At 30.9% G+C, this 229460-nt stretch overlaps 3 protein-coding genes across 4 annotated transcripts; 1 reads left to right on the plus strand and 2 right to left on the minus strand.

Moving 5' to 3' along the window:
* Window positions 1–58356: 58356 nt before the first annotated feature.
* Window positions 58357–210633, plus strand: LOC145331190 (uncharacterized). Its single transcript, XM_080175812.1, has 36 exons — window positions 58357–58404; window positions 80790–80879; window positions 81183–81280; window positions 86668–86731; window positions 88392–88460; window positions 102397–102505; window positions 102885–102937; window positions 105795–105907; window positions 115470–115613; window positions 116110–116156; window positions 138585–138693; window positions 139194–139289; window positions 149515–149591; window positions 150056–150147; window positions 152865–152995; window positions 163588–163726; window positions 169659–169777; window positions 170054–170194; window positions 180930–181012; window positions 183525–183589; window positions 183962–184006; window positions 184270–184375; window positions 185926–186016; window positions 186579–186665; window positions 187531–187621; window positions 188951–189010; window positions 190518–190571; window positions 193387–193617; window positions 193990–194152; window positions 194397–194470; window positions 194988–195093; window positions 196324–196384; window positions 201763–201864; window positions 205192–205733; window positions 209624–210275; window positions 210474–210633. The coding sequence occupies exons 2-36, from the start codon at window positions 80801–80803 to the stop codon at window positions 210558–210560; spliced, it is 4380 nt and encodes a 1459-aa protein (XP_080031938.1). The 5' UTR covers window positions 58357–58404; window positions 80790–80800; the 3' UTR covers window positions 210561–210633.
* Window positions 64724–71169, minus strand: LOC145331189 (uncharacterized). The gene is made up of 2 exons (XM_080175810.1): window positions 70919–71169; window positions 64724–70617 (listed from the first exon to the last, which is right to left on the minus strand). Exon 2 carries the CDS (start codon window positions 70337–70339, stop codon window positions 64724–64726), a length of 5616 nt encoding a protein of 1871 aa, XP_080031936.1. The 5' UTR covers window positions 70340–70617; window positions 70919–71169.
* Window positions 210634–217703: 7070 nt separating the features above from the next.
* On the minus strand, window positions 217704–225460 carry LOC145331587 (uncharacterized). Of its 2 annotated transcripts, none has more exons than XM_080176332.1 (8): window positions 225398–225460; window positions 224270–224387; window positions 223770–223896; window positions 223228–223333; window positions 222328–223139; window positions 221767–222234; window positions 221408–221496; window positions 217704–217780 (listed from the first exon to the last, which is right to left on the minus strand). In XM_080176332.1, the coding sequence occupies exons 1-7, from the start codon at window positions 225422–225424 to the stop codon at window positions 221436–221438; spliced, it is 1719 nt and encodes a 572-aa protein (XP_080032458.1). In that variant the 5' UTR covers window positions 225425–225460; the 3' UTR covers window positions 217704–217780; window positions 221408–221435. The 2 variants fall into 2 exon arrangements, with proteins under 2 accessions (XP_080032458.1, XP_080032456.1); XM_080176330.1 differs by having other exon boundaries at window positions 222313–223139.
* Between the last annotated feature and the right edge of the window lie 4000 nt (window positions 225461–229460).

Below are 229460 nucleotides of genomic sequence, written 5' to 3' on the forward strand. Positions count from 1 at the left end.
ATGATGTTTCATAGTCAATTGTGCTCCTTAATGATGGGAATGTTGTCAAAAAATGTCAGCATTCTATCTTTTATAGGAGCTGAGTAAATCCCATTTCCCCCATAGCGTTACGGACTGACGGACGGACATAGTGAATTATAGTGTAGCTTCACTACTAAAAATTACTGTATGCTTTCACTTCAATGCCCTTTACTTAATACTTATACATTTTCATTTAAACAGTTTGTGATTTTTTTGATATTTTTATCCCTGTTTTCATATGTCACGTGTTTGGGAAATATTTGTAAAACATAAATGGATACTTTTGTGACTTTGTCAGGAATAAAGAATTATGTTTTAGGATACATAATGTAGGAACATAATTTTATTTCTCGTATTCATTCGAATCCGGTGGATAGGAACCGGTTCTCATCCATACGAAAAAACTATGTCTAGCATCGTATTATATCCAGCTTTCTACGAATATAGAAATGTACAATCATAAGATTAAAACTAGTTTTTTTAGCCGGTGACTTCGTCACCTCGGGGCTAAAAAAAACTAGTTTTAATCTCATAATTGTACATTCTATATCCGCTTAAAGCCGTTTATAATACGTCACCTCGGGGCTAAAAAAAACTAGTTTTAATCTCATAATTGTACATTCTATATCCGCTTAAAGCCGTTTATAATACGATGCGAGAAATAACTATTCTCGCATCATATTATAAACAGCTTTCCGCGGATATAAAATGTACAATTATAAGATTAAAACCATCTTTTAGCCCAGAGATGCCAAAAGCACGGGCTAAAAAATTAGTTTTAATCTTATTATTGTACACTTTTAAATTCGTAGAAAACTAAATAAAATACGATTAGATATAATTTTTCGTATGGACGAGAACCAGTTCTAATCCACCAGATAATAATCGGTTTCGAATGAATAAGAGAATAAATATTATCATTTTTTAGAATGAAGAAGCGAAAAGTCCATAGAAGTCGATCTTCCCGATCCTTTAAAGATCGTTTTAGAGACCAATCTTTAATGGTTAAGAAATATCAAAACTCAGTAAAAAACAAGGAAGGATGACAACATCCATAAAAGCAAAGCTCTGAAACGATAGGACAAACGGACATTAACACTTGTATAGTGTCAGAACTGAATAATCAGAATATAAATGAATAAGGGTCAAAGCAAAATTGTGAGTATATTTGTTGAAAAACTGCTTGATACTGGATAATGTTTATGGACATGCTTGCATTTTTAGGACTTGATTATAGAGTTTTGATATTGTACTTTGTTGTCCCATGAATCAGTATACCAAAAATCAGAACATTCGGATAATTAGATCACATAAAAATTTGTTGTTAAAAAGTAAAAAATCAACATGTTTAAAATGGATGTACGGACATTCTGGTAATGATTATAGAGTTGCTACGCTTTCTACATATCATACCTAACTACTACAGAAATCACCATGCAAAGTTTGAAATCGATAGGACAATTCTAGCATGCCTAAATTAACGAAAAAGGCTATCTGTCTCTGACGTACGGACGGACCGACCCTAATTATAGAAAAGCTTCGCTTTTAAAAATTTATCAGGACTTGGCAGCTGAAATGACTAATAGTATTTTGCTCAAGTCAAATGTTTTGCTAAATGTTTTGTTAGGTTTACTGGTGAGTGGGTTAATTTTAACATTTTTTTTATCTTTTTTCTATGGTGGAAATGTATAAGTTTAATAGTACACATGGGAAACATAGACAACAAAAAAGTGGATAATTTAAACTTTTACTTGAGAGTAGTGGCGTGGACAGTTTTTTTTCCAAGCACCCTAAATCTTTAGTGGTTGCAAATTTTGTAACTTGACTGTTTTAAGACTAGAGTGAAGACGCTATCAAGAGGGGCTGTAGTTAAATAATATTACCCCCTTATTATCACAAAGTTGGTGAATTTATCTAATTAAACCCCCTCTCTGCAAGCCTCTGCTTTAAAGAAATAAATATTATCTAAAATTAAGGTTATATGTCTTTTGTCCAAAGGTTTGTATTGTAAGTAATAGCTAACAAATTGCCAGTTAATCTTAACACATTCTTTATTTTTGAAAAAAATTTAAAATAAGCGAGGTAGGGGGGTGGGGTATTTTTATTTAGGGTTGGTCCGTCCATTACAGTAAGCTCTTTTCGTTAATTTAAACAGGTTAGAATTGTCCTATCGATTTCAAACTTTGCATGCTGATTCCTCTAACAGTTAGGTACGACTCGCAGCAACTCTATAATCGTTATCAGAATGTCCGTACGTCCATTTAAATCAAGCTGATTTTTTTACTTTTTTGACAACAAATTTTTTAATGTTAAAGTTATCCTTTTCATCTGATTTTTTTTACTGATTCCTATTACAACAAGGTATAGTGTTATAAGAGAAGCATCTCTATAATCAAGTCCTAAATGTCATTTATTATAGACACTATAAAAAGCTTCAAATAGCATAAAACCAAAGTTTGTGAAATATAAAATTTAAATTTATCCATCCTGGCGGCCAAAGAAGATATCCAAGTTACAGGTAAATTTTCAAAGGTGAGTAAAGAATTTAAAAATACATTTTAATTTTTACTTGAGTGTTTACGCTTCAAATAAAGATTATCATTAATACTTAATTTTCCAGTAAAGTTTTGACAGATTTGTATTCGCAAGATTAGAATCGGTTCTTAGTCATACTGAAAAAAAATCATGTATTGTATCGTATGAGAGACAATTTTATACAAATAATAAAATTTATTCCAGTTTTGTTAGTCCGAGTCTTCGGCCCCGCAAATTAAACAAAACTGGTTTAATCGTTTGATTTTTTATTTAAGATCTTTGGAAAGCTGTCTTTAATATGATGCGATAAATAACTAATCTCATAAATATTGTGTATTTCAAATTTTTTCTATCACCTTTAAAATTGTCTTACTGGATACACATCACACTTCTTTGCTATTAAGATTATCTGCCCTTGATATCTGTTTTATAGGAAATATTCTGAAAAATATACTTTTCCAATAATGGCGCAGACACTGCTCGGTGTCTCAAAAAAACTACTGATATCAACTTTTAGCCTTTAGAAAAATTGGTACATCCTTTTTAAGTAAGGCTTCGATACCAATAATATCCATTGGATTAAAACTGGTTCGTAGCCACACTGAAAAACAGCGTTGCGGAGCCATTTGATTTTGGTGCAGCTCCGGCTCCGGCTTCGACCTAAAATCAAGAAAACTCGACATATTTTTCCCCATAAAAAAAAATATTTTTTATTTTTGACTTTTTAAGGTTTTAAAAGTTCATTTTTTGATAGAAATGGACTTGAAAAACTTAAAAAGGGCATTTTCACATGACAAAACAGAGTTACCAAATTTTGATTTATAAAAAATCTCTTTATTTATCTAGTCCGGATCCGGAGCCGTTTTTTAACGAAAATTACGGCTCCGGCTCCGACTCCAGCAAAATATGGCGGCTCCCGGCTCCGCAACACTGCTGAAAAATCATGTATTGTATCATAGCATATCTTGTTTTCTACAAATATAAAATGTACTATATTAAAACCAGTTTTGTTAGCCCCGATATGCTTCTTATATCGGCGGAAAGCCTATTATAATACGCTGCGATAAACAACCATTATGAACAGTAATACATTGTATATGAGTGTGTTCGGAAAGATCTGATAAACTGCTGGTGAAAATAATTAGGATATTTGGCAAAGGGAGGGTTGTGACACACCCAATTTTATACCCATCCAAACAACACTCTACAGCAAAATTAAATGATTGGGAGACCCTATCACATCTTAGGACGACGCCACTATAAAAAGATATTATCGACATGATTCCTTTCTCCAACAAAATATGTTGGTTCCCTTTATTAACAAAAATCTAAATATATTTATTTAAGAATGTGTATGATAGACAGCTTTCCGCAAATATCAAATTTAAAAATATTGGATTAAAACCAGTTTTTTTAGTACGGGACTTATATTCTTAAGGTTTTTATTTTAATATGCATGGCAAATTGTCTATAATACAGGGTCATTCAAGAGAAATGTGTTTTTTAAAACTTAATTAATGCATAGAAAAAATACAATTATATGAAATGTTTTATATATTTGGGATATTGTAGATACGATACATGATTTTTCAGTATGACTGAGAACCGGTTCTAATTTAGTGGAAATTAATCGGTTTCGAAGCCATGATGGAACATTTTTTTTGCAAGATTTGGGATTTAACTTGTATATACAATGTATAAACGAAAATAATTTACTATTTTTAATTTTGCAGTATTTCTGAAAAGTTGTTCTGGCACTCCAACATGTGGGTTAAACAGGGGTGTTTTTAAATTTTTTAAATTATTGAAAGGGAGGGTGGCTACGAATGTAGAAAATTGAAATACGGATGACAAAGACCTAGTACCCAAGGTATATTAGTAGCAAGCAGTATCCAATTTAATTCTATATATCGGACAAACTAAATAAGTTAAAGAAACAGATGAACTTTATCAGTGTAAATTTTCACAAAAAGTCTATTTTATCAAAAAATCTCATTTTTAAAATTGAAAGATTTGAGACTAGAGAGCAAAAATTCTTTGATAATTAGGGTTATATTATCCTATACTTCAAAATTCCAAAAATTGGGACCAAGTGAGTTTTACATATATGTATAGTATAGTAGAGCTCATTGGTAATCAAATAAAATTTCAGCTATCTATCATTTATACATTAGATGTTTATTATGTACAGGAATCTCCACAAAAAAAACCTAGCTGACGGGAAATTAGGGTATTAATAAAATCTTTTCCGATGCTTGCACATAATCAAACTTTTGGAATTATAGAGTAGCTTTACTACTAGAAAAGAAAGGAGTAGTGTAATAATTGATATAGGATATTATAATATACTATATATGGATATTTTGACAGGGGAAAATTTGTCGTCAATTAAAATTTTTAATATGGACCTTATTGGACAGTTCGTTCATCCAGTAGAAAGGGGGGGGGGGGGAATGAGGTAAATGGATTGGATAGGAGGTATCGCTATTTTAGCCAGCTACAAGTATTACTTTATCAGAGTACGTGAAAATCTGGTGCAACATCCAAGTAATAATATATCCTTTAGTGTAATAGAAATGATTATTGTTTTTGTTGAATGAAAATAAGGAAAATGGTGTAGTTATTGGAGATCCATATTTTAGTGTAAATGAATAAACAAGTTATATTCATTGATGGATAATTTAGGAAATATTTCATAATATGAATTTTGTGGGGGGTAAAAATTGAATATAAAATTGCTCTATCACGAACTACAAAAAATTCAATTTCAATATGATTTTAAAAATCACGAAACCTTTTAAAAACTTTAAGAAGATAATTTTCCTCATTTTTAAATAAATGAAAAATAACGAGGGGATTAGTTTTTCCCCCTATACTTAGCCCATGTGATTGGCCCTGATCCTGCGGGACTACCAAGTACCAAAGATAACCTAACCATAGCAGATCTAAACTTATAAACAGACAAAAGAAAAATCCTGCCTCTTCCCCTCCATTTGTGTAGCAATCAGTAATGCACCTTTTTAATTTTAGTGAACTTCAGGCAGACTAACATCATATTATTTTGGTATATAGGATAAAAAGTTAAAAACAGACATATCGTGCATTAACTGATGATCACAGGGAAAGACAAAAGAATTCTTAAAACTGAAAAAGTAAAGAGTTCTGTAATCTCTTTAACTGGTAATAACAGTTTTATATATAAAATCTCCTTCGTTGGCACTTTTATGAAATATCAACTATGTTATACAAATCTTTATTTTCCAAACTTTCCATCAATAATTTCAATATACAAAGGGGATGATTCTCTTTGTCGTAATTGGGATGTACTTTAATTTATGTTCGATTGACTTATTTCTTAAAAAATCACTTACAATATTTGCTAACTACTGATTGTGAAGAAAAAAAGTTATTTTTGTTATCACTATTTCAGTTTCAAAAAAAGCCACAGAACTCTGTTATTTTGTACAACCCAATCCTGATTCAATAATGCCCCTCTTTTATAATTCTCTCAATACTAAAGCTATATGGCCATTATTATTCTTGTTCTTTATATTTGTCTCTATTTCAGGATGAACCTGGTGTATCGTTTTCCGATACTGTTGAGGTCAGAAATAACCTGAAAATTAATTCACTTAACAATTATTATGCATTCATTTTACTGGTGATACTGCAATATATGTATGTATATATAACAGATCTATAGTATAGACGTACATACAGACAACTACCTCCCTTCATTTTTCAAAGACCTCTTTCGTCTGCTTCTAAATAATCTTCTGCTACTTAGCTGTGTTAATAAAAGCGATACCATTAGTTGATTTTTACTGACGAAGGTTGCACAAGACGATTGCGATGGGGAGATACAGTTATTTAACCCTTTCTCCCTCTAGTGTTTTACTCTAATGTATATATACCCAATTTAATACCTTTATGAGAGACCTCTGTTTTTAGTAGCAAAGTTACTCTATAATTCAAAATTTCCGTCCGTCCGTCTGCCCGTCTGTTAGAGACAAAGTGGGGGAAACGGGATTTTTTCGACTCCTATTAAAAATTTCCAGGGATTGATTAAGTTCAAATTCGCATTCTTCTAAAAAGTTTCATTGAGATTCGCTTATTGGATGGGGTGCTAGTTAGATACCTAGTTTTTTTATTTTCATAATTTTCTCTACTCCTATTTAAGATAGTCGGCTCAAATTTTTAGGGATTAAATTAACACACTTTTTACATATTTCCACAAAGTTTCATTAAGATTTACTAAATGGTTGAGGTGCTGGATCGCTTCCTAGATTTTTACTTTATACACTTTAAAGGTTTCTAAATTTATTTTAGTTTAATACTTTTAGGACACTGCTCTATAGTTCATTTTTTCCGGATGTCCATCCATATTTTTTTAGCTTCGCTATTTATGGATGTTGTCAGCCTTGTTATATCAATAATCAAGATTTTAAAATTCAACAAAACCGACATGTATACAATATTGAACAGTGCAATAAGTTTTTTACATTATGCTATATTTTGACAATAATGATTCTTGCTATCGTTTTTGCCTCTCATTTTAAATGTGTTAAAGAAAGAGTTACAAAATTTTCTGACTAATCAAATGGCACTATTATGCAACATACATCCAGGCGGCCACTGGAGCAATCCAAAATCCAGATGTATTTTTAAGCTGCCTTAAAAACTAAATCACAATCTCAATAAAGCCTTTTTCTACCATATTGGCACCTGATACTTGAAGTACCTGGTACCTAGGGCGTTGTACTAACTCTAAATGACAACTGAAATTTTGTAAAAATCTTCTATAAAAACTGACTAAATAAGAAAATCAATCTTGATTATTCAAAATGCAAAGAAATATTATTTTATTCCTATTTTTTCAACATCTTAATTGGAACTGATGATCTATTAATTTGTGAACCAATTGAATAAATTGAGCAAAAATAAAATGTGTTTCTATCTTTAGAATTTAAAAAATGAACAACTTTGATTTTGAGTGTGTGTCTTTATATCTCTTTGTCATCATTGGTGTTGTAATTAATTAGGTTCTTTTTCAATTTATATTTATGTCTGCTACTTTAACACTTTAACCTACAAATTGAATACATTTATGTAATAAAAGTATCCATTTGAATATTTTACATTATATTTTCCCTCAAACTTATGTAAGCAATTTTACACAATTGTACAATTTCACAAGAGACTGTTGGTTCAACTCAACTAGAATATTGGTTCCAATAGAACCTGAAATATGATATTGAAACTAAACAAAAAGAAAGATTAAAAATCCTCATACATGCTAAGCCTTGATTTAAGAAAAGAATTATCCCATTGTATTGGTTGGCTTAAAATATTTGGAGCCTTTTATTCAATCTTAATTGTATGGTACAGATTAGCAATTTCCACTATTAGTGGTACTAATATTTATAATAATTAGGGGTAAACAAACAGGAATCCTTAGATAATGGCTCACCTAAAATTTTTGTCTTAATTGCATTATTTAAAAGGTTATTGAACTTTAAAGGGTGACACTACACTCCCACAAAACTGTAAAAACATTTCAGGATTGCATATCAGGATCTTAAATACCATTATAAATCCTACTTTTTCTTGCAGGTAGGTGCAAGAGCTTTTTGTTACTAAGAAGAATTTGACTTAATTTTGTATTTGGTCATTGTTATATCCGCTGCTAGTTTTTAAACATAAAACCAGCCAGGTCTCTTTAGAAGAACTGAATACAAATCTTAATTAGTAAAGGTGGTACAATGAATTCTACTGTTTAAATTTGTTTTTAGGTTATTTTAATCATGTTTATTGGTTGAAAAAAATAATTTAATTATCTATTGATGTTATAAAATTAGCATTAACCCAATAGATCCTAAATAATTTGCCGCCTCTTTAGGCTTCTGTCAGCTTAATTGAGAAAGTGATGTTTAGATTCGTCTGCTATCTAAGGGTCCTTGCAATTTGGGGGAGGTAGTTACCTGGAATATAAATCTATACTTTTACATTTATTGGTCTGAATCCCATTCCCAACCTAAAAATATTTTAATTTTACAGTTGAATGTAATGACTAATTGTTATACTTAAAGTTAATACAACTAGGCGGACACAACATTTATTTACTGGTATTTTTCAGGGATATAAAGGGATAAAATAATGGCTGATAAATGTATTTTTTCCCAGTGATGATACACAAACTTGCCACTTCTGTAGAATACTAATAGGATCTAAAGGGATAAAAAGAATGGCCAATAAATTGTTGTACATCTCCAATACACAAAATTAAATTCTGTAGATTATAATTAGTGGCTAAAACGTGTAGCCCCTCAACGTAATGAGCCAACAAATTAAAATTCAATAAAAGTTGTTAAGCCAACGAAAAAAAATATTATAAAACTTTGGGGACTAGTGTAATAAATAGCCCAACGTCCTCTCCCTCCCTGGATATTATATATTTTAAACATAAAAACTCCGTGTTGTCTTTTATTTTATTTGTTATTGTCGACAATATATTATTTATCTGTCATGGATGGCGTGTTAAAGGTAAGGAAAATTTGCCTGTTAATATTATTTGAATTATATCCATTAAGTATGAAAATGAAAATTAAGAAGAATTTTTTTTTCGAAATTGGTATTTTCATATCTTATATAAGTATAACTTTTATAAGTACAGATACTCTATAAAAAGGCGTCTGTCAGAAAGTCCAAAACAAGTGTATATATATATCTTTATGATTTGAACATTTCATATCTTCTTTTTTCATATTTATTGCTACCAAAAATATTGTAGATATTATTCTTCTTGTTTCTTATTAGTTTAATTTCTTCAAAACCGTTTTAAAATGATTGTTTACAGTAAAAAGAAATGATTGTTTTTGATTTTATAATTTTATCTCATTTGTTTAGCTATGAATACCAGAAAAAGGGGACAATGAGTTGTTTATTGCACTGGTCCCCAAAGTTTTATAATAACATTTTCTTATTCGTTGGAACAACTTTGTAGAATTTTAAATGGTTGGCTCATTAAGATAAGTGTTTAACCGTTTCAACCACTAATTTTAATCTGGATAAGGGATAATTTTGTGTATCATCGTTGAGGTTGTACATCAATTTATCGGCAATTTTCCTATCCTATTAGATTCTAGTATGAATACTGTCAATCTTGTTTGTGTATATGCCCCCATCTGTTTAATCTTGTTTAAAGAAATATGATCTTGTTTCTAGAGCAGCTGCAAACTTTACTGCAACAGTAAAAGTTTTTTTAACGTGGCTGGGGCACCTATCGAGCACTGAAACTTGATCCATTTATTTTGAAATAAACTTGAAATAAAGGTGGAAGGAGTTTTTTTTTTCTATGAAGAAGCTCTAATCTTGCCGTGGCTACTTTATTCTATGGGACTTCCTGTAAAATTCGATTCAAAATAATCAATTTAAATCCTTAAAAGATATTTTTTTGTTTAAATATAAAACGTAATAAAACGTCAAATTTACAGGTGGCCGACATGTAGTTGCAAAGCCTTAACTTTCAAATTTTTATAAGTTTCGCTTGCATTAGATGTAATTGTCCTTATTTATGTCAGATTGCTAACCTTTTGTTATTACAGTGTGTCAATAAGGTCCTTATAACCCACTTTATGATGTAAAAAAAGATGAATATACAAAGTTTGATTAAAATTTTACTTGCCTCAGCTTCGTGTCTTCTTCAAAATTTTCATTTTCTTAACATAACACAAACAAGTATATGATTTTATTTTAGGCAAAAAAAACATTTACATTTTTGAGGTTTCCCTTAAAATGCCTTGTCGAACACAGACTGCCCCCCATTTTATATAAATTTAAAATATTTAAAAATCACTTATCACTTTATGTCAGGTTAGGTAAGGTTATTTTAGATACTCGTTAGCCTTGTAAGGTTAGGACCCTAAAAAGGAAGTTAACAAAAAGTAATAAAAGGGAAGTTTTTAAAAATCAATTTAACTACCTATAATTTAACTATCATAAAATGTTATCATAAAACTAATTATTATTTAGTATTTAAATTTGAAGTCTTAATCGCATAGCTACTCTAGAATCATGTTTATGTTTTGTATATGTTTTTTCTTTTTTTGGGAGGTGGGGGGGAGTCTAGCCCCCCCCCCCCCCCCAACTACAGTTTTTTTTATATTGGTTTAAAATTTTTTTTTTTTTTTTTTTGGGGGGGGGTTTCTAGGGGCAATTTCTCTTTGGAGAGTGGTGGTACACTCCCCCCAATTGGTTATAAACCTACCCAGGATCTATGAGAAGCAACCAGCAACCCTCTTAAGGAGAACCCGATCGGTTAAGCGGTTAGCGAGATCCTTTAGTACAAACAAACAGACAGACAGACAGACATCGTTCTACTTTGTATTATAGATTAAAACTTACTTTTCTAAAGGTTAATCTCTACTAAAGTTAGGGTTAAGTACGTCCGCCCGTAACAGAAGCTTGTTAGGTAGCAACATTACAAAATACACCATAAAGTCCGTATGTTCATTTTAAAAATGTTTGCTTTAAGAAAGATAATGTTCTATATGTTACTAGCGGCTTCGCCCCTAGCCTCTAGGGGCTTTTCCCCAAGAGGTTTGATCAAACTATTTTTTTTTTTTTTTTGGGGGGGGGGTTATTCGACCCCACTATTTTAAGTTTAGTTAAAAAAAATAATTATAAACCTTCCCGGGATCTATAAGAAGCTACCCTGTAAAGGAGAAACCGATCGGTTCAGCGGTTAGCGAGATCCTTAGCTACAAACAAACAGACAGACATCATTCTACTTTGTATTATAGATTATCATCCACTTAAATTTTTTTGTAAGAATATCCTATTAATATAAAACAATATGGAATACGTTGTTTGTTTCTCTATAATGTTTATTTCTGATTCGATTTTATGAATTTTGTCATCCTTGATATTTTAAGCTAATTTGTTATAGCTTCGCTACCATTGGATTTTTCTTTAATTAAATATTAATTTTCCTAAGTTAGAGGATTCCTAGTACTACTAACAACGAATTTAAAGGGATAAGACAATGGCTGATAAATTGATGTAAATCCCCATTGATGATACACCAAATTACCCCTTCTGTAATATTGATATTAATGGTTTAAGACGGTGAGGCATTTAACTTAATAAACCAACCAATCAAAATTCAATAAAGTCCCCAAAATTGTTGGGCCAACGATTAGGAAAACCGTCCTATAAAACGTTAGGGACTTGTGTAATAAACAGGCCAATGTACCCTCCCTCCCTGACTAACTAACATGTATTTTCTCTAAATCCATATTTCTACCTGCCCGTAATGTTTATGATTATAATATTTTAATAAGGGAACCATACCAACCGTTTTCATAATCTCTTTTTATATTTTTTAAAAGCGAAGCTTTTCTATAATTTGGGTCGGTCCGTCCGTCCGAGATAGATAGATAGCTTTTATCCGTTAGAATTGTTATGATAATGGATATAGGACATACGTGGATGTATTAACTAATATGGACCACATTTATTGACCAATTCATTCTGCCATTTCGAGGGTGCGAATGGAGTAAATGGGGTGGATGGGTGAGATGGTTATTATAGCCAACTGCAAGAATCATTTTCTCAGAGTACATTAAAATATAGTGCAACATCCATGTAATGGTATATATATTTACTAGCGGCTTCGCCCCTAGCCTCTAGGGGCTTTGCCCCAAGAGGTTTAATCAAACCAATTTTTCGTATTTTAGATTTAAAAGAAAAATTAAAAAAAAAAATTCGGGGGGGGATTTTTTTTTGGGGGGGGGGAGGGAGTCGACCCCACTATTTTAATTTTAGTTTTAAAAAGAAAATTTTTGGAGGGGGGATATTTTTATTTTGGGGGGGGGGGGTTGGGGGTGTCCCACCCCCCAAAAAATAGTTATAGACCTTCCCGGGACGTATGAGAAGCTACCCTGTAAAGGAGAACCCGATCGGTTCAGCGGTTAGCGAGATCCTTCGCTACAAACAAACAGACAGACAAATAAACATCGTTCTACTTTGTATGATAGATATGATTTAAGTTTTTTTTAAATATTGGTGTGTGTGTTTGTCTTCGTTGATTGTGCCTGATAGAATCATACCAGATATCTGAGCCTATAATTTGTTTATGAAAAAACTTTGAATAGTAATTACTATATGCTGATACTAGCGGCTACGCTCCCTAGAGGCCTGTAGGGTCACTGGAGGAGGGGGGAGTCGAATTTGATAACCCATCATTTTTAATTTTAGTTAAAAAAATTTTTTTTTTTTTGGTGGGGGGGATTTTTTTTATTTTTTGGGGGGTTGGGGGTGTCCCACCCCCCAAGAATATAGTTATAAACCTTCCCGGGACCTATGAGAAGCTACCCTGTTAAGGAGAACCCGTTTGGTTCAGCGGTTAGCGAGATCCTTCGGTACAGACACACAGATACACAGATACACAAACAGACAAACAGACAAACATGCTGTTACTTTAGTGTAAGAATATGTAATAAAAATATAAAAAAAACTTCATGTTCTTTATAAATATGGAATTCATCATCCTTGTAAAAGGTAAAATTCATTTGTGTGTGTGTGTGTGTTTTTCGTGTGTGTATGTGTGGGGCTCGTAAAAAAAGAATCCTTTCCAAATCACCGAAGTTTATCTCTCCATTTTCCCGTGCAATAGCCAGAGAACATTTTTCCCGGGGGGATATCCCCTCTCCCCCTCTTCTAGATTTATTTTTTATTTCTCCCTTTCCTCTCTACCTCTCTGAGAACGTCTGTGGATTTACCGAATATTAAAGTAACACGGTGTTCAAATAAAAAAGCTAAAATGTTCATAAATTAAAAGATCAAAGTTGGGGTTTAGCCCTCCCCTCCCCCCAACAAAGAAAATATTTTTTTTTGTTTGACGCTTCCCTTAATATTTCACTAAACAAGTAAATTTTGAACATTTCAAATTCAACATGGGGGTTTTTACCCCTCCCCCCCCCCCCAAAAAAAAAAAAAAAATAATAATTTCCCCCACTCAGTTTATTTTAATTTCGGGAGGAGAGGGAGTAGACATATATTCTGCACGTTAAAAAAACAAAACCCTACTTAAAAAAGATTTTATGTTGTTTTAAGAAATTACTCTCTAAAGGTAAAAATCTCTCTCTCTCTCTATTTTGCCATCCTATCTATCTGTTACGTGGGCCTTGTTGAGGGGTGGTGGCCACACTCCGTTGGGAGGGAAAGAGACACAACCTGTAGATGGCTCATACACTCACATACACAGAAACACACACAAAATAACACACTCTGGTGTTGGGGAAGGGAGCCTTTTAAGAGTCTAAAACGCATTGTTTCTAAAGCTACAATCTCCCCTTTCCTTTTTCTTAACCTTTCAAAAAAAGCTATTCCCCTTTGCAAAGCTTCCCGACAAAATATAATCTCCGTGTATGTCGTGTAGTCTAAAGTTGATTAAGGGGTGTGTCTGTGCTTGTTTTGTAGTTGGGGGGAGGGGGGAGCCCTTTGCTACCCCGATAACATTGAAAAGAGAATTATTACGAAGGATAGCATAGCGTTGTTATTCTCTCTCTTTTTTTCTATCTCACTTTTCTATATTCTAACATAACCACGTCTGACCTAGCCCCCCCCCCCCCACCACCTTTTTAAAAACTTGATTCTACTTAATCATGGAGGGTTGAGAATGGGAAAGGGGAGGGGGGAATCTACCCCATTCCCCTCACAACGAGATGTCTATTGTTGTAACACCTCAGTTTTATGGAAACCACCGCAGGAACTGCTATGACCACGGTGGAACACCTGTCGTAATCATAATTATGCAAAAAGTGTTATTTTGATTAATTTAGTGATAATTTTATGATTTAAAAAAAAAGTAATAATGTGTTCTTTTCCGTAACTAGTTTTATTCTACTTTCCATTATTGAATTAACTTTAGATCATAATATATCCTTTTGTATTTTAAATTATCATTTTAAATTGAATGATAAATTTACAATTGATGTTGTTTTGACTGTGTCAAAACACTTGATATTTTAAAGAGTCACCTATTAAAAGTTAAAAGTGTTCAGAAGTTTTTCAATGTACGTTTTAAACTAGAAATTTTAAAGGTAAATAAAGAAATGAAATTTTTAAAACATTTAATGATTTAATATTTTTATATTTGTTTTAATAAGAAATTCATTTATCAAAAGTACTGGAAATATTTTTTAAAAAGATACTTTAAGATAGGGTTACCTAAGAATTATATAGACGTGCCAATTAGAAAGGTAGTTACATCTATATATCGATATTTATTATGATATTCTAGACAATATCTGTTTTGTTTTCCAAAATTTTATTTATTTCACATGAAAATATTCGTTTGCCTTTATTCTAGCGACTAAGGCCCTACCTTCTAGGGGCTCTGTTTTCAGAAGGGCATAAAAGTTAACCATCTATTCAATTTAAAATTAAAACAGCCTAACACAATCTAGGGACCTATTTGAAGTTTTCCTAAAATAGAGAACCAAATCGGTTCAGTTTTTACTGAGATCTTAAGCTTCAGACAAAAAAAGTTTGCGCTGTTTTAATAATATGCGGTTCTGATGGCTTGATAACGTGTGCGTATATGAACACATACAAAATATTAAAATATATTGTTTAGGCTTTCTAATAACTTTGTGAGAAAAAGATTTTAGAAAATTTTGAATTATTGATTTCCAATATAACAGGTTTTTGTTTATAAATATTATAATTCAATTTTCAAAATATAAACAGCTAGCTACTGCGCACCTAGCATCTAGGGGCTCATTATGAGAGAGGAAGGGAAACCAGGATGTAGGTGAAACTTACCTAAATCAAGGCGATCAGTTGTCGCTTTATTTTCAAAAGAACGTGTCCTCACTTTTGTGATTTTTTTGAATAGCTAGTCGGTGTTTTTAGTAAATAGTAGATGTAAAATGATCCATAGAATTTAGATATACAATCGTAGACCTCCTATTTTTAAAATAATTTAAGTTTTTTTAAATTAAGTTGGTTTTAAGGTACTAAAACGCAACAAAAAAAGAAGAAAAATTACCATTGTGAACAAAAATAATAAGATCTTTAATTTGACACCTTAATTTGACTTTTTGAATTATATTGAGTAATTATTGAAAACATATATTTTGTTGAACCCCGTAGAATCAAAACTTTGAACTTTGGGACTCGGGAGCCCATCACGAATGGGTTAAAAGAAAATCAAGTTAGAACACGTTTGTTATCCTACTCTGTTAAAGTATTCTCAACTTTTCATTTCAGCTGTACTAATATAGGCTTGTTATTGTTGTGCTATTTAAAAATTCTTAATCATTTCACAAGATTTAGATAACACAATAATAATTTAGCTATTTTTGTTAATTATCGTAATTTCCTAACAAAATGAGGACTGTTTTTCGCTGGATAAATAATAGAATGACTTGTAAGAGTCATCATTGTATTAAAATCTGTAATTTAATCCTCCAAAAAATCATAATTGAAACAATTTCATTAATAGAATATTTATAACATTTAATTTTATGTCAAAACGCAATCAACGTACATTTATGGTTTCTTATGCAAAGTTTCAATTAGATGGAACATGTCTAACACTTCTAGATAAAAGATCAGGCCATGAGTATGCAAGGTTGTTGTAAGGGGGGGGGGGGGGGGGTAGCATCCCTTTGGTAAAACCTATTGCACGCCTATCCGTTATTGAGAGTCGGAACAACTCTAAATAGAGTTACAAAGAAACATATATAAAACCTTTACGTTTACATATAGTAATATGGGAGGGAGGGGACATTGGGCTGTTTATTATATTTGTCCCCAAAATTTAATTTTAACGTTTTCTCATTCAATTGTATTCAATTGGGGACTTTTATTGAATTTTGATTGGTTTGTTCATTAAGTTTAGAATCCTACAGTTTATTCCACTAATTGTAATGTACATGATGGTTATCATTGGGGATGTACATCAATTTATCGGCCATTGTCTTATCCCTTTAGATTCCTGTAACGTATATGGCGAGTACTTTGCAAGTTTGATTGTAAATAATTAATCACCTTTATAAATTTTTATGTTTTCTTTTAAAATGTAAGTAAAAGAATTACGCACTATTCTTTTAGTCAGGGCTCGGCAGTTGTACCTGAAAAATGGCTGGGACAAACGGACGAACGGCGGTGAAGTAGAAAGTGTAATGTGTGACGTCATAAAAATACGTCTATTTTCCATCTCTTTTTTAGGGGTTTCCTTTTCCACTTCTCCTCTCATTCTTCTTTTTAAGACGTATCTTTATGACGTCATACATGACACTTTCCGCTGTCCTAAAAACGGCTATAGCTGCGAATTCCACAAATGATTTGCAAATGTGCTTCTATATACAGCTGCGAGTTTTTTACATGTTCCGCTGAAGATAATCCAAAATAGCAATATTTTAACACAACTTGCGGCTGCAGCTTTATATTTTGAAAAATGAAGCCCGTAGCTGCGGCTGTGTATTGTAAAAAAAATGGCGATTGCCAGCCTCGGCAGCTGTAGGTATATCCATTATTCACAACTTTTAGACAAATTAAAATTATGTCCTAGTTGGAAGAACTTAAAAAAAACTCTCTAAACTTATTGATTTATTCCCAACTAGCGGCTACGCCCCTAGGGGCACTTGAGTTGGGGGGAGTCGAATTTGATAACCCAATTTCTTATTTTAGATTTTATAAGTAAAGTGAAAAAAAATTTTTTTTAATTTTTTGTGGGGGGTTAATTTTTTTAAAGGGTGTTTCTCTTGGGAGGGTGGTGGTACCCTCACCAAAATAGATATAAACCTTCCCAGGATCTATAAGAAGCTACCCTAGTATGCACCCCTAGTATCTAGGAACTCCTAACTCCAAAGTTTCAAACCTGAAAAAAGAATGACCTAAACCATCATAGGAGCTATTTAAAGCAAGAAGAACTCATTTGATGCAGTGGTTATTGAGATCTTAAGCTTCAGACAAAAAAAATCCTTACTACTTTATCTGATAGGATAGGATATTATAGGATCCTGTCTATAATATCTGGAAGAGCAAAGTGTATCATATTCAAATTTATGCAAAATACAGTTTTCCGTTTTTTTCAGTTCAATGCTATTCTTTTTTATATATTTATAAAACAAAATATATATTGAGGAGAGAGAGAGTAAGATATTTATTTGTGCTTTTGAAAACAAGGAATATTTTTGGTAACTTCAGCGGAGCTAAAGAATGGTCAGTTTTAACCAATAAATTCATTTCAGTATTGTCAAAGAACATATTTAAGAAAATACATGTCAATTCAATGTCAGTCATGAAAACTTTTCAGCTATCTAATTGACATAAACCATTGTAATTGTTTAAATACAAAATAGCAACCATTTTGGCAAATAGCCATCATTTTTGTTTCGTTTTCCTATAAATTTTAATAAAATTGTCTAAAAACGCAGTAATTACTTTTCTAATGTATGAATTAGTGAAACTTCAAGTAAACAGTATATTTGAAAAAACACAAATTATTTGTTATACTTTATTTTATGTGTGTACCCTGTTCAATAGTTTCAAAATTACTTTTTAAACTACTTTATTGAACTGTATCTTACTTATTTCATTTAGTAACCATGCAGTAGCAATACATGACTGTATCGTACACGTAGCGCATCCACTCGCTGTTGGGGAGGTGATGAGTTTGAATCTCGACCCAAACAGTTATTGAACCTACCCCACGTTGCCATCAAGTAATAATGGTTGTATACTAATGGTAATAATCCTTCAACTCAACTCTTTGATTGCATATTTAAAAGATTTGACTTTGCTGCTATACTTTTAATGTCACTTATCTGTCATAGCAGCAGCGGTATCACTTTTATGATTATCTATTCCTTTTTGTGATAATTCTATTGTTTGAAAAGTTTTGAAGCCAAATATTTAATATCCTTAACCTTTGGCTGGAATTCCAATACAAAATTTCAAAACTTACTTTAAACTCATAGAATATAGAAACCATGGATGCCAAATTTTAAATATTAGATTTAAATAATTGATTGAATGAATTAGTTCTAGAATTACTAATTGAAATATTTGATTTTTAACTTGTAGAATATAGAAAATATGACTGATACACTTGAAATTAAATATTAGATTTTAAAAAAAACATATACAGAAAAGGAGCTTTTAGCTAAATAAATACTAGGATTTATACAATTTAAAATTTAGAAACTTACTTCAAAATTATATCCTTTTTATATTAACAATTAATATCTTTCTAACCACTGAACCGACTGAATTCTCCTTTTTTGGTAAAATTCAAATAGATCCTGGGAAAGTTTTTGACTATTTTATTTTTAAATTTAAGCCTAAGCCGGGTATAAGGCTATTTTTCTGCCCCAATCCTCGCTGCCTTTTAAATAAAGAGCTATAAAGGTTTGCTAGGGGCAAAGCCGCAATTGTATGCAATTTTTAACTTCTTTAAAGAAATGAAAACGAAAATTTGATATTAAATACTCCATTAGAAAATAAAGAAGTTAAAGAAACCTGAAGTATTTGTAGATTATAAGTATAAAAGTAGTACAACCAAAATAGGATTTCTAAAACATCTCATAACACAAAGTTGAGATATCATGTCCATAAACTTAGAAAACCAGTAACATTTTCATTCCAATGTCACCTCCCTTCCTGAAAACTAGTACATTATTTATTATGAATAAGTTTTTTCTTTCCAACACTTCATGTAATAATTTTTGATTAATTATCATAAATGTTTGCACACAGTCAGGGAAATGCTGTATGAAAATAAATGCCGTAAGTCATTAAAGAATCTCATGTCCTAAAAATAAATTTTATTAACAAAATAGCAATATTATCTCTCTCTCTCTCTCTCTCTCTCTCTCTCTCTCTCTCTCTCTCTCTCTCTCTCTCTCTCTCTCTCTCTCTCTCTCTCTCTCTCTCTCTCTCTCTCTCTCTCTCTCTCTCTCTCTCTCTCTCTCTTTCTCTCTCTATATATATATATATACTTGTTTTTAATATTTTTTTAATATTATGTTCAAAAAATCTTCTAAAATATTTGTAAAAATCCTTTAGATTTAAATTTGTTTGAAACTTTAGTTTTACATTGACATCTGAAGAGTGCAAACATGCACGAAACAATTTGTAATGTCTGAATAAATATGTAAAATTCATATTTTGTTTGTGAGTTAACCTCTTATATATATATATATATAGATATATATTCATGGTGTATAAAACATATTGAATTGGGAACTAATAGTTTTAATATTTACATACTATGGATATAAATTAATGTAATGGTCTTTCAAATAAATAACAAGTATAATCATTTCTAAGAGTATAGCAAAGCCTTTAAAGCCCCTTTAAATTACAATCTACTTTTGAGTCAAACAAGGATGACTATATTCATATAAGTGTAGCTCTGAAACGGTAGGACAAACGAACATTAACAAATGTATAGTGTTAGAAATAAATAAATCTAGTTTGAGCAAAACTGATGTCATAGGAATTAGTATTCCAAAAATCAGATAAATGTTATAATTAGATCACATAAAGATTGTTGTGTAAGTGCTCATATCAACATGTTATAACTGGACGTAAGGACATTCTGATTACTGAGTTGCTACGCTTTCATAATCGTACTTTACTATTATTGGAATCACCATGCCAAGTTCAAATCGATAGAACTATTCTAACATACCTAAATCAACTATCAGAAAAATCATGAAAAACTTCACTTTAAAAATGAAATAACTATTACCTATTAGCTGCCTCTTGCTTATGTTTTCTGTGTTCTCTAAAAATTTACACAATTAAGGGCAAACCACTATAATACTGATTCTGAATGTTGATATGCACATTTCAGGGCGTAAAAATCTTTAAGACCATTTTGTTAGACTAAAAAATCCATTTGTAATCTAAACATGTATATTATGTGTTTCCGGAAAAATATAATTATTCAATTCACACATAGCATATTATTAATGGATTTTTTTTATGGAAAAAATATGATAAAAATCGCATAAGCGTATTCTATTTTTAGTAGCGAAGCTACTCTATGATTCCAAATGTCCGTCCGTCTGTCCGTCAGTCATGAAGGGGGGGAAACTTGATTTTCTCGGCTCCTATTCAAGATACAAGGCTGAAACTTTTTGTCGACATTTCCATTAATATGGAGCATAATTAAGTATAAAACATCCATAGCAGTCGGACTGCTTTTAAGCTCCTTTTTTGACGCTTTTACTTTTTACAACGTATGCAACTTCTTGCAAATATTCTTATTATTAGGTATAAAAAAATCTATGGTAGTCTGACTGCTTCTTTTCTTTTAATTTTTTTTTTAAGTTTTCGTGATTTTAGGTGTTTGCATATTCTCTCTCTTTCTTTTCTTTGTTATGATAACAGATAATCTGCTTTATAACTCACTTTGTCCCGTTGTTTTATTCATAATATATTTTGTGCTTCGCTACTTATGGATGTTGTCATCCTTGTTGTAATCTGTAATTTTAAAATTGTATGCACTGCGATGTAATAGCGAATATACTACAACCTCATGATAACTTACAGAATAGCTCCAAAACTAAATTGTAAGTAAAACTTTTTATTTATTACTTGGTCAACTTTTAATGCTTCTGTAATTATTCATTTATTCTCTTATTGCATTATGAAACATTAATGTGAAAACATTTGTTTAGGTTTTGTAAGGTTGTTATCATTTTGGTTAGGTAATAATTTAGTAAATTAATGGTGGTTTTATATAAACATATTTATAAATCGCCGAAAACCCACACCGTCATTTTTGAGGAAAAGTTTTCATTGATAATGGAAAGAAAACAAAGAATTAGGAAATTTTACCGCAGGGTTATAGCCCACCGCTGGTCCTATAAATAGGAAAGCTACTATGAAAATACGACGAAACCCGCCACTTCCTTTTTTTCTCCATGATCCGTTTGTTCTAGCCCTGCGGGGGGCCTATGCATAAGAGTTACAATACCTAACCTAACCTATAATAAGAATCAAAATAAGATTTTCATTCAAAAAAATTTATTTTTGGTCCAGATATAATTTGCCTGAAACTGTCATTTGCTGATTTAGTGACGGACCACAAAAAAAAACCTTTATTGTTTCTAAAGATATATTTGAATAATCTAATAACAAAAGGCAGAAAGACATACCTTACCTTTAGAAAATTTCTGCCTTGAGCTCTACTTCTAATATATTTCTTTATCAATTTTTGGAGAATATTATTTGCAGATTTTAGGCGTGGCTAGTGAAGGACATTTATGAGACAAAACAGACAAAAAACTAATAGAAAATCTGTTATTGGGTAAAACTTGGTTGCAGATGTATTCATAAGTCTGGTCTTAAATTTCGGCAAGCTTTGCAGTGGCCCTATCTATTTAAAAAAAAAACTATTCTACCTAAAAATTTTAACCGTTGCACAAATATTAGTATAACAAAGCGGTTAAAAATGTAGTAATAGTATAATAAGTTTTATATTTTTCTGATTTTTAAATTGATGTTTTTATTTTAATTTCAAACTTTAGATTTTTTATGTCATCCTTGTTCAATTCGGATTTACGTCTTTCTTATAATTATAAAAAAAAACAAGGATGACAACATCCATAAAAGCGAAGCTCTGAATTTGAAGGACAAACGAACATTACCACTTGAAGAGTATTTGAACTGAATAAACTGAATATTAATGCAACAAAATTGTAAGTAAATTTGTTACAAAACTGCTTAAATACATGTTACTGTTTAAGAACATACAGACGTTTTTAGGCATTGGTTATAGAGATGCTTCGCTTATAACACTATACCTTGTTGTAATAGGAATAAGTATTCAAAAAATCAGATGAATAGGATAATTTTAACATTCAAAAATTTGTTGTCAAAAAAGTAAAAAATCAGCTTGTTTTAAATGTACGTACGGACTTTCTGGTAACGATTATAGAGTTGCTTCGCTTTTCAAGTCGTACCTAACTGTTAAAGGAATCAGAATGCAAAGTTTGAAATCGATTGGACAATTCTAACCTGTTTAGATTAACAAAAAGAGCTAACTGTATCGGACGGACGTACGGACGGAAGGACGTACGGACCGATCCTAATTATAGAAAAGCTTCGCTTTAAGATTTTTAAAAAATGATCAGTCTAACCGTTTATAAACTCTGTTGCATAACCATATGAATTGTCGTAATGGTCTGCTGTCAAACTCACTACTAGTTTTCCACCAATGATTTATTAAATATAGATATACCCGCCAGATTTTGGGAAGTTTTTATTGGAAGTAGGTTGTCTTTTTTTCCAAAACGTTTTAGGCTATCTTTATTTAGACAAATACTTGTTCTTTTCTTTTACCAAATATCAACATATACATACATATGTTAAAATTAATCGTAGTCTGAAGTTTGAATTATAAACAGTTAGACTTTAAAATGATGCTTGACTATTTTTATTGAAATTCTAGCCTTTTAATCGTCTATGCTTTAAATACAAATTAATCATTTGATATTATAATATATACAACATTTCGTGTTTAATCCTCTAATCCGGTTGTAACTTCTATTTATAAAACCTTTTAGGAAATATGTTCCATAAAAATCTACCAAAAATTAGCTAAAAGATTTTCAAAAATTCTAAGCTAAAAAAGAAAAATTGTTTTTGTAGAACAATTATTTACTAATTTATTTACTGCGGAGATAATTAACGGCCTTATCATAATTTTTGTAATATTTTCTTATTTCCTAATGAATTAACCTATTCCATCGCAATACAGCCTAAAACATGACATAGACCAAATACATTACATTCTGCTATTCTGATGGATTTGCAGTTTTGTATTGTACCAAAACCTTTTGAAAATGATTAAACGTTTATGAGAGGATGAGAAATGAAATCAATTAGGCTAATTACCATCCAGCTTAATTCTTTCCTTGCTGGGTCATAAAGAGACATTATATAAACCAACGTTTTAGTACCAAAAATATTTAAATCAGTGCCAAGTGCCAAAAGGGGGCTGTAAGAGATAGTTGAAATTAAGAGGAAATAAAAGCTGGGCATGCTACTGACTACAGAATAAAAGGAAGAATAAAAGAGATAAACAAAAAGTTGAAGACTGTAAAACAGAAGCAATAGATGCATGTCTGTCACTAAAAGTATAATAATAGCTGTTATTTTCATAATTGTAAGCCCCGAGAGGCGGGTTCTAATTAAGCATATATGTATTAATCGACCATTCTTGAATACTTTTATATGTATAATAGCGGCTACGCCACTAGAGGCCTTTTTTCAATCAATATATTCTTAAATCAGCTATTTACCAAAAATATTTTTTTCGCTTATTGCAAAAATGTCCGCAGGGCGGTGTTTTTTATTTTTTCTTATTTTTGTCGATTTCTCTGGGGAGGTTGGTGTTACCCTCCCCCAAAATAGTTATAAACCTTCCCGGGACCTATGAGAAGTTACCCTTTTAAGGAGAACCCGATCGGTTCTGCGGTTAGCGAGATTCTTCGGTACAAACAAACAAACAAACACAAAGACATCTTATTACTTATTATATGTAAATAGATGAATAGATAGATAGGTAAAATTTACAATCTGTAATAACAACAATTTAATATTTGGTCAAAGTTTAATATAGGAAATTGTAATTTTGATTACATTATATAAATTTACATACCACTTGCAAACAATTTTGATACATTTCTCTGGCATTACATCAACATTTACTGTTGTAAAATATCTTTTCCGATGAGTTCATATAACGGTTCACCACCGCGTCATAACAAAAGACGTTAAAACTGGTTTCTGCAATGTCAGACGTGTGACTAAGTAGGGAGAAGGCCTTGGCCCAAAACAAATCGAACTCATCACAATACACAGTTAAGCTTCTTGACAAAGGTCATGCAATTAAAAGGTTGATTGTCAGTTTTTCTTAATTTTATGTGTTTGGACAGAATGACACCCCTTGGTTATCCTTGGTTGTTGGATCTGACGAAGTGTCATTAATTGTCCAAAAATACCTACGATTAAGTAAAGATTAAATATATATAATATCTGTAATACAAAGTAGAACGAAGTCTGTCTGTCTCTCCCTCAGTTTGTCTGTGTGTACCGAGGTAACTCGCTAACCACTGAACCGATCGGGTTCTCCTTAACAGGGTAGCTTCTCATAGGTCCTTGTAAGGTTTATAACTATTTGAGGGGGAGGGTACCACCACCCTCAAGGGTACCAAGAGAAATCACAAAAAAATCGGTTTTTTTTACTTTTCTGGATTTCAACGCAACATAGACTAATTCAAAATATTAAAATAGAACATTTAAAGTGACACCAGAGGCTTCTAGGGGGCGAAGCCGCTAGTATAATTAAACTGTTATGCTTCATGATGTATGTAGGGTGTGATATTATTTCTGCATATGAAATACATCATCAAATCATCATAATCGCATTTTAACATAATAGTATTGAAATTCCATACAATTATATCCAATCTTTATCTCATAAGCTTTCTATACACATGACAAAGAAGAACGATGACTGTCTGACGTTTGGACATCTGTCCGTCAGTCCGTCCTTCCGTCTGAAGCATAAGATCTCAGTAACTGCAAGACCAATTTGGCTATACTTTTCATGGAATATAGCTACTGGTCCTGCGGTGGTTTACAGCTATTTTCTTTGTGCGTGAGTCACCACACCTCTTTCATAAATGTATTTGTAGTTTAAAAAAAACAAATAATGTAATGCGCAATTTTTCAATTATAAAACATATTGACATACGGATGTGAGGGGACACTACACATGGTATAATATGCAATGATTCATTGCTAATTCTCAAAACTTTTAACTTTGCGCAACTTTTAATGCAAATGGTTTGCCCACTTGTCAAGGGCGTCCACAAGTTTTTTAAGAAGGTGAAAAGGGGAAAGCATTACAAAGACTTCTAAGGGTGGGGGTAAACTTTGAAACCCCCTACTTTACCCCCTCAAAATTTTAAAATGCATTTGATTACCACATTCAAAACCTCATTTTAACCCCCCTCAAAAGCTTGGACTTCAATGAAATGGTAGAATTTTTTTTGACAAGTCTCCACAACCTCCACAAAAATTGAATGGTCATCCGTTAAAAATTCAATTCATAGATTATACCTCATTATTATATGAATCATCATTCAATATTTGAAAATAATATGATTATTCAAACAAGCCTTTGCTAACAGATGGAGCTTTGTACATACAAGTACCTATTTTTAGAATAATATATGCAACCATTCTTTTTTTCACTCAATTAACTAATGACGTGGCCCTTTGTAACACATTTAGTTGAAAGAACATCCACTTAGAGAGAACAGGATATAACTCATTCATTGGTTAGCAAAGAAATGTTGGAGGTCTAGATAATCAATTCAATGATTAGACCAATAGGAACAATATGATCACAATATTACCTAGAGAGTGTTCAAAAGAGCAGTTTTAAAAGTAAAGAATTACCATGATACTTTGATGATTCCTATAAAATTTAGGTACGACTTAGAAAGTGCAGCAACTCTATAATCATTACAAGAAAGTCTATTAAAAATATGCTGATTTTTTGTATGATGTAATTATTATAATTCATCTTAAAGCTATTTAAATAGTTTGATTTTGTGATTTTAAGCTTATTTTTAGATATTTTTTTTCTTAACTAGGACGTTGTTCTATAAAAAGGCAAATTTACTTTTTAAACTTCGGAGAAAAAATTATTCATTAAGAATTGCTTAAATGTTACTACACAACTATTTCTATAAATGGAATAATAGTTATTTCTCGCATCGTATTATAAACGGCTTTCCGCGGATATAGAAAGTACAAATATGAGATTAAAACTAGTTTTTTTAGCCCCGAGGTGCCGGAGGCACCGGCTAAAAAAACTGGTTTTAATCTTATGATTGTACATTTCTATATTCGTAGAAAGCTGAATATAATACGATGCTAGACATAGTTTTTTCGTATGGATGAGAACCGGTTCCTATCCACCGGATTCGAATGAATACGAGAAAAGTTATTAAATAACTATTTATACTTTTTGTCTACTTTTACTTTTTATCAACCTACTTTTACTATTATTAAGTTATCTATAATTTGATCGTGTCTATTATCTATCTATCAATTTATTTATCTATCTCTTGATTAATTAATTTATCTACAATCGGTATATCTCTCGAACTACATATTTCATATTCTTTCAACCTATATATCTATCTATCGTTCTATCTACCTATCAATATATCTATCTATTGATCTACCTTTTAATCTAACTACTTATCTATTACTATATATTTATCAATTAATTAATCTATCTATCTATCCAATTTTATTCCATCAATCTTTCTGTCAATCTATCTATCTATTTGTAAGTATCTATTTATGTATCAAAATATATTGTATTTTGTACTGGAAGTATACTTAATCTTCTTTTACACCTATATGCAATGAATACATATATTTGGGTTCTCATTTCAGTCTGCAAATTCTTATAATAAAGTAATAGGATGTTTGTCTTTCTTTTGTATGTCTGTTTGTCTGTCTGTTTGTCTGTCTATTTGTCTGTCTGTTTGTCTGTCTGTTTGTCTGTCTGTTTGTCTGTCTGTTTGTCTGTCTGTTTGTCTGTCTGTTTGTCTGTCTGTTTGTCTGTCTGTCTGTTTGTCTGTCTGTTTGTCTGTCTGTTTGTCTGTCTGTTTGTCTGTCTGTTTGTCTGTCTGTTTGTCTGTCTGTTTGTCTGTGTGTTTGTCTGTCTGTTTGTCTGTCTGTTTGTCTTTCTGTTTGTCTGTCTGTCTGTTTGTCTGTCTGTCTGTTTTTACCGAAGGATCTCGCTGCTGAACCGATATGATTTTCCTTTACAGAGTAGCTTCTCTTAGGTCTTGGAAAGGTTTACAACTATTTTGGGGGAGGGTACCACAACCCTCCAAAGAGAAATCAACCCTTGAAAAAAAGAACCCCACAAAAAATTGAAACTTTTTAATTCCTTAAACTAAAATTAACCCCCCCCCCCCAAAAAAAAAAAAAAAAAAATCAAAAAAATCTGCCACTTGGTAGTAAAGACCCAATTTAGTTGTTTTGCTATCCTAATAATTTGGTCGGATTGTCCCTGCCCAGAAAGTCTAAAGAAAGGATTGTTCATTCAGACTTTGTTAATAGCGGCTACGCCCCTAGAGGCCTTTAGAGGGCCCTTGAACCTAGTAGAATCCCATCCTACTTTTATTTTAGTTTTAAAAATAATAATGAAAAAATGGAGGTAAATTTTTTAGGGGCGAATTCTCTTTGGAGGGTGTTGGTACCAAAATAGTGATAAAGCTTTCCAGGCTTTATGAGATTGAGAAGCTACCCTGTAAAGAAGTGCCATATTGGTTTAGAGGTTAGCGAGATATTTCTGTACACACAGACAGACATACAGAAACACAGAGATCCTTTAACTTTATGATAAGAATTGAGATATTATGTTGGTAGTTTTGTAAGTGAACCAAAGTAACTAAATATAGACCTAATTGTGTCGCGGGAGGAATAAGGTGTTTCGTAGGAGCAAAGCTTCTCCAAAAGTAACTGTCTTCATAAGTACTCTTTTTAGTTCTTATTTGTCGAATTTCAGCGTATATCTTTAAAAAATTGTTTAGATGGGGTTAGTTTTTTTTGTAATTTCTCTTGGAAAGGTGGTGGTACCCTCCTCCAAAATAGCTATAAACCTTCAGAGGACCTATGAGAAGCTAGCCTGTAAAGGAGAACCATATCAGTTTAGTAATTAGCGAGATTACTCAATACACACACACAGATAGAGATCCTTTTACTTTATTACAAGAATTATTTACTTCTCGTGTAAAATTGCTTTGCTGTCAAAGGAGGCAATCATCCTTATATTTTTCTTTACCTAACATCTATCTAATGTACATTAAGTACTCATAGTGTAAATTAATTTATCATTACACTATGTATACTTATTATTATGTACTATTCATATTTCTATTTATGGATCAGTCCTACCGTTTGCGAGATCTTAGCAGACATAAACACAACTTAGTAAGGGATCTAAAAGGATAAGACAATGGCTGTTTAATTGATGTACATCCATAACGATGATACACAAAATAAACCCTTCTGTAGATTACATTAATAATTGAAACGTTTGAAGAACTTAATGAACTAACCAATAAAATTCAATAAAAGTCTCCAAGGTTGTCAGAACAATAAGTAAGAAAACATTATTTATAAGACTTTGGGGGCTAGTGTAATAAACAGCCAAATGTCCCTTCCCTCCCTGCAACTTACACTTAAATAACAGACAGACGTACAAATTCGATCCCTATTCTATTTATGCCTCTAGTGTTGTAATAAAAATATTCAAATGAATATATATTATTTCCTTTTTTATCCGTACTCTATTCATTTGTTTGTTATCTCAATTTGTGAGTAAGATTAGTGTCCAATCAATACCGTATACTTTTTCATCCTCATAGTAGCAAAAAGGCATTGTAACAAATTTCAGCGTATACTATCTCTTTATTTTTCCTATAAAAAATTGACGGCATACAAAACAAATGACTATAATAGGACAATACACTGACTTAATTACCAATGGCATGGGAGGATTTGGGAAGCCTTCCCCAAAAAAGTTATAAGCGTAAAAGGGACCTGAATGCTGTACTAAAAAGAATAAACATTTTACATAAGCGGTTAATGAGATCTTTAGGTACAGACAGACTTCCTGTTACTTTTATAATAGACTGAGATGATAAAAGGACAGTTTTTGCTTTTATAATTATTTGGCTTTTTTGATAACTAGGGGAAATAAATGCACACTGATAAGAATAATGGTAAAAGAAAAGAAGAAACTAATCTTTATTCAATATGTTTTTTTATTTACCTTTTCTTACTTATTTAGTTATTAGAATAGGAGCTACATTATAAGCAGGATACGTTAGAACGTCCTGTAAGCACTTTTTACCTTGAAAGATATTATAAAATTTAAGTTTCACAGTAACTAGTAACTATTTTGTTATCTAATATACATATTGTTTTAACTTCTATATAATATCTGACTTACACTTTCTATTCGAAAGGCAAAAAAATAGCATAAAACAACCCATATAAATTTGTATAATACTATCACAGGATTTATCTAAAACTTTTCTGAATTGTCTTAATGAGAACTAAATTCGATATTTGACAGACAAACAAAAAACCTTCCATTTTCTCTAGTCGTTTGCCTGTTATTTTAGTTTCCTTTTAAATAAAGTTTTACTTCGCTACTTATGGAAATATTTGTATTTGTGGGTCTCTACTAGTTTATTACAAATTTTTCTAATTATTATACAAATACCAAACATTTTAGCAAAACCATGTAAAAACAAGGATGACAACATCCATAAAGCGAAGCAAAGCAACGGTAGGACAAACGGACATTAACACTTATATAGTGTTAGAACTGAATAATCAGAATATAAATGTATAAGAATCGGAGCAAAATGTAAGTAAATTTGTTGAAAAACTGCTTGATACAGGATAATGTTTATGGACATACTTACATTTTAGAAGTTGATTATAGAGTTGCTTTGCTTATAACATTATACTTTGTTGTCCCAGGAATTAACATACCAAAAATCAGATCAATCGGATAATTAGATCACATAAAAATTTGTTGTTAAAAAAGTAAAAAAATGAATATGTTTAAAATGGACGTACGGACATTCTTGTTATGATTGTAGAGTTGCTACGCTTTCTAAATCGTGCCTAACTACTAAAGGAATCACCATGCAAAGTTTGAAATTGAATTGATAGGTCAATTCTAACGTGTCTAAATTAACGAAAAAAGCTATCTCTGTGTGACGGACGGACGGACGTACGGACGGACTGACCCTAATTATAGAAAAGCTTCGCTTTTAAAAACACGGATGACAACAATTATGAAACCTTAGTTTAACTAATCAGAAAGACAGACAATCGTACATTAACAAATATAGAATAGTACACTATTATAAAGATCCCGTTTAAAGACCAAATATCAGACAGGGAGGCAACTTTGGACTGTAAATATTACTGGTACCCAAAGTTATATAATTCGTTAGCTCAAAAACTGTAATCAATGGTTTCGCATTGTCCAAGCTATTCAACCAAATATTTTAATCTGTATAAAAGGGGTAATTTTTAATCTTCAATGAAAATTAAATTTATAGCTTATTGACGTATACCTTCAGATCCCAAAACGTTACAAAATAAAAACAAATATCTTTTATTTAAAATCAAATCCTAATCTGCTACAGTAAAAATTAAATTTTTCTTTAATTAGAGGTAAACAGTCTAGAAAAATCTATTGATCTATTGAATTAGAGAATCAATTGTATTCCATGAAAATAAAAAAATATAAGTTGTGTTTCTACCTATAGAATAATCAATATATATAGTTAACAATAATGTAAGGGGAAGGAATGTTACTTATTCTACCCCCCCCCCCCCTTTCTGTCACTCTAAAAAAAGACTAATTTTTACAGTATAAATACATTTTAATTGATTTTTTAATATTCCATATAGCCCCCCCCCAAAAAAAAATAATTATTAACCCACATCCTCTCTAATATTTTGTTAGCGCAGGGAGGGAGTCCCCAAATAACGTTTTTTTAATTGTTGGCTTGGTAACTTTGGGGATTTTTGTTGAATTTTGATTGTTTATTTATTAAGTTGAGTATCAAAACTTTTAACCATTAAATGTAATCTATAGAAGTAATAATTTTGTAAATCATTATTGGGGATGTACATTTTATAGCTATTGTATTTTCCCTTTAGATCCCTGGCTTTAGCGTCCAATACATTTTCAACATTTGAACAATAGATGTACATTTTTGTGTTTGTACGTACAACGCTAGGTATCAACCTAATTATCCTTGTTTTTTTTTAAATTCGAATTCATCATTCTACATCTATAAAAGAAGCTTAAATTTTACGATTTGTGTTACTCTAAGATTTACTCTGTTGGTTTATTTCTAACTCCATATATCTCCTTTAGGGAATTGAATGCTTTTAAATTATAGCCACAAAAGACTTGCAATGTTCATAAAAAAACGCAATAAAAAATCGTCAAAAATAACCTGAAAAAATCTTTGAAAAAATGATAATTTTTAAAATAATCCCGGAAGCTTTATGTTAAAAACAAGGATGACAACATGCATCCATGAAAGCTCTGAAACGTAGGACAAACGAACTTTAAAACTTGTAGAGTGTCAGAACCGAATAACCAGAATATAAATATATGAAAGTTGAAACAAAATTGTGAGTAAATTTGTTGGATTTGTTAGATTGAGGATACTGTTTACACATACTTACACTTTTAGAACTTTATTACAGAGATGCTTCGCGTATAACATTGTACACCTATTCTAGTAAAGATTATAGAGTGGATACGCTTTTTAAATCGTACCTAACTTCTACAGGAATCACCATGCAAAATTTGGAATCAATAGGACAATTATAACCTGTTAAGCACAATCAAGTATAAAACATTGATGGCGGTGGGACCGCTTTTTAGCAGGTTTTAGGCTATTTTTGTATTTTTCACATTTTTCTCCATATCTTCAGTGTTTATGGTGCGATTTTCAAAATTTTTTCAGTTATAGATATCTAAATTAAATTTCCAGTCGTTTAAAGAAAATAGCTATGACGGTCAGGCTGCCTTTAAGCAGGTTTTAGGCTATTTTTGTATTTTTCACATTTTTCTCCATATCTTTGGTGTTTATGGTACGATTTCAAATTTTTTTTTCAGTTATACATATCAAAATTAAATTTCCTGTTGTTTAAAGAAAACAACCATGACGGTCAGAGTCAGACTTCCTTTTTGCAGGTTTTTTGGCTATTTTTATATTTTTTACATTTTCCCCCATATCTTTGGTGTTTTTGGTCCAATTTTAAAACTTTTTTGGGATATCATTATGAAAATAATTTTTCCCATTGTTATGAGCATCTTTTATGTAATTTACTTTGACCGTCATCATTATACAAATAAAACAGGGTTTCGTGTTTATTTTCTCCAATAAATCAATTAATAAATACACTTCAAATCTACTTGTACATATTACCATCCATGATTTTATCTTTTATGCTTCGCTACTTATGGATGTTGTCATCCTTGTTATTTACCAATATTAAATGTAAATTATTCACAGATCGAATAAATTAAAGCAACTTTTAATGCTTTATTTATTGGCTATATTGACAAAACACTAAAAGACATAAATCTGAATTATATTTATATCTCAGATTTTATTCTAAACCATATTTTCTGTTAGACAATAATTTAGTTTTATTCGCTTGCCAACTTTTCCCCTTCTTGCAAATTTTAGATTTTCGTCATCTACTTCTTAAGGTACACTATTTCTCGTCTGCTATTAACGATAGATGATTAAAATTTATGTAAATGTATAACAAACAAACCTACAGAGTTTCTTATAATAATTATAGCATTGTCAAGCTTCTAAATTGTACCTAACTGTTTACGGAATCACCATGCTAAGATTAAAATCAATAGAACACTTTTAAAAAAACACTTGGAGAAAAAAATAAGCCAGGTAATAATAAAAAATGCCTGTATCTATTCCTGGAAAAAAATTACTGCAATATGAAAATAACCACTAATCTAGTTATCAGATAGATAGACAAAGAGCGTGCATGAGTGGGCTCTTGACACTCTATTTACAAAAATAAGCCCCTCACCTCTTTAAGCATTGAATAAGTTTTATTTTTGCCCTACCACCATTCCACCCACTCCTAATAAGTTTTATTATGTTGAGTACAAAAAATTCAACACAACAACGGTATACACTTTAAAGCGGGTTTCAAAAGTATCTGCTAGACATTATCCCCACCCCCCCCCCCCTACAAACAAGTGTAAAATCTTAAACATGTACCAGCAAATAGATAGATAGATGCACATTGATGGACTTATGCTCTTGTTTTTGTTATAGATTTATTGATAAATTGATATGCATCAGGATTCATCATATATCATAGTTTTGTCTGTTAACTTTTTGTATACGCTGACGCGAAGCTGTGTTTAACTATGGTTTGTCTGTAGGTTCATAATTATAGAATAACCGTATCAATTTCAATGTATTTATTTATATATACTTAATGTTAGTTAACACAGGCAAAATAAAGCTTTTTCAAAAATGAAAGGAAGAAATTTTTAAAAGCACGTAATTTGATATTAAAGCTTTCCTTTAGTATTGGTCAAAATTGTTCTAGGTATACATATATTATTTTTTTGTACTTTTTTTAACAGATCGAAAAATAAAAGTTGGTCTTTTTTTTGTTTCTTTAGCTATTGAATTGATTTTGAATTTACGAGATTTTTTAGAGAGGTTTAAGCTAACCTTCTCCCCAAAAAAGATAAAAAAAAACTGTGAAGGAGGTCCATTGGTTAGATAGATCTTACTGAACAGACACACAGAAAGACAGACAAACGGACAGACATTCAATTATCTAAGATAGAGAAGACAAAGACGAATTAATTGCTCAAAATAGATAGATACAAAGAATAAAACAAGGGTTATTTTGTTCATAGGAAGCAATAACAAAATGGCTACTATTGATATTATGATATGTTGTATTAAATGTAATACAAATCAACCCCCTCATTTTTTCAACCATTATGAGTTTAATCCCAAAACTATACTTTCTTGTATTGCTTTGAAACCGATTATTATCCACTGGATTAAAACCGGTTTTCAGCCATACTGGAAAATTATGAAAAGCATAGTATTACAGACAATTTTCTACGAATATTAAATTAAAAATCATAAAATTAATAATAGTATTGTTAGCCCGTTCCTTCGGCCCCTCGGGTCTAATAAAACTGGTTTTAATCTAAATAACTATCATTATGTGAGACAGACGCACAAACATAAATACCTTAATTACTGCGGTACTAAAAATTTTTCTATTTTGATCTTTAAAATATTTGAGTATGTCTGAAAAGATAAAGAACTATAGAGTAGCTACGCAACCATAGAACAAAGACTATTCTAAAGTTTAATCAAAGTTTCTCTCCTTCTCTGTAATCAAATTTGGACGAATAATTGACAACAATATGTGTATCTTTATACATGAATAATGGGATAAATCAATCTTCAACCCCTTCATCTTCCCAATATTTAGCAGCTAATATCACAGGCTGGAGATTACAATTAGGAAAAGATAGTATTACTTGTCAAAATATCCTATTGATAATGTATTGATGTATAGATAGGTAGATGGATGGATGGATGGGTAGATGAATAGATATAAAAAGGGATAGATAGATGAATAGATAAAAAAAGGGATAGATAGATGAAGCTGCGACAGGGGCTTAACACTTAGCGCATCCAGGAGGTGATGAGTTCGAATCTTGGCACAACACCGAATTATAACTAAAGTCATACTGCTGTAATTTCAGAGCCGCCACATTTATAGACAGATTAGGGGAAATGCCTTGGCCCAACTCAGGTGCAACTCATTATCATTCGCAGTTATGACTTACAGACAAAGGTCGTGCAATCAAATAGTTGGTTGTAGAGATTTGGCTCTCCTTGGCTATAATAGGTTGAAGTGTTATGAACAGATAGATAGGAATTGATTTAGGAAAAGATTTTTTTCAGATTTTTTAGTATTTCATAATCAAGGATGACAACATCCATAAATGCTAAACTGAAGGAAGCAAATTGTCGTGTAAAGAAATTTTGTAAATGAAAATCTAATTTAAAATGCCACCAAAAAAATCCTCTGAAAACGCAAAACAATAATATCTTAAAAAGGGGAAAGCTTATCTTATATAATACTATTGATATATATTTCTTTTTATATAAAAACAAAATTACTGGTTTAATATCTAATTATTTTTCTATTGTAACATATATCCTTTTTATGTAATAGTATTACTTACAAGACTCGCTACTCTCTGGTGAGGCAAAACCATTTTTGTGAAACTAAAATCATAAAAGGGTTATTAATATAAGATTTTGTTTAATATTTTGTAGATTTTTAATGTGATTTTAGAGGATTTTTCACCAAAATAATTTTGCCTCACCAGCGAGTAGCGAGCCTAATTTTTTTAAAGAATCCACCTCAGGTTTACTTCCACAAATGTAGAATTTTATATTCGAGAAAAGACACATTAGCCATTGGAAAAAAGTGCAATGTTAAGAGCGAGGTTTTTAGAAACAGCTTGTGCTATTGTTGTATTAATCAGGGACGTCCAAGCATTTTATTTTTTGGGGGAGGGGTAAAATAAGGGGTTATAAAGATTTGAGGGGGGTAATCTAGTGTTTTTTTAATAAATTTTGAGTGGGGTAAAATGAGAGATTTCAAAGTTTAAGTTGAGTAAAATGAGTGGAGAAAGTCTAAAATGATGCTAAAATGTCACGTTTGACGTCATAAAAATCCATATCTTTTTTAGGGTTTCCTTTTCCACTTCTCCTCTCATTCTTCTCTTTTTTATGACATCACATGTACCATTTTAGCAGCATTTTAGGCTTTCTCAAATGAGGATTTAAATTTTTTGTGCTGTAATCTAATGTATTTTTAATAAATTTAAAGGGGGTAAGAATGAGGGGTTTCGAAGTTTTTCAAACACCCCTAAACCTACACCTATGGACTTCTATGATATTCATATGTTATATATTTTGATGAATTTTTATCTTGATACATATGCGGAAGCAACAGCACACCACAAATTTATATCTGATTACTGATGTATTTATAGAATTTGGTGGTAATTGACTCCTCTACAAAATAACATTCTATTTTTATTTTTTATCTTTTAAGTTGGAAATGGATAATTAGGTTTGGGATGAGTTTTATAACAGTAACTGGTAAAATGTAATATCCTTTAGTTAATCATTCTTGTTAATCGGCGGATTTTGAGGTCATATGACCATATGGTTGTTTTTGAAATGTAAAAGGTCCACTCACTCTGGATAGTATAAGACCTTTATCATAACTGTATTTAAAGCATAGATGTACAAGAGCAAGAATTATAAGCCTCATTAATCTCACAGACATTAGGTTAATCTCACATTGCCCTATCACAGTTTTCTTACTCTATTAATACATAATATGCCTTATTAACTTCCCAATATTAATTACTAATAGATTAATTAGGATAACTATGAGGATATTGTGATAGCATTCTTACTCTACAGCAAACATATCTAGTGAGAAAAATTTAGCAATAAAATTAAATTAGCTACAAAAGAATTATTTGAATGTCTAGTTTTTTATGGATGTTTAGTTGAGTGTCAAAAATTTAGTTTTTAGATGTCTGTTTTTCAGCTTTTATATATTTTAAAAACATTGATCTTTAAAAGATTTACAGCTTGTTGTGCCCAGATCTCTAGCGACACTCAATACAATTTTATAACTTTGGTCTTGTCAGTGCGGCATTTCATACATAACAATATATAATTTATTTAATTAATAATTTTAGAAATGTTTTCATGATAGTTTTGCGATAAAAAATTAAAATCAATTGAAAAAATATTAAATACAGGTCACTTCCCTGCACGGCGGCATTACAATAGGAGTGTTGCTGGTGAGCCATAGGCGAACCGCTTAGTGAGCCAGATCACCAATGCTATTTTAATTTAAAGATTGATATGAGGTGAGCCACTTTCAAAATCAGCTCTCTTGTGGCTCCGCTGGGGCAGATCGGTAATTTAAAGAAATAGTTCTTGTCATTTCTTTGATTAATTTTATGATATATTCAATTCATAAATTTTTTTGAAAATATTAATTTGATTAAGAAAACATGAATAAAAGATAAAAATGAGAGTACAAATCTAATGAAATTATTGTGCAAATAATCTCTGAAAACAGAAAACACAAAATCTATTAAAATAATGTTTGAGTTAATACTTTATTTTCATCAGTGTAATTCTGCTTTGAAATATTATCCTCAAAACAAACATATACTTTTATATAGAAGATTCACACAAAATTGTATAAAACATATATTAAGATTAATGGGTTTCCAAAATATTTTTATATAACATTACAATATACAGATAATACATTATAATGTACTATATTACCAATGCAATGCAATAAATTAGTCTATAGTTCATGAAATACAATTTTGACTGAAAGACAAAATGTATTATAACCTTAGGTTTAGGAGAGGATAATTTTACTTTATAAGTTTAGTTTACCAACAACTTTAAACAAAGATGTTAAATCTATGATATGACTTTCTAAACTTGATTAGATGTTGATAACTAAGAAAAATCTTCACTTAAAATTCAGACATCTATTTTTATAATAGCTAAGAAAATCTTATTTACATTTAAAAATAAGTTAATTATAGAGTAGAGGCTTATTGTTTATGATAATTTTTATAATATTTTTATAAAAAAAATATCTTTTACCTTTTCTAGTAAATATTAGATAGACTCAAATTGTCTTCATCTAGAAATTGTTTCTGTTTTTAATTCTGTAAGTGTTTGAATGGCCAAACTATATACTATATTCATATTACAAAAGAATTCTAAACTTTATCGAGTTCATAGCAAGTTTTTAAATGGATATGATAAAACCTCTAAGAAAGTTCTATGGCAGGAAATGTTCATATTTTTTCTTAAGTTTATCTCATTTAGCAGATAAGTAAATTAAATTTGACTTATTGCCTTCCTTATTTCACACTTTGTAACTTCAATGAATTGTCAAAGTGAATGTTAAGTGTCAATGTGAATGTGAATGCAATAAATCAGGGATCGGAAGCCTCACGTAAGCCGCGCATAAGCCTCAGTTTTAAACCTGCTTGTGAGCAGAAAAAAAAAATTTCAGAAAGAAGGATTGTCTGCTAAAGAGCCGTTTTATACATCCAGCTGAATTTTATTGTGATAAAATCACGATTTCACTTACACGCGGCTTACGTGAGGCTTCCGATCCCTGCAATAAATAATAATAATAATAATGCATTGTATTTTTCATTAAAAATACAAAATGTTATTTCCAGGAATTTTTATTGAAACTGTATCTCATCACAATATTCTAAATATAAACGACTAAACTTCAGCTTTAAAAAGTTTCACAAACTTCTTGGAGAGGGAAGAATATCATGACATACATTTACAGGAACAGGCTAGACATAGCACTTGAATTAAAATCTAAAGATACAATTGGGTTATCTCAAAAAAACACGTATCACATTTAAATAATTATTTTGGACTCTAATTGAATTGACTTTGTAATAATAACAATAGATGTTAGATGCAGATTTCTCTAGTTAAAGCTGAAAAATTATATATAGACGTTGTTATTATCACTTTTGTTAGATGACAGTAAGTTAACATAATATAGCACATTTCATTTAAATCTAGTAAGGAAAAACATTGTGAATTTATGGTCCTTTTATTGTTTTCTATCTTGCATAATTATATCTTTCCTTAAAAGTTGAGGGTGGAAAAGTTTATATTCTCTGTTGATAAAAAGCAATGGACCTTAGAGGCAAGTATAGACTAGAAAGGCATCCTTCAGGAAGTTCTTTTTTTAAATTAGCTTTAAATTTGTTAAACATAAGGCCCATTTAACATTTGCAGAATATTCCTAATAATTTTTAAAGAATAAGAAATTTTAACACATGTTGCTTTTAGTATATGTGTGTTCTAGATCACATCCAGCTACATTAGTATATGGGAGAAATATTATAATGCCTATTATAAGTACTATTAAACTGCATTTGCAATATTAATTTCAAACTAGCATACGACAACAAACCCTACAATACTACATTCAGAATAATAATAATATATTACTTAAACATTTTGCCTCATATATCTTAATGCTTCAGTGAAAAGTTATTTATAGTAGGTCAAACCAAATTTCATGCATTAGTTTGATTAATCTAGGTTTAATAAAAAAAATAATAATAATGATCCAATTTATATTGCCATTGAAAGGAAGAATTCAAAACATAAAAACTAACAAGTTTAATTTGTTGTCCATTGTCTTATCCATGCAACTAAAAATATGTATTAGACCATGGATGGATTAACATTTTCTCAATATTTGTCAGGAGTAATCTGTAATTTACCTGGTTTGGCAGAAATTTTAAATCACATCTGCCTAAGAACTTTTTAGACAAGCCGAGCCCTACATTCATCTAGAGGCACATTAGGGAAGAGAGATTTGGGGGAGGGATAAGCTCATCCTCTGATTTCTATTTTGGTTTTAATATGAATTTCCTAAAATTTTTAACTTTTGAATGATCTGAAATATATTACTTACCCCTTTATTGCTTGGTTTTTCTCTTTTTTTTTAATTTATGACATCTTTAAATTGAAGCACTTTGCATAAAAACGAGTGAGGATAATTTAATTTGGTTCTTTACTCATTTTCCTCTACATATTAGTGCAGCTTAAGTCAGTGATAAAGCTTCAGAATTTCAGTAGAAAGATAAAAACCAAATTTGAACAAATAAGTTGAAGAAAAAATCTGTTGCTTTATTAATTAAACTCTTTTGTTTTAGATATATTTTCAATTGAGCTTTTTTGGTATTGTGAGCAAATCAACACTTGTAATCAATATTTATGACTTTCCATTTCTGCACCTTCGGTTAACTTTTCTGTCACTATTATTCCTCTGATTGTAACATAGGGGATATTGGGTTTTTTATTACACTAGTCCCCAAAGTTTTATTATAAGATTGTATTAATCTTTGGCTTAACAACTTTGGACTCTTTTGATTGGTTGGTTTCTTAAGTTGGGTGTCCAAACGTTCAACCACCAATTGTAATCTACAAAAGGTGTTATTTAATGTATTGATGGATATAAATAAATTCATCGGCCATTGTCTCATCCCCTTATATCCCTGTTGTAACATGATTTAATTTGAAAGTAATATTGAGAAAATTACAACAATAAATTAAAATATAAAGAATTTATTATCATATTTTTTTCTCTAAGAAGAAAGACAAACCTAAATATCACTTGAGTTTTATTTCTCTGTATATAGAATGCAGAATTTCTTTATTTGTATAAATTGAAATGCCTCTCATTTAGAAAACCCTACTGTTGTTGGAAAATAAAAAAAAACATCTTGGTTAGGATGTGTCAGCTTATGGAAAAGGAAAACATTTGAAGATTACTGTATAATTATAAAAAAAATGTCAAATGATAAATGAAAAATGAAAAAATAATAATATACCTAGTCAATATTGAGAAAATATTTTAATTAAAACAAAAGTTATTCAAAGGGCTAAATGCATTTTTAATTTTAGTGAAAATAACTTTTCAATATCTAAGACATTAATATGTCCACAAATACAGACTTGGAAAATGTAGTATCAAATTTTCATTATGTAGTTTTAATTTGTAATGAATTTAGAACACCCCTGATCTGCAACTGTGCTTTGATGGTGATAGATTTAATTGACCCTAGTGCATCCATCTGTTCATTGATACATGCATTGCAAGCTGTGGCTATGTCTATTATTGGCCTTAACAATGCATTTCATTACGCCAATCCTTATAAAATATTTCTTGATTGAAAAGCCATTCTAAAATATATTAAAAAACAAGAAAAATAGTTTGTTGAGGTCCTTATTAAATCTAATTTCCAAACTTTTGTCACAAATTATAAGTTTTAATTATCTATGTTTTTTTTGATAATATAATCTGTTGAAGAAATTACAAATATCAGAACCATGAGTATTTTGTAACATGACACAAAAAAACACAAATATTTTTTCTTAAAAATGAGGTATTAAAGTTGTAAAAAAGGGTTTGAATGAGATTTAAAAATTTTATTTGAGAATAACACTGTTTCTGTTTGATTTATGGTGTTCAACTTGGAAAGTAACATATTTGTTCAGCCAGGGATCAAGAATTTAAATCAATGCACATTGGGGCAAATCAACCAAAAAGGGGATTTAATTATTTAGTACCCTTAAAATTCATCTCACAAAAATTTCATTTTATACTTTTTTGTAGGTAATTTAACAACAAACAAATTTGCTTTTATGTTTTTTTCTGTCATTTGAAAGGAACATGGAGATAAAGGTCATTTTATGAAGGTAGATAGAAAATTACCAGATTAACCCTTCCCGAAAATAGCCCCCCCTTACCCTATCTATCTATCAATCTATACATCTATCTATCCATATATCTATCCATCTATCTATCCATCTATCAATCCATCTATCTATCCATCTATCTATCCATCTATCTATCCATCTATCTATCCATCTATCTATCCATCTATCTATCCATCTATCTATCCATCTATCTATCCATCTGTCTATCTATCTATATATCGATCCATCTATCTATCCATCAACTATTCATCTCTTTATCCATTAACTATCAATTTATCCATCCATCAATCTATCCCTCTATCTATCCATCCATCTATCCATCTGATTATCCATTTACTTATCCATCTATCTATCCATATATCTAATCATCTATCTATTCATCTAAATATCTATCCATCTATCTATCCATCAACTATCTTGAATTTCGTGTTTAAAATGTCTAATTAGAGGTTTTAGTTATCAGAGCAATATGAGAATTTTTTAGTAGCGCAGCTACCCTATCACTAGCTTTTTGGGCCCTTTAAAGTGTAACTATGTCAATTGTAGTCCGATTTTATTGTTCAAAGTGTCAAATTTGGGGTCATGGAATTCATTTCAGTAGGAGGGGAGGGGATGGTGTAAATGGGGGTGGATGGGGATCCTTATTTTAGCAAGCTACAAGTTTCACTTTATTTTTATGTTTAATAAATCCATTATAAATGTGGGCATGATTAACATAAATTTTTATTAACTAATATCTATATTTATAATGATATTATGATTCTTGTTTACTGTTTATATGTATATTAGCGGCTTCGCCCCTAGCCTCTAGGGGATTTGCCCCAAGAGGTAATTAAACAAGGATGACAACATCCATGAAAGAAGCAAAGCTCTGAAATGGAAGGACAAACGAACATTAACTCTTGTGAAGTGTCAGAACTGAATATTAATGCATGTCTATACAAAATTGTAATTAAAACTGATTAAATACATGTTACTGTTTGAGGACATACTGACGTTTTTAGGACTTGATTATAGAGATGCTTCGCTTATAACATTACACCTTATTGAAATAGGAATCAGTATTCAAAAAATCAGATGAATAGGATGTTTTTAACATTCAAAACCATTATTTGTTGTCAAAAAAGTAAAAATAAGCTTGTTATAAATGGATGTACGGACTTTCTGGTAACGATTATAGAGTTGCTGTGCTTTCTAAGTCGTACCTAACTGTTGTAGAAATCAGCGTGAAAAGTTTGAGATCGATAGGACAATTCTAGCCTGTTTAAGTTAAGTAAAAGAGCTAACTGTACCAGACGTACGGACAGACCGACCCTAATTATAGAAATATGAAAAAAAAATTTGGGGGTTTTTATTTTTGAAAAAGAGCTTTAAACAACCACAGGACCAGTAGATATATTCTCTGAAGAGTAGAATTCAATCGATTTAGTAGTTAGCAAGATCTTAAGGGATGGGTGGACAGACATCAAGCTACTTTGTATTATATATTAACACCTAGGGATCTAAGGAACAAAACAATAACCGATTAATATGTACATCCCCAATATTCATACATATTTAATTAATTATATTACAAAATTATTTGTCTGTAGATGAGAATTAGTGGTTGAAAAGTTTTGACACTCATCTTAATGAACCAATCAATAAAAAATCAATTAAATTTCCTGAAGTTCTTATGCTAACGAATATAAAAATGTTATTATAAAACTTTGAAGTTTGGGGACTAGTGTAATTAACAGTCCCCTCCCTTTCTAAATAAAACTGCTGATGTTAAACATGAATACCATGTAACTACATAATTTAAAATCAAAGCATTACCAATAGACATACAGATAGACTACTTGCTAATTCCAATTTAGAATGATTATAAGAACCTCACGTTATTTGCATATTAACTTTACCTTTCCGCAGTGAGGTAGGGGACATTGGGCTGTTTATAACACTAGTCCCCAAAGTTTTACAGTTGTGTGTTTAAACGTTTTAACTACTAACTTTAATCTACACAAGGGGTAATTTTGTGTATTATCATTGGGGATGTACAACAATTTATTGGCCTTTGTTTTATCCCTTTAGATCCCTGATATTTGTTATAATCTATAAAAACGATTATTAAGTTAACATTAAACATAAAAAGGTTTAGATTTAGGTTTAGCCTTCCCCCCCTTCCTCCCATCTCCATCATTTAGTGCAATAGAACTTGAAAATATTTATTATCAACTTTAATTCAAAGTCTAATCAAATAAATATTTCTTATAACTATGTTTTTGCGTCTTTTATCTATATGTATTACATCTTTCATTTTGACTTTAAAAGCGCATTTAAAAGATTTTCCTAACAAAGTTTTCGTGCACCCAGCCTCAGAAAACGCGCTAAAAACCCCTACGGGGGCGCGGGGGGGTAAAAGAAACCAGTACTGGCGATTAAAATATGTCTTTGGGTAATCAAATATCGTTTTTTTAGCCGGCGACACCCGGCGAAAACATGTTTCCTCTTACTGTCTTTTTAATTGTTGATTAAAAAACAAACAAAAAATAACTAAAATCTTGACTTCAACTATAATTATTTAGGACTAATTTCTTCAATTTGTGTTTTTTCTTTTATACTGTCAAAATATATGTAATGCATGACTCATCAGAAGTTATTTTGTCTAATTAAGTTAATTCTAAGAGATTTTATAATACTTTTAAAATTGTTGGTGAAACACAAAAAGTATGCCTTTTTCTGTAAGAAAATTTTTGCATTTCTTGACTTCCATGCATTAGAATGCTTACTTAAAAAGCGTATTTTTACGATTCCTTTGAAATCTGATGTACATTGGGTATGATAATACTCATAGAATATTTAAAACTTGATTTGGGGGTGGTGAATTGTTGCCCCTTGTTGCCCCTATGTGCAATGTTTTGAAATGGCTGCAGCTTATCATAATATAATTGAATAGTTATACAAACTTTTAGATGCGTATTTAACTAGCTGTACAGATTAAAGCTAATGTTTAAACCAATTTAGTTTTTTTGTGTAGTTTATTGATTCCAGGAATGTAGGGTATACTTGCTTATTTTGGTTCTTGGATTTGAACTGTCAAACACTGTGATTATTTTAAGCCTTGACTTATTATCAATTTGACTCAACTATCTTTAAAAGAAAATTATAAAAATTTGTTTTTTTTTCCTACAGATTTTCAATTTAGATCTGTTTCCCTGTAGTTATAGAACCCACAATGCAGGTCCAAACTTTACAGTCTAAATATTGGAGAAGGGGGGAGAATTCTCTTCTTCTTTTAGAATTATGAAATTTAAAACTAAGTTTACAACTTCAATCCTATATATAGAAAGTTTTGTATATATATTATATAAATATGTCTTGGTATTTAAAAAAGCAGAAAATATAAACAAACAGTATCAGAGTCTAGAGCTGAGCTCTTGATAATTTGTTAATTAAAAGAAGATAATTCTCAACCATTTGTTTTGGCACTAGTCTGGATAAGAATTATATCAGAGAAAAATAAAAATAATTTCCTTTAATGTTTTAATAAGGAATTTATGATAATATTGGATTGTAGTTAGAATTTGATCTTTCTTTTGATGTAAACCATTTGCTTTAATACATTATTATATAGATTCTTGTAAAACAAATTTTATAATCCTCATACTTTTTGTCTAAGTTTCTTTGCTATAAAATTATCAGACAAGAATGAGAAAAGATGAAAAAAAAAACTTGTATTGTTAAGGATGGTAAATTGAGAAAAGTATTGTTACATAAAAAGAATAAAACTTTTCATACACATTTATCTTTCAAGTTACATTAATAATATTAACAACAAAATGTAAATAATTAATGTGTTGAAGAACTCAAAGTTTTCTAATTTGTCATTTCAGTCAAATCTAAAGTTTTTTTTTCATATTTTATAGATCTTGCTATTCTGCAATCATTATCTAACACAGGATAGGATATTCAAATATACCTACATATAGTGAAAAAATAATAAACTATTGAATGGCTAAACAATACAAATAAACTGTTGTGGTTCATTTTTACATTCAAATAAAATAGTTGTTTTGATAAAAATTTATTATTCTTTATTACAATGAAAAACAAAAAATAGAGATAAATAAAAGTTTAAGTATTACACTGTTTTTATCTTGAAACATGTCTGAAATTTTAATGAGGAAAACAGATGAGTACAAATTATATCAAAAGGAATGCATCTACACAACTAAAATTGTAATTTTTTGTTCTTAAAACAAAAGATAAATATTCATTCATATCTTATAATTTAGAAACCTAATTAAATGGGTTTATTAAAAGTAGAGAATACAACTTTAGAAAAGATAAAGAAAAGATTATTTTGAAGTCTAAAAATTTGTGATTTAAAAATGAACAATTCTTATTACTGTGTATTTTTTTAGTCTTCAAGAACTCATCTCACCTCTTCATTTTTTGACAGTGATTCCCCATGAAAATTGTTAAAGGAATAGTCAGAAGGCATATTCTAATACAACTAGAACCCATTCAGTCCAGAGGTTAATTTAGCCTTAAAAAGACATTGTTTTACTTTGAATTTTAGATTTTTAAGAAAAATCTTGGAATGGACACACAAAAATAATAATGTTGAATTTTGCATTGAAAAAATGAAATATTGGGACACCCTAAACCATATTTTGTTTACATTTGTTGTAAAATCAGGAAATGCAGGTTGTAAAACTTTTTATCTTCCTCTCAAATATTTAACCTTTTAAATCATGGTTTTGCAGCGATTTGGATAGATGTTTGGTTTATTTAAATCATGTAATTTTTGTTTTAAAGAAACATTTTAAAGTGTGTTCTAGATATTTTGCCTACAACAGAGATTTTATACAAGGGTCAAACCAGATGCGTCCAGAGGGGGGTTGTAATAACCTAGCAAAATAAGGTGGATGGATATTCCTCCTAAAACCCCTTATACAACCTTGAAAATCAGCCAAATTAAGTAAAAGACACTCCCCTTATATTTAAGGATTGTAGGATGTTTTATCATAAAAAAAATTACACCCTCCTACACCACTCTGATACAAGCTAAGAATCTCCACACCCCTTGTAATGAAATTGCTTAAAATTTATCTATGTTTTTGGATGATTTAGAGAGGTTTAAGGTTAAATAGGCTGCAAAAAAAGATTTGAATTTTGAATATTTTAAACATAGAATCTATTCTTAAACTATTACATTTTCTATGTTAATTTGACGTCTGCAATTACAAATTCTGGAAAGAGTTTAGTTAAAAGAAATGTTATTTTTAGTTTATTGTACTTCTATTACATATAATAGTCTATTAATAGAAAAAAAAATGATTTATTATTTGTATCTAGTATTATTCACATCAAAGATGTTTATAAATGATGTCTATGGAGATTGTCAAAGACAGATAACACACAGTACAATTGCTTTGCTGATACAATATATTGAAGGTTACTGACATATTGTTATCACAAAGGGCACATAGGTTGGAAGAGTCTCTTTTTTTTGATGTTTTTTTAAGGCGCAATTTTTCTTGGGAGGGTGGTAGTACTCAGGGGCGTCCAAGCTTTTTATTTTGGGGGGATAAAATTTTTTGAAGGGGGGGGTAATTCGTTTTTTTGGGGGGTAATCGCCCCATTACCCCCCCCCCCCCCTTGGACGTCTATGGTAGTACTATCCCCCAAATAGTTATAATCCTTTCCAGGAAGGACTTATAATCTTCAATGTAAAAACAGAAGTAGAACTATATCGGTTCAATAGCGAGATTCTTCAGTACACACAGACATCCAGTTACTTTTATATAAGGATATATTTTCTAAATCCAATAACCAAGGAAGATGTTCCATTTCTTTTCTTTTCTCAGTGAGAATGACCTTGTACTTAGTTATCCTTTTGTTGTATTACATAATAATAATTAGAAAAATAATAGTTATCTATTATCAATAATGTCTAATTTAATATTAGGTAATGGAAATAGTTCTAACAGTGAAATTATCATTATCGAACAAGATTATAGTAATTTTTCAAAATTACTATATAAATTAAATTTGCCTATTAGATTTAAAAATTGAAAAGACAAAATGTTGAAGTAAAAAATAAAATTTAATGCGAACTTGGGTATTCTAAAAATCTATAAAAGAACAGTAAGCTGTAATGCATTTAAAAATTATACATACAGTAAATGTTATAATGACTTACAGAGGCATAGTCCTATAAAAAGTGGGACATCACCACCTCTAAGAAAAATATATAAAAAAAATATTTACTATTGTCGTTTATCATGAGGTTCATTATCAATCCCTCTCGGGGCGAAGCCACAAGTGACTTTTAAAAATGCTGTTAGGGTTAGCGTTTAAACCACAATTTTATGCACAAATTACAGACGAACATACCTAATTATAGACTAGCTATGCTACTAAAAATTTTAATAGATACATAGTTAAAACATGATTAAAAACTGAATGGAAGTTACATTATTTTATAAAAGATAAAAATTAATTGTAAGTTTTAAATAGATATAGAATATACGTGGAAAATTTGTCATCAATTTTGGTTGATAACATGGAACTCATTTATTGGTCAGTTCATTCATCCATTAGGAGGGGAGGGAATAGGGTAAAAGGTTTGGATGAGGGTTGTAGTTATTTAGACTTGTTCGGGTATCACTTTATTAGAGAACATAAAAATCTGGTGTAACATTCAAGTAATAATAAATCTATTAAGTTTGAAGAGTATAATGTGAAAAGACTTTTCAACTTGATAATGTCTACAAAGAACCTTTATGATTTTTTTTTCTCGGGAAATTTCTGGTGAATCAATTAAATTAAATTTTAGAATAGGTAGGGGACAGTAATTTGGATTCTAAAAAAACACAAAACAACCATTGTTCTAATAGGTTAAAATTCCTAAAAAGTATAAAATAATAGGTTCAGAGATTAGCAAGATTTAACCTACAGACAGATGGACATACGGACAGACATCTTACTACTTTGTATTACAATAATAGCCATTCATTTTGTTTGATAATTTAATTGATCCTTTAAATAAAAAGTGTTTTAACCTTTCAAACTTTCGTCTGAATTTTATTTTATTTTAGTTGTGTTCGATGTATTTTATTTTAACCGCTAATCTAAAAGCATTCATTGTTCACGTTTTTCAAGAGTTATATTCACGTGTTTAAAAATTTTTAATTTGACGATTTTTAAAAATCTTCTAGTACGTGGAAAATTTTAATTAACAAGTTATGAAATTGATGTTAAAATTTTCCTTATAAGCAAACTAATACTTTCTTTAATATATGTCATTTAATTTAAAGACACACATTTAAGTTTAAATCAAAGCTATTTAGCACCTAACTTTTCTAGTAGTCCTTAATGTTGAGATTATTTTTGCTCGTATTCATTCGAATCCGGTGGATAGGAACCGGTTCTCATCCATACGAAAAAACTATGTCTAGCATCGTATTATATCCAGTTTTCTACGAATATAGAAATGTACAATCATAAGATTAAAACTAGTTTTTTAACCGGTGCCTTCGGCACCTTTGGGGCTAAAAAAATAGTTTCAATCTTATAGTTGTACATTCTATACCGCGGTAAGCCGTTTATAATACGATACGAGAAATAACTAATGTCGTATTCATTCGAAAAAAAAACTATGTCTAGCATCGTATTATATCCAGTTTTCTACGAATATAAAAAAGTACATAAGATTAAAAAACAGTTTATTTCCGCGAAAAGCTGTTTATAATACGATGCGAGAAATAACTATTCAGTTTGCAGCTACAAGAAATATAAAACTGTAGTCAAAAAAGAAATGAGAGTAACTGTTTTTTTTAAAATCCCAAGGAGCCGAAATCCTGTTTTAACCATGAAGTAACAAATCTTTTGTTTTTATAATTGAGAACAATTTCTATAGATCCATATTTAGATTATTTTTTTTTGTATTTGCATCGGTTAGCCAGATGTAAATTTCATCAGGACGGAAGGACAGGCAGACATAGTTCTTTTTACACTATAGATAGGTAAAATAACATACTTTGATCAAGAATCATTCTCGTTAATTGGCAGATACATTTTTCTTTGGATGAATTATCAGAGAGAGAGAGAGAGAGAGAGAGGGGACAATGTCCTGTTTTTAACACTGCTAACCAAAGTTTTATGATAAAGTTTCTTATTTGTTGGATTTACAACTTTAGGGACTTTGAATTTTGATTGGCTGGTTCATTAAGTTGAGTGTACAAACGTTTCAATCACTAATTGTAATCAACTAATGTGGATATTTTGTGTATCATAATTGTGGATGAACATCGCTTTATCGGCCATTGTCATATCCCTTTTGATACCTCCCCTGTAAATGTCCCTGAATCTGATCAATCATATGCCATCCATGTTAATACATATTTATAAGGTGTGATACACTTCTGCACATTATATCATTTGTATAATCTTCATAAATTACACCATTGAAAAAAACAAGGGCAACCCTTTAAATAAAAGCGAAGCTCTAAAATTAGACGATAGGCCAAACGAAAAGAAAAACCTTTTATAAGTCTAAACAAAATTGATTGAAGAGATGCCTCGCTCATTACATTAAACGTTTTTATTCTAGGACTCATTATTCCAAAAAAAGGTTAATCCTATAATAATATCATATTATTTTTTTCCAAAAACATAAAACAGACTTTCTGGAAATGTTTAAAAAATTGACAGTAACTCGTGTGGTAATTATTTACGCCTGAGCGGAAGTGAAGTGACACCTATTTATAATGTTTCCGAGGATTTCTGGCGAAAATATTTTTAGCAACTTTTGAATTATAAATGATTCCTTTTACATCTTTATATACAGGGTGTTCCAAATAAGAAATAAGAGGTTTTTTTTTTGGGGGGGGGGGGGTGGAAGGGGTTAGGCCAAAGGTGCCAAATTCGAATAACCAAAGACATTGAATCATGATACAAGAGAGAATGTTCCTATAAAATTCAAACTCTGCATAATTAGGATCTAAAATTTCTTTGATAATAAATTTTACTATAATTGTGAATTCGATCTTTTATCTCTGAAAATAAGACAAAATCAAATTTTCAAAGTGTTCAAGCCATAGAAATGATAAAACTTAACGACCAGAATGATCAACAGTTCAATGTTTCCTTTCTCTCTGATTTCTATCTAATTAAAAAAAAATTCTGGTCAGCTGAATTTGAGTTTCCGATTGTGTACATAGTTTCCTCATCAATATTTACTAATAACTAAAAAAGCTTAAAACTTTAAAAAAATCAAAATTTGAAAAGTTAAAATTTTGAATGTATAATGTATAAATCGTTTATACGTTCAAATTTTAATTTTTCTTTGGAAGTTTGAAGCTTTTTTAGCTAGTAGTAAATATTGAGATAGGATGAGAAAACACCGAGGAAACTGTGTACACAATCGGCAACTGAAATTCAGCTGACCAAAAATATACTTGCAATCAGGGGGAGAAAGGACATTAAACCGTTTATTACATTGGTACCATAAAATTGTAAAACTAAATTATCTTATTCGTTGCCTAAAAACTGTAAATCTTTTTTTTCGAATTTTGATTGGTTCCCAATTTGTAGTGTTCAAACGTTTCAACTAATGATTTTAATATACAGAAGGTGTAATTTTGTTTATCGACTTACAGGCCATGTCTTATCCCTTAAAATCCTGAAAAAAAATTATCTTTTAGATTTATAAAGTTTTTCGTTTTTATTTTTTACAAAATGATACATTACACATAAATCATTGGGGAATTTTATTTTAATTGTAAGCGAGTATTTTTATATTGCAGTAATAATTTTGCATAGTGTTATAACTTTTGCAGAAGTGATAGCTCAACACTGTAACCATATGGTAAAAATATTCCAACTAGACTTACAAGGATTATTTTCAATAAATATTTAAGCTTCTTAGAATATGTTCATAAAAATCTGCCAAAATATTTTAGAAAATCTTCCAAAATAAGAATTTTTTTTAGTATTGTAGCTATTGAATAGCGAATGGTAGTGCGACTATATAAATTGAACTAATGTTTGCTGTCTTTGTTATCAACATAATAATTTTAAGATATAATACACGTATATCTGTATATTTGATGGGAATGAAAAAACATATTCCTAGAAAACTCCTAACTCATGTTCGTTAACTTTTTAAAATATTTTTAAACAGAAACGGATGACAAAAAAATTCCTTTAATTTGATAATTTCAATTAATTTAAAATAGAAATTTTGTTTGGCATTTATTTCAATTATATAACATTAAAAGAATATTTATGAATCTATCAAATTAACTTCTGATCCATCTATTTATATATTTAAATATATATTTTTATCTTTCCAATCATTTAGTCTTATATAACTATCCTTAATCTATTAAGTAGTCTTTTCATTTAACAAATGTTTCATATCATATACTGTAAATTAGTAACGATTAGTAACGCTAAGCCGATCGGTTCTGCGGTTAGCGAGATACTTTCCGCGGATATAGAATGTACAATTATAAGATTAAAACCATTTTTTTAGCCCCGAGGTGCCGTAGGCACGGGCTAAAAAACTGGTTTTAATCTTATGATTGTACATTTTTATATTCGTAGAAAGCTGGATATAATACGATGCAAGACATAGTTTTTTCGTATGGATGAGAATCGGTTCCTATCCACCGGATTCGAATGAATACGAGAAAAAATATTCTTTTTCAGATTTAAAATGATTTGTTAAAATGTGAGTTCAAAGTGGTTTTCTTCTGGGAATAATGTAGTTAGATTTAGAGAATTAAAACAGGCAAAATACAATATTAATTAGTAGGATACTAATTTTATGTATAAACAAAATTGATTCAAAAGTTCTTTTTAAATTGAGTAAATACAGGATTCTGTTTAAGGACATATTTACATGACTTGATTGTAGAAATGCTTCGCTAACCGTTAGTACCTTATTTCCATAGAAATTATTGTTACAAAAATCAAATGAATAGAATAATTATATCATACAAAAAATGTTTTAAATGTATAAATCGTACCTAAATGTTATAGAGATCATCATGTAAAGTTTGAAATCGTTGGGATAGTTCTAAATAACGATAAGAGCTTCAGTTAAAAGATAGCTAATAAATAATTCTTATTGTATTAGAATAGCAATAACGAACAAAAATCTGCATAAATTCAAAGAAATTCAAAACGATAGAAACATGAAATAATTCAAATTAAGGTAATATTTGTTTTAGGAGTACAGCCGCTCTATAATTAGCTTAATACGTTTGTCCGTAGAGTTTTCTATTTATCATTGTTTGAAAACATTACAAAATTAAATTATTAAAACAACGTTGGACAATAAAAAAATAAGGCTCTAGCTGTACAAAAAGAAATACTAGAATTTCTAATCTAGATAAAAATCAGAAACTTTTTGTAAACATATCTATTTTTCACAGACTCAAATGTTTTTTTTCCCTCAAAAGAAAGTGTTATGTGAAACCTTTTTTTTACTTAAACGGCCTAAATTTACATTTTTTGTTTTTAAAAAATTGGAAAATTCTGTTATATGAAAAATAAGTTAAAAATTCAAGATTTCTTTAAAGTTTTAAGTGTTTTTTATATCTTGAATTAAAACATCTATACAAAAGTCAACCCTTACTTAAAAGATTTTAGTTTGTTCTTATCTTATTAATTACCTCATACGGGCGGAGATGCTGTCTAAACGCCAGGTCCAACAATCCAGAATAACCAAGGAGAGCCAAAAATGTCTCCTTTTCTGTCCATACACCCAAACAGACAACTAACTATATGATTGCTTGACCTTTGTCTGAGAAGACCTAACAGTATGCATGGAATTGTGTTGCGCCTGTTTTGGCATTCCCCCTACTCAAACTATTAATGTTGCGCTCCTGACTTAGGAGCAGTAGGAACCTTTTTTAACGTCCTAACGGAGTTAAGCCGAGATTCGAATCTAACAGCTTCCGACGATGAGCGGATGCGCTACATGTTAAGCCATTTTGTACTTACTGCCACGTGATGTTAAGCTATACACGTCATTTAACATGTTAGAACTAGATAGGTATTTATTTAACACTAACATTTGAAGCTTTGTTGCTATATGTTTGAAAGTAAATAGGGCTTTAGCAAATATGGCTTTTGTCAGAATTTTTTTAAAGCGAGATTCTTGCATAAATACATAACTTTATGTTCTCAAATTCAAACTTAAATCACATTCCTTCTTAGAAACCTATCTACATTCTACATATAAAGTTTGTATGTCCATAAAGATATCTTTCATATTCAATTTGGAATGTAAAAGTCGTCCTATTAGTTTCTATAACGATTTCTATGAAAATAAGGTAATCATTTAAGTACAGAAGGTAAATTAGTTTGTTTCTTTCAATTTTTAGTATATTTACATGTTTTAGCTAACTTATCAAAAACATAATATAATTTTGCTGATTCAAATAATGATTCTTAAGACGATAGGGCACGAAATTATCAGCGAGATATCTATAAGATTATTAGGTTTCTTTAAAATTGTTTTTGTTGTAAAACTCTTGATGTTATCATCCTTGTTGTAAGAATCTTTCTAAAAATATTTGAAATTAATGCGCCCTTCAATATTTAAATTCAAAGGTTAATTTTATCAATTCATCAAAAACATCTTCTGCAAATTGGAATTAATTGTTTAATTTCAACTTTCTCTTTGAGTTTTATTTTTATATGTTTGTACTTAACCTTTCTATCTATCTATTTATCTAAAATATAAAACATGCTCATTAATCTATCTATTTCACTATAGATTTAGAATCTATTAATTTTTATGTATCTACATATAAATAGAATTTTATTATATCTATCAATTTATCTTCTTACTATCTTATATGAAACTAGCGGCTACGCCCCTAGAGGCCTCTAGGGTCACGTAACATTGTTTATTTTCAATCTATTTTAAATTCAGCTATTCACTGAAATTTTTTGCCGATAGATGATGTTAGTTATGTTTTAGCTAATTGCAAAAATGTCCGCAGGGTGGCGTCCTTTTTTATTTAATTTATTTTTATCGATTTCTCTGGGGTGGGTGGTGGTACCCTCCCCCAAAATAGTCATAAACCTTCCCGGGACCTATGAGAACTTGAGAAGCTACCCTGTTAAGGAGAACCTAGTCAATTTAGCAGTTAGCGAGATCTTCGGTACAAACAGACACACAGACCAACATCCTGTTACTTTATTATAACGATTACTTATCGACGTAACAATATTTTTTCTATCTATCTTTATGCGTCTAACCTTAATGTCTTTCTATCTTTTTATCTATCTATCTATCCATCTTTCTATCTTTTTATCTATCTATCTTTCTATCTCAGCCTTGGGATTGTCAATTAAAACACTAGAGAAGTAGAGAAAGCTTAGGCGCCCTACTTTGTCGGTCATTTTAGCCTGACATTTAGATAAGCTGGGGGAGGAGTTTATTCAAATTATCTATTTTTTTATGTACCTTTTAGCGAATAATATTTTTATCACTTAGCTCTTGTATTTAAGTATTTAAGGTATAGTCTTTTAAATAATAAAACTTTGTAATTTGTAAAGAACAAATAGGTTTGTACTTTTTTACAAAGAACTAGTTGCTTCGCCCCTAGCCTCTAGGGGAGGGTGGGAAAGGTTAGGGAAATAGGCATAAACAACCCCAAAGACATTAAAAAAGCTTTCCTGAAATGTACAACCGATTACGACAAGCAATTTTCGAGATGTTTAGCTTTAAACAACAAAATCTAATTACTTTGTATTATACACTAGCGGCTACGACCCTAGAGGCCTCTAGGGACACATAAAACTGTTTCTTTTCAATCTTTTTTAAAAGTTAGCTATTTACCAAAAATAATTTTTCGCCGATAGATAGTGTTATTTATGCTTTTAGCTAATTGCAAAAATGTCCGCAGGGCGGCGTTGTTTTTATATTTTTGTCGATTTCTCTGGGTACACTCCCCAAAATAGTTATAAACCTTCCCGGGACCTATGAGAATCTACCCTGTTAAGGAGAACCAAATCGGTTAAGCGGTTAGCGAGATCCTTCATTACAAACAAACAAACAGACAGATAGATATCGTTCTACTTTGTATTATAGATAGGAAGGATAGGAAAAAGTAAGATAGAAAGGCTCTCCAACATAATTTTTTTACCCGTAAGAAACTCTAAACTGGAATGCGGGAACACCTGAAAGAATTTAAAAAGATGCTAAGGACTATCTACGTATCTAAACGCCCGCTAGGCTGTTATTTAGCATTCTGTAGGCTTTTACCGAATAACTTTTTATCATAAACTATTCTTTGATATCATATCCTATATCCTGCATATATAAAAAGTAGTAAAATATTTTTATGTTTGTCTACTAAGATCTCGTAAACTGCTGTACTTTTCATATCACAATCTTAAAGAAAGAAAAATATTTATATATATAAACAGCAAGTTTTAAGCTATTTGGATTTATAGTAGTAGGTTTTATAGTATTCCACACGCCAAAGATATACTCCAAAATTAAAAATTGGCCTTCAAAAAATTTTCCAACATAAAATAAATGTGCGGGACCTATTTATTAGAGTTACTAGATCTTACTTTTATTTAACGTGAATGTACATGTCTTTTATAATAAACCCATTACCCATGAAAATTACATTGAGGAATATTGTCGCCAAATTTTAAAAAAAGGATGACAACATCCATAAAAGCGAAGCTCTGAAAATGTATAACAGACGAACATTAACTCTTGTAGAGTGTCAAAACTGAATATACAAAATATAAATATATAAGTTTTGACAAAATTATACGTAAATTTGTTGACAACATTTTTAAATACAGAAATCTGTTTAAGGACATACTGACAGGTTAAAACTTTGTTATAGATAGGACTTATAATATTGTACCTTATTGTAATAGGAATCAGTACTCCAAAAATCAGATCAATCGGATAATTATATCACAAAAAATTGTTGTTAAAAAATAAATAAAAAATAAACATATTTAAAATGGACATTCTGGTATCGATTTTAGAGTTGCTACGCTTTCTAAACAGGAATCATCATACAAAGTTTGAGATCGATAGGACAATTCTAACAAGACTAAATTAACGAAAAAAGATATCCGTTACGTACGGACGGACCAACCCTAATTATAGAAAAGCTTCGCTTTTATAAACGAGAATATAACCCAAATGTCATACAAATAATTTATGTATAATTAAATCATTTAACACTTTCAAGTACTTATATAACATTTTATTTGTATTTTAATTTTAAGTTAATAGTAAAAGGGAAAGAGTATTTTTGTTAGTTCGATTACACAAATATTGAGTCAAAATGTATTGATATTTAGCACCCCGACTGTAGCGTATCCGCTCATTGTCGAGAAGGTGATGGGTTCGAATCTCAGCCCTACACTTCGTCTTAACTAAAAAAGTTGAAATTATTCCTACTACTTTTATGTCAGATGCGTCATTAATAGTCATAGTAATGGGAATACCTTGGCCCAAAACAGGTGCAACCTATTCCCCTGGAAGATATCTAGATATATTTATATTATGCAGTAGTTATAATTGATTTTAATTACAATGGTTTAAAGGTTTTAAGTTTCAAAAAGCATTATTTAAAATTAATATCGAACGCTTTACAAAAGTCGAACTGATACAAATTAGTTTTCATTTGTTATTATTTATCGCTTTATGTCTTTAATAGCAGATTTTCTCAAAATAAATTTCAAGCCCTCGAATTGCATACAGACCGACGGACCAAGTAAGCTGCGGATTAGAATCTTAAAAGTATGCGCAATTTTAAACAAAATAAAGCCGTCTATTTCTAAATCAGGAAGATTTAGTTATGTTACAGGGGACTTTCAGGCTTTTTATTTTTAGGTTAAAATCTTTAGATGGTTTTAGTATTTTTGCCTTCCCTCTTTTTCTAAGGAATATAACTTTGATATTTACATATTTATTTTCTATCTATTTTAGGAGATAAAGATGTAAAAGTGATGCGCCTAACAGATTTTAATTTTCCTGGATATGCCCAACCGCATAATCCTTGTCTTTTTGTCCCTCAAAATTCCTTATATTACTTTTGTTTTTGGAAAACGACATTGTCAGTCAGTGCGTAACTGGGTTTGAGCATCTGTTGCTTTATGTTGTACTTTTTTTGCCACAAGAAAGGACTCATAGTACCCCTGTGACACCGCGTCATAACTAAAGACGGTTATAGTGTTTTATAATGCGTTTTATAATGTTTTATAATGCATGAGTAGTGGTAATGCTTCGGCCCAAAACAAGAATCATTCTATCTACAGTTGTTATATCAACATAATTTCCATATAGATATGTTGTCATTAGTTTAGCGTTATGTAATGTATCAACAATGATCACTTTTATATATAAATGATAATTACCTGCATAATTTTATTTAATTTTGACAAATGTCACCTTAGGGGTGTACCATAATTCGTCATCCTTTGGCATATAGGAGTAAAGTAGGATGATGTCATCAACCCCCCCCCCCACCTTATTATTAAAATTTGGGTTGAACTTCATTCACTTTTTTCATTCTCTCAAGGGTTTACCCCCCTACCCCCTGTTGAAACCCCTATACAAGCCACTGCTTTAGTTGTTTATACCTCTGTTAAAAAGCACATGTAATTCTTGATGATTATATGTGTTTTAAATACTATTATTTTTTTTCATATAATTATATCTTTTAGGTCTAGTAACATGATGAGAATATTTTCCATTCTGGATCGTAAAGTAAGTTTTTATTAGCCCAGCTAGTGCTTATCTATAATTAGTGTCTGTCCTATGTCGAAACAGAATTTCAATAATAGGTATGTCATTGATCAAGCTCTTCAGAGTGCCTATAAAAAAGGGAAAAGTATAAAAAAAATTTTGGTTGAAAATGACGTCATATTAGAACAATGGACTATTTTAATATGACGTAATTAGGGTTACTTCGGCTATAAGTTTTTGAATATATTTCCTTTTATATAGGCACTATAAAACGCTTCATCATTGATTCATTTTCGCGTTTTTTTTATAACTATTTATATAAATATTGTACTTTTATTATCGAATTTGTTAAAAATTATAAAATACACTTTTTTAATATTTTTACTTTTATATACACTTTTTCAATATACTTTTAAAAATATTTTTTGAAAGGCTTAGTGGTTAGATTATGAAAGTTATGTTGGTCTAAAATACTTTAAGCATGGTTGATAACATCCATCAAATAAAAAATAGATTTTTAATAATAATAGTCAATATGTACGTTTTTAAAAGACATATTAGAAGCTTCATTGAAAGGAGTACCATAACAGTCCAGCGATTAGAAAGACCCTTTGATTTAAATTTTAATGGTTTTATGCTATTTTTCGTAACTTTTTTACTACTTGGAATAGAATGCACCTAGATGCAAGATCCTAGATGACATTAAAAAGTAATAAAACCTTTATAATAAATATTAGACTTAAATGAATATTCTTAAGTTCTGAGTCATAATCATATATATATATATATACTCTATAGTTCACTTTTTCTGACCGTCAGTCTGTCATTTTAAACTTTTTTTCTAAAATATTGGCTTACTCTACCATACTTGATAAAATATTGGCATACTCTGCTTTACTTGATAAAATATTGGCATACTCTGCTTTACTTGATAAAATATTGGCATGCTATGTTTTACTTGTGGGAATATTGGCATACTCTGCTTTACTTGACAAAATATTGGCACACTCTGTTTAACTTGTTGTTTTTGGCACACTCTGCTTGACTTGATCCCTTCAATTATGTTAGGCCCAGAAAAGTATATAAAATTAAATGTGAATCCTAGTAAAAACTTTTTTAAATTCTAAAATATGAATTAATGAAGACCTAAAATTTATTCAATAACCAGCTAAAATTTATCTAAAATGCATAACAATTTTGTTTTATGTTTTTGGAAAATTTCTCAGAACAAAATTTTAGTTTGGAAATGTAAATTTTGTTTTCAAACTCGAATATATCATTTGATATACTTTTTTGATGATTTAGATATAATATTTTACATTAGGATGGAAAAAAAACATGGATATATGTACATATAAATAACAGAAACAAAATATTAAACACAGAAAAACAATAGTAAATGATAACACAGATTTATTGTAACCAATCGTGTAGTATAACTTGAAATATTGAGTTTAAGTGGCATATAATCAGGGATTTATTTGACAGCGGTTTCCCTCAAAGTTCCTAGTCCATCACTGATTTCCTCGATATTAGACAAAATAATGCCACGTCTTCCGGTCATACGCCGTCATGCGTCAGGTTGGAAATTTCAGATCTCAGTTTTCGCTATTTGATTTACTATTTTTCTCTATAAGATAAAAGCGATGCTTGCAAGATTATTTAGTTCGCTATAATATAAAGAATTTTTTTTTTCAAATCGCAAAATCTGGAATCTGAAATTTGCATCACCCTTCCAACCTGAAGCATTTCTTAATGAAAGGGAAAGTGGGGAACAAGGACATCCAAGGGGGGGGGGATAAAGTGGTGATTACCCCCACTCCCCAAACGATTTTTTGGGTGAGGAGGCACCCCCAACCATTGAGGAGGGTGTATTCACCCCCCAAACAATTTTTTTTGGGGGGGAAATATCCCCCCAAAGTAAATAATCCCTTACAAAAAAAATTTTGGCGTGCTTCACGCGCAGTTTTACTACTAAATATTTCATAATTTAGGTAGGTACTTTTTTACATTATTAAATTACCCCCCCCCCCCAAAAAAAAAAAAAAAAATTTACCCTTGCCAACTGATTTCAGGGGGATAAATAACCACCCAAGCAAATTTGACCCCCGGGGTAAAAATTTTTAGGGCCATTTTACACCCCCTCCCCCCCCCCCTCACCCAAATAAAAAAGCTTGAACGCCCCTGGTGGGGAAGAGAATAAGGGATGGGGTAGAACCGGTTATCATAATGTTTTATTTTCTCGACTTTGAGTTAAACTCAATCGATTTCCTTTGCCCTTACCTTTTAATTCAAAATAAGGGTAGTCCCTTCTAGTTAGGGTCCCCGAGGGTTTGGCAATATTTAAAAAATAACGACCATCCCCTTTTATCACTACATTTCAGTGCTCGATGGACATTATGATGAACAAAATTAGCCCTTGTGTAGAATGTATTGCAATGTTGGGTAGAATTGGACTCCACTAGTAACACAAAATTAAGCATCAAGTCTTTTTTGAACCAAGAAATGGGGAAAAAAGTTATTTATTACATTATATTATAGACAACTTTTTGAGGATATTGAAATGAAAAATTATAAGATTAAAAGATTAAAAGTAGCTTTGTTAGCCATGAGGGGCCTACAAAGACCTTATTTGAAGAAGCTGTGCTTTTAAAGTTGTATGATCCAGTATTACTTTTTAATATTTGAATTCATAAAGATTAATGAATTATAAAAAAAAGTCTAACAATAGGTAAAATAATTTCTCAAAATTAATTGTTATTTTCATTAAATATTATATAGCTTTCTAACCTAGTAAAGTGTAATAACCATTAATACTAAAACTATTTGCCTTAATTAATTATATTACTAATGAATTTTATTGTTACGTATATATTATGCATAGATTTCTGATTATTTTCTGATTTGAAATATGGAAGGCCTGGCTCGAGGACCTTTTTATTTGGGTTGCGTGAAAAATTTAAATAATAAAATATTGGTGGTAGGGTATTCTTTATATCATAGAGGTAAGGAAGTTCAAGCTTTTTTTTATTTAAGGGGGGTAGAAATTAAAAGTGTAGGGAGTGCAATAAATATATTGTGGGAGGGGGGAGTAATCACTCCTATACCCCCCCCCCCCTTGGACGTCCCTAGCCTGACTTTCCCTTTTTATTTCCAATTAATTTCCCACCTCCCTGGTGGTAAAAGGAAGGGTGAGAGGAGAAGTGGAATCGAAACCCCTAAAAAAAAGAGATGGATTTAGACTTATTTTTTTGACGTTACACATGGCACTTTCAATATCTCCATGAAAAATGCGAGTTTCTATGCCTTATTTTGAAATTAAATTGTATAATTATTTAAAAGTTGAACCAATCAATACTCTAACTGTCTTTCTTACATAAGTTATTAATAATGGAACCACATACCAAAAGTAATTGGTAATATTCTTTAATTTTTATTTAATGATTATGGTTAGTTCATTTAATTCTTATAAAACTTTTTAAGGGAATAAATTACATTTAATGAAAAAACCTTTTTTTTTCATTAAATGAAATTACTTAATACTTTTCTATATATTTCCTTTTAATTTTATTTCAAACATATCTATAATTTAGTTTTACGCCTTTAATATACCTTTATCTTAATCAATTTTCAACCAACTAATAAAATCAACTTGTATGGAACAAATTTAATTCTATAGTATGAATTCTAATGATGCACAAGGAAAGCTTTACTGAGGAAACACCCTTAAGATAAGTGCCTGCGAGAGAGCATTATTGAGTAATGATTATTCTATATATTAATACCTTCATACCCTTCTTAAAATTGTGTGCGTACATTATGAGGTTTGGCCGCTAGTAGCGCTTAAAGTTCATTTAGAGATAATCGTCTACAGGAACATTTTACTATGAACTGTTACTATTCTGTAGTATTTACATACCTACATAACTATATGGCTTTATATGTCTTGTTATAATGTTTTCTTTTCATAATTCTTCACAGACAGTGAGTAATTGTTTCTTTTGACTCAAATTAAAGTTGCCTTTTCATGTTTGAAACAATAGAAAAACCTAATGATGATAATTTATAATAAAACAAGGATGACAACATCCACAATTGCTTCACAATAAACAAAAAGTAGACAACCGAACGTTAACAAATGTAGAGGGGGAAAAAAGTAAATATCTGAGGGTTTTAACAAATATATATGTTTATTATGTTGTAATAATATGCTGCAATTGTATAAGAATTATGTTTAAAAATCCAAATGTTTAAATGGACCTATAATAATATAACAACTCAATGACAAGAGAATTAAGTACGGACGGACAAACCATAAATATAGTAAATTTAGAAAAGCTTTGTGCATTATGAAACATGTTATATAAACATAAATCTATTTATATACATATGTGTGGCTGTACTTTTTAAGTTTTAAATAAAGAGATTGTATTATAAAAAGTGTTTAAAAATGACAACTATAATAAATGTTTTGTGGAATCAAACAGCATAACCAAAATATTGAAAATTCTAATTTTATTAAAAAGTATAAATGTCTCAACCATGACACTTTGGTTGAGCTTGGACTTCCGAATTAGCGGGAAGTTCACGAGATCAGTTGGCGAACATACAAAACCCCCAATACCAGGAACCATCAAGATTCAACAGCAGGTTTGAATATAGATTTATTGATGAAATTATTTCAAAAGACCTGAAATTACAAGATCAATTAATAAACAGAATAAAATATTATTCGTTATCTTAAAACTTTGAGCACTAAAAAAAATCTTTTTCTTTTCTTATGGTTAAAGAATCTTTGGAAACTTTGGCTTTAAAGGAAAATTATTTGGTTTAATAAATCATTGTTAAATGCAACAATAAGGCACATAAAAATTACTAAAACATATATTAATCATAATTAAGTTTCATGCTTAGCTGGCTAAAGCCTTTTTTTAAAACTACATATAATCGTCCTATACACCATACTTCTTAATTAAATTAACAAATTCTACCTGAAGCTCTTATGGTTTCAAATCCCTGATATACTAGGGTAGTTCACACTCAATGAGACCAATGATAGGCCCAATTTTGTTCTCCGCAATCTTCACACTCTCATATCTCATTCAAAAGTAAGAACGTGCGCATCAAAAATAAACAAACACTATATGCCGCGCCACATTTTGAAAGGAAAGCCCTAAAAGACGACATTTGCGCTTTGTTTTTGGTTTAATGATAAGGAATTTAATTTCGAACTTGATAAACACAAAGCTTCCTCGAAAAGAGGTTGAGACACACCCCCCGTTTGAAAGTCAAATTAACTTCCTTAACGAGATTCAAGGTTTTTTTCGCGCTGAGCACTAGCAACATTTCTCACTAAACTCAACTCACCATAATCACATGAGAATGGCCACATCCCGAAAACGTGACAATTTTGCTCCTAACTAAATGAAACCCCGTGAAATGCATACACAATATTATACTCCTCACTAGGACTCATAATACCTCACATTTTAGGATAGAAGGATGGGGATTGGTTTGTACCATACAACATTCCATGCACATGACAATCACAAAATCACATACACAATCCTAAAATAGATAATCCTATTAATCATGATGTTGTAAATATAACAACTATACTAATTAATAATCATTTCATAATCAATAGGCAATAAATCATTATTAATAAATCAATAAGTACCTACGAAATCAGGTTGAAATGTAAATGTAAACAATAATGTAAAAATAAAACGAAATAAATCTTAGACAAGAAAATTAAGATTTATAGGTACTTAAAACTAAATTTGTTAAGCATCAAAAAGAGTAGTAAGAAAAAATTTTTCAAAATCCTTGGGCAGAAAGTTTTTCAAACCTAATGAATAAGAACTGTAATATCTTAATCAACAATAAAACTTTTTAATACTTAAAGAATAGCAAAATATTAATATCTTCGTTAGAGTTTTCATTGAAATTATGAAAAAAATACCAATTTTTCTTTGTAAAAAAAAACTTTAAATATGAATTTTCAATCATTCCTTGATCTGAATAAAAATGTTTTACTTGATTGAAATTCATATATAATTTAAAAAAATCTGCTAAAAAATACTTGATTTTTTCATAGAATAAATATCGAATCACGCAACCTCGACACATTTATTCTTTTTTGTTAAACTTTTCAGGTAAGTTTTAAAATGAATTGAACTTTTGAAAAGAAATTAAACTCAATAAAATTAATTTTGAGCATATGAAATAGAAGAATATTTAATCGCATTTCATTTGATTCTTATTTTAGGCATAAAAATAGGCATATGAAAAATGTGGCTTTTTTACTAAAAAAATCTCAATTGCCATAAAATAAGAATCAATTATTAATCATAATTTTTAACAACTGCCTGACTGATACAGCATGTTCTTCTAGGGGAGATTTATCCGTCAGTCTGAACAAGACTCTTGCCGTCTTTCTTCCATCCTCAATTCTCGTCACTCGGCCCATCCTCAAACATCTCATCAGCGGATTGGTACTCGTAACCAGAACTACATCTCCATCAGCTAGTGGCTCTGCCATCTCATCCTTCCACTTGGACATCCGTAATATCTTCGGTAGGATCTCCTGGCGGTAGGCAGTCCAAAACTGGGCAGATAAATCTTCCAACAACTTCAACCTGGAGGAAATTTGGTCCTCCGGTTTCATCGCCACATTGCACAACGGCTGGCGGTCAACATTTCCCAGCAGCTGGCCAGGGGTAATTAGCCGCCAATTCTCCACGTCGTTCGCAGCTTCAATCGTCAGTGGTCTGCTATTCATAATTTTACTGACCTCCGCCAACAGCACCAGGAGCTCGTTGAAATTAACAGAACTATTCACCAACTTCTTGGACAGCAATCTCTTGGTTAATCCCACCATTTTCTCAGCCTGCCCAATATAATGGTGGGCTCGGGCCGGGATCTGAGACCAAGAAAACTCTACCTGGCTGCCCAACCTCTGCTCTAAAACCTTGCGAGCACCGGATAATTGTGTGCCCATGTCGCTTACTATGATCTTCGGCAAACAATGAACAGCTTCCAACTTGCGCAGGGACAACAGGATACTGCTGGTATCATACTTTTCCAAGGCATCTAACCACAACGCCCCTGAGAATCTGCAGACCACCACGAACACCCACACCTTCTTCGTTGCTGTCTGACTCCTCGTTTTGGCGGCAGCTCTCCTCGTAACCAGCGGACCCATCAGGTCGACTTGCACAGCTTCAAAAGGCCTGCTCGGGACCAACTTGTCAGGTAACACCTCCTTCATGGTAGCACGACATTCCTTAGCCCTCTCAACACTGCAGGGCCAACATTTCTTCACTTCCATGATGGCCAACCTCCTTGCCTTCACAATCCAGCACCAACGGCGGCTCTCAGCTAAAGTTCCACGGACACCAGAGTGAAGCTCAACATGCGCTTCTCTCATAAAAACAGCAGCTAACCAATTACCAGGCTCCAAAATTATTAAACCTGGCATGTCTTCAAATATCATTTTACGGCCACCAGTAATGGCGTCAATGACTGGCTGTCCACGACCAACCATCTTAAGAATCCTCATCTCCCTGGTCACATACTTTCCACCGGGACCAACGACAGGCCAGGTCAATGATACTTTATGCACTAATGGATTTAATGACGCATAATTGCCTTTAGCGTCATTTATCCACTCATCCTCTTGGCTTCGTGACACAATGAAAAATTCCGCCGCCGCCATAAAATTGTACAAAGACGGCTTGTACACAGAATCTGCGGCTGCTACATGACTACCAGCGGCTGTAGCCTTACCTTCTTGTCTGCTCTTTAGCTTCTTCAACCAGGTGTTCGCAACTTGCAGGACAGCTGCCATAATACGTTTGGCCTGTCCAAATGATCTCCTGTGCTTAAACCTAAAGACATCTTCAGCGGCTTCTCCGGCAACTTTCATTGAACATAACTTAACCATTTTGGTATTCAACTCCTCTGGGGGTAAAACCTGCTTGACTTCTTCGGCAGTTTTCACCGGCCACGCACTTTCATCCTGGCGCAACCATTCTGGGCCCAATCTGTACCTGGAACCTGGTCCCAAATCTGATACTTTGCAGGTGCTTCTGGTGCCCAAATCTGCAACGTTTTGCGTCCCCGGGACCCACCTCCAGTCATCCTTGTTGGTCGCAGATTGAATTTCTCCAATACGATGAGAATTAAATGTGTTCAACATAGCACTGTTGGAAACTATTTGTGATAAAACACACGATGAATCAGTAAAATACATCACTCTGATAATATCAAAGGGCAGGGCATCTCTGACGGACTTTGCCAACCTTGTGGACATCTGGCACCCCATCAACTCAAGGCGTGGAATTGACTCACACTTGACCGGCGCAACTCTTGACTTGGTGGCTAGCAGAAACGTTTCAAATCCTTGTCTAGTTGGCCACCTCAAATATGCATTACTTGCATAAGCCTCTGATGACCCATCCGAAAACATCATCAAGGATGGAAGGCCAGTTGGTTCATCCGGAACCACACAACGGTCAAACTCCAATTTAGCGACCTCAGCTCTGTCCTCCAGCGACTGAACAAGTTCATCCCGTAGACTTTTTGGAATGAAATCTTGCCAGCCCAAATTCAGCAAACAGGTTTTCCGCAGGACAAGTTTAATTCTCAACAGAATAGGGCTGCAAAGCCCGATCGGGTCGAAGGTTTGGGCGGCGAACCTATGGACCATCTTCTTTGTCAGATTCTCGTCCAAGGCGTCCTGGAGGTTGTACAAATCAGCATCCTCTTTCACCTTCCTTCCCTTGACTTTACCATCTTGGTTGACTCTTGTGGCGATGGACAACACATCGGTGGCTGGCTTCCATATCAGCCCGAGAACCTTGGTATGCTGGCAATCATCTCCAGAATAAATGACTTGTTTGAAGGAAAAACTACCTTTACCGATAATCCTGTCGGCCTCTTTCATCATCTCCTTAGCTTCTGGCTTCGATCCTGCTCCCGAAATAACGTCATCTATGAAGCTGTGCTTCTCAAGCTTGACTGCAACTGGAATCTGAGGTAACTTGAATTCCTCATCAGGGTAGGTAGGTATTTGTGGCTCCTTCCATAATTCAGGTTTGGCAACAATTTCACTACCATTTATTTGTCCCTCTCCATACATCTCCTTGACCTCTGCTTCACTCTTTCCGCCGAACAGGCGGGACGTCAACTTCAGGGCTGTAACTGCCAAATTTCCCGCAGCTAACTCGCCGAAATTTACAACTTTGGTCAGGTAAATTTCAAGTGGACCATCTGGCGTCGGGGAAAATAAAACTCTCTTCATCTGGCTGTCGAACTCTGTGGCCAGGATGGAGTTATAAAACTTGGAGATATCCGCGGTTATACCAACCTTGTAACCGCGGAAAAGCATCAAATGATAAAAAATCTTCTGCATTGGCGGCGGGCCTCCCAGCATTATGTTATTAAAACTGGTACCCTTGAACGTCAGAGAACTATTTGCACACAATCGCATGGGTGTGGAACTTGAATCCTCCTTGAAAGCAACCACTATTGATGAACAAGACTTAGGTCCTTCATACTGCAACTCTTCAGGCGTGGCTTTTTGGAAAACGCCTCTTCTTATGGCGTCGTTGAATACCTCCACATACATTCCATAGGTACCTTCCTTGACCATCCTGGCACGATCCTTTTCAGCAATTTTGCGGGCTAAACTTTCATTGTAGGGTAAAGTGTGAGGATCTTCAATATAAGCATATTGACCTGTCCACTTGTTGGACTGCAAGTCTAGGGTTAAACCTGCCTCAATTATCCTCTGCCTCTCACGCTGGTCCCAGGTAGTGCCGTCGGCCATAGCCTTGCACTCTTGGCAAGCAGTACATCCTGGACAAAGTGCCTGCGGCTGTATACCAAACGATTCAGACGTCAGAAAGTCTGGCAAAGTGCCTCCACTGACACTGACAGCCTTATAAGCTGACTTTTGATCTCCAGCTCCACCATCAGCACTCGTACAGATAAAACCACTACCAAAAATGGTTCGCCACAACATAGACTGGCCCACTTTCTGGTAGGTTGAAGGAAACACGTCAGGATGTGTATTTCCAATGATGATATCTAAGCCTCCACTAATATATGTAAACCTTTCTGGCGGCATTTTAAATATCTCGGCGGCAGTTTCGGGGTGGACCGAGCGCATCTCGTTGGCCCCGCCGAGGGTAGGCATGACAGCTGCCTCAAACTCCCTCAGATTGCCGTCCCTATCCTTCAGATAAAACACAACATTGCGGCAGGAAGACTCACTGCCATCAGCTACAGAAATAGTTGTATATCTGCCAGTAGATTTCAGCTTCAACTTGTTGGATAACTTCTCAGACACAAGTGGCAAATTTGCCCCGGAGTCAAACATAACCGTGGCATGGCAGGTGCCGCCGCCAGGTGCTACAACAGGAACTAACTGAAGTAAGAAGGTACAGGGGCTGGGTGCAGAACTTGACTTGTAGACTGTATTCACACCAGCACTAGCCTCATGGAGTAACCTGGAATGGTATCTGTCGCAATTATTAGTACCACAAACACCAAGCTTCTCAGATTTATTACACTTGTCAGCAGTATGGCCGTCGCACAAGCAGAGTTCACATAACTTCTTCTGCTGGACAATTTTCTTTCGGTCAACCACATCCATCTTCTTAAACGTGAGGCAACGGAAAATCGGGTGTTTCTCCTTGCAGCTCTCCACAGGACATGCACTGTTCCACTTGGAAGCCTTGCCCTTTCCAGCCTTTCCATTCTTATCGTCGCTGCGGCCAGATACTTGCGCGGCGGCAGCTCTATCACGATTTCTCTTGCCGGCGCCACTATCATAGGACATATCACCGGCCAACATGGCACCTCTGGTCCTCTCCAGCAGTTCAACAATCTTCGGGATGTTTGGTTGGTTCATGCTACCAAGCTCCATCATAATTTTATCCCTCAAATTTTCAGGGCACTTGTCTTTAAAAATATGAATGAGAGTTAGGTGGTTGTAATCCTTAGCTGCAGAACCAACGATGGCTTCTACCTCCTGCATCATGCTCTTGAAGGTAGCAATTGCGCTAACCACGTCCACAGGTTTATCCACAGGTTTCATCTTGTTCAACTTAGTTAAAATCCTCATGAACCGGCGAGTGTTTGATAAAAACATCTGGTCAAGAAACGCCCATTGTTCATTGTGATCTCTAATCGCTGACACTTGCTTGCGTAGTTCCGGGTTGGTTATCACCTTCTCCATACACAACATCAGACTTAACCTCTGGTCAGCAAATCCATAACCAGAGCATAGATCCTTAAAGACCTGTTTAAAGTTTGGGTAATCCGTGTCAGTACCGTCGAACGACGGCAACAAACTGTTGTCCCAGCGCCCATACTGCGGGTTGGAACTCCGAATATCCACAGCAGACATACTTCTGGAGAGCATGGCAGGTGTCCCACTCTCATCCAGATTAGATGAACGACGTTCCATCTCTCTAAGCCTTCGGTACATATCACGTACTTCTTGGCGCAACTCCACGGAAATTTTAAGCACTCCCATGTCCATCTTCACCTTCTCAATGACATCAAGGTTCCTGGCGACAGTGCTTGACCTCGCGTCATCTGAATCATTGTCAAGCCAGTACAGAATTTTTGTACACTGCTCCAACGACGCATAAACTTTATCTGCAACAGTTTTTTGCTCACTAGCTTCATCCAAATCACGCTTAAACTCGCGCAGCTCACTAGTCTCCACGGCAGGTTTTAGACTTTTTATTAGGTCAGATTGGTCCTTGACCTCACTAAAAATGTCACGAATTGATTTTACATTCACATTTTCACATGAACTAAAACTTTGGCAGGCTTTTAGATTGTCATAAAACAATTTTAACTGTTCATCAAAAACTTCTAGCCTTTCACTGCCAATAGCGATTGCTCGCTCAATTTTCTGCTTTTTGGTTAGTGGCATATTGATTCACTAGGTACTTATTTCACAGAAAAATTGTCACAGTTTATTGCATCAATAATTCACTAGATGCTATTGATCTCTTGATGAATGCTAACGCCTATTCATCAGATATTTTGAAATTGTCTCAACCATGACACTTTGGTTGAGCTTGGACTTCCGAATTAGCGGGAAGTTCACGAGATCAGTTGGCGAACATACAAAACCCCCAATACCAGGAACCATCAAGATTCAACAGCAGGTTTGAATATAGATTTATTGATGAAATTATTTCAAAAGACCTGAAATTACAAGATCAATTAATAAACAGAATAAAATATTATTCGTTATCTTAAAACTTTGAGCACTAAAAAAAATCTTTTTCTTTTCTTATGGTTAAAGAATCTTTGGAAACTTTGGCTTTAAAGGAAAATTATTTGGTTTAATAAATCATTGTTAAATGCAACAATAAGGCACATAAAAATTACTAAAACATATATTAATCATAATTAAGTTTCATGCTTAGCTGGCTAAAGCCTTTTTTTAAAACTACATATAATCGTCCTATACACCATACTTCTTAATTAAATTAACAAATTCTACCTGAAGCTCTTATGGTTTCAAATCCCTGATATACTAGGGTAGTTCACACTCAATGAGACCAATGATAGGCCCAATTTTGTTCTCCGCAATCTTCACACTCTCATATCTCATTCAAAAGTAAGAACGTGCGCATCAAAAATAAACAAACACTATATGCCGCGCCACATTTTGAAAGGAAAGCCCTAAAAGACGACATTTGCGCTTTGTTTTTGGTTTAATGATAAGGAATTTAATTTCGAACTTGATAAACACAAAGCTTCCTCGAAAAGAGGTTGAGACAATAAAAAAGTATTCTTTTTTTCATAATATTAAAGTTTCGATAACTACAGAACTGACTGAGTTCTCCCTGTTAGGGAAGCTTCAGTTAGGTCCCGGGGTGGTTTATTTTAGATTTGAGCCTTGGGATTGTTTTAAGCTATATATCTGCCCATTTAAAGACAGAGTCCCTAGAGGCTGTGGTGCAACCGCTAGTGTCAAGATAAAGAATCAAATAAACATATACTGTTTTTCTTATTTTTTAAATCATATGTAACATCTAATATTCCCAGTATTTTAACAGATCTTATTGGGCAATCATACCCGCAATTGTAGCCTAACAGAAGAAAGAAAATCCCTAAAAAAGAGATAGATAATCCCTGATTTTTATGACGTCACTTGGATATTTTTTTTACACAATTTGGTCTTTGTCCTTGAATGTCCAAAAACTCATATATTCAAACACAAGTATAAAATACTAATTTGAAACACTTTAATAAACAAAAATAAACCAGACAGTCCTTTTGATATTTATTTTTAAATATTTCGTGCTGATAACTATTACAGATAGGCTTATGGTTAGTTTATGAGGTGAAATATAACTTAGTTTTTCCTAATGCAGCTAAAATAATGGTAGCTACTAGAGTTATTTTAGAACAAATGGTGGTGCAATATTTTTAAAGAAAACATCTAATAATTTTTTTTTGACATTACACAAGGACATTCAAGATTTTTGTTGGAGGAGTTGAATTAAGAGATTGGTTGGTACTATCCTAATTTCTTTCCCTTTTGATACAAAAGAAAACCTACCAACCCTTTAATAAAAAAAGTCACAATTGTTCTACTACATCGTAGCGGACAGATAAAGAGTCACATGCGTCCCAAGCGTTTGGACATGTGAAAGAAAGTTTAAATTTTTATGTAAAAAAATGTTCCTTTCTTTATGTAGTATTTTGAAAACACCTGTCTAGCGAATTCTAATATCTTTAATTATTTTATTTTACTGCTATACCTCATAAAAAATTAAATAAATACATTAGGTTTTACAATACTTTATTAGTAATAAAATAAATTATTATTTAGCAGGAAAGACAGAAAAATTTGAAATAGAACTCCTACTCTATATCAACAATATGTCCGACTAATGGATATAAAATACGTGAATAAACTGACAGGGAAAAATTTGTTGTCAATTTTGCTGGCTATATTGACCTCATTTATTGGTCAGTTCGCTTATCCATTAGGAGGGAAGAAGATGGGTAAAAGGGGTAAATTGGTGATATCGTTATAAAAGCCCGCTGCTAGTACCACTTTTTTCAGTACATGAAAATATGGGACAACATCCATACGATAATATATCAACAGTCAACTAACCTAAAATAATAGTGAAGCTGTCTTATAACCTGGCTAAGTCTGTCCTACGAAGGCGTAGCAGAATTGACAGCAGTTTTCTGGTGCTATGACACAATGTACCCGCGTGGGCACTGATAATTCTTCCTAGAGTTGGGCCGGATATCCGGTTTATCCGGATATTCGATCATTTTTAATATCCAGTTATCCGGTAATTTGCCTGATACTGGATATCTGGCATTAAATCAGCCGGTTATCTGGAATCCGGCCAAACAAAAATTCCGGCCCAACCCTAATCCTTATCCATCTAAATTTATTGAAAATATAAGGGGAAGGGGTAAATATTCGTTTGTTTGTTTAATACTTTAAGTCAAATCGGGTTTGGTTGAATTTGGTAATGGATAGCCCCGCAGGGTTAAGCATAAAAAGCAAAACTTCCGGCCTCTTGCAATCTATTACAAATTTTCTTGTTTATGAACAGATTTTAAAAGCTATAAGCATACGGTGATTCATAAAAAATAACCATTTAATGAAGATATTACACGATTGATTTTTCAAACTATTTCTGTGTTTTTTTTCCATCGAAAATGTAAGTGTCATGGGCAAACAGCTGAAATTTATTTTTCAAAATGTTTATCCCATTTATTGCAATATTTCTATGGAAGGATTTACAAGAAAATGCTTTTTGCGTTTTTAAGAACTGGAACAGTAGATGTACTCTTGTCCCCAGGGATAACAGATAAAATAATAGTTATTTATCGCATCGTATTATAGACAGCTTTCTGTGGATATTAAAATGAAAAATTATAAGAAAAAATGGTGATGATAGCCCTGAGAGGCCGAAGGTCAGGGCTAGTAAAACTGGTGTTATTCTATCTTATTTTTTTGTCCGTTAAAAATTGCCTGCATGAATATGCAATATCTATATTCCTGATTATTTCCATATTTATATATTATTTAGTATTATGTTTATTTTTCATAGCAAAGAATTTCTAAAATAACTTTTAACGTATTAATGCCTTATTTTGTAAAAAAAAAAACACAAGTATAACAACATCCATAAAAGCGAAGCACAGAAACGGTAGGACAAACGGAAATTAACACTTGTATAGTGTCAGAACAGGATATTCAGAATATAAATGTATAAGAGTCGAAGTAAAATGAAAAACTGCTTGATACAGGATAATGTTTATGGACATACTTACATTTTTAGGACTTGCTTATAGAGTTGCTTCGCTTATAATATTGTACTTTGTTGTCTTAGGAATCATTATATCAAAAGTCAGATCAATCGGATAATTAAATCAAATAAAAATATGTTGTTAAAAAAGTAAAGTAATCAACATGTTTAAAATGGACATTCTGGTAATGATTATAGCGTTGCTACGCTTTCTGAATCGTACCCAACTACTACAGGAATCACCATGCAAAGTTTAAAATCGATAGGACAATTCTAACATACTATATTAACGGTAAAAGCTATCCGTTCCGGACGGACGGACCTACCCTTATTATAGAAAAGCTTTTCTTTTAAAAACGGCACTAGCTTTCATAAGAACATATGTAAGCTAATGTCACATTTTATGCTTGACATTAAAATTTCAGTTCATATAATTGCATATTCTAATCGATTACATTTTATGATTGTTATCATCCTTGTTAATTTTGCATACATTATACTGTCATATGTGTTTTTTCTTTCTTTATGAAAATAAATGTACAGATAAAAGAGTATGCTGAAAACATGAAAGTGAAATGCAATGTAATGGGATTTAACCAGGTATCTTAGAGGATAAATTAATATACAGGGTGTCCCTCATAAACTGTTTTTTTTTAAATGCTTATTACTCCCTTAATATTTGAGCTATCTTAGTAAAATAAAAAGTATTTGGCAGCCTACTACTGACCATTTTATGGAGTAATGATGAAAAATCCACAAAATAAACAGAAAAAAATCTAAGAGGTATTACATAAGAGGTTCATTTTATTGAATATAGACTAACCCACAAGAAAATATTTGCTTTGATAACTTTAAGATTAGTTAGGGTCCAAACAGCTGGTCGCTCAGACTTTCTAAGCACAAAAATAGAACAGACTTGACATAAAATACCAGAAATTCTCAATATTCAAGAATCTGAAGTGTAATATAAGTAAACAATATGTAAAAATAGGCATAATATTGATCTTCTTTGTTAATTTTTCATGAGAGCTCGCTTCAAATGCACACAAGAACCTGAAATATACCAGATATTTTAATTAGACTACAATGCCAGTTCTTATAATGTCTGGAGTAAGTCTTTGTGATCCACCGTTTGACCACCAGCTGCTTTTAAAGTTAACTAAGGCATATTTTTCTTGTGGATTAGTCTTATATTCACTAAAATCAGCATGTTATGTATTAACTTGTAGTTTTTTTTCTGTTAACTTTGCGGATTTTTCATCACTATATCATTAAATGGTCAGTAGTAGGCTTCCAAATACTTTTTATTTTACTAAGATAGCTCAAATATTAAGGGAGTAATAAGCGTTTCAAAAAAATCAGTTTACGAGGGACACCCTGTATATACCCAATGATGATAAACAAATTTATCCCATCTGTAATATAGTGGTTGACAATTTTGGATACTTCTAGTTTGTAACTGACCGATCACAACTAAATGATGAGAGTAATTTACAGCCCAATGCTCCCTTCCTCCCTGGCTCATATCATTTAATAACCAACATATTTTAGAATCACATAAAATAGTATTTTTTCAATTAGTTTAAAGAACTTCAGTCACGGATATTTAAGCAAGCATTATTAAACTAACTACAACCTTAAATAGTGGTAATATTTGTTTTAATCTTTCTGGTTATTAATTCTGAGAAACTCTGCAAAGTAGATTGTCTTATATTGTCTGAGATTGCGAAGGATGGGGAACTAAACTAGCCCTCCCCTCCCCCCCCCCACATTCTTCTTCACCATTTAATAAGGTTAATTGTTAAAATTTCATACCAAAATGATCTTGAGTTGAACTAAAGCATTTTGCCACTTTGTACAACTTATCTATTTCCTTTATTAAACTATGCACTTTTATTATTTTCTTTTGTTTAATTTTGTTTTAGATATAAGACATTAAAATCCATAAAAGTTATTTAGAATATCAGATTTGCAAATTTCACATATCCAAGTCATGCAATACATTAAGCTTTCTGGATAGAAAAAAACAAGTTAATAAATTATCATGTACAAATTTAATTTTATAAAAATATTTGCAATAAATTAATCTATATTATTACGTCGGATTAACCTAATTCTAAAAAAAACCCTAAAATTACATGTTTTTTTTTCCTGAGAATTCTCAATTTTCTTTCAAGAAAATTGCAATTTTATGATGAAATTTTTTTTCCTACGAATATTTTTGATTATTTTTCTCTAGACATAAAGTATTGGAGAAAAGTCATGGAGGATAGGGACTATACGCTGTTTATTACACTAGTGCCCTAAGTTTTTTAATAACTATTTCTAATTCGTTGGCCTAACAACTGTGGAAACTTTTATTGAATTGTGATTGGTCAGTTCATTAAGTTGAATGTTTAAACATTTCAAACATCAATTATAATCTACAGAGGGAGTTATCTTGTGTATCATAATAGGGTATGTACATTGTACATAAATTTACCAGCCATTGTCATAACCCTTTAAATCCCTGATAATAGGGAACACTGTATATACTTAATAGTATGACGTTTAAGATTAACTGCGTTGTGGAATAATATTTTAATAACGACTATTTTGTACTCAAAACTATAAGTGAAGGGGTATGGTAAGATAGAAAAAGCTCGTAAAACCATCCTTAGACTGAACACTAAACGTGATATATCCAAAAACCATCACGGGACCAAAGCAAAATCTAAAGCTACAAACAAATACCTCACTACTTTATGAAACTGGATTAGTTCATGAAATTTGTCAGGCGTTTTGAAAACTGATGATAGTGCTTAAAAAATGACGTCATACAATACAAATGACCAATACAAGGCAGTGCATATTCAAGTTGACCAATTGTAGGCCAGTATGACGTCATTTTTTTAGACACTATCATAAGTATTGGCGTTTTGGTAAATATCAACCGTTAAGAGTCCACATAACTAAAGATTCCTCTATGTTTTGATATATAATTACAAGAATCACTTTTGCAACCTTTTTAGGGCAAAATGTCAATGTTAGGTTATTGTTATACCCATGAGTAGTATACTGCAAGCAAATTTATTTATTAAACAAGGTGAATCCTATTGAAGTTTTGCAATATTATCATAAAATTTGATAATATTGGTTATGAAAGGAAAAATATAGGACGGTTATTTGGCACAAAAATAAAAACTTGTCGATAGTTTTTTCAACAGTAAAACAGTTTTAAGTATTTAATTATTATATTATTATTAAAAATCATATTAAAAGAATTATTGATAATAAGTAATGGCATATGAAATCTCATAACCAAAAAAAAAAAAAAGTTTGATATAAAAAAACTTGTATTAGATACACTGACCTTTATTCATTTTGCTTGAAAACTGGATATATTAAAATAGATTATCTAAAGAAAGATAAAAAAATATACTATTGATCAACTATTTAATAGATATGAAGCTGGATAGATAGACCTAAGGATAGCTAGATAAATAATAATAATGTAATCCGCTAACCTAAAGATGAATAGATAGATAATACTAATTTAATCTACTGGCCTAAAGATGAATAGATAGATAAAGATATTGTAATCTGCTGACCTAAAGATGAATAGATAGATAATACTAATTTAATCTACTGGCCTAAAGATAGATAGATAGATAATAATAATGTAATCTGCTGACCTAAAGATGAATAGATAGATAATAATAATGTAATCTACTGGCTTAAAGATAGATAGATACATAATGATAATGTAATCTGCTGGCCCAAATGTAGATAGATAGATAATGATAATGTAATCTGCTGGCCCAAATGTAGATAGATAGATAATGATAATGTAATCTGCTGACCTAAATGTAGATAGATAGATAATGATAATGTAATCTGTTGGCCCAAATGTAGATAGATAGATTATGATAATGCAAACTACTGACCTATAAACCTCAGGATTGACTATTAGAAAAAGTTGCAGACTTTTACTCAATTTTGGTTTACTTTTGCCAGTCTACATTCAATGTGAGGTAAAATTATTTATTTAAATAGCACAGCAATAATAAGCTTGCCTTTAACCCTATTATCATAGTATACAAAATTAAATTTAAGGCTCTTTCCTTTTATTTTAATAATTAAATTTATGCATTGAAAGAAATAAAAAATTAAAAGGAACCCTAAAAGAAACATAATATAAATTTTGAAAATCTTAGGTGTAAAGAATTTTTGTGATTTTTGCAATAACTGTACATTGTTACAATGTAATTTTTTTCCTTAGGTTTTATTGTTCATTCCTGTAAAATTTATACAAAAAATATAATAGTTATGTTTAGAAAAGTGAGCTAAAATTATTATATTTGTTACTTTGTGGGAAATAATGTTTTCTATTCGGTGTTTAACGTCCATGCAATATTCATGGATAACTTTCCTAAAATTCCAGAACCAGAGAAAAGTTTTCTGTCTTTTTAGTTGTTTTAATAATACTTTGGACACCCCTCCCCCAAACTCAATAGCTAGATGTGTGTGTTGATAGAAACACTTTAGCTAACAATTTTAAATATATTATTATGTCCATGTTAGGTTTAGGGATATTTTGCAGAGGAACTTCTGATAATCTACTTAATACATAAGGTTTAAAAGTTCTGCCACTACCTTTTACCGGCCCTTGGCAAATATCTGTCCACGCCACTGTTTGTAATCTGAGGTGGATTCTTTAAAAACTTTTGGCTCACTGCCTAGTAATTAATAATTTAGATAAAAAAGTTTTGTTTTAAGTAACAGTAATTTTTAGTTATCAAATACTTTGTTACCTTGTTTCTCATCTTGGATTATAAATAACCCTGTTTTATCAGAATGTATATCCTAGTCTTATAAAATGCATTCATAATTGCAAAGGACAATAAATTAATATTGACAAAGGGAAATTGATAATCTTGTACTGGGTAAAGAATGCATTGAAATATTATTTAACATTGCTTATTTTTATTTTTAATTTTTTTATTCTGAAAAATAGCGTAAGAAATTTGAAAACATAGAGTAGCTTTTGAAATTATCAAATCGCAGACGAAGAAAGTCCCTCAATGACGTCATAAAAATGAGGGATGAGGAGAAGAGGAGATGGAAAGAAAATCCCTATAAAGAGATGGATAATCCCTTGTTTTTATGACGTAACATGCTTTTTGAGGTCTTCTATCTAATTCTTCCTCGCATTATCATATATTTTAGTAATGTCAAAGATACATTAATCATCATATTTAAATCTCATTTGGGTTAAAAAGATAAATAAAAATTCAATTTACATTTTATCACTGATATGGCCCTGTGGGTACTTGAAAGTAGTAAAGGAGGTGTTTGTGTGTGTGGGGGGGGGGAGGTTGTAGAAGTAGTTAAACCTCTACTTTCCATTTTAGTATTAGAAAGAAGCAGTAATACAAAATACTTTTCAGGGGCTATTTTTCTTGAAAGCTTCACTGTAAAAGAGAATCATTACAGATCCTTTGATACAAACATACATTTAGACATCCTGTTTTTTATATAATAATAAACAAATATGAACAGAAGTAAATTCTTTATAAATTTTAATCAAACGTTTTGTTAATGTCAAACCTACAATAAATATAAAAAATATTTGGTGAGTAACCAATGATGAATAAATGGATATATAATATGCGTGGATATTATGTCAGAGGAAAAATTATCGTCAATTTAGTTTGCAAACATGGAACACGTTTATTGGCCAGTTCGTTCATTCAGAAAAAAGAGTTTAGATGGGATAAAAAGAAGATTGGAAAGGGGTTATCGTTACTTTATACCGCCGAGTGTTTCTCTTTATTTTAGAACATAAAAATTTAATGTAAGATCCAAGTAATAATATATCCATTGATAAAATCCAAAGTGTAATTATTATGGAAAAAAATATTTTGAGGAAAATAAAAAAAATATTTTATGATTGACATCTATTGGTTGACAAAAAAAATGAGTAAATATTTACATTTCATTGTTATAAAATATATATTTATTTTATTGAATTGGATTAAACAAAATTGACAGCAAGAAAGTGTTTTAGCTTTGAAAATAAAAATAAAAAATTTAGAAATCAAAATAGGTTTTATCGTATTTTCAATGATAATGTATGAATTAATGTGTGATTTTTTTCACGCTATAATTTATACATTTTTACTTAAAATAAGAAAAACACGGAAATAAGTTTCCAAATTATTCTGTCAATAAAATGATCATATGGCAAAAATTGCAACTTCTACCTTCTTCGTATCCGAAGGGAATAGAAAAAAACTTATTGGTATTTTAATAAAATTATATTTTTATAAAAAAAAATACATTTTTATGAAAGAATTGTCATAATAATAGATTATTTATATTAACAAACCCTTTGAACAATAGTACAATAGATTATTGATTTTTATAAATTTACTTCTTGTTTCACTTCGTGTTTTAGTGTTTTTTAATAACAAACCTACAAGTGGCTTCTCCACTAGCCTCGAAGAATGAAAATGAAATGAACTTTGTATTATTTTGCAGTATTTTAGATAAACATATTTGAATCATAATAGTAATAGATGGTTTATGTTAATATTCTTCTAAATTATTGGTGGCGGGTATACAGCCTCTACCAATAACGAAATTAATTCGGGGGGAAATCACGAAACCTTTACGTGTTTTTCAGCTGTCGTTGGGGGGTAACACATCGTAAAATTGACGACCTTTACATTTGCCCCCCAAATATTATTTTAGATTTATTTCCCTTATTGGTTATACCTTATTCCTTTCGGGTATATACCAACCAAATGACATAATTATTTTTTTTAAATTTAAAACATTTGTATTAGGTACTAGAATACTTATATCCTAAATATTGAAGACAACCAGAGAATTTATTAATGAACCCGTAGTCTTTGGTCCTAGTACTTGCCTGTTGTGGGACATTGCATTCCTTCACTTTTGATATCACACCTTTGGCACAGAAACAGCATATACAAATTTCAACATCTTTAATTATGCTACAGATTAAACCAGGGTTTGTAACCCTGACTTTTCGTGCAAGTAGATACGAATAAATTGTAACACCCCCTTATTTTATTTTAGGTATAGTTGTGATGCCGGGAGGGAGAAGGGGGTTGGTTGCGCCCCAAAATACGTTTCTGGAGAATATCATCAAACGCTGCAACCAACAACGTAAGTTATTGTTATTAGCGAAGCTATTCTTTAATTTCAAAAATCGGTTCTTCTGTCTGTATTTTAACATTTAGGGGAAATACATTTTTAAAGCTTCCATCAAGTATTTATACCTATTGTGTCTAATATATAAAGTTTTGCAAATATTTGCCATTTCTATCGGATTATAAAGTCATAATGCGTAATTAAATAGAAAATAGTTTATATACGTTCTATGGTTTTGTAAATCTGAACACGAAATTCTACATTTTTTTGTTTTCGAAATGCATGAGTGTTAAATTAAACAATTTGTTTCTGTTTTAGATTCCAGCTTTCTCCTGGCTAATGCTCAAATAGTAGAGTTCCCAATTGTCTACTGTAATGAAGAGTTTAGCAAGACATCAGGCTTCAACAGGGCAGAGGTATTCATAGATATATAGATAGATAGATAGATAGTAGAGTTCCCTATTGGCTACTGTAATGAAGAGTTTAGCAAGACATCAGGCTTCAACAGGGCAGAGGTATTATATATAGATAGATAGAAGGGTAGGTACTTAAATGAGTTAAAAGTCCTGTCATACCTAATTTCTCAAAAGAGTTGAATTATTCTTACATATAACACTGACTTGACTATGGCTGTTGTCTTACTTTAATCCACCCTAAACAATAGAATCTAACAGAAATCTATTGATCCATTGAACTCTAAAGATTAGTTTAAATATAGAAATTATTTTAAAAATATTTCTTTTCTTTTCTTGACAAAAGAAAGAAAGTAAATTCTCGTACTTCTTTTATTGTAAACCTTATTTGGTTTAATACTCTCTGGGGGGATACTAAACAAGTAGAAAAATACATAGAATTGTGTAACATTACGCAAAATGAATTTCTTTTTTGAAATAATAAGAACTATAGAGTAGTTGCACTTCTCTTTTTGAAGAATAGCGAATTAAATGACCAGTGCAGTCCGTTACGACCTCAGAACAGACAGGCAGGTGGACATGACTATAAAAATATATATGAAGTTTAAAAACTTACCAGAACAACTTTTCTACTATGGCTTCGAAACCGATTGATATCCCATAAATAAGAGCTGGTTCTCAGCCATACTGAAAAATCATGTCTATCATCGTATTATTTCTAGTTTTCTAGGAATATGTTGTGCACAAGCACCTCGTAGCTAACACAACTGGTTCTAATCTTATGAATGTACATTGGTATATCCGCGGAAAGCTGTTTATAATAAATAATGCGATAAATAACTATTCTCGTATAATAGTAGAGCAAAATAAGGATTGTCACTCTAAAATGCATGTCATAATACGTCTATTATATGAATGACTGTATGACTGTGAAAAATGATCTGGTAATGGGTGAAACCACCCAGAAACAACAGATAAAAAGTTGTCTATTAGTTTTCATGAACTTTATAGTAAGTCACATTGCATTGTTGGTAAGAAAAAAAGATTTTTTTTCTTTATTGTAGTAAACAGTCTCTGAAATGTATATATAAGTAAAGAATATGCTCTTTAATTTTCTTTAAATGTTTGTCAGTAAGTCTGTAACGCTATCGGGTAAATGAGATTTTAACGGCTGCTATTGAAGATAAGAGACCTGAGATTTAAAGTGAAGATTACTGGGATGAAAGCGCATCTTGTCTGTACTTTTGTCCGTCCGTCTTAGGCCATGCTTAATACGACATAAACCTCCTTTTTAAAAGCTTTTAAGGCTTTCTTATACCTTTCTCTTTTTTTTGAAATTACAATTGAAAATCCTCTCTTTAACTATCTTTGCCCGTTTGTCCATTCCAAGATTTTTATGTGCTTCGCTATTCATCGATGTTGTCATCCTTGTTTTCCTTATTATTATTTTTTTCAAATAACAAAGAATTTTAAGTCCTACTTTTATTCAAAATAAAAAGCAGCAAAGCTCATGTAAAAAATCAAAAAAAATCTTAGTTGTAAATAACATATATAATTAGTCACACAAAGAAATTTTTATAGATTTTTCAACTTATTTGTGTACTGAATACACAGTGATGACAAGTTTTCAAATTTAGTACATTTTCCTACATAACTTTTTTCTCAATATAATTAAAATTTAAATTTTTGACAAACGTACAGACAGACATCATTTTAAAGAGTCTTTTCCTTTGAAAACTAGAACTAACTGGGCCGGAACATGAAAAATATAAAATTTAGCCAAAGCTATAAAAATTCTGAGAAAATGGTCTGACTGTTATTTAAAAGCGATAAATAAATGAAAACTGTTGAAAACAAATTGCAAAAACCTTTCTGAACAGCAAATTTTGAATAAAAATATAATCTTACATCTAAATAATAAAAAAATGTAACTTTAATTAAATATGCTTGAATTTAAAATTTAATTTATTGAATTCTACACAATTGACTTCAAAATTAAGCATAAAAGGTCAACATATAGAAAATACTAAAATAGATATATATTTTTATGATTTGAAAATGACAAAGTAAGGAAAAACTTAAAGAGAAAAATAGAAATCATATTTCTATAGGTTGTTATTGTTCAAACAGTTCATTTTTCCTAATTAGATTTACAAATATATTTTTAAAATTTTAGGGGAGGTGATAGGTTTGAATCTCGGTTTAACACTGCGTCATAACTAAATAATTGAAATTGGTTCCTACTGCTGGTATGTTAGATGTGTGACTTCTATTACAAAGGTCGTGCAATAAAAGCCCTCTAAAAGTAAATATGATACAATTTTAGATTTAAAAAAATTTGAAAATACTGCTTTTAAGTATCTTCTTACTGAGTACAAATTGTTAAAAAGTACATAAGTGTACACTTGTGTAATAGATTTATAGAAAGACAAACAAAAAGAAAGATAAATAGATGATAGATATATTAATAATAGATAGATAATAGATTGAAAATGTTTGATTTAGTTTGTGACAAGTCTGTGAAGGGAAAAATATGCTCTACTTTATTCAATGACACATTTACCCAATATTATGTTAGCTCTTTTTGAACCCAAAATCAACCCACCCACCCCCCTCTTACATGTACTTGAATTCACTTCCTATGTATAATGTATATTCTTTCACTAGCGGTTACGCTTCCTAGATGCCAATAGGGGCACTTCTGTAGGTGACAGACAAAAAGACATTCATACAGACAGATATCCTGTTACTTTATTATTTGTATTGTTGATTTTCATTTGGCAATCTAAAAATTATTGACAATCTGTATTAAACTGTTTATTTAATATTATGTTTTCATGATTTTTTTATGATTTTAATGATTTAGAGCTTATTATAAAACAAGTTGCAAAAAGATCAAAATTGTCTTTATTCAAAAATCCCTTATTTTGAGTGTTCAAAAACAATAACACTTGAAATACATCTGAAAACAAAATGGAACTTTCCATTTACATACAGAGTTTTCAATATTGAATTATCTGATACTTTCCAGTATGGATTTGAAACCTATTAATATCCGGAAGATGAGAACTGGTTCTCTGCCATACTGAAAAATCACGTATACTATCGTCTTACAGACAATTTTCCACAAATATTAAATTAAAAAATAATAAAATTATTACCAGTTTTGTTAGCCCAGGACTTCGGCAACTCGAATTTAACAATGCTGGTTTTAATCTCATTATTTTTCATTTTAATATCCACGGAAAGCTGTCGATAATTTAATGAGATGATAAATTAATTTTCTACGATAAGTACACCTCTCCTGGTGGGTTTATTATTCTAAACATTGAAATCTGGTGTTCTCCTCAACGGAAATTTGTTCCCTACCTCGTATCAAAAGAGAGAAAAAAATGGAAAAAATATGAAAAGAAAAATACATTCACCAATAGTGAGAAAGGAATTGGCAAATAGACAAAAAGTGTCATCAATATTATTAAAAAACACTATAAAGATATTACAATTAACTTCATTGGCCACGTCTACGGACAATGCTTCGATTTTGTATCACTTAGGGTTTGTTTTAAAGCAGTTGAAACATTACCTTATTGAGATTAGAAATTTACAATGCCAGGAAACACTACACAGTGCGTTCGAAGGTTCTTTGACTTTTGTGTCATAACCTAAATTGTGACTTAGTGCATTTCATTACCCTAGGTTAGATAACTTCATTTCAATTTTCAATAAAACCTAAACTGTAGCCGATTTTGAGAAAATTAGATTTAAAAATTTTCATCCCCTAGGAGTTACCACATAATTATGACAAGAAAAGCAAAGATAATCTATTTAAAATTTTGAAAAAGTTTGCTTCCATGAAGTCATTCATAAAACCTCTCTGTGTATGATTTATTCAAAGCTGAATTTATGTAACCTTAGCAAGGCAACTGATAAAAATGTCCCAATTTAGGTTCTGACACAAAAGTCAAAGCACCTTCGAACGCACTGTGACTAAAGATATTGTTTTGATTTATGTTGTTTAAAAAATAAAAATTAATAAAACAAAACTAATTTTTGCTTTTTTGCTATTTTTTTACCTATTCTTCCATGCTGAGAGCACAATCACATACATAATATGACATCTATTATCTATATGTCACAAAGAGAATCATTTTTAATATCACGGCGACTGGGGGGAAAACAAGAATAAAGTTTCCAAAGAGCATAAAAAAACCATTGTTATTATGGTATAAAATAAAAATCAAATACTTCAAATACATATAACTACTGTATGATTTTCAAAAGTAAAATGGAACTATCAAGGGGGTAATTCACCATCCAGCCAAAAAAAAATTACCCTTCCACCCCAAAATATTTCCTTAGGGGAAAAATTTTATAAGGGGTAATTACCCCCACACCAAAAAATGATGGAGAGGAGTGGGTGGTAATAAAAGCATTTTGGGTGGGAAATATCCCTAACAAAATAACTCATTTTTGATTCTAAGAGCCCTGAAACATCCCTCAATCCCACCCCATTTGACGCCCATGGTGACCAAAAAAATGAAAATAAAGAATAATTTTCCTTGTTCTTAACCATGCCCGTATAACTAATGCTCTAATGCTATTAAAGTTGTTAAACTTTGTGGCTTTTTTATTCTGCCAACTTCATCAAGTAAGGAAGAACATGTGTTTTTTAGAATGCATTTTAAATTACAAAAAAAATTTAATAACAAATTGAAGATAAAGTCATATATAGTGGATGAAATACCAAAATACCAAATATAAGTAAAGTAATATTTAAAATAAAAGTGTTAAAGTCAACCTTAGGTTTCAGGTATGGTACTGGAGGACAAATCAAAATTTCGTGAAAATTCTCCAGGAGATTTCCCATAACTGTTCTTTGATGGCGAAAATTGCATTGGGCCACTGCCAAAATTCATGACTTTAAAAGATATTTAGCTTGAAAAAAAAGAGGTACTAAAAGTTAATAAAAGATTCACTTATTGAAATATCTGCATATCTTAAAAAATAATAAACTTATGTTTTTTAAGTAAAGGAGCAATGTAAAAAATAGCTTGAAAAACGTTTTAAGGCTGAAAAAATACCTTGAATGTGGTGTAGTTGAAAAGTCCTCAATAATTGTTTTTAGAAAAAAAGGTATTTTATTAAGTTTTAAATAAAATAGCCATATACAGAATAATAGGTTTATTCCATTAAATGACCAATCACTCGTACAAATCAAAAATAGATTTCAAGCAAACAAAGATTTGGTTTTATTCCAAGAAATTCAACTGTTCAAGCTGCCCTTACGTACAAAAATGTGGTCGGATTGTTACCAAACTGTGTTCCTATTGGTCAAATTAATATATTTATCATCTAGGCTTTGTATATTTATTATTTCTCTCTTTGTTTAGGTCATGCAAAAGCCCTGTGGTGCCAGTTTTATGTATGGAGAACTTACTGATAGATCTACAATAGGTAGTATACATAGATAGACAGATAAATATACATATAGAGACAAGGATGACAGCATCCATAAAAGCGAAGCCATGTAACGGTAGGACAAACGAACATTAACACTGAATAAGCAGAATACTTTTGCATAAGTCTTTTTAGTAGATTTGTTGCAAAACTTTTTGAATTTAGGTTACTGTTTAGGGACGTACTTACATTTTAGGGACTTGATTATAGAGATGCTTTCTTATAAAATTGCACTTTGTGGTATTATGAATCTGTATTCCAAAAATCAAATGAAAAGAATAAATATAAAATACAAAAAAAATTTGTCAAAAAGTAAAAAATCAGCATGTTTTAAATAGACGTAAATTGTGCTTTTAAAATTAAACCCTGTTGTTATTGGAATCATCATGAAAAGTTTAAAACTGATAGAACAATCCTAACCTGTTTAAATTAACGATAAAAACTAACTGACCCCTGGTGTTTAAACCTAATTATAGAAAATCTTCGCCTTTAATAAGTAAATACAAAACAGAGGTGGATACTTTTTTAAAAATTGAGTCGCTACTCGCTGGTGGGGCAAAATTAGTTTTTTTTTGTAAAAAATCCTTCAAAATCACATAAAAATCTACAAAAATTAAATAAAATCTTATGTTAATAACCCTTCTATGATTTTATTTAATTTTTGTAGATTTTTTATGGGATTTTAAGAATCCGCCTCAGTACAATATTCATTTTGATTTTGAAATTAAATGACACCATTATTATTCCTAGAAAAATATTGTTACAACATGAATATAATTTAAAACTAATAATTAGATAATCTGAATATTATAATTGTATCATTATCAACAATGGCGTACAGAGGGGGTGTATCTATCTAACCCCTTAACAAAATAATTAGGGGGGGGGGGATACATCCTCCAGTTAACACCCCCTTGCACCCCTCTTCTTCTCAAAAAAACATCAAATGAAGGGTTTTCAAGACAAAAAGTTCTCAACAAAGTTCGCAATTACCACGTTAATTTGTAGAGGGACAAAGTGAATAAAAAATCAGCCATGTACTGTCATAAAAATGAGTGATTATCCATCTCTTTTTTAGAGGTTTTCTGTCCCACTTCTCCTCTCATCTCCCTTATTTTTTAAGACGTCACATGGCTGTTTTTTGAGTCACTTTGTTCCTCAATTTACCATTCAAAGGAGGTTTTTTTTTTAAATTTGAATTAATTAGATTTTATAGGTGACAGGACAGTCACGCCTAGAGAGAATTATCCACCGCCAGACACTAAAATATCACCCCTCTTATAGTCGGCAATGCAACCTCCTAAAATTACACCCCTAGATTTGCCTCTCAGATCCGAGTACGCTATGTCTTTTGAAAATAAATATGTTGTTACTTTGCTTCTGTGAAAATTGTATAAGGATGATCAGAGCTAACAAAACTGGCTTTAATCTCATGATTTTTCATTTTAATATCCGCGGAAAGCTGTCTGTAATACGATGCTATACATGATTTTATTTTTCAGTATGGCTGAGAACCGATTCTATTCCAGCGGATAGTAATCTATTTTAAATCCATACATGTTTATTATTGATATTATTTGATATTGATTCGATATGAGTTAATTTTTGTGTAAACATGCCTAATCAACATATGATCACCAACTGTTATTTATTTCAGCACGCATTGATACAGCCTTAGAATCCCACACCCAAGATCAATTTGAAATTCTACTCTACAAAAAGAACAGTAAGTCTTACTTGTAATCTATCTATCTATCTATCTATCTATCTATCTATCTATCTATCTATCTATCTATCTATCTATCTATCTATCTATCTATCTATCTATCTATCTATCTATCTATCTATGTGTATGTAAACACAGAAAGTTAATTCCCAAGATTATCCTAAAAATTATTGAATAACAATTTTTAATCAGGATTATCGTATTCAAAATATTTATCTTGTATCTGTTTATCTTATTTTTGAAGCGCACCTACTATTCAATTTTGTTACGTCCATACGTCCATTTGTGAATGCGGTCTATCAGAATAAACACAAAATAGCACGCTAAAATACCCTTGCAGCAAAGAAAACGTTATAACTTGTTTTTAAAGCCACTTTTAATACTATTCCGGGGTGGGGAAGCCATTATACCCCCCCCCCCCTCCTTACTAAGTTTAGTTAATCAATACATTAGAGTAAAACACTAGAGAGGGGAGGGGTTTAATAACTGTATGTCCCAATCCCATGGACCTGGTGCCGACTCGCAATTAGATCTTTGAAAATCAATCAATAGTGTCAGTAATATTAACACAGCCATTTAGCAGAAAACAATTTGCTACCAGACGAAAAGGTCCTTGGTAAAGAGGGGGTGGGCAGGTAGTTATCTGTATATATATGTATCTGTACAACAGATCTATTATTTATACGAACTTAAGAACTAAATAAATGACGGTTATTTTTTTCTTGTGTTTTCAATCTATTTCTTGAAATAATTTAATTCTGGATTAACTAATAAACAGTAGGATCAAATGGGGCTATAGCACTTACACATCCAGCAAATTTACAGTTGATGTATTTTTGGCAAAATGTTTTCTTCCTTTTTCTCATGCCATAAATACATCTGATACAGGCATTTACACATCCATACTTTTTAAATTATATGTCATAAACACATCCATCACTGGCATTTACACATCCATACTTTTTTGATTATATGTCATAAATACATCCAACACTGGCAAATATACATCTAGATTAATTTATATGAATATTTATTTACAATTAAATAGATTTTGTACAGTATGTATAGGTTTTTAACTTTTACCCTATTTTAGTTACTCTCCCTCTATTTACTTCCCTTTTTCTCAAGTTGCTCCCTACAAAACATCAATACATTTGCGCAGGTGGTCAAATTATTGCTATATAAAATGATAATTTAGATATTTATTGTTAGTTCATTGTTTTATTATGGTAGAGCCAGAGGTTTTTTTGTGACAAACATGGGCACCAGTAACAGAGCAGTCAAACATAGAAGCTCCATTAATTGATACTCAAATTTCATGTTTTAATTTAAATGAAAATCCGGATGTAGAAATAACTTATTCCCATCTTTATAATGTATTTTAACCTGACAAATATATTATAACTCAAATAATATACAAGTGTGTTGTTTTCTTCTTATCATTCTTAAATTATTTTATGGATGTATAAATGCCAGTGTTGGATGTATTTATGACATATAATTGAAAAAGTATGGATGTGTAAATGCCAGTGTCAGATGTATTTTTGACACATGTATAAAAATATTGGATGTATTTTTGCCAGTGTTGGATGTATTTATGGCATGAGAATCGATTTTACTGTCATTTATACAGTAAAAATTCAGTTTGTCATAAATACATCCATTGCACTGGCGAAAACACATCCACTGTAAATTTGCTGGATGTGTAAATGGCAGTCCCCCGATCAAATATCAGTTTTTTTTTTCAGTGAAACGTATTGTTTATCAAATTCTCAATAAAGCGGATAATTACGTCATTGTTTAATGATAATAATAAATAGAACAAGGATGATAACATCTATAAAAGTGAAGCGCTGAAACGGTAGGACAAACGGACATTAACACTTGTATAGTGTCAGAATTGAATAATCATAATATAAATGTATGAGAGTCGATGCAAAATTGTAAATAAATTTGTTGAAAAACTGCTTGATACAGAATAATGTTTACGGACATACTTACATTTTTTGGACTTAATTATAGAGTTGCTTCGCTTATGATATTGTACTTTGTTTTCCCAGGAATCAGTATACAAAAAATGAGATCAATCGGATAATTAGATCATATAAAAAATAGTTGTTAAAAAATTTAAAATTAACATGTTTAGAATGGACGTACGGACATTTTGGTAATGATTATAGAGTTGCTACGCTTTCTAAATCGTACCCAACTACTGCAGGAATCACCATGCAAAGTTTCAAGGAATTTTATAACTAACTTATTATAACTTACTAGCGGCTTCGCCCCTAGCCTCTAGGGGCTTTGCCCCAAGAGGTGAAATTCGTAAAAGGACCAGGTAAATCTTCAAAAGAAAAAAGGACCAAGGAAATCTTCTGCAAAAAAAATGGGGGGGGGGGAATTTTCATTTTTTTGGGGGGGGGAGGGGGGGGTTGGGGGTGTCCCATCCCCCAAGAAAATAGCTTAAAACCACCACAGGACCGATAGGTATATACCCTGAAGAGTAGAATCCGATCAGTTCAGTGGTTACCGAGATCTTAAGGGACAGACAGACGGACAGACGGACAGACATCAAGCTACTTTGTATTATAGATAGATAACTTGACAACACCTCTTAAAGCTTTTGCTAGGTTGGGTTAGGTGATTGCCCCGCAGGGTTAGAGCCCCACAAAGGGGCTAGAAGTAAGGGACAAGCTACATTAAAAATAAAACGAAACACCTCTTTAAAGGCGTTGCCACGAAAGAGACTTTACCCGAAACTTTACACGAATTAAGCTGAATATTAAGATATGCAAAAATTTAAAGCTGACTCATAACTCAAACGAAATGAAACAATTATGCCCTTACGTACCAAGACCTGTAAAATATTTCAACCAATTAGATATCATGAATGTACCGCCAGTATTCTCCTATTGGCCGATTTAGATAATATGTCTCTAAAGTATTTCTATTATATATATAGGGCAATAAACCGATCATTTTTAGATTTTAAACACAATTTTAATAAGCCAATAATAAATATAATATTTTTTTCTATCCGTTTTATATCCTGCCGTAAGTGTCATAGAAAATATTAATGTAAAAAGTTAATGGTTATTTTTGCTAGTTCTTATTTAATCAATATTAAGTAAATCTTCTTCTGAGATATCCTCCTTATTATATTAAGAAGTAATGATTTTTTTATCTGTAACTTAAGATTTTGATAAATACTGAACTGAATGAATTATTCATTTCAGGGAATCTTCAAATAGGACCTTGGATGGTTTTAGGCTATTTTACTTTTGAATTAAAGTCTTTGGGTGGTTTTAGGCTATTTTCTATCCTATTATACCCCTTAAAATACAGAACCCATAGATGCTAGGGGCGCAATCGTTAGTATATTCAAAACGGAATAAGTAATACTCATATTATATAGTTTATATTCGTAGAAAGCTGGATATAATACGATGCTATATATAGTTTTTTCGTATGGATGAGAACCGTTTCCTATCCACCGTTTTCGAATGAATACGAGAAATGTGTTTAAAGCTGTTTTTATAAAAAAAACTAACATATCTTTCCGATAGTTATATCCTTCTATAAAAATAGTAAAAGCAGGGATCTTAATGAATAAGACATGCAATGGAAAAAGAATTTATAAATTTAAGGAATTACACCCTCCTGTTATGAAAGAAAATACCTCTTCTTTAGATTTGTATTATTGGTTGACAAGTTTGGACACTGCAAAGTTAAACCAAAGTGTCTAAAAAACTTTGGCTAGCCATATAATTATTAATTCAATGACCCTGCCCTCTCAAGGGAAAGACATAAAATTTAAAATTTATAGGTTAAACTGCATATTGTATGTGTGAACTACAGGGAAGAGGGAGGGGACATTGGTCTGAAAATAATAATGTGACCAACAGTTTTATAAGAGATTGGGTACTTTATTAAATCATTTGGCTGGTACAAACCTACGGTGTCCAAACTTTTTACTTATAATTGTAATCTACATAAGGAGTTATTTTGTTTATGATCAATGGAGATGCACATTAATTTTATTGATGTTAACATATCCATCCAAGCATTTATCCATCTGTATATTAACTTAACTTCTCTAAATGACCAATAAAGTTAGAGTAATACACATTCAAATCTGTCTATCTCTCTTTCTATATCCTTGTTTAATTTCTGGAACGACATAGTAAAAGTAATATATGATATTACTACAGTCTATTTCAAAATTACAACTTCTTTCCTTTTGGGCTAAATTTGAATATCATTTGAGTTTGACCTATATCAACATTGCTAAAATTAAGGCTTTTTATTTTGTAGTACGCCCGTCCAATCGTTATATAATTACTTGGACAATGCATCAGATTTTCTTGTACTTTAATCTAATTCCATTTTCTCCAACTGGATAAACGAACTGACCAATAGATGAGGTTTCATATTAGTATCCACGTATACTATATCCATTCGTAGAACTTTAATGGTAGTAAATTATATAAAAGTTTCGTCTTTAAGTAAAGACCTAAATATACAAATTTTGATATATATAAGAAATTGATAAAATCTTAGAATTATATTTTTTCCATGAAATGCAATACTGTCAGACCAATTTAATGTCATGAAACTTGAATCATCCCACAGTGGGGCAAATATATGACTGAAATATGGTTTTAAAGATGTTTCCATGTCATGTTAAGAGCTTTTTGGTTCAACATGGACATATTCTTAATGTCATTTTAATGCTTTTTAACTCTTTCGAGGGCTTCGAGTTTTAAAACTAATTATAGGTTTAAAATATTTTTTTCTTATTCAGTGGCGTGCACAGGGTGTTGCCAGGGAGGTGAAAATTCGCGCTATTTTATTGTTAGAGATGGGTATTCGTCCCCTAAGATTCTAAGAGGGAGATGGACACACTCATATTATGCACGCCACTGCTTGAATCAATCCTAAACAATTTTTCTATATTGAACACTTAAATAAACTTCAAATTAAATTCTTTAATTTATAAACCTAAAATGCGCTGTTAAAATGATTCTAGGAAAATATAAACTAAATCATGTTTTCAAGATATGTTTAATTTCTTTTTACTCCATAATTACCTTTACATTTCAATATTTATTTTTTGCAAGTCATTGCGATATTCCTTTTAAGTATACTAAAGTAAGTGACTATAGTTTGTTTATTAACAGGTTTTAAAAATTTAAATTATGCTTAAAAATTTAACTAAGTAGGTATTTTTTCTTTAGACGTCGCATATTTTAAGTTTTATCACATTTTACAATAAGAATAAGCTTTATATTTAATTGTCTTTATGTTTTTTTTTCAAACAGAAACAATTATGTTCATTTTAACGTAGATTTTACTTGACTGAATTAAAAACCAAAAATAAGAGCAGTGCTTTGCAGCCGCGACGAAGCATCAAACTTTAAACCCGCTTATATGCTTTTAAAATCTTTTTAAAAGAAGGATTGTCATATTTTGTGATGTTTAGACTATCAGCCGATTTTTATTACTGTAAAATTTTGATTTTCCTTATACTTACAGTTGGCTGACGCGCAGCTTTAAAATTGTAAAAAAAATTATTTTGTCTGAGGCTTACATGTGTCTAACTCGCGACTGCCGAGCCCTGTGTAAAGGTGTTTTGTTGTTTTGTTTTGCTTTTTATCTATCTTTCTTTCCATCTTACATTTAACTCCATTTTTGTCAATTTAGTTCCCAGAAACATTAAACTTTACACAGAATATAAAACTTTGTTTCTCTTTTTACTTCTTTTAAATAACTAGCGGCTACGCCCCTATAGGCCTCTAGGGACACTTGAAATGGGGGGGGGGGAGGGTTCGACCCTCTACGTTTTTAATTTTAGTTCTAAAAAAAGTAAATTGGGGGGGTCACATTTGATTTGGCGTTTGCTCTTTGGAGGGTGGATGTAACCTTCCTAGGACCTGAGCAGCTAAAGTGAAAACGAGAACCAAAACAGCCCAGTGCAGTGGTTAGCAAGATCCTTTGGTACAGACAGATAGACTATTAGACATCCCGTTACTTTAATATAAGGATATTATTTATTGCAATTGTTGAAGATAAGTGTAACTATTTGTTAATTTTTATCAAATATTTTCGATTAAGCTTTTACTGTTCGTACTTGATCTAATTCTCTAGATTGAGAGAACTTTCTAAATTGGCTTAAAATCTAAGAAATGTTAGAATCTGTCTTTCATAGTATTTATATAGTATGTGTTTAATTCACCAATAGATATAGTAGATCTAGATGGTTTAACTGGCTCTACAAAAAAAAGCCTTTGTTTATTATTTGTTATATACGATTTTTACCAATAAAAGAGCGACAAATTTTTTGGACATATAATTGCCCAAAAGGTAATTTTATCTTAAGAAATCAGCCAAATCATAGCTGAATAATTATTCATGGTTTGTTATATGCTTTATATATTATACGAGGGAAGAAATTGTACACGATATTACCCAAGAAAAGCTTTATCTTTTAATAGCTGACCCATTGTATGTATGAAATGAAAAAATAACTGCCTATCGTATTAAAATCTAAACACTTTTGAACTAAAAATGTGGCCGGAAAGTTCCTTCACTGTTTCCTATTGGCTGTTTTAGAGATTGTGTATCTAGATTATATCTATAGTATATGTTTACTGCCCCCTACTTATGGTGTACCTAGAATTGACACTAATTATTCTAAGAATGTTAACATTATTCTACTTAAAGTTGGAAATTCATGTGGCTATGCTCCTCGAAGCTTTTCTACAATTATGATTATCCTATTCATCAGATTTTTGGAAATTTTTACAACAAGGTACACTGTTATAAGCGTAGAATAGCTATAATCCAGTCCTAAATATGTATAAGTATGTCCCTAAACAGTATGCTGTATTAAAGTAATTTTGGATTAAATTTACTTACAATTTCGTTAAGACTTATACATTCTGACACTCTATAAGATCTATTTATCGTTTGTTCTTCCTTCTGTAGTAGAGCTTCCTTTTTCATGGAAGTTTTCATCCTTGTTAGATTAGTAGATCATAATTTTATCTACCTACCTATATGGATGTTATCATATTTGTTTATTTCTAATTTGAACTACAAACTCCACTCTGACATTTGAAAAGTAATTTGTTTAATTGTTATAACCTTTCATTATTTTCAAATATTAACATTTTTGTTCTTTTCTCCAAATCTTAGATAAAAAAATTATTTAATGTTTAGAATTTATCTTTTATTAACAAATACATACAACTTTGCATAATAGCTTTTCGATAAATAACAAGGATGATAACACCCAAAGGAAGCAAGGCTGATACTGTTCATGAAAATAACAACAAGATCAAAATTAGTGATTGAGTAAATGCCTATCCCAGCGAAAAATTTTATTACAAATTATTTACATAGAATTCTAAACTCTAACACATAGTGATGAATTAAAGACGAACATAGTGAAGATCAAAGTAGAAGCTCATTAGTCGAGGGAACCATCACCAAATCAACAAATTTATACCACTTAAAGCATTATCGAAAAACGACGGTCACATAATAATAGTTTATACCTCCCACTTAACGGACAGACGGACGGACAGAGCATTTTTTTTTAGAGTAGCTCTGAAAGTAACAACAAGGATGACAACATCTATAAGTAAGGAAGCACAAAAATCGTGGATGGGAATGTGTACAAGTAGATTTAAAGTGTATTTTTAAAATCAAGAATAGATTTACCGGAAAAAAATAAACATAAAACCTTGTTTTATTTTGTATGATGACGACTGGCATCCATGCTTTATACTTAATTATGCTTCATATTAATGGAAATGTTGACAAGAAATTTCAGCCTTCTATCTTAAACAGGAGCCGAGGAAATCACGTTTCCCCTATTCTGTCTCGGACGGACGGACAGACGGACGGACATTTCGAATTATAGAGTAGCTTCGCTACTAAAAATGTGTTAATGAATGTCAATAACACACGTAACCAATTGCAATGTTCTAAGAATAATTTTACATAAACGTTTAAAGGTGTGGGGTAAAGTTTGAAACTGCAATTATCTTGCAAAGGTTAAATTCAAACAGACGATTCATGATCATAGCTGTCGGGACTTACGGTTGTACAAACTGGCTATAACTGTATAAAAGCATTTTTGTACGTCATAATTAAAACCTAATCTTTTGGGTAAAACAATAACCTTCTTTATAACCCTATGATATGATAGTAGTGCAGCTCCTAATAATTGGCTGTAGGTAACCAAGTAAATTTACTATATTTTTCCTATAGTATGCATTTTCTAAATCTGTTAAAGCCTTTCCCATACTAACACAAATACATAAATGGATCTTAAATTTATCCACATCCCTAATAATGATAAACATAATTAACCATTTAGCAGATTAAATTTTTTAATTAAAAAGTTTGGTCACTGCTAGTTTGAAGCAATACCCAGGGTTGTAAGGCCAACTAGTGAGATAAGTTTTTATAAAACTTTGGATACCAGTGTCACTTAAATGTCCCTAACCTCCCAGAGACTCATACATATACCCCGCTTTGCTGTTGCTATTATCTAAACTAGCGGCTTCGCCCCTAGCCTCTAGGGGCTTTGACCCAAGAGGTGTTAAAAAAAAATTTTTGGCGAAATTTGTAAAAGGACCAAGGAAATCTTCAGCCAAAAAAAATGGGGGGAGGATTTTTTTGTTTTTGGGGCGGTTAGGGGTGTCCCACCCCCCAAGAAAATAGCCTAAAACCACCACAGGACCAGTAGGTATATTCTCTGAAGAGTAGAATCCAATCGGTTCAGTGGTTACCGAGATATTAAGGGACGGACAGACGGACAGACAGACGGACAGACAGACATCATTCTACTTTGTATTATAGATAATTCATGTGTAATAGATAACTACACTATTTTCGTCAGCTTAATGTTGTTGTACTGCCTATGAGCATAGCTGTCCTTGTTTTTATACTGGCTAAGATAGCGAGAGATGCGGAGTACGTTAAATAAGTTTTACATTTCCTTTGGACACTTCTTAAATGGATGGGTTACCATAGACAAATTATTGATAGAATGTTATTAAGGTACACACGCTTAACCCTAAAAAACGGTGATGGAAAGGGAGTAGAAAAAACACTCTGATTATAGCTAGATGTTTAAAATTACTGTGTGGTATTCTCTTTTCCTTGGGATTTTTCGACTTCATATAAAGGAATGCCCCTGAATGAGCGTTTAGTCGTATTTTCACAGTAGCGTTTTCCCTATTTCTAGCCCCTGCCGAGCCATTGACTAACCCTGCTGGGCAATAACCTAACCTAACCTTAAATTAACAAACTAATGTAAAAAAAATGACGCAACGCCCCTTAAGAGACTATATAAGGGACTATACCCCATATAAGTTCTACTTTAAATATGAAATATGTATTTTAAAAACTTCTAAAGACCTGCAGGATCAGGACTTGCAGGATTGTACCAGTAACGTGATTCCACGAAGTTAGCTTTTTTAGTTATACCATCATTTTACCATATATTTGAGTATACTGTATACTAACAACTTAGAATTCTTATCTAAATTCCTAAAAATAAGTCCTAAAATTACTATACCTATATGATCCAGAAAAGTTTGTTGGCATCCTGTGGCCGCCAGGATGGTCACATATTTAAAATATTTAACTATATAAGGTGTTGTTTGGAGTTTAGTATGTAGGTAGATAGTTACTTTTTTTCTCAATCTCAGAAATCTAATTACAGTGATATAGAATTAACTAAAGAAATGTCTGACCTTTTAAACCGTGGCCTAAATTTTGCAGTGACACCGAAATCTGTTAACACTACAGATATTCACGCTGGTTTTCAGAAGCTAGGCAGATCTATGAGATGGCGTGAAAATCTTCACAAGGAGGACGACATGGAAAAAACCTTGATAGAACCTACACAAGGTAAAAAGCCTTGGCATAAGGTTAAGACTAGTTTTCCAAAAAGCGCTCCTTCTGCAGATTTAAACACATTTTTAAATGGTTCATTGGCTTGCGTCCTAGGTATGGATTTAAACAAAATTCATACAAATTTGCCTGAATCAGAGAGGCGTGCTATGAATGACTTGATTCAACTTCAAAAATCCCGCCAAATCACAATTAAACCGAACGATAAGACAGGTGGCTGCTCCGTTCTTAACACTTCGGATTATATTGATTCTATGGAGATTTTACTTAAGGCTAAACACTTAGATGCTGATGGTCAAGAGCACCCGTATTTTCAAGAGCTGGATGCATATCAGGCGGATCAAATCCAGTTTAATGACCATGAGAAGCTTAAATCGGAAGTAAATAAAGCTAAAAAGGAGGGCTGGATAGACAACGATATAGCTTCATGGCTTGTAACAGAGGAGCCAAAGCCAGGTAGATTGTATGGCTTGATTAAAGATCATGTGGCTCCTGAGAAATGGCCGCCAGGTACCACTGTACCTCCCCTCAGGCCAGTAGAGTCAGCAAGTGGTACTACTTTCGAGAATGCAAGCCATTTTGTGGATGTTCATTCTAACCATCTGGTTAAATCCTTGCCATCATATTGGGAGGATACACCAGATATGCTAAGGAACTTTGAGCAGGAGAATCTAAAAGGGCCGCAGCCTCCAGGTTCTATTCCTGTGACTTTGGATGTGTCAAGTCTGTACACGAATATTCCCTTAGACGAGGGAATCAATATATTTGGTAAATTTTTAGAAACAAGAAGTGATAAAAGTGTCCCAACCACTTTCTTAATTACTCTTTTAACCCTAGTGCTAACATGTAATGTTCTTGTTTTTAATAATAAGTATTACTTACAACGGATTGGGACAGCCATGGGCACGCGTGTTGCACCCACTTTTGCCTGTTTATTCATGGGTGCCATAGAATGTTTGATGCTAACATCATGGAAAGGCATCAAACCACACCTTTACAAACGATATATTGATGATATTTTTTTCTTTTGGACTGGAACTGAGCAACAACTTTTAAAGTTTATTGAACATTTGAACAATTTTCATCCTTATCTTAAATTTAAAGCTTCTTACAATTTCGAGACCAAATCTGTAGAATTTTTAGACACTGTGATATCAATTGATAAAAATGGTTATATTAAAACTGATTTATTTGTAAAACCTGGCAAAAAATGTTCTTATTTGCTTACATCTTCTTGTCACCCTAGTCATATAACTGAAAATATTCCTTATTCATTAGCTTTGAGATTAAAACGCATTTGCAGTGATAATTTAGATTTTGTAAAACAATTAGATACTTTAAAAGAATTACTTTTGACCCGTGGATACAAACCAAATTACATTTTAAAAGCTTTTGAACGTGTTTCTGTAATTGATAGGTCAACTGCTTTGAAAAAAGTAGAGAAAAAAATTGTAAACCGCCCAATTCTTAGTTTACAATATGATCCACGGTTGCCACATATTTCAAATATTTTGTTTAAATTCTGGAAGGTCATGACACAAAATCCTTTATTAAAAAAGATTTTTCCAGATCCACCGATGGTGTGCTGGACAAAACCAAAAAATTTGAGAGAATTTCTCATAAGAGCAAAGTTGCCAAAAAGTTTAGTTCCTAAAAGACCTTCCAGAAATAAGATAGGTTTTAAACATTGTGGTAATGATTGTATGTTATGTAAATTTTCACCTAAATTTGTTAACAACATTGTATCTTCTGTAACAAAAGAAACTATTCCCATTTTATCTAATTTGACTTGTAATTCGGAAAATATTATATATTGTATAACTTGTACTAAAGATAATGGAACTTGTAAATCTCATCCACAATATATTGGACAAACAGGACGTAAAGCAGTGGATAGATTCAGAGAACACAAAAATTCAATTGAACCAAATTCTGTAAAAACTGTAGGACAACATTTTTCACAAAATGGCCACAACCCTTGCCATTTACAATTTGTTCCTTTTGAGCAACTTAAAAGTAATAATCCTTGGATAAGATTAGCCCGTGAAAAATTTTATATTAGAAAATTTGAACCATTGTTAAATCGTAGAACTTGATTCAAAATGCAGTTGCAATTGTTTTTAAAAAAATATTTTTTTCAAACTATATACCCTTCCCTTTCTCTCTCTTATTACACAGCCAGTTTGACCGCTTCTCCTTCATTTGTTATTTGGTTGTGTTATAGTAAAGATCTAAACAGTAGCTGTGAATTTTAAATTTTATTTTTTATGATATATTTTAACATTTTGACTATTTTTGTATAATTCTTAATGCTTTTTTTTTTCATTTATTTATGTTGTTGTTTTCTATTACAGATGCGATTGATAATGAAGATTTTTTTCTTTGAAATATATTTCGTTATGAAGCAGCAGTAGTTACTAATTTATAAATGTTATGGTTGAGATAGATTTATAACTGTTAAAGTGCTCAGAAATCTAATTATTCTAAAATGTATTTATAGCAATAATACCTACCGAAAACTCTATCTATTTTTTCTCTGGCTAGTATAATATATACATTAGAAAAGGGGGACCTATCTTATCTTTACATTTTATATATCCTTGTCAAAAAATACAACGCATGAAAAAATATACATCTTTCCTTATTTTATTTTACTTCTATCTGTTTCATTAAAATTTAATGTGCGTGCATTTTTAAATTTTAAATCATTGAAATGGATAACGAAAGAAATAAAGTATAAGAATAAAAATTAAATGATTTTAAAACTTTTGTAGCGGAATTTTTCTAGTACTCAAAGATTTATAATCACATTCTCTTATTTGCTGGCTTTAAAACTTGAGTACTTTTACAATATTATGTTATCAATATAATACTCAATTATATGTGTATACTTAAAGAAAATTTGTAGCTATTAAATTTAAAAGGAAAAATGTTGTTAAAATTTAAATGTTTGAACAGTTACCTAATTAAAATTTTGTATAAATAAACACGTGACCAGACCCTCTCATCACAAAATGTCACTTATTTTACGTTTTTTAAAAGCGAAGCTTTTCTATAATTAGGGTCGGTCCGTCCGTACGTCCGTCCGTCCGAGATAGTTAGCTTTTATTCGTCTATCTATCTATCTATCTATCTATCTATCTATCTATCTATCTATCTATCTATCTATCTATCTATCTATCTATCTATCTATCTATCTATCTATCTATCTATCTATCTATCTATCTATCTATCTATCTATCTATCTATCTATCTATCTATCTATCTATCTATCTATCTATCTATCTATCTATCTATCTATCTATCTATCTATCTATCTATCTATCTATCTATCTATCTATCTATCTATCTATCTATCTATCTATCTATCTATCTATCTATCTATCTATCTATCTATCTATCTATCTATCTATCTATCTATCTATCTATCTATCTATCTATCTATCTATCTATCTATCTATCTATCTATCTATCTATCTATCTATCTATCTATCTATCTATCTATCTATCTATCTATCTATCTATCTATCTATCTATCTATCTATCTATCTATCTATCTATCTATCTATCTATCTATCTATCTATCTATCTATCTATCTATCTATATATCTATCTATCTATCTATCTATCTATCTATCTATCTATCTGTCTATCTATCTATCTATCTATCTATCTATCTATCTATCTATCTATCTATCTATCTATCTATCTATCTATCTATCTATCTATCTATCTATCTGTCTATCTATCTATCTATCTATCTATCTATCTATCTATCTATCTATCTATCTATCTATCTATCTATCTATCTATCTATCTATCTATCTATCTATCTATCTATCTATCTATCTATCTGTCTATCTATCTATCTATCTATCTATCTATCTATCTATCTATCTATCTATCTATCTATCTATCTATCTATCTATCTATCTATCTATCTATCTATCTATCTATCTATCTATCTATCTATCTATCTATCTATTTTTCTATCTATCTATCTGTTTAGGAACCCCACTATGGCTGTTGATGCACATAAACCCGATCAAGAACGAGAGGGACATTGTGGTTCTCTTTCTCTGTACCTTCAGGAATCAATACAAAACAATTATTTTCCTGTATTTTCCAGGATTAAAACTGGTTCTGAGCCACAATGAATGAAAAATCATAGTATCGTATTGCTGATAATTTTCCACGAATATTAAAACTAAAAAAACCTTTTAATTAATACCAGATTTGTTAGCCATGGCTTTCGGCCCCTTAGGACTAAAAAACTGGTTTAACTCTTATAATTTTTTGATAATCGCGGAAGGCTGTCTAAAATACGTGCTATGAATAACTATTATTTACGTATCAGCGGTCAATCATTTGTAAGACCATACTTATAATTTGTTTTCATTAATTCAAAATTATAAAACTATTCTACTTGGGAAAAAAATGTTTTAAAATTTTTGCAATTTATTTTGAGCAAATTTATTTTCGTATTGACTGTTCCAGGGATATTACTGCGCTCAAACAACCTATAGAGGACACGGACAAGGAGATTGGAGGTAAGTACACTTTCTAGTCTTTTCCAGAATGGTTTCGAAACCGATTAATATCCGCTAGATTAGAACCAAAGCCATACTGAAAAATCATATCAATATATAATATCAAGTTTTCTACGAATGTAAAAATGAACAACCACATTAACACCAGTTTTGTTAGACCGTGCCGTTCGGTATCTTGGGGCTTAGAAAACTGGTTTTGATCTTATATTTTTATATCCGCGGAAAGCTGTTTATACTACGATGCGATAAATAACTATTACTATACATATATTTAAATAAAATATATATATGTTTATATTAAAAAGTTTAAAAATACAATATTTACATGTAAAATGATTCATCTTTATATTTAAAAACAAAAAAAACATACTTTTATTCAGAGAACTTAAGATTAACCATCATTATATTTATTAAAATATATTTAGTAGCGAAGCTGCTCTATGACTCACTTTGTATGTTCGTCAGATAGCTATATTGATGATAAAGTTCTTGTTAAATAAATAACCAACGAGTAAGAAGCATCTAATCTAAAACTTACTTTTTCTGTAAGTCCACCAATTACTCAGATTAAGGGTAGATTCTCAAAAATTGGTCAATTACAATAAATACAGGCCTATCATAGGTCATATGTAATTTTGTTTTTTATCAAATTGTTTTATATTTATTAATTTCACTTGCCTAGAATGATGTCATCCTTGATAATATTTGTATATCTTGAATTTTCCAGATTTTTATTAGTTTTAGTAACTATGGTTATTCTAATTTACTTTCCTAACATAATCATATAAATTATAAATTATCATTATATACAAATTTTAATATTTTTAGATTAAAAGATCAAATATAAAAAGAATGTTTTTATCCAATAGCAGTATTAGCAGAGAGAGAGAGGGAACAATGGACTGTTTATTACACAAGTCCCCAAAGTTTTTCTTTTTCGTTAGCTTAACAACTTTGGGGACTTTTACCGGATTTTGATTGGTTGGTTTATCAAATTAAGTGTTCAAACGTTTCAACCACTAATTCTAATCCACAGAAGGGGTTATGTGCGGCCATTGTCTTATCCCTTTAGATCCCTGAGGTAATTGATTTAGAATGCAAAGTAATGAAAAGAAAACATTTTACACTCCCCTAGAGGTCTCTAGGGGCGTAGCCGCTATTTATATATGTGTTAGTATTATAAATGCTTAAATTGCGGTTTAAACTAGATTTTGTACAAATTAAAATATATCCAATTAATCTTTTTTAAAAATTTGTTTCATTTGCCTCAATACATTAACAAGGATGACAACATACATCATAAGTATCTAAGCACAAAAAAATCAAATATTGTAAAATGGACAAAGTTATTTGTAGAGCAGTTGTTTATTTGTCATAAAAAATAATACCTATGCGATAAATCACTGAAAACACGAAACCTAAATTGTTTATTTCTTTTAAAATATGACCGATGGACCAAGTGAAATATATATTTGATACTTATTGGTAAAGGGAATAGAGGCAAAATAATATTTCCGCCATAGCGTTACAGATGGACAGAGAAAGTGAATTAAATACTAGCTTTCCTACTAAAAAAAACAGATTAAAACCAAAATGAGGAAAATGCTTTAAGTTTAGTAAAAAAGGATTACAACATCCATTAAAGCTAACCACTGAAACGGTAGGATAAACGAACACTTGTAGAGTGTCAGAACTTAATAAACAGAATTTGAATGTACAAAAGTACTGTTTAAGGACTGTCAATAAATGAAATGTTTTTTATCTTTGCTCTTTGTCCTATTTTGAAAATCGTTGTCTATGTCTTCTGAACAACCTTGACGAGGTGGACAATTAGATTATGCTAATAACATACACATGCGTTTCAACAGGGACATAGACAATTATATCAGAGAGAGAGAAGTGACAATGGCTGTTTAATGCACTAGTCCCAAAAGTTTTATAATAAGGTTTTCTTCTTGTCTTAATAACTTTAGTAAATTTTAATTGATTCGTTAATTAAGTTGAGTAATCGAACGTTTCAACCACTAATTTTTATCTACAGAAGGGATAATTGTGTATCATCATTGGGGTAGTACATCATTTTATCATCTGTCATTGCCTTATCCCTTTAAATCCCTGCAATGATATGGAAATATAATACAAAAAAATATATTTAGCAAGGGAAAAATTTTTAATATTGTAAATTTTAATAAGTTTTATTGGACTACTATACATCACCAAAAATCAGAACATCCCTGTTTATTTGTGGATTTTCAAACTTCTAATTCATCTAAAAGAGATACAGCATATAGGAAAGGGCCGTGCAAACAAAGAGGTTTTTGTAATGATTCTATATTTGATTTGTCTAAATAGATTATAATATTAAGACTTATACCAGCTGTACAATTACATATTCCTACTTTGCTTAATTTGTACAAGATCATTATTTATTATAGTACACCTTATGACATAACATAGAACAATTGGATCATGGGAAAAAAAACGAAGTAGCACGTTGTATCGTATTTTCAAGGTAGTTTTTCTCCTATTTCTACCCTCTGTGTGGCAAATTTTCTAACACTGCGGGTCAATCATTAACAATTACCTTACCTAAAATGACCTATAAAAAGCTTCCGTGAAAATACGAGAAACTTAGGTTTTATTTTCATGATCCGAACAATTAAATGTTATTAATATTTAATGTAAGCTTAACTGTAGCAAAGCGTTTGATGCTAGACAAATATTTTCTTTCTGAATTTATTATGTTTAAACTTGTTGACAGTGTTGATATTACAAAACTATGGTATGTTCGTTACTAAAAAGTAACTATTTTAACCCCTTTTTTATAGGCACTATATATTAAGAGCTTATATTTTAGGGTTCAGCAAGTTTGCAAAGTTGGCGAGGTCCGTGACTCGAACCCGACACCACATCTCCTCCTCTCTGACAACCACTACGCTTCCCGTAAAGACAAGTCTCAATGTTACAGAGGTTGGTTCACAAATATACAGGGTTTCAGGGTTGGAACAATGGGTGATAATTAAAACTTACTCACCCCCCCCCCCAAAAAAAAAAAAAAAAATTGTAAAATTCTGTCTTTTCATAAATGATTTTGGGGGAGGGAAGTGATGTAAATTAATTAAACCGCCATTGTCCTAATCATCCCTGAAATCACTGTCAGTATTTAGTCATTTTTTTACCATAATTTTGTGTGTTTTTGTATTTAAGGATACCTTATTATACAATGCATATAAATTTACTAAAATTTAATTTTTAAGTTTTATGCTGATGAGTTTTATTAATTTAATTAAAACGAAGCGCTAAAAAGTGTCGTGTGTGACGTCATTAAAATACGTCTAAAAAGAAGGGATGAAAGGAGACGGGGGAAAGGAAACCACTAAAAAAGAAATGGATTTTAAACGTGTTTTTATGACGTCACACATAACACTTTGCAGCTCTACATAAAACTAACATAACCAAAGAGATGTAAAATATTATATATTTCTAAAACTCGCCTTACATATTATTGAATTCAATTTAAATTATAAATTTTTGTGGGCACTCCAAAACAAATTTCACATTTTTATGTATAAATCATTCTATTTTAATTAAATTAATTCAATGTTTAAGCACTCTTTAAAACCTACTTTTTTTTCAAAATAAGATTAATAAAACAAAGCAGCTTATAGTGCCTACTAAAAACTGACGTCACACAATGCAAGTGACCAATGATAAGCCAGTAAACATTGTTATTGACCAATGGTCAAATTATACCTGCCTATCATTGGTTATTTGTATTGCAAGACGCCATTTTTATTAGGCACTATAAGCAGCTTTAAATAAAACCCTTAAACAGAACATACAACTGTATACACACATGGGCGCACTCCTCTTTTCAAATGTATTTTTCAAGTTTAAAATTTTTTGACTGGAGGATAAGTTGGCGGCAAAAAGTTACTAGTGACAATTGAAGCTGTTTATAGTCCCTATTAAAATGACGAGATACGATACAAATGACCAATGAAAGGCCAATACACAGACTAAATTACCAATAGCAAGCCAGTATACATTTTAATTGACCAACGGGTCATTTTTTATAGGAACTATAAAAAACTTTGTGATAAATTTACATGAATAAAAGGGTTGAATATTTAAAGACAGAGATGACTTGACAGTTTCTTTATTTTCAAACTGAGAGGATATTTTAAAATATTTGTAAAAGGTTTTAGCTCAAGATTGGGGTAAATCCTTTTAAAAAAGTGTTCATATAATCTGTAGCATTAAAAAACTGAACAAAGAAAATTCATAAAATTCTTGGAAAGGGTTAGAGATAGGTGCCGGTAAGGTAAAACTAAATCATTAATACTTTTTAAATTTAGTTACAATGTATGCTAACTTTTTCCATGACAGATTATAATGCATGGAATTGTTGCATTTATTAAGTACACATTGTTTCATATAAAGTATCAAAAACTGTTTTCACTTTTTTAATAATGTTCTATTTAAAGTTTGATTCAATGTTTTGGTGAAAAAAAATAAATATTTTTTATGGAATATTAGCCAAACAATTGGTACAAAGCAGAAAATAACAACAACTAAAAATATTTTGTTTATTTTCTACTTACATTGTTTTGTTTACTATTCCTTATTGTTTTTTTTTAGTAGCGAAGCTGCTTCTTACATTACTTTGTCTGTCCGTCTGTTATTTTCTCCATTGACATTACAAGATAGAAGTCTGACATCAGAGCTGAATCTTTAAATCATTTTGGTGGTGCGCCAAATCGGGGTGCGCTGAATTTCAGCTAATCACAGCGCAGCATATCATGATATGATTTATATAATGATATATATTACGATTGGCTGAAATTCGGCGCACCCCGATTTGGCGCACCACCAAAATGATTTAAAGATTCAGCTCAGGAGATTCTCTTGACCAATGAATATCTACTTTATAACATACATTTTCTGTCTGTTTCTCCTTTACGCGTTTGTTGGGATTTAAAATGTTAATTTCTTTACTGGTTTTAAAGGTAGATGTCGGAAATTCATTGCATATGCCATTAAAACATAACCCTATAACTCTTTGCCGATGTAGACTTTTTTAATTAGATTCGCTAAAAATGGATAAAGCCTTCCTCTTTGTTATACACGAGGATACAATATGCATATATTTACTTCTTTTTAAACAATATTTATTGTTTTTTTTATCTTCATAATAAAAACAACATCTTTATTTTTTTGTTTGAGGATCTCAAACAGTATATATCGAATAGAAGGTATAAGATATTGTTAATCTGCTTTTTTCTGAATATCTAACAATTACTTTTTGTCTGTCTCTCTTTCATTTTGTTTGACTTTTTCTATATTGAAAATTACTGTTTTTATTCTTTGGCTATCTCTCTATATATATATATTTCTCTCTCTTCCTCTCTCTCTCTCTCTCTCTCTATCTCTCTCTCTCTCACAGACACTCACTCTTTCAGTCTTTCTCTCTTTTCAAAAAATCCTTTTCTATATATCTTACAAGTTTAAAAGTTCCATATTTTAATACTTTCTTATTTTATTCTTTATTGCCTGTTTTAATTTGACGCTCCAAACTTCATCACTCATTGTCACGTGTCGGTCAAAGCAATTGCGTGTATTATTATTATCGTTCTTGGTAGGATATAAAACCGTATTTATTAACAGTTATATTGGATGTGCATTCACCCAATTTTAATATTTTTTTGGAGTGTAAAATAAACCTGTTTATAGGAGGTACCCAAAGACATAAAAGACGGTAGTCCGTTTGTTCACAAAAAGGTAATCAAACCAGAGACTGGGGTTGCACAAAGAAGAAAAACTGTTTTGCCTCCAAATTTTCCAGTATTTCTATTTTTTATTATCAATATCCCACCTTCTTCATAACCTGGGCTTGGTTGTCACTATTCTCTATATAATTTATCTGAAAGGATAAGCCAATGAGCTTTAAATTGTTATACATACACCCTCAATTAAATACCCCTTTTGTAGAATAAAATATTTGGTTAATAGTTTGAACACGAATAGTTTAAACCAATCAATCAAGATTTATCAAATGATTTAAGCCAACGAATAACATGTGTATAGTTAATAAATTGGAAAAGTTGGAGGCAAAATAATTTTTCTTGATGAGTAATATCCCTTTCTCTGAGGTAATCCAACAAATTTAGAACCAGGGCTTAGCTGTAAATGTATTAGAGAAAAAAAATAAATAATAAATAAACATATAAATCTTTAGATAAATGTAGGTATAAAATATTGGGATAGGAAAATGGTCAATGAATTAATTTTTCCCCAACAATTATCATAAAAACAATTTTCTCCTCAATCATTGGGGATTTTCAAGAATACAAAGACAAAATTACTGTTATGAAGTTTTGTGGGAAAGATTTAATTATATTTCATTGTCCCCACTCTCAAGATAAATGTAAAACTAAATGTATATTAAATAAAAGAATGGTTAAGTATTTTAAGATATAAATGGTAAAACAGTTTAGATAAAGATTTAAGGACAGCTTATGAAATTTTATTTCATATACCAGGATAAAATCAATTAATTAATGAGAAAAGTACTTATTAGGTTCATAAATCTTTATCTAAATTGTTTTACAATTTGATTTATTAAAATACTTCTCTGTAAAGTCTCATTAACAATGTATATAGAACAAATATGATATTTTCTGTAAAGGTTAGATGTTGCACACTGATGTTCATATACATATAAAAAGTTAGAAGTAGCCTCACAATAAAAAGCTTCTGGTTTAAAAAAAAGGAATCAACAAATCTCAAAACATTTTGTGCATTGGAGTAACATTTAAAATTATGACTTCGGAAATTCTATATAGAAGGAAAATTGTTAAATACATTGTTTTCTAAAGTAAATTTGGGTATAGTCCCTTTCGTGTCAACGCATCTTGAGGGGCGTTTGGCCGTATTTTTACATTAATTTTCATAGGTTATTTTAGATAAGGTTAGGTAATTGTCCCGCAGGGTTAGGCAATTGGCCCCGCAGGGTTAGAGCCTCCTGCGGGGAAAAGCTACTGTGAAAATACGACTAAACACCCCTTTAAGAAGCGTCGCCACGAAAATTTTTATGATAGAAAGACTTTTTAAATTTCAAGTCAAGTAAAAGGAAATTAATAATTAAATTTAGAATGGTTTTCTTTTATCATTGAAAAAAGCCTAGTGTTCGTTCTGTGCAATTAATTTAATAATTAAAATATTAACTAGCTTAAAAAAATGTATAGTTCATAGAACTGTATTTTGTATTATAGACTTGTAAATTTAGATAAGTTTTTAGTCATTATTGTATAACATTAATAAAGTTTGCATTAATAATAATTAATATGGGTCTGTGCTTGAGATACTAGTTACTAAAATACAATAAAACATCTTTATAAGATATTCTTTGGGAAGTTCTAAAGGAAATTGTTTAAAATTTAAGCTATTTCAAAAATTATTTTACAGAATCATTGAGAGGAAAAAGTATGTTTTTAAATAAAATGCATCTAATTTTCAAAAAGAATAATTTTCTTATAAGACCTTTTTCCTCAAAAAAACATTATATGTCACTCTATATTATTAAAATAATTGTTGAGAAAGAAATATATTCACGACCTTGTCTTAATATTAAAATCTTTATTACAATGAATAAAAGACTATCCCTTTGACAACATGATCAAATTATTTATTGTTATCTTAATTCTTGGTTAATTCTTTAATTTTTATTTAAATTTCATATAGAAAGACTTTGTTTCTTGCTCCAAACTGTATATTATCTATCTATAGATTGAGAAGAAATATATTTGTAAGAACATATTGACAAGAGTGGATTATTGTTCTTTTCAGTAAGACTATAGACCATCAGTTTTTTAAATAATATTTTTTTCTTTTAGCATCACTTCCATTTAACTTAACTTTATTTAAAAAAATTTTAATTTAAAAAGATAGGGGAGGTTTGACCTATATTCCTAAACATGTGAAAATTATATGGAGAGGTTACTTGTTTTAAGTAAGTATACATCTTACAGACAAATAAAAAATCTTATTTTATACAGGGGTATTTATACTTTATTATTGCATGCAAAAAAAATTATAAAAACCTTCCTCTTTAACTATAAAAAAATCTTTGAGTTATAATTTTTCATTCTAACTGTGACAGCAAGGAAATGTTAAATTTGTCATCCAGCAGAAGAATTGATAGTGATCATTACTAGGAATGTATGTGAAATACTTACTATGTGTTTTTGAAAAAAAGGCTGTAAAACTTGGAATGTTTTGTGAAGCTGTAAAAACAACACAAATGACCAATGATAGCTCAATACACAAACTAAATTACTAATGGTAGGAGAGTATGACATCATTTATAGGTAATATTAAAAGCTTCCTGTTGTGTAATTCAGTTCTTGTTTAGGTTGGTTTAATGAATTAATGGAGTACCTTTTTTCTGCCATCTAAACAAGTTTTTGTCACACAAAATAGTCACAACTTTCTAGTAACAGGACATATGTCTGTCTGTATTTATTTTGTACATGTAGGTCCTGGGACTATTTTGTGGGAGGCTCTTAGAAAATGAACCCCTTAGAAATTAGTTTAAACTTTTCCTTTAAAAACTGAAATTAAAAGTGAGCGGGGGAGGGGTAGATTATTTTAAGCTATTTTTCTAGCACCTATATGATTATTTGATTACAGAGTCCCTGTATGCTAGGGGCGTAGCCACTAGTGGTCTTTATAAAATGGTATATTTTGATTGAAGTTATCTGTTATCGTTTTATCTGCATACTGATTCTAATCTTTAACACTTCATTTGTTGTGTGTGCAGTGCATGTCCTATTTGCTATGGCATATCAGATAGTCAGTCAACAAAGTAGAACCTTTAGAAATTCTATGTTATTTTTCTATGGAGTTTTCCTCTTTATATATCTACAGACACATCTTAATAAATATCCAAGCAAATTTAGATATTTGCCAAACACAAATTCCTACAATACATTTATTTTAAATATTTAGGAGTCTTTAGGAATGGAAAATAATTTTTGGCTTGTAATATAATTTGAATAAAAATGTTTTTCCTTAATACACAATATTTGAAATCTGTTTTATACAAACTAAGAGGTAATTAAGAAAATGAGGGGAGGAAGTGGAAAGAATCCTACCTCAAATTTTTTCAGCTTATAATTACACAAATAAGTTATTTTATAAATTTAACCCAATTACTCTAGCTGTTTACTTTGTAGATATTTTAATTTTTGGAGTGAAGAATATACAACTTCAGTCTATTAACCTAATTGTGTGCATATTTTTAAAAAAATGAAATATTCCCTTCAGAGATAATGGATCAATAAAATTAGCAATTTCATAGTTGTGGTGTAATGCAAAATATAAATAAGACACAATGAAGTATGCTCTTTGAGAGGGGTTGAGGATATCATGTAAACCATATCAATTAGCTACATACACTTACAAAACTTACCTGAAAAATTTTGGAAAATCAGTTAAACCATCTACAAGATCCTAGAAGATAGATCATAGACAAATTGTAACTTTAATAAATAGGATCAGTATAAGGACCATTAAACAATAACATCATATATAATATGATATTACCAAATAACCTACAATACTGTAATTTAATAGTAACCCAATTTGAAATTGCTTAAATTAAATCAATCTTTTTTTAGTTTTTAAGTTTAAAATAAAAAGAAAGATTGTTAAAACATTAATTTGAACTGATTTAATTTGCAACAATAAAGGTCTTTTATATTATTTGCATGAAATTTGTTCTTTGGTCCTTCATTTGATCTATCCATTAACCCCAGGTTTTCCCTCCTCTGCTGTCATTGTGCATTTACCCTGGGGAAAATAGGAGATATATTACTCTGTGGTAACAGCTAATCATGCAAAATGATTTTTCACATTGCAACCTTGCAATACAAATATAATTTGAATTTTAAAAAAAAGTTTTTGTTAAAATGCAATTTTGACAAAAAAAAACATGAAAATTAACAATTTTTGACAAAATTTACTCTAATTTACTAAGCTTGATTTGATTTTCTTTTGAATAAAAGTCCAATATACTAAAGAAGTAATCTACAAACAATTATATATAAAATCATCAATATTTTAACAAAATGAATTTTTAATTTATAGAATATTTTCAGTAAAAATGATGGAAATAAAATTTATTGATTAGGTACCTCATATCTCAGAATAGAAAAAAAAATTTTAAAAAAGAAATAGTGCTTTATCAAAAATTAACTAAATACTTATTTTATTTTATTTTTTATTAACATTTTGAAATAATGATTAGAGCATGGGCATGGAATTTTTAGATAATTAGATGATTATTAGACCCAAAATTGTATGTTAAATGTATTTTTTGTCCTTTAAAGTAGATTAGAAGGTTCAATTCCAGGCCCATGCCCTGTCATATTCAAGATGTTAAAAAAAGTAGGAAAACCTTCTGCTGATTGCTAGGTACCTGAGAAGAGAAGAGGATTGCCTTGGCCTGGAAACTGGAATAAACCTTACATAAATGGATTGAACCTTCAGACAAAGGTTGTAGAAAAAAATATGTCTCTTTATTGAAGACTTTTTTAATTTTCTCTGAAAGGAAAAGGCTTTTTTAAATAAAGTTTAATTTCAAAACTTTTAATAACCTAACAAAGAGGTTGTAGCAAAAAATACTTATAGTTTTTTAGTATTAAATCTTAATTCTTCTTAGAATATGTTAGTACTTTTTAAAAACAATATTTATTTATTATTTCAAATAATAAGCTACTGTCAAATCTGGTTTAATCCAAGACTTAGGCTTTTAAAATATATTCATTAAAAGTTAATATAATTTTTTCAAAATTTCCTAAGATAATAATAACTGTTTTTTAAAAGTTGTGACCTCATCCTAATATTTAGCATTATACAGATGATATTATGGTACCAGTAAATTGTGTATCTAAAGTTGGGTCATGTTAAGTGCATATAATGGAAATATATTGTTTGTGTAATTATTGTAATGGAAACTTATCTTTTCTATCTCTCTTCCATCCATCTCTCTCTCTCTCTATCTCTCTTTCTTATGTTGTAAAACAAGATGTATCTATTATTCATTGTTGTGTATGTGTGTGTGGGTGCAGTGGGTGGGGTCATACAGCCAAATTTTCACATTTGGTAAGTTTTGAACAAAATAATTTTGACAAAAAATGCTTTCAATTTAAAGGATTTTATTCCATTGATTCTATTTGTTATTTCTTATCCTTACAAAAAAATTACAATTATGCTTTAAGATTCAATTATGAAAAAAAACAATAGAATTACAAAAAAACAATTGCCAAAAATTTGAAGACTTATCTTTTATTTTTTCTTATCGTAACACAAAAAACTGTGCTAGTATACTTTAAGAGTATATTATGATAAAAAAAAAACCGAATTATAGAAAAATCTGGAAAAAATCTAGTTATGTAATTAAGTACAATTTGTTTCTTGGTCTCATATTTGCTAAAGATGTTTAGAAAAAGAATTTGAGCACTCTAAATAGAAGTTATAGTTTTGTCATATATTTAGTTTTTATCATAGCTCTTAGATTTAAAGGAATATGAATGATAAAAAATTTGAATTTTTAAAAAGATGCATTTCAAAGCAGGTGCGTCCAAGCTTTTTTTTTGGGGGGGGGGTAAAATTTTTTTAAGGGGGGGGTAATTCGGTTTTGGGGGGGGTAATCGCCCCATTACCCCCCCCCCCCTTGGACGCCTATGTTTCAAAGTTTCTTTTGGTTGAAGGGCCCCATATGCCATAGTTTTGTGTTAAGTGATTTATTTGTTGTGTCGTTAATGTTATTTTTATCAAAGATAATTAATGAATTTTCATTTTTTGATGTATTTGTTACTCAGATAAAATTAAACAGTATGTATTAAATATCTTTGACCTATTTCATAAATGTTTAATAGAGTTAGATATTTAGATAAACTAATAAAAATTAAATTTTTTCTAACTAAATCTTTTTAGCTAGAACTATGAAAAACAAATTGATAGGTTTTAAAAAATATAGCTGGCTTTTGAATTACCACAATTCATTAGATTTAAAGTGAGAAATAAAACATTTTTCCAAGCGAAGTTATTCATGCTTTTTAAAGTGCCTATAAAAATAACGTCTTATTGGCCTACTATTGGTCAATTAAAATGTATACTTGCCTGTCTTTGGTAACTTACACTGTGAAACGGCCTATAATTGCTCATTTGAATTTATGACTTCATTTTTTTAGGCAATATAAAGAGCATCTAAGTTATTTTACATTTTGTGTCGTTTTTTTGAGTTTTTTTTGGACAATTAGCACAATGACATTTTCGAAGCAGTTCCATAAACAAATTTTAAAGTTTCCAAATTTAATTCGAATAATTAATCATTATCAGGGCTTCAACTGTCAATATATTGTTAAAGTATGGTTGTCCTAACTCTGATTAGTTGAGCTTTGCTTTTATGTATATTTTTATTCGTGTTACCATAGGAATTTCGTTCAACGTTAGTCTGTATGTTTAGTTGATGAGCCTGGGCCCAGACATCCTGCCGCAGTACCGCCAGGAGGCTCCCAGCACCCCGCCCCACATCCTTCTGCACTACTGCGCCTTCAAGGCCTCGTGGGACTGGATCATCCTCTTTCTTACCTTCTACACTGCTATCATGGTAGGCTTCATCATTTTATTGGTCAGTACGTTAATCCAATAGATCGAAGGGAAGAGGATGGGGTACAAAGGGTGGATGTGGGTTTGTTTACATCAGCCAGCTGAAATAACCCTTTTATTAGAGTAGGCGAAAATCTGGTGCAACATCCAAATATTCAGCTAAGGGATGTTTTTTGACGTTTTCCCCCAAAGCACCTTGTTGGGTTTAGAAACCCTTATTTTAAAAAAGGAAATAAGTGGAGGCATTTGTTTGTTTGTTTCTCTATTCATTTTGGTTAAATTGGTTACTGCGTAGCCTCGCAGAGTTAGTCACCGCAAGTGTAGGTCTCGCCTAGTTATATACATAGGATAGGCAAATCAGACCCTCTTTCTTTAAATATTTTTTACCTATTCCTAGCCTGAGCATGGCAGGTGTTTCACTTTAATCTATAAATTCAATAATTCATCATGCACTGTCCTATCCCCAAAACTTCTCAAAAATTGTATCTTTTTTTCAGGTACCCTACAATGTGGCCTTAAAAAACAAAACTTCTGAAGATGTGAGGTGAGTCTATTAGTTTAATCCCCCAGCGTCACCAGAAAAGAAATACGGAGAGGGAGGGTAAATTGGAATATACAATATTCTCCCAAGTCTCTAAAATTGTTCAGCTTTTAGGATTTATTTTTCAAATTTTTATTGAGACCTAATTATCTAAACTGATAAGGGCTAATTTGGTTTATCTTAATTGGAGGATCGACCATTGTCTAATTTATAAGATATCAGGATAATTTACTTTTTTATTTTTTTTAAACTATTTTTTTAAATTAGAGATGTAGCACGTTTTTCAATTGTTTTCATGTGTTAAAAGTATTTTTGCTATAAACCAATTATTAGTTTTCGTTTTCTAAAAAAACAGTATTTAGGGGGGAAACGATTGCTTGCATAAAATACAATACTTTTGAATTACATTTAAACCTAAATGTAAATTTTAAATGATATTTTTTTGTCTTAAGATCTCAGAAATTGCTGATCCTAACATAGATCTAAGGAGTTCAGTTTTAAGGTCTTAATAAAATAATGGAATCATTAATTTTCATTCCAAATTCTCTTTGTATTTAGTTTGATGTCTAACTATTCGCATTTTTGCTCAAGAACAGTTTTCTCGCTTTAAAGTATTTGTAATAAGTAAAATTTACAGTCAAACTTTTGTTTTCCCTAGTAGTTTTTACCCCTTTTCGGTCAGATTAGAAATCCACAGTCACTAGATTTCAGATTTAAATCTGTCTCAATATGACTCTTTGTTACCAAAGTTCAGATATGACAAAATTTGACCAAAGTTCAGATTTCAATCTGAAATTTAGTGACATTATGTCAGGTTATTTTCTCATTTTTGGCAATGCAAACAAATCTGACACAATATCACCAAAAGTCATATATGACATTTAGTGACATAGAGTCAGAGTTGGGGAAATTACCTAATCTGACACATTATTGCCAAAAGTCATATATGACATTTAGTGAAATAGAGTCAGAGTTGAGAAAATTACCTAATCTGACACAATATCACTAAAAGTCATATATGACATTTAGTGACATAGAGTCAGAGTTGGGGAAATTACCTAATCTGACACAATATCACTAAAAGTCATATATGACATTTAGTGACATAGAGTCAGAGTTGGGGAAATTACCTAATCTGACACAATGTTACTAAAAGTCATATATGACATTTAGTGACATAGAGTCAGAGTTGAGGAAATTACCTAATCTGACACATTATTGCCAAAAGTCATATATGACATTTAGTGAAATAGAGTCAGAGTTGAGAAAATTACCTAATCTGACACAATATCACTAAAAGTCATATATGACATTTAGTGACATAGAGTCAGAGTTGGGGAAATTACCTAATCTGACACATTATTGCCAAAAGTCATATATGACATTTAGTGACATAGAGTCAGAGTTGGGAAAATTACCTAATCTGACACAATATCACTAAAAGTCATATATGACATTTAGTGACATAGAGTCAGAGTTGGGGAAATTACCTAATCTGACACATTATTGCCAAAAGTCATATATGACATTTAGTGAAATAGAGTCAGAGTTGAGAAAATTACCTAATCTGACACAATATCACTAAAAGTCATATATGACATTTAGTGACATAGAGTCAGAGTTGGGAAAATTACCTAATCTGACACAATATCACTAAAAGTCATATATGACATTTAGTGACATAGAGTCAGAGTTGGGGAAATTACCTAATCTGACACAATATCACTAAAAGTCATATATGACATTTAGTGGCATAGAGTCAGAGTTGGGGAAATTACCTAATCTGACACAATTTTACTAAAAGTCATAAATGACATTTAGTGACATAGAATCAGAGTTGAGAAAATTACCTAATCTGACACAATATCACTAAAAGTCATATATGACATTTAGTGACATAGAGTCAGAGTTGGGGAAATTACCTAATCTGACACAATATCACTAAAAGTCATATTTGACATTTAGTGACATAGAGTCAGAGTTGGGGAAATTACCTAATCTGACACATTATTGCCAAATGTCATATATGACATTTAGTGAAATAGAGTCAGAGTTGAGAAAATTACCTAATCTGACACAATATCACTAAAAGTCATATATCACATTTAGTGACATAGAGTCAGAGTTGGGGAAATTACCTAATCTGACACAATGTTACTTAAAGTCATATATGACATTTAGTGACATAGAGTCAGAGTTGGGGAAATTACCTAATCTGACACATTATTGCCAAAAGTCATATATGACATTTAGTGAAATAGAGTCAGAGTTGGGAAAATTACCTAATCTGACACAATATCACTAAAAGTCATATATGACATTTAGTGACATAGAGTCAGAGTTGGGGAAATTACCTAATCTGACACAATATCACTAAAAGTCATATATGACATTTAGTGGCATAGAGTCAGAGTTAGGGAAATTACCTAATCTGACACAATTTTACTAAAAGTCATATATGACATTTAGTGACATAGAGTCAGAGTTGAGAAAATTACCTAATCTGACACAATATCACTAAAAGTCATATATGACATTTAGTGACATAGAGTCAGAGTTGGGGAAATTACCTAATCTGACACAATATCACTAAAAGTCATATTTGACATTTAGTGACATAGAGTCAGAGTTGGGGAAATTACCTAATCTGACACATTATTGCCAAATGTCATATATGACATTTAGTGAAATAGAGTCAGAGTTGAGAAAATTACCTAATCTGACACAATATCACTAAAAGTCATATATGACATTTAGTGACATAGAGTCAGAGTTGGGGAAATTACCTAATCTGACACAATATCACTAAAAGTCATATATGACATTTAGTGACATAGAGTCAGAGTTGAGGAAATTACCTAATCTGACACAATGTTACTAAAAGTCATATATGACATTTAGTGACATAGAGTCAGAGTTAGGTAAATTACCTAATCTGACACATTATTGCCAAAAGTCATATATGACATTTAGTGAAATAGAGTCAGATTTGAGAAAATTACCTAATCTGACACATTGTTGCTAAAAGTCAGATATGACATTTAGTGACATAGAGTCAGAGTTGAGAAAATTACCTAATCTGACACAATATCACCAAAAGTCATATATGATATTTAGTAACATAGAGTCAGAGTTGAGGAAATTATATAATCTGACACATTGTTTCCAAATGTCATATATGACTTTTAGTGACATATAGTCAGAGTTGGGGCAATTACCATAATTGACACATTGTTAACAAAAGTCAGATATGGCATTTAATGACATAGAGTCAGAGTTGGGGCAATCACCATATCTGACACATTGTTACCAAAAGTCATATATGACATTATATTCATTTAACCGCATTATTTAAAAAAATATTTTTTAATGATTTAACTAGCGGTTGATCCCCTAGCATCTAGGTTCTCAGTATTGGGAAGGATAAAGAGGATCAGAAAAATACTTTTACACCATACAGTCTTTGAAATAAAAGTTGAACAGCTTACAGCCATGCCTAAACCTAAATGAAGCTCTAGAATTAAGAACTAAATTTAAAGCTGCAAAAAATTATTACTGGATATAATAGGATTGTCTCATTCACTTTTTAAAGTAATTTTTCCTTGGATGATAGGGTGTAATGTTATAAGCATAGCATTTGTACAATAAAGTCTAAAATTTAGGTATGTAAACATTAACTTTCCTTATATAGATGATTTAAGGATAACGCATGAAGAATATACGTGGATATTATGACAGGGGAAAATTTGTTGTCAATATAGGTTGCTAACATAGAACTTGTTTATTGTTCACTTCATTCATACAGTAGGAGAGTAGAGGAAAAGCTTCACATCGGTTCTGGGATGGTAATCTAGACGGTTTTCTTTCAAAACTAAATTATAGTAATGGTTTCATGCTTTTTGTCTGTAATTGAGCTCTTTTCCTTGAAATACAGAGCCACTAGATGCTATGGGCATGTCCACTAGTTTTTATAGAAAGCTTCATTACAAGAACATTAGCATCTTTGTTTGATTCTTTAGTATCTTTGATTGAAAATCTTTCATATTAAAGTGAATTTTAAAACAAATTGTAAATACAGTGAGTTTTTCATTTTTAACCTAACGGATTTTAACAATCATTTATATCAGGGAGTTTAAAAATTCGCAGTTATATTAAACAACAAGGATGCAAACATCCATAAGTAGGGAATCTAAAAAATTATGGTTAGATATATGGATAAAATAAACTATAGAGTATGTCATAAAAGAACTTAAATAAAATAAATCACAAAACCTTTTAAAAATGTATAGTGGTCTTTTGAAGCAGAAAGCTAATAAGAAAAATGTGAAATCTAAGAATAGATCTAGCATCAAACCAATAGCAAGTCTTTATAAACTTAGTAAAGATATGTAGAACGTTGACTTAATTAATCCATAAAATTACAGCCGTTTATCTTGAACAGGAGTCAAGAAAATCACGCAAACTTAAAAAACTAGGAATCAATTTAGCACCCCAACCAATTAACATATCCTAATAAAACTTGCTGGAAATATGTAGAGTGTAAACTTATTCAGGATTGACGGCTGAAATTATCAGGGTTTGAATATGCTCATATTCTACATTTTTCCATCAAGTTTCATTAAGATTTGTTTATCAATTGCGGTGCTAGATCGATTCCTAGATTTTTAATTTTCATGAATTTAAAGGTTGTGTAGTAGCCGCCAACCGCTGGCAGCTGCTGGGGTCCGAACAAGACAGCCGTGGAGAACAGAGGTTGATACTAGTTATGTAGAGAAGCTTTGCTTCTCTATATGTCACCAAACAAAATGCAGATTTACAGAGCGTGTTTATTCAACAACGGTCAGAAAATTACTAACAATCAATAACACAAATACATGGATAATGGGATAGTTATATCAAACATATAGATTACAATAGGCATATACATACAAGTCAGGATTAGTTCCCTTCAGCCCTGGCAGGGATGGAGGGAGCCAGCCATAGACTAATCGTTATGGTTAAATTATCAGAATAATTTGCCACAATTAAAGAAATGAGTTTATTCCTTGGGAAGGGACTTGCATGGCTTCGCCCCTCTATACAGGGATTTGGGGACAGACCTAGCTTAGAGCGAAGCGACTCTACAACCAGGGAAAGTAAGGAGGGGATACCACAGTTGCATGATTTTAAAGGTTTTATGATTTTCTATTTTATAAAGTTTAATGTTTATTGTATGACACTACTCTATATTCAAATTTTCCTGATATCCCTTCATCATTTTTGAGCTTTGCTACTTATGGATGTTGTCATCTTTGTTTTCCTTATTCGCTCAGAAAGATAAAATACTACTAATAAAACAAGGATGGCAACATCCATAAGTAGTAAAGCTCAAAAATTATGAATAGACATCTGGGAAAAATGATGTATAGAGTATGTTATAAAAAAAACTTCAAAAATAAAAATCATGAAACCTTTTAAAAATGTATGATGGTTTTTTGAAGCATTAAGTTAATAAGAAAAACGTTAAAATCAAAATTCGTGTTAGCACCCCAACCAATACTAAGTCTTTATAAAACTTGATCGAAATATGTAGAATGATGACTTTTTTATTTAATCACTAAAATTCCACCTGTTTATCTTTAAAACTTTAAAAACTAGGAATCGATCTAGCACCCCAACCAAAAAGGGTATCATAATAAAATGAAAATAATAATATGAATAATAATATGAAAACTTCAGCTGCCTATCATGTATAGTGATTGAAAAAAAATCATGAAAATCTAGGAATCGATCTAGCACCCCAACCAATAAAGGCATCTTAATAAAACTTGATGGAAATATGTAAAAATTGAATTCATTTAATCCCTGAAAATTCCATCTTAAACAGGAATTGAGAAAATTGCAAAAACGTAAAAATCTAGGAAACGATCTAGCACCCCAATTAATATACAGACAGACAAAACAATGTATAGATTAGATGCGCATATGTCATATCTTTGCTAATAATTTCAGCTGTCTATCTCAATTAGGAGCCGAGAAAATCACGTTTCCCCCATAGCGTCATTGATTTACAGACGGATGGACGGAACGGACGGACAGACAAAGCGAATTATATAGTAGCTTCGCTACTAACAAAGTGAATTATAGAGTAGCTTCGCTACTAACAAGGGTGATAACATCCATAAGTAGCTAAGCTTAAAAATTATGAAGGGATATCGGGAAAAAATTAATATAGAGCAGTGTCAAACCTTGATAATTTTAGCTGTCAATCCTGAAAAGGAAAAGAGAAAATCACGAAAACCTAAACAAACATCTAGGAATCGATCTAGCACCCCAAATCATAATAAAACTTTGTGAAAATATGTAGAATGTAAAATTGATTATTACCTAAAAATTTCAGCCCTCTATCTTGAAAAAAAGTTGAGAAAATCACAAAAACGTAAAAATATAGGAATCGATCTAGCACCCAAAAAAACAGACAGATGGACAAAACAATGTATATATTAGATGGGTTTATATAGTGGGAATCTTCACTAAAAATTTCAGCTGTCTATTTTGAATAGGAGCCGAGAAAAACTCGTTTCCACCATAGCGTTACGGACGGACAGACAGACGGACCGACGGACGGACGAAAAGACAGACCTTCGGACGGACAGACAAAGCGAATTATAAAGTCGCTTCGCTACTAACAAACTTATTGTCAAATACTAGAGAATATAATGTATTTACAAATATTTATAATGTTTGTTCCTGTCACTTTGTATTATATACAGTTTTCCGCGGATATTGAAAGGAAAAATAATAAGACTAACACTAGTGTTTTTATACTCAAGGTCAAATGCTCGGACTAACAAAAAAAATAACAATAAAAACTCCCTAAACATAATCTTGGAATAGCTTTTTTTTATATCTTTATAAATACATTTCCAGTATGGCTTCGAAACCAATTAGTATCCGCTGGATTAGAACCGGAATACTGAAGAATCATGTATAACATTTTATTGCAGAAAATTTTCCACGAATATTTAAATGTTATCTCATGTTTTGTTGGCAAAGAACTTTATTCCCTTGGGGCTAACAAAACTTGTTTTAATCTTGCAATTTTTCCATTTTTTATCCGCGAAAACCTTTCTATAATATGGATTTGAAATGGTTCTCGAACATAACGTAAAATCATGTAAAGCATCAAATTGCAGACAATTTTAAATATAAACATATAATTGACACTTTTTTATACCAAGGACCTTTCAATTAAAATTTAACTTGCTTTGGATGGATGTCATTCTTGTTTAATTAGATTTCTCCCTATTACACCTTAGTTTGTTTATAAATGGGGTAGGGGTTTAAAAAGGGAAGCGTTTGAAGTCAGTATTTGGCCGACCGGCGCGGTGTGAACTACGACAATATGTGTGTATGTGTAATGGTGATTTAACAAAATGAGTGAGTGAAGAGCAATAGGGAGTTTTGTATAAAAATAATAAGTTGATTGAAACCAAAAAGAAGTTCAAATTATGATATAATGTTAATTTAAATAGTGCTTTTAAACAATTTGATTCAAATACTGAAAATAAAAGGTTTGAATTTGGATTGTTTATTTAGTAATGTTTAATGATAATTCTTAAATCCTATAATCAAAGAGTCCAAAATATCTAGAACAAAAAAAGTCAACATGGTCTTTTTGGAGTGACAGAGAGGTAAGAATAATTCCGTAAATAATTCTTCTTTTATGTAATGTAAAATCCGTGCATATAATGTTGTTGAAAACGATTTGGTTGTAAGGAAGGAAATGGGCGGAGTCAAAATATATGGCTTGGGTTTGGTTAAAAAAAATAAAGTAATGGAAAGGGGATATAAATCTAATTATTTGTGTACTATTTGAATATTCAAACATTGGAAAGAAAATATATCAAATATTTTACATTAAATTACATAAAACTTTTTTTAGGAATACCACCTTCCTTAAAAAAAAATAGTACTAAGGTTGATTTATCTTTAAATGTGTCTACACATATTCACAAACTTTATCTAAGTTAAGTTTAAATGTAATGAATTAAAAAAAAACAATCATTTTAAACCTGTTTTGTTTTTCAATCTTAGGTTAGGTTTTAGCTTTATTTTTGACCAATTGACTATATGGATTGTTTATATTTATTTTCACAGAGACTAATATTCTAAAAACTAAAAGTTGAATTTTCAATAATTATATGACAATTGCCGGGAATATTGGAATCTTGGCCTATTGCGTGTTATAACTAGAGATGTTAAAAATGGTTTATGCTGCTATATAAAGTGCGCGACATAAAGCTATTCGAGCTTGTCCTATTAAATATAGTAGTAAGGTTTTTGTTTGTTTGTAACTCAAGATTTTGAAAGCTACCGAACCGATTGAGTTCTTTATTTTAGAAAATCTTCACATTGGTTTTACTTTTTAGGATGGTTTTATGATATTTTGTTTCCTCCCTACCCCTTCAAATACAAAGCTCCTAAATGTTAGGGATGCAGCCGCTAGTATATTAAGTGTCAAGTAATTAATAGAGAAACATAAAACACAAATACTTACACTTTACTGTATATCATTGTTTTTTCGTTTATCTATCCCTACTCCCCTTAGATTTGTTATGTAAATAAACCACACGCACGCATTTAACAAGGACAACATTTACACCTTATTTTAGAAAAAATTAAAGTAGCGCAGATATAATTTAATCTATCTCTATATTTATTAACATGAACAATGTATATAAGAGTAGTATAGCTTTTCTTTTGATTAAAGTACATTAGATCCCAACTTCATCCCCCCTGACATTCAAAGGGCCTCATTTTAACCCCCCTCCCAAAAAATTAAGCTTGGACGTCCTTGTATTATGTCCTGAAATAATCAGGGATCTTAAGGGAAAAGACACTGGCCAATAAATTAATGTACATCCCAAATGGTAATACACAAAATTACCCCATCTGTAGATTATCATTAGTGGTTGAAACGTTTTGATAATTTAATAAATCAACCAATCAAAATTCATTTAAAGTCCCCAAAGTTGTTAAGCCAACGAATAAGAAAACGTTATTATAAAAAATTGGGGACTAGTGTATTAAACAGCTCATTGTCCCCTCTCTCTCTCTGTAAAATAGTGCAGAACAAGGATAAAAACATCCATAAAAGCGAAGCACTGAAACGTTAGGACAAACGAACATTAGTGTCTGAACTGAATAATCGGAATATAAAAGTATCAAAAGAGTCGAAGCAAAATTTAAGTAAATTTGTTGGAAAACTGCTTGATACAGGATAATGTTTATGAACATACTTACATTTTTAGGACTTGATTATAGAGTTGATTCGCTTATACTATTGTTCTTTGTTCTCCCAGGAATCAATATACAAAAAATCAGATCAAACGGATAATTAGATCACATAATTTTTTTTTTTTAAAAGTAGAAAAATCAACATGTTTAAAATGGACGTACGGACATTCTGGTAATGATTATAGAGTTGCAACGGTTTCTAAATCGTACCTAACTACTACAGGAATCATCATGCAAAATTTGAAATCGATAGGACAACTCTAACATGCCTAAATTAACGATTAAAAGCTATCTATCTCGGACGGACGGACCGACCCTAATTATAGAAAAGCTTCGCTTTTTAAAATAAACAGCTAACAATTTTATATTAATCAAGTAAAATTATGATCATAATTAGCGCAGAAAAAAGAGACCCATTTTAATTATATTAATAACCGAGCCTGCTTGCTGCCAGGGAGGTGTAGGGTTCGAGTCTGGTCATACTGCGTTATAGAGACGTTAAAAATAATACCTTTTGCTGCTATGTCGGAAACATGATACGAATAGTGAAGGTATGGGGAATGCCTTGGCCCATTTACAGGCGCAACTACCATGCATAGCTGCGACTTTTAGACAATGGTGGTACAATTGGATATAGTTGTAATGGGTTGCTGTTTGTTAGGCATTATTACTTAAAACGTTTTATATATGTATTTTTTTAGCATCACATAGAGAGGGAGGGACCATTGGACTGTAAATTACACTAGTACCTAAAGTTTTATAACCACGTTATCGTAGTTGTTGGGTTAAAAACCTTTATTGATTTTTGGTTTTGATTGTTTTGTCCCAAATTTTTTATCAATGATTTTATTCTTCAGAAGGGGAAAGTGTCAGGGATCTTAAGGGACAAGACAAACACAATTAATTGATAAACCAAATAACCATTTCTGTAGATTAAAATTATCAGTTGAAACATTTCAAAGAATTAACCAATCCATATTTAATAATAGTACCCAAAGTTTGTAATCTAACGAGCAAAGGTGATTTTAAAACTTTGTTTACTTGTGTAATTAACAGTCCTATTGCCCCTCATTCCCCGAACTGTGTTTATTTATCATCATTAGAGGCGTTGCGTTTATCAATATTCTGTCAATTGTCTTATCCCTTATGATTCCTGGATTAATGTTATAAGTTTTTAAAATTAATCTAGCATCCCTGAAAGATTGTCGATAATATGTCAGCCCAGAGTATCATTTTAAAAGCTATATAGTCAACAACATAATACATTGAAATTGAAAGGAGAAACAGTTTTAATAGGGATATTAATAATTTGAACTTTTTGACATTTCTATTTTGTAGCAAAGCTAATTTCTTTGAACTTAGTAATAGTGTCTAACTTTTTATCTTTGTGACGTAACAAAAATCAATCTCTTTTTTTATGGGTTTCTTTTCCTACCTTTCCTCTCATCCTTCGATTTTTGTTACGCCACAAAGATAAAAAGTTAGACACCATTACTAGGTTCTATCTCTTTGTACATCAGTCCGTCCATAACTCTATTCAGGCAATGCATGACAGCAAACACAAGACACAAATATTGGTTAATTAAATTTATTTCATACATATTTTTTCTTTTTTTATCAGCTGCCCATCCTTTCTATAATTATAAAGTTTTGTGCGTCGTTTCTTATGGATGTTGCCACTCTTGTTATTATTGTTGCGCAGTCTAAATTTTCAAACTGGGTATTCCCCCTCCCCTTTTAAAAAGTTTGCACACCCTTACTTGAAACCTTCCAGTAAACAAATTTACGGCATGATAACCGTAGCTTTGCTTTGGACAAGAATGACAAACATGCACTTTTATAGAGTAAAAACGCATTGAATGTTCAACATTTTTTGTACAAATTCTGTCAAAATAATAGAACATCTTGGATCGTATTTTACTGTTAGGAATCATCATGAAAAGTTTAAAATCAATAGGACAATTATAACATTTTTAAAATAATGAAACCAGCTATCCGTATACAATGTACATACGGACAGACTGACCTGGATTACAGAAAAAAAAACAATTGTTGCTAATGCAAAGCTATGCTACTATTTAGGGATCATAAAGGATAAGTCAATGGCCAATAAATTGACATACCCAATGATGGACACATAATTACCCCTTCTGTAGATATCAATTAAAGGTTGAAATGTTTGGACACTCAACTTTCTGAACCAACCAATCAAATTCAAGTCCCCAAAGTTATAAAGTCAACGAATAAGAAAACGTAATAATAAGACTTTGGGGACTTAAGTAGTAAACAGCCCAATGTCCTCTCCCTACCTGGCTACAGCCACTGTTTTTGGGTATAGTCTCTTTCGTGGCAACGCCACTTAAGGGGCGTTTTGTCGTTTTTCACAGTAGCTTTTTATATGTTATTTTAGGTTATGTTAGGTTCGGTTAGGTGATTGCCAAGCAGGGTTAGAACCCCCCGCAGGGACTAGAGATAGGAGAAAATCTACTGTGAAAATACGACGAAACGCCCCTTAAGAGGCGTTGCAACGAAAGGGACTATACCCCTGTTTTTTAAAATTTTCTTTAGATTCTACTTTTAATTTTTGGTTGTTCTGTCACCTTTGGAGCTTTGCTACTGTATGTTGCCAACCATGTTTTCTCGTCACAAGTAAAACTTATATATAATTAGGGTCTGTATGTCCGTACGTAATGATTAAATTCTATTGTTACTGTAGACATGTTAAAATGTTCTGTTCATTTTAAACTTTATTCTGGGAAAGCGAAGCAACACTATAAACGACCACACATCCTCTTAAACCATTTTATTTTGTATTGATTAGTACAAATATTAATGTTTGAATTAATGCTTTGGCGCTTCGTGTTTGTGTATGTTGTCATCCTTGTTTCCTTATTTCATTAGGGATACAGGGATAGAGAAACAAGAAATAAAACTAACAAATTTACAAAAATTAGAAAAGAAATGTATAACATTTAAACTTTTATGACAGACAGGGAAGGGCATTGGGCTTTAAATTATGCTGGTACCTAAAGTTTTCTTCCGTTGCAACGCGTTGGCTCAAACACTTGAATTTGGATTTTTTTTTCTAAACTAGTACATTTAAAATTTTTCAACCAATTAACTTATTCTCCGGTAGTTTATCTTGTTTATCATCATTGGGGATTTGAATAAATGTAATGTCATTGATCTATTCCTTGAATTCCTGTTAAAACTTTCTGAGATACATACAAGGGTAGGAGGGGATTATAACTGTTTATTACACTAGTCCCCAAAGTTTTATAATAACATTTTCTCATTCATTGGCACAACAACTTTAGGGACTTTTATTAAATTTTAATTGTTTGGTTTATTAAATGTCTGTGTCCAAATGTTTTAACCACTAATTATAATCTACAGAAGGGGTAATTTTGTTTATCAACATTTGTATATGTACATAAATTTTTTGGCCATTGTCTTATCCCTGAAAAAATACCTTAAACTTCGTGAAATCAAAAAAATACAGTATTGGATCAATGCTAGTTAAATTATTCTGTCTTTCTGCAATAACAATATACTAGCAGCTATCCCACTAGATAACAGCGGGAGTTGGAGCGGGGGAGGGAGGGGAAGTTATTTTTTTCTATTGGCAATTTCTTTTGGGAGAGTGTTGGTACCCTCCCCAAAATTAGGTATAAACACTCTGAGAATCTACCCGGTAACAGACAGATTTTAAGATACACAGTCAGAGATACTTTTACTTTAATTTAAGAACTAGGAACTTGCCCATAGAAGACTCTAAGAATTATTTTTTTTTTTTTGGGGGGGGGAGTCGTTTTTTATTTGAAGTGTGTAGATACCCTACTCCCAAATATTTAAAATTCTTCCCTAGACCTATAACTCTTCACTGCAAAGTAAAACCATATTGGCTACACAACCTAGTGTAAAAGTGTAATTTACAGTCAAATGTCCCCTCTCTCCCCAAATATTAAGTTTTTTTCTCTGTCTATTTACAATTAAATGGAGATTTGAATAAACCACAGAGAGAGTAGACTGGAAATTATAGTGGTCCCATAATATCTACTTTGTTGGCTTAAAATCTTAGGATCTTCTTTAAAATCATTGATTGGGTTTTACATTCCAACAGCATCAAAACCTTTTTGCTAGAATACTCACCTATAAAGCGGCTTATTGTTCAGATGTAATTGATGTGCTTAAAGGAACTGTGCAAGAAATACACCTATCTAACTGCAAAAAGACTGCCACACATAGATCCATTACCCCAAATTTGAAGCCTTTAGCTTCAATAATAAATAAGTTGTAGTCATTTTAAAATGATATTTATGTACAATGAAAATTTTGAAAGATTTACAATGCTCATGTTAAAAACTTTTAAATTAAACTACATAGCCTAGAAACAAAATTATAAGCTTATTTTTGTCATAAATTTAGGTTGCCAGTAACTAATTATATTTTTTAAAAAATACCCATTTTTATAGTCAAAATCATTAAAAAAAATTAAGTTTAACTTACATCATACTGAGAGTACTGTAGAATTTCCAGCCAATCAGAAGGCTGAATCAGCTCCATGACCAATCACAGCTCAGCTTATATTATAGTTTCATTTGTTTCCATTATAATTTTATGCTTATAAGTGCAAATTTAACCAAATTTTTTTCTAGAGATTTTGACTATGAAAAGTGGTGTTTTTATTGTAAAAAAGTTATCAGTTACCGGCAACCTAAGTTCTGACAAAGATGAGGTTATTTTTTGTGTATAGGCAACACAATTTAATATTGTAATTTCTTTTATAACCAATGAAAATCTTTCAAAATTTTTATTGAAGATAAAATGTAATTTTGAAATGCCTAGAACTTTTTTGTTTGGGGTACTGGGTCTACTTGTTGCAGTCTTTCTGCATTTAAAGCTTTGTATTACTTGCAGGGTTCCTTTAACCAATTTATTGTCTATTGTCTTATCCTTAACAAAATTTAGTTCATACTGAAAACAAGAATAAAATACAATAAAGATAGAAACTAGGATAAATAGTCAGATGGAAAGACAAACTGACAGACAAATAGACAGACATATGTACAAACAGACAGACAGACCAACATACAGAAATAAAGACAGACAGACACACATGTACAATTAAAGTTAGCAGTACAGATTATACTTAGGCCTTTAAAAAAAGATTTTGGTAAGCTTATTTTTAATATTACTTTGTGTTTGGAGCAAAAAAAATTGGTGGCAGCCAGGATTGATGTATCAAAAAAAGTTATATTTAAGGTTGCATATTTGTGCAATTTTAATATTAATTTTGTGAGTCTAACATTCAAAATGAGAGAGAAAAAACATGATGTGGGGGGGGGGGGGGGGGCATTAAAAAAATATAGAAACTATATAAATCTTGATCTTATCTACATTAACAAAAAAAATATTGGTGTTGGTTAGTTTTCTTTTTTCTGATATATTATTATTATTTAGTTTAATAAATTGTTTAGTTAATGTTTAAATTAAATATTCATAGATATCTAATTAATAGTATTTAATTTTTCCTTATTTTTTGCATCAAAGGGGTAGTTGCTCAAATTGCATTTAAACTTGAATTTTGTGAACTGCATATTTTTTATGTTCAATAGTTCATTTATAGGACATGTATTTGAAATAATTTCAATTTTCTACCATGTAGTTATAAATATATCAAGAATTGAAACTCACATTTTTTGGATATATTCAACATAAATGACTGTCCTGCTTTCACAAAACAGTATTTGGGTGGTGCCTCATTGATTGTTATTCATTTTAATACAAAATTATTCATGTTTGATGGTATTTTTATAACTTATGCTTGCCATCAAGCTTTTTAAATGCACTTCATGCAACTATCCCTTTAGATATTATTTGATGATATGTAATCATGTCTAATTAGTTTTTCTATTGCCAAAAAATAATTTACCACAAAATTTTAGAATCACTTCAATGTCAGGTTGTTGATAATTTTTTTAGTCTGTTGTTGAAGTGGTTTTGAAAATCATAAAACTACATTAAAATTCATTTTTAAATTATTGATGAACTATTTTTGATGCAGTTAACACACAAACAAAGAAATGAGAAACCAAGAAAGAGAAAATTTTGACAATTTTCAATAGAATAACTTAATTAAAAGATTGTCCCATAAAAAAATCTTTTATGATAGTTACTTCTGTTGACCCATTTGCACAACTAGAACAACAAGAATCTTTTGAAGAGTACCATCACTTAATTTTATAGTTATTATATATATTGTGTAACTAATATTATATTTTGTAGAATTTATTGCAATCATTATTTTTATAAAGAGTATGACTATTTATCATTACAAGTCAGATTAGAGTTTGAATTTTAATGACATAACTGTCATATTCTAACCTGTCATTTGATAATCTGAGATTTAGTAACAAACAGTCATACTCTAACCTGACTGTTTGTCACTAAAAGTCAGTTTAGAGTATGACTGTTTGTCACTAAAAGTCAGTTTAGAGTATGACCGTTTGTCATTAAAATTCAGATTAGAGTATGACTGTTTGTCATCAAATGTCAGATTAGAGTATGACTGTTTGTCATCAAATGTCAGTTTAGAGTATGACTGTTTGTCATCAAATGTCAGATTAGAGTATGACTGTTTGTCATCAAATGTCAGATTAGAGTATTACTGTTTGTCACTAAAAGTCAGTTAGGAGTATGACCATTTGTCATCAAATGTCAGATTAGAGTATGACAGTTTGTCATCAAATGTCAGATTAGAGTATGACTGTTTGTCATCAAATGTCAGATTAGAGTATGACTGTTTGTCACTAAAAGTCATTTAGGAGTATGACCATTTGTCATCAAATGTCAGATTAGAGTATGACAGTTTGTCATCAAATGTCAGATTAGAGTATGACTGTTTGTCACTAAAAGTCAGATAGGAGTATGACCATTTGTCATCAAATGTCAGATTAGAGTATGACTGTTTTGTCATCAAATGTCAGATTAGAGTATGACTGTTTGTCACTAAAAGTCAGTTAGGAGTATGACCATTTGTCATCAAATGTCAGATTAGAGTATGACTGTTTGTCATCAAATGTCAGATTAGAGTATGACTGTTTGTCATCAAATGTCAGATTAGAGTATGACTGTTTGTCATCAAATGTCAGATTAGAGTATGACTGTTTGTCATCAAATGTCAGATTAGAGTATGACTGTTTGTCATCAAATGTCAGATTACAGTATGACTGTTTGTCATTTGATAATCTGAGATTTAGTAACAAACAGTCATACTCTAACCTGACTGTTTGTCACTAAAAGTCAGTTTAGAGTATGACTGTTTGTCACTAAAAGTCAGTTTAGAGTATGACCGTTTGTCATTAAAATTCAGATTAGAGTATGACTGTTTGTCATCAAATGTCAGATTAGAGTATGACTGTTTGTCATCAAATGTCAGTTTAGAGTATGACTGTTTGTCATCAAATGTCAGATTAGAGTATGACTGTTTGTCATCAAATGTCAGATTAGAGTATGACTGTTTGTCATCAAATGTCAGATTACAGTATGACTGTTTGTCATCAAATGTCAGATTACAGTATGACTGTTTGTCATCAAATGTCAGATTAGAGTATGACTTTTTGTCAATAAAAGTCAGATTAGAGTATGACTATTTGTCATCAAATGTCAGGTAAGAGTATGACTGTTTGTCATCAAATGTCAGATTAGAGTATGACTTTTTGTCAATAAAAGTCAGATTAGAGTATGACTATTTGTCATCAAATGTCAGATAAGAGTATGACTGTTTGTCATCAAATGTCAGATTAGAGTATGACTGTTTGCCATCAAATGTCAGATTAGAGTATGACTGTTTGTCATCAAATGTCAGATAAGAGTATGACTGTTTGTCTGCAAATGTCAGATTAGAGTATGACTGTTTGTCTGCAAATGTCAGATTAGAGTATGACTGTTTGTCATCATATGTCAGATTAGAGTATGACTGTTTGTCACTAAAAGTCAGTTAGGAGTATGACCATTTGTCATAAAATGCCAGATTAGAATATGATTGTTTGTCATCAAAAGTCAGGTTAGAGTATGACTGTTTGTCATCAATTGACAGATTAGAGTATGACTGTTTGTCATCAAAAGTCAGGTTAGAGTATGACTGTTTGTCATCAATTGTCAGATTAGAGTATGACTGTTTGTCATCAAATGTCAGATAAAGGATTAACTGGGCAAATTTTGAGGGTCAATTTAATCACAGATTACGATCTTAATCACCTGAACTTTGCTCACATTGAGTCAGATTCGTCAGATTATAATCTGAAATCCCCCCTGACAGATTAAAAATTTGGCGGCAAATCCTGAGTAATCTGAGTTTTAGTACCTTTTTGCGCAAAAACACAGGTTTCGTCAGATTACAATCTGACGAAATGTAATCAAATGTCAGAGTTGATTGATGAGGGGCGGGCAGATTAAAACCTGAGGAAAACCTGTCAAAACTCAGATTAGACAAGGTTTTGTCACTACTTGTCAGATTTAAAAACTACTAGGGTTGTAAGAACGAAGGGGATGTATTAACTAGGATGACAACAACCATGAAATCAAAGATCAATATACTAACGAATGTCCTTATAATAAAGTAACAGTATGTGTGTCTGTCCGGTGGATTAGATCCGGTTCTCTGCCATACTGGAAAATCATGTATACCAACATAGACGTCCAAGGGGGGGGGGTAATGGGGCGATTAACCCACCCCCCCCCCAAACGATTTTGGGGGTGCCGTAGGCACCCCCAAATTTTTTTTCATTTTACCCCCCCCTCATTTAAAATTTACCCCTATATATTTAATAAAATTTAAATTACCCCCCCCCCTAAAAATTTTACCCCGGGGGTAAATGTTGGGGGGGGGGTAAACTAAATTTACCCCTGCCAACAGATTTCAGTAGGGGTAATTACCCCCCCCCCCAAGCAAATTTTACCCCCGGGGTAAAAATTTTGGGGGGGGGTAAAAACCCCTTCAAAAATTTTTACCCCCCCCCCCCACTTCAAAAATTTTACCCCCCCCAAAATAAAAAGCTTGGACGCCCCTGTATACCATTGAATTACAGACAATTTTCCACGAATATTTTAATAAAAATCATAAAAAAAAACACCAGTTTTGTTTACTCAAACCTTCGGCCCCTCATTTATTTTAATATCCACGGAAAGCTGGCTATAATACGATGCAATAAATAACTATTATCGAATATATGTACATTTAAACCTTCATTTTGAACCAAACTTGGAATGAATTTTCAATAAACATTCATTATAAAGGATAGAGATAAATATCATAAAAAACTGATAATATGAGTTAAAAAAACTCATATATTGGTATATCCTTTTTATAATAGTAAGGTTTTTGTCTGTAGCAAGGATCTCGCTAACCGCCGAACCGATATAGTTCTTTATTACAGCGGGGCTTCTTATAGTTCCTGAGATGCTTTTAGGCAATGTCACTTTTATAATTAGGTCAGGGGATGGTTTTAGGCTCTTTTATGCCCTTTCACATCCCTTCGAATATAGATCTCCTGGTTACTAGTGCTGTTTAAAGATAACAGGCAAATCCAGGGTCAGAATTTGCACAGTAAATATGTTGTACAATATATGTAAATTACAATCTTAGACTTTAAGGTATCTTTTAAAGAAAATTTATCTCTTTTTTAGATAAAGACATAAACATAAACAAGATACTTAACCTCTTAAATTCTCAATAACATAGATAGATAAATAAATATAGTCCACATAGAATGAAAAACAAAATCTTATTTGTAAAACATTATGTTTCATTCATTAAGCAATCTTCAGTTACACTTAACTTTTGATACTGACAATAATATTAGCATTAATAGATTTTTTCAATTAAATTTAGAGGATTTTTAAAAAATTTAAATTACAAATAAACTTAATTCTTAAATAAATAGATGGAAGAAACCAGAATGACGTCTTATTAGAGTAATCATTTTTTATAGGTTCTATAAATAGCTTCTAAAATTGATAGGCAAATACGAGGAATAAGGTGTTTTTATATATATGAATAGATATATTTTAGCCCATCACTACCCCTTCTGATAAAAAGCCTCTTGTTGCAAAGGGGCAGCTTCTAGTATGTGGATAAATTAATTTATAGATAGATAGATAAATTCTCAAAAACATAGATAGATAGTTAAATAGATTAAGTAGAAAATGCGTTTAATTTATCAATAACATGATCAGAAAAAAACATCCAACTCAATATTAGTAATGTAACATGGAGTGGTCTTAATTTAACAGACAACCTATAACTTCATAAAAAAATTCTTTTTTATCTACTTAAACTTATCCAAATATAACAGTAACAGGATGTCTATCTGTACCGAAGGAGCTCGCCAACCGCTGGAACGAAATGGTTCTCCTATTACAGTATAGCTTCGCATAAGTCCTATGAAGGTTTATAACTATTTTGGCAGTGCACCCCCCTCCCACACCCCCAACCTTCAAAAAAAGAATATTAATGCCGTTAGAGGCCTTTAGGGACGTAGCCGCTAGAAGAATGTTAATACTCAAACAAGATTCTGTCATTTCTAATTTTGTTTTTATGAAGTGAAGAAAACATAAACTCAGATTCTTTTGCTATTTAGTGTTCATACAATGTTGTAATAAAAAATAATAAAAATAAAAAAAAATCTTTATTTTACAGGCAAAAATCATTTATAATTTTACAAATGTAACTGAAGTGATAACGATTATAGAATAACAATTGACCGACACAGACAAAGCTCTTTATAGTGCCTTTACAAAAATGACGTCGTACAATACAAATGACCAATGACAGGCTAATACACAGACTAAATTACCAATTAATCTTTAAAAACCTTAGAGACTGACTAATTGGCAAAAAGACGATTCATTAAAAATATAGGAGAGTTTAAAATTTTCATTCCTGCAAGGTTTTATACCCCCTGGAAAATTTCATTATGAAATTTGTGGTTTTGTGTGAATACTTTGATATTCCCGGAGCTAGCAAACAAATGATATAAAATTGGTTTAATTTATCAAAGTGGTGCTGAGCTGTGGTGAAAATGCAAAACAACACAAAAATTTATTTATTTTTAAACTAGATATTAGCTTAATAATGCTACCAATTTTCTCAAAATTAAGTATACCTACAATTGAAATAAGTTTGATTTTTAAAAGTATAAAATCTGGGGTGTTAATTTAAAACAACACATAAATCTGATAATAGCGCACATTTAGCAAAAACTAGGTCAATTAAATTCTCATGGTTGATATACATTTAGATATGAAATCAAACATTTTAAATAATAAATTCATAGTTTAATCCAGACAACTACCTGGCTCAAGTAGTGGAGACCCTTAGCAAATTGCTTTTTGTTCTTTTGTAGGAAGTTGGCTGTGTTTATATTTCCGACGCTATTACCCGATCTCAAAGATCCAATACAAAATCGGAATAGGGACCCCATCCTGTGAGCACAGTTACATACAGCTCATGCCCCTAATATTCTTTTACTTTAATCTTTAAATTATCAAGATTTGCAGCTTTGTAAGAACTCAGAATATGTTGAGGTTTTCTTTTATTTTTTTTGCTTTACATTTATCTTTTCATTATGTACATTTGTTTTTCTTGCGTAACAGTTTGTTGTCAGATTAAAGTAAAAGAATAGAGGGGACACGAGCTATGTGTAACTCTACCGGGATTCTGACCTTGTGCTGTCTTTCAATTGGGTCTTTGAATATCAGCCAACAGCGTCGGAAATATATACACATCTGAGTTGCTCTAAATAACATAAATAAGGGACAGGTAGATTATACATCTTTGTTTACTTTTTTACCTTTTAAGTATTTTTTTCAAAATCTAAAGGCCCTATCAACATACATATGTTGATATCTTGTAGCTTTTTTTTAAATCGAAGCTTTTCTATAATTAGGGTTTGTACGGCCGTCCCTCTGTTAGCTTTCTACAAAAGTCCAATATTCGTTTGTTTTACTCTCTAATTTCAAAGCTTCGCTTTTATGTATATTTTTATCCTTGTTTCAATGGTATATATGGTTCAAGTATTCTAAGTTTATTTAATTTTTTAAAAATTGAATGGCTATGCCGTTTTCTTATTGGCGTGGCTTCATTTTGCGTTACAATATATTCAGAAGTGTGCATTGAAATCCAACTTGTTAGCAATTGCCTTTGGTTGATTGCGTAATTGCATGATTTTTAAATTTTTCAAAACAAATTTGAAATATGAATATAATTAGCATAAGCAGGAATTAAGGGCTAGAAAAAATAGTTTCGTCAAATTAAAAAGAGAAAAAAAAACTGTAATTCTTAAATTTTGGGGTTGAAGAACAGATCTATAGTTAACTCTAATGGTTAAAGAATATTTTCCCGCTCTTATACTAAAAAATCATGTATGTATAGCATAATATGGCAGTCAATTTTTCATGAATATTCATATAAAAATCATAAAATTAAGGCCCGAGGTAACAAAAATAATTTTAATCTTTTAAATTTTTATTTAATATCCGCGGAAAGCTGTCAATAATACGATGCGGCAAATACTTATTCTTTAAATTGACCCATCTTTTAACCTTAATTCATTCCATAGAACCCGCATCAGAGGTACAAACAGAAAAAAGTTTTAATTACTAGCTTTTTATGTAATCCATCCGTCCATATTCATATTTTCATCTATCTGTATATTTATCTTCTTACCAGAGGTGGATTCTTTAAAAATTTATGGTCGCTGCATAGCTGCCTCACCAAAATTGTTTTTTTTTTGCGAAAAATCCTCCAAAATCACATAAAAAAATCTAAGAAAATTAAATAAAATCATAACATAAGATTTTATTTGATTCATGTACATTTTTAATGTGATTTTCAGAAAAACAATTTTGGTGAGGCAGCTATGCAGCGCCCCTATTTTTTTAAGAATTCACCTCAGGGCTCGATAGCCGCGCATCAGCGGCCTGTAAGTCTCAAAGAAATAAACCTTTAACACCGTAAACCTGACCCAAATATTGCAATCTCTCGTTTAAATAAAAAACAAGGCATAAAACGGGTAATAATAATGCTATTTACTATATTAAACGTGGAAGCGTTGTATTAACAATTCATCAACATCTTATTTATTTCAGTCTGTTAGTGGTTGACTCCATTGTGGACGTGATCTTTTTCATCGACATAGTTCTTAACTTTCACACAACGTATGTTGGGGCAGGGGGTGAGGTTGTCTCGGATCCCAAGGTAATTATGTTTCTATTTTTTTTTTTTTTAGGGGGGGGCAATTAATATTTTACCTTCCTTTTTGTGCCACAACCTTAGCTTTATAGCATTTTTAAAAAATATTTCCTGCAAAGTGCCTATTGAAAACTAACCCCCCCCCCCCCCTTAGTTGCGGGTAGATCTCTACAATTGTGTGGGGCTACCCAGTAACCTAAATAATCTAACCTAACTGAACCTGATTTAATAAAAAAGCAAACGAAAAACTACACGAAAACTATAATCGTTAAGGCACTGTTAAGAAGATTGCCAAGTTATTTAAAACATTAATCATTTCTTTGGTAAACAAAAAAGATTAGGTCTGTTCCAATTTTTCATTTTTTGCAACATAATTTAAAATATTCGTATGTTATTTCTGATCTATTGAGTGATGCTTTAGAGTTAATGTTTATTTGAGATTATTGTAGAGTCATCATTTAGAACAACTGATGAAATAGACTGATATAATTGACATATTATTTTAGACTATCCGAGTGAACTATTTGCGGTCTTGGTTTGTTATTGACCTCCTCTCCTGCTTGCCTTACGATGTTTTCAACGCTTTTGACCACAAGGAGGATGTAAGTTTAGTTTTTCCAGTATCACTTTGAATCCGATAAATATCCAGTGGATAAGAACCGGTTCTGAGCCATACTTAAAAATCATGTATAGCATCGTATTACAGACAATTTTCCCCAATATTAAAATAAAAATCATAAAATTTATACCATTTTTGTTAGCATGTGATTTCGGCAACTCGGGACTAACAAAACTTGTTTTGATTAATAATTTTATCTGACACTTTTTGTGACCAAGAGAATCCACTATATATTTATATATGTCCGTTTGGTTGGATGTTATGGTGAAATTTAGTTAATTAGTTCATTATTGATGTTTTTCTTATTTTGTATGAAATATGTTTTGGTGGCTTTTGAGTTGATTTACTATTGAACTCTTATATAAAAGTAACAGGATGTCTTTGAATCTTTCTATCTGATCTCGTTAACCGCTGGACCGATATGGTTCTTTTTTACAGTGAAGCTTCTTACAGATCCTGGACAAGTTTATAGCTATTTTAGAAGGCTACCGCTCACCCCTCCAAAAAAAGGTTATTTAACAAATATGTGTTATGAAATGTAGGAAAAATAGTTGATTTTATATTTCTAAATCTTTAAGTATATTTTCTTTATGTCAGACAATGAAGAGATTACGGTTACGAAAAATGTTATTCATTCATTTTGACAGATTTTCTAAACAAAATTAAGTTTTTTTACACAATTCTATTTAGAATATTACTAATACATATATAAACTTTTTCATTATTTTTCAAGTAAGGGTTTCAGGTTTTACTCGTCACAAAATACAAAAAAAATTACTAGAATAATAACCTAAAACAACTAAGTTTAGAAATAAAATTACCTAATAAAATCTGAGATGTATAAGAAGCTTACGGAAATTGAATAACCTATGTATATAATTCTTCGTTGTTATCAAGATCTGAACGTACAATAAAAGAATTATAGCCTCTAGACATAAAAACCCATTCGATTCTTGCTATTCCCAAGATCTTAAAGTTTTGATTAAAACCTTTCTACTTAATATTTTAGGATGTACCTTTCTAGAATGGCTCCAAACCGTTAATATCCGCTGAATTAGAACCGGTTTCAGCCTTACTGAAAAACCATGTATAGCATCGTATTGGGGACAATTTTCCACGAATAAAAATCAATTATTTTCAGTTTTGTTAGACCGGGTCCTCGGCCGATCAGGGTCAACAAAACTGGTTTTTTATCTTCTTATTTTAATATCCGCCCGCGGAAAGCTGTCTATAATACGTTGCGATAAATAAATATTCTTATTTCATATATTCACGGGTGGGTATAAACACTGGAAACTTGCTGAATATGCATTTTCTGGTAGAAATCACTCCTCTTCATAAGATCAATTGTTATGTTAGATAACAAGGATGGAGATATCAACAGGTGGATAGATAGCATGATCGATAAATTGATGTTAAAATCCAATGATGATAAACAATTTGCCCCATTTGCAGATTACAATTTTTAGTTGAAACAGTCCATTGTCCCCTTCCTCCCTGGTATAAATACTTTATATATTTCAACTATAAATATAAGCTTAGATTTTTAAAACTCTATTGAAAGATTTCAAAAGTACTTTATCGCATCGTAGTAGAAACAGCTTTCTGTGGATAATGAAATTAAATATTAAAAGGCTAAAACCAACTTTTTTAGCCCCAAGGGGGCGATTAGTTTTATTTTTTTATTTTAACATTTGTGGAAAACTTATATAGGTATTTGTTTTGTTTGAAATTTTATTCTTTATATCAAATTGCAAAGACAAATTATTTTTGTAAAAAACATAAATATAGTTATAAAATTGTGCAAATGGAGATTTAAGTTCAATTAATTTAAGTCATTTATATTTTTTTGTGGGGGGGGGGGGCGTTGTACCCTCCCTAAAATAGTTATAATCCTTTCCAGGACCTATTAGAAGATATATTGTAAAGGAGAACCAAATCGGTTCAGCTGTAAGCGATATCCTTCGGTACACACTGACATCATGTTACTTTTATATATCAATTTATTTATCTATCTATTCTAGTGATTATAATTTGTGTATTAAATTACAATATTGGAAGCCATATGAAATATTTATCTAACACAACTTTCAGAACAAATTATTCAAAAACCAAATAGGCAAAAGTACAATTATAATTTATTTGATATAAAAAATTTCTTTTTTATCCAAAATAGCTTAAAACCGTTATGAATTAATGTAGAGATTTCTCAAGAGCAGTAAACAAACGGTCTAATAATTGTTGAGATTTTTTGCTTGAGACGTACTAACCGAGAACTGACAAACTTTCAGGTAGACAAGCGGAACATATTATCTGACAAACGGACTGGTAGACTGAGAGGCAGGCGGATTTACAGGCGGGCTGACAGATGGTCTGACAGATGGACTTACATATTTTTAACTTTTTTATTTTCAAAATAGAGTATTCTAAAATCTTAGCTTAAAGATAAAAAGACTGACTTTGTATTTCATTTCAATAAAACAGCAATATTCTGCTTTAATAGACTTGAACACTAATTGTGATTTCATAGTTTTTGATAACTTTAGGAACCAACCAGAGAAAGATTTTTCTTGATCAGTGAGGCATAAATATAAAGAGACAAGCACACACTATAGAAATAGACATAATATATCTAGATGGCCCACCTATACCCATTTTTCGTCAAACCTAAAAAGGGATTTTTTGCAGACATATTATATTTTTTTAGCCTGTTTTTGTACTTTACATTATACGAGGGAAGACAAGTTTACATGAATTAATTTACCCAAGAAAAGCTTTATCCTTAAATGTGCGACAATTTTTAGTTGACTCATATTAAGTACGAAATGAAAAACTTATGCCCTTACGTACCAAGATCTGTAAAAATTTTCAACCAATAAGATGTCTTGAATGTACCTTTCCTATTCTTCTATTGGCTGATTTAGACATTATGTCTCTAGATTATCTATTAGTATATATCAGGGAGACAGCACCAGATTTAGACATTATGTCTCTAGATTATCTCTATTAGTATATATCAAGGAGAGAGCACCAGATTTAGACATTATGTCTCTAGATTATCTCTATTAGTATATATCAAGGAGAGAGCACCAGATTTAGACATTATGTCTCTAGATTATCTCTATTAGTATATATCAAGGAGAGAGCACCAGATTTAGACATTATGTCTCTAGATTATCTCTATTAGTATATATCAGGGAGACAGCACCAGATTTAGACATTATGTCTCTAGATTATCTCTATTAGTATATATCAAGGAGAGAGCACCAGATTTAGACATTATGTCTCTAGATTATCTCTATTAGTATATATCAGGGAGGCAGCACCAGATTTAGACATTATGTCTCTAGATTATCTCTATTAGTATATATCAGGGAGATTGTAGCACCAGATTGTAAATTATACTTGACCACTAAGTCTTAAGAACATTAATTTGCTAAAAAAAAACTTTTGGGACTTTTATCAAATCTCAAAAAGTTTTCATAAGAGAAAGGGTAGTTTTGTATATTATCATCATGGGGGATTTAACAATCACTTGTTGTCATAACATGTTATAACATATATCTGTAGAATATATTTCGCTTCCTTAAACATACACTTTATAACATGAAATAGAGTCTAGAGTTATGCTAGAGTATCATTTTCTTCTCATCTGAAAGTAGACCATAAACAAACTTTGTTACAGACTTGTTTTGTGCTTTATTCATGTTAGGTAAGGTTAAAATAAGTTTACAGCAGCCCTGCAGTAAAAAGGGTTTAGCTTCGATGGGTTAGGGCTTTTAGAAGGGACAATAACAATAAACAATTTTCAATAATTTCTTCTTAAACTATTAAAATGTTATTTAAACTCATAATTCAATATATTAGGAGACAAAAAAAGGAACTTTATCGTAAAGTGTAAAGTAAAAGTGAATATGTATTAAAAATCTTTAAACTTGTTTCATACTTTTTTAAAATTTTATTCTATTTTCTTTAGTCGAGCCATTTAAGGGATCTTAAGCAACAATCAGGCTTATAAACACATTATGTATTTAGAAAAATAACCTGAGTTTAAAACTTTTTACCAAGACACATTTAAAAGTTGAAAGGACTCAAAACTTAAAACTTAACAATTCTAAATTTCACATTCTTAGACACTTTTTTGAAACAATGTTTGATGTGTTTTGTCACTTTTTGCTTGGTTTGTGTTGATAAAAGGAGGTTTGAGTACCCCCCCCCCCCCCCTTTCCTTTTATTTCAAAATAAGGAAAGGAGGGTTTGTGCTCAATTATGGACTTAAGGGATAACGCCAAACATCTATTATAGGAACTTAAAAATGTTATCTTACAAAATTGAAATGCAATCTTTAGGAAAGGCTTCTTATTATTCCTTAGAGAGGGGATAATGGTCTGTTTATTACACTAGTACATTAAAATTGAAATAATGTTTTCGTTGGCTTAACAACTTTGGGGACTTAAGTGAATTTTTATTCATTGGATCTACTGGATTAATCTACTGAAGGGGTAATTTTGTACTTCATTAGTTTGGATGTACATTGTACATTAATCAATCAGCGATTGTCTTATCCCTGTAGATCCCTGATTATTTATTATTACTTAATATATATCGAATAACCTATCTGCCTATCTGTCAATAAATGTATCTATCTATCACTATAAAAATCTATCCATACAATTTTTTTTTATGTTAGCATTCCAGCCCCAATTTGTCAGTCTATTGTGTCCATGAAGATGAAATAAAGTACATAATATTAGAGAATTATCTATAGTACAAATCAATGCAATTTTTAAACCTGAAATAATTATTTATAGTATCAAAACTCTTGTTTGTCCTTTTACAAAAGTAACAGGATGTCATTGTCTGTCTGTACCGAAGGATCTTGTTGAACCGATATAGTTCTCCTTAATAATGTAGCTCCTTATAGGTCCTGGTAAGGCTTACAACTTTGTTACAAATTTGTTATACAGACTATCAACTACTTCATTCTAAACTTTAGATTAATATAACATTTTTCTATCCCCCATACCTGCGACACTCTTCCATAATTTACTTGACCATACCTAGCCTATAGCATAAAGGATCAACTTTATTTTTAACTAAACACTTCATTTGTGGTTTAATTACAAAATGCGGTAAACCTTTTAATTTAACCAATTAGGGGTTTTTAATTAATTTATTGGAGAAGCCAAAAATATTGCAACTCTAATTTATTTGACATCTAATGTTGTACAACAACGAAATAGTTTTACTTATATCTGAATAGGAAAATATTTATGTTTTACTCAATAGAAGTAGACACAGCGACATGATTTATTAAAAGAAAATGATGACATCATCCATAAGTACAAAAAATAACGGAATTGACAAACGGACAAATTGATTTATAGTGAAGATGTTATGTTGTCATATATCATAAAGGTTACATAAAAGTTTTCTTTGAATTAAACCATTAAAACTACCATAAATACCTTCTTGGAGAGTTCAAATATCAAGACTTTCAGTTTTTTTTTCTTCTAAATATGTATCCTTGTCTTGAATAAAAGAAATAATAATACATTTATTATCTATTGTAAGCTTTCAGGTTTACCTCTATGCAATTTGTTTCTTGACATGTACATACATATTAGGGATTTATCATATTATTATGTTACACTTTATGCTGCATTTGTATAAGTCTAAGATTACGATGTAATTATAAGGTTGATATCAACATTCAACACCTAATTTTGGTCATAATGCCGAAGTAAATGTCATTAATAGGTATTTCAAATAAATTCAAAATCTTGATTGGTTGGTTTAAATTAGCAGTAGTCAAATTTTTCAACCAATACGTTTAAAGCTACAAGAGGGGTATTTTGTTCACCATCCATTAAGATCCTTGCGATCTACAGGCGAATTATCTTGGGTGGGTGGTGAAACTCTTCCCCAAAACTGTTAAAAACCTTCCCAGGACCTTTCAGAAGCTATATTGTAAAGGAAAACCATATCAATTCAGCGGTTAGCGATATTCTTTCTGATCAAACGATCAGACAGACAAACTTAAGGACATCCTGTTACTTTTATATAAAGATAATAATTAAACTGGAAATATTAGAGTAACTTATAATTAAGTTATGTTCATAAAACTATTCTTCTACATAAGACATAATTCAGGGATCTAACGGTATAAGACAATGGCTGATGATTTACGTACATCCCAAATGATAATACACAAAAAAATTTCTTCTCTAGATTACAATTAGTGGTTGACACGTTTCATCGCTTAATTTCATGAACCAACCAATAAAATTCAAAAGTTTTTGAGACAACGAATAAAAAAACTTTATCATAAAACTTTGGGGACTAGTGTAATAAACCCCTCCCTCCCTGGATATAAACATATTATGTACTATCTCTGTATTGTGTTGTAGTCTACAGGGAATATGAATAAAAAAGCTACTTTAGAATTTGGTCTGTACGTCCTTTGATTGTATGTCAATCAGTACGATTTGACAGAGAAAATTTTAAACGTAACACTTTTGGCCGAAACACATCCTATTATATAAAGTAGTAAGCTTTTTTTCTGTAGCAAATGATCTCTCTCTAACCACCGAATCTATATGGTTCTCCTTTAGAGTGAAGATTCGTATAGGTCCTGAGGGGGTTTTAGGCAATTTTATTTTTATAGAAAAGTCTGGGTTTGGTTTTAGGCTATTTTTCTGCCCTTTAATATTCCTTCGAATCTATAGCCCCTAAATGGTAGGGGCACAGCCGATAGTTGTTAATAATGTTGTAATATATTTTTTCACAAACTAATTTTTAATCTGTATCCTATATTTATAAAAGTTTGTATTGGTTTTAAACAGAACAAATAAATTAATCAAAATCTTGTTATACACTGAACTGATTAGATGTTTCATTTTAGAGAAGCGTTTTAAAGGTCCTCTGATAGTTTTATGTTTATTGTGATTTTAGATTTATCCCAGCCCAGCCCGTTGACTATATATGCAGCCGCTCGTTTCGTATTGAAGTAGCATGTGTTGGCAAGAAATTGAGTAATACTAATTGATTTCAAAATAGGACATGATAATAGTAAAACAATGTCTTTTACCATTTAATATTAGCTTGTAAATACATATAACCTAAATAAATAGAAATATTAAAAGAAGATCTAAAGGGATAAGGCAATGGCTGATAATTTGCTGTGCATCCCAAATAATTATACACAAAATTATCCTTCAGTAGATTACAATGAGGGGGTTGAAACATTTGGATACTTAACTTAATGAACCAACGAATCAAAATTCAATAAAAGTCTACATAGTTGTTGAGCCAACTAATTAGAAAACATTATTTTAAAACATTGAGGACTAATGTAATAAACTGCCCAATGTCCGCTCCCTCCCTGAATAGTTAATAAATTTTCCTATAAAGCAATGATTATTAGAATGAAACCTCCCAATTCTTAAAAAAAACATGCTGTTACATTGTTTTTGCTGCGCCACTTATGGAAATAATTTATTTTTTTTTGTATATGCTGCTTCATCATTATTGATTATACCGTAATGAAATTAATCTTCTTCCATGAGATTGTTAAACGTGTCTGAGCACGTGAATATCAACATAGAACCAGATCTCAGCCATACTGAAAAATCATGTATGGCATCGTATTACAGAAAATTTTCCACGAATATCTAAATAAAAAAAGTAAAACTGGTTTTAATCTTAATATTATTTCATTTTGATATCCGCGGAAATTTGTCTATAGTATGATGCGAAAAAATAACTAAATACTAAGTAGAACAATTTCTATAAGTCTTTAGCTTAAGATCTCGGCAACCACTAAACAGATTTGTATCTACTCTTCAGGGAATATAGATATTGATTATGTGCTTTTTTCTTGAAGGTTGGGACACCCACAACCCCGGTATACTATCTACATACCTCTTGTAATGAAGTTAGTAAACATTAAACGTCGTCAGAGAGTTGCAAAATTCCTAATTGTCATAGGATTTGCCATTTTAACCGCCTAATTTATAGTTATTTGAACTGACGGACGAACTGCAAATGTAGAAAAATATAACTGAAAATATACGGTTTTCTAAAAATTTAAATTTATTAAAAGAATAGTTGTTTTTTATTTTAAAAATGAAATTTATTATTAAAATTATTTGTTCATGGGTTGATGCATTTTATGATAGTATAATATAATTCTTTTGCTGAAGCTTTTTTAAAAATTCTATGGCATGTCAGTCCATCCTTTAGTAAGGTAATTTCTGTAATGATAAGATATAATTTAGTGGTTTATAACTGACATATTAACGACAGAAGAGTATATGATTTTAATTATGCATGCACATATGTTGATATGCTAACTTAAAAATTCTGATTATTGGCATATCAATTTTAAAATGAAAATAACCATATTGATTAAAGTATATTAAGTATCTTAAACCATTACCAAACATTGAATCAATTGTTTACGAGATCTTTCGGGGCACACATCATACTTAGAATTGGAAAATTTCATCCTTGTTTCTTCTCTTACATTTTCTCTCACTCTCATAGGCTTTTTAGTGGCTTAATTTGGTAACAAAATAAGCAAATATGCATCTATGCTTTTCTTAATAAAATACACGGTTTCAGGATGGCCACAAAAAATCTATAATTGATTTTTAAAGTTTAGCCTCTAGATGAATATGCTTATTAACTGAAAAGCTTAATTGAATCATTTGCCTCTGAGAGCTTTTATATAAACCTAAAAACCTTAATAACATTATGTTATAGACTACTGGCCTCTCCTTTAGCCTCTATGATTTCTTACAATAAAGTATAAAAGAGGCAGAAAAATAGCATAAAACCTCTCTTAACTCATTCTGTTCAGGGATAACGAGACCTTAAAGAACAAAAATCTTATCTTTAAATAATAGTATGAAAATTGTTGCTGCGCCTCTCATGGATATTTTTATGTTAAATTTAATGTCCACCCTACATGAACTAATCTGTATAAATAGTATATATATATTCGCAAGCTGACATAACTTTTCCATTAACAAATAATCAAAATAAATATTAATGGTTCCAAGATAAAAGGAAGATAATATCCGTAACTGCGAAGCTCATCATATAAGATATTTTTTAAAAATAGTTTATTAAACCAAAAAGACCAAAATTATGAAGTGAAAAATATAAATGTAGCTTAAAACATGCCTAAAAGCAGTCTGACGGCCATGGATGTTTTTTACTTAATTATGCTCCATTTTGATGGGAATGTTTACAAAATGTTTCAGTCGTCTATCTTTTAAAGAAGCCGAGAAAATCATAGTTTCTCACAAAACGTTTTAGACAATCGGACATTTTTAATTATATAAAAATGTTCAACATTTCATGAAGTATGGATAAGCTATGCTCCTCGTAATAAAATACATCAATCTAGCCACTAAGTTATTTTCGTACTAAGTAAAAAGTAGGGTATACTCTATTTTATTAAATATATTGTACTGTATAATTCTATATTTGGAATTAGTTTCAAATTAATCAAATATTAAATGACATTTTAAATGTGACTTCCCGTACTTTATTTGACTTATTTTCTGGCTCAACTTCTCCCCTAGCATTTGGGAAATTTACTCAAAAAAGGACTGGTTGGAATTTTTAAAAAATAAGCTTAAGTTAAAATTTTATTTCGGCTTTTCTTACAATCAACAAAAAATATAATAAAACCTACTTTTAAAGGGCATCTTTGGATACTTTATCCGAAGTAGAAGGATAGGGTAGACAAATAGCCTAAACTCACCCAAGACATAAATCTAAAAGTTGAACAGCCTAAAAACACCCTGAAGTAAATAATGGAGAACTTAATCGGTTAATTAGTTATATAATTCTTATGATACAGAAGAAGGAAAACCTTACCACTTTATGTGTTACAAAAGTATTTCATAGCTGTCTATAGTGCCCTAGCAAAACGGGGATAGATATCACTGCTTTTAGCCTACCTATTCTATTGACGTCAAGAAATACCCTATACCCTATCTCTTTTCTTGGGGTTTCTTTTCCCCTTTCCTTTCTCTTTCCATCTGCTATGACGTCAAATAAATAGGTAGGCAAAAGCTGTGACATCTATCCCCATTTTCCTAGGGCACTAAACACAGCTACAAGAAAGTCACATAATAGGTGTCGAATGCTTTGCAAAAGTCTAACTAACATTAATTGACCTATTTATATTTCAGGGTATCGGGTCTTTGTTCAGTGCTCTTAAAGTTGTCAGACTTCTCAGGCTCGGCAGAGTGGTCAGAAAATTAGATAGGTATTATTTTCCTAATTTATAACAATAACATTTCCAACTCATTTTTCACCACTCTCCTCTATTTTTCAATAATAGGAAAATATGAGGAGAGTTTTTTTCTTGTGTTTTTTAGTTTAGATAAGATTGGGTTAGGTTATATTCGTAACAGTGTAGGCCCGCATGATTATAATAATCAACCTTTCCCCTCTCTTTTTCAAAAAGAAAAAGTGGTGGTTTTCAGTATTTACTAGGCATTTTAAGAGTAAAATAAATAGAGAGCTTTATCTTAATTATAATTATATTAAATTGAAGTTTTTTTCTTCAAATAAATCAAAATAATCAAAATTTATTAAAAGTGTCCAAAGTTTTCAAGCAATCATACATATAATTTACATTCCAATGTCCTATCTCTACCCAGAATTAATATTAAATTGAAATTATTTAACAGACCAAAATTAGAGGTGATTATTTTTTTTATTTTTCAGATATTTGGAGTATGGTGCAGCCATGCTAATTATTCTACTCTTATTCTTTCTACTAGTGGCTCATTGGCTGGCTTGTATCTTCTATTCTATAGGTTAGTTATCTAGTATTTTCTATCTATTATATAGGTTAGTTATCTAGTATTTTCTATCTATTCTATAGGTTAGTTATCTAGTATTTTCTATCTATTCTATAGGTTAGTTATCTAGTATTTTCTATCTATTCTATAGGTTAGTTATCTAGTATTTTCTATCTATTCTATAGGTTAGTTATCTAGTATTTTCTTTCTATTCTATAGGTTAGTTATCTAGTATTTTCTATCTATTCTATAGGTTAGTTATCTAGTATTTTCTATCTATTCTATAGGTTAGTTATCTAGTATTTTCTTTCTATTCTATAGGTTAGTTATCTAGTGTTTTCTTTCTATTCTATAGGTTAGTTATCTATAGGTTAGTTGTAAAATGATAGATGATTATTATTCATTTTACTACTAATTCTGTATGTCTGTTTATCTAAATATTCAATAATCTATCTATTCAATTCATCTATATTCTATTGATACAACATATTTCTCCACTTTTTTCATCTATTGAATATATCTTTTTGCTATAGAATACAATTGGATAAGTTTATTACACGTATTTTAAGGGATAAGAAAATAGATAGATTAATGTAATATTGAAATAAAAAAACAAAATTCCCTGTCTCGAGATTAAGATAAAAAATTAGCCACTGCGAGTTGTGCACTACTAGTATTTAAACCAACTAATTAAAGAGAAGCAGCTTATAGTGCCTAATAAAAAATGACGTCATACAAATGACCAATGACAGGTCATTATATATCTTTTACCATTGGACAATAAGTCCAAAATAATTTACAGATCAATGTCCATTCACTCCCTGATAAAACCTAAAATACTATTATGAAACAGCTTTGCTTAAACCACAGTGTACAATTGGACAGAGATTTTAATAATACAAAATTATTATTTTTGAGTAGTTGGACAAAGTGGTTCAAAAATCAGCCATGTGATGTTTTAAAAATGAGGGAGATAAGAGGATAAGTGTGAAAGAAACCCCCCAAAAAAAGAGATGGATAATCCCTCATTTTTATAACGTCACACAGCTGACTTTTTAAGACACTTTGTCCAGCTACATTTTTGACAGCTTCAGTATAATTTACAATATATTCTATTATATAAAGCAGTAAGGTTTTTTTTATTTATCCGTCAAGATCTCTATAGCCATTGACCCGATAGAGTTCTTAGGAAACAGGATGGTGCTTAGGGTTTTTACCTCCTTCAATTCCTGTGGAATGCCATGAGCGCAGCTGCTAGGATAAGGAAAAAGTTATTTTTGAAAAATTAGTAATTCTCATTGATTGGTGTATCCCTAGTGATTAAAAAATATAAAAAAAAAGGAATTTTTCCTTAAAATTAATTTGTGGAATATATCAAATTGAATTATCTATTGATATTACCTTCACAAAAATATTTAGGAATAGTCCCTTTCGTGGAAACGCCCCTTAAGGGGTGATTCGTCGTAATTTTTAAATGGCTTTTGATAGGTTTTTTAGGTTAGGTGATCAGGGTTTGGCAATTGGCTCCGCAGGGTTAGAGCCCCCCGCAGTTGCTAGAAATAGGAGAAAAGCTTATGTGAAAAAAACGAGCGTTGCCACGAAAGGGACTATACCCAAATTTTTTCGTTCTTTTATTCTATTGTTTCTCGATCCCAATCCGTAAAAATATATAATTCTCGATGTGAAAATTTTCCTATTGAATATTTATCCGATTATAAAACTTCACTTAAACCTAACGTTTACAAACATTCAATTGTCGAAGAAGTTAGAAAATATGTTGAAATAATTTATTTTAAGCATATGTATAATATGATTTAAAATAGAATGAATAACAAAATGTTATAAGTAATACACTTTTTTTTTAATGATACTCATAATTTAAAATAACATTTTGAAAATGCAATCTATCTATATATCTGTCTATCTATCTATATATCTATCTAACTACCTATCTATCTATTTATCTATCTATCTATCTATCTATCTATCTATCTATCTATCTATCTATCTATCTATCTATCTATCTATCTATCTATCTATCTATCTATCTATCTATCTATCTATCTATCTATCTATCTATCTATCTATCTATCTATCTATCTATCTATCTATCTATCTATCTATCTATCTATCTATCTATCTATCTATCTATCTATCTATCTATCTATCTATCTATCTATCTATCTATCTATCTATCTATCTATCTATCTATCTATCTATCTATCTATCTATCTATCTATCTATCTATCTATCTATCTATCTATCTATCTATCTATCTATCTATCTATCTATCTATCTATCTATCTATCTATCTATCTATCTATCTATCTATCTATCTATCTATCTATCTATCTATCTATCTATCAATCTATCAATCTATCAATCTATCAATCTATCAATCTATCAATCTATCAATCTATCAATCTATCAATCTATCAATCTATCAATCTATCAATCTATCAATCTATCAATCTATCTATCTATCTATCTATCTATCTATCTATCTATCTATCTATCTATCTATCTATCTATCTATCTATCTATCTATCTATCTATCTATCTATCTATCTATCTATCTATCTATCTATCTATCTATCTATCTATCTATCTATCTATCTATCTATCTATCAATCTATCTATCTATCTATCAATCTATCTATCTATCTATCTATCTATCTATCTATCAATCTATCAATCTATCTATCTATCTATCTATCTATCTATTTATCCAGGTAACAGTGACCTACAGTCTGGTATAACCTTTGGTTGGCTGTACACGCTGGGAGAGATGACGCGGCAGCCCTATTCCAAGGAATTCATCCTGTCGGCAGATAATACTACGGTTATTGATGTCATTTTTAAGGTAATAATTAATCAGGGCTCGGCATTCGCGCGTCAGCCGCGACTAGGCCTCAAATTGAAACCCATTTGGATGCTTCAACTTTTTTCTAAAAGAAGTATTACCATATTTGGGTCAAGTTTAGACTTTCATATAATTTTTACACTGTAAAAAGCTTATTTCCGCGAGGCTTAAAGGCGGCTGACACGCGGCTTCCGAGCCTTGGATAAATTGGCAGTAGCTAAGCATCTTGGCTTTTTTCTTAGTTTAATGCCCTTCCCTTTGAAATTTTGAGTTATTTTTGTAATGTTATGTAATATATAATCATGGAAAAATTTGAAAATTTAAGCAAAAATAACTTTTTCAAGAAGGAGATTAGGAAACTCAACTGGTATAATATGAAAATATTTTGGAATCTTTAATCAAGATTTATAGTTTTCCTTGTGAAGTAACAAGGATGAAAATATTTATAAGAGCAAAGTCATACAGTGAAATAAATATCAGGGAGGTAGGGGACATTTGGACATTATTACACTGGTCCCCATAGTTTTATAATAATGTTTTCATATTTGTTGGCTTTACAACTTTGGGTCTTGATTTTTTTTATTTGATTTTGATTGGTTGGTTTATTACAAAGGGTAATCTTATGTATCTTCATTGGGGATGTAAAACATTGTCTCAACCATGACACTTTGGTTGAGTATGACTTCCGAATTAGCGGGAAGTTCTCGAGATCTGTTGGCGAACATACAAACCCCCAATACCAGGAACCATCAAGTTTCAACAGCAGGTTTGATTATAGATTTATTGATGAAATTATTTCAAAGTCCTGAAATTACAAAATCAATTAATTCATAATTCCAGTTATTTATAACCACGTAATCTTAATTGCTTTTTTAAAATCATTTTCTCTACGGTTAAGAATCTTTGGAAACTTTGGCTTTAAAGGAAAATTATTTGGTTTAATAAATCATTGTTAAATGCAAAACTAAAGGCACATAAAAAATTACTAAACCATATATTAATCATAATTAAGTTTCATGCTTAGCTGGCTAAAGCCTTTTAAACTAAATATAATCGTCCTATACACCATTCTTCTTAATAAAATTAATAAATTCTACCTGAAGTTCTTATGGTTTCAAATCCCTGGTATACTAGGGTTGTTCACGCACTATGAGACCAATGATAGGCCCAATTTTGTTCTCCGAAATCTTCACACACTCATATCTCATTCAAAAAGTGAAAAACGTGGGCGCATATAAACAATCCATACCGCGTCACTTTATGAAAGGAAAGTCAAAAAAGACGACATTTGCGCTTAATTCTAGGATAATGATAAGGAATTAATTTCGAACTTGATAAACACAAAGCTTCCTCGAAAAGAGGTTAAGACACACCCCCCGTTTGAAAGTCAAATTAACTTCCTTAACGAGATTCAAGGTTTTTTTGCGCTGAGCACTAGCAACATTTCTCACTAAACTCAACTCACCATAATCACATGAGAATGGCCACATCCCAAAAAACGTGACAATTTTTGCTCCTAACTAAATGAAACCCCGTGAAATGCATACACAATATTATACTCCTCACTAGGACTCATAATACCTCACATTTTAGGATAGAAGGATGGGGATTGGTTTGTACTATACAATATTCCAGGCACATGACACTCACAAGATCACATACACAAATCCTAAAATGGATAATCCTATTAATCATGATGTTGCAAATATAACAACTTATACTAAATAATAATCATTTCATAATCAATAGGTAATAAATCATTATTAATAAATCAATAAGTACCTACGAAATCAGGTTGAAATGTAAACAATAATGGTAAAATAAAATGAAATAAATCTTAGACAAGAAAATAAAGATTTATAGGTACTTAAAATTAAATTTGTTAAGCATCAAAAAGAGTAGTAAGAAAAAATATTTCAAAATCCTTGGGCAGAAAGTTTTTCAAACTTAATGAATAAGAACTGTACTATCTTAATCAACAATAAAACTTTTTAATACTTAAAGAATAGCAAATAATAATATCTTCGTTAGAATTTTCATCGGAATTATGAAAAAAAATACCAATTTTTCTTTGTAAAAAAAGATGAGACTTTAAATATGAATTTTCAATCATTCCTTGATCTGAATAAAAATGTTTTACTTGATTGAAATTCATATATAATTTTTAAAAAAATCTGCTAAAAAAATACTTGATTTTTTTCTTAGAATAATATCGAATCACGCAACCTCGACACATTTATTCTTTTTGGTAAACTTTTCAGGTAAGTTTTATAATGAATTGTACTTTTGAAAAGAAATTAAACTCAATAAAATTAAATTCGAGCATATGAAATAGAATAAAAATTAATCGCATTTCATTTGATTCTTATTTTAGGCATAAAATAGGCATATGAAAATGTGGCTTTTTACTAAAAAAAATGTTCTCAATTTTCATAAAATAAGAATCAATTATTGATCAAAATTTTTAATAACCGCTTTTATTTTAATATCTGCGATAAAATGAAGGAAAGGTTAATTTAAAATATGCATAGTTTATCTTAAATTAATTCTGTGATATTCATATAAATAATAATCAATACTTTAATAATATCATACATCGTGTTCATTATTATAAATGCTTATCTCATAGAAAATAGAGTTTATATTTTTAAACATGAACGAAAATATATGTACCTAGGAAAATAATTGCTATAAAATACTTCTCAAGGTTTAAATTTGCCCTGTCCGAAATCGCTAGGTACGTATATTTACTACGAATCTCTGCTCTCGGAATGAAGAAGAAAAAATCTTTACGCGTGGATTATTTGGAATCCTTGCCTCCGGAGTGAAAGAAAAGCTTTTATTTGCTTACAAATTAAAACAAATATCTTGATTTTTTGCGATAATCTTTTTTAAAATAATAATAAGAAATATTTTAACCATTATCATAATAATTTTACATGTTGTGTTCTTTACTTTAATGCATTATCTCATATGAGAATCTGAGAAATAACATTTTTTAAGCAAACGTGAACCATGAAAAAAAATACCTCGAAAAATAATTTAAAAAATCTATTTTTCTCAATCTAAAAAATCTGCAAAAATCATTTGTTAGTTAATACACACAAACTTTTGCTTTTCAAAATCACACTTAAGGAAACAAAATCTTTTAAAATCTGCTTTAAAAGTCTAAACAATTTTGTAGAATTTTTGTGCTTAAATATGAACAATAAAATTAGTTGAATAATGAATACTTATTCTTTACAGAACCCTTTTAGGTTCCCTTCACAAGCTTAATATATAACTTGTATTATTTTTTCTTTAAAAGATCATTTTCATACATAAATAGTTTATGTTGTAAATTAGATTTGTGGGGTTGGTAGACTTTCAATAACTTTCTGGCGGCAACACCCGCCATATTGCAGGCCCTTTACCCTGTGTCGGGCGGCCAGCTTGGCAGCAGCCAGGTCGATTCTTGATTCACAACAACACCAACCTCATTATCAGAACCGGCTGCAACACAACCAACAGCGTCAACTGCAGAAATAACAGGTTTCTCAATAACAGCATCACAAGCAGAACCAACAGGTTCATCATTAACAGCTACGGCAGACCCAACCGGTTCATTATCAACAGCTACGGCAGTACCATCCGGTTCATTATCAACAGCTACGGCAGTACCAACCGGCTCATTATCAACAGCTACAGCAGTACCAACCGGCTCATTATCAACAGCTACAGCAGTACCAACCGGCTCATTATCAACAGCTACGGCAGTACCAACCGGTTCATTATCAACAGCTACGGCAGTACCATCCGGTTCATTATCAACAGCTACGGCAGTACCAACCGGCTCATTATCAACAGCTACGGCAGTACCAACCGGCTCATTATCAACAGCTACAGCAGTACCAACCGGCTCATTATCAACAGCTTCAGCAGTACCAACCGGCTCATTATCAACAGCTACGGCAGTACCAACCGGTTCATTATCAACAGCTACGGCAGTACCAACCGCAGATTTCTGCTGACCAGCTCCATAGTCAGCACTTGTACAGATAAAACCACTACCAAAAATGGTTCGCCACAACATAGACTGGCCCACTTTCTGGTAGGTTGATGGAAACACGTCAGGATGTGTATTTCCAATGATGATATCTAAGCCTCCACTAATATATGTAAATCTTTCTGGCGGCATCTTAAATATTTCGGCGGCGGTTTCCGGATGGACCGAGCGCATCTCGTTGCCACCTCCGAGGTTAGGCATAACAGCTGCCTCAAATTCTCTCAATTTACCATCCCTGTCCTTCAGATAAAACACCACATTGCGGCAGGATGATTCACTACCGTCAGCAACAGAAATGTTTGTATATCTGCCGGTAGATTTCAGCTTCAACTTGTGGGACATCTTCTCAGATATAAGTGGTAGATTCGCACCAGAATCAAACATGACGGCGGCATGGCAGGCGCCGCCGCCAGGTGCTACAACTGGAACTATTTGCAGCAGGAAGGTACATGCGCTAGGCGCAGAACTTGATTTGTAGACTGTATTCACACTAGCACTAGCCTCATGCAACATACGACTATGATAACCGTCGCAATTATTGGTGCCACAGACACCAAGCTTATCCGATTTATTACAATTGTCAGCAGCATGACCATCACACAGGCAGAGTTCACACAACTTATTCTGCTGGACAACTTTTTTTCGGTCAACAACATCCATCTTCTTAAATGTGGGACAACGGAAAATAGGATGTTTATCCTCGCAACTTTTAATAGGACATGCACTATTCCACTTGGAAGTTTTGTCCTTTCCAGCCCATCCATTCTCATTGTCACTGCGGCCAGACACTTGCGCGGCGGCAGCTCTGTCACGATTTCTCTTGCCGGCGCTAGTGTCATAGGACATATCACCGGCCAACATTGCTCCCCTGGTCCTCTCCAGCAGTTCTACAATCTTCTGGATGTTTGGTTGGTTCATGCTACCTAGCTCCATCATAATTTTCTCTCTCAGACTTTCAGGGCACTTGTCTTTGAAAATATGAATAAGAGTTAGGTGGTTGTAATCCTTAGCTGCAGAACCAACGATGGCTTCTACTTCCTGCATCATGCTCTTGAAGGTAGCAATTGCACTAACCACATCCACAGGTTTATCCACAGGTTTCATCTTGTTCAGCTTAGTTAAAATCCTCATGAATCGGCGAGTGTTTGATAAAAACATCTGATCGAGAAACGACCATTGTTCATTATGATCTCTAATCGCTGACACTTGCTTGCGTAGTTCCGGGTTGGTTATCACCTTCTCCATACACAACATCAGACTTAACCTCTGGTCAGCAAATCCGTAACCAGAGCATAGATCCTTAAAGACCTGTTTAAAGTTTGGGTAATCCGTGTCAGTACCGTCGAAAGACGGCAGCAAACTGTTATCCCAGCGCCCATACTGCGGGTTGGAACTCCGAATATCCACGGCAGACATACTTCTGGAGAGAATGGCAGGTGTCCCACTCTCATCCAAGTTAGATGAACGACGTTCCATCTCTCTAAGCCTTCGGTACATATCACGTACTTCTTGGCGCAACTCCATGGAAATTTTAAGCACTCCCATGTCCATCTTCACCTTCTCAATGACGTCGAGGTTCCTGGCGACAGTGCTTGACCTCGCGTCGTCTGAATCATTGTCAAGCCAGTACAGAATTTTTGTACACTGCTCCAACGACGCATAAACTTTATCTGCAACAGTTTTCTGCTCACTAGCTTCATCCAAATCACGCTTGAACTCGCACAACTCATTAGTATCCACGGCAGGTTTTAGACTTTTTATTAGGTCAGATTGGTCCTTGACCTCACTAAAAATGTCACGAATTGATTTTAAATTCACATTTTCACATGAACTAAAACTTTGGCAGGCTTTTAGATTGTCATAAAACACTTTTAACTGTTCGTCAAACACTTCTAGCCTTTCACTGCCAATAGCGATAGCTCGCTCAATTTTCTGCTTTTTGGTTAGTGGCATATTGATTCACTAGGTAATTATTTCACAGAAAAATTGCCAATGTTTTTTCTTTCATCAATACACTATATGCTATTGATCTATTGAAGAATGCTAACGCCTATTCTCCAGATTCTTTGAAGAATGCTAATGCCTATTCTTCAGAACCATTTGAAGTTGCTTGTGCAGCTCCTTCAACCATCAGGTTATTTGAAATTTGCTAATGCCTAAACTTCAACCTTCACTTCTTTGAAATTCGCTTGTGCAGCTCCTTCAAACTCCAATCATTTGAAATTGTCTCAACCATGACACTTTGGTTGAGTATGACTTCCGAATTAGCGGGAAGTTCTCGAGATCTGTTGGCGAACATACAAACCCCCAATACCAGGAACCATCAAGTTTCAACAGCAGGTTTGATTATAGATTTATTGATGAAATTATTTCAAAGTCCTGAAATTACAAAATCAATTAATTCATAATTCCAGTTATTTATAACCACGTAATCTTAATTGCTTTTTTAAAATCATTTTCTCTACGGTTAAGAATCTTTGGAAACTTTGGCTTTAAAGGAAAATTATTTGGTTTAATAAATCATTGTTAAATGCAAAACTAAAGGCACATAAAAAATTACTAAACCATATATTAATCATAATTAAGTTTCATGCTTAGCTGGCTAAAGCCTTTTAAACTAAATATAATCGTCCTATACACCATTCTTCTTAATAAAATTAACAAATTCTACCTGAAGTTCTTATGGTTTCAAATCCCTGGTATACTAGGGTTGTTCACGCACTATGAGACCAATGATAGGCCCAATTTTGTTCTCCGAAATCTTCACACACTCATATCTCATTCAAAAAGTGAAAAACGTGGGCGCATATAAACAATCCATACCGCGTCACTTTATGAAAGGAAAGTCAAAAAAGACGACATTTGCGCTTAATTCTAGGATAATGATAAGGAATTAATTTCGAACTTGATAAACACAAAGCTTCCTCGAAAAGAGGTTAAGACAAACATTTTATCGGCCATTGTCCTATATCTTTGGATCCCTGTATAAATTTACTAATAATATGATATATTTTTCTTGTGCTTTACAGAGCAGCTAAACTTTCGATCATGATTGTTATTCTATTTATAAATATTTTTTGTCTGAAGTTAAAGATCTCGGAAATTGCGGGTCTGACTGGGTTGGACTTTTTATCTCACCAGCTTGAGACTTATTTTGCAGTAATAAGGTATAACCAAAAAGTGAAAAAAAATCTATAATAATATTTTGGGGGCAGATGTTCAGGTCGTCAATTCTACGATTTGTTGACCTCCAACAACAATTGAAATTGCGTATAAATTTCGTGACTTTTTCCGAATTAATTTCCTTGTTTATATAAGCTGGTATTTGGGTATTAACTTTGCTTCAACAAATCTAATCTATTACTCAGTTCCATAAGTAGTGCTATAATAACTAAACATCAAAGATTTAGTATAAAAAGTTACATTAAAGTAAAGTTAATTGGTATGACTATTCGCTAATTGTTTAGTTGAAGTTTTATATCTTTGAATAAACAAAGATTATTTCTTCTATAATATATTAGGATGAAGGGAAGTAATTATGATAAAAACGCACACACATAAATATGAAGAATCTCCACTGCAAAAAAAAAACAATAATACTAAAATCTTATTGGGAAAATCAATGATCCGTTGAATCCTTACTTTAATCAACTTCCAGCAGATAATTTGTCCTATGTACAATTATCCATCCCAAGTAAGCACGAGACACCGTCCCCCCCCCCCCCTCATATTTTAGGGAAATCGCCTATCTTTCGCTCCTCTAGCCTCTAGGGGCTTTGCCCCAAGAGGTATAATTACATCTTCTAATTACCTACCCAGCAGAAAAAAATGCGAATGGATCGCAAATTTTCGCGATTGAATAACGAATTCGCAAAATTCGTAAAAAAAATGTTTTTTTTTGTTTTTTGTGGGGGTCTTTGGGGTGTCACACCCCCCAAGAAAATGGCCTAAAACCACCACAGGACCAGTAGGTATATTCCCTGAAGATCAGAATTCGATCGTTTCAGTGGTTACCGAGATCGTAAGGACCAGACGGATGGACGGACAGACATCATTCTACTTTGTATTATGGATTTCTATACATCTATCCAATTATATATTATTGTTATTTATTTATCAATCTAATAGATATAACCTAGATACACACTTTCTAAATCAGCCAATAGATAAACAGTAGAGGGACAATCCGGCCATTTCAAGGGATAATAAGTGTACAGATTTTATTGAAGAAACACAATTTTTAGGATAAATCTTTTTTGGTTGAATTATATAATTCATTCATTTATTTATCAATATAACTATTTATCTATAAATCATATCTATCTATCGATCTATAAATTCTATCTACCTATCCATCTAAACCCCAAACCACTTCATTATGCAATCTACATTTTCCTGGATATTTTGTCTACGGTAGTCCATAAGTGTACAGCTTTACAGTACATTGTTTCTATTTGTTAAAGCAACACGTATGATAAAAGAAATAGATTCTTTTTAAAGTAAAATGCTTATATTTCAATCAAATTCTATATTTTTTTTATTTTTTACCGATCCACGTCATTATGCAAATCAAAAGAAAATCAATAAGAAAACGTTTGTTTTGCACTTTTCTCCACTTTTAAAAAATGATTCTGATAAAATAACAATTTTTTAAGGGATTAATGCATTAATTATAATGAAAAACAGTTTAAGTTAGTTTTTAATGATTTTTCTAAATAAGAAATAATTGAAAAAAAGAAATTCTTTCCTTATCACTTTAGAGGACAGCTGCTGACCCCCAGTCTTATGGATGAAGCTAAATACATGTTAAAGATAAAAATTACCCTGAAAAGTATACAAAAATGTTTTTTGATGAGTTAAAAAAATCCATTTTAAAATCTTGATTTTGAGGATGATGGCCTTTAAGATGCTCTTACTGGTGGTGAAGGTGAGCTAAATGTTATCTAAGTACATGACCATTACAACAACTTGTCTATTAACCTATGTACCATTTTTTGTAGTCATAGCAGCCTCCAGTGGAGCCTCTCGACATGAAATATAACCATTATCTAAAAACTACATTATTTACTTTATGAATTTTAGTAATTAAAATTGCAATTTTTTTCTTTTTTAATATTGCTTGGCTGGAGGCTGCTATGACTACAAAAATTGGACCATAGTTCAATATATAAGTTTTCTTCAAGGGCATGCACTTTGATAACATTTAGCTCACCATCGCCACCAGTAAGAGCATCTTAAAGGCCATCATCCTCAAAATCAAGATTTTAAAATGGATTTTTTAACACATCAAAAAACATTTTTGTATACTTTTCAGGCAATTTTTTATTTTTCACATATATTTAGCTTCATCCATAAGACTGGGGGTCGGCAGCTGTCCTCTAAAGTGATAGGGAGAGAATTTCTTTTTTTCAATTATTTCTTATTTAGAAAAATCAATAAAATTTACCTTAAACTGTTTTTCATTATAATTAATGCATAAATCCCTTAAAAAATTGTTATTTTATCAGAATTAATTTTTAAAAGTGGAGAAAAGGGCAAAACAAACGTTTTCTCATTGATTTTCTTTTGATTTGCATAATGAAGTGGGTCGGTAAAAAATACAAAAATATAGATTTTGATTGAAATATAAGCATTTTACTTTAAACAGAATCTATTTCTTTTATCATACGTGTTGCTTTAACAAATAGAAACAGTGTACTGTAAAGCTGTACACTTATGGTCTACCGTAGACAAAATATCCAGGAAAATGTAGATTGCATAATGAAGTGGTTCGGGGTTTATAAATTATATCTACCTATCCATCTTTAGATTATATCCATATATAAATTATAGTTACCTATCCATCTATAAATTATATCTACCTATAAATTATATCTACCTATCCATCTATGTATAAATTATATCTACCTATCTATCTATAAATTATATCTACCTATCCATCTATAAATTATATCTACCTATCCATCTATAAATTATATCTACCTATCCATCTATAAATTATATCTACCTATCCATCTATAAATTATATCTACCTATCTATCTATAAATTATATCTACCTATCCATCTATGTATAAATTATATCTACCTATCTATCTATAAATTATATCTACCTATCCATCTATAAATTATATCTACCTATCCATCTATAAATTATATCTACCTATCCATCTATAAAATTATATCTACCTATCCATCTATAAATTATATCTACCTATCCATCTATAAATTATATCTATCTATTCATCTACAAATTATATCTACCTATCCATCTATAAATTATACCTACCTATCCATCTATAGATTATATCTACCTATCCATCTATAGATTATATCCATCTATCCATCTATAAATTATATCTACCTATCCATCTATAAATTATATCTATCTATTCATCTACAAATTATATCTACCTATCCATCTATAAATTATATCTACCTATCCATCTATAAATTATATCTACCTATCTATCTATAAATTATATCTACCTATCCATCTATAGATTATATCTACCTATCCACCTATCCATCATAGATACATCTATCTAGGGAGGACCATCAAGAAAATCCATGTATGTGACTGCTCTATACTACACCATGACCTGTATGACTTCTGTCGGCTTCGGAAACATCGCCTCAGAAACGGACAACGAAAAGATGTTCTCTATCCTCATGATGATCGTTGCTTGTAAGTGTAATTGTTTAGTAGCGCAGCTACTCTATAGCTAGTCTTGTATTTGCATTATGTCCACATATTATCTACTATTGATATAAGATATACATTGATATTATGACAGCGGAAAAGTTGTCATCAATTAAGGTTTGGAAATGAAACTAATATTATTGGTCAGTTCGTTCATCCAGTAGGAGGGGAGTGGATGGGGTTGGTGGCCCGCTAAGATTTTCCCTTTATTAGAGAACATGAAAATCTAGTTTAACATCCAAATAATAATATATCCATTTTATTTACATATGTATATAGATAATATGTCAGCAATGACGACTTATTCATGTTATTAATACGACATAAAATTTAAGCAAATTCCTGTTTAATTCTTAGACTTGCATTTGTGTACTGTTATAAAATCTAAATATAAACATAATGATTTTCAAATTTATAAATTCATGTGTTTTCATTACATTATTAAATGAAAATAAAATAATGCCACATACATCCAAAGCTAAAAGTTCATTAAACCTGAACATAATCATTTTATAAAACTAAGTAACAGGATGTTTGTCTGTCTATGTATCTGTTTGTCTGTACCGAAAGACCTCGATAACTTCTTGACCGATTTGGTTATCCTTCTTATAGGTATAGGGAATGTGTATAATTACTTTTGGGGGAGGGTTATTCCAAGAGAAATCACCCATGGAAAAATAGCCCCCTAAAAAAATTGTTTTATTTTTTCTTTTTAAAATCTAATTGTAAAAAGGATGATTTGACTTATTTGGAGGAAGTAATATAATAAACATCTATACTTATACATTTATTAGACTAAGACAGAACAAAGATTTTGACTTGGATCTAAAATGTTAAAATAGAATCTGAGTATATACTATTACATACTTTACCTTTTAATGTTTAATGTCTACTCTAAAGGTATTTTCTTCCCTCATTTATTTATGCTTTTTATCATATTATATATCTTATTATTTCTCTTTCTCTCTCTCTCTCTCTTTCTTTCTCTCTCTCTCTCTCTATTCCTCTCTCTCTCTCTCTCTCTCTCTCTCTCTCTCTCTCTCTCTCTCTCTCTCTCTCTCTCTCTCTCTCTCTCTCTCTCTCTCTCTCTTTCTCTCTCTCTCTCTCTATCTATCTATCTATCTCTCTCACTATCTCTCTCTCTCTCTCGCTCACTCGCTCGCTTTCTTTCTTTCTCTTATTTCTTGCTTTTTATAACAGAATCCCATTTTCCAATATTCGCAACTTTTAATGTTATTGTTCTTGTTTTGTGATATCAAGCAAAGCACTTGTCGTTTGTGACATTTCAGACTTTTAAAACAACTACTATCTTTCACACAGTTCTAAGGATATTTAATCACAAATAGCACAGTAGGATAATACCTACTATGCTTTTGAGGTTTGCTGTTATATCTGGGACTATTAAAAATTCAACATCTTATAAAGTCGGTGAGGAACAGTTTTTGAAAACATGTTTTCTTCAATATTAAGAAAAAAATTCAGCATCATGTTTAAAAAAAAAAATATTAAAGAAGAAAAATAGTCTCTTGATTTAATCTTACTATTCTCCAATTACAGAGACTCTAGATGCTAGTGGCGAAGCAACTTTTGAATTAAATATTGGAAATTTTATTTAATGGAACAATTGTAAGGAACATTCAAAAAGAAAACTATTTTGAATTTAATTTTGTATTGTGAAGCCGTATTTGTCAATAATTCCGATATTTCAATATGCTATGAAAACACGACTGAGTATGTATATGATTTATGGAATGAAGGAATAGTCCAAATTTTAAATATTTTTTGTTATTGATACTATATTGCATACAATCGTATTAACTAAGGTGTATCAAAAATAATAGAAATTTATGTGCATTCAAATTTTAATTCAAAAGTTTTGACAGGTCACAGCCAACCCCTTTAACTCTGACATATAGGTTATAGATATATTTTTCTTTTGAAACAACATATTGTATTATTACAGCTTTTCTTTAGCTCAATTTTTTATGTTTTCTTATCAAGTAATGTAATAAGATAATAGATTGTAACAATTTTGGACAGGTGTAATTTATTCAAACAAAAACCCTGTAGTCATTTGACAAAAGAATTAAATTAGGAATAATGATAAGCCATTGAATTATCAGCATCTGCCACCCACCAGTAAATATCCTAGAATTTCATCTGGATTAACTTTGTCTGAAAGTCTTACTTGTGCATGATTGCAGCTATTTGTGGGCAATAATAATAATTAATAAGTAATCTCACTTACCTGTCTTTGCAGATGTAGATACAATTTTAAATTTTATCAAAGAAATGTTGATATATTTTTAAAAACTGATTTAAAGTCAATGTTTAATGGCTGAAGCGAGAAGAAAATGTTTTAGCTACGTGTTACTTACAAGATTTTATATCATACAATTTTATATAACTTTCTTTCTTTCAGTGTATGTCTTATTTCTATCTATCTAGTTTGTATAAATTACTTGATTCTTCTTTTCTTTTCTTCTCTATCTCCCTCTTTCTAAATTTATCTCTTGTTTTTATCTCTCCCTCAACTCTTCCTTTTAAATTAAAATCTTTATTTTATTTTACATTATAGTAGACTATCTAAAGATTAATTTTACTACTTTGAAGAATAAACACAGAAATTCTTCAAATACACTCTTCATTTTATATTTTCTGAGAATGTAAAATACAAATTGAATACATTTAATTCATGTTTTGATGGGAAAGTTATTCCAACATTTGAATACCTTTTGTCTGTTTGAGGCTTTTTGAATTACACATGATTTTCTGGATCATTAAGGATATATAAAATAAATATACTCATCCTTCATTAGATAATATGGGTGATTGGGAGAGGGTAGTGTTACCCTCCCCTAGAATAGCTATAATTCTTTATAGGACCTTCACTGTAAAGGAGAATTAACCCATTAATGACAATAGGGTCTTAAACGACACACAAATTCAAACCTTTACTATCACTCTATTTGTTTATGCTGTCCTTTTAAATGTTTGTAAATAACTGAATAGAGCTTCAAGTAATTGTCCTCTACATTGCTTGGGCTCTCACTAAATTCGATGACCAGATGAAATCATATTTTCATGGCAGAGATGGAAAAAATAGGAAAAAATTTCCACACCAGGTCTAACTTTTTTCTTTTAAAGAATTAAAACATGCTTATTTATAATTAATTATATCATTTATTATATATCTTTAGTTTCTGCTAAGTTTTCTTTAATTTTAGTTAGTTTACATCCTTTTTTTTGATAAATTGTTGTGCGTCGTATTCGACGCATTCGGACTAATCATTTTAGCCATTGCATCCTTTTTGACCTTATAGGACTAATCATTTTAGGATTTTACTGTATAATCTCCTATAATCTGCTAGTTGCTTCGCCCCTAACCTCTAAGGCGGGTGGGGAATGTCAGGAAAATAGCATAAAACCATCCCAAGGTATTTATAAAGCTTCCCTGATAAGTAAAACCAATTCAGACCTGCAATTTCTATAATCTTTGGCTTGAGACAAAATACCTTACTACTTTATAGTATTGAATACAATACAAGCAGCGGCTACGCCCCTAGAGGCATCTAGGGGCCCTTAGGTTGCGGGAGGAGTCAAATCCTCTCTTTCAATCACAATTTTTTAAAGAAATTTTTTTTTTTAATTATTTTTAATTCATTTTCTTGGGGTGATTTCTCTTGGGATGGTGGTGGTACCCTCCTTTAAAATAGTTATAAACCTTACCAGGACCTAGTAGAACCTACCATTTAACGGAGCACCATATAGGTTCAGTGTTTAGCAAGGTCCTTAGGTACACACACAAAGACATACAATAACCTGTTACTTTATCTTAAGGATATAAAAATAGTAGCGCAGATAATCTACAACTAGGGTCTGTCTGTACGTCCCCCTGTCAGTATTTCTATAATTGCATCCAAATAAATAATAGCTACCTTACAACTAGGGAATGTATGTATGTCTGTCTATATATCTAAAATTACAGCCAATTAAAGACTGTAAATATGTTTATACTTCTGTAATTTTTATTGCATCCTAGCTATTAAGGTATTCATAAAAATAGCGCAGATACTTTACAATTATGGTCTGTCTGTATATCCGTCCGTCTGTATATATATAATTGCATCCAAATAATTAACAACTACTCCTACAACTAAGAAATGTATTTGTTCTAAAGTATTTGATCTAAAGTAATAAGTCAATGGCCGATAAATTACAAATGTACTTACTCAGGAATATTATACCATAAAATCTTTCTGTAGATTACATTTAGTGGTTGAAACTTTTGGACCATTAACTTAATAAACCAATCAATCAAAATACAAATACAATTCCCCAAAGATGGTAAGACAACAAATAAGCAAAAGTTATTATAAAACTTTGGGGATTAACAGGGGCTAGGGGGGGGGGGGGCGAGGGTTTGTCATGTATTGGGTTGTTCAATATAATTGTCGACAAAATCATATTTCTTAGCTAAAGCATTGTAATAGAGTGAAAGGATATCTCTCTGTGTATCTGCTTAACTGATATGCTTCTTTTTTACTATGTAGCTTCTCATAGGTCCTAGGAAGGTTTATAACTATTTTTGGTTAGGTTACCTCCAACCTCCAAAGAGAAATCGCCCCTTAAAAAAAAACCAACACAAGAAAAAATAGAATAAACTAAATGAAATTAATTTTTTTTAAATCTAAAATAAAAAAACATTGTTTTTGAATTCAATGACCTCTCCCCATCTCAAGTGCCCCTAAAGGCCTCTAGAGGCGTAGCCACTGGTACCAAATAATTATATTCTGAATTGTTTTATACAGACGAATGGACGTACAGACAGACACTGATTGTAGACTATATGTGTGATGTATCCTTATGATAAAGTAACAGGATATACATTCTACATGTGTCTGTGTGTACTAAGGGATCTCACTAACCACTGAACCGATATGGTTCTCCTTTACATGGTAGCTTCTCATAGGACCTGGTAAGGTTTATAACTATTTTGGGGGAGAGTACCACAACCGCCCTAGGAGAAATCACCCCTAGAAAATAATAAACCCCCCTCAAAATTTTTTATCGATTTTTCTCTAAAAACTGTAATCAAAAGAGGGTGTTTGACTCCCCCCCCCCCCAACCCAAGGGCTCCTTAATGCCTCTAGGGGCGTAACTGCTGCTAGTATAGTGTTCCATACTATAAAGTAGTAAGGTTTTTGTCTGAATCTAAAGATTATAGAAATTTCGGGTCTGAATTGGTTTTACTTATCAGGAAAGCTTTATAAATATTTTGGGATGGTTTTATGCTATTTTTCTGACATTCCCCACCCACCCTAGAGGTTAGGGGCGAAGCAACTAATAGATTATACAGTAAAAGCCTAAGATGATTAGTCCGATATGGTACATAATAGACGCATGGGAAAAATGATTAGTCCGAATGCGTCGTAAACGACGCAAAAAAAAACTTCTTTGGTATGCCACAAATCAAAAAATCTAAAAATACAAATGTCTCACAATCCCTTAAGGAAGCTGTGTTTAAAATTTCAAGCGATTCTGACGACAGGGGGGAGGTTCGGCACTAATGGGTTAAATCGTTTGCTAAGAACAAAAAAGCTTACTTCTTTAAAGTATAGGAAAGAAAGCTATTATTTTTTATTTTTATTTAACTGATCAATTCTTATCTCCTTCAAAAAAAAACACTATATTTGTCAGTCTGTCTATACTCCATGATTACTGAAAGGGTGATTTTAATACATATATGCAATGTTGTCCAAGTTACTAATTGTACATCTAGACAATCTGTTATTTTGATATGAAACTTTTTTATGAAAGTCTGAAACCTTTATTAGATTTCACTTTCTGAATCTAACAAGTGCATAACTGATTAATTAGAAAGAGGAATCATTTTTGACAAATGAAATAATTTCAGCTCTGTTATACGCCACCATTTTTGGTCATGTGACAACCATCATTCAACAGATGACCAGCGCAACTGCAAAGTACCATGATATGCTCAACAGTGTCAGAGAATTTATGAAACTTCATGAGGTATCTATCTTTTTATATCTTGTTCTATGGCTAACTATCTTGATATCCAACTATTTTGATATCAAAGATGTTCTATTCACTACAACTGTGTTGCGTAGCTTCGTTATAACTGTTATGAATTGATTTTGAAAATCTATATTTTTTGTTCGAAAAATTGTGCTCGTGTAATCGTAACAATCTGTTTTTTTTTGTAATAATCACATTTTTATGATATTTTTAATAAATCTAAAATCCAACTATCTATCCATAAATCTTACTATCTATCTATCTTTTTAGGTACCAAAAACGTTATCAGAAAGAGTTATGGACTACGTAGTGTCAACATGGGCTATGACAAAAGGAATAGATCAAGATAAGGTGCTCAACTATTGTCCCAAGGATATGAAAGCTGATATCTGTGTCCATCTTAATAGAAAGGTAAAGTATTAATTCTTAAAGGCGAAGTTTTTCTATAATTAGGATCAATTCGTCCGTCCGTAATGGTTAGATCTTTTCGTAATGTTAGAATAGTCCTATCGATTTCAAACTTTGCATGATGATTCCCATAACAGTTAGGTACGACGTATCAACTCTTTAATAGTTACCAGATAGTCTGCACGTCCATTTAAACATGTTAAAGTATGTCCTTAAACAGTATCCTGCCTATAAGTTTTTAAAACTTTGTTTAGACTTATACAATATACATGTATGTATATTCTGTAATTGTATAATATTCTGCTATTTTAATTTTGACACATTTACAAGTGTTAATGTTCGGTTGTATCTCCGTTTCCTAGCTTTACTTCTATGGATGTTGTCAATTCATCCCTGTTCTTCAGTTTTTAACTATTCAGCTAGGCGCTAATTTTATCAAATAATAATATGATTTTTTTAATTTGTAATGCTTGAAGGTGGTCTTTATCAGTATTTATTGCATCAAATTATAGATAGCTTTCCGCGGATATTCAAATAAAAAACTTTAAAGATTAAAACTATTATGAATTTTATGATTTTTATTTCAATATCCGTGGAAAATTGTTCCAATGTGTTCAAACATGATTTTTCAGTATGGCTGAGAACATGCTCTAATCCAGCGGATAATAATCGGTTTCGAAGCCATATTGGAAATTATTTTACTTAATTTATGAGTTTAGCACTTTGTGTACTGTATCAGTGTATACCAATTAATAAATGACAAATCCTTCCTAATTAATGATTACATAACATTAATGTTCAGGGCTTAGCAGACTGATTCAAATTAGATTCAGACTAATATATGACTTAATTAAAAAGACAATTATATCCAATAAAATTATAATGATTTGTTACTTTATAAAGAGAAATAGAAAAAAGGTATTGGTACTTTTATGATACTGTATAACAATCAAAAACGATATATTATTACTTGTATGTTGCACCAGAGTTTGTTTTAGTATAAAAGTGATACTCGCAGCTGGCTATTATAACCCATCCACCCCCTTTACCTCGTTCCTTTCCCTCGTAACGGATGAACGAACTGACTAATAAATAAGGTCGATACTAGCACCCTAGATTTATGACAATTTTCCCCTGCCATTGTATTCGGTATCCATTGCAATCAAAAACTTTCAAGTCAATCTAAAACCGTGTAATGAACAAACCATAAATTGATGTAAACCAAAATTACAATAGTCTATTTTGCAGTATTCCCAATAGCCTGATACTTTTTGCGTACTATTTTGTTTATGCTAAAAAGATACAAAAAATAAACTTACATCACACCTTATTTCCACTTTTTTATATTTATTTTCCTACTTTTGTATGTAAAATATAGTTATTAAAAATGATTTAGAACAGTTTTTACAAAACAGCCCAAATTATTTCACCACATATAATTCAACAGTCCACAGTCGACATTCTAATCTTCAACAGCAACAATTCAATTTATTTTTTTGATTTTGAAAAAAAATTGGTAGGGGGTCGACTCACCCACTTTAAATTTTAGTTTTCAAAATAAAAATTTTAAATTTCTTAATGTGGGGGTAAATTTTTCAGGGGCGATTTCTATAAGGAGGGTGGTGGTACTCTCCTCAAATATAGTTATAAACCTCCCTAGGACCTATGAGAAGCTACCATGTAAAGGAGAACCATATCAGTTTAGCTGTTAGCGAGATCCTTTGGTACTAACAGACAAAAATTCTGTTACTATTATAAGGATTGTTTGAACATTTGAAGATTTAGTGTGCACAAATATTGTAAAGAAAATACAAATTGAATTGCCACAAGCCATTTTACAAAAAAAAAATAGGTTTTCCAAAAACAAATTAATAATTTCATATTGTAGTTTGAAGATGAAAATTATGCAACCAAAATATCTGTATGACAGTTCTAGATGCTGTGAGTATTGGTGCAAAAAATATGACGTAACAAAAAAAATTAGCCAATGAGAGGCCGTTATTGACCAATGGTAAAATTTATAGTGGACTCTCATTGGCTAATTTTTTTTTGTTACGTCATATTTTTTGCACCAATACTCACAGCATCCAGTTCTATCAACAGATCATAGATATATTTACAGATAACTAACTTCTTTCCTTTTTCAATGACCTTATTTGTCTGCTACCAAATTGTTTTCTGCTACTTGGCAGTGTTAATACAAACCACACCATTGCATTGGTTGATTTTCAATTACCCAATTGGGGATCGGCACAAGGACAGTGCGTTGGGGAGATACAGTTATTTAACCCTTTCCCCATTTAGTGTCTTACTCTATTGTTCTATCAGTTGCTCATTATGTGGGTCTTTCTTCAAAAAGTTAATTTTTGTACTTTTTTTATGTTGACGAGACCTTTAACGTTTGGCTTAATGCTTTATAGCCTTCATTTTTAATATCACTAACCAATGAACCGATATGGTTCTCCCTTACAGTCAGACTTCTTATAGGTTCTGAGATGGCTTTAGGCTAATTTGTCTTTATAATTAAGTCTTTGAATGGTTTTAGGCTATTTATTTGCCAATCTCTACCACTTCAAGAACAGATCTTCTAGATAGTTGGGGCGCAGTCGTTAGTAATCAATATTGTGTTACAATTATTGTGCAAAATACACTGAATATAAATCTATGAAATAACCTTTCAGAGTTTTAAATCTGTATTTGATATAAAATTTTGCTGAATATCTTCCAAAAGTTTAAACAGCGAGAAAAGTAGCTGAATTTTATTGAAAAGTTTTTAAAAATTATTTATTGTTTTTTTTACAGTTTAAACAGTGAATTGTGCATTGTTTTGTTTTTTACACAGACATTTTTTAACTAAATTATTATTTGTAACGCTTATATGATGTATTAGACAACAGATCTATAGTATAGATGTATATTTTCCTTTTTCAATGACCTCTTTCGTCTGCTTCTAAATTATTTTTTACTACTTGGCTGTGTTAATATAAGCGACACCATTGGTTGATTTTCAATGACCCAATAGAAAGATTGCACAAGGTGGTTGCGATGTGGAGATACAGTTATTTGACCCTTTTTCCCTCTAGTGTTGTACTCTAATTATTAGACAAGGGCCTATTTTTTAAATACATTTGTAATTATATATTCGTCTACACCCCTAGAACATCTATGGGAACTTGAGAGAATGGGGGAGAGTCGACCCTACAATTTACAAAAGATTAGGTACAAAAATTTAGGTTGGGTTATTTTTTCAAGGGCGCACAGTGAGCCCAGGAATCCAATTTTGTGGAAAAAATTAATAACTTCCTTATTTTTCAACCAAATCAAACAATTTTTTTTTAATTAAAAGGTTTTTATAATACCTTTTACAGAATTAACAAGATTACCCCTTCCTCCCTCTCTAGATAATTGGGGGGTCAAAATATCACCCCCAAAAATTGGTTTTTGGTCGATTTTGACCCAGGCCACTTTGAATGGCCATCACGGCCAGGGAAGTGATGGGAAAAAAATTGTGCAAAATAGCAAAGATGGGCAATGGCCCAGTGTGTCAGGTGACATGTGTCCCAGGCCTGTCAGCCAAGCAGTCTGGCCGCACTGGCATGCCAAAAATCCTCAAAAACTTCAATTTTTGACAATTTTTGCAACCTTTAACTGCGGCTGTCGGCCAAACGGCTGGTCAGACCACCTCCTGCGGCACACTCGCCAATCTGGCTTGGAATGACCTACAAAAAAGTGGTAATACACGTGGCTGCGCCACAAACACACGCCGCCCTGTGTGCAAAAAACACGACAAAAAATTGTCATTTTTTTGGTGTGCTAACTTTGCCGCCAATTAAAGGACAGAAGGCGGCCGGCAATTATCGTTGACTTTTTCTGATTGCAGTTAGAGCCGGCCATTGTGGTTCTAAAGATACCTTTAGATTTCTGGTAGCCCCTCCAGGAGGCCCTCAGGGTCCAATACACAAGGGCATAGTAAAATTTTATTTTGAGGTGCTCTAACTTTTCCACCACTGGTTGGAAAATTTTATGCCATGATTTTTCGGAAAGGCATTTTGCCAGATTTTTACCCTGTAAAAGGATTTTTCTCTATAATGAAATCCGGCAACAAATTATATAAGGATTATACACTAAAAATAGCTTAAAACGACCTTTACAAAAATATCTATAGAGGTTAAGCAACTAAGTGAAAGTTGATAAGACCAATGGGATCCTCTTATATATTGCCTAATTAATGCTAGAACTTCATCCTAAAAATTTTCACCTCGTTGCTAAAAAGATCAAGGTATTTGAATCAGAGCTTAAAAAAATATTCAACGTGCTTTTTTTTGCATTTTCACGAACTTTCTTTAATATGGATTCAAGAGGTGTTTTTTATACAAAACTATTTAGTGTCTTGTTATCCAGCATTAGAAAATTGCACAACCTTTCTAAAATGTTATTACATTACGTCCTAAGTTAATATTTGATTAAATGGCAAGTAAAACAAAAAAAAATTTAAAAATATTTTTTTGGGAGATTTTTGTATCGAAATTTCGTGAGTTCCAGGGTAACAACTTCAGAAGGCCATAAAAACTTTAATTTTTTAAATTTTCCATTAATTTAAAATGGCAAAACTCCTCTAATATGATGAATTTTAACATGGACTTTTAAAATAATTGATTTTCTAAAGTTCGATTTTGGGCATAAATAATTTTTTCCACAAAGTTGGATTCCTGGGCTCACTGTGGGGCGATTTATCTTGGGATGGTAAAAGTACACAACCCCCAAAATAGTTATAAACCTTCCCTGGACCTAAAAGAAGCTTTACTTTAGAAGAAAACTAAATAGGTATAGTTGTTAGCAACATTCATCGGTACACACAAACATTCTGATACTTTTATATAAGGACAGTGCTAAATATTTAAAATTTAGAGTAGCTGCAAATTAAACAAAAAATGATAATATTTAAAAACCCATGGGAAAGCTTTGAATTCCAGACTAAATTGAATTTGGATTTAAAAATTAGGAATTCAATTAATGAATATGTTTGTAACTCTCCTAATACACTTTTTTAACTCCCCAATCATCTTTAGGTTTTAAATACATTAAATTCTAATTTTTAATTGATAATTTTAAAAATCAAATTATCACAAAAAATTTAAAAATTTTCTTACAAAGCTAAAAACTTATAAAATATAACATTTTTTACAATTTTAAAACAATATTTCTTTTATATAGATTATAATATGCATTAGAATTTTGCAAAATAAATTAAACACATAGGATATTGAATAAATTTTACAATAACAAAGTTTGTCTTAATAAGAAAGGCAATAAAAGTATAGTACCCTATATCTATAATACAAAGTAGCTTGATGTCTGTCTGTCCGTCTGTCTGTCTGACTGTCCGTCTGTCCGTCTGTCTGTCCGTCTGAAGCTTAAGATCTCAGTAACCGCTGAACCAATTGGGCTCTACTCTTTAGGGAATATACCTACTGGTTCTGTGATGGTTTTAAGCTATTTTCCTGGGGGGTGGGACACCCCCAACCCCCCCAAAAACTAACAAATCAAACCCCCCAAAAAAATTATTTACATTTTTTGTAAAATCTCAGTAACCGCTGAACCGATTGAGCTCTACTCTTAAGGTATTATACCTACTGGTCGTCTGGTGGTTTTAAGCTATTTTCTTGGGGGGTGGGACACCCCAAACCCCTCCAAAAATAAAAAAAATCCCAACTTCCAAATTTTTCTATTTTTTTCTATTTTTGTAAACAAAAACCAGTAATTGGGATGGGAGAACCCCACTGCACCATGGGGCGAACCCCCCCCCCCCCCCTATTTTTTTTTTTTACAAGCTTTAATTTTTGTGTATGCGAACAACCTGTGTTTAATTTGTACGAATTGAAATTTTTGTGTATACGGCAGACAACCTGGGTTAAATTTTTACGAATAAAATTTTTTGTGCATACAACGCCCAACCTGGCTTTAATTTTACCACAGAGGAATTAAAGAAAAACTTTTTTAAATATTTTTATTTAGAAAGGTTGACTTCCATAAATTCATAGGGCAAAGTCCCTAGAGGCTAGGGGCGAAGCCACTAGTTATTAAATAAATTAAACAGGATAAAAAAAATATATTTAACTTCTTCACAGTGAAGCTTATTTTAAGAAATGCTTTTTCATCTATTTTGGGGACTCCCCTTCCCTAGAGTGCCATAGTAGAATCTAGCTGCATAGCATATGTACATACTAGTGGCTGCACCTATACCCTCTATAGTGCCATAGAAGAATCTAGCTGCAAAGCATATGTACATACTAGTGGCTGCACCTATACCCTCTATAGTGCCATAGTAGAATCTAGCTGCATAGCATATGTACATACTAGTGGCTGCACCTATACCCTCTATAGTGCCATAGTAGAATCTAGCTGCATAGCATATGTACATACTAGTGGCTGCACCTATACCCTCTAGATGCTATGTATTCAAAGAGACAGAAAGGAAAGGGTTTCCAAATTTGGCTTAAAACCTTCCAGAGACTTAAATTTGAAAATTTTGCAAAAAACATTACGGGACCTATGTGAAGCTTATCTAAAGTTATTGAGATCTTCAGCTTCAGACTAAAAACCCTTACTACCCTATAAAATATGATAATTATTTTCCATTATCCTATCCCTATACTGTATCCCTGAAATGTAAACAGTGGCGTGTATGCAAAATATTGACTTTACGAATTGAAACTGAGTAGGTGGCTTAAATTCACTCACACACCCCGATCCTTAAAAATAATACTTCCAAATTTTGTTAACATATACAAACTATTACTCAATTGGTGGATAATTTTTATCTTCTTATTTTTTACTTGCAATAAGTATTATTATTTTTTTAATCTTAACATTTATTGAGAGAAAATTACATTTAATTTTGTATGTATTTACTTTAAATTTAAAAATGAGTTGCATAACAAAACTTCCAAGATTATGTATTTAAAGATTGCACCAAAATTTTCCATATTTTTCTATGATTTATGAATTTTAAAAGAATTTAGGGCAAACCTAGTTTTATCAGCAATATGGTTTAACTCTGAATATTTTAGCATTATACAAATAAATTTCAATTCAGTATCATATTTCAAGACTAAAAATACATTAGAACAAAACAATTATATAAAATTTGCATTATTAACATCTAGAGATTTTATTTTTATTTCCATTGATAAAGATGCCAACTCAACTCATAAAATATTCACCTCTGTTGTCTTGCCCTTTAGACTTTTTATGTTTTGAACAAGCTCTTTGCAAGGTTTCATTGAATTGCATTAATCAAATCATGTCAAGTTTATAATACAGTATATTTTTATTCTAAAAAAGCATTTACATAATACAAATAGATAGATTTTTATCTTATATGTATATAGTTAACACAGGTAAAACTTTGAAAAAAGAATTAATATTTCCAGTATGGCTTCAAAACTGATTAATATACTCTGGTTTAGAACCAGTTCTTTATTATAGCCATTTATCTACAAATATTTTTTTTAATTCATCATATTTATATCTGTTTTGTTGCACAGGCCTTCAGCCGTTCTGGGCAAAAAAAATGGTTATAACTTTTTCATTTTGATATATGCAAAAATATGTCTATAATACAATGTAATAAATAATTATTAAAGTCTGTTTTTCAGTTGAAATGTAAGAAATGATAAGTTAACTCTAATTTGCAGTGCATGCCAACAAAAAGGAAGTGCAAAAAAAGGCAGCAGATTTTAAATAGGTTTGCACTTGCATTTAATTAAGGCAAAAGAGGTATTACATTCAAGTACAATGAATGAGTAGTGGGGCATATAAGTATAGCTTCACATGTTGGAACCTAGTAATAGTGTCTAACTTTTTAACTTTGTGACGTAACAAAAATCAAAGAATGAGAGGGGAGGTGGGAAAGGAAACCCTTAAAAAAGAGATGAATTTTTGTTACGTCACAAAGATAAAAAGTTAGACACTATTACTAGGTTCCACATGTTGCTGCAGGCTTGGATCTTAATTTCTGGTTCTCCACGATCGTTATATAATCACCACCTCTTGTTTTATTTCCCCCATACACCCCCACGTGGTTTTTCACCCAAATTACTGTATACACTAAATTATAAATTATACTTTGTAAATACACTGTTAAAAATAATTTTTTCATTTAGTATCAATTGATACCCTGGGGAGTATTGGACCCGTAAGTACGCTATATTTACATAATTAATATATAACACTATGTAGTACTTTATAACACAATAATTATTACTATACAGAACCATTAAATTTTTTAGTATCAATTCATTCCTTCTAGCATATTGATCAATACTATACAGAGAAGTTTATTAAAATAGTATTATTTCATACTCTCTAGAGTATTGATCAATACTATACAGAGAAGTTTATTAAAATAGTATTATTTCATACTCTCTAGAGTATTGATCAATACTATACAGAGAAGTTTATTAAAATAGTATTATTTCATACTCTCTAGAGTATTGATCAATACTATACAGAGAAGTTTATTAAAATAGTATTATTTCATACTCTCTAGAGTATTGGAAAATACGCTACAGAGAAGTTTATTAACATAGTAATATTTCATACCCTCTAGAGTAAGGATCAATACTTTACAGATAAGTTTATTATTACAGTAACAATTCATACTTTTTAGAGTAAGAATCTATACTGTACTGATTAAATAACACAGACACCAAGCATGCACACCTCTCATGGAAGTGTTATTGGCTTGGTCGTTTTAGACAAAGATAAAAAGTTACAGTTTATGGTTAAATTTATAGTTTTGGTTTTTATAAGTATAGTTGACCATAGCTTTTAATTTTGATGATCTGTGTTAAGCCCTAAACATTTTTAAAGTCATTTTTTTACTAAATTTACATTTAAATTATTGTTTTATGGCTCTGCTTGGTATGTTTGTTGATACCATAAAATGTATATGTACATATAATAATCAAATATTATAAACTGATCTTTTATCCAAAGTAAAACAGTTTTATACTCTACAGGGTATCAAAAATTATGATAGAGAGTATAAGAATCTTCCTTCTATCATATTGAATTTTTTTACATAGAGTGTATTGGATAATACTATATAGGCACATTCTTTATTTAGTAATACATATTACTCCCAAGAACACTATGCAATACTCAATACAGTATTGGAATCTTCCTTGTATCATAATAAGTTTTTTTTGCTAGAACGTATGGGATGATACTATACATTAATGAAATGAATATATGGTATTATCTGATGCTAAAAAAAAAATTAATTTTTAACAGTGTAGTTGCTTTTAATAATAATTCTAATAATAAAAAGCAAAAATTTCTCTTTTTTATTTTGTTCCTACTCTATAATATTTTATTCTATTATTTCAAAACCATTAGTTGTGCATAGAGTATTCCACTTATTATAAAGAACTAATTTAAACTTGACTGTGCTAAATAATAGCAACCATTTGCACTGATAACTTTTATTCAAATTGAAAACTACAATTGCAAACTTTTTCAGGTTTATTTACCTATCAAGGAATTTTGTATTCAATAAAATTGTATAAATAAAAAGATTTTGAAAAGAAAGTTCAGACTTTGAAAGAAAAAGTTGGATGGTACATTTTGTAGTTGGATCAATCAATTGAATTTTGAGGAAGAAAAAATGATAAATATCTCTTTTTATATTATGTTAGTTGGACATGCTTTGAAATAAAAATTCTTTGAAAGTAAAATATACATAAATCTTTTTTAACCCCAAATTGCAAAATATTGCACTTGGTCCTGTACACATTTATCAAACAAGTTCAAATAAAAGAATATTCTAACTATAATTATACAAAGTAATTAAAATTTACTTGATAAGTTTCACAAATTTTATAACCATTAAACTCTTTCAGAGAATATTAATCTAAAAGTACAATGCTTTCATTAACCTGGGTAATTTATCACTGGAAAAGTATGCTAAAACTTTAGTGACATCACTATACAACATCCATATATTTGTTTTTATTTGTCCAATTTTGCACTAACTTTAATCAAGGTTAAATGTCCTTTTCTTTGCAAGTCAAAGATTACTTAAAAGGACAATGTATATGCTATTTTTATTTTACAGGCATTTCTAATCATGTACTTTCTATTTTAAATTTAATTTTTTTTTGCTTTATGTTCATAAGCCTAGTTCACAAAAGACATAGGTAAACCAACAGAAGCTTTAGGTTGGCTGATTTTATAATGTCATTTGTTAGTTGTACTTGTATAGGTTGACCTACAGAATAAATTGGTTGACCTCTAAAAGTTGTTTGTGAACTGGGCAATAGTTTTGAATTTGTACAATGTCAACTAAAAAATTCTTTAATGTATTCTGGGTAGTAAGAATTCACCAAATAACATTAAAGCTCTGGAAATCTTGAAGTTTCCCTTTAAGCAATCAAGAAAAGGCCTCTCATATTAATCACGACACAGCAACAATGCAAAAATGTTATGAAACCTAAATATTTACTTGTACACTGCATTTTTGTGTGTATTTTTGTATATGTTATCAAAATAATGAAACAATTTATTATGTAAGAAATCAAATACTAAATGTGTTAAATTGTAATTTGAATTATCTTTTATGAAAAAATGCTAAACTGATTATATAATTGGATGGATGGAACTGAATGTATTAAATAACAGTTTTTGCTGTAGTAATTTTAACATAAATTAAGATCAATATTATAATCTATTTTAGGTTTTCAATGAACATCCAGCTTTCCGATTGGCCAGTGATGGTTGTTTGAGAGCTTTAGCAATGCACTTTTCTATGACACATAGGTAAGTACTTTGTTATTTTTTTAAACCTAACAAGGTTACAATAGGTTAACATACTGTTAAGTTTTAGTGAGGTTAAGGATTTAAATTTTATCTTACAAAATATTTACCCTTAATTCAGTTTTAGAAAAGAATATCCTTATAGCCTAAAGAAATTGGACTGTTTGTAATATTAAATCCAAAATAATATTCTTGATTGTTAAGAATGTGTTCAATGGGCCTGACCAAAAAGCGGCAGATATCATGTGCATATTCTTGTGCTTAATGGATCTAAAGATTCAAGGGCAAGCAAATAATACAGTTTGGAATTTAAAAGAGGTACAAAAAAAAGTTGTGCAAAAAAGTTATTGTTAAGCTTAAGACATCCAAAAAAATCAATTTCAATGAGCTGAGCATGTCTTTTAAGATATTTGCTCGATTTTTGCTATAAAATTGTTAAAACATCTCTGGTAGCTTAATTATCCTAATATACTTATTCAAAAGTCAGGACTAAACCCTAAAATAATTTGGTTCATTTTTTTTAGTTTTTTTTCGTTGGTAAAAATATGTTTTACTGAAACTTTTTGAAGATCAGACTTTACATATGCACCAAGGTCACTAAACTATTAGTCTACCCCTTTATATACAAAGTGTTGAGATAAAACATCCAGTAAATTTCAAATAATATTATTTTTTACAAAGAAGCAATTTTAACCCTTTTAATCATGTTCCTGTAGGATTTTACATCATTGACGCTTTTGATTTAAAGGGATTGAATAAAACTCAAGGCTAGCAACCGATATGCTATTAATTGGATGTTGCACCATATTTACTCTTTCACTTATAAAGTGATACTCGCAGCTGGCTAAAATAATGATACCCTCATCCACCCTCTATACCACTTCTCCCTCGCCTCTTAGTGGATGAACGAACTGACCAATAAATGAGGTCGATTTAAGCAACAAAATTCACGATAAATTTTCCGCGTAAATTTTAAATTCACTTCGTTATCATTTATTACATATAATGCATAGCTGTTAAAAAGTCTTCTGTGTATGCTTTTTGGAAATTTAATTGTATCACAGAAACATAATCTTTTTTATGACTAATATGTTTTATATATGATTATAACTGTCATCGCAGACCTTAATTTTTCATACTAACGTTCATAATACAAAATATACAGGGTGAATTTAAAACACATTTGTTTTTGAAAATCCTACTTTGCATTGGGACAAATTAAGAAAACAAGGATGACAACATCCATAAAAGCTAAGCTCTAAGATGAGAAGAAAGGACAAATGAACAACAGCACTTGTAGAGTGTCAGACCTTAATAAGCAGAACATAAATTTGTAAGTCTAATCAAAATAAATTGCCTAAATACAGAATACAGAATGCATATATGAATCATTTTATATGCTTTTAAATTTTGTGAGAAATTTTAATTTACTCGCTCTGTATATTCTAGAAATGCAGCATATATTATAAATTATGCACTAACAGTCATAGTTTGTAATATCAATTCCTTGAAGAAAAAAAATTAATAATTTTTAATCGTGCCTTTTATAAATTTTTAGATTCATAATCTTTGATAATATTGTTTATTTTTTTAGTTATCTTATTTTATTTTTACTTATTTGTGTACTTCATTTATTGTTACTTGATATTAAAGCATAGATTTTAATTGTAGACAAATCATTGTAAAGCACTAGAGGCTACGCTCCTTGAGGCCAATGGAAAAATACCCCCTACCAAAAAAAGTTTTCTTCACTTTTTCACTTTAAAAAATTGAAAATGATTCGGAGTTTCCATGGAACTCTAGGGGTGTAGCCGCTAATAAAATATATAGATAATTATTGAAATGATATTTTGTGTGAATGTTATGAAATAATGTTTTTCTAGTTTATTATGGAAATACCAAATTAGTTTCATCAGAAGCAATTTATTACATTAAGCAATTTAAGCATTTCTAGAATATGTATTTTAAATGAATATAGGATATATGTGGATATATTGACAGAGAAAAATTAGTCGCAAACATAGCTTGCTGAATATGTATCTTATTTATTGGTCAGTTCGTTCATTCAGTATGAGGGGAGGAGATAGGGAGACACACATACAGATCCTATTTACTTTTATAAAAGGATAAATGTTTCGCCCTTTTTCTCACATTACCTTTTTTTCAACAGCAAATCTAACCAATTTTCTCGTACCAGCCGTTGTATTAGTATATCCATTTCTTTTAACATAACTTTTTTCTATCTGTATCATACTGGAGAGAGTATAGACACCCTGTGCTATATATTTATCTATTCTAGTGCACCTGGTGATTTACTGTATCATACTGGAGAGAGTATAGACAACCTTTGCTATATATTTATCTATTCTAGTGCACCTGGTAATTTACTGTATCATACTGGAGAGAGTATAGACAACCTGTGCTATATATTTATCTATTCTAGTGCACCTGGTAATTTACTGTATCATACTGGAAAGAGTATAGACAACCTGTGCTATATATTTATCTATTCTAGTGCACCTGGTGATTTACTGTATCATACTGGAGAGAGTATAGACAACCTGTGCTTTATAGTTTCAGGTATATTAGAATACTAAAATATTTAGCGTAATAATTTCCAAGTTCCTAATCTATAATAAAAAGTAGAACGATGTCAGCCTGTCCGTCCGTCTGTCCCTTAAGATCTCGGTAACCACTAAACCGATTGGATTCTACTCTTCAGGGTATATACCTATTGGTCCTGTGGTGGTTTTAAGCTATTTTATGGTGGGTGGGACACCCCCCCCCCAAAAAAAAAAAAAAAAAAAATAATTTCCTTGAGAACACATTAGACTATGAGCAGCACCAGTAGTACTTTATTTTTTTATTATTTTTCTTTTATTATCTTTAATCAAAACTTCTGTCATATAATTACACAAGAAAATTCTGAAAATAATTTTCTAATTTTTACAGGTTCATTAGAAGTAATCCAAGATGATGAAGTAGTGGCCATTCTTGGTAAGTTTCATTCTTGTTAACTTTGTAAAGAAAAAATAAGTCAGAAGAATGTTCTTGGCAATTCCTTTTTCTTTTTGTATCACTATGGGGAAAATTTCATTTTCTCAACTGCTTATTTATTTATTCGTCTTAAATTTGTTGTCATAATTCTTCTGAATAAAAATCATTTTCTAAAGTTTTTCTTCTAAAGCGGAATTTACTTGGCTACTGTTTCATATAGTCTTCCTAGATTCAATTGAATAATTTTTTAACCTTTTTTGCAGGAAAGAATGATGTTTTTGGTGATTGTTTTTGGAAGGAGGGGGAAACTGGTCAAGCTATGGCTAATGTCAGGGCATTAACTTACTGTGATATTCATCAAGTCAATAGGTAGGTATCTATCTATCTATCTATCTTGCTATCTCAGTGGCTACCTATCTATCCAACTATTTATGGAAACTGGTCAAGCTATGGCTAATGTCAGGGCATTAACTTACTGTGATATTCATCAAGTCAATAGGTAGGTATCTATCTATCTATCTATCTTACTATCAAAATGGCTACCTATCTATCTAACTATTTAAAGAAACTGGTCAAGCTATTGCTAATGTCAGGGCATGTACATCAAGTCAATAGGTAGGTATCTATCTGTCTATCTTATATATATATATATATATATATATCCATTAACCTAATGTGATATATATCAATCTTGAGTTCTTTTGACTATTTTTCTGATTATCCATCTATCAAACTATAAATATCCATTAACCCAATGTAATATACATCAAGCCAAAAGGTAGATATCAATCTTGAGTTCTATCTTTTTAACTATTTGTCTATTTATGTATTTATCAAACTATCTATAATATTATTAAACCTAATGTGATATTTATCAAGCAAATAGGCAGATATCTTTAGATATATCTTACTATAGGTCTATTTATCTAACTATCTACAGAAGTATTATATAAAGAAAGATAAATAAATCATATTTTTACTTACAAAAACCACTTAAAATCCTACACAACCTTTTATAATTTTGAAAATAATAGTCAATTAAGTTATCTAACTTTAAGTAAGTACCCTGCTTATTGCTTTTTTTATCAATATACAAAGAGAGCTATTATCAAAATAAAGTTAGATAATATACTAATATAAACATTATAATTAACTGACCAATCTAAAGTTGCTTTATTCACTTCATTATGAGACTAAATTTAGCTGTAATAAAAAACTCGAAAAAATATATGGTAATTATAGTTGACTAATTAAGTTGAATTTATCAAATTAGGACTTAGATGTAGATGATATACGTAGAAATGTTTTCTTGGTGATTAATTTTAGATTGATTTTATAATGATGACATATTTATAAGCAAATTAAACATTTATGTAGGCTCATTATTTATAGGTCAGGCAATACAACTTTTAAAGCATTCATATAGAAGTTAACATGATAAATGTTAAAATTTTGCATGAACAATCAAAAGCTTTCTATAGAGCCTATCAAAAAATAACGTCCTACCAGCCTACCATTGGTCAATTAAAATGTATACTGGCCTGCCGTTGGCAATTTAGTTTGTGTATTGACCTACCATTCGTCATTTGTATTGTATGATGTCATGTTTTTTAATAGGCACTATGAAGAGCTTCACAATCAGATTTCAGGTTTATGATAGGACTAGAGTTGGCTCAATATAACTATCTCGCTATTGGCTAGGTTTTTTAATGTTTTATTTACTTTTTTTGGTTTTACAATATATATTACCATAAAATCCTTTCGTGGCATTCTTTCATTTATAGAATGTTGGTTACCTCATCCGAGACTCTCCGAGAGGGGCGGGGTTTTGGTAGATGTTAAAAATTGGAAGAATTTACAAAACAAAAGTTGTCGCAATTATAGGTAATAAATAATAACTTAATTATTATTATTTTCAGAGATCGATTACTAGAAGTTTTGGATTTCTACAAAGCCTTTGCTCAATCTTTTTCAAGAAATTTGGTTCTTACTTATAATCTTAGGAATAGGGTAAGTGTTTGTATTATTTTTAGTATAGAAGCTACTCTACAATTCACTTTGTCTGTTGGTCCGTAACGCTATGGTGGAATTTAGATTTTCTCGACCGCTATTTTAGTTATATGGTTAAATCTGTTTATCAATATATCTTATTTTCTCTTAAAATTAACAGGATCTCTATCTGTCCGACTATCTGTACCGAAGGATCGTGCTCACAGCTAAACCGATATGGTTCTCCTTTACAATGTAGCTTCTCCTAGGTCCTGGGAATATTAATAAATATTTTGGGGGACCCCAACTTTACTTTTCCTTTAACTAAAACGGATAACAGGATCGATCAACCCCCACCCAACCCCCCACTTCAAGTGATCCTAGAAGCCTATAAAACGTAGCCGCTAATAGATTAGTAATGTACTTTTTTACCTATCTATTTCAGTTAATATTCCGAAAAATGTCAGATCTTCGTAAAGAAAAAGAACTATCTATTTATCTAACTAATTACCTATCTATCTACCTACCTATATAGTATATATCTGTCTATCTATCTATCTATCTTTCTACCTATCTATTTCAGTTAATATTCCGCAAAGTGTCGGATCTTCGTAAAGAAAAAGAACTGGCGGAAAGAAGAAAAAATGATCCAGCTCTAAATCAAACACAGGTTATTTTTGTTTTATTTAATAAAGTACAGAAAACGGTAATATCTAACTGAAATCGAAATTTTCTATGAAAAAAAACTAATATCTCGGTCCGTCCGTACGTACGTGACGGATAGATTTTTTTTAATTTAGACATGTTAGAATTGTCCTATCGATTTCAAATTTTGCAAGGTGATCCCTGTAATAGTTAGGTACAATTTAGGAAGCGTAGCAACTCTATAATCGTTACCAGAATGTCCGTACGACCATTTTCAACATTTTAATTTTTCACTTTTTCAACAACAAATTTTTATTTGATCTAATTATCCGATCCGATTGATCTGATTTTTGGTATACTGATTTCTGGGACAACAAAGTACAATATTATAAGCGAATCAACTCTATAATTAAGTCCTAGATATGTAAGTATGTCCATTATCCTGCATCAGGCAACTTTTCAACAAATTTACCTACAATTTTAATCAGTTCTGACACTATACAAGTGTTAATGACCTTTTGTCCTACAGTTTTAGAGATTCGCTTTTATGGATGTTGTCATCCTTGTTCATTTTATAATGTAACGACGGGCATACTAATGTACTTGAAATAATATAAAAGTAGCTGCGCAACAATTTAATATTAAATTAGCTGGATCATGCAAAGAAAACGAAGTAGCGGGTTTCGTATTATTCTCATAGTTGCTTTTCATAGGTTATTGTAGGTTAGGTTAGGAAATTGTTGATTATTGCCCCACAGGATTAGGAAATTGGCCCTGCAGGGTTAGAGCCACCAGCAGGAAAAGAAGAAAGACTACTGTGAAAAAAAATGACAAAACCAGCTACTTTGTTTTCTTTCCATGACCCAATTAACTATTGTTTTTATTTCTAGGATCATATAGTAAGAAAGATATTCTCAAAATTCCGCAAGACAAATACAAGTCAAGACCTTAACAGCCTTGCTAGCCTAGATCCTGAAAAAGGTAAATAGATAGGTAGATGAATAAAAATACTACATTGATAGATTGATTGTTAGGTAAATAAGCATAGAATTATGGCTAAGATTTTGCTAGTCTAGATCCTTAAAAGGTAGATAGATAAAATACTAAACAGATAGATATATTGCTATATAAATAAGCTTGGAATCATAGCTAAGATCTTGCAAGCCTAGATCCTAAAAATGTAGATAGATAGATAAAATACTGAATGAAACAAAAACTGCAAGAAAAGTATCCTTCTATATTTTTCTTTAGAAAATATGAAGAGATATATTATAACAAATAATGATGACTTCTAAATTTGATAACTGAGGTGGATTCTCAAAAAAAATTTGCCCCACTAATCGCATAGTTGGGCAAAATTGTTTTCGTGAAAAATCCTCCAAAATCACATAAAAAAATCTACAAAAATTAAATAACATGTTTTGTTCATAACTCTTCTATGATTTTGTTCAATTTTTGTAGATTTTTAATGTGATTTTGGTGGATTTTTCACGAAAAAAATTTTGCCCCACTAAGCAATCAGTGTGGCAAATTTTTTTAAAGAATCCACCTCTGATGTCAAATTTTCATTAGCTATTCTGTACGAATATTGTCATCCTTGTTTGTTTATGTAGGTCTAGTAGACTGTAGTCCTCATTCTTGTTTGTTTATGTAGGTCTAGTAGACTGTAGTCCTCATCCTTGTTTGTTTATGTAGGTCTAGTAGACTGTAGTCCTCATCCTTGTTTGTTTATGTAGGTCTAGTAGACTGTAGTCCACATCCTTGTTTGTTTATGTAGGTCTAGTAGACTGTAGTCCTCATCCTTGTTTGTTTATGTAGGTCTAGTAGACTGTAGTCCTCATCCTTGTTTGTTTATGTAGGTCTAGTAGACTGTAGTCCTCATCCTTATTTGTTTATGTAGGTCTAGTAGACTGTAGTCCTCATCCTTGTTTGTTTATGTAGGTCTAGTAGACTGTAGTCCTCATCCTTATTTGTTTATGTAGGTCTAGTAGACTGTAGTCCTCATCCTTGTTTGTTTATGTAGGTCTAGTAGACTGTAGTCCTCATCCTTATTTGTTTATGTAGGTCTAGTAGACTGTAGTCCACATCCTTGTTTGTTTATGTAGGTCTAGTAGACTGTAGTCCTCATCCTTGTTTGTTTATGTAGGTCTAGTAGACTGTAGTCCTCATCCTTGTTTGTTTATGTAGGTCTAGTAGACTGTAGTCCTCATCCTTGTTTGTTTATGTAGGTCTAGTAGACTGTAGTCCTCATCCTTGTTTGTTTATGTAGGTCTAGTAGACTGTAGTCCTCATCCTTGTTTGTTTATGTAGGTCTAGTAGACTGTAGTCCAGCAGTCAGCCGTGTCAACTCTACACTCAATCTTAATTCAGGTATAGATAGATAGAGAGATAGATAGATAGATAGATAGAACAAAATATTGCTAGCGAAGTGCATATTAAGATATATAAGTTGGAACGAATTTTAATGTTAGAGGGAGATTTGAAATCTGCATCAAATTTTAAGGATTTTTTATAAAATTAGTTTTTTTGTATAATTCTTTATCTAAAAGCGGAAATACAATTTAAGTTAATTAATTTTGACATCTGTGATTGGTAGATTGAAAATTATCTTCACTCTGATAGGAGAAGCTTAAGTGTCGCACATCATTCAACCAATTAGAGCGCAGGTAGTTTCCAATCCACCTATCCTATTGGTCAAAATTTATGAACTTAAATTGTATTTCCGCTTTTAGATACATAATTATACAAAAAACGAATTTTATGAAAAATCCTTAAAATTTGATGCAGATTTCAAATCTCCCTCTAACATTTAAATTCCTTACTACTTTTATATCCTAGTGCATATACTAACAGATAGATAGATGTATATATATTTATCTAGATATAATATGTAAATAATAAACCATCAAATGCAATGCATATGTTATTGAAGACGAGAGAGAGAGTGTGTGAGAGAGAGAGAGAGAGAGAGAGAGAGAGAGAGAGAGAGAGAGAGAGAGAGAGAGAGAGAGAGAGAGAGAGAGAGAGAGAGAGAGAGTTGTTATAATAATATGTACATACTGAAACATATTATGTATTCTAAATAGAATTACATCCAAAATAGTATTTACACGATGTTGCAATTAAAAGAAAAATATTTTACAATGCATGAAATAGTAAATCTCGGGGGGGGGGGGGATATTTCTTATTTCGACCCGAAAGCTTCATACATATTTAAAACAGAATACATAGATATACTTGATGAAGTAAGGGAAACAGTTCATTTTAAAAAGTTATAAATATTAATTTTTTTATATGGAAAATTGTCTTAAAACGCAAGTGAAAAATGTATTCAAGTTTGTTAAAATTTTAAAACGAAATGTATTGTATGCCATTAAATCCAATTTTTTTTGTTACTTTATATGGCAATCGGCCTTCAAATGTAATATTCTGATTAAGACATTACAACAAGCTAATTAGTAATTTATATTTTAGACTTGTATGTTTAGATAAGTTAATAGATAGAATGATAGAGAGATAGATGGATTAATAAAGATATAGATGGATTTATAAAGAGTTAGATGGATTGATAAATTGATAGATGGATTGATAAATAGATAGATGGATTGATAAATAGATAGATGGATTGATAAATAGATAGATGGATTGATAAATAGATAGATGGATTGATAAATAGATAGATGGATTTATAAATAGATAGTTGGATTTATAAATAGATAGATGGATTTATAAAGAGATAGATGGATTAAAAGATAGAAAGATAGATTGATAAAGAGACAGATGGATTGATAAATAGATAGATGGATTGATAAATAGATAGATGGATTGATAAATAGATAGATAGACATAGAGATATCTAATAATAGATCTATTTCAGTACCTGACGTAGTGGAAACTAGTTCTATCAAATCTAACAGTAATGAAAAAGACAAGGAATTCAAGAGCTTCATATTTTTGAAAAAATCGTCAAATGCTACTTTTTAGTCAAATTGTCTAATATTGTTCACTTTTTATAAAGTACGTATAAGGAATTAATTTGTGTAAAAAAATCTTGAAAAACAAGGATGACAACATCGGTAAATGCAAAGCTCTAAATTCAGACTTTAGGACAAACTAAAATTAACGCTTGTAGAGTGTCAAAACTTAAAAGCGGAACAAAAATTTGTAACATAACATAAATATATGCTAATTAGTTGCAAAATTAATACAGTACACTAGGAAGGACATAATTACAATTTTAAAACTTGATTATAGAAATGCCTTGCATTATAAAATTGTACCTTGTTGTTAAAAGAATCATTATTCCAAAAATCATAAGAATATGATCAAAAGAAAATTAAAATCTTAATATTTAATAGAATACTTTTCCCCTTCTCTGTTCTAATTTGTTTCTTGAAGAACATAGGCAATAAAATTTACTTGAATTTTCAAATTTTATTACATTCTACTAGTCTTACAGTATCTACCCTTGGGGTGTTTCTTTAATATCTATGTTGTTATTGTATCAATATAGCTAATGGCTACGCCCCCAAATAAATACATTAAAGAGAGACCCAAAAAGATAAATAGTTTTAGGGAAAAAAGTAATTTTTTAGGGGCTATTTCTGCCAAGATTGTGGATGTATCCTCTCCTAAACTCGATAAATATCTTCACCGTAAAATATAGCAATATATGTCAGCAGTTGGCGAGATCGGTCGGTTCAATCAGACACACAAACATCCTGATTTTTCACTGAGAGAGAGAGGTGGGGACCATAGGCTATTTATTACACTATTCCCCAAAGTTTTATAATAACGTTTCCTTATTCGTTGGCCTTTGGGGAATTAAGTGAAATTTGATTGGTTGATTCATTAGGTTGAGTAGAGAAGGGGTAATTTTGTGTATCATCATTGGGTATGTACATCAGTTTATCGGATATTGTCTTATCCCTTTCGATCCGTGGATTTTGCCACTTTCATAGTCCATATACAACACTTAAAATCAACACAATATCTATAAGTCTAACAAGGATCATAGTAATTTATCTTTATACTAGCAGCTGCGCCCCTAGCATCTAGGAGCTCTATATTCAAAGGTAAAGGCATACGTAGAAAAATAGATTAGCACCGCCCAAGACTTAAATAAGTAAACAAAATATCCGTAGATTCTACCTAAATCAGTTGAAATGGAAAATTTAAGCTATAAATCTAAAACCTTACTCTATTATATAATAGGATGCTATTATGACAAGAAAAAATAAGCCTTTTCGTATGGACACTCTGGAATGTTTTGACTTCACTTGAAAGGATTCTCTAAATTAAAATTTCCATTCAAATCCAATGCAAAGATTAAACAAGGACGGATTATGTTCCCGTGTGGGCGGGCATAGCTTATATAATTGTATTTCATAGGCATTAACAAGAACAAGTACAGTTTGTTGTAAGCGGAGCTAATATAATTTGTATGAGTTTTTTTAACCTTAGAAATTTAAACGTGTAAATGGTTCGTTTAAGTTTATCTCGGCCGCGGATGTAGATTATTGATTTTTAACCAGCTGTGGGTTTAGATTGATAAAAATATGCTTGCAACTGCGGATTAAATTAGCTACTGCAATATAAAAAAAAGAGCAGCTTTGCCTTTATAATCTTGAGGACAGGAAACTAGCCTAAAACCACCACAATACATTTACGAATCTTCCCTAAAAATGGGACAGCATGAAGTGTCATGTGTGACGTCATAAAAATATGAAGAGAGGATAAGTGGGAAAGGAAATCCCCCCAAAAATAGATGGATAATAGACGTATAATAAACACGATACTTTCTGTTGTCCCTTGAAAAATAAAAGCCATCAAGAAATCAAGAAAAGCAATTTTTAGATCAAAATCTCCAGACAAAAAAAATATTACTTTATATTACTACTAGCGGCTACGCCCCTAGAGGCCTCTAGTGGCACTTTGAATGTTTTTTTTTATTTAAAATATCTAATTACAGAAATAATTGGTTTATGTTTCGTTGGAGTCTCTTTTTCGAGAGGGGTAATTTTTTTCTAGGGGCGATTTCTCCTGATAGGGTGGTGGTACCCTCCCCCAAAATAGTTATAAACCTTCCCGGGACTTAGGAGAAGCTACCCTGTTAAGGAGAACCCGATCAGTTCAGCGGTAAGCGAGATCCTTCGTGTACAAACACACAGACACACAGATACACAGACATCCTGTTACTTTAGTATAAGGATTTTTATTTTTTTAAATTATATTATCATTGTTACTATAAAGAAGATGCGATCTAAGCAGAATTTCACGTGAAATTTACAAATGAAAAATTCCTTTCTCATGTTAATACCCATGCGGCTTATAAAAGACACAACCCAATCTTTCCCGTTTTTGTATAATTTTTTGAGGAACACGACTCCAGTGACGTCATATTTTTCTTTCCCGAAAAAGGGAAGGGGGAAAGAAAAAAAGAGATGGGAGAAAAGGGGGTTTTCCCCATCTCTTTTGAACAGATTTTCTTCCCCCCTTCCCTTTTTCGGGAAAGAAAAATATGACGTCACTTGAGTCGTGTTCCTCAAAAAATTATACAAAATCGGGAAAGATTGGGTTGTGTCCTTATAAAACTTGGCATATTTTTCTTATTTGTTGGACCAAGCAGACTAAAATCAAAATAAACGTTTATAAAAAAAAGAGTAATTTTTGTTAATTCACCTCGATGTACTGACATTACTGAATTACTTGAGCTACACAAATTTGAAGCTCTAATTAATGAATTTAGGAGTCTTTAAGCATAGTGCCTTCGACCATACAAGAAAAAGCGGAGCCCAAAGAGCCCCCGAAAAAGGCTCCCATCGCCAACGGGCCCAAAAAGTTGGGAGGGTGGGGCAAGTTTAAGCGAGCGGTGACTGCAGATCCCCCTGCACCCCCGTCAACGGCTGGCGGGCCCCCGTCAACTTCCTCAGGGGGTGGTACGACACCCACGGTTACTCCTAGTGTGCTAATATCAAGTAAGTTACCTTTTCTTTTTTAACAAGAGCAATTTTGTCAATAAGTAGCGTAAAAATAAAAGAATTTTTTTGGAAAAAAAATGAAAATGTATAGAGGAAAATTATCTTTGTATAACTTTGCTTCAAGTATAGTTTTGAAAAATTTATTTTGTAATCAACAAAAATTAAAATATTGGCAGGTATTGTCAAAAAATTACTAAATTAAATATTGCTCAAATAACTAATTTAAATTACTTTTATAGAGCCTATAAAAAATACGCATTAAATAAAAACCAATAGCACGCAAGTATACGTTTTGATTGACCAATGGTAGGCCAGTATGACGTCATTTTTTAGAGGTATTTTAAAAAGCTTCTACTTTAATATATCCAGGTACTGATTGTACAAGTGAACCTGTGACAAGTAAGGCAGGGACACCCAACTCTGCCATCCTGGTGGCGACGAGTCCCCCACCCCCAATAAATGATTCCGGGGGTGGGGCGGGTGGCATAAAATCTCAGCCCCAACCATCAAATAGGAATGTTCAAACAGAAAAGTTTTTAAAAATTTTATCAGTCAAAAAACTGTTTTTTTTTAATACAAATATAATTAGGTAATTTGTTGGTAAAAATTACATCATTAAAAAAATGTATATTTCGTTTCTAATTTTTACTTTCTGATAAAGAAAAAAATTCATAACTCATTAATTATCCAATAACTATTTAACAAACTCTCTTTAACTCAAGTTTAGCTACTTTAATGTTGTCATCCTTGTTATAATGAACATAAATTTGGTTCAGAAGTAAAAGAACAGAATTACTAAAGGTGCTAGATCCATTACAAATTGTTGAACAAGCTGGAGGGGGAAATACAGGTGATTATCTATCTATTATATTTATCTATTGGCGCACGATTACAGTTTGATGAACTGAATTGATTTTAGTTTCCGAAAGTGTGCGTAGCTTCCTATCTCAATATTTGCTACTAGCTAAAAAAAGCTTCAAGCTTTAAAAAAAATCAAAATTTGAAAAATTCAAATTTTTGAATGTATAATGTATAAATCGTTTATACATTAAATCGCTTTTCCATTTGACCGGAGTCGCTGAAAATAGGGTCTGCAAATAATTGGGTTATCTGCTGTACACTTTAGGAAACTAGGGCTCGAATAGGAAATCCATTTTCAGCTGATCTTCAGTTTGGGGGGAGGTTTTTATTTTAAAATATAAAGTAAAAATTTGGGGTTGTTTCTTTCAAGGGTGGATTTCTTGAAAAATTGTAAAAGAGAACCATAGTGGTTCAGCGGTTATTGAGATTTTTCGAAACAGACAGAGAGACATTCTGTTACTTATATGTAAAAAGATATATATCCATCTATCTATAAACTTATGTAGGTAAAGAAGAACATCAAAGTGTTGAAAACCTACGCCGTCAGTCTGTAATAAACTCAGCCGAGCTCATCAAAAAGTTAGAACGACCCTGGTCAAGACAAAATTCAAGGTAAAAATCACAACAAAATTAGGTGATTTTCAGCTGTCGTTGGGGGGCACCTAATAATAGAAATGACTAACGTTTTATCTGCCCCCCAAATATTATTTTAGATTTATTTCACCTGTTGGCTAAACCTTATTCCTAATTTTTTAGTAGCGAAGCTACTTCATAACTAGGTTTGTTTTTACTTCTGTTTGTTTTAATGAAACATGGAAATTTTATTAAATCTTAAACGAGTCCTTATAAAAATTTGCTAAATCAGGCCAATGAATGTAAAAGATGATTAAAGTCCCTCCACAGATTATGACGTCATACGTTAAAATAACCAATGAGAGGCCAGCATAAATTTTACCATCGGTCAACTACAGTGTATACTGGCCTCTCATTGGCTATTCTATCGTATGACGTCATAATCTTTGGAAGGACTTTAATCATCCTCTATAGATATTATAGGCAAGAAAAAAGTTGTAGATTGTTAGAGGCGTGCAGATGTATAAATCCCCATGTAACAATTAAAAGGGTGGATACACCCCTTACACCTCTCTTGTTTTCCGTAATACACCCCCCCCCCCCTATCAAAACCCTCTGATGCCACTAGATTAACTGAAACATGCTTTGTGTTACATATAATGCGTATTTAGAGATGTTTCATGATAATATTTAGTTTTTTCCTGGTTCTCTTTATAGTTTTAAATCCTTTCTCGTAATTATTCGAATCCGGTGGATAGGAACCGGTTCTCATCCATACGAAAAAACTATGTCTAGCATCGTATTATATCCAGCTTTCTACGAATATAAAAATGTACAATCACAAGATTAAAACCAGTTTTTTAGCCCGTGCCTTCGGCACCTCGGGGATAAAAAACTGGTTTTAATCTTATAATTGTACATTCTATATCCGCGGAAAGCCGTTTATAATACGATGAAAGATATAACGATTTTACATTTTAATCTTCTTATTTTCTTTATTTATACTAGAGGCTACGAAGACATCCACCCCTCATTTTTAATAAGGAAAAGAATTTTAAAAGAAAAATATTTTTTTAGGGGTCATTTTTATAAGGGAGATTTTTTTGATAGTTGAATTCCCCCCTCCTCCCCCCCCCCCTCTCTTCTCTGGACCTAAAAGTAGCTTCACTGTAAAGGAGACACAGACATGTTGAGTGGTTAACAATCATTAACTACAAAAAAAAAGACTACTACTTTATATAATAGATACTAGTTTCTTTTCTGTTTCAGAACTCAAGAAGAGTTTGGCTTAGAAAGCAAAGAGTTGGTCATCAGCCTAGCAGAATTCAAGGTAGGCTAGAATAACTTTTAGAAACCGATAGATAGATAGATAATATTCGCTAGATGATAACAAACAGAAATTTACAAATAATCATAAATTTAATAGCAGCTTAGTTTGCCTGGCCCTCGGTGCCAACAAAACTGGAATCAATCTTAATTTTATTATCCGCGGAAAGTTTTTATTAGTTTAATTTCTTTAATAATATAATTTCACCTAGTTTTCCTTCATGAAATTTGTTTCATATTATTTACTTTCCTAGTTGGAAGTTTATGGATTAGGGTTATGGTATCTAAAAATCTGTTGTCTTATTGAAAGTTACAAAAAGCCCTAAAATTTTTTTGGGTGAATTTTTTTTTTTTTTAGGGGGGGGGGTCATGGGGGCTTCGCCCCATAGTGCAGTGGGGTTCCCCCAACCCAGTTACTGGTTTTTGTTTACAAAAATAAAAAAAATTTGGAAATTTGGAAATGGGGATTTTTAGGGGGGTTGGGGTGTCCCACCCTCCTAGAAAATAGCCTAAAACCACCAGAGGACCAGTAGGTATATTCCCAGAAGAGTAGGGCCCAATTTGTTCAGCAGTTACTGAGATTTTACAAAAAATGTAAAAAAAATGTTTGGGGGGGTGGTTTTTTTAGTTTTTGGGAGGGTTGGGGGTGTCCCACCCTCCAGGAAAATAGATTAAAACCATCACAGGACCAGTAGGTATAATCCCTGAAGAGTAGAGCCCAATCGGTTCAGTGGTTACTGAGATCTTAAGCTTCAGACGGCAGACAGACGGACAGACATCAAGCTACTTTGTATTATAGATTAGCGGCTACGCTCCTAGAGGTCTCTATGGGCACGTGAAGTTGGTACTCTATTTTGGGGGAGAGTACAACCATCCTCCAAAGAAAAATAGCCTAAAAAAATACCCATATTATACAATTTCTTTTCATAACCTTCCCAGGACCTATGAGAAGCTATATTTTAAAGGAGAACTACATTGGTTCAGCGGTTAGCAAGATCCTTCAGTACATGAGTATATGTATATATGAGATACATCTTTAGAAAGAAAAAAAACAGATAAATTAAGTGTTTAGGTGACAAAAGACCTAAAAGCAAAGGTTGCTAAATGAAGATGCAAGAAGGCTACAAAATGAGACTTTGACTGTTGGGAGTTTCTTTTTAAACAGGGGAGCCAAATAAACATTAGAGTATGGCAGGTGTTCTTCTAAAATCTACCACACCCATAAATGATCACCATGACTACATTTTCCTTTTAAATTGATATGCAATTATGAATTTTAATGAAATGGATCTCACATTGAAAATTTTTCATGAGAATTAACAACGTAACCTATGATATTATTTTTTTTCAAGCAAAATATCTTATTATTTGCTTGACCGACTTTATTTCATGATAAAATAAACCACCTTTAAACAAAATCTTATTTGTTCAGACCCCTAAATTGAGAGGGCTATAGATATTAGGTAAGAAGGGTTATTTGTTTAGACCAAAATATTCTTAGTTTTATAGGACCCAAGGAGGTTTAATGCTATTCCTCTACTAGCCTCAGCCGAATATGCTAGTAAGTAGAAAATTTGTAACAAAATATTTTTGTTCAGATACCATTTCCCCATCCCAAATTAGTTCTCTTTTATCGCACTTTATTCCTTAGGTAGATATAAAAAGTAATGAAAATTGTCTGTTTCTAGAGCAAGATTAGTTTTAGGGGAGAAAAAGTAGTAATAACCCCCCCCCTCACTCTTCCTAAAAAATATATATAAAGAATATAAAGTCCAAAACTAACTTTGTTTATTCGGCTTATTTTGTCATTTTGATGGTTTTGGATGATGTCATCCATGTTTACTAATGTTAATGAATCTTGAAAAAAATCATTTACTCGGAAAAAATCTCCCAACAATAAATCCCCAACTACACCCTTTTTACATGAGCAAGCCTTAAATTTTATGTATTATAGTGTGTATGTAATATTTATCTTTCAGCAAACGTATAAAATTTGTTTCTCCCAACGCCCAGAATAAATTAACTTTTTTACTCACTTTAGTAAAATACAGTTTCTTCAAACATCTAGGAATTTTTAGCTTTTTTGAATATCAATTATAGGTAATCAAATCTCTGTAAGAAATTCTGATCATGGAAAGAAAACGAGGTAGCGGGTTTCTTCGTACTTTTCTCTTAATTCTAGCCACTGTGGCCTAACCTAAAATAACCTATCAAAAGCTGCTGTGAAAATACGACAAAACCCACTACTTCGTTTTCTTTCCGTTATTCTGAAATTCTAAGTATAGCAGCTGACAAATCATATTTCCCATAATGGACAGACTGACAGAAAAAGTGTTTTAATTGTCGTATTTCTAAAATATAAGTATGTCCTTAAACAATATCCTGTATTTAAGCAGTTTTGCCACAGACTTACATAAAATTTTGTTCATATATTGATATTCTACTTATCAGAAATCAGTTCTGACATTCTATAAGTGTTGTTTGTCCTACCATCTCAGAGGTTCGCTTTTATGGATGTTGTCATCCTTGTTATAAAAAATTCCCAGATTTATAAATAATATTTTGTTTCTTTCTTACTAAATCAATTTGATGCTTGTTTGATTTATTAAGATTTGCTTATAAGCAGGGATTTAAAGGGATAAGACACTGGCCGATAAATTTATGTGCATTTCCCCTCCTGTAGATTACAATTAGTGGCTAAAACGTTTGGAATCTCAACTTAATGAACCAACCAATCATCATTCTATATAAGTCCCCAAAGTTGTTAAGAACTAATAAGAAAGCGTTATTATAAAAATTTAAAGACTAGTGTAATAAACATCTTTTGTCCCCTCCCTCCCTTGCTCATAAGGCTGTTGTTACTTTTATTTTTTTAAGTGAGTCCCAAAGTTCAACTTTATGGCTCCAGGAAAATAAAGCCAATAATAGTTAATATTAGATATTGTTGTTATGGTATGAACCAAGGCAACATTTTATAATTTCCTTCTGCAGTGAAGAAAAAAAAATAAGACCCCCATCCCTTCATGTTTAAAAGGAAAATCTATTTTTCCTTTAAAATGTTTGGCAATTAAACAGAAAGGCATGCTACTTTTACAGATATTTGATGAAATGAAATATCTTGCATGTGTTTTTAAAAGATCCTTACCCTAGGGATCAATGATATACTTAAAATTACACAATTGAAAATCTATTTCATTATAATATTTTTTTCTGGGTGTGCGTTTGGGTGTGGGGGGGTATGAAGATCATTAAGCAATTTTTTGCTATCACAGATTTTTTGTGTTCTTGATGATGGAATATAATTTCCATCAATACCAATTCTTTTTTTTCTCCCAATTATTTGGTGCACTACATCTCTATAAGTATTAATATATGTATGTCCTGTGTTAATTGTGATTAAAAATGATAAAAAAAAACCTGAGTAAAAAGAAAAATATGACTGAACTAGAAAAAAAATTATGTATGATTAGATGAAACAACAAGAATAAAAGAATAAAGTTTTCTAAACCAAATTTTCTAAAAAAAAAAGTCAGATTTTCAAAAAGTGTTCTAAAATTAAAGGATAGCTTGATTTAAAGACAAAATATGTACTACACAGCCTTTTTAATTTATATTTAAGTTATTTATTGAGTAGCTCAGAATACTTGAAAATATTTTAGTTTCATAATTAGTTGTTGATTGATTTATTTGATCAAAAAGCCTAATTTTGCTTGATGATAGAATCCTAAAATCCTTTTTTTTGATTGATTTTCAACCAAGTATACTTGTACTAATCATGGATCTAAAGGGATTAGACAATGGCTGAAAATTTGATGTACATTCCCAATGATGATACTCAAAATTACCCCTTTTGTAGATTACAATTGGTTGGACCAACCAAACTAAATTCAAAGTCCCCAAGGTTGTTAAGCCAAATAATAAGAACTTTAAGGACTAGTATAATAAACAACTCAATGTCTTCTCCCTTCCTGAGTATTAATAATATGTATATCCTTGTTAGATGTTATTAACTATGAATGATTTCTGCATTGGGCATATTATGTATATTTGTTCATTAACAGGGAACAACTTTAATAGAAGCTTTTTGTTTCTCATGTATCAAAACCAGTTCTGATCCATACTGAAGAAAAAAGCTTTCCAGCATAGCTTCGAAACTGAGCTTGATCTTTAAATCATTTCAATGGTGATCTAAACCACCCCGCGCGAAATTTCATCCAATCACAGCAGCGTATTTTAAAAATGCGCCGCTGTGATTGGCTGAAATTTCGCGCTGGGTGGTTTAGATCACCATTGAAATGATTTAAAGATCAAGCACTGATTAATATTATAACATTTTAATTAAATATCCGCAGAAAATGTGATGAGATTTTTTTTATCTTATAGACAATTGACAACATAGAATTTAATGTTTTGTTGTAGGAACAAATGTAATATATTTTTATTTTTCTATCCGTGGACAATTTAAGTATTATGTATTAAAAATGTATAGAATATTTCTAATTTTCATTGATGCTGTTCTGTTATTGAATATCATTACCTAATATTTATAGAGAACTGTGTATTTATTTAGAATAGACTTGAGATTTTTAATATTGAGTATAAATCTTCATTATTTTTCCTGAAACAGCGTAAAGCGGCACCAAAAAAAGACGTCATACGATAAAATAACTACTGAGAGGCCAGTATAAATATTACCATTGGTCAATACTGTGTATACTGGCCTCTCATTGGTCAACTTTATTGTATGACGTCATCTTTTAGGTGCCACTTTACACTCTCTCTTTTTCCTCCACTTAATACACCTTTTAAAAGAATAAAACATAAATGATTTTTTATTTAAAAATTCAAAAGTCAAAAACCAAAATTACAAATTATTGGCTTTAGTGTGATATTAATTTTTTTAAGTATTAAAATCTAAATGTCTAAAAAGTAAATCATACAAAAATAGTTTTGAATCTAAACTGATAAATTAACAGAAAGATCTAAAAAAAACAAGTAGAAAAAAATTTGAAGTTAAAAAAGTCTGATTTAATGACAAACATAATGACAAATTCAAAATAAAAAAGACAGGAGTATTGACAAAAGGACAAACAAGCATAATTAAAAACCGATGACATTAAGGTTATTATAAATAGTATAAATCATAAAAAGAAGATTGATTAATTTCATCTTTTTTCCTTAGGTCTTTTGTCTCTAGGCTGTGTGTCTTTTAGGTCTTTTGTAGTAAGGCCTCAATTACAAATACAAAAAAATACAAATACAGACATGTAGAGTGCATTTAAAGACTGTTAAAGATTAGACAGACAAATGTTTGTGCATTACTGGCGACCAGCAGACAGACCAACCGAACAACCATTTATTAATACAAATTGTTTTATTAAGAATGAGATGCGAGAGGAGATGGTGCGTGTGAATGAGAAGATCAACAATATTGAAAACCTTCTCAACAAGTTCATTGCCTCGGTCCAAGAGCCAAGACAACAGGTTCCACTTTTTTTTCTAAGGAAGGAGGGAGGAGAAAATTGCATTTTTAGCTTAAAAACTTTGGGTACTTTAACCCTTACAGATCGGGCCCCTATTCCCACCTTAATAGATCGGGGGGGGGGGGAGGTCATATTGACCCCCCCATCTATCTCGGCTTCTGTTACAGATAAAGACGTAAAATTTTTTCTGGTGGTTCATGTGTATTTTTAGAGAAAATTACTTTTTCTAGTCATAGCGATCAGGCCGCTCCTTAGCCGCTTTTTAGCGGCCAGCTGCTAAATTTTAAAACAGCTGTAGAGCGGCCAATTTTGCAGCTAGGATGACCAAATTTTAGGACGAACTTTTATGTTTCATAACAAAAAATTACTTTTTCTGATCATCGCCAAAAAACGGCAAATGACGGAAACCGCCATTTTCGGCGATTACGGCGGTAAAACGGCGGTTTGCGGCGCCAAATAATATTTTTATCTGTTAATTATTGCTCAAGGATTTACCAAAAAATTTATAGGTCTCTAGCTGTAATAGAAGCCACGATATTCATGATATATGTCTGTAGTAAAAGCCGGACAAAAATCGGTCATAAAGTCGGTCAGGGTGCGGTCAAACGGTCATAACACCACTTTTCTCATTCACCAAAAAAATTTTAGGTTTCTACCTTATATACAAAGTCATAATGTAGAAATTAAGATTTATTTAGAATTTTTTTTAAAGAAGTTGTATCAACTTTTTTTTTTATAGCTAGCCGGTTCTTTTAGTAAGTAGTAGATGTAAAATTTTTCATAGAATTCAAATATGCAATCGGTTTTTTTGTAGACCTCTTATTTTTTAAGTAATTTAAGTTTTTTTAAAAAATAATTAAGTCGGTTTTAAGGTACTAAAACGCAACAAAATAAAAGAAGAAAATGGTCAGTAAGAACAAAAATAGTAAGATCTTTAATTTGACACCTTACTTTTAAAATTCTGTTGAGTAATTATTGAAAAAATCTATTTTTTTAACCTCGGTATAATAAAAACTTTAGACCTAAATATTTTCTCAAACAGACATAAAAAACATGGGTTCATATATACCATTAGAATCAGAAAAATATTACGAATCCATTGTAAGCAAAATTGAAAAAAATTAAAAAATTAAAAAATTACAGAAATGGCCAATTATTTTTTTTGTTCAGACAACACTATTGTTTTCCCTTTTTTACCCCCTCTTTACTCCCTCTTTACCCCCTTCCCATTTTTATACTCAATTGAAGAATTAAGACGTTGCCTGTACAACATAATATGATATTTTCATATAATTCCTTTTATTGTAGTTTATATACTATATTGTAAACTTTTTTTTTCAATTTTGCTTACAATGGATTCGTAATATTTTTCTGATTCTAATGGTATATATGAACCCATATTTTTTTATTTGTGAAATAATAAAATTAAGTTCAAAGTTTTTATTCTCGTGGGTTTAAAAAAATCGATTTTTTCAATAATTACCTGACAGAATTGAAAAAGTAAGGTGTCAAATTAAAGATCTTACTATTTTTGTTCATAATGACCATTTTCTTTCTTTTTTTTGTTGCATTTTAGTACCTTAAAATCGACTTAATTTTTTTTTTTTTAAACTTAAATTACTTAAAAAATAAGAGGTCTACAAAAAAACCGATTGCATATCTGAATTCTATGAAAAATTTTACATCTACTACTTACTAAAAGAACCGGCTAGCTATAAAAAAAATAGTTGATACACCTTCTTTTGGTGCTACCCAACCGACTTTGACCGGACACCACGACCGACACAGACCAGATATCCTAATAAAATCAACTCTTGCCGACGTATAATTACTAAACTTAAAAAGTCATGAAGTCACAAAAAAAATGACATTGAAAAAATAGAGGGGGGGGGGTCAATATGACCCCCCCCCCCCCCCCGATCTGTAAGGGTTAATTGGATTGTTATATTGGTCAGTACTAAACTAGAATTGTTGAAACATTCTAACCTGGCAGCACCAAATAAACATTATTAGTATTTAAAAAAAAAAAAAATATTTCAAAAGGGGTATTTTTGTTTTCATCATTTCAAATGTACTTTCATTGTCTTATCCTTTAAGATCCCTGATTTCTAGAAACGATATACAACCCTTTTTTGCCTTCTTCGTCCAATGTAGAGAAACTACAAATAACAGAATTTTGCATAAACTTTTGGGGAAAATGTTTTGTCCTATTTTTTATTTGATTATTATCAGTTTGTAAGCAGTGAGGTAGGGGACATTGGACTGTTAACTACACTCGTACCCAAAGTTTTATAATTACCATATAATAATATTTTACTCGAAAAACCAAGACTTTTTTATCCATTTTAAATATTTGGTTAATAACTGTGTTCAAACTTTATAACCAACAAAAAAATAAATCATTTTTAGAGGTAGTTTTGTTTATCATAATTGGGGATCCAAACAAAGACGTCCAAGGGGGGGGGGTAAAGAAGGGATTACCCCTCCCCCCCAAACAACTTTGGGGGGTAAATACTTCCCCCAAAATAAAAAATCCCTAACAAAAAAAATTTTGTGCGCTTCGCGCGCATTTTTAATACTAAATATTTAATAAAATTTAAACTACCAGATTTCAGGGGGGGTAAAAAAAATTTGCGGCAAGCTTCGCGCGCCATTATACCCCCCTTAAAAAAAATTTACCCCCCCCCCCCACAAAAAAAAAAGCTTGGACGCCCCTGGACTTATCGTTTATTGTCTTATCCCTTAAAATTCCTGTTTGAAAAGAGGAGGGGAAAATTTATTGCTATTTGATTTGAAAAAGGGAGTTTAAACTTTAATTGAGAAAAGGCTTTCTTTTAAAGTTCTGAACTTTTGATTCCAAATGTTGAAGGCCACAGTGAAGATTACTTTGCAAAAAGTCCGTGCAAAACCGGAAAAACGGATTACTAATTAATTTTAACAAAAATTTTAACTTTTTGTAAATAGTGCAAAATTTACCACATTTGGATTGCAAACAATCAAAGCTGCATTTTGGGAAAAAAAGTTTTAAATCTTCAGTTCTATTCTTTTGTATGTTTGGTTACTAATCAATTAATTTTTGGGGGGGTTATTTTATCTCAATGCAAAATTTGAGCCTTTGTTAGTGGAAAGTGGTTTAAATTTTAAATGTTTACCTATCATTATACAGTATGACCCTAATGCAAGTTAATTTTAAGGGTCTGTATAGCCTTTAATTCTTGGTAAATTATCAAAAGTAGGACAACAAGAAATAAGTTCTACAAAAGGGAAATTAAGGGCCATACTGCATAATATTTGCCTTCTATAAATTGATCTCTAATTATGATTTCAGTTGGAGCAACCTGCAATAGCCTATTCAAGTGTGCCCGCAATATCAACATCAGATTTATCAGTGCCAGCAATATCAACCACCTCATTGTTACCATTAACCTCGTCAGTGATATCAAAACCTAGTTCAAGCGTAACTGCTGCACTTCAACACAGCAGCTCGCTTCAGTCATCATCGCGAAAGATGAACCTACCACTGAAACGTTCACCTGGCGGCTTTTCTCTTGAGTCAGCTGATTCTCTAGTGACGTCATCACAAGCACAACCACAGCAACAACAACGACATTCATCAACAAATGCAAAATTAATTCGGTCTGACCATATTTCTATTTCTAATCAAAGTTTAGTAAACACAAGTGCGAGTCATAGTTCACTTATTGGCGGTTGTGTTGTATCAACTAGCGCTAGCGCTATATCAAGACAACCGGTGATTATAAATCCAGTGACGTCTGTAGCAAGTTTAGTGATATCATCCGAAAAAAATGAGTCAATGAGTAACACCAATCCAACAGGATCAAACCAAGATTCTTCAGATACATGTTCAAGGTAGATATAATAAATTATTAACACTGTATACAAAATATTAGATAAGATTTAAGGAATAAATTATGTATGTAGGAAAATTTATTTTATTCAGTAGATTTGTACAAGTTTTTACATATTTTACATATAATTAAGAGATATATTCTATACCTAATAGATAATAGCTTAAAGTATCACAGTTTATATATAATTAGGGTACATATATAAGTCTGAATTCAACTACAAACACAAAAACAAATTTTGGGGTATAGTTCCTTACGTGACAACGCCTCTCAAGTGACGTTTCATCTTATTTTCACAGTAGCTTTTGATAAGTTATTTTAGGTTATGTTGGTTAAGTTAAGTTAGGTGATTATTCCACAGGGTTAGAGCCCCTCGCAGGGTCTAGAAATTGGAGAAAAGCTTCTGTGAAAATACGAAAGGGACTATACCCAAATTTTGTGTTGACATTTGTGGGATAACTTGTAGATCAAAATTAAACAACTAGTAAGATCACTTTTGAAGAATAAAAAATGAGCCCCTGAAGTGTATTAAGCTTCAAAGAAAGGCATATTGGACCATTGGTCTAGCAATTCAAGATTTTTCTTCCTAAAAGAAAATTTTGAAGGCAACATTTTATTTTTCTTCAAGTTTCTAGTATACTATTTGTATGACTATGTATCATAAATGTAAAGTTGAAGTACTATAAATAGAAAAACCTAGAAAGTATATTATTTGTTGTTTGAAGTGTAGAGAATTGTTAAACTTTAAACTAAAGTTTGAGTTCTATAAATAGATATATTTTATCATATATATCATTTTGGTTTGTATCAGATATGAGATGTAGCAGACAAAAATATCATTTTATTATCATTATGTTTAGGTTTATGCTTGGAAATTGGTCATCTAAAAATAAACATAATATAACTAATAATCTTCTATTTCTAGATATGAAACAACTGTGTAATAAAAACGGTAATTAAAAAACTGGCACCTGCTTTTTTAGACAGCAAAAATACTTTTGCTGCTTGTCTTGAGTCTTGCCTTGATAATACATATCTTGCTCATGAAATAAATGTCACCTTTTATCCTGTGTGATTTAGACAATTAGAAATACTTAAGCCATAAAAAAAATACACGTACTTCTAAGAAATACTTCATTCTTGTACTTCAAGAAATTAAAATATATGGTGTTTCAAAAATGCTTTTTAATTTCATTAAATTAATAGTGCTTTAAAGAATAAAAGTAGATGTGGTAGGATTACTACTATTTATAAAGATCTTGTTTTATTTGTAAGATTCCTAAAGTAATGTTACCTTTAGATCTAACATATAGCAAGAACAAAAACAAATATAAATAAGATTTATGTGGTGGAAAACCAGAAATAAACTATAACATTTTTAACAATAAGGAAATGTTCAAGAGACTTGTTGATAATACAAGAAAATACTTGCATTGATTTTGGTTACACTATTGTATTTGAACGATACAATTTAGAATAATCCTGTTTACTTAGCTTTGTATTTACATAGAAAGAGTTTAAGCTTGCACATTTACTTCTGCACATACTTTAAACTTTAAACTGTCAGGTTCTTAATTCAGGTTGACCCTTTGATTATTGTAGTTTGGCTGTTTTAGCAAATTATAAGTAGAAGAGTATTTTAATGAATACTGAAGAATAAGATCTACTATTGCTGTATGTAATGTTTGACCTTAAAATTGCTGGTAGGATTATTGCATTGGCCTCTAATGATGTGAATTATTTCCATTTTTTTAAATTACTTTCATAAAAATAAGTGCTCTTAAAGGTTGATTTTCTGCAATTGAAAGAACTAATAGAACAAACTTATAAAAGAAGTATGGTTAAAATTAGCAAACAATTGATTGACACCAGTCTAAGAAATTTTTCTACAAATTTTGTTGAAACCTGAATTGAAAAACTTTGAAATATCTAGCCTGATACCTCTCACTTTTTCTGCACACACACACACAGCACCAGATATTGACAGAACCTGTCAAAAAAAATTCACTTTTAATTCATAAAGTATGAACAACAACTATGTAATAATCAGTTGTATTGCATATGATCAAATGAGAGTTAGTTAAACCTGTATTTTAGGGTTAAATAAGTTTTGTATGTTAGATTATCTTTTTTAAAGATAGGAAAAATTAATAAACAAATTAATAAAGTTAATAAAGCTTTTAATTTTGACATTATCCAATAAGAAGTTTGAAACACTATTACACGAATAAAAACTTTGTGCAATGTACCAGAAATCTCTTAAATTCAAATTAACTATTGAGTAGATACTTTTAACTAATTCCTGACACTAGTAGTGTATATATATGCACATGAAAACTAACTTTTTTAGATGCAACAAAACTTTTACCAATTTTCAGTCTTGATATTGAGCAAATTTTGTTCTAATATTGCTACTTTTTATCACTATCATGTACTGCAAGTAAGCTTTGAAATGTTTTTTTAAATGTCAAGTTATTTTGAAGAAAAAAATTGGTTGGTTTGTTGTACTAAAGTCTTATTTAAGAAAAGCATAGTATGAAAAAAACGATGCAAATTTGACAAAAATCTGTTATTCTAAATAAAAAAGTAAATAATATTATTAAGTTTTACCTACTGAATCATTCCTCACATAAATTAGTTATATAAGTAAAACTAATTAAAGATTCCTAATTATGTGGCTTCTTTGTTTATTTTCATTATATTTGTGTAAAATATACAATTTTTTATTTGTAATTATATCATAATAATGAAAAGCCCACATTTCTACATCTTCTGTTAGATAAATATTGTACATCGAAAAACTAACTTACTGTCATGTACTAGATTTAAGGAATTAAAGCATTTCTCTTTCATTATTAAAAGCAGCATTAGGCGATCCTGGTTATTTTACATTTCAATACAAGAATAAAAATTAATGTTCTATAAGAATTAACAAGAAGTCAAGCTTCTTTTTAAAATGAATCTAGTAATGACCCTTGAACAAACTTTTTAGCATTCATACTAGATTATGAGATTATTATGTTGTCCTTTTATCTTAATTTTGTTTTGTAAAGTCATCAATCAAAATTTCATTATGTTACTAAGATTATAAAGTTTTAGGTCTAAAAGTTTCACAATTTAGTTTTCAGTTTCATGCTTTTTGGATAATTTGATTAATTCATTTTTTAATAAGTTTTGCAATAAAAAAAGTAATTGATAAAAATTTGTTTAGCAAGTATAAATACATTTTATACACAGTAAATATATATAATATATATGGAAGATTGAAATCCTTTAGTTGGAATTCCTTTAATGTTTAGCAGCACAAATTAGCATGCTCATGCCTTCATGAGAGCACTTATCTTAATTTATTTCAGAATTTCAGGTGCAGAACTGCAAAATCATTTTAAAATAACTTTAGAAAAAGAAACAAAAGTAATTTAGATGCTTTTAATTTTTTTGAATAAAAATTGGGGTTTGGTGGTAATGTTGTTTGAAAAGATATGATTTAAAATGAAAAAAAAATATTTGCACAATAGTCACAATAAAATGGAATACTTCCAGATTGTAAATGATACATAAACAAATAGTTTGTCTAGCTGCACCACATAGATAATATGCACACAATATATGTATTGAACTTTTCTAGAATAAATGATTTTATTTTTTAGAGTGCTGCTTACACCACCACCATTATAAATACCACTTGTCACAAATATTCATGTTTGATCTGCACCAATCATTGATTATTGCAATTATGAAAATAAATTAACTCTTTCAGGATTTAAATTTTTAGATTTAATTGATGATGTGATATTTTTACTTCAATATTATTCTATTTGTAAATGCAAGTCTTAAATAGTAAAATTTAATATGAAAATATTGTTTAATTTTAACATTGATTTATTTTAGTAAACCTGGTGACATTCAATATGGCAGCTATCATCCTACCACAAGCAGACCAAAATTGTATCCCAATCTTTGTACAAGTTCATTAACTGAATCCTCTTTAACAGAAACAATAACATATATTGGAGATACCTCTAACAACAATGGCAACCAAAGAACTTTACGTAACATTTCTAGAGTTGGTCATGTTACTGAATCTTTAGATCATTTACCTCCTGTGGAAGAAGATCTTTTTGACAGTTCAAAAAGTACTAAATCAAGGATGAGAAGAGAAAGAGCAGTTAGAGCTGCTACTAGAGGTGGCAGTTTAGAGCAGTTGGACACTGAAAGGCTTCAGGAATTATCACATCAGTTGTCAGAGGAAAGATTACACCAGGGGTCCACAGATCAACTGCTTCAAAGGTCAACAGACCAGCTGCTGCAAAGGTCAACTGATGCAATAGACTTTTTAGATAAACTAACAAATGAGGACGAAGCAAGGAAATTCTTAAGAAGAAAAGACAAAAAGTTAAAGAAAGAGGAAGGGAGAAGAAGTAGGGAAAGAGAGGAAAGAAGAAAAGAAAAAGACAAAAGAAAGAGCAAAGGAATGACACAAAATCAGGTTGGCCCTTCAACAGCACAGAAAACACCCAACAATGGTATTTCAGAGTTAAAGGTAATCAATTAAAAAGATTTTGATAATTTATTACAGCACTCTTCAACATGTTAAATTATCCAAATATATTAAATAAAACATAACTTTTGTCTGTCCTGTCTAATTTCTAAAGTAATGCAGGATATTTTTTAACTCCAAAGTTGTTAGTTAATTTTGCTTTGATTTTATAAAAATGAAATACATAAATATATCTTTTAGAATGTGAGTAAGAGTAACAGTAATCTCCTAAAACTTCTAGAACAAGAACTTGATCCTAATTCACAAAGACAAGAACACTTCTTCTGAAAATACATAGTTTTTTTAAGATCAATAAAAATTTCTAGAATAAACAGTGATTATCAAAATATTAAAAGAAAAAGATATTAATAAAAAAGAAACAGACATTGAGTATAAGTGATAATGAATTATTAATACACATACTCACAATTATAAAGAAAGTGATTAATATTACTATGGCTATAAATAATTACATTCATCTTCATAATTAAGTAGATGAAGAAAAGATGATTAATCTAATCATGTGACAGTAAATAATGGTTTTCATCAACAAGGAATACATTCTTAAGTGTGTAACAGTAATTAAAGCAATTATTTTAACATGTGCTAGCATGGTACTGTATTTTATGAGTGTATGTTTGACAGAGTTATCAACTTTTGTGAATTTCTTTAACAAGGATACCAATTTTTTTGAAAAAATTTGTTGTTCAGCATAAATGAAAATATTGTACGTTTCTTACTTGTAACAAATATTTATAGTTTACTAATTAATTCTTTCTGTGTGTATATTATTGCGCCATTTAATTAGATTTTTATTGATTTTAAAAAGACATACCACAATTTTTCTTTAAGTAATTTATTTTTCATTTCATAAAAAAGGAATCTTGTTGTTTGTCATTTTAAAATATTTGTAGATATAGGTAGAATTTATATATTTTATAACAGACACTCTAGGAAAGCAAAATACATTTTCATATCTGAAACTTTATTGAAAAATAGGAGGATTTTGGTTTTGTTAATTATATATATATGTATGTTTTAATCAAAATAAGATAAAGTTTGTTTAATTTTTTACAAACATAGCTTAAGAGATGAAAGTTTTGAAATTCAGTGAAATTTAGGATACAAAATACTAATTTCATAAGAAAAAAAAATGTCTAAAGTTGCTCAGTAAACTTATTTTAATATTATCAGACCTTTGCTCTAAAAGTTTATGATTTTAAATTAAAATTATGTTTTTTTTCTTTGTTTTGAAAATTTATTTTGATAAACATAGGGGTTTGACAATATAAAAACGTGGGAGTTAAATTACAGTTGTAAAGTGTAGAAAATTCTTAATACTTAGAAATAAGAAAAATGGATATAAACAAAGCTAGAGATTGTAATAGAGAAAGACAAGGAGAAAGAAAGAGTTTTTGAATTAGATCCTAATATATTGAATTTCAACTTGTATTTGAACATAATATACAACCACTCCACCTACACTCACACACTCTCTACCACCTCTAGCATCAAACAAAATTAGTTGAAACAACAAAATTTAGCTTTTTTAACAAATCTCAAATAAATTTTAGGAATTTTAGATTATGTAACAAAGGTTTTTGCACAATATGTTATTTTAAGACTTTGTATTAATAGACAAAAAAACAATACATTTTTTTAAACAAAAACTATGGGATTATGATAAATAAAAACATTTGATTGTCTGCTATCATATAGAAAAGTATATTAAATAATAAGTTTGGCCACTTTGTTTTCAAAATTCAGTTTAATTATGATGAGGTGTTATTCTTATTTTGTTGTGTTAAATTATTTCAATGTTCTATGATAAAATTGTCTCATTAACCTTTGTGAAATATTTCAGGTATTTCTATTAAAACATACATTTCAAAATATTGATTTACCTAATTTATTTGAATCTTTTAAATAAATTCCCAGATAAAGTTTTTTTTAGTAACTATAAATTAGCTTAAAAATTATTCAATATCAAATCATAATAAATAATTATTTGATAGGAATACCAAATTGAAAATTCTCTAGATTTTAAGCTAGGCAGATGACAAAATCATTAATTGTGTAAAGACTTGGTGCTTAAGACTCTTTGTTTGATCATTATATCTAAATCTTTCATTATAAAAGTATTCGCTCATCACTCATTTATATTAATTTATATTAACCACTGTCAAATGCTCTTTTTTAGTCCAAATAATTTTATTAAACTTTGCATTGAAAAACTTTAAAATCACAATAACACGTAATAGATAAACATTTATCCAATGGCAAAGTTTTCTTTTAACTGATTTTCTAGGAATTCTAAAAATAAACAACAACAAAATTTTAATTTTAAGTTTTCTGATAAAAGTTTTTTATTTTCCCCTGTTCAATACTATACAATGAAAATTCAAGACTGTAAACATTCAATTAAATATATAATATCATCAAAACTAATAACAAGACATTTTTGACAAATGATTTGTAAAATGCTTGTCAATTATTTGTAAGCATTTTTATAAAAAAAAAAAAAACTTTTTCTCATTATCATAACTACAACATCTATTTATAAATTTAAGTGATGTTAACTTTGGCATAATTGAATCATAAATGACAATCTAATACAATTCATGTTTTTTTCTAAAGTTTCTGTTAGTCATAAATTGGATATAATACAAAATTAATCCTAAATTATTTTTTTTCTTCAATTTGCCATTTTCTAAAGAAATAAAGAATCATAAAGTTTCATCTTTAAAAAAATCAACAAAAAAAGTTAAAATGGAAACTAGTTTTCCATTAGAAAAAAGTATTCACACATCTTCATCTTTTAATAAAATATCAAGATTGTTTCTCAGATATTGTTATCATTTTAAATTTAGATCTATAAAATATTTAAAGAAAATTTATTATTATTACATATTATGTAAATAAATACTATATAATTATCAAGTAAGTGTTTATTTTATATGCCAGGTATTCTACAATTTTAAATTGTTGTCTGCCTTATTTGTCTTTCAGCAGGGACATTGAGGGATAAGACAGTGCATGATAAATTGATGTACACCTCATTAACTATAGGGAAACTTTTGAGAGAAGGTTTTAAAACTTTGGGTACCACTATATCTTCCCATAATTAAAGGTTGCGTGATTAAATTATATTATACATTTTGTTATTTCTATTTACAGATATTGTCGGCTAGGTCACTAAGGACCTCTACTGTGTATTTCTTCCAAGGCCAGGGCGATTTCTCTTCGATTAGATATACCCTTCCACACCTATAATAAGTTTCACGGTTATAGAGAACCATGTCATGTCCTAAGCTACAGACAAAGAGATAGATAGACATCCAGTTGCTTTTATATAAGGATTTTTACCTCATTATCCTTGCTTGTTATTTTATATTACATCTTAACATATAATTATCTTTATGGATGTTGTCTTCCTTGTTAGATTTATACAGTTTAAAAATGATATTTCTATGCTCTATACCACAGTATTATAACAGCTGTATCTACTCATGGTATCCACAAATTGTGCTGCAAAATCAAAGCAGCAGAGCCACTCTATAACCCACTGAAAGTTTAAATCCTGTGGGAAGAAAGAAGAATCTCGGCGCAGACAATCTCAAAGTATATTTGATCCAGTTTATAACAACTTTTTTGCTTGTATAATTTTCGCCAAAAAATCTACATCATACGACTACGACAAAATTTTAATCGCCCGTCCCTTAGTCACTCAGTAACGGTTAGCTCTTTTGTTAATTTTAACTTTTCTGAATTGTCCTATCAAATTCAAACTTTGCATTATGATTCCTAAATATTACAGTTTGGTATGATTTTAAAAGCGTAGGTAGTAACTTTATAACTGCTACCAGAAAATTCGTGCGTCCATTTAAATTATGTTGATTTTTAATTTTTTTCAAATTAATTAGATTTTTTTGCAATTTTGAAAAAAAAACTATATTCTGCTTATCAAGAGTTATTGTTCGTTTGTCCTTCCTTCTGATTTAAGTACTTTGCTTTTAGGGATGTTGTCAATGTCATCCTTGTTTATCTAAATTTAAGTTTTCATAAAAATTAAGATTATGCATTATATTGTATTATAGAGTTTCACCACAAATATGATTAATATAAATTGCTGAAATTTAACAATTTGGCCAGGAATTTTTGTAAACATTCCAAGAGGACACAAAGATTATATTTTAATAGAACATTTGTCACATAAATATATCAAAAATGTGGAAATAAGAAAATTAAATAATTTCCAGTATGGATTCAAAACTGAGTAATGTCCGCTGAATTAGAACCGGTTTTCAGCCATACTGAAAAATCATGTATAGCATCGTATTACAGAAAATTTTCCACGTGTATCAAAACAAAAATCATAAATATAATACCAGTTTTGTTAGCCCGGGCCTTCATCAACTCAGGGCAAACAAAACTGGCTTTAATCTTAAAATTTAATATTTTTATATCCGCGTAAATCTGTCTATAATACGATGCGATAAATAACCATACTTTTCACAACCCCCCCTTCTGCTTCAAGTGTCATAAAGGATACAAACATCTTTGCATGGTGATTCCTGTAATAGTTAGGTACGATTTAGAAAGCGTAGCAACTCTATAATCGTTACCAGAATGTCCGTCCATTTTAAACATTTTCATTTTTTAACTTTTTTATTGATAATTTTTTATGTGATAAAATCATCCGATTGATCTGATTTTTGGATTTCTGATTCCTATTACAATAAGGTACAATATTTTGAGCTAAGCATTTCTGTAATCAATTCCTAAAAATGTCAGCATGTCCTTAAACAGAATTCTGTATTTAAGACGTTTTGCAACAAATTTACGTATAATTTTGTCAAAACTTATATATATTCATATTTTGTATATTCAGTTCTGACACTCTACAAGAGTTAATGTTCGTCTGTCATATCGTTTCAGAGCTTCGCTTTTATGGATGTTGCCATCCTTGTTTACTTTGGATGTATATGACATTCTAAACAATTATTCTATGTATTTATGTTGAGTTGTAGATAAAGCTGTGTCTATTAATAGTTGATTATCTTAATTAACTTTTCTCAACATTTAAGCCACAAGTCTGAAAGATGCCAGGGAGGGAGGGGACATTATTACATTATATTATTACACTAGTCCCCAAAGTTTTAATATAACGTTTTCTGATTCGTTAGTTAACCACTTTGGAGATTTTTCATTAGTCGGTTCATTAAGTTGAGTGTCTAAACGTTTCATTTTGTCTATCATCATTGGGGATTTACAACAATCGGCCATTGTCTTATCCCTTTAGATCCCTGAAAAGATGCTAAGAAAATGAAACTTGTATTCAAGAAAAAAGAATCAAAACACGACAAAATAATTCAATTATTTAAAGAAGAGCAGTTTCTACTCGTGAAGTCTGAATGTACCGAAGGATCTCGCTTTAACCGCTAACCCATATGGGTTTCTTTTACAGGGTAGCTTCTAATAAGTCCTGGAAAGGTTTACAACTATTTTGGGAGGAAGAGAAATCGCCCTTATAAAAAAGACGACTTCCATCCCCCTCCCACCCAACCTCCAAACAAAAATGCTCCTAGAGGCCTCTAGGGGCGAAACTACAAGTACATTGAAAAGAAAGTAAAACCTGAAATTATTTCAGCAACACTTTAATTAAAAAAATGGTACAAATATTTGGGGCACATATATACTTATAATTACATTTTACATAAAAATATTAATTGACAAAAATACAAATAGACATAAAAATACAAATAATACTAGGCACTATGGGACATTTCAAAACAAATTTTTTTTTTCTCAGAGTTTCTCAGAGAATTTTTTACATGAACGTGTAGCTTTTGATGAGTAGATTTGACTTTATTTCATCCACTTTAGGTAAAAACCCCGACTATTATGCTTTTTTTGGCTTTAAAGTTTTTGTTAAAAAGTAAATGATTTGAACGATAAATTTTAGTGCAACGACATTTGTTTGCATAATATTTATATGTTGTATGATCGCCTCAAAACTAGGGGGTGTGTTGTGCGTTAAAGGGAGGGGACTTTTAAGAAACAGGGCTAAGATTAACTGTCAGAAGAAGGGGAAAAAATGTGATGAAAACATCTTTAAACATTTAGTAATTAATTTTAATTAACCAAGATAAAATTTACTTATGAGGTATAAATTTATATAATCAAACATATTTTAATCTAAAAGTTAAAAACTGAATAAAATGTCAAAATTACCCTCTAAATTTACCTATTTAAAAATAAAACAATTTTAACTAACCTTACTAAATGCATGGAATACAATATTATATTTTATTCCTTACTTTTATTCTTTCTAACTAATAATGAATTACCTCATAACTATATGACTTAATTCTTTCTTAAAAGTTTTAGTTTTAAGTGATTACTCTTAGCTTGTAGAAATAAGATTCCCCTTTCTTTATGTGCACCTGGGGGTGTTCATACAATACTTATAACATTTTTTTCATGATTATTAATTTTATTAATTTTTTAATTCTTAGAAACACATGGAATACAAAATCATATTTTGTTCTCAAAATATTTTTAAGTTGCTAAAATGAGTAAATATTTTGCTGAAATGTAAGACCACCTTGGTAGGTGCTAATTTCCCCCTCCCCTCAATTTCTGGGATGGGATCGGAAATATCATATGTTCTAAGATTGTAAAATTTCTATAATTAGATTTAAAGACAATAAGTAATATATATGTCCTTAACAGAGCTCTCAATTAGCAAACTTTAAATCTCAGAAATGAGTTTGATATCTTAATTATATTTTATACAGATATCAAATTTTATAACCTTTAAGTAAGTACACTATGCAAATAAACATAGAAATGTATGAGAATAATAATAAGATGATCAGAAGAGAATTTTTAATTTTTTCACACATCTTTCCTTTTACAATTGTTAGGTACATACTTTTTTATCCCTTTCTTAATTATTTTACTAAGTATGATTGTTTATGAATATTAAAAAGATTGCTAGTTTTATTTAAAGATTAGGTACTCAACTAGTTTTTTGGAGCAAAAAAATCTCTTCTATATAAGCACTAATGTAAAATAGGGTTCTAAATATAAATCAGATTATTAAACTATTGACTTTTAAAATGTAAAAAAATATTTAAAAATTCTAAACGTTTTATAATAAATTCTAAAAGAATTAGATTGGTGAAATATAATTTCAAACTAATATTTTGTATCCCAACCCTTTGAAATTACATAAGAAGACGAAATGAATTAAGTATGTCGTCATTGTGCATAGCAAAATTTAAGTCATGAAAAAATGAAAAATAACAGCAAATAAATAATCTTTTTTGATATTTTTTTAAAGGAATTTTGTTTTGAAGTCCATAGATTATGATCGAGACATATTTCATATCTCTATCTTAAGCAGGGGAAAAATGAAACAAAACATATACATTTGTCCCATAGTGCTAGGTATACTAAAAATTACAGAAAACTTGATTGGTTCTTCAACATCTAATGTATCCCTAAAATATAAATTTATTCATTATAAAAGGAAGAAATGGTTGTAGATTCAATATAGCTTCATTTTTTTACAAAATAACCCTTCTCTGTGTATCTATTGAGTAAAAAGTGTCAAGCATAGTATTATCACTGATAACTCACTTTCTCCGTCAGTCCGTCCTATCTATTCTTAGTATTTTTATATTTTTTTTTCATATTTTATCTTTTTTATTAATTAGACATTTTTCAAGACTTTTACTCTAATAAAGAATTTTGAAATATTTTTGTTGCTCTTTATCTAGTGTCACTGGCGAATCTGTCTCACAGGAATGCTATTTGGAGAAATTGAATTTACTCGGCTATTATGAAAGATAGACGGCCGAATCTTTCCTGTTCAGTTACGGCTTTACTGCTTGTCTATGTGTATGTGAATACACCCATAAATAATACTTGGTTTATAATTGATACCCATTTTACTCTTATTATACAGGCCTAACTATTCTAACAATCAATTTTACAAAAAATCACGAAACCTTTGGAAGTTAGCTGGGGGTATATCTTGTTTTATGTAACTGAAGAGGGGTGGGTAAGAAGGAGAGGAAAAGGGGAAGGGGGTTGTGGGGAAATTTTTCTTTCATATATCCCTTTCCCTGACTCTTATAGAGTTAAATCATTTGTGGAGAAAAGTATGGAGACGGCTAATTGTACCAACATATCAAGATTCGATAACAGTATCCAAGTTTTGAATCCAACGAGTGAGATAACATGTACTATATAAACTTTGGGGACCAGTGTAATTTAACATACCCTCCCTTAGAGCTCAGACAAACTCTTCTAGACTGTTGCTTCGACAGGTTTGAATCCAGCAGAAATTTATATATTTTGTTTTAAATTATTTCATATGCGAAATTTTTTTGTTGGTTTGTGAAAAAAAAGTTTAATTTTCAACATATAAACAACGCCTTTGATGACAACACGACATGTTTTACAATATGTTTAAAGTATTTAGTGTTTATTCAAAACAACAGGGGGATGTGGTCGCAATTAAAAAGGCAAAAATTTTGACTAGGCTGGTTTTACAGTAACAGCAATCCGTATAGCTATGTTGCTCCTAGGTATTTACTGACATCCTTTTTTCTGCCATTTCCCCATTTATTATTTTCTTCCATAATGCTTTGCTATTGTTGAATACAGCCAGTGGCGTGCACATTGTTTCAACAAGGGGGTGGCCGTTTTTTACAACCTCCTTAAAGCAAAATCGAGGGAAGTCTAGGGTAGGGTGTGTAATACAGACAACAAGAGTGGTGTTATTTTATTGCCAAGTGGTGGATACACCGCCCTAATATGTCTTTACTACTTAATATCATCAACATACTTCAAGTCAAAAATATGAATTAAGGGTTTATCAGGGTATGGGTTGTATAGGGTGTGTAGGAGAATGTATTCCCCCCCCCCCCCTGAATTTTTCCTTAGAAGGTGTATTTAACCCTTAAAATCCTTCGGGACGCCTCTAATAAAACCATGATTGTCATTTTATAATATTAAGACAAGAAATTTAGGTAGAACAATTTAATAAAACATAGCTTATGAAAATTACAATTATGTCCTTTAGCTAATTTATAAGAACAACATTGTATACTAAATAAGAGCCTTGAAAGTTATTTACATAATTGAGGATGAAAACTTTGTCCTACAAATTCAACATTGTAATATTAATATTGAGAACATCAGAGTAATTCACAAGTTTGCTAGTAGACTAAAAACACTACCCCTCCCCCTCCTATTAAATTTAAGATATCTTTTATCAAAATAAAACTTTTATTAACAGGTCCGTAACAGGTCTTATCGTTAACCTTGTAAAGTTTAAATAGTCCTATCTATTTCAAACTATGTATGTTGATTAATGTTTTTGAAAGCGTGACAACTCCATAATCACTAATCAAAAAGTTCGTACGTCCATTTAAAACATGTAGATTTTTAACTTAATCGTCAAAAAAATTTGATATCATTTTATTATCATATTTATCAGATTATAAGGCTCAATTTTATAAGCAAAGCATACCTATAATCAAAGTCCTAAAAATGTAAGTGTCTCCTTAACAGGGTTGACAACATCCATAAAATCGAAGCTCTGAAATGGAAGGACAACGACATTAACACTTGTAGATTGTCAGAACTGAATTAGCAGAATATGAATGCATCAGTACAAACAATATTGTAAGTAAATTTGTTGCAAAACTGCATAAATAGATGATACTGTTTAAGGACATACTTACATTTTTAGGACTTGTTTATAGAGATGCTTCGCTTATAACATTGTACCTTGTTGTAATAGTTTTCAGTTTTCAAAAATTCAGAAGAGTCGAATAATTTTAACATACAAAAGTTTGTTGTCAAAAAAGTTAAAAATCTACATGTTTAAAATGGACGTATAACATTTTGGTATTGATTAAAGAGTTGCTTCGCTTTCTAAATTTTACCTAACAACTACAGGAATCATCATGCAAAGTTTTGAATCGATAGGACAATTCTAACCTGTTTAAATTAACGAAAAGAGCTAACTGTGACGGACGGACGGACCGACCCTAATTATAGAAAAGCTTCGCTTTTAAAAATTATCTTGTTATTAAGTAATTTTGCAACAAAGTTACATGCAAATTTGTTTAAATATATTTTTTGCTATTAAGTTTTAATACTCTACAATTGATAATGTTTGTTAATGTCCTACCGTATAATCTTAGAGCATTGCTTTTAAGGCTCTTGTACTTTTTTTACCTTACGATTTAATTTTCTAACCAATAACCCCTTAATCTTAACTTCTAACAATACATATATTTATTTACAATATTTTCAAAAATAATTAATTATGTAAAAGCACTGCCATTTGTCTCTATCTATTTGTGTAATGAATATGGTTGTAATAATGGATATAAGATATATGGACAGTGTGAGAGATTCAGGCATACACTTATAATATACTACTTCCAACTGGCTAATATAACGATAAACCCCCATCGAATTGACCAATAGATGAGGACCATTTTAGTAACCTAATTTGATAACAAAATTTTCCCTGTAATAGAATCCACGTTTTCTATATCCATTACTGTAATATTAATTTATTCTAGCTACGCATAGTTCTATGGATCTAAATATATATGAAATCATGGAGGGAGGGTACTTAAGCCTGTTATTCACAAATTCCCCAAAGTTTTATAATAACGTTTACTTATTCGTTGGCTTAACAACTTTTGGGACTTTTATTGTATTTTGATTGGTAGGTTCATTAAGTGAAATGTGCTAACGTTACAATTGTAATCTGCAAAATGGGTCATTATATATATCAGCCTTAGAGATGTATATCATTTTGTTAGCCATTGTCTTATCCATTTAGATCCCTTATATAATTTACAATGTTTTTAGAATAAAATTGATACTTTTTTCATTTGTTTATCAGGTTGGTTAGGTTATCCCTTTTTAAGGGAATGGGGGGAGTAATACATTACTTCCTCCTTATAACCCCAACCTAACCTGGACTAACATAAAACTTACTTGAAAATTGTGGAACAGTAACTCCAATATATACAAGACATACATTAAATTATACACAGACAGACATTCTGTTACTTCAAAATATAGGCTTTATATACCTGGTTGGGAAGATCTTTGGTAAAAATGTCAGGGCAAAGCACAAGGCACCTCTAATCCAACTACGTTGTAACATTTTCTATTTCCAGTCCTTGAAAATAAAAAAAATTATAGGGTTGGGCCGGATACTTTTTGGTCGGATACTATATATTTTGAGAGTGACATAGTGGCCTTCTGTTTGCAAAAAAAGATCTCATAACTGCTCAGAAGTTTAATTTTGGTTTTCCAAAAAATTTTGTTTGATAACTTGTTATCTACTTAAGTTACATATTTTCCAAAGAATTTTTTTTCTTGATAAAACAATTTAAGAGATAAATTGTGAACATCTTTGAAATTTAGAATTTGATTTCTATATTATTACCTTTGTAAATTTGAGTTCAGGAGTTGTTGATTCAGACTGTTACCATTTATATTTGGATTTGTATACAGCACTGTTGACTGATAGTCAGGGGTAACTTGATTTACAGACTGCCTTCCTTCATTCACCAATTGATTGTTGTTTGTATTCAGATTAAGCCTTGGATTGATAATCTGAGAAGGATTATTCAAGTTGCTTAATGGATAAGTAATTCTTCCATTTGAGTCAGTATAGGGTAACAATGATTGTAAATTTAGAGTTGGATTTGTTGATTGTCTATTTGTAAATACTGTTTGTTGTCCAATAGGGTTGTTTGCTTGTTGAAGGGTCTGTAAGTTGTTTCCCATAAGGTTCTGATCACCCAGGGTGTTAAATAAGAGACCATTGTTTTGATTGTTCAAAAGATTTAGAAGTGTTGCTTGAGTCATATCTCCAGTATTTGTATTCAATAGAAGATTTCTAGCCCCATCTCTAAGTAATAAAGTAAATTATATTAATTAGTTTTAAAAAAAAAATTTATAATGAAATGATGAAATTTATCATATTTACCTATAAATGCCATACCTTGAAAAATAATTATAATCCAAGTCTTTAGTGTCTCTGGCATCAACAACTTCAGGCAACACATTCTGCTGCTGGACAAGTTGATTCTGATTGTTTCCAAGATTGAAAATGGATGGATTCAAGGCTTGAGTATTGTAATCAATTTGTTGACCTTGAAGGTTGACATTTGACTGGAGTGGGTAGGTTTGTTGTTGGTTATTAAGTCCTAAGAATGTCTGGGTAGGATAAGAGCTTACTTGTTGTTGACCAGTCTGCCAATAGTTTGACTGAAGAGGGCTATAACTTATCTGATTTAAACTATTTTGCCCATTTGTAGCCATGAGATTAGAATTTAGACTATTAATCCCAAACAATGTTTGAAATGGTGATTGAGTTGACTGTTGTTGGTTAGATTGGTCAAATGATGTCTGATATGGGTCTTGAACAGTGTAGATCTGGTTGAAGTTATTCCAATAATTTTGATAGGGATTAGTATAAAGCTGTTGCAAATTAGCCTGTTGAGTTACTAAGGTTTGGGGTCCTGATGTTGCAAGATTTAATGGAGCAATGGTTGGTGATGGCAATTGAACATTAGTTCGCAAAGAGGCAGTATTTGTATTAGTTACCTTAGGTTTCAAACTAGTTTTAGAAAGAACATTGGAACCATTATTAGCCCTCATCATGCTGAGTGTTTTTAGCTTCTTGGCTAGAGTTGATTTGTTGTCTGAATGAGTTTCATGAAAGGAATGTAATCCAAGTGTAGAAAGATGCTCATGTTCTTCTTGATGTTTATCAAGTCTTGTCAGTAAGTCTTCAGTCTGATCAGCAGAAACCTTATTTATTACATATTTTAATTTTTAAATTTAAGTTTTGTAAATAATTTAAAACAGTAGGGAAATTTTAAAAATATTAAATACAAACCTGTCTATTTGAAGCAATTGCCATATTAGGATAATAGGTCCTCAACCAATTATTAGCTTGTATGTTGTCAGGTAACAAAATTGTATTTCCATTTGGAACCATCCATCTAGTATAAAACAAGGATGACAACATCCATAAAAGCAAAGAACTGTAGGACAAACGAACATTAAGACATACTTACTTACAGGACTTCATTATAGAGATGCTTTGCTTATAACAATGTTCTTTGTTGTCCTAGGAATCAGTATTCCAAAAATCAGACCAATCGGATGATTTTATCACATAAAAATTTGAGGTTACAAAAGTTAAAAATCAATATGTTTAAATTGAACGTACGGACGTTCTGGTAACAATTATAGAGTTGCTTCGCATTCTTACTCGTACCTAACTCCTATAGGAATGATCATGCAAAGTTTGAAATCGATATGACAATTTTAACATGCCTAAATTAACGAAAAGAGCTATCCGTTACGTACGGACGGACGGACGGACCTATCCTAATTATAGAAAAAAATAATGGATAAAATAAAATATAATAATACCTTTGATATCCAGAATTTAGAATTGTTCTAGCTGCAACACTGTTACTGGAGAGATCAATGAGAGGATCAACAAATCCATCCATGTCAACATCTTCAGAAAAGCCTTCAAGTCCAATGGATCTCAACCCTTCAAAATGTAAGAGTTTATTTGTATGATAGAACTTATTAGTTATTTGTGAATCCACAGATTTTTGTGATGTTAGAGTAGGGAAACCAGACCATAAAATATGAATGTCTTTTTATTAAAATGGTATGTCTCCCAAATTATAAATCTCCAAAATTTAGCAGATACCCAATTTCATTTTTAAAACATATGGTTTCGAGAATATTTCTGGAAAATTTTAGGAATCTAAAAATTCTTAGTTTTACTTTTACAAAATTATTATATTAGGATATTATTTCTATTTTTTTGTTAATCTGATTATATAGTTTTAACAAGTAAAAATCTCTGGGTCTTAATATGGCTTAGTTAGAAACAAATTTAAGATAATAAGATTAACCTTTAGGAGTCTGAACTATCCCTCCAGGGTACAAAGGTGTTAGGGGACCAACTTGGGGACCAGCATTTACTACTTGTACACTGTCAGCTGTCTGTAGCCAAGCTACCACAGCAATGACCTAAAAAAAATAAGATGTTATAAACAAACAAAAATATGTGACTAAATTTAGAGAAACATGTAGTCCTTATTAACATTGTCAAAGACTAAAATTAACAGCAATGTGAGAAAAAATAATAATAAATTAAGGATGACTATGTACTAACACAAGAAACACAAAGACAAATGAGATAGATGCACATTAATATTGAAATGAAATTTAAATTAGTTTTAGAAGCCTACATCATATTTCTGCATAAACATTGTGTTTTTGATTTTGATGGTTTTATAAACATAAAAATCAAATAATTATTCATAAAATACCAATATATAGACAAGCAATTTTGAATATCAGCCGTGAAAAAAACATTTCGCACAAAATAATTTCATCTTCACAAAGTTTTAATGAATTTTTAATCAATAAATTGTCAATAAAAAGATATAGTTAATGTGGGAAATCTTGACCAAAAATAATGGTAAATCTTGAAAAACAGATAATTTATTTCACTTTCATAAGAACATTTTAAGTTATTATAAAACTTTATTAAAGAGTAAACTGCTATACAACTGGAATTATTACTGTTAAATTCCCAACCATGACATTACATGGATTAATATGAAGTAATTATCAGTAACACTCCATGATTATATGAAAAGGCAAATATTTTAATGCAATTATAAGTAAACTATTTAGTTTTGCAAAAATGCACAAAAATCACAACATCATAAATTCTGAATCAAAATCTTTGTCTATTTATCTAATATTTCTAACTTGCTGTCTATGTAACTATCTATTTATTTGTTTATCTATCTATTAGATATCTGTCTACATTTCAAACTTGCTGTCTATCTAACTATCTATTTATTTGTTTATCTATATATTAGATATCTGTCTACATTTCAAACTTGCTGTCTATCTAACTATCTATTTATTTGTATATCTATCTATTAGATATCTGTCTACATTTCAAACTTGCTGTCTATCTAACTATCTATTTATTTGTATATCTATCTATCAAATATGTATCTGACCTGTACTACTGACCACCCTCCCTTCATGGTATCTCAAGTTTAACTGATTATTTTTCAGCATCTGCAATCAACTTATATTCAAAAACCATGCAAAAGAATTTGTAATTCAAAGACTATTACAAACTAGAGTGACTTTAGGATTGTATTAAAAAACTTATCTTTTTGACATTGATTGATTCTGCAGACGCCAGGGGGTGTTGAGAGGTGTATATATCCACATTTCAAAATTAATGGAGGTCATTACACCCCCCTTTACAAATATAAACACTCCACTTATACCCCCCCCCCCCCCCTAAAACATCTAAGGTGAAGTCTTTCATTTACTGTATCACATCCCTCTTCACCCTCTCGAGTTTTTTTTCAAGGGGTTGGTAAAATTTTATGTAAAATTCTGTGCTTCCCAAAGGTGTAAACTAGAAGTACAACAAATCATGTAGATCAAGTCATCCAGGTATTTCATTTATAAACCTTAATACAATCCCTTGTAACTTGTGGCAAAATGTCTTAATCAATTACAATACTTTATTTTTTAAAGTTGTTAGAAACTAGATAAGGACAAAATTACATGAGAAAATCATATTATAATATATACCGACAGATATAGGTCTTCATTTTTCAGATTCATGAAGATTATTCATGAAATGTACATATGTACAATCATATACTCATCTCGCATACACAAAAAAAGCCTGAATAATCTTATTGGATTAAGCTAATTATTTTACTTTGTGTCTAGGAATAGAAATATAACAATGCTCTTAATGATATTTTGTTTTTATTATGACTTTTTATTTCATAATTTTAGTTATTTACATCTTAAATCCCCTTATATCATTTTTTGGGGCTTGTTTACCAAAACATTAAAAATGAAATTGAAGTAAAAGTTAATAAAATAAAGCAAAAGTTAATTCAATTTAAGAGAAGAATTGTTTGGTAATAACAGAGAGAGTTTAAAAAAAGGAATAAAAATGGGTCAGGGAAACTAAATAACAATTTAAAATTGTTATTCATAGTGTGTATAGCAATGAATAAAAGAAAAGAAGTGAAAAATTATCATTAAAAATTGAGAATAATTATTCATTGCATTAATTGTATTAAAGGCAGAAAAATTGAGAATAATTAATTATTGCATTAATTGTATTAAAGACAGCTTTTTGTAAAAATTAAAATGAAAAATTAATGCCCATTCAACAAAACTGGTTAGATTTTTCGTTATGACTGGGAACTGGTTCAAATCCAGCAGATATTAATCAGTTTCAGAGCCATACTGGAAAACAATTTATATAATCATAATTAGTTTCTGTACAAAAAAAAAGTCACTTCTCACTTTCAGGGAAAATGTCTGAAAAGTAAAAAGCACACAAATAATTGATTTCTTAATTGACTAATTAATGCTGCAGGAAAAAGAAGTTATTTAAGATTAATTACAAGGTTGATAATATTTAATATGGGAAGTAAATTTTTAAAAGTAATTATTTATACAAATTTTATTTTCATGTAAAACCTTATTTCCAAAAACTGAGTGAAATTTTGAAACTGGATTGTAGAGACTTTTAAATTACTGAATTGCAGACAGGGAGACCAACTGACTAACCAATAAAGAACAGGCAACTTAATCTTAATTTACTTGTACTTAATATTTGTTAAGTAAATAACAAGAAATTAATTGGGTATTAATGGTTCTTAAAAACGTTTAAGAAGATAAAATCTTAATTGGCTTATTTTTTATGGAAAATATAATGTTAGCAAGCGGTTTGAAATTAATGCAAGTAAATTATAGTTTAACCAATAAAAGATTTAGAAAAAGAATTTAGACCAAATAAAATTTAGAAAAGTAGAGAATAGTTATTTCTCGCATCATATCTTAAACAGCTTTCCGTGGAAATATAAAGATGTACAATTATAAGATTAAAACCAGTTTTGTTAGACCTGTGATGTCAAAGAAACGGGCTAACAAAACTGTTTTTAATATTATGATTGTACATTTTTATATTTGTAGAAAATTGAATATAATAGGATGCTATACATAATTTTTTAGTATGGTTTAGAACCGGTTCTAATCCAGCGGATATTAATCATTTTCGAAGTGATATTGGAGAACGAATTAACTCCCCCCCTCATAAAAAAAATAATATTCATTGGAGGGTGGGGGGTAATTATCCCCCCACCCCTTATAAATTTTACAACAATTTGCCTATGAGGAAACTCTTCTTGCTACCAACAAAATGCATAATTTTTAATCCTTTCTATGAATATAAATGTTCTGTGAAAAATGCGTATTTTGTGACAAATTTATATTTGAAAGACCAGATGAAACCAATATAAGAAGAAATACAATAATTAGTAAGGGAAGCTTTTTATAAATTAAATATATTGAATTGTAAGGTATTTGTATTCTGAAAAATAAATAGAAATATATCCCTATAATATAGCCGCTGTAAGATGTTTTTTTTTTGTTTGTAGCGAAGAATCTTGCTAACCACGGAACCGATACGGTTCTCCTTTACAGTATTGCTCATAAGTCCTGGGAAGGTTTAATGCTATTACTGGGGAGAGTACCAACACCCCCCAGAATAGAAAAAAGGTAAAATTCATTTATGGGTGCATTGTGAATGACCCAATCCAAAAGTTGATTTCAAAAATTATATATCCCTTTTTGTAAAACTAATAAAAAGTACGTAATAAATATAAAGTAAAAATTTCCCCGGAATTATTGAATAAAGAAAAAAACGGCAATCCCAGCGAATAAAAATAATACGACGAATATATAAATACGAGAATTGGAATAAGGATTCTTAGTTTACAAATTTACTAATTTTGCAGGATATTACTTTATCTATCACAAGCGATTTCGCTCTAGAGTTCTCTAAGGCACATGAGGGGGACCCTCCTTTTAAATTTTAATTCAAAGAAGGATTTTTGAAAATCTTCAAAAGAACCATATTTGTTCAGTGGTTTGCAAGATTCTTCCGGACAGACAGACAGGCACAGATCCTGTTACTTTTTTTTCGGATACCTCGCACCTAGCTTTTAGCTTGTAGGAAAGTGCGTGTAAAGTCAGAAAATAGCCTAAAATCAGTCCAAGACATTGATATTTGATAAACCTTCCTTGGAAATTACAGCTAAATCAGACTAGCATTTTACTAGATCTTTGGCTTCATACATAAAAACTTACTACTTTATGTTATAGGATTAAATTTATTTTTATGTTAACTTATCTGTATCCAATCCATTATTAAATCAAAGTAATGTCAATAGCTATTCAAAAAATAGACGGAAAATTATGCCAAGTCTATATAAAGATGTTATCATATAAAAACATTAAAAATGAGACATTTTTATCAGCAGGGCTACAGTTTTTGTCTGTCAATCTGTCTATCCTTCTGTCGGTAATGCTGTTTCCTTAAGATATTCATGTTTTTAATAATCAAAATCGGTCTATAATTAACTAATTAACCTCTTTTATACTTAATATCATGACAGTCGAAAAATTGTGTCCCATTTTGTATCGACGAAACTATAAAATGAAACCAGCAGCTGTGCCATTAGCATCTAAGGGCTCTGTGTCCAGAGGTAATGGGACAGAAAAATAGCTCAAAGCCACCACAGGACCCACGTGAAGCATTCCTAAAATTGGAACTTGTTCAGTTCAGTAGTTATTAAAATCAAAACCTTACTTCTTTATATAATAGGACTAACGGCAAATCCCATAGCATCTAGAGCTCTATATTCGAAGGAATATGGAATGGCAGAAAAATAGCCTAAAAACATACCTACACTAACTTTTTTTAAAAATAAATAGCTTAAACCCATCTCAGGACTTATAAGAAGCTTCACTGTAAAGGATAATCATATCGATTCAGCGGTTAGCGAGATCCTTCGCTACAGACAAAAAAAGCTTCCTACTTTTTATAACAGGATAGTAAATATAATTGGCAATATTAAGAAAACACCAAATATGTAAAACGTATAATTGAATAAAGCACTTAAACTTAGTGCCAATAGATAAGTTTTGCATGGTAATTTTGGAAATCAGACATATAAATTATCCATCCACATTTCA

The sequence above is a fragment of the Acartia tonsa genome, chromosome 11 (assembly GCF_053477335.1).
Source record: "Acartia tonsa isolate MP-2025a chromosome 11, ASM5347733v1, whole genome shotgun sequence".
Lineage (NCBI taxonomy): Eukaryota > Metazoa > Arthropoda > Copepoda > Calanoida > Acartiidae > Acartia > Acartia tonsa.

Excerpts from the sequence above, each read along its gene's own strand:
- LOC145331587 (XM_080176330.1), bottom strand. The coding sequence starts at position 225,424 with ATGAAGGGAGGGTGGTCAGTAGTACAG. Across the intron at positions 224,388-225,397 it reads GAGGGTGGTCAGTAGTACAG|GTCATTGCTGTGGTAGCTTG; the intron begins GTCAGATACATA and ends TATTTTTTTTAG. Across the intron at positions 221,497-221,766 it reads CTGAACTCAAATTTACAAAG|GACTGGAAATAGAAAATGTT; the intron begins GTAATAATATAG and ends TTTATTTTCAAG.
- LOC145331190 (XM_080175812.1), top strand. The coding sequence starts at position 80,801 with ATGCCGGGAGGGAGAAGGGGGTTGGTTGCGCCCCAAAATACGTTTCTG. Across the intron at positions 169,778-170,053 it reads AATTTATGAAACTTCATGAG|GTACCAAAAACGTTATCAGA; the intron begins GTATCTATCTTT and ends CTATCTTTTTAG. Across the intron at positions 195,094-196,323 it reads TGGTCAAGACAAAATTCAAG|AACTCAAGAAGAGTTTGGCT; the intron begins GTAAAAATCACA and ends TTTCTGTTTCAG.
- LOC145331189 (XM_080175810.1), bottom strand. The coding sequence starts at position 70,339 with ATGCCACTAACCAAAAAGCAGAAAATTGAGCGAGCAATCGCTATTGGC.